Consider the following 288,358-nt stretch of genomic DNA (forward strand, 5'->3'; position numbering starts at 1 on the left):
GGGATAAAACCACACAAATGCAACATCTGTTTAAAATCATTCACTTCAAAATATAACCTCCGTACACACATGAATATTCATAGTGGGGTAAAATCACACAAATGCGACATTTGTTTAAAACCATTCACTTCACAGTCTAGCCTCCGTGTACACATGCTTATTCATGATGGGGTAAAATCACATAAATGCGATATTTGTTTAAAATCATTCACTTTAAAATCTCACGTCAGTAGTCACATGAATACTCATACTGGGATAAAACCACACAAATGTAACATCTGTTTAAAATCATTCATTTCAAAATATAACCTCCGTACACACATGAATATTCATAGTGGGGTAAAATCACTAAAATGCGACATTTGTTTAAAACCATTCATTTCAAAATGTTACCTCAGTAGACACATGAGTATTCATACGGGGATAAAACCATACAAATGTAATGTTTGTTCAAAATCCTTTGCTCACAAACATAATCTCGTTGACCACATAAATCGTCATACTGGAGTTAAGCCATACAAATGTGAGATTTGTTTAAAATCATTCCTTCTAAAAATTTCACTTTCCACGCATTTGAAAACCCACACTCGAGGAATTCCAATCAAATTAATTTGAGGCTATTAGTCTTTTCTTTTAATTTTTACTGTTTTTTATTTCTTCCCTCTTTATTTTGATTTAAATATTGTCATTTTGGGTAGTATGTTAGACTCTGTTGTTTATGTTTGTTAAAATTAAATGAAATGTGTTTTTTTTTTTAATATATTATTGTATGTATAATATATTCTTGTCTGGCCATAGTGTCATATAGGACCAACATATGAATACACTGTGTTAAATGATTGTCAAAATAAAATAAAATAAATGATACGTATGTATGTTTTTAAAACCATTCCCTTCGAAATCTCATCTCGGCGAAAACTATTCATAGTGAGGTCAATGTAACATTTGTATAAAAGAGATCTGGAGTGGAGTATGGAGCAGGAGCGCGGAGCCGGAGCGTTTAGCGTTTTGGGGCATTAAATTTTAGCATCTATTTTTCTGAAGAGTTTAATTTTAAATAATAAAACATTTCGATGAATTTTAATAAAATTTATATACATATATACAATTTAAAGATAACACAACAATTAAAATATTATAGAAAAATTGAAAAATGTTTTGGAATTGAAATTACAATGAAAAAAACATGAATATAAAAATACAAAGACAAAAAATATTAATATAAAAATATAATACCAATTAAAATTTATTAAAACTCAACATGGAGCATATTTCTACAGATTATTTTTTGAGATTTGCGCAACGATCGGTAACAATTATATTGTATTTACTAAAATACCTTTCAGCATCCACACTATTAACGGAACACCAAATAGATTTTAGAGCGGCACAACCAAACTTTTCATATTTAATTTTTGTTGTCATCAATAATAGCAATATATCCGGCGTGGATTGACTTTTTATACTCTCTTTTAATTTTCTAAAAAAGTGCTGATATCCTTCCAAACATTAAGCCTCTGTTAATACATTAAACAATGGCCGGTTTCTAACAAAACAAAACAAAACTGTTTTTTAAAACTTATTAGATTCTGTACCTGCCACAGATGGATTGAATAGTTTACTCACTGTTTGGAGGAATAGATATGTCTCATTTAGTCTTGAGTGCGAGTCTAGTTTTAAGACGCTTTTTTGAGCAGCCTTTTGGATACACAGCTCCAACTGTCTCTGTTCTTTTGTTTATAGTAGTAGACAAAAGCAGTTGTTTGGTTTCCACAGGAAAAACACCGTCTATGGTAAACTGCAAGCTCTAGTTTATCCCTTCAATTTATTCACATAATAAATGAGCAAAGGGATAGGAAGACCCTTCTAAATCTATTCCGAATATTAGCATTTATGGCAAAATGCTCAAAACACGTGTCTCTACCGATGAAATGTCATCGCAAGCATTTTTAAAATTATTTTATGTCTTTCTGCATACAATGTCATATTTAGTAATATCAAGGTTGTCATTGATCGAATATCTTTTTCTTCAGGCAGAGTGGCATTTTTGATTTGAAAACAGCGTTGATTCGTCCAAATGCACTCCATTCTAATTTCATACGTCTCTTTATCTCTTCATCTTTACTACCGGACATGTTAATTATTTGACCTAAATATAAATAATTATTTCCTACTTCTACTGGTTTATCATCCATTGAGATGCTATTAGGCATGCAATAGCTATTGAACAGTAGATTGGTCTTATCTACGTTTATTTTTTAATCCTACTTTTCTACTTTTTCTGTCCAGCTGTGTTAGTCTGTAAATTAGGTCAGCTGGATCACGAGCAATTAAAACTATATCGTCTGCGAACCGAAGGTGACTCAAGAAGCGACCGTTGATGCTTACTCCGGCTGTGTCCCATTCCAAGATCCTGAAAACGCCCTCAAGCACCGCATTGAATAGTTTAGGAGATATGTTTTCTCCCGGTCTCCGTGACGGGCCGGAATGTGAAATGCCGGAAAACGCAAATATCGGAAGGCAAAGATCGAAAATCAAAAGATCTTAAGTCGAAAGATCAAAAAAAAGGATGCATGGTAAACGGTACATACTCACTTAATTTGCGCGAGCAGGATACAACAGGAACAAGAGGAACAGGCTTTTCCTCCCGTATTCTGCGCGCGCACATTAATACCGTTTACCATGCACCCTTTTTTTTTGATCTTTTGATTTTCGATCTTTGCCTTCCGATATTTGCGTTTTCGGGCGTTTCACTTTCGGGCCCGTGAGGTAGACCCATATGTATACCCTCACACATTTTTCCTAACCAAAAAAAGAAAATACATTTTGTATATTTTGTAAGCGTATATTTATCTTAGCCACCACACGGTGAGCAGAGCCAATTCGTAATTTTGTTTGGGATGGTCGCTTATTTCCCGTGGTCCCGTGGTTGCCAGCCTCAGTTAATATGCTGCTCAGTGCCGGCCTTACACCCTATGGCACCCTCGGACAATTCTTTTCTAAGCGTCCCTAGAAAAAATATTAAAACATGGGTTACCATCCTCCTTTTTCCGGGCTTAGGACCGGCAGAAAAGTGGTTAACAAGGTTTCCCAACCCCACCGGTGGAGCTTATAATATCAGATTTTATAATGATATCACATTTTGAATTCGTGGTGGGCTTAAATTGAAGATCGGCACAATATTTACGAAGTTCGTTTCTTTCCGGCAGATTGTCTACAAAATACAAAAAACCCCACGTCTTTGAATATTCGTTCAACTGCTCGAATTTTTCTTTCATTGACACCAATGTTAAGGATTAAGAGAGGATTAAAAAACTCGACCTCTAACTATGTATTTCTCAGGACAAATGATTAAATCGTTTTCTGTATTTTCGTCAAATTGCCGTTTCACTTTTTAATTATTTAAATACCGACTCTATTTGTAATTCCACTGCTAAATCTTTAGCTGAAACTTTATTCAAATATTTTTTTTAAGGAATATAATTGCACGTAATCATTTGTCATAATCTTCCAGCGATATATTGAAGCTGAAAATAGGGTAAACAATCTTTGGAGAATACCGAAAAAAAATTGTGATGTTACAGAAGATTTCTCAGCGGCATAGATACATACATATGTATAGCACAATATTTAAATTGTGGATGCCACAGTGAAATGTGAAACTAATATTTTTGATAGGCATAATAGGGAATATAAAAGGGAATGCGCCTTCACCCAATGAATGGACTTTGCCGAGTACATATGTTTAGCGCTCTGATCTAAAATTTTGTAGCGCTTTTGGCGCTCTAATTTTAAATTTTGAAGCGTCTTCGGCGCATCAAGTGGCGCCCTAACTTGCTCGGCGCTCTCGGGCACCGTCTAATCCAGCCCCCCTAAAACCAGTACTTATGTTACTCTAGTCCATCGAGGCAAATGTAAAAGATCCGTATATCCATATTCAGAAGGTCGCTTTAAATATTCTTGAACAAATACATTACCCTTTTCCTAAAATTATGGTGTCAAATAAGTTTAACCCAAAAATGTTACTCCTGCCTAGTTGCAACACTGGTTGTACGTATGTACATAGTATGTGCTAAATATATAGTAAGGTTTGTAAGGTATTAAATAAAAAGGATATTACGTTAATACCATTTATTTATCATAGACTTTTTTTTTTTGGTCAATATGCATAAACCACAATAAATTTCTAACATTTTATTTCTAACAATCATATAATAATTAAATGTGTCTATTACAATATATGTATGTGTCTGGATAATTTCTCTCATATTTGATGAACAGTACATAAATAAATATACTTTAAAAATGGTAACTTCTATAAATCTCTTCACAATAGGATTAACATGATATAAAAAAATATGCATTGTGATAAACTGCCCATAAATTTTGACTTACGGAACATAATAAAAATATAATTTCTTGACGACTACCTTCATAGTTGTTTCATATATTTTGTATGTTTTTAATTTTGATAAATATAAATATATATTTGATGATTTTGGTTTAGTAAACATACATTTATATAATTTATTCTAACAATTATCTTTCATATTATATAAATATTTATGGGAATATAATAATAATGTTCAATAATCAATTAATTAAGAATCAGGTAAAATTATTAAAATAACATTATTAAAACAACTCATTAAGAAAATTATTAAAATATAATAATTTCAACCATTTTTTTGTTTTATAAAAATACAACATATTTAATCAAAATAAATGTGAAAAAATCAAATATATGTATGCAGTTGCTTGCTAAAAAAAAATATTAAAAAAAATAATATTAGAGAAAAGCTGAATTAATTTTAATTTTTTTTTTGTCATTTTATGACACACATATAACATCTATATTTCATATTTTGTTAAATTTAGTGAATATATAGTTGTTCTTAAGTAGCATGCAAATATAATAATTTAACCCTAATAAAACATTGTAAATGTTTTTCCAATACAATTAATGATATTCGCTCAGTTTCACAAATTTGTTGAAATTTTCAAGCAACTAATTGACCCAACCATGATAATTTAAACATTTCTATCTAATGAACTTTACACATCCCGATGATAATGATAATACCACCCAATTCTAAAAAATGCCTCTCTATAAACTTGGACTCATAATATCATTTTAATTTAAGACAATTTCACAAAAATTTCAATTATATATTATAGTTATCAGACATCAATAAATTTTTAATTTGATTAATATATTATGCATTGATTTTAAGATTAACATTTATATTAGACACAATAAATACATGTGGGTATACATAATATTATCAATCGAGAGTACACATTGTACATAATATAAAATAAATAGGTGATGATTTATCAGCGATTGATAAGATGGTAACAGAAGAAAAAGAGAAACAAAAATGTATACATGTATATATATATATATATATATATATATACATATATAATAATAAAAAGAATGCGTTAAACAATACAAAGCTTCGGTGAAAGTAAAATGTTTGAAATATTGTGACACTTGAAATTGAAGGTTGAGCCTTAAAAAATCACAAACAGGTCTCAATCATTTCAATTCGCGAGTCACAAAAATCAAAATAAAAATCTTTGGACCAAAATATTATCTTAAGACTATTTTTTTTTATTTTAAATTTGACTCCATTTTGATAATTGGCATCACAAAAATTGTCTAATTTTGTTTTCTCGTAATTATAACTGTTACAACATCAATAATGGGAATATTCTGGTTATACTTATATACTGATCTAGATAGAGTTGACTCTACTTTGATGAATAGTATTATTGTAATAATAATTGTTACAACATCAATAATGGGAATATTCTGGTTATACATATACTGATCTAGATAGAGTTGACTCTACTTTGATAAATAGTATTATTGTAATAATAATTGTTACAACATCAATAATGGGAATATTCTGGTTATACATATACTGATCTAGATAGAGTTGACTCTACTTTGATAAATAGTATTATTGTAATAATAATTGTTACAACATCAATAATGGGAATATTCTGGTTCTACATACTGATCTACATACATATATATATTTTAAAATTGATTCTATTTTGATGTTTTGGCATCAGAAAAATTCTCTTATTCTGTATTCTGGTAATTATAATTGTCACAACATCAATAAGTGGAATGTTCTGATCTAGATAGATATATTTTTATATTTGATGAATTGTCATCACAAAAATTCTCTCATTCCGTATTCTTGTAATTATAATTGTCACAACATTGATAATTGGAATGTTCAGGTTTTACATACTGATCTAATAGATATTATACTTTTAGATTTGACTCTATTTTGATGAATGCCAATTGTTGGCGTCACAAAAATTCTCTCATTCTGTATCCTTGTAATATGTAAATTGTAATTACAACATCGTTAACTGGAATGTTTTGGCTCTATGTACTGATAAACATATACATACATTCGTAATGCATACTCAAAGAAAATATTTTATTTTTTATTTTTTTAGATTGGATAGATATTCCATTTTGAAAAAAAAACCACTCAAAATATTTTCAAGTGACGATCCCGTGTCGATGTTAATTTTTTTCCACTTGCAACCGGTTAGCTATCTGTATATTCTTAGAGTGGCCTACATTTTGATTGAAATACACACCGTGCTAAGAACCACATATCGTTAATATAAAGGTTTTGTGAAGAAGTCTGAGGGAAATTACACAATGACTAGTAATGACTTATAGTAATTCAAAATCACTAAAAGTGTCTCTTGAAAAACTTCAAATTTTGAGTTGTAACATTGTTATCACAAACGAGTGACTTGACGTTCTTTTGAGGTTGTAGAGTAAGCACAAAATCTTTAAATATGCATCGAAATAAAATCGGATAAAACTACATGCTTCCATGAAATTTTTAATGAAAATTGCATCTTTTGTTGTCAGTATATTTTGATGCATACCATATGTACACCTTTAAAGGAGAAAACTAGACTTTAATTTAAAGATTTTACAAAACAATTGTTTATAAGTGTCTTTATCATCATTACATAATTAATCTAAAAACATAATTTAACTTTCTTCAGTTGGTTGTGACACACATTACATTTCTTTGTCTTCTTGTAATAGACATAATATAAATATTGACGACATTAAGACACACCTTTACTAATTTACATAATTATATATGTATATTATAAAAATATTGACTGTAAGCATTTTTAAAAATTGGATTTTCTATTATTTCGAGGGTTTTGTATATAAATAAGTTTTTGTTCTAAGAAAATACTATATATGTATATACATATACATATGCATCTATACATACATACATATGTTAAAGTGTTACAGAATAGGACATTATAAAATAAACTTTTATTACACAAGCTCGGTTAAACTATTCCAAAAGCAACGCTACATAAATGTATTGTAAATTTGAAATATGTATACATAATATGTAATTTTTTGCTATCAGCGTTTATGTGGTCTGCTGAATATACCGATACTACCTTGAGAATTAGGCCGCTCTCTCCAGTGAATGGTTCCTCCACTTCTTAAAAAAGAAGTCGAGTTGCATTCATACATTATAATTTCAAAATGGATATCTACTCCTAAATCTTATCGTCAATTTAAAGCTTTTTTTATTCAAAGATGCCTTTTACAACATCTGGACTATGGAGCTGAGATCGTTGTCCACCTTCTGAGTCATGTTGAGATCTGCATTCGTAAATAAATAACACATTTTAGATAACAAAAGGGGTTAGGTGATCATTGGTCACAATGCGCTCGCCCAAAAGTCACTAAAATCTCTATAACGGAAAATCTGGCAGCTGAAAAGTCCATCATACTAACGACAACTATCACATTAACGCGAACTCGAGCGCTAAATATTCCATATTCGTGATTTTCATGGCAAAAATTGTTTTTTTTTAGGCGATCGTAATGTGACTAATAATTCAATTACACTGTTCGACAAATGACGACTTTTTTTATGGTCCAGAGACAAGATATGACTTTTCTCATAGATCTATGTCCAGTGAACACGAATCTGGTAATAAAAAATGTTTATTGGCTCGAGATTCAGAGATATATAATATGTGTTTTTTAAATCGCGCGATTTTTCTATATCTTGGTGTTGTTCGGTCGATGTCTCAAAATATGTCGATTTCCTGTTCAAAATGAATATTGTAATCTATAGTCGGGTATTTTATCTTTCATTTGTAGTACTTTTTAGCTTTCAAATCTCTCTAAGTAGTCGTCTAGTTCAAATCAAAAGTCAAAAGTACGTATTTTCACTTGGGATTTTTTCCCACTGTTAATACTATTTTATATTGAGTATTTTCTATTGAAACATGTTTATTGGGATAGTGTTCTAGCCACACTATTTTTTGTTTTCGTTTAAAAGGGTTAATTGGAAATGAGCTGAATTTTAAATCGGTAAAATTGCGAGCTAAAAATTCGCTACTATTATTTACTAGTATTTACACGAATATTACCAGATTCGTGTTTACTGAGCATAGATCTATAAGAAAAGTCATATCTCATCTCTGAACCATTTTTTGTGTCGAACAATGTTACCAACAAAAAGGTGTGCAAAAAATATAAGTAATATAAATAAATATAAATAAAAATATACTTACGTAGATGGGAGCATCAAATATTTCCTCTTAGTCTGTAGATTGACAGCTTCAGCTATAGCCGGTTCGATAACACAGGGTGTTAGAGATGAAACTTTTGCCGGTGACTGAAATAAAAAAATTTAAATTACTAAATAGTTTCAATGGATTATTAAATAGATTTAAAAAATTTTATACTTTGTCATATTTCGAAGTAGTTGCTGGGCTGCTGTCTCTTGAAATGTGTTTGCTTTTTATCAGAGGATTCTTCGATATGGCTAATCCCCTGCGAAGCGCTGCCCTATAATTTGACACATTTTTTCATTAATTTATTTTTGCTTAATAACAATTGTAGACAAGTGGACAAACAATACCTTGGTGGACAGGGAGGTGGATAACTTGTTCCTCTGGTGTCAGGTCCCAGGGCTCCAGCCGGAGGCCCAGCCCTCAAGTACATTTGCCTATTTGGGTCCCTCGGTATAGTCTCAACCACTTTAGGTATCCTGTTGGCGACAAGTGCATATTGATTAAACCTTAAACTGTATTTAAGACAAGATAATATGATAGTATGTATTTATATCGTACTTCAATACGGTATTCGGTTCAATGGAAGCCAAGTCTGGCATGCTTTGACCGAGTGTTAATGCGTGTAGTGGTTGAACACTCAGTGTATTGGGCGTTGCTTGTATAACTTGTTGACGAATTTGATGTTTCTGACCAGGACTCTTTGATCGTAGAATATGCTATGAAAAAAAATAATGTATATAATATACGTATGTACACAGTTATCGGTGCTTCTTTGCTCATTGCCCTTTATTAAGTGGTGTTGTATCCGATGAAATATCTTCGCATGGGTTATCGCTAACGTGATCATACGTCCCGTTTTTAGGTAGCCTATCCCGTTGTCCCCAAGTACAGCTTCGGGACGTTGAAATGTCCCGTTTTCAAACTGAGAGCAGCCCACGGTAACAAATTTTTATGCCGGTCCGGCACTAATCCACCCATAGACAGGGTCTTTTCCCTTATAAATAAGTTGTGAACAAGCGAAACACAGTTGCGAGTCGCAGTTCTTAAAGCAATGCTAATTACCAAAGTAAATTTTAAGAAATCCTGCCAAGAATTTCATTATTGTTTAAAATCTAACACCAAAAATACTTAAGGAAATTTGTTCCTAAGAAAAATATAAGACCACACAAATTATTTATTTTCACGTGTTCATTCCTGTTGTTTTCATTAAAAAATAAAAAATATACGTTTTCTTGAATACACATATGTATATGTATACATATATAACCAAAAATTGGTAGATGTCTCGTTTTGAGGAAAAAAATAAATGGTCACGTTAGTTATGGCATATTAAGTTATTAAATAAATACTAATAAAAAAATACCTTTTGGTTTGATTCTGGATAGAAATAATCCGGATTCCATTCATCGCTACTCATCGATATTGTGTGGCGATCGATAGAAGTATCCCCGCTGCCAATTCTACGAGTACTTGTAGCTCCATACTCATTAGTGTCGTAAGAGCCACTGCAATGACGATTCTTTTTAATAACTAGGTGAAAACTCGTTATCAACATCCAGGCTATACGTGAAATTATTATTTACCTGCAAGATTGTTGGTAGCTCGACATGCGCGAAGTTCTGGAACTGTCTCTGGACCTTCCTCTCGAGCCACCCCTCGAGTTGCTCCTGTTTGCCCTTGGATCTGCTGATCCTTTGAGAAGCAAATTTAAAACAGTCAATATTTGAGTTGTGAATGATAAACTGATTGAATTTTATAAATTATACCGTTGTTATTTTCTCGCTCTAGAGACACTCCATGCACCATGGTCGATACTCGACCTTGGGCGGCTTTTATTAATGCGTTTCTAGACTTTTCCGGATGGGCGACTTCCTAAAAACCAACATTATTCATTCTTATATGAGTTAAAAACAAATATATATATATATAATTGTAATCGAAGGGGAATAATGTTAACTTTTTTTTCAATATCAGTGTCTGAGAGGGAATCGGTGTCAAATTCCATGTTATACTTAGCCGGCTGCTGATGATACATTCGAGCCAGTTTGACTGTCATTTTTGCTTCATTGATGGCGTTTTCCCAAGTCTATATCATAAATATCAATCATGTACAAAGTATAATAATTATATATACAGGTTTTTCATTCCAAATTGACCGTTTTTCTTTTCAAATTGACACACCCCTTTTCAATGTCAATTTCCAATGAAAAAGGGTCAATTTGAAAGGAAAAAGGTTTAATTTGAAATGAATAAAGGTCAATTTAAAATGAAAATGGGTACATTTGGAATGAAAAACCAATATCATTTGAAGTAAGTACATATTTGAACTCTGAAAAATTAATTAATTAATTAATTAATCACACGTTCATTGTAAAAACTTCTACACAAATAGTAGTGCGTCTAAGAAAAAATCTCAGAATAAGAGTCATGTAGGTAAAAGACCACTGGATCAATTCAGAAGAAGTTGAGATATGAATGTGAGGTCAATTTGTGAAAGGTTAGGTTTATACTAGGTTTACACAGTTCTTTTGGAAAGATGCTGGAGACTTAATCAAACAATTTTTAGATAAGGTATAATTTTAATAGATAAGAGAATAATAATAGTAACCTTCAGAGAAGGATAGAAAGCAGTCTCCTTGTGGCTACCATTTATATCACTGAATGAAAAGAAATTCACCGCAGTGCCAGTATCGTCCACATAAACAAATTGTAATGTTACCAATTCTTCTTTACCATCTTTCATCTGTGTTATAGGATATAATTTCAGTTTATCAACCATGTACTTTTGGCTAAATAACAAAAAAAGTCAAATAAATAATCATTAAATTAAATTATTTGTCAGTTTAAAAAAATCTTTGCTCGCTAACCGTATCACTTTATAAGTAACTTCATCCTCCGGTCTTTTCCTTTTTGACTGAGCACACACCAGTAACATGTCCGTTAGAAGAAATGCTTTGATCTCAATCTAAAATTCATAAATAAAAAAAAAAAAATAACACAATTCAATTAAATCATAAAAACTGCATATTTGACATTCCTGGTGCAGATTCAAGTTGAAAAAGCATACATTTATGTACTTATGTTTATAATACTTATGCGTATATAAATTTGAAAGATTAGTAAGTTGATAAATAATTAAGGTAATGGAAAAAAAAAAAGCAACAATACATTTGATTTAGAAAAACGAGGATCAAGATTATCCTTCATGCGCAGATCTCCTTGCAATATTAGAATACGGCGATGTTTTGGATCACAACCAGGTATAGGACCTTTCAGATTCAAGTTTAAATACTCTCTGAGGATCGGTTCTAATTCTTCATCTTTGTCCTGTATAAACATAAACAAATTAAATTAAATCATTCTTTCGTCCATCAAAAAAACTTGTTTTCATTAAAATTTGGATAAAATAGAGTTTATAATCCTCAATTGACCATAGCTCTTACTAATACATCATAGCCATCAATGCAGTTTATGACTTTATCCGTGATTGCAGAATCTTCCCAGTAACTAATACTGAGATTGACGATTTCCATGTAATTTTTGACGGTGTACAACATTTTCTCAATTGTTGTCCTCTCCGGTTCGTAGTCGGTCAAAGTATACATTGAGTCGAAGAGAAGGACGTACTTGGTCAAGCGTTGCATTGGTTTCACCAAAATATCTGCCAACTTCAATCTGAATTCACACAGCCAAATAAATACAATACCCAATATTATACACATAATAATTCAGCATGGAGAGTGTAGAAGAAAGACGACAAACCTATTACACTCCTTCTGCGATTCACACCAAGTTATATAAGCGGTGAAGATGGCGTTATTATCCATTATATGGCGTCTGTACTTTTGGACGTTCTTTTGCGCGTAGACAAATATCTCATATGGCTTGAATTTTTCGTGGAAATTCAATATTCCGTCGTACAAAAGCTGCGTGTTGAACCTGTCAGTGAATGGGGTTTGGCTTATTTTATATTATCATGTTTAATTGCATTTAAACGTTTTTAAATATCTAATATATTCCAGATAGCTTGGTACAATAGGCAAAAATATCGTGATTGGTACATATGTATGTACATACATATATATGTATTTATAATTTTATGAATACATATGTATTTATTTGATTTTGATTTTTAAATGCTTTTTATTATTACTAAATTATGTTCGCAATACATCTTGTATCTATTTTAATAGCTACTGATCTACTGATCATTTTCTATTTTACAATTTTAATTTAATTATGTTAGTAATCATAGTATCATATTATTCTAATGTTAATGTGCGGCATAATAGGAAAAATAGCCCAAAAACCTATTTACAATTCTATATGCATTTATAATTTTATCAATACATATGTATAATGTTTATAATAATGACCAGACTGTTTTACTCAATCAATTATCTACTTTGGATAATAATTAATGTTAATTGAAAAATGGTGCAAATTTACACATTTGACCATAGATGTATTTGTGGATATTACTTGATATGTATCCATGTACTTTGTATAATACTTATAATATTTGTATCAAGTGTACAATGTTTCTGGTCAGGAAGGCGCATTGGGGTTACAGTTAGTTACATTAAAGATGAAATAAAAAATAAAATTAGGAACTCAAATGCATTGCATCTTCCTAGGAATTCCTCTATTGCTTAAACCTTCTTTTTTCAACATTGATAATTTTACGTCGTAGCATTCAAACAATCAGATACCGTTTTGACTTTTCTACTGGGCTATTCCCAATAAGCGAGGCGTTTTGTTACAGTCGGTTTCACGAGCGAACGCATTATATCGACGAGTTTTGAACGCCCCTTTCGCCCGTAAAACCAACTATGTACTACACCTGAAAATGTCGAACAACATCTGGCGTACATGTTTGCATATACATATAAATTTCATATAACAAACCTTTCTTTGCGAGCGACCGCGTCAGCAAACATGGGATACAAATAAGTTCCCCAATACGCCAGGTTCACGTTCAGCACGTCTGTGATGTTTGCGAAGATTTTCTTGCTATCCACATCCGTCATGATGCCATCGGCTTGCAGGGCATAAGCTGCTGAATAGAAGATCTGAAAGATTTATCGAAATGTCAGTGCATTCAATGATTCATTCATGTACATATGTATATACATACAAGGCACTGTTACGTGAAAATTTAAATTTAAATTTAAATAAATATAAATTTCAATAATAATATATGTAAAAGACGACTGTCGCTAAATATGTATGTTTGTGACGGACGATCAACCAGTATGGGGAACCAATCACAGCCGAGTAATCGAGACGCCGGGAAGCGTGGTAGTGGGGGAGGGGGGGGGGGGGGGCTTCGAGCGTCGTCGCATTCGCCGAGTGCGACGACCCTGGAGCGCGCGAGGTGTCGGGGGCGCGGGCGCTGGGGGCGTCGGGGGTCGCGGGGGCGAAGCCCCTAGGGCACATGCACACATTCATTCTCATTTCCAACGGGATGGATCGCTAAGTGTATAATGTGCCACTTTTATTACGATTAATATTCCTTTGATTCCTTTTCGAAACCACCCGTTGAAATCAACAGGCGCAACACTAGTTTTTTTTACATAATAATGGCGAAATCACACAGCGTGGGATGTGCGACGTGGTTTTTTTTTAGATAGTTTTAAACATATAGAAAAAATGTGGTGTACATGGTACCATACATGGTATCGTCTTTTCAAAACGAAACATTCGAGCTGTTTCGTTGGAATTCTATAGCAGTGTTAATCTTCGCTTGACATAGTAATACCTTACGGGTTTACGGAAACCCATGGAAACCATTAGGGCGACACCACTGACTGTGTTGGCATCCAGAGGTTTTTTCAAAGAATTGGGAGAATTTTTCGTTGAAAAGGGTTTTTGCGCAAATACATAGGATGTCACCATTGTAATTATTATTCGATTGATGGCAGTGGTACGAACCTCAACAGCTGTTCTGATGTGCTTTATGTAGGATGCTTCGGTGGCTATCATTTCCAAAATCACTCTCTGCCTGTTCGCTTCCCTCTCGCTCAGTTCTGCAACACATAATTGGAGTTTCAATTGAAGGTTCTGTATACATAATGAGATTTTGCCCTTCAAAGACACATGCATTTCAATATTGTCCTTTGTATAAACCTAAAGTACTGTTAAATTGCATTAAAGGCTGAAAAGCACTTTGATAGACGATACACTTGCAACAGCGGTACACCATACATATGTATATTCATATTATTTTCTTACAGCCAAACAAATTTCCAAAATAATAATTCAAGTATTTTTTAAGTAGAAAAATCTTTTTTTCTGGACATTTTAACAAAATGTTTTGTTAAATACTTTTCAGCTCTTATTGTTATAATTTTTAATAAGTTTCAACTGCGAGAACAAGATGAGGAGGCACGAGGAACAAAATGATTGAAATGACGAATTTATAGCATACTAAAAATTACAAATGAAGAGCTTCGCCAAATTATGAACACTGTCGATCTTCTTTATTTTTGCAAGGTTTATTTTCTTGCACGAACGAAAACCAAGCACTTGATTAGACAATGTTTTTGTCAAAATATGACATATTGGCCGGTTAGAGATTTGGCTTCACGATATACATACATACATACATATGTATGTATGTAAATCGTCATTGATAACACTGTTCGACAAATGACGACTTTTTTTTTTGGTTCAGAGACAAGATATGACTTTTTGAAACATGTTTATTGGGATAGTGTTATGACTAGAGACCGGAATCTGAACCGGCTGTTTATTGTTCAAAGATTGTAAATGCATTGTTAAAGGTTTGCCGAACCTTTTTTACAAAGGATTTACAACAATGGAACAATACGCGACGCGTTTCCGGCCCCTTCAGATTCCGACCTCTAGTTATGACTAAAGCCCGGACTCCTAGCGCACCGTTCATTGTTCAAATGTTGTAAATGCATTGTTAAAGGTTTGCCGAACCTTTGCCAACGATTGAACAATGACCGGCGCGCCTTGGGTCCGTTCTCTAGTTATGACCATGCTATTTTGTGTGGTCATAACTAGAGAACGATATATAATATGTGTTTTTTAAATCGCGCGATTTTTCTATATTTTGGTGTTGTCCGGTCGATGTCTCAAAATACGTCAATTTCCTGTTCAAAATGAATATTGGAACCTAAAGTCGGGTATTTTATCTTTCGTTTATAGTACTTTTCAGCTTTCAAATCTCTCTAAGTAGTCGTCCAGTTTAAATCAAAAGTCAAAAGTACGTATTTTCACTTGGCATTTTTTCCCACTGTTAATTCTATTTTATATTGAGTATTTTCTATTGAAACATGTTTATTGGGATATTGTTTTGGCCACATTATTTTTTGTTTTCGTTTAAAAGGGTTAATGGAAGTGTGCCGAACTTTAAATCGGTAAAATTTCGAGCAAAAAACTCGTACTAGTATTTACTCGTATTTACACGAATCTGAATTGAATTAATAGGGATGATATATTAAATTGTCTTTATATGAGAATTAAATAAAATTCCACTTAGAAAAATCATATTTCGACTATTCTTGTGGATTAATAACAAAAATTCTATTGATAACTGGCCTACCTCGATAAAATAAACGAAAATAATAATTTTGAATTTTAAATTACTATGAAAGATTAAAAAAAATTGTATTGGATCCAAACTTTCTTTGAACAACAAAAACAAGGTATAGCACTATTAGCGGTGGCTTTGAGATATAGTAATGGACGAAGACCAAGTCATAAACCAATACAATATTGTTGAAAGTATTTGGCTTTTTCTTTCGGTCGGTTTTTTGGAACGCCTAGTATCACAGGAAATTTTTAGATGTCACTGTGAAGATGCCAAAATTAATTTCAAGTCAAAGCCTTAAATACTAAAGAGCGCGCACCGGTGTACTTATAGCGATGGAGTGGTTAAATAAATAAATAAATATAGTTTTTGTTTGCTTATGTTGATGTTGAAAATGCCACTTTAGAACAAATGGGATAAGTATGTTTGAAAATGGCCGTTTGTTGAAAAAGTCAACCACTGCTATTGAAAGTTCACTTTTCAACCTACAACGGTCAACTTCACAGTAGGCATATGCACACCGACAAGATATTATCGATCGATCGAAGTCAAAGGGAATTTTAATTAAAGCGAGAAAGACTTACGTGTGATGTCGAGCACCATTTCAATAGTTGTATCCTTAACATATAGGAGAGTTTTGTATGAACTGTGCGACAAAGTTATCGGCTCGAAATATGGAACCATCGGTATGCCGTTCTTCTCGAACTCCTTCAATTTCGCCTCCAAGCGTTCCATTTTCAAAGGATCGGTCTATTAATGATTGGAATGTAATCATACTATAGTTAGCTTTTATGCAGAGTACAAAGTAAACGTCAACACGCTCTACGAGCGAATATATGCAGTGGCGGCTCGTCCACATGGGCTGCGGGCTGCAGACCTCCCATTACAGTAAAAATGCATGCTATTTTTGTTTTCATTCCATCATCGGTTTGGTTAACGAGCTACTACAGCCTGATTAATCTCTGCAGCCCCCACCCCCCCCCCCCCAATATGAATTGTCACGAGCCGCTACTGCTATAGGTATTCTATATATTGGAAGTTTGGATAAGTTCGTGCCCGATCTTCACACACGGCGGTAAAGGATTTTTAACGGTAAACAGGCACGAACTTATGCAATCGTCTTATATGTATAATACTACATAATGTTGTATCCGATGACTAGAGACACGTATTTTGGGCATCTATTTTTGTCAATTATAGCATTTTCATTTTGCATTCTAGCGTTTTGGGGCATTAAAAATGTTCAATTGTAGCGTCTATTTAGCATCTACTTTTATGAATAAAATTTATAAAAATAGATGCGTAATATAATAAATTAATAATAAAATTAAAATTTATATACATGTATACAATTTAAAGACAACACAACAGTTAAAAAATAATATAATAAAATTACAGTACAAATTAAAATTTATTAAAACTCAACATGGAACATATTTCTACAGATTTTTTTTTGAGATTCGTGTGATTTTTTGAGATTCGTGGATTCACTTTTTATATTATCTAATAATTGTCTAAAAAAAGTGATGATATCCTTCCAAACATTGAGCCTCTGTTAATATATTAAACAATGGCAGGTTTCTATAAAACAAAACTGTTTCTTTAACATTAATATTAGATTTTGTACGGGCCACAGATGGATTGAATAGTTTACTCAATGTTTGTAGGAATAGATTTGTCTCATTTAGTCTTGAATTCGATTCCAGTTTTAATACCCTTTTTTGAGCAGCCTTTTGGACACACAGCTCCATCTGTCTTCTTTTGTTTACAGTAGTAGACAAAAGCAGTTGCTTGATTTCGACAGGAAAAACACCGTCTATGGTAAACTGCAAGCTCTGTTTTATCCACTCAATTTCTTCACATAATAAATGGGCAAAGGATAGGAAGACCCTTCTAAATCTATTCCGAATATTAGCATTTATGGCAAAATGCTTAAAACACGTGTCTCTACCGATGAAATATCATCGCATGGGTGTTGGCATATTAAGTTATTAAATAAAAAAAAATTAAAAGAAATCTGTCGATTTGATCGGCACGCGATAATTTGTTTTTCAAATACCTTTTAAATATATTTAATTTAATTTTTATATTTAATTGTTTAATATGAAAAAAAAAATGATAAAAACTATCTACCTACATATAAACAATAGAAAAATGAATTAATTTAGTACCTTGTGGCCAAACAGCAGTTTGTTGATTTTTCGCGACAGGCCATGTGGTTTATGATCGCTACAGGTTGGAGTAGATTTATGGCGACCACTGCCCTCTTCTGTCGATTTGCTGAAGAATTTGGTTTTGCCTGAAGTTTTCAATGTCTGAAATATTCAAAACGTGGATTAAAATCGAATCGAGCCGGAAATCGTACGTGAAATGAGCGAGAACTCACTTGGAATGAGTTCTTGTTGAACAGCCCTCCCTTCTTGTGGCCTTTCTTTTCTGAAAGTCGCATATTTTATATGTCAATATTAGCATAATCGCATTTTGGACACGTACACTTAGCACTCGCTTATCGGACGACAATTTCCCTTACGGAGAAATTAGGGGTGTGCAAATTGCAGCCTCATATACAATGTATACATATGTATTTATATTACTCATATAAAATGTATATGTATTTATATTACTCGTATACAATGTATAATTTATATGTACATATATTGTCAAATTGACAGACAATAATCTAGCATTTTGTCCAATAGCCGTTGGGTTTTGCTAGTTGTTGGGGCTTCCAAGCCGGTTTAAACCGAAACCGAAAAGCCGGGTTTTTGACCATTTTTCAAAACACAAAAAGCCGGCTTTTTAAAGTTTGCTTTAATTCATGTTTTTTTCCTCAAAATTAACAATTATGAATTTCAAATTTGTATGTTAGATCAAAACAAAAGTGTATATCCAAACTCTCTTAGGTAATAGTCGTATATTTCTTTGAACAACAGAAAAAAGCTACAGCACTTAGCGGTTGCTTTGAGATTTATAAACCAATAAAATATTATTGAAAGTAGTTTCAATAACCTACCCAAGTTCAGGTAGTAAAAGTATAGAAAACATTATTATCGCAAAATCTTACTCATTTTCTTGCGAATTTCGAGTTTTCAGCAATCTCGATTTCCGCCGAATTGTATAAAATGCTGTAAATTTAGTCATAAACTTCTCTGTGGATGATTGATATGTGTTTTTACTTTGTACAATACCGATAATAATTGTTTCAAATGTACAATGTTTCTGGCCAGAAAGGGTTTACCTGTTAGGCTTTCCTGCTATTCAATTTTAAACTATTGAAGCTTTTTCTAGATATCTTAAAGAAAAAAAAAAACGTAAGAGACTTTTTACGTGGTATTGAAAAACTGAACTAAACCAAATTGAGGATCACTCAAATAATCGTGAATATTTTCATACATAATAATAATTTAAACAGCAAATAGATTTTCTTTTTGAATAACTACTAGATTTATTACCGGGCTTCGCTCAGTATTTGTCATATAAACAGCTTAAACATGACTAATCTAATAGTAAACATTTTATTAAATTTATTTCAATAGTTTTATTTTATATAAATATATTTGAATACACATTTGTTCTTTTTTATTAAATTGACTGTCTCGAACAAACATATTATATAGTAAGTCTTTTATAATATATATATATATATATATATATATATATATATATATATATATATATATATATATATATATATATATATATATACTAGAATCCGGCGCCTGCGCCCCATGGCTACGCCCCGCGGCTGCGCCCCCTAGGGTTCCGTCCCAGGTATTTGCGCCCCATAGGGTTTCGCCCCCGGAGGCTCCACCCCCTAGGGCTTTGCTCCCAGCGTCTGTGCCCCCTAGGGCTTCGCCTCTGGCGTCTGCGCCTCTTAGGGCTCCACCCCCTAGGATTTTGCCCTCGGCGCCTTTGCCCCCGGGGACTTCGAATCCTTTGAATCGAAAAAACGGATTTCTACGACCCAACGAACGAAGGTTACATACATACAAAGTATCTTTCCAAATTATATATTAGATACATATGACGATATTCTTAATATCAAATTTAAAAAACATTGTACGAGCATCAAATTTTTGGTTCATTGAATTGAAACAAACGTGCGGTCAAACAGCGGTAGACCGCGGACTTAACGCGCAATTCCCTTGTCCGAAAAACGAGTGCTAAGTATTATTATTTATTCGTTTCCGAGTCGGCTAAAGTTACCCATCAAATATGCAGTGCGACCCGCAAGATGTCGCACGTCGGTCCTGTCCAAGGATAATGGGGCACACATACCCTCCAATCTTACGAAATAGTTCTCCATGTTTATTTGGCACCTGAGCGCTTGTTGAACGGCGCATCTGAAAACATATCATATTATAAACACATATTATATGTACATATTTCGAAGAGTACAACAATTTCCGCGTTGTCCTTCCTGCACTTGAGTGTGTTTCCTACGAAGAAGTGACAGGTTTAGGTTAGGTTTAGTGATTGTTTAACCCTTTGAGTGCTGACGTCTTATCTATTGAAAGCCGGCCACGCTGAAAATTTTGCCAACATTTTCCAACATTTTGCCAACAAGCAGGTATAAAAATTGTAGCTAATCCAAACAAATCCTAGATAACTACCGTCGAGGATTTCGAGTTTTGTAAAGGTGTGTTTAGACTCTCTAATATATCTTGCAACAATATAAAATAAACAAAAGAAGTCTATTGATGAATGTATTTTTCCGAAACAAGTTCCATCTTCTTCCTTGTTGTTAAAATGTAATGCTCACAAATCTAAATGCCAAGCCGCAATCTAAAATACTCAGCAGTTGGGTATTTCCAATTTCAAATTCTGCTACGGTCTGCTATGATACAATAAATAAATTCCGGTGTAAATCAGTCTTTATAAACATTGACACGAATTACACGACCCATGTTTAATGCATTTTTTTTCAATGCTACCTTGGAAAGGCTTACCGGGTAGTGTTCATGTTTACTTTGTACACGCTCAAAATACGACGCCTAACGGCGTTATTCAAGCTCATGGACTTTTTGTCAAAACGCTAATCAGCGTTGGTCAGCATTCAAAGGGGCAACATGTAGAATGCGCCGCAGGCGAATTTTTTTGCTCACGCTTGTCGTATTTTCGCTACTGTTGCTCTATGTATGTGCATTGTACATTGTAGAAGTTGTATTATTTATTTAGAATGTCATGCTTTTGTTGTGTTTATTTATGTAGGTATATATGTATGTGTGTATACCCATGTATGTGTACAGTAATGTATGTGGGTTTTTCAATAAAACACATGTGAAAGTATCCCAGGAAATATGGTCACTATTCATCATCCAAACGTACAATTTGAAAGAATAAAATCGAGTACACTTTATACGGCGACACGACACATTAATCAAATGTACATATATTTAAAATATGTACGGTTTCAATGAGAAATGCTTTTAGAGGGGATAATAGGTGTCATTCCGAACAAGAAATGCTTACTATTAAATTCGAAAAAGATACTGTAAAATAGATTCGCTACTGTAAAAATACATATTATATATCGTTGAGTAAACAATTAAGTGAAATCTAGATATAGAAATGTACGTATGTACATAATATATGTATATACACGCTAAGCTGACGTGAAAAAATATTATTTAATAACACTGTTCGGCAAATGACGACTTTTTTTCGATTCAGAGACGATATATGACTTTTCTTATAGATCTATAATATTATCAGAAACACGAATCTAGTAATAAAAATTGTTGATTGGCTCGAGATTCGGAGATATATGTGTTTTTTAAATCGCGCGATTTTTCTATATCTTGGTGTTGTTCGGTCGATGTCTCAAAATCTGTCAAATTCCTGTTCAAAATGAATATTGGAATCTATAGTCGGGTATTTTATATTTCATTTGTAGTACTTTTCAGCTTTCAAATGTCTCTAAGTAGTCGTCCAGTTCGAATCAAAAGTCAAAAGTACATATTTTCACTTGGGATTTTTTCCCACTGCTAATACTATTTTATATTGAGTATTTTCTATTGAAACATGTTTATTGGGATAGTGTTCTAGCCACACTATTTTTTGTTTTCGTTTAAAAGGGTTAGTTGTAAGTGTGCTGAATTTTAAATCGGTAAAATTGCGAGCTAAAAACTCGTACTAGTATTTACTCGTATTTACACGAATCTGAATTGGATTAATAGGGATAATATATTAAATTGTCTTTATATGAGAATTAAATATAATTCCACTAAGAAAAATCATATTTCGACTATTCTTGTGGATTAATAAAAAAAATTCTATTGATAACTGGCTTACCTCGATAAAATAAACAAAGTAATAAAAAATAAAAGGCAAATTCTACGCACGGACAATGTTGCATTTCTTGATCTAAAATGCAATGCGAAACTGAAACGAAATGTAATTGGCCATCGCGGGTCGAGTAAGTCTCATACATATTCTCATCCTATTTGGATCCATATACACACATGTTTGTTTTATGAAAATTAAATCAATTTTAAACAGTGGAATCTTACCTTAGAGTCGTATTTCCCACAGCTGGAATATATATGAATGTGATGTTGTTAGCCCCGCGCTTGGGTTTGAAAAGTTTCTTACTCAGAAGCTTCGATAAATCGTAGTTCGGAGGTAGTCGCAAACGGAGATACTCATCATATGCTCCCTGAACATAAAACATAAATTATAGCTATCGTTTTATTACTCGTACATCTGTAGCGTTTCTCCGAAGATGCATTTTTGATTAAAAAAAAAAGAAAAAAAAACCAGCATCGTAAGCGGAAAATATACGTTTCGTTAGCAATTGAAGCGTACATACTTGAGCCTCCAAATATTCGTTATTTCAATATTGAAAAGTAAATAATAAAATATTCGAATATATTCGTAAGATTAAAAAAATCAAATATTATATATTTTGGACGATGAATAGAATTAAAAAAATAGAAGAAATTGTTGTAAAACTTAATTTTAATTTAAAAAATACGCTATGATCAAGCTATTATCCATATGCTAGACATTACATAAAATTCCATAGCTGTTAGAATTTAAGTAATGTCTAGAATTTTGACAGATACAAAATCTTTTTTCATTCTTTTGTAAAGAACTTTTTATATTCCGGCTTAGTGTTTCAGAATGCCGTTTACTGTCGTAAATAATAACACAAATATAAGAAGACAAATTTGTAATCAATTGCTTTCTTGCAATTTTTTTTTTTTTTTTTGATTCCTGGGTATCCAATCAAAACCGCTTGGTCAATAAGCGCCCCGAAATAATCGCGCCGACATTACCGCGCGGCGAAAAAACTGCGAGAGACATAACCGCGCGGTGAAATAGCCCCCGTCAACAAAACCACTCCAGCAAAAAGCGCTCGGCGACAAAACCGCGCCAGAATATATAAAAAAAATAAAATATCAATTTTAAAACAAAATATCTAGTCGAGATCGAAGTTAAGACTAAAGTCGAGACTGAAGTCGACATTGAAGTCAAGATCGAAGTCGAAATTGATATTTTATTTTTTTTCGTATATTCTGGGGTGGTTTTGTCGACGCACAGTTATATAAGTCACCGCGCGGTATTGTCGGGGCGCTTATTGATCGCGCGGAAAAGTCGGGGTACCACCTAAGCGCATGGTAGTAAATAAAATCTATTATCATTATTTTGTATAGAGCTGAAATTATAAAAGCCGACTTCGAGCGTGTCATAAATAATAATAAAAACAAGAAAATAAATTCACAAAAAAAAGTCTTTGGATTATGCCGCAGTACAAATCTAAACACACCGTTTTTCGATTTAAAATTTCAAAAATGTTAAATTATAAACATGAAATAATATTTTACGAATACTTGATAAAATATTCGAATAAGGATTACTGAAAATACTGACGAATATATTCGGTATTCGAATATTCGAATTGGAGGCTCCAGTACATACATACATACAAACGTTAGCAATTTTTTCAAATCCAAATTTTGGCAGTAATAATAATTCAATTGGCAAACATTATTATGTCGTTCTAAATATAGATAAGCACATTTTACTTTGGAACTCATTTAATTATTCCAGCGCAATTATTTTAGGAAGTACGAGCCATTAAAAGTGAAGTATCGGTTTTTTTGCCTACTTATGCATGTACGGACGTGTAAAACCATTAGAACTTTTTACATTAGTGAATGTAATGTTAAGAAATTAGTGTTGAACTTTTAAATGAATGGTATTTATTCAGAAAACAGAACCCCGTAAGGCTTAAAAGGATGCATTTTTGCATAATATGTAGAACGAAAAATTTTATAAAAAACTTGAAGCCATTTTATTTAGAAATAAAATTGCAAAATGTCACTTTTGAATGAAAATTGTTGAAAAAAAATTGTTATGTTTTCTTTTTTTTTCCTTCCCCCACCCTCACCATTTTTCCCTTTTTTATAAATAAGCTGTGCGCGATTGATCTCGTCTCGGTCCCCGACGGAATGGTCTTTCATATAATATTTCTCAGAGGGGGTGGTGGCCTTATGTTGAGATTTTTATGAGTTTGACCCAGTTTGACCCATAACAGTACTCGAACAGTATTCCGAATCGGAAAATCTATGAACGAGTTGTCAGGTAACCGATACAATACAATCAATATACATTTTATACAATCCGAATTCATACAAACAACCACAGTGACATCTGCGGAGAAATTTTTGCAGCATTTTATAATAAAATTGGCGAACTTCAAGACGCTGAATAACTTAAGATTAGCAAGAGAGATAGGAAAGAAGACAGTAACCGTTTCAATGAGAGTGATAAATATTGTCAAACTGTGGTAAGAAACCATCGAGCTAGAGTCACAAACCGAGATCTGGCCAGCAGCGGGACTCTAGTGGGACTGAAACCCGTGACCACTCGAAAGCATGATAAACTGATCACGAGTTCACGCCACTGGTTCGAGTCCCACTGGTTGCTGCTGGCTAGACTTTGGTCTGTGACTCCAGGTCGATCGTTTCCTATCAGAGTTTGCCAATTCAACTGATTTTTATTGAAACGGTTCTAACAAAATTTCTTGAAGTTTTCGAGTTGTTAGCATCTCAGATTTCGCTGATTCGTATAAAATGCTGCAAACTTTTCCATAAATTTCGAGTTTTTCAGCTCTCGAAATATGGCGATTTATATATAAAAAAATGCTGCGAGAATGTAAATTTATCAAATTTATCCATAGATGTATCTGTGATGCTTTTTTTTTTTAATTATTCTAAAAATTGTATATCGATGTTTGTAATTGGCTATGAGGGCCATATAGACTTTTTTTTTTCTTTGTATCGTGGCAACGACATGTTTATTAAATTTTTTTTCCTGCCGCCCCAAAATATTGTCAAAGCATTTCTATCAAAATATCGTCAGCAGCGAAGAAAATATCGACCCTAACAACCTAATCTTAAATTAATAGGGCCAACCCTAACTTAACCTAATGTCACTATTAAATAAGTAGGTGTTGGCTGCTAAGATACATTTTTTTAAAGTTTTATTTCATCAATATTTTCACAAAAAAAAAACATCCATCACCTATTTATTTAAGGGCCAGGTTAGGTTAGGTTAAGTTAGGGTTGGCCCTATTAATTTAATATTAGGTTGTTAGGTCTCACTGTCACACGCGATAACTTAGACAGAGTGAGACCGCATATTAAAGTAAAAATGTGAAGGTAGATCGCATACTAAAGCAGATATGTGAAGGTAGGTTACATCTTCCTCGCACTCGGGAACCGTTTCACATGAACTTCACATGAAAATTGACATGTATTACCTGGCTGAAGGTGTGTCGCAACTTGTTGTTTCTCCTTACGAAAGCCGATTTTCCTTTGGTGGGTCCTGGTACGTACTGGAGATTTTCTGTTGGGATCGCAACCAAATAATGTGATTAAGCATATGTACCTCGTTTGCGTATTCAAAAATAAAATAAAAATACACGCAGTATATGCACATATATTACAAAAATCATGTATAGTATATAATGTAATCGCATAAGAGAATCGCGCAAATATCCATTTGACAATTTTACATGCCATATTTTACATCCATATATGGCGGGACGCACGCATATCGCATCAAATCGCTTATGTATGTAAATGTTACATGTGTTTTCGAACATGAAAAACGTATGCTATGCACTTTAATCGTGACATTTGTGAACTTTATATGTGTGTACTTCGTTAATAATTCTGTAAAAGTTGGGCGTATTAATAATAATAGTAAAAAAAATAATAATGTTCCCGTATATTTAAATATACATAATATATGCTTCAAATATACCGTAAATATGTATGTACATAAATTTGTATGATTATATGTATGTAAACTTTTAGAAGGAAAATCATTTTTTGTCACGAAAGGTAGAATTTTTTAAAGGTATAATCTTCATATAATATTGATGATAAAAATTATGAGGATGGGCTATAATGATGGTTGAATGTAAAAGTTTGGAGGATGTTTATTTTGACATTCACTTTCAGGCATTATTTATTATGTATACGGTTTGGTTTAATACAAAAAAAATAATAATATCTTAATCTACGTATCTATATTGTATATCGAAAATGAATATTGATAAATACAGTCGCAAAGCCGCAAATGTACATATATATATATATATATATATATTTAAAAAAATATGGTTAGCGTTTTTATGATTATTGATAGTTTAACATAATGATGCATTTTATCAAAATCTTAAATATGTATATAGCAATTGAATGTCATTTTGTATTGTGTGATTTTGAAAAGCGATGAATGTATCTGAATGGGTGTCCAGTCAAAATCGCTCGATCAATAAATAGCCCGACATAACCGCGCAGACATTACCGCGCGGTGACAAAACTGCGAAATACATAGCCGCGCACCGACAAAACCGCCCCAGCAAAAAGCGTTCGGCGACAAAACCGCGCCAGAATTTACGAATAAAATAAAATATCAATTTTGACTTCGATTTCGTTGAGAGCGGGAAATCACTAATGGTCGAGATCGAAGTCGAAATTGATATTTATTTTTTTTCATATATTCTGGCGCAGTTTTGTCGGCGCGCGGCTATGTCGCTGCACAGTTATGCCTTCTCGCGGTTTTGACTCTCGGGGTTTTGTCGCCGCGCAAATATGTCGGCGCGGTTATGTCAGGGAGCTCATTGACCGAGTGGAAAAGTCCATTAGAATGTGCTGAACAAATCCGTAGTTGTTTTGTATGGAATCAGAAGATTTATATAATGTATCAATGTCATTTGGTCAATATAATTTTATTCTTTTTGGTTAAAGTGAAAATACCATACCAAAACCTTGACCATTAAATTCAAATAATAAACGTACAAATGGTGACCGGTTCGGTGATTATTCCGCAAAAAGTGATTTCGCGCAAGTCACCAAAAATCTCGATCACGGAACATCTCCAATAACTCACCCAATAACTCCATCAATCGGAAACTTGTCAGATGTTCCGTGATCGATATTTTAGTGACTTGCGCGAGATCGCTTTTTGCGGAATAGTCCGTTTACCATGGTGACCATCTGATATTAAAAAGAAATATGGACTTGTAAGATGACATTCCATTGATATTAATACTGACCGAATTAATTGTAATATTGATTCGATCCCCGTTTAATCTGATTAAATGTGTGCACATATGATGATTGGGAAGAGGCGTCCGCACGCGTGTTAACACGTGTGGACGATGCATATCTCACCTTTAAATTTGATGGATGAGACATCAGGCATGGATGTTGATCGAACGAGGTTCGACGGCTGTCCCAGAAACATCATGGAATTTTCCATGGTGGTTTCGCCATACCGGCTGCTCTTCGTTATCAGGCCATCCAGGTTGTTGAGACTTCGAGAGCGGAGCTGAAAATTTCAAAAGGATCTTAGTCAATGATATCTCTATACTACGCGCAACCTTTACACGAAGTTAAAAATGCCACCCCCTCTAAATATATGACAAGAAATAAAATTAAAATTATAATATAATATTATCTTTTTTATACCACTATACATCAACTGACGACTGTCGATTATACCCACGGAAAGTTCCCAAGCTTAGTAAAGGGCGTGTGAAATCGTTTTGCAATTGCGCGATTTTTTTCTAAATTAAAAAAAAACAATTGTACGCAAGACAAGCTGATTAATTTATCCGCTATGCAAATCGACAGTTTTTAATTTGTTATATCATCTCATTGTACTCCAATTTAGACCAAGCACCACAAAATGTTCTTATGATAGATAAAGCAACAATAGAAGACGGCGAACACATTTTTAAATGATTCAATTGTATGTTTGTTTTACCCTAACAACGTAGGTTGCGAACTGATTTGAAATTATTTGCCATGCAATACCACTCATTCCCGTTTTTGTTCAATTTTTTTTTGAATTGGTGAAAATATATTTTCACTGTAACATACATACATATATAGATTTTTTAATGCCTAGCAATCCGGTTGGTTTTTTTATTTCACGTGTATTTTATGTACAAATATATAAAAAATATGTTTGATTAGTTTTCCGCTAAAAAATGAGAAGTTTTTAATAATTCGATTCTGGATATATTTATTTAAAAAAAATATTTTATCTAATATTTTTTATTTTATTTATTTAAAAAAAATATTTTATCTAATATTTTTTATTTTATTTATTTAAAAAAAATATTTTTACCACGGTGGCATTTGGGATTGAGCCAAAGCGACACACATGGTCAACTTTGTAAATATGTACTATATATAAATTTATAATATTATAAATTTTAAATTAAATTCAAATAATGGCCAATTTGTTAGTACCATCATTTTAACAATGAAATCAGATAAATTGGCAAATTCTGATACAATTTCGTATTTTTATATTTGTTTTATATTTTATATTTGTTTTTTAATTAATATATAATAATAATACAATATAATAATAATTCATTTTCTTTTTACGTAGCCATAGTGGCGATTTGGAGTTGATCTGTAATGTCACTATGGCAAATTTGTAAATAAATAAATAAATAAAAATATCCAAGGTCTGGCCAGCAACACTGGATCAGGGCTCGAACCCGTGTTCCCTCAGTTGTACGCATTATACTCTAGCCACTAAGCTATACTGTCGGTTGATGAAATAGGAAATGAAAAAAAAAATAGTCTGTAGTTTGTACATAGATACAAAGCAATACTTAATTATGTATTAAACGTATCTATAAACGTATAATACATACTTATGTTCCCTTTCGTGTGCGATATTAATTATTTAAAGAGACACACATCATTCTTGAATAGGAACTCACATGAGAAAATAAATTATTAAATAAAAGATCCATTTTCAATGAGTTAGGCTAGGCGTATTTCTATAATTTCTATCGACGTCTATTCAATAATACATTTTCGGAATTAGGCTAAATTGATATAACAATACAGATTTTCCCGTTTTCATATTCTATCGAAGCATATTACCAATTTATTAAAATAACGATCATTTTTTATTTTGGCAATACAATATATAAAAAAATATAAATGTAATTTTAATTTCAAATCGTCCATTGAAATATTAAAGGGCAAAAGACCAGCAAAATATAAAAGCTATTACAATTTAATTACAATTTAAGTCAATTGTCAAAGGTTAAAATTTTGAATTAAAAAACTTATTTACGGACGGTCAGTTTAATATATATTTATAGCTTGGATGTTATGTCACAAAATTTAATAGGTTTTTGAGCTCTTTTTCCAATTATGCTGTACATTAACATTAGAATCATGTAATACTATGATTACTAACCAAATTAAATTAAAATTGTTTAATAGAAAGCGATCAGTAGATCAGTAGCTATTAAAATATATATAAGATGTATTGTGAACATAATGTCGTAATAATAAAAAGCATTTAATAATCAAAATGTATCGTCACCAATGTGAGAATTGAAATACGAAATTTAATACAAATAGATTTTTACACATAAAATACTACGAAAAATTATATTCTGAATTTGATGTCACCCCCCAGAGAATGGAGACTGCTCCCGCACGCCCCACGCGACGCCACTGGTACATATTATACCCAAATTAATATGTAATTACATTACACGCTAATTAGCAAATATTGCTAAAGCTTAAATTATAATACGTACGAATATGTAAATTATAATATGTATGTAAAAATCTGTCACATTGAATGGATGCAACAATGTCGGCGCTAATTAAAGTTGCCAGTGGCGTATAAAAAAGGATTAATTGTGTTCCTAATTGAGATGAAATTATCGTTTTAATTAATATGATTTATTTACATTTTGGTGAAATAAATGGGTGAGTGGGTAGCTGTTATTTGTGGAACGGAATGAACGAATGCTACAGCAATAGATTCTGGCACGCGAGAATAAACTTTTATTGGCATTCCCCACCCTTTCAATATATAAATCAATATTTTTTTGGAATTAGTGCCGTTATTAGTTTATAAAGGTAGACGCACACCGCACCGTGTCCACTCGGATATTTTATTTCATGTGGATAAATTGCTTATAGAATATCAATTTTGATTGATATGCCAGAAACAAACTAATACACATTTCCTTACTTATATAACTATTCGCAAAAATAATAATAAATAAGAAGAAATAAAGTGAGGTAAGAAATAAAGATGCATTTGGACGAATGAATGCCGTTTTTAAATCAATGTTTGAAGAAATAATTATGAATATTATTCTAAAAAAAGTATTTTAAAAACATATGTACCTCTTCTATAATTTATATAAAAAATTATTATTTTGAATAAAAATACCAATAATTTTATTTTACTACCGCCATCTATGTTTATAACTAAATACTGGATGGACGTATTCAAATTTCAAACGCGTCTTACACGATATTTTTGCACCATCGTAATGGCGGAGGATCCATTTACTTATATTGATGACCAAAATGAGCAATATGGCAAAGTATGAAAACGATCGGATAAGAGGCAGATTTTTTCTGAATTGTAATCGTAAGTGAAACGTAAAGGAGGTATGTAAAAAAACCTTCGCTCAATTTGTTTTGCCAGTGATGACGTATGGATGTTAAACTTGGACATTGAACGCCGATATTCTACACAGAAACCAATGCACTCAAAGAGGTATGGAACGCTGTATGTTTGGCATAACGAGGAAAGATGGGCAGCGGTAAACGTGTTGTGAGAAGTATGACAAAGGCAGTGGATATTGTGAATAGAGTGAATAAATTGAAATAGCAATGGACAGGCTACGTGGTTAGAAGAATGGACGAAAGGTGGATAAAATAAGTGCTAGAATGGTACCAGAGAGAATGCAAAAGGGTTAAAAGAAGATTGCAGGGAAGATGAGCAGACGAAATTAGAATAATGTGTGACAGAGACAGAAACAGACACGAGTGGAAGTGTGTTGGAAAGACCTACATCCATCAGTGGATGGTGAATGGCTGTAGATGATGATGATGATTGGTCAATGAAAATCATATCATTCATATAATTGATGAATGTGTTCTACAGTTTCCGATAAATAAATATACACATGTACATTATATATATTGCAATTCTTTCATAGAACGAAAGCATTGCTGTAAACGTATTCAAAAAAACATAACAAAGTGTTAAAAAGCAAGATGTCAAGATAGGAAAATATATCGCTTTGTATTTGCTTTTTTCCCCCTTTTTTTTTTTGCTTTCAGTTATTCTCGAGAACAAAAAAAAAGCAGAGATGGCTTTTCTTGTTGCGAAATTTTTTCACAGAAACTTTTCGGTCCTTTTCGAGTTTTACACCCTTTTAAGTCGATGTCGGCACATTTTAACCTTTCTTTCCGCTGTGACACTTCAACTTCACTACGAATAATCTGATTTAATTTTTTTACACACCAAATGTTAATCAAAAGTAGACGAAGATACCGTGAATATAATAGTATAATATCAACATTGAAAGCTCAATCAGCCACTTTCTTTATACACCGCATTCGCAGGGCTCGAACCCAGTAATCTCTTGGTGCTAAACATAAACGCAACCACCGAGCCATACTGCTGGCATATATAACCAGCAGCGTGGACTAGTGGCTAGTATATTATGCGGAGTGGTCACGATTCGATTCCCACTGGTGGCTGTTGGCCAGACCTTGGTTTGTGACTCCAGGTCGATCGTTTCCTTTCAGAGTTTGCCAATTTTTCTGATTTTCATTGAAACGGTTCCTGTAAATTGGCATCTCTTCTCCAATCTTGCAAATCTCAAGCTATTCAACGTCTCGAGGTTCACCAATTTATATGATAAAAATGCTGCGAAAATTTCTCCCTAGATGTCACTGTGAATGATGTTTCTATGAATTCGCATTGTATAAAATGCCTGTATTAATTGTATTGTATCTGTATCAGTAAAGGCGAGTGGGTGCTATTTTAGTATGCGGTCTACCTTAGCATGCGATCTACCTTATTTTTTTATTTGTACCTGTCTATTATAATTTTTTTGTTTGTTCCTGTCGCCGAATAATGTGTTGAGCATTACTATTAAAATATCGTCAGCAGCGAAGAAAATACCTACCTAACAAGCTAATTTTAAATGAATAGGGCCCTAATTTAACCTAACCTAACCTAACCTTGAATAAATAGGTGTTGGCCACTAAGATATGTTTTATTTTAAGTTTTACTTCATCAATATTTTCACAAAAAAAACATAACTTTACAGCCAACACCTATTTATTTAAGGGTCAGGTTAAGTTAGGTTAAGTTAGGCTTGGCCCTATTCATTTAAGATTAGATTTTTAGGGTCGGTATTATTCAGTCTCACTGTCACTCGCGAGAACTGAGACAGTGAGACCGCTTATTAAAGTAGAAACGTGAAGGTAGATCGCATACTAAAGTTACACCGGCGATTGAAATAAAAATATGTATTTTTGTTTGGTTATACGACTTAAAAAAAACATATCTAAATGAATGTCATTAAATGTCGAAATTTGTAGATCCTGCCATTGAAATAGTTTTAAGGACACCACATTCAGCCATTATATTCCCAAAGTTTGTGACATTGCAGATAAACGACTTCGGTTGTGCGAATGTACATACATAATTATGTATACAGCGAATTGTGTAAATGTACATACATACATATGTATATACACTTCATGCACATCAAATTACACAAACCAACAATGTGGTTCAGAATTTTTGTTAGAAAAAATTCAAAACAACGTATTTTTCACTTCCAGAACACCTCTCTGGCATGTTCGAATACATATATGTATATATGTACATACGTATGTATTGTTTAATATTATATAATATGTAGGCAAGTTTCCCGCATAAATTCCACATTTCAATACCGAAAAGTTTGTATCTGATATCTACATAATAAATGAACATAGCAAAGGTGAGCTGTATTCGACCTACCGGCGAAATTCGCCATGACTAAAACACATTGGAACTTTCAACCTGCTGTTACATCTGTTTTTAACCCTTTGCAATCTCAATCAAATTATTAAAGAACATATTAATGCCAAATTAATCGGGCTAAATACAAGACGCCCATACACGTCAAACATATGAGAAAAACTTTCATATCGAAAAAGTCACCTATTAATCGTTTGTATTATCATTTCCTCATTTAGTTGTTTCTTTGTGTGTTTCAATTGGGCAAAATCACTTATTTCAGTGAGTCGTTCACTTTTTCCAACATTATGGCCTGTCCACATAAGAAACACAACGCGCTCGTAAAAACGCAAGGCGCTCACAGTCACGCAAAGCTTTCGCAGACACGCAAGACGTGCATGGACATATAAAGCGCTCACTGACAAACATGGAGTTTCAAGATGCTCACAGACAAACACGAAACGTGGACGCGATAAAAAAAAAACAAAATAATCTTGCAAGTGCAACGTTCGTTAATACATACATCTCCTTTTAATCATTGCAATAGTAGTGAATTTATTTTTATTGTTGTAACGTATGCCGCCGGTTAAGTGCAATCGGATTATCATCCCAGAGACTGTGCGACCGTTATAATTGGTTGCGAGGATTATCTCCAAACTAAGTGCAAGTCGGCTAAACAATAGATGGACTTAGCGGTCGAAAGCGGTACCCAGCCACTTCCCAATAGAATTCTTAGAACTGACAACGCGAAAGCGTGGGACTGCATATCTGGTACGTGATCATAACAATAGGTAAAAAAACGTGTCGAGGAAGATGCCCTGAGCGACCTGTTCTTTATAAGGAGGTACTTAGACCATATCAAGGCATTCTAGACGGAGAACTAGCTGTGTGTGTATCTCCTTAATCACCAATAAATGCTGTGAAGCGACTTTGGCCTTTTACTTGGATCCTCCACCCACCCCTACGCAACATTATTACAAGGCTCTTCTATATTTCACTTCACTGATTCGTCTGATAACATATTATATTATCTATCCTACATTTTTCTTATCGTTTTTATACTTTGCCATTTTGCGCGGTTTGGTCAGCGATATATATTCAAATCCATTCCGCCTCTACGATGGTAAAAAGGTATCGTAATGGACACGTTTAAAAATGCAAACATTTTGGAAATCTTGATGTTTAGTGGTCAGTAACCTTATATGTTTGACTTTTCGCTACCCTCTCGTTTTGTCACATTTTAATTGTTTAAACGCCAATAACTTTTTCTTTTTTACCAAATGCTTCAGGCTCAACTGTCATTCTGAACTGTCAACTGTCACCCTGTACGAATCGGTTGATCTTTTTGTTTTGTTTTCAACTCGTTGACTGGTGGTTTTGGTTAAGTTTTTGATTATTAGTTTTACACTAGTGTTGTGTCCGTTGAAATTTCAACGGGTGGTTTCGGAAACAAAGTGATACATGATTTGAAATAAAATTATAATACTAATATTAATAATTAATCGGAATTGGAACTGAACTTTGTGAGGTGATCTTTAACCACTTCATCACCATAAGTGCACCAGTGCGCGCTCTTTTGTATTTAAGACTATGACTCAAAATTAATTTTGGTTTTTTCACAGTGATATCTAAAAATATCCTGCGATACTAATGAAATTGAAACAAGTCAATATATTTGTGATATATTCAAGAGGTAGTTAGTATCAAGGGTTGGCACTAAACACATATAATAAAATAATCGAATCGGTTTCTACAAACGCGTGGTGATTATAGATAAAGTACATATATAAACGTCTATACTTTATCTATATTTGATCACGTTTTCATGGATAAAATAACAGAGTGAAACTAGTAAAAGGCTTGTCAAAAGTGTTCGCGTGTCTATGTATTTTGAAGGTAATTCGAATCCTGTTAATCTTTATTACATTTCGTGTATTTCGGGTCGATTAAATAATTATTTTTAATGTCGTTGGATATCGAGGGGCGTTAATGGGATATCGAAGCGTTTTTATAAGCGTGCTGATAATAATGGATACCGGCGAGACATTAGTGATGTCTGCAAGTACAGGTGCACTCTGACTGACTCGGATTGTGGCCTTCTCTATGCGAATAAATGCACACCCGGTCGATCCCCCGCAATGTGTGAGTTTTACTTCAAATTCGTATGTAGTTAATCCTTTGAGTGCTGACAATTTCACCAACATTTCCAAATAGAACTATTTAGAAAGCAGGTTTAAAATTGCAGCTAATCCAAACAAACCCTAGATAACTACCGTCGAGGATTTCGAGTTTTGTAGAGGTGTGTTTAGACTCTCTAATATATCTTGCAACAATATAAAATAAACAAAAGAAGTCTATTGATGAATGTATTTTTCCAAAACAAGTTCCCTGTTGTTAAAATTTAATGCTCACAATCTAAATGCCAAGCCACGATCTAAAATAATCAGCAGTTAGGGATTTCCATCGAGAAATTCTGCTATGGTTATAAATTCAGAAATTTCAGTGTAAACCAGTCTTTATAAACATTGACACGGATTACACCACCTAGGTTTAATGCATTTTTTTTTCAATGCTACCTGTGTAAAGGCTTAGCGGGTAGTATTCTTGTTTATTTTTGCACATACTCAAAATTGGCGTATTTCGAGCTCGTGGGCAAAACGCCGATCGGCGTTGGTCAGCATTCAAAGGGTTAATTGATACGAAGAAGGGAGTGAAGACCCGCGGCAACCTCAAGAGTGCAAAGGGTTGATTCGAGACGAACGATTCGGGATTCGAGCGAGCACCTCTGTCACGACACGACAGTGCCCTCATGTGACATACATACATATATATAAATAAATTATGGTGATATTGGAGAAGGTTTTGCCACAGGGCCGGCCCTGCCCTTCCGTTAGGGGCTCGCATGCAAATAGCGCGTTCGCAAAATCGCGGATAACAAAGGGGTCGGTCACTCCCGCACCCGACGGGGGTGGCAGGGGGAGTATGCCAAATTGATCGGAGGGGGGCATCGCTCCTGACATTTAGTTTACAGGCCATAAAACTTGATAATGGAGGCACTACGGCGAACCCTTTTTCTTTGGGTCCCCCCCCCTCGCAACCCCTCTCCCCCTCTTCGTCGCTGATTTTTTCCCCCTATCATCAACTCGTAGAATTTTGACGTTAATTCGGTGGGAGTTGTTTGAGGAAAATGGATCTCGTTACTTTCCGCTTACGCGGGCTGGTTTATGCGAAGAGCGAAAAAATGGAAAGTGACACGCACACTGGCGAAAATCTGCCGTCGTTTAAATTTATTTCCCTCCGCGAGATGAGAACTAGGGATGGAAGGGAGGCTGGCGTATCAATATTAACGGCTGTGTATTGAAGGGCATGATTTTCCATTCAACATCCCCACCACCTACATACATATTCTATCAGATATAACGATATATGTATGTATGTCTGTATGTAAATATATAACGATTGTTCACCAGTTGAATGATCGCGGGTTTGAATCCTGACTGAAATCGGACAATTTACTCAATTTTTTTGATGTTTTCGATTAAATCCTTCACTGCAGGCAAGATCTGGATGATTCATAGATAATAATTCAAAGATATTAAATTCTGAACTCGGCACACGAATTTTTTTTCAAATATATTTATATTTAACTAGCTGAACCCGGCATGCGTTGCAATGATACAATAACGCATGCAACTCCCGTTCCTGTTCTCGATTCCGTTCCCATTTGTCGGAAAAACGCAGGCAGCGAACGCATTTGAAATTATTCAATTATTTGTTTATTTTACCCTAACAACGCATGTTGTGACGCGAAATATTTGAAATCATTGCGTTGCAATGCCACTCATTCCCGTTCCTGTTTAAGCTTCCCGGACATGCATACAATAAATGCTGAAAGTTCCATCGTACAATAACGCATGCAATCCCCTTTCCCGTTCCCGTTTCTCGATGCGTTTCGATAAGTGAATGTTTCAGTTTCAAATTAATAGTTAATAATCAAATTAAATTATAGTAAAGTATAGGAACGCATACGTGACAGACAGACAAACATTGATTTATATACATATATACATATGTAGGATTGTTATGAGTGGTACGTAATGTATTTGTACGTTGGCATGCGTGCGCGCAAGTTGGTAACCAACACATTAGTTATTTTGTTAGTTATTATCATTAATTAGTACTATTAGTATTGAAATTTTATTTTAAATCATGTAAACTAAAAACCGAAACTACCAGTCAACGGGTTGACAGCAAAACAAAAAGATCGACCGATTCGTACAGCGAGATGTCAGTCACAAGCTCAAACGTCAGAATGACAGTTGAGCCTGAAGCATTTGGCCATAACAAGCATATAGAATTGTCACTATTATAATGCAAACATTTTAACATTCATTATATAACCTATGAGAGAATTAAAAAAAAAAAAAATATATATATATATATATATATATATATATATATATATATATATAGTATGAGAGAATTCAAAGTTTCAAAACGATCGGATGAATGTCGGATATAATATAATATGTTATCAGACCAATGAGCGAAGTGAAATATAGAAGAGTCGTACAGCGAGATGTCAGTCACAAGCTCAAATGTCAGAATGACAGCATTTGGCCATAACAAGTAGTCTCTTGAACATATCACAAACTAAGGAAAAATATTGACTTCTTTCAATTTCATTAGTATCACAGCATATTTTTAGATGTCATTGTGAAGAGACTAAAATTAATTTCAAGTTTCAATAGCCTTAAATACGAAGGACCGCGCACCGGTGCGCTTATGGCGATGAAGTTTTTAATTATTATGAATCCGACTTTTCATTCAGGAATCAACTATCCACTGTATTTAAATATACGAGTATATCAACATGTGTATCATATTACGTCATTTAAGCTGCGCGGAAATTGGCAGATAAAAGACGACAAATAAGGGTGAGAGTGTGTTTTCTGGAATCGAAAAAGTTTGGGCAGCAGTGGTTAATGTGATCGGCGCTACTTGAGAGCCCTATGCCGACGAACCCAATTTCATTATACGACAATCGGTGGTTTTAAATGCGTTTACACGGTCACAGTGCATTCGTTCGGGTTTTATCGGTTTTTCGGAACCGTGTCGAGATTTAACGGTCGCGGCTCGAACTACATACATATATGTAACTCAGTTTCGAGAACTTTCCAAACGAAAATTAAGTGGTTCATTGATTTTTTCCCCATAGCTAATTTTAGTTGGTTATCGGGCCCTATCACTGCATTGCAACTGGCCCAGTTGCCAAAGCTACGCTCGTAAGCTACACCAGAACTTTTCATAGTAGGGCCCACGAAAACTTCGGAATTTGCATTGAATTAGTCTGTAATACTAGCTAAAGACTCAGTGGCGTAACTCTCATGTGGCGGGGGTGAGCAATGCTTACGGGTAGGGATCCCAAATATGCGTCGACTTCAACTATTCGAATATCGAATAGTAAATCAAGAGCTATTCGAATATTCGAATATATTTAATAATTAAAAAAAATCAGCTGATAACTAAAAATAATTGTATGTGATGTATGTATGTAAGCTTATTGTAAAAAACTAAATGTATGTAAGCTTATTGTAAATCATATTAACAATTAGATACAACATAACTTATTATTGAATACTTATCTCGCAGATAAAACCCAGTGAAGAGATATACTTTTAGCCGTGAAATGTCAAATCTGACATATTTGGCCAAAAATCAATATATATCGTGTATTACCCTACAAGAAGCTACACGCCAAATTTGAAACTTATATATACATATGAGAGTTAAAGCTATAAATATTTATATATTAGAGATAACGAGAACCAATAGAGCAAATTTCATAAAATATAGAGTGAATTATAGGCATTTAAACAATTAAAATCTTATATCGCCATATCAAGGCGAACAGGTTGGAAGATACGGGACGAACGCTTATTAAACGTCAGGAAGATTTACTTTCCGCGTGCTTAAAACGCGTTATATACGATATTTTATCTCCAACGTAATGGCAGACGATACATTAACGTGTATTGATGACCAAAATGAGCAATATGTCAAAGTATGAAAACGATCGGATAAGAGATAAAAATGACCACTGACACGAAAGCCATGTGAAACGTAAAGGAGGTATGTAAAAAAAGGTAATTACATATGTACCAAGCATAAATTTGAATGAATAGTCTTATCATAGTTGCCATTGAATTTCACCTCGTTTTTACAGCCAATGATAATTTCAATTTTTTATTTTCTTTTTTCATTATGATTTCTTGTAAAAATGTATATTTCGCCGGTTCGACTACTTAAATATTCGTAGAGATTATTATCGATCGAAAAGTGATTTTCTTCAAACATTTCCGTATTTAATGAATAAAAATCCGTTTCTTCACATGTAGACATTTCATCTTCTTCGTTATCTTCATTTTTATCACAATTATCCCCATTATATATTTAATTTTCTTCATAATCGTCGGCTTCTTCATAATGACTCTTTTCATGTTGATTTTGTGTATTTAGTTTATAAAAAAATATATACACGAATAATATTCGAATATTTGATGAAATATTCGAATTACGAATGGCTGAAAAATCAGACGAATGATTCGAATACTCGAATATTCGAATATTCGATTGGCATCCCTATTTACGGAGATAGGGGGTCATAAATCGAAAAAATAACTGTTCAAATTAAGACACGTTTTGCGGGAATGCAGTGAGCGAAAAACTATTTTGGTTTTCTTGAATTTAGAAAAATGATTAAAATGCCGGAAACAGGTATTCCAGACAGGTATTCCGGTAACTGTCTGGCATAGTGAAGACATTCAATAAATTAAATTCAATATGCAAAACTTGTACATTTTTTAAACGCTCATATCTCTGTAAAGAGAATAAGCCAACAAAAATATCGTTATTTCGAATTCAAATCGTAAGTAAACTTAGGTCATTTTTTGTTGTTTATTGTGATTACTGGTCACAAAGTCACTAAAATCTCTATAACGGAACATCTGGTAGCCGAAAAGTCCATCATACTAACGAGAACTTGAGTGCCAAATATTGCGTATTCGCGATTTTAATGGCAAAATTGTCTTTGTGTAGTAATAATCCAATTACCTTAACATTCGACGGGTCTAAAAGCCTTTTAATAATTAAGTCATTGATTATGGTAAATAGTCATAATAAAAGTGACAAATAAAGGGAAGGTAGCCAATTTGTGAGGAACCGTTTTAAACACGGTTAAAAAAATTTAATAATATACGAAATATATATTATACTACACGTACATATATATAAATATATATGTATATATACGGAATATTTTTAACTATGTACATAACGGAAAAATATAGTTAAAAATATTATTTCAATAACGGTCATTCACTTACCCTACATTTATTTAAGTTATAGAAGATATATTCTCAAATTGATTCAGTTTCGGAATGCGATTTGTTATACTATACATGAATAAGGGTAGTCGGAAAGCGTCGCGATATTTTAAGGGCTGTGCGAAAAACGTGGGAAAATGTGCTCAATAAATTGTGAAAACCTCGTGAAAGGTGTTGCGTAAATTCTAGCGGTGGGATAGAAGCAGAGTTGACAACTCCTTGGGCCATAAAAGAAAGAAAACTATCCTGAATTCCAGGGAAAGCAATTTTTATATTCCGGGACACATCGTTCAAATTTGTGTTTTAGGCGGGTAAGACCGAACGTCTTTCGAAAAAATTGACTTTAAATTGAATTTCTAAGGTAAATGTTGTATGAGCTAAAACCGAAAATAGCCCAGCGTGGAGATATCTAACCCTTTTAGCCCGAAGCCGAAATTTTGAGCCTAAATATTTATTCATTTATTTATTTCGCATGCAAATTTTCGCTTTTCTTGTTTTGTTTTATGTTTTTTTAATGCGCGCCAATGACGTCACACAGAAATATCAGAGCAGGGCATTGAAATAAAGGACGTATGGTCAGCCTAGCTATGAGTAGGGATTGTAATTTTCCGTTAAATTTGAAAACCGTTAAACGGTATACCAGTATACCATTTGCTCTTTAATGTTGCAACTCGGAATTATACACTTCTATTGAGCTTGGCTCAAAAGATTTAAAAATTTGGAACATAGATTGCATCAATTTTTATAAACTGATAAACAGTAAATGATTTCTGCTACTACCAGTATACATCGGTATTTACCGATAAATGAAAAAAAAGATCCTTTTCGTGGATTAGATAACTGTATGTGGTTGCTTTTCGTAATAAACGTTAACCTAGATTGAATCGTAAGTAATTAAAATAAATACATAATCTCAGGGAATAATATATAATTATAATTATAATTAGATTAAGCTTAAATTATAATTATAAATAATAATTACAAATTATAATTATAAATTATAATTACAAATTATAATTATAAATTATAATTACAAATTGTAATTATAAATTATAATTACAAATTATAATTATAAACTATAATACAAATTATAATAATTTACTTTGATTCATTTATGTCATTATTCCACTGAGATTAATAATTATAATTAGATTTATAATTAATATTGAAAATATACTAATTCCAAACAAAATTATCCACAATACGCCATTGGAATCGATTTTTCATGTAATATTATGCAATAATATGCCTGTATGTGCACTTAATTTGCGATAAATTTACCGGTATTTACCGATGGCAAAATTTTGTCGATTGACCAGTAAGCCGGTATACCGGTATTGCAATCCCTATAAGTAAATAAAAAACTTTAACGGTATACCGGTATACCGGAATTGCAATGCCTATAAGTAAATAAAAACTTTTTGTGACAATTTTTGCTCTGTAATAATATTATATATAAGAATTGTAGATATGTTTTTGAGATATCTTTCCAATTATGCTGTACATTAACATCAGAATTATATAATACTATGATTGCTAAAGAAATTAAATTAAAATTTGAAAATAGAAAATGATCAGTAGATCAGTAGCTATTAAAATAGATATAAAATGTATTTTGAACATAATTTAGTAATATTAAAAAGCATTTAAAAATAAAAAAAACGTCTTATTAGCATCGATAGACATAGTTTTACCTTTTTAAATCTAGACTGAATGTGAAACGAAACGCTTCAGCTTAGTGAGTCGGTTGTTTTTGAAACTTCGACAGATTCCACTTGGCTTCTAACGTCTCAGTAATTACATATGTACATATATCTTTGGAGAGGAGTATTGCGAAATGGGAAGTTAATGTCATCTTCTGCAATTACACAAGTTTCTGCAATTTTGAGCGGGATTTGAAACAGGAACTTCTCGACTGGCAAAGAGTGAACCACGCCGTGACTAATAAGTACATATGCACTCATTAGTACTTTATTAGTAATTTATATACATATGTACTTACATACATATATAAATTGCGCGAAATGACGCAGTTAGTCTGAGAGTAGTCGTATTCGCGATTACGATCTACTTTTTTGCTACTTTGCTTTCTAATTACAAGCTTTGCTGGCATTTCCGGTTCAGTGATTTCGAGCTCGACGATCGTTCTTAGTAACTAATGTGGAAATAAGTTCGTCGCGAATTTCCTCACCTGTCAAATCTACGTATGCGCACATATGTACATACATATATGCGGATCTTACTCTCTACCTGAACGCCGAGAATTTAATTCTGCAAAATATTAGTCGACACGAGGCGTTAAGTGCTTATAACTGGATGAGGATCAGAGCTTCTAAAACCCATCCCACGCTTGTCCTTTCGCGGAATACGAAATTAGAGATATGTATTTATGTATGTAAATGTATTCACTGTAATTCATTGTAAATGTAAATGGATTAATAATAATGATACCGTCACCATTATTGTCAACTTAGATTGAGCGTAAAGCAAAATAATTGCTTTAAAATGTACATAGCCCCCACTTAACTCGCGATGGCCAATTACATTTCGTTTCAGTTTCGCATTGTATTTAGGTCAAGAAATTCAACACTGTTCGCATTGCGAATAATTTGATTTTTATTTTTTGTTAATTTTCAGTTCGCGTTTCCTATTTTGAAATATTTACATTAATAAAATTTTAATATAAAATACATACATTGTTGACATTATTAATTTATTTATGGAATACGTATATATTTTATATTAATGGAAATTTATATTTTTTCATCTATAAGAATAATTGTCGACGTCGTGTTAAGTAGAGCAAAACTTACGGTAGTATTATTAAAAACCTTGTATTGAATTATATTTAAATAATACTATATAGATAAATAAGAAATAAATTTTTTAATCATTTGCATAAATGAGGCTCTGTAAAAAATTATTCTAAAAATTGTATATCTATATTTGTAATTGGCCAGTAAAGCGCATTCGGGTTTACCTGTTAGGCCTTCTTGGTATATATATATACAATATATATGTATATATGTACATGTAAAAATAAAATATTGAGAGCATACGTATTCCTATTAGTTTGTTATAGTGCGGTAATATTTAAGTGTACCAAAATGAATTCCATCAGTAGAATAATAAGGCACAGTGTTCCAGAGCAAACGAACCAAAATTTTTATTTTTAACTCATTTAATACGTCACAAAATTTAATACGTCTTAAATTAAGCACTTTAAAATTTGTATACAAGCTATGTAGATAAGAATGACATAGTTAGGAATAGAGATATACATAATTATAAAACTAGAAATAGAAATAAATCAATTAAAGGTAGAGTTAAGATTGCAAAAACTGCAGAAAGTGTTTTCCACAGAGGTGTTCAAATATACAATGCCCTTCCTGAGAGCATTAGAGGTGATAGTAGCATTGCTGCTTTCTTTTTTTTTTCGGTTTAAACCGACTTGGAAGCCCTAACAACTAGCAAAGCCCAACGGTTATTGGACAAAATGCTAGATTATTGTCTGTCAATTTGACAATATATGTAGATTTACAGCATTTTATAGAAATTCGAGATTACTGAAAACTCGGAATTCTTGAGAAAATGAGAAAGGCAACCTTACTAAGGTTGCCAATTTGTTGGAACCGTTTCATTTTATTTTGTACAGGTAAAAACCCATTTCAGTGCATCATATAATATAAATAATAATAGTTAGAGAATACAGTATACATAGATAAAATAATATGCCGTTAATCATTTGACAAAAACGCGTGTTTTTTTGATAAAGTGTATATGCTTGTATGTATAGGTGAAAATGAAATAAATAGATAATATAATACTAGTTTATCTTTGTTTATCTTTGACCTGTTTCAAAAGTCACCGCACGCCATTGGTATGCATACGTACGTACGTATGTATATACATAAGTGTAGTTTTATTTCAAAATCGATTTTGAAATTGTGCATACATATGTGTTGGTTTGTAAATTCTTTGAAAGATAGTTAACTTGTTTATAGTGGCTTGGAAATGTGGAGGGATGGAGAGAAAGAAGTAGATTGTCGTCTCAATGGATGAACCAAGCTTCAGGCTTGTTTGATACTCTCGAATGAAGTGGTAGAAGATTGTCGATTGCGCACACCATCTTATTTCAGAGAGGTCACGATACGTGAGAAGAATCAGGTTTATCGATGTTGCTTATTTAACACATTCACGACCGATGGGCAATTTATTGGCTATCAATAGCTGGGCGATAGCCCTGTCGTTTAATCCGTTTCGATCGTCTATATATCAATCATCTGATGAAATTTGTTAAAATAAAGTGTTTTGAAATGTTGATTACACGGTTGATTTTTGAACTCGGACACTTTTTACTGCCTCTTATTTTTCCACTATATTTTTCAAGCAACATGATTCAAATAAAGCGTTGTAAACAACGTGACTTTATTGAGCACATTTTTGCTAATTTCGTTTCTATGAAAAACGACTTTTTTTACTCATATATTTTCACATTTGACGTTTAAAGTTTTTAATTAAAAAAATTCTGCTGAAGTTATTATGAATTGTCTAAAACCAGTGGCACTCAAGCTTTTTCACGTGGCGAACCACATACATATAAGCACGAGGAATTGCAATACCGGTATACCGGTAAATTGGTAAAATTTGGCAATCGGTAATTATTAATTATAAACTTAGACCGTAATAATAAATTAATTAAACTTAAATTAATTTTTAAGCGCACTTTTCATGTTCCTAACTACATATGTATGTTCTGGTTATTATGAAAGTGTTATAATTGGACTTTTGCGTAAATTTGTTTTAAAAACTATTTTGATACTACATAAAAATATATGTATACATTGTGATTCATAGCCTTCTAGATATAATCTTTCCTGTACTGCTGAAATTTTACGATTACCTTGTAAAATAATGGTATTTTTGGTACCTTAAATGACTTATTTCACTTTAATAATAACCGGCACAATTATAAATAAAACTGTAAAAAATAAACATTGTTTTGTTAAATGTTCCCTCTTCTTACTTCGCTTTCGATTTTTTCGTCTGATTTCGTCTGACAAAATTTGGGTTCTTATCAGATCGTTTTCAAACTTTGTCATTTTGCTCGGTTTGGTCATCAATACATACATATATGTGGATATCAAATCCGCCATTACGATGGTGAAAAATAATCGTAATAGACACGTTTGAAAATACTTTATTATCGTTCTCGGTAACGTCTATTTTTCGTATTTATCCACGAGATATTCATGGGGTTGCGCAGATGACATTTCGATGTAGATTGATGACACTGTTCGACAAATGACGACTTTTTTTGGTTCAGAGACGAGAAATGACTTTTCTTAACAAAAATTCGTTTATTTTATCGAGGTAAGTCAGTTATTAATAGAATTTTAGTTATTGATCCACAAGAATAGTCGAAATATAATTTTTCTCAGTGGAGTTTTATTTAATTTTCATATAAAGACAATTTAATATATTATCCCTATTAATTCAATTCAGATTCGTGTAAATACTAGTATGAGCTTTTAGCTCGCAATTTTACCTATTTAAAATTCAGCACACTTCCAACTAACCCTTTTAAATGAAAACAAAAAATAGTGTAGCCAGAAAATTATCCCAATAAACACGTTTCAATAGAAAATACTCAATATAAAATAGTATTAACAGTGGGAAAAAATCCCAAGTGAAAATACGTACTTTTGACTTTTGATTTGAACTGGACGACTACTTAGAGAGATTTGAAAGCTGAAAAGTACTACAAATGAAAGATGAAATACTCGACTATAGATTCCAATATTCATTTTGTACAGAAAATTGACAGATTTTGAGACATCGACCGAACAACACCAAGATATAGAAAAATCGCGTGTTTTAAAAAAAAGCACATATATCTCCGAATCTCGAGCCAATCAACATTTTTTATTACCATATTCGTATTTACTGGGCATAGATCTATAAGAAAAGTCATATCTCGTCTCTGAACCATTTTTCGTGTCGAACAGTGTGATTGGCAATTCTTAAAATTGAGTTTGAGTTTAAAATGGCAAAAGCCAAGACAAAAGTTTGAAATGAGCATGCGGCCACCTGGTTTGCAACCATTTGTAGCGCAGCGTTTTTTTGTCCATGACACTTGGCAACCCTATTTGGGTATTGGTAGAGCATTTTATGTATGGTATTGGTAGAGCATTTCGATCAATAGAAATCGAAGTGAAATGAAATATAGGCTTTAAAATTGGCCGTTTTACCTTGTATTTCAAAAAAGCATGCATACCTTATGATCTTGTACACATGTACGTATGTAGTATATGTACATACGTATACTATATTTGAATCTCCGATGTAGAATCAGATGAGATAATGTACGTGTAAAAAACCAGCATACTTTATCGATCGCCGTAAGTGGGTGTTTTATGGCCGCTTTAATAACATATTAACGAGAATGAGAGCGGTCCGCGTACAAAATTAAATTCTTAAAATTTATGAAGGGATGCGAGAGGGTAGAGGGGGTGTGTAAGAAAATGTGAGGATAAAGACCAGAAACGGGGAAGGAAAATGTGAGATATGCACCCGTCTACTACATAAAGTCTCAACTAAACAATGGAGATTTCAATTTAAAGTTTCATCACTGAATCGTAATCGACGGGAAGTCCTCAAAGTTTCGCGCGGTTTAATGTAATCGCTCGTTTTTAATATAATCTTGGCCATAATCGAACGCACAAATATGGCCGCGGTCCAATTTACCCCGACGGCTTAATCTACCCGACCCTCCCCTATATCAACATTGGTGTCAAACTTAAATTCGCCACACTTTCACGACCAATTTGCCACATGTGGGTGTAGTCGACAAAGTTGCTCTTGCTCATCTGTGTGGTGGATGTACATACATATGTATGTAGCTCGCTTAAAACGGTAGTGCTCAATCTTTTTCGGGCGTAGGTCAATTTGATATTTCGTGTCGTTTTTCTAAACTTACATATATGAAAGTACATATGTCCTTAAAATTGGTAGCATAAAGCCCTAGCAGACTAAGTGCGAAAACACACTGCGATGCACGCGGCACGTGGTTTCTTTTAAAATACTTTTAATCTTCCCTCACCGAAGTGGGAGGTTAAATGCAAGTGCCCCAATTTTCAATGTGGTTTTCAAAGCTATTCACCCTATATTTCTCGTATTCTTAGGATGAACTACAAGACATTTATTTTAATAAATTTTGTATGATTTAGAAAATGGGTACATCGTAAAAATATACATTTATACATTTCCAAAGTATGATTTAAAGGCGGTAGCGATAATTCATGTTTTTGACTGTTCGCTTGCATATTCTTGTTGATCGATGAATCAATGCGAGAGAAAGAGACAGCTATATTTTCGTAAGCTATTGTTTTCGTTGCTTTTGGCGCGTGGTTATTGAGTCACGCAGTCGCCTGTTGGCCTTACCTATGTGCGGTTGCATGTTGATGCTTGTCATTATTTTTTAATACAAAAATAGTCAAAAACACGCTATAGGACTAAATTATTTTTCATGTTGATGTATAAAATGATTAATAAGATATATATTGAACCTATTTGTATTGTGAAAAGCTGTATTTTGATTAAAACATACTGGGGTCTTACTGGACCCCGGTTCGGGACACTAATACCTAAAGTACTACCAACTTCTTTTTACTTTCGCTTATATCACGATCAACATTTACATCAATATGAGTGACCTAAATATATATGAGAGATAATGAGAACATATAGAGCAAATTTTATAAAATATAGAGTGAAAAAGAAATAGTTTTAGGCGTTTAAGCAATTAAAGCTAGATAAAGGCGAAAACGGATATTCACCAAGAAAACGCCATAGCAAGCGCAGTAGGCGAACAATGCGACGCGAATTATGAAGAATTAGCACGCACTTTTTTTTAGCCCAAACTGAATCACGGTTCACACTTTCAAAAAAAAATTAATTATACAAATCTGAACCATCGATCAGCCGACGAGTCCTATGTGTCATATGCGGTTTAAGCTGACAGGTCTCAGAGCAGGCCTGTCGTAATTGTCACTGTCACTCTATCGAGACGTCCTTGAGTTGAGAGTACACATGTACAATACATATTTAGCTGTGTCAATTTGTCGTTCCGCGTAAGGGTTAGTCTCAGGGGTTTCCAACATTGTTGGTATAGTAATAAGTAGTATATGATTTGCGAGACGGTCGAAGGGTTGGGTGAATATAGTTAAAAATAATCGCCGATAGTCAGACACAACGGTCGCAAACGACTTTCGTGCATATTTAATATATAATGTTTGACCTTTACACGATTTCGGGGAATGCCACCGTTTAGAGGTTAATGCTCGATGACAATAGTGCGATTTACGATTAAGGTTGGCCAGATGTTGTCCTATTCCAAAATTCGATTTTTTTTTGTAAATTAATACATTTTGGTACTTTTTCTTTTGATTGTGATTTGATAATAGCCAGCAGCATAGCTCGGTCGTTAAGCTTCTGCTTAGCGTCGAGAGGCACCGGGTTCGATATCATGAGCTGACCTCGATCGAAAAGAATTTTTCTGAGTATATCTGTAGTGCTGCTGGTCAGACCTGGATATTTGTGACTTCAGGTCGATCGTTTCCTATCAGAGTTTGCCAATTTTCTCTGATTTTATTGTTAAAACGGTTCCCGTTTAAAAAATTGGCTAAATATCCTTCCTACCTACTATGTCACCACTATTTGAGATTGATTAATATACAATAAAATTTATGTACAATTCATAGATGTCTCGTTAATTTGCTAGTTTTTCAGTGTCTCGTAATTCAACGACTTGTATAATAAATAAATGGCCAGGAAGGTGCATTGGGGTTACCTGTAAGGCCTTCCTGGTATATATGTAAAAAAAAAAATAAGCGATATTTTGTATACCGGGTGGTTAGTTTGCTATGTGACAGTTTTCGCTTAAAAACCACACATTATCTAAAGGTTAGGGTTTGTTTTAAAAATATGGAATTTTTTCTTAGTTGCAAACTTAATCTTTTCCGAGATCTAAGTGTATTTTTAAATGAAATTTCTTCGACCGGAAGTAATATTTTGTCTCCGAAACTGTTCAGTGAATCGAACTGCAATATTATTTTCATATACGCAAGTAACACAATACATGGGCCAGCCGGAAGTGACAGTTTTATCATGGTCGGATTTTATTCGGCCTTATTTTCCAAATGGCAAAATTAAATATCATATTTCGAAAATGGGGGTGTCCCGACAAAACCGCGTAGACGAAATCGCTTGGAAAAAACCACGCAGTGACAAAGTCGCGCATACCAAAATTGCGCGGCGACAAAATTGCGCAACAAATACAAGCGAGAAAATGAATATAAAAACAAGTAATACAAATATTAAAAAATGTGTAAGAAAATTCCGATATGATATTTTATTTTGAAAGTGTATTTTTGAATTTGTGCTAATCCTACACGATTGTTTTAAATTTAGGACATGTAATTATATTTAAAATATTTATTATTTTTATTCAAGCTTCAATACAGTGTGAATAAATTCAAAAGTATACTTTCACTTGTTTTTTCTTGTTTGTATTTGCTTTGCGCGCTTTTGTCCCACGCGGTTTTGTGCAGTGCGCTCGATCATAGGGATATTGAATAAAGCAAATTTTATAAAATATACATATAGTGAAAAAAGAAAAAGTTTTAGGCGTTTAAACAATTAAAATCTGACATAGTGAGAGAGTGGCGAAAAGGGAAAAACGATCGGAAGAGCGTGGATAAATGCGGCAATATGGATAATAAACATCAGCGAGAACGATAATGGAGTATTTTAAAACGTGTCTATTACGATTATTATTCACCATCGTAATGGCGGATTTGATTTCCACACATATTGATGACCAAACCGAACAAGATGGCAAAATTTGAAAACGATCGGACAAGAACCCAAAATCGAAAGTGAACTAATAAGAGGCTGCGAGCATTAGAATTCTTACACTGTCAACATGACAATACTAAAAAAATAAAGTAAAAAGATGACATGTACATAAAGTCACGGTTGAACGTTGACAAATTGAGATCTCACGATAGTATAACCTCAAAACATATTGAATTCCCGAGCGTTTGTAACGCGTGTTGTAAACGCTCGGCAGTCGCGTTTGCTGACAGTGAGATATATAGCCACTCAGCCACAACTGTAATTAATCACAACTATTACACGGTGAAAGAACCAGCGCACTTGTCAGATATTAATCAACCGCTCTAATTAAATAATACGACTATGAACCATTACCAGCTCGAGCAATCTCGAGACAGTCAATGGTGTATTCATTTTAATACTGAATTGCAAACATTTTTTTCATCACAACGGAATAAAAATAAGGAGAACACGAACAAGTCGAATTCCAATTAATATTCTGATATGCTAAGCGGAAGTTGTAGAACTTTTCAAAATAGTCGCCAGGTGGCGTGATTCGTATCGTGTACGTACATATACATACACATTACACAAGTGTTTTGTAATATGACGCACATCCTGTCCCAGTTCGCTGTCCCTGCCATGGAAATGTTCACACTTCATAACATTTAAAAGTTATGTTTCAACCCTAATTATTATAGCGATTTTGGTTTTTCACCTGGTATACTAACACGGAATTCAGTTTTTAATCAAAGTTAATGTTTATGTTGTTTTTAATTAGTTGTGAACATGTATGATTAGATGTACTAGAAATAAATAAATAAAAAATTAAAAGAAATGTGTCGAATAGCTTTTAAATATATTTATATTTCATTTTATAAATCTATGTATATATACAGCCTTGGCCAAAAGTGTGAAGCACCTTTTTTTTTTTTGTTTATGTGGATGAAAGAGAACATTTCTGTTCTTTGGCTCATACTAGCGAAAGCTGTCGTGTTGTAACGTTTGACGATTTGTGTTTATTCACCAAAATTTTTTTTATATTATTTCATTTATCATCAAATTTAATAAAAGTGTCACGAGGAAGAATGGCAACGAGTAAATTTTGTGTTATTGAACTTTCAATTAAAATTTGCCCAGAAAATGAATTGTTCACGTGGAGCAGTTCAAAGCACGCTAAAATGCTTTAGAGAAACTGAATCTAAAACATCCAAACCCAGATCACGAAGAAAAGGGGCTACAACAGTTCAAGAAGACCGCAATTTGGTTCGTCTATCGTTAAAAAACCCTAAAGTCGTCAGAGCTGGCTGGTGAAGTTGCTGGAGTTGATACACCCAAAATTTCAGCAAGAACGGTGAGAAGAAAGCTCAATGAAGGTGGATTAAATGGCTGCAAAGCCAAAAAAAATCCCTGACTATCTGAGGTCAATAAGAAGAAAATACTGTTATGAGCCAAAAAACATCAACATTAGATATATGATTCTGATCCAAGCATTTGAAAAATGTCCTATTTCAAAAATATCAACAAAATAAAGTAATAAACTTATTGTAAATCATATTAACAATTAGATACAACATAACTTCTTATTGAATATTTATCTCGCAGATAAAATCGACTGAGGAGATATACAGTGAAATGTCAGATTTGACATATTTGGCCAAAAATCAATATATATCGTGTATATATTGATTTTTACATGAAGCTAGACGCCAAATTTGAAATTTATATATACATATGAGAGTTAAAACTATAAATATTTAAATATTAGAGATAACGAGAACCTATAGAGCAAATTTTATAAAATATAGAGTGAATTATAGGCGTTTAAACAATTAAAATCTGAAATAGCATATCAAGGCGAAAAGGTTGAAGATAGATTATAATATAATAAGATAGTACCGTCATAAACGTCACCGTATCCGAGATTCTGGATATTTGTTACGCATTGTATACGATATTTTATCTCCAACGTAATGGCAGACGATACATTTACGTATATTGATGACCAAAATGAGCAATATGGCAAAGTATGAAAACGATCGGATAAGAGATAAAAATGACCACTGACACGAAAGCCATGTGAAACGTAAAGGAGGTATGTAATAATAATAAAAAGGGGGTGCTTCAGACTTGTTGTTGATCAAACCGCGCAAAATGGCAAAGTTTCAAAACAATCGGAAGAATTTAGGATATCGAATCCAAATGTTCATAGAAGAGGCTTGTAAAAATTAAGATTTCCCTATACACGTGTTGAAAACAATTTAACTTGCATGATAGTACATATGTAGAATGTGTGCGTGTGATGTGACCTTCAACATTTTTGATATCTTTTCTATAGGTAGTATATATTTACATCATGGCTATGGTAAACATGTTTCGCACATTGCAAAATAAACCGCATATGCAATTTAATCAATACCTGCAATTTAGAACCCGCTGGTGTGACGGCCAGGAACACTTGCACGGACGACATCAGGAATTCTTGATCTGGATAAGGACGAATTCTCCCGCACTCGAGAGCTTCAGCAGAAGCTGCCTTCATCTTGGTCTCGGCTTTTTCCTTGCTGCTTTTGAACCAGAGACTCTTCAGATTGCCGAACTTGATCGAGTTCTTGCGTCCGGTCGGCGTCGAAGGTTTCTCCTTGCTCTTTTGCTTCGAGAAGAACTTGCTCTTGGGTTTCACTTCGCACAGCTTCCGATAGTCTCCAGCGTCGGATTTGGCTTTCTTCAAGTCGCAATTCTTCTGGTCTGCAGTCCAATCGTACGGATTGGGCACCAGTGTTTTTTCATTCTTCTTTTTCGATTTGACCGGCTCGTTTTTCAGTTTTGCGTGCTTGTTGTAGTCCTTGCTTTTGAAGAAGGACAGAGAAGGTTTGACGGCAGCTCCGAGTGGTTCACACGATAGGGTTTTGGTAAGTTTGAGCCCTTCGTTAATACTGATGTCCGCGTCCACTGGATTTTCCTCGTCGGAGACGAACCAGCGGCAGAGAGTTTTCGGGGCCTTTTCGACGTCCTCGTTGTCTGAAAACGAGGGTTGATTCAGTGTCACTGTGACTGGTTGTTCTAGTTCTTCGTTGCTTTCAGACTTTTCTCTGTAATTTGAAGTTGATGGTAAGCACACATCGCTGTATATGTTTTCGATTTTGGGAGTCTTTATGAGCTCGTGTCCGTCGTCATCACTCTTCTTGGAAAAGGTTGCCCACTTAGGCAGCTTCCTTTGAGCATACTCCAATATGCTAGAGGGTGATTTGGCTCGTTTCTTTTGCTCCGAGCTACTAGATTTGTTGTCGCTTAAAATTTTCGATACTGATTTCGGTATCCAAGCTCTGGACGTTGACGACACTTCTTTATCCGGTGTTTTTTCTTCGTGCATTGGAGATATTGTTTTCTCGCTTATGTTTCTGCTCATTCTCCTGTAATTGAAGTCCATCTTTATGGGGGATGTCGCATCCGATACGCTTTTCGTATCTAAAGTTTCATCGCTCGCCTTCTCGTCTGGAGTTTTTTGGCCTTCTTTTTTAGGCTCATCCGAAAAGACTGACATTACCGTGTTTTTAAGTATTTTCAGTATTTTCTCTCGTTCTATTGGCTCCGTGTCGCTTTCTATTCTAGGAACGCGCGACAGCGACGGCAAGTTTCGTTGGAGCCTTGTCTTGGTGGTGGACTTTTCAGCCTCGTCCGGATTGTCTGGACGTGGATCAACAGCCAGAGACATCTTGGCATCTAATCTAGTCGAGGAAGAAAACTCGTTGGTTTTGGTCGGTCTGGAGCTTTGGGATTGGTCCCCTTGCAAATACTGCAGTCGCAGATTGTTGCTCTTGGACGTGGCCTGCTCTGGCGTGACGTCATCGTCCGGTTCACGTTCGTACGAACTGGGGTGCCTTTGAAGTTTTTTGCGAAAGGAACCCAAAACTTGTTGCCAGTCGTACGAGGTGATCGAAGGTGCTCTTCCATGTTTGGCACGGCTGCTTACCGATGATTCTGCTTGCTCGCTGACCAAGGTGGTGAGGTCAGTGTGTTCGTCGTCTTGGGTCATATTGTCGTCTGTGGTCCCTTCGATGGGTGTGCTCGTGTTCAGTTCCTTACCGTCCCTATTAGCCATTTTGTCGCTAGTTCGCCAATGATTGGACGTTGAAGAATGCAAGTCTCAAAAGTAATGTTATCCTAAATCAATTCCTTAATTGGCTTCTTTATTGTATGCACTGTGCAATACGTTTACGAAGTCTTCGAAAATTCACACTGTTGGAAATTTATCAAATCAATAACTAACTTAAGGACTTAACTTAAGCTATGCATGTTTATTTAGTGCAATGATTTTGTGTGTGTGTATTTGTATATTATATATAGTACAACATTTCAGGAATATTTATGTAATAATGCTGGTAGAAGTGAAACTTTTCATTTAAAAAAAATTTAAAACGATTCACTTGTGGACCGCAAGAAATTTTAATTTGAAATATTCAAATTTTGGAACATCTGCTGTCCACATTTTGTCATAATATCTGACGAAAAAAACCGTTTAATTTCAATATATCGTTGTGGAAAATATTGTGCCACACACGGTAGGTAAAAAAATATAATGTCTTAATACAGAGGTCCCTAAACATAAGGGGATCCATGAAAAACTTTCTAACATCAGTATAACAAAACTACATATGTATGTATATCCGTTTAGATACATATACACACACATATATATATATATATATATATATATATATATATATATATATATATATATATATATATATATTTAATAGTACGGCACAATTTTTTAAACTTTTATAAAAATAGCAACGTAGTTCAACGTTGGAGCGGAGTTGGATCAAGGATCAATTTTTTCCGCTGGATAATAAAATAAACTTTAATATAATATTAGGAACCATTAAGCGGGAGCATTTTTAAAAGCTTTTATTTAGTTTGTTATTAAGTATCTAGCCGATGGACGGGCATCGCTAATGTCAACGAAAGTTGGCAAAACATTTAACGCATTCGCCGGCTCAAGTCAATGTACTGGCACCAAATCTGGGGGTTCTAAATTGAAAACAGTGGAATTGCATTGTGAACAAACTAACTTGATTTCGGACTCCGAACCGTTCCATAATCCGTGTGAGGTCAAAGTTAGAGTACCATAATATACATAGATATACCAAATTCACCGGTTAATTGACAAACAAATATATTTTTTTAATTAAACTGAGCAAGAAAACAAATTTATCGAAGCGAAAAATAGCCAATCTATACTAAATTTAACTCTCTGAATTCGAATATGACATTGATTTGTGTTGGCTTCTTATCAACTATGAGAAATGTATATGTAAATGCGTAATTTTTACAGATTTTTGGCTTTTGCAGTCCTTAACTGAAAACTTTAACGTAAAAGTGAGTATTTGATTCAAATAGACAGATGTTTTTCCTATTGGTTGTGATTTTTTATTGCTTAAAAATTCGTATAATTAATTATATAGCGAATTTTAAAAGTCAAATATATACGTTTTTTCACGTACATACATATGTATTACGTGTATAACGATTGGTTTTTTATTTCGATATTTTTTTTATTATCTAAACTAATTCGAGCGGTAAATTATTTTAAATTGACCTAAAGAATATATAAAGAATGGAGAGCGCTTATTCGCTCACGTTTGCATACCGAAACTTACGAGCGATGAAATATCCCGCCGAGAATATTTCTCATTTTACTTTAAAATCATTTACCGCTCGAATTAGTACATTTAGATAAAATAAAAAAATATTGAGATTGAAAAACAACCCTTGCAAATGTGGTGAAATATAGAACTGGTCCAATAAATTCATGTTAGCTCGAGAAAACATATGTGTTTTGACTTTTAAAAATCGCTAGATAATTAATTATAAGTATTTTAAGGCAATAAAATCACAATCAATAGAAAAAAACATCTGACTATTTATTCTAATACTCACTTTTGGCATAGCTATACCAAGTTTTGAGTTAAAAACTGCAAACGCTAAAAATCTGTAAAAATTGAGCATTTTTTAAACGATTATATCTCATAAACGAGAAGAATCCAATAAGAATCATTGTCATGATTAGTCTCAGTGTTATTATTGGCCGAACTGCCCAGCGTTGCTTGGGCGGGTTAAAGTTTGAATAAAAATTAAAAATGCTAGAGCATCGTTAGATAGTATATCACATTTGGTGGTTCTAATATATGTAGAACAATTTAATTTTAAATTTTAATTACCGCTTCTGGAAAGGTCTTCACTTCAGTAAATTTATTTTTCAATTTTTCAACAATGACAATTCGAATTAATGTCTGAGTGGAATAGCAACGCAGAAGTGAAGCTAAGCTGAAGCAATTTCATAATTGGTCTGCTCGAGGAGCTTTGATAAAAAGGTGTTAAAAGAGTTTTCAGCAAAGAAGCGAGTCATTTAAAACAATTTCCAAGTAAAGCCAACATTATTGTAAACGATGCGAGGAAAAGCAATGTACTACAAGAAAAGCTTGTAGTACAAGGTGAGGCAAAAGTTCATTCATAATTGGAATCGCAATTATTTTTTCATTTGAACTATGTATGTATTTCAGATTGTTTCTACATAATATACAAAGTAACAATAGGTGAAGATTTTTTTATCGCAACGATATACCGTTTTGTAACTTTTACTTGGTTCATTTACACCTCCAAGTGTATTTTCGATACACTTGGAGGATTTAAACGATATAATTTGCATTTAAAGATATCATTTATCATTTTGTTTATTAGATTTGTATATCTGGAATGGGTTTTAAAGGACAGTTTTGGCGCACGTTGTACTTAATAGATTTGGAATGCAATTCTGGAATCGCGGCGAATGCAAGCGAGCACACACATCAACCTGCTGTTCTCTCGGGGAATCCCCCCGACTCGAGCATTTTGTGGAAAATCGATTTTTCCGACCCCCATGGGGTTGGAGGGCCACCTCCCCACCCTATGGTACCTACCCCGGGGACCCCCTTCCCCACAGCCGGCCGTTCCCTTAGCTCATTCTCAACGCTAGCGTGGGATGGGGGGGTCCCAGGTGAGCCGAAATGAGCGCAGGGGTGGCCCACTTCATGATCTAGGTTACATAAGTCAACTCGGAGAATTCGGCTAAATAATTCGTTTCCGCAATTTGTCCCACGGTTGCTCACTGCTGAAACATTTCCCGAAACTCTAAGACTTGAGCTACTTCCGAAGTTCATAGCATTCTCTCAAACGGTTCCAACACTTTCACCGGTGCATCGGTGGTAATTTACCTCAAAAACGCTTATTCCCAATATTAAATATTACATAATCAAATAAATTCAACAAAGTCACCGTCACTAGGAATCGAAGAATCTATGCGCTCTTCTCGATGATTATGATTATGTCAATCACCATTGGCAAGATATGGATGGTTATTAAATCCAGACCAACCGATCAAAAGAATTACATATGTTTATACCTACATATATATTTAAGTTTATTACAAGGCTATTCTTAGTTTCACTTCGCTAATCGGTCGGACAATATTCCTACATTTTTCCGATCGGTTTTGCTATTTTGCTATTTTGGTCACCGATAGAAATTTAAACCGCTAATTCGATGGTGAAAAATTATCGTAATAAACACGTTTAACCCTTTGAATGCTGACCAACGCCGATTGGCGTTTTGCCAACAAGTTCATGAGCCGATATTTGTATTTTGAGTGTGTAAAAAATAAACAAGAATACTACCCGCTAAGCTTTTCCGGGTAGCATTGAAAAAAAATGCATTGAACATACATATGTCGTGTAATCCGTGTCAATGTTTATAAAGACTGGTTTACACTGGATTTTCTGAATTTATAACCATAGCAGAATTTCTCGATGGAAATTCCTAACTGCTGAGTATTTTAGATTGTGGCTTGGCATTTAGATTGTGAGCGTTACATTTTAACAACAATTAAGGAGATGGAACTAGTTTTGGCAAAATACATTCATTAATAGACTTCTTTTGTTTATTTTATATTGTTGCAAGATATATTAGAGAGTCTTAACACACCTTTACAAAACTCGAAATCCTCGGAGGTAGTTATCTAGGGTTTGTTTGGATTAGTTACAATTTTTATACCTGCTTTCTATTGGATTTCTAAATAGTTCTAGTTGGAAATGTTGACGAAATTTTCAGCGTGGCGGGCCTTCAACAGAAAATATGTCAGCACTCAAAAGGTTAAGAATCCAGAAAAGAGACGACGACATTTCATGGCCAAGTAGCCTTATTTGTTTGACTTGCCGCACCCACTCATTTTTTGAGATTTTATTTGTGGAAACTTCATAAATTTTAAATTGTTAACGCTGGCAATTAAATTAAAAAAAACAAATAAACAAGCTTGTAAACTTTTAACGTCTGGAAAGTAGGGCAACCTTAAAAATAACCAATTCTAAAAATATATATATGGACCCAAGACCAAAATTATACAAAAATAATATCATATGTAATTATATCAATTGGCATACAATTTACCGCGTTTAAAATTGAGCCGTTATATTTGCAAGTGGCGTAAATTCAATTTTTAGTTTCAAAAACGCTATTTCTGTTTGACTTAATTCACAAATTGGCAGAATAAACGTATTACAAGCCACCAGTGTTTTTAAATATTGTGAAACGCAAAACATTATATTTAATGTTTTTCGAGAGATTTCTCGAAATGAGGAAAAGTGGACTTACTATGTCATACATATTTAATACATGTGTACAAAGCTGGGTATTCCCATCCTTCGCTCGGCGCTACTCGGGCGAAGAAGGCTTTAAAAATGTTCGATTCACTCGAAAACCTGCTTACGATCTAAATGAGGGCACCGTGAGATGGTACACCAAATTTTGTATAATAATATATATAAAAACGGACGCGATGTATGTGTGTGGATATGTGGCGGACGCGTGGACAAGGATGGAGATATAAAAAAAAAACAAATTTTAAAATACCAGGAGTATATGTTGTATCTAGAGATAATTAATAAAATAAGTACACGGGAACAAGGCGAACAACCAATCAGCGTGAAGTAGTCCACTTGGACTAAATTAAATGCGTATAAATTGTATCGGCAAGCGCGCATTAAGCATAATACGTATGAGCGAGTGCGATATCGATTGCAATTTCGATTTTGGTTCCGGTTCCAATTTCGATTCCCGATTTCTGTTTCAATTCCGATTCCCGATCCCTGTTTCAACTCCGATTCCCGATTTATGCTTCAATTCCGATTCCCGATTCCTGTTTTAGTTCTGATTCTTGATCCCTGTTTCCGTGCCGATTTCCGATCCCTATTTCAGTTCCAATTTCCAATTCTTGTTTTAGTTCCGATTCCCGATTCCTGTTTCAGTTCCAATTCCCAATTTCTGCTTTAATTCCGATTCCGATTCGATTGCCAATTTCTGCTTCAATTCTGATTCCCGATTTCTATTTCAGTTCCAATTCCAATTAATTATTACTATTAGTATTGGAATTTTATTTTAAATCATGTATCAATTTGTTTCCGAAACCATCCGTTGAAATTTTAACGGGAACAACACTAGTATAACGGTATAAATCGAACGTACACTTACCCAGCGTTGCTCGGGCGTTTTATGATTGAACATCTGAAACGCTTACAAATGTTCAAACATTAATTTTTAAATTAACAAGTTATAGATAAATTATTCGATTTAAGACTACACTTGCTGTTGATTGGCATTTAATAAAAAGCGTAAGATTTTGATCGATATCATAATATTGTATTTTTCCCTATTTATTCCCGGTGTATGGATTAAGTAAAAACACGTTCGGACAATGAACCATTGTAGAAACATTAATGCCTTTTAAATGAATAATGACTTGCGATTCCTTTCGCTTCAATATAAAATATAGCATTTTCCTTTTGTTTCCGAATTACAATATCGCCTTTATTGTTTTTGTAATACGCGAATATAAAATAAATTTCGCCATTATACCGATATTACCTACGCACATAATACATAATAAGAATTTATTTGATTTCACGACTATAGACTTCAAGACCAATGAATTATTAATCAAATTTAACACGAACAATGCACCCGCTGTAGCGTGAAAGGCGAACCGAGCCAACAAGTGCAACTTCGAATTGGCTCGGCACAATCCGATTATTATTATATTGAATTAAAACCCACAGTTTGAAAACCGACGAGGAGCGTTCATACAATGGCCATGGTTCAAACTTCGTTTACGTGTAAATTTCAGAATACAAAAGTCACTCTTCGATCTGTCCATTTGCTCTCGAACCGAGCCAACGAGTGCAACTTCGAATTGGCTCGGCACAATCCGATTATTACTATATTGAATTAAAGCCCACAGTTTGAAAACCGACGAGGAGCGTTCATACAACTATGGCCATGGTCCAAACTTCGTTTACGTGTAAATTTCAGAATACAAAAGTCACTCTTCGATCTGTCCATTTGCTCTCGAACCGAGCCAACGAGTGCAACTTCGAATTGGCTCGGCACAATCCGATTATTACTATATTGAATTAAAGCCCACAGTTTGAAAACCGACGAGGAGCGTTCATACAACTATGGCCATGGTCCAAACTTCGTTTACGTGTAAATTTCAGAATACAAAAGTCACTCTTCGATCTGTCCATTTGCTCTCGAACCGAGCCAACGAGTGCAACTTCGAATTGGCTCGGCACAATCCGATTATTACTATATTGAATTAAAGCCCACAGTTTGAAAACCGACGAGGAGCGTTCATACAACTATGGCCATGGTCCAAACTTCGTTTACGTGTAAATTTCAGAATACAAAAGTCACTCTTCGATCTGTCCATTTGCTCTCGAACCGAGCCAACGAGTGCAACTTCGAATTGGCTCGGCACAATCCGATTATTACTATATTGAATTAAAGCCCACAGTTTGAAAACCGACGAGGAGCGTTCATACAACTATGGCCATGGTCCAAACTTCGTTTACGTGTAAATTTCAGAATACAAAAGTCACTCTTCGATCTGCCCATTTGCTCTCAATTGGGAAATTGCGAGAGCGGTACTCTCAAATAGACACCAACCAGCCGATAGAAAATCTTTCAAATCTATGGAAATATATGTCAATGTAATTGATTTTTTTTTCATACATATATTACATAGTGATATGAATGGTCATCCTGAATCGACATATGGTGAAATCACACAGCGCGGTATGTGTGACGTTTTTTTTTTTAGATATTTTTAAACATACAGAAAAAATATGGTGTACCACATGATACCACGTATGGTCACATACGTTGCATCATGATACGTGGTATACATGATACCGTCTTTTCAAAACGAAACATTGGAGCTGTTTCGTTGAAATTATATATTAGTGTTTATCCAGTGGCGGCTCGTCCATATGGGCTGCGGGGCTGCAGGCCATATGGACGAGCGATATATTTTCGTCTAAATGAGCTGTGGGTTTGCAACCTCCCAGTATAGTACTTTATAGATTTTTTTGTTTTCATTCGATCATCGGTTTGGTTAACGAGTTACTACATCCTGATTAATCTCTGCAGCCCCCCCCCCCCAATATGAATTTTCACGAAGAATTTTATAGACTAACATTTCTTCATTCGAATATGATTGGCTAAGATATTTAATATCTATCCCTGATGTACATATATATATATATATAAACGTATGTTTCAGCGGTATTTTATATTAAATACTATTCCAATTTACAATTTGCACCGACGACAGTTTATTGTTTTACAAGCTTTATTCGTAAGTCGTTGATATTTGACAGTCAACTTTCTGCGTTCCTCGTAAATTATAATATTTTACAATCAGTATTGTTTCTTCGAGTAGAAAAATTTAGTTGAATATAAAATGTTCAAAGAAAGCCAAATTATTATTTTTTTATTTTTTCAATTTAATAATCAAAAAAGAAAAATAGGGGCGCCTCGCAGCGCCCCTTGTCTATGGCGCCCCTAGGCACTTTCCTAGTCTGCTGCACCTTTGAGCCGGCCCTATTTCTAACCTAGAAATATTTATCCCTTCCACGTAGGTTACTCCTGTCCTATTTTTTATGTTCGGCTATCAAGACAGGCATTAACGACCCACTTTGCGACATCCTTATAGTTTTTCCTCTCTAATGATTTGCAATAGGTGAAACTTGGACTCCTCGTGAAAAGCCAGAAGAAGCAGAGCTTTCTGCGTTTAATCGGTTTCAATATTGCATCTGTCATAAGATAGTGTCATTCTTCCATAACACCAAAGCTCAAAAGTACCGGAACTGCTGGACTTGCTCAACTTGCTCCAACATAATCTCCAACTTAATCTCCGAGATGAACATATGTAGTTGTATAGAAAGTCACTACATGTTGTTTTGTGCACTGCGACATTTGCATAAAAGGTTTCTTTTTAATTTTCTTAAATCTGCTATGCGAAGCCGTTCAAACGAAGCATCATAACTCTATCCGATATGGGGAGAGTTAAGTCCTAACCTGTATCTACATATATTAGTATGACTCCACCATCCGATTAGAGTTTACTTGATATGGACCATCTTATTTTGCTCAGACCCAACAGCTGCAGGTTAAATTGTTTCGTTTAATGAATAAAAATTGGCAGTTTTAGACATTAATTTATAGTTCTGACATCCTAAGTTGCATCTTTTTATAAAGGCTACCAGTGTTGCGCCTTATTATAAATGCTATAAATGATGATGATACATAACCGGTCTGTACTTTAAATAAATGGTTAGTTTATTTTAAGTTAGTTGTAATTTGACGTGTTTATTTTATTTTATTTAAAACTAGTGTTTTGCCCGTTGATTTCAACGGGTGATTTCAGAAGAATTGATACACGAATTTAAATAAGGTTATATATAAATATAATGTAATGTAATTTATAGACGGGCGCGCGCACGTATTAATCGTAAAAAGTGCGCGCATTACACGCTCACCTGGATCGGTTTCGAAATTATGAATGAATGTGTGTATTTCTTCGTGGATGTGTGTATGTCACTAAGCCTGATGTCACACATGTTTACACCCCCCCCCCACTTTCCTGCTACCCCGTTTCCCCGCATTTCTTCGAGCACTTGACTCTGATTGGCTGTGCGCCTCCGTGACTCTGATTGGCTATGTCTCCACGGTCCGGCACAAACATACTAACATACATCGCATCCGTTTTTATATCTTATATATAATTTTGAAAGAGACTTTGTATGTATGTATGTAAGTACATAGGTAAGTATTTTTGGTTGGGAACTGTTGGGAAAGTTTCGATTCGATTTTTTTTTTCAATTAAAATAAATTTAATAAAAGAACAAATGAATATTTACATACTATTAGATTCGCCATGTTTAAGCTGTTTATATTACAAATACTGAGTGAAGCCGGGTAAAACAATTAGTATACTATATTCATAGTTTCACTTCGCCTATTGGTCTGACACTATTCCGATCGGTTTGAAACTTTTTTGCAAATTACGTTGATATTTAAGACCAATTTTACTTTTAGAAATGCCTCGCACTCTTGTCCCATTTAAAGGACACCGGAAACTTGCGGCCTTGGTTTTATTCTTGTCCATACTTTTGTGGAAGTGTTTTTGGTATGTCAAAACTCCAGTGGTATCCCTACACTCCTGTAGGGATATTTAAATTATTGAACAAATAATCATACGCACTTTTGAACTACATATGTAATACAGAATTGATGTATCCATGTGTTTTTTCAATACATTTCAAATTTGCCTAATAAAATATGTATAATTCGTCTTCGTGAGATAAAAATGTAATTTCTGATAGCAACTTATATATGTACATAATATAAATAAGATATACATAATATAAAATAGACCCATCTTTCCTCCGCTTGGACATTTTCTCAAATTTGAATATTTCGTGCGAACGTTTTTAAATAATTAATGGATCTTCTCGGAAAGTTTGAAGGCAGTCGTCAACAGAGCGTTCTCACGCCCTCGCTGAATTTTCTTCGAGAAAATCTGCGAGGAAAAGCCCGCTCGGAAAACGATAAGAGTGGGCTCAGCACTGTGAGCATTGTATACAATAGGGGTGGCTCGCTTGCAAAGTGCCACACCAAACTATTGTATAAACCCCTTAAGGCCCCTCTCCACCCCTCCCCCACCAACTAGGGCCCCTTGACAACTTCGTAGTCCCTTTAGGCCTATTATAGGGCCACGTTGGCGGTTATTCATACTGCCAAATACTACATCCGACAATATTTATGCACACTTCAATGGAAAACTTGTGTGTGATGCTGATATCATAGCTCCAACAATGCACATAATACTTGATATACTCAAAATCAGGTGTGTGAGGTCACGCATGGCATAAGTGAAACTGATCATATTATGATCTCCTAGTAAAACGATTGCGAATAATTCACAATTGCATACATTTTATCTTATTGATAAAAAAAAATAGATGTCGCCTGTCGAATCAAATTATGGAATGTCTTTTGACACAACACAACATTAGTATTAAATATATAAGGTAATAGTCAATAAAGGAAATAGTAGAAGAACTAAAGAATTTTTTCTATAATAAAGTTATTGAAATTTTAAGAGGCTAGTGGTTGATTATCAGGAACATCAGTTAAGAAAATTGGGTACCCAAAACGTGGGTACTGTTATTAAAATAATTTTCCCTCTAAACCATTTTGCCACAGCTGATCCAGAATATGCACAGCATTGTGTGAACAGTTCAATTATTTCACATTCGAAATGAACATTGAACCGTTAAACTATGGAACAACCATGTTCATCATCATCATCATTTGTAGCCTATTGACGGTGTACACCGTTGAATGGAGGTTTCTCAACACACATATTTGGCATGTTTATTGTGTCAGTAGTTACAGAGGGACTTTGGAAACCATAACGTCTAATGCCACATTAGTTAATATGTATGTAAAGGTTTATAAGAAATCACGATAAAAGCATTGATTTCGTATATTTTCGACAAACAATAAGAATCGAGATGAAATGACGTGCCTGGCAATTTCAAGAAATTTTATGTAATTAAATTTTAAGCATTAAATTTTTTACACTTGAGTAGTGAAGGTTGAAGGTTTCCATTCTTTATAATGGAAAAAAAACGACATTATTTGAATGAATATTTTATTGAGATTAAGTAAGGGAAGTAATGAAAATTGATCGAAGATTTCTTTGCATTAAAATGTATTTATAATTTATAGACTTTCAGCAGGGACATTTCTGAAAATCGGCACGCAAACATAATCCGGGGATTACTGGGGAATCTTTGAACAGAATCTATATTAAAGTATCGACATATTTTATACAGAAAGCATTATTGAGAATTCATAATTGTATGTATGTAATATATTTTCAATTCAAAATTTTCTCGCGAAAAATTTATGATTCAACTACGCATTTTTAAAATAAAACCCACGTCCCACATCCCACGCTGTGTGATTTTGCCCTTAGTGTCAATATGATAGTTCTATGATCCTTTTAGCCTAAAAGACCCATAGATGAAGCGATTTATTTTATAATGACCATAATTGGACAATTTATGGTGTTTATTTATTTATGGTGATCTTTAGTAAAATGCATATGCTATCGTATTCTCTCCCCCCCTCGACCCGCGATGGCCAATTACATTTCGTTTCAGTTTCACATTGCATTTTGGTCAAGAAATACAACATTGTTCATGCGTATCGCAGCGACCGGTAGAGTTTGAATTTTATTTTTTGTTAGTTTTGAATTTGTGGTTCGTATTTTGAAATACATATATACATTAATAAAATTTTAATACAAAATACGTGAGTTGTTGATATTTATATTTTTTTGACGATAAAAGTAACTGTCAACATCATGTTATGGACAGCAAAACTTAGTATCATAAAAGACCTTGCATTGAATTATATTGTAATAATATTACATATATAGTTAAATAAGAAATAATTTAAATAAATAAACGCTAATAATGGATCGACTACAATTTATCGAGTTCGCCGTTATGGAAGGATTTTTTTTTTTTACAAACCTTTTTTATGTTTCACTTATGATTATTAGGAATTGTTAAGATAAGTAACACTTTTGAGTGATCGATCAGTGTATATTTGAAGATAATAATATATAAAATTGAGTTAAGTATATATTGAAACCGTTATTCAAATATTTGAAGCAATGATTTTTCTGAAAGTCTTACTCTACATCGGATCGCCTAATGTAGTTTATATCTTCAAAATAAAAATGGTATTCGCACATTTTATGCATTGTTTTTTTAACTCACAATCGAAGGTTAGAAAAAACTTTTTGAAGACTGTGAAAATTATACTAAGAAAATATACCGCACGGCCTTGTTCGAGTTCGCCGTTATGAAAGGATGTTTCTTTTTTAGGAATTGTTAAGACAAGAACATCATTATGTGATCGATCAGTGTATATTTGAAGATAATAATATATAAAATTGAGTTTAGTCTGTTGTTTTCGGGTCCCGAAGAGGAGATCTTTAACAAATGTAAGACATGTTGTTGAATGCGCCTTCACTATTCCGAATAGCAAATAGATATTACTATTGAAAGGAATTGAAGTAAATCCGAGCCGATGTCACAATTAGGTATATAATATGTCCACTCAATATAATTAGGCATATTTTTTTAAGTCACAATCGAAGGTTATATTTAATTATATTGTAATATTATATAATAAAATAAGAAATACTTAAAAAACAAATAAAGAAATCATTTTACGTCTTTACAATGTTACATCACATTGCACGAATGCGTCATCAGCTATATAATAAAAAATTCAAGAACAAAGAAATTATTTTACGTCACGCTACATTGGATCAACTGTAGCTGACGTTGCCCGGGAAAACTGGCATTTCCCGGCTTAGCCAGGCGTAGGGAAGCTCTTTAACTCAAATTTGACTGTTTCATATAGAATTTTTGAATGGGAAACCTCCGATCCCAGATTCCAAGTAAGGTCTCAGTTAGGATGCTGTGAAAGCAGTTTTTTATTGAATCCCAGAATTGCCGGGGCATATTTACATATAACCCGGGTATATCATCATCGTAATTACCATAAGCAATAGAGCATTAAAAATTGACTGAAAAATCACAAAAAAAAATAAAGGGTGCAAATGTAATTCTGTAAAAGGGCCGAATATCATTTACCTACACACACTTATATAATACATTATGTATACCGGGCGAATTTGAGCCGAATGCAAAAAGCGATAAAACCGTATTTTTACTGGTCGATAAAATCAAAAAAAATGTAAATCTTCGCATCTCTCTTTGCATCTGTCAATATTTTACTTTATTTTATAGAGCCTCCACACGTATCGGAACGAATCGCGTATTTATTCGATACATTTTATATAAATTGTCGGCAATTGAAATATTTCACCAAGCTTGTAATTCGTGTTGTATAATATGTACATACATATATAATTAAAGCGTGTCGTAATATTATACAAGCAGCTTATATGTATGTTCTGACCAATAGGAATAGCGTTTTCTAAACGTTCATAACGATGTCCTGTGCCTTCAAACAATCGATTTATCTTGACAAAACTTTTGAAAACGTACGTTTTTACCGAAGTTTATTTGGGTCAATTATGATAAGTTTTGACGAAAGTTCAAAGTTTTCGTTTCACTATGTGAAAGTCTGTGAAACTGTTAATATGGGGGAAGCGCTATTTTCATAAAATAGTCATTGTTTTCATGTTCCGGTGATTATTTTTAAAAAAAAAGTCGTTTTGAGCTCTCTTGAGTATACATATATAACTTCAATCTGAACACAAAAATTTTTGAATTTTATGAAATGTAAGAGGAAAAATAGCCTGTTTTGATGTAAGCAACTTCATGTTATGGACAGCAAAACTTACATTAATAATATCATTAAAGACCTTGCATTGAATCATATTGTAATAATATTACATATGTAGTTAATAAACCTTTAAATGCTAACAAACGCCGATCAGCGTTTTGCTAACAAGTCCATGAGCCTGAAATACGCCGACAGGCTTTGTATTTTGAGTACGTAAAAAATAAACAAGAATACTACCCGCTAAGCTTTTCCAGGTAGCATTGAAAATAATGCATTGAACAAGGGTCGCGCAATCCGTGTCAATGTTTATAAAGACTGATTAACACCGGACTTTCTGAATTTATAACCATAGCAGAATTTCTCGATGGAAATCTCTAACTGTTGAGTATTTTAGATTGTGGTTTTGCATTTAGATTGTGAGCACTACAATTTAACAACAACCAAGAAGACTAGTTTTGGAAAATTACATTCATCAATAGACTTCTTTTGCTTATTTTATACTAGCTGTATTACCCGGCTGCGCCCCATTAGCTATTGTTATTGCCGTTTAGGGCTTTGCCCCTCTGCGCCCCTATGAGCAATTGCCGTTTAGGGCTTCGCCCCTCTGCGCCCCCCTTAGCTATTGCCGTTTAGGGCTTCGCCCCTCTGCCCCCCCATGAGCAACTGCCGTTTAGGCAGTTTCGCCCGAAAAATCGAATCGGCGTCTATGAATCGAAAAAAAATAAATCGAATCATTTGTTTGATGACGTCACCGATCTACGGACGAACGAACGAACCAAGGATACATACATATGTACAAAGTCTCTTTCCAAATTATATATTAGATTGTTGCAAGATATATTAGAGAGTCTAAACACACCTTTACAAAACTCTAAATCCTCGGCGGTAGTTATCTAAGGTTTGTTTTTGGATTAGGTACAATTTTTATACCTGCTTTCTATTGGATTTCAAAATAATTCTATTTGGAAATGTTGGCGAAATTTTCAGCGTGGCGGGCTTTCAACAGAAAAGACGTCAGCACTCAAAGGGTTGAATAAGAACTAATTTAAAAATAATAAAGAAATTAATTTACACATTGCATGAATGCGACATCATGTTCGGTTCATCGACTATACATAGTAGCAAATTTTTCGATCCAAGCCTACGACTTCACTACTATTTAGCAATTGCTTGGCCCATGAGCTAGGCTGTGCTTTAATCCCTAAAATTCCAACCCTTTGCAGTCAATGTGCGAACTCTGCGGTGTGGTAAGTGTTCATACGTCTTTTGCAAAATAGGAAAAATGTAATCTTGGCGTTTTTGAAAGAAGAGCGTGCAAAAGCAGCGGCTGCGTAATGTTTTCGCCGATATATAGGTTTAACGACGTACGACACGGCACTTCATCGTTACTCTTATTCTCACGGCCTCCTAAAAGTGAGCCGTATATTTTTTCGCGTGTCAAGATTTACGAGTATGATTAAAATTTAACATCCAATTCCTCTCTCGCTCTCGCGCTATGTATGCGCGCGTGCTACAGATGAAATTTCGATTTTTTTTTTAATATTTTTTTTGCGTCCGCCGCTTTTAAAGGGTTAAATTTAATCACCGATCTCCCCAAATTGGCCGCGTGATTTACTAAGGGCCGGCGTTTTCTCCTGCACCCACATTTTCCAGGGCTGTGTGGACTTCTGTGGAGTTCTGACCCTTTTTTTAAGTGGTCTGGCACACGCGTTCGTACACTCGATACCGAGGCTCATGACCTCTATGAGCTCTGACACCTGGAATTTGGTTTACAATCTTCTCTAGAGACGGCATTTCGAAGTGCATCAACCACAAAACAGTCAAGAGTCGACTTTCTTATGTTTCTTCTCGCCACATGTCTCAAGTAAGGATTGCAATTTACCGCGAAATTTCATAAACCGGTAAACGGTAGACGATTTTTTCTACTACCGGTATGCCGGTACTTACTGGTAAACGAAAGAAGTTAATATTGTACGGTGTATTTTATGTGGAAGCTGTGGTAACAGAACAGTTTAATTCGAAGTTGGGTAATTGGACCGGTGGATGACCAACCCCTCATGGTTGACCGAATATATTCAGAGCACCACTTGTTCTAACGAGACACTTCCAGCCCGAGCAAAATGAAATAAATATCATATATCAGACAGGAATAAGTTGAAACGTTAGTATTTTTTTTAATTGAGACAATTTGGAGCGGAATCTCTAACGACGTTTTTCCCATGTAATTGGATTAATTTTAATGTGAATTCTTTTTGAATATTTTTTTTGTTCCTTTATATATATATATATATATATATATATATATATATATATGTACCTTTATTTTTTTGTTAACATCTACAATTTTTATTTATATAAAATCACTTTTTCTTTTTATAATTTTCATATCATAAAAACATCTCAAGATTTATCTCGAAAATTGAACGATTTTGACGAGTTTTCTCATTCCTCTTTTTTCATTAAAATTTTTTTATTACAATCATTATTACTACTGTTATCAATGTTATTACTGTCTCTTCTTTATTTTATTGTTATTATTATTAATATCTATTTTTTTAGCTGTGCAATTTTTTAAAAATAGTGTATCTTTTATAGTCGGTCCGATGTAGCGTAAGAACCGAGCATGCTGTCGCATTCGTGCAATGTATTTCATAATATTATCACAATATAATTCAATGCAGGGTCTTTAATAATATTACTGTAAGTTTTACTGTCCATAACATGACGTTGGCAATTACTTTTATCGTCTAAAAAATATAAATTTCCACTAATATAAAATATATACGTATTCCACAAATAGATTAATAATATCAACAATTTAAATTTTATTAATATAAATATTTCAAAATACAAAACAGGAACTCAAAACTAACAAAAAATAAAAGTAAAATTCTACCGATCGCTAAACGCACGAACAATGTTGTCAATTTCTTGACCAAAATACAAAGCGAAACTGAGACGAAATGTAATTGGCCATCGCGAATTGGTTGAGAGTTATAAGTATTTTAAACTGAAGAGTCAAAATCAGCCCTCTCAAATAAACAACCATTCATATTTTTGCAATATATATTATGAACCGTATTTTTGATGAATGGTCCTTGGTGGACTATAATACTGTAGCATATGCTAAAAGGAGCCGCCGTTATAATTGGTTTTCGAGGATTATCTCCATGCTAAGTGCTAGTAGGCTAAACAATGACCACCGAATTAGCTTAGTAACGGCACCCGGTCCCTTCTCAGAACTGACAGCGATAGCGTGGGACTGTGTGTCGTGGGAATGCATATCTGGGTACATGCCTAAACAATAGGGAAGTAACCGGACGTCGAAGATGCAGGGAGCGACCTGTCCTTTATAAACGGGTACTCAGGCGATATCAAGGCATTCTTGATGGAGCACTGCCAGTGCATGAGTGCTGTCGGTTAGCAATGGAGACCCCCCGAATGGGCTTAGTGGTCGGTAACGGCACCTAGCCACATCCCGCTAAGGCGTGGGACTGCATGCCGAGACCGTGGAACTGTATATCTAGTACGTGACTATAACAATAGGTAAACAAACGCGTCGAGGAAGATGCAGTGAGCTACCTGCCTTTTATAAGCAGTTACTTAGGCCATATCAAGGCATTCTGGACGGAGCACTGGCAGTGCGTGGATCTCCTCAATCACCAATAAATACTGTGAAACGACTTTGGCCTTTTACTTGGATCCTCCACCCACCCCTACGCAACAATACTATGCATCGTTCTTTACTTGACAATCCGCATATTACATTTGTATGTAAATATTGGTACATTTACAATACAAATGTTAATTTTGATCTAAAGAGTCGAAGTCAGCCCTATTTTTTTTTCTCATCTTGCCCTTTGAACACTTCCCCTCTCTTCTTCTCCCTTCCTCTCTTCCGATACCACCTCCTTCTTCAGGCGGATAGATAAATTGAAATTGTTCACTCCCCCATCAGAGTATTCGGTGGTGAATTATTAATGCGCGGCGTTCAAACCGGTTACCAATTTATCCTGGCGCCGGCCCTGCCCGCTATTTTAAGCGCTACCCTCTCATATTTTTCCAACGAGGGGAGGGGAGGGGGAAAGTAAACGGGAAAAATCCCGACCGGTGCAACTCGGAATTCAAATATGACGGGTCGAGATTGATTAAGCGGGCCCACGAGCAGCTGGCCCTGATTTGCATTGATCGAGGGACGGACTGGGATTTTCCGGTCGTCCCAAACACGATAAAAACTACCGAATTCGATGAATATAAACACGTCCGTATATTATACGCTACGAAAAAAAATAGGCGATAGCGATTTCTAACCCTTTGCATTTACATACATCCCATACACACATATGGGATTCGTTTGAACGTCGTATGAAGCACGTACATATGCAAATGTGGATTGCACTGAACATTTTTTTATTATATTTTTTTTCATCATTGATTTAATAGCAGCATAGCTCGGTCGTTAAGCTTCTGCTTAGCGTCAAGAGCTGACTTCGATTGAAAAGAATTTTTCTGAGTACATATGAAGTGCTGCTGGTCAGACTTGGATATTTGTGGCTCCAGGTCGATCGTTTCCTATCAGAGTTTGCCAATTTTCTCTGATTTCATTGTTGAAACGGTTCCCGGTAATATTGGCTAAATATCCTTCCTACCTACTATGTCACCACTATTTGAGATTGATTTATGTACAATACAATTTATGTACAATTCATAGATGTCTCGTTAATTTGCGAGTTTTTCAGTGTCTCGTAATTCAGCGAGTTGTATAATAAAAAAAAAATACTGGAGCGGAAACTAATCATCTTTGCTAAGTTTGACCCACTGAATTCGAATATGACCATAATTTTTGTTGGCTTTATCTCGTTTGAGGGATATGAGCGTTTAATGATTATTACTAAAAAAAACCGTACTGTCCAAAAATACCATCGTATTTGATGATATGTAATTTAGTATAGCTAATTATATGTACACCTGTATGAAGTAGCCTGATTAGGATCTGTCGTCCTAATAAGACGCGCAGATATAAATGACAGATATAAACGTCATTCGAGTTTTGGCCGAAAAACCACGCTATTTAACATTCATTTTAATCATTATATAACTTATGAGCGAAGTAAAAATATATAAGAGAGATAGAGAGAGCCTATAATGCAATTTTTTTAAAATATAGAGTGAAAACAGAATTTAGTTATAGGCGCTTAAAAAATTAAAATCTGACATAGCGAGAGGGTGGCGAAAAGGGAAAAAACAATCGGGAGATTGTAGATAAATATGGTATTTTGCTGATAGACGTCACCGAGAACGATAATGGAGTATTTTCAAACGTGTCTATTACGATTATTTTTCACCATCGTAATGGCAGATTTGTTTTCCACATATATTGATGACCAAACCGAGCAAAATGGCAAAGTTTGAAAACGATCGGACAAGAACCCAAATTTTGTCAGACGAAAAATTTGAAAGCGAGCTAATAAGGGGCTAGTATAAAAAAAATAGATTAGAGGAAGAACGATAGCAAAATTCTGACAAAACAAGTGGGGGGGGGGGAGTCAAATAAATAAGGCTACAGGCTAATGACAAAATAATACCTGTCACCGACTCCAAAATTAGTCAGGTAATTTTGGATAATTTGGATAATTAGTCTATTATCCGAATAAATCAGTAGATAATTTGTCTATAGTAACTGTTAGAAAGTAGTCGATTAGATTAGACCTGTAATAGTGGTTACCGTTTAAAGACTTCAAAATATTATTACACATTGTAATCACGATATATTTTTTACATAGTAACAATACATGAAGCTTTATCATGCGAAAATTCAAACTCGTTTTTAAATGAGCTTGATGGTTCTTTTAAGTATTTGTAAACGTGATTTTAAAATCACTCTTGACAAAATATTCTCAAAAACGAAATGAAAATTTGGTCTCCATCTAGGAAAAATAAAGCCAAAGACTCTAAGAAGTGTGTAGTAATCTTTTGAAAAAGCTCACTTTTCACACGCCCATACATAGTTGTTTGAAATTGAGATATTTTGGGTTCAAATTTAAAATATAACCAGCAGAATAGACTTTGTTTAGTAATTGTCAGAATACTTTGAACAAATTGGTCATAAACATGAAACAAAGTGGTCATAAAATCCCACTGGTTTCTGCTCGCCACGCCTTGGATTTATGACTCTAAGTCAAGATTATTTCCTATCAGAGTTTGCCAATTTATCTGATTTTCATTGAAACGGTTCCAACAAAATGAAAATATTGAGTTTTCAGCAATCTTGAATTTCGCTGAATTTTATAAAACGCTGCAAATTTACAAATTTGACCATAAAGTGTCTCTGCAGATGTAAATTGATATGTATTTACTGAATTGTTTAAAAATGCTACAAATTTACAAATTTGACCATAGATGTCTCTGTGGGTGTTAATTGATATGTTTTTTCTTTGTATAATACTAATCAAATGTACAATATTCGGTGCACTAAAGCCCATTGGAGTTAAAATATTGAAAACTGATGAATTTGAATTCATACGTTCCAAAAATTAATGTAGTTATAAGATTACACAAAATTTTATGTTCCTAAATTGAACCATGTGGACTTATAGTATAGTGAAAATACATATAAGCATACAAACGAACATTAATTTATATATTTATTTGTTTAAAGATATTATTATTTGGCAGGAAGCCGAACCCTACAGGGCTGATCATCTGCTATAATGGTGGATGTTTTACTGCTTACCTCTAGCTGTGTTTCATTAAAGATAAAATAAAATAAAAAAACAGCTTTGCGAGATATACGATTTTCCTGTACGATTTGCACGTTTCGCTTTTCCACTTCCATTTGGGTCGTTTTCCCATGGAAAATAAATCGGGTAATTTTCGTGGAAAACAGCAGCCATTGCCGCCGGTCGTTTTTTGACGAAATATCCCATCGTTTGTCTCAGTCCAAATAATACAGAAAATTTGTAGTTGTAAATAAAACTGAGGAAATTAAACAATTTACGACAAACGAACGAAACCTCATCGATCAACGTTCAATGTAAATAATACTCAAATTATTGTCAAACACGTACATATTATACCTACATATATAAACAGAGTATTCGTTATACTTTTTACCGCATTACCTCGCAACAATTGGATAATTAGTTTTCGAGATGAAATAAGAGAGTTAGGGGTGAGATTTAGCTTGAAAAAAAAAATTCACAAGATTTTATTTCGCGTAACGACACAAATTAAAAGCGGCCCTCACTCGAAATTACTTCAAGATTATATTAAATGTGAATTGAAATTTTGTCCGAAGCCTATTTTTTGACAAAAATATACGTATAAATATGTACATACCATATACATAAAATGTGCATATGTATATATACCGAAAATATGTATAAAAGCTGATCCAACGGTTATGTTGCAAGTTTTGTTAATCACCTGTTCCGTTCCGTTTGCAATATCCAGCTCCTAGTTTGTAATTAAATACATAAGATACATATGTGATGCTTCGACGATAGTTGGAAGCAACTTCTGATGATACAATCTTGGGAAATTCGAACATTTTTCGTGGCAAGTTTAAAGTCAACATCAACATTGAAGGGATAGAGGAAAAGAAACATTTAAAGGATGCACCCATTGACATTCAAGCATTCAACATCACATGCAAATGCTAAAAAGATACAAGATGATTTGTATGATAAGTGTGTGTAAAAACCATGTTTTGATTCTAGCTGAATAACTGAATCAGACGTTACTGAAAAAAATTGTTTGTCGTTTAGCAAGAAATGAAATTAATCTCCTGTGACGAATCATTGAAAGATACATATGTAAATTTTCCAAATTACATATGCAAAAATCAAAACATGTACAGATATCCCTCACATCGCAAAAACTGATATATTAAGTTTTGGCAATGGAGCTCTATTTTTGGTTATTTATAACAGATTGTATGTATACGACATTTTGCTATAAAATGGCTTTTGAACTTTTGGATACTATGTGATAATACTATTATGTGAGTTCAAATTGTGTAGATATATGATTGTAATATCGATTTACTGGTAAATCACCAAAATTTTGCGACCCGTAAATTTTAAAATTCACCGCTAATTACCAAAAAACTATTTTATCGTGAATTAAGTACACATATACAGGTATATAATTGCATAATAATACATTAAAAATCGATTCAAATGGCGTGTTGTGGATTACGTTGTTTGAAATTTGCTTATTTTCAAATATGTATATTTATTATTTAGCACGGATAATCCGCACCCGGATAATCGAGAGTAAACGAGAGTATCGTTGTTATTTTAGATTTCAAGATGAAAGTTAGTTCTAGGGATTACAATAACATGCACACATTAACGAATTCACTTACACATTCATTCGTAAACGGGTTGGATCGGTGAGCGTGTAATGCGCGCAATCAACTTTTTCTATTAATAAGTGTGCGTGATAATATAAATTAACTTACAATATATTTATATATAGCTTTATTTTAGAGATAATATGAACCTATAAAGCAAATTTTATAAAATACTATCTGAACCCGGCATGCGTTACAATTCCACAATATCGCATGAAATTCCCGTTTCCGTTCCCATTTGTCGGAAAAACGCAGGCAGCGAACACGTTGGTCGCGACGCGAATACATTTGAAATTATAGCGTTGCAATGACACTCATTCCCGTTTCCTTTCCCGTTTTTTTTTTCATAGAAATTTTTTTGGACATGCGTACAAAAAAGTTTCATCGTAATCGGTTTAGTGGTTTCGGAGCCTATTTAAGACACACAGGCAGACAGACATTCGTTCATTTTTATATACATGTATAGATAGAGTGAAAAAAGTTATTGGCGTTTAAACAATTAAAATCTGACATAGCGAGAGGGTGATGAAAAGGGAAAAAACTATCGGAATAGTGTGGATAGATCCGGCAATGTGGACAATAGACGTCATCGATAAAGATAATGGAGTATTATCAAACGTGTTTATTACGATTATTTTTCACCATCGTAATGGCGGACTTGATTTCCACATATATTGATGACCAAACCGAGCAAAATGGCAAAGTTTGAAAACGATCGGATAAGAACCGTAGTTTCGTCAGACGAAATCAGACGTAAAAATTGAAAGCAAATAAAAAGATGCTATGTAGTAATGAAAACGCAAGCGTATGATTTTTTTTTACATTCTTCCCAAGAAGAAAAGTCGATAGGTTATGTAGCAAAAAGAAAAAAAAAATCTGGTAAAAATATTTGAGTTCGGAATATTTATAGAGAAGTTGCAACGTCACACGGCAAGTCGGTTGCATTAATTATGAGTAGATTTCTTCCGAGTTTGACCCAAAGTTTAAAGCATCTGTTACCAAAAAGTATTTCAGCACGAGCTCGCACCCTCTAACTATTTTATTCAGACAACTTTATTTTGCGGAAATTTTTGAAATTGAACTTCAAAACTTCTACACACATACATACATACACACGAACAACATTTGTCTACACGATATCATTTGACTCGACACGGAAAAGTTCAAAGTTCACATCGCAATACAAACAGGGGTGTCATTCAATTTCAGTAACGACGGACTTTCGTTAGAGAAATCTTCCAATACTACAACCATTTTTTTGATACATATTATATATATACATATATACAGCCAATGCATTATATTATATTAAATTAGCTGTATTACCCGGCTTCGCTCGGTATTTGTAATATAATCCACTTAAACTTGACTAATCTAATAGTAAACATTTTATTCAATTTATTTGAATAGTTTTGTTTTATATAAATTTATTTGAATACTCATTTGTTTTTTTTTATTAAATTTACTGTCACGAACAAACAAACATATATAGTATGTCTCTTATAAAAAATATATATGTACGCCCCCGGCGTCTGCGCCCCCTAGGGCTCCACCCTTGGAGTCTGCGCCCCATAGGGCTCCGCCCTTGGCGTCTGCGCCCCCTAGGGGGTGGAGCTCTTAGGCTTCACCCCCCTAAGGATTTGCCCCCCTAAGGATTCGCCCCCTAAGGGTTCGCCCCCTGAGGCTCTGCCCCCTAAGGCTTCGCCCTAGGCGCATACGCTCCCGGGAACTTCGAATTCTTTAAATCGGAAAAAAGCGAATTATTTGTTCGATGACGTCACGGATTTCTACATATATACAAAGTCTCTTTCCAAATTATATATTAGATTTAAGCAGTACGCAATATAATGCGTTCTGTTATATTATGTATATCAATTTATGCAGTACGTATGCAAGGTCTCTTAAAACTTAAAATAATAATATAATAAATACATTGAACAATCTTCATATTGATATGGCCACTCCCCACTTTAATGTATTATATTATATGTAGAAATAAAGGGCTACGGTCAGTTAGCTTTTATCAGCTCATTACTAGTTCAGTGATGTGACCAGTTGCACTGTGCCACGCGACCGGTAGTCACTCTTCCACTTTAAGCCGTAATAAAGGAAAGTAAACCGAAAGGACAGGAATATTATTAATCTTTGCAATCAATCATTATACGTTTCTCCTTACATCATTCCGCATATCATTATATGTATCAATAACGAAATTATTTTCATTGTAAAAGAAAAGTGAGCCCAAATCTTTAGTATGTTACTTACATACAAATGTTCTTAAACTGCCTCTCGGAAGGTATTTATTAACCCTTTTGATCCCACGGGGCCGATTTAATGGCCCCACTGGTATATGTGAAGAATCCTAGCACATTTTGACGATGTATATTTTTTATTTACCATTTAAAGCTTTTACTGCATACTGAACATCGGTTTTCAGGTATTTTATTGAATGTTGGAAAAAGCATGGCGGATTTGATTTCCACATATGTATATTGATGACCAAACCGAGAAAAATGGCAAACTTTAAAAACAATCGGAAGAGTATGGAAAAGAATCCAAATTTCGTCAGAAGAAAAAGTCGAAAGCGAAGTAAGAAGTGGCTAGTAATAAAATATGGAGTGAAAAAGAAATAGTTATAGGCGTTTAAGCAATTAAAATCTGACAAAGCTAGTTGACGGCAAAAATCGATATAGCCAAGAAAACGCCGAAGCGATTGCAGTAGGCGAACAATGCAACCGAACATTTTGGGCGATTAATATCAGGCACATCTTCGTGGGAGAATTTTCAAACGCGTCATGGTGGCAGATACCTTTTCTTATATTGCTGACCAAAATGATCAATATGGCAAAGTATTAATAAAATCTGATATGACCATATCAAGGCGAACAGGTTGGAAGACACGGGACGAACGCTTGTTAAACGTCAGGAAGGTCTACGGGGCCCGTTTTTAAAACACGTTGTATACGATATTTTATCTCCAACGTAATGGCAGACGATACATTAACGTACATTGATGACCAAAATGAGCAATATGGCAAAGTATGAAAACGATCATATAAGAGATAAGAGATATAAAAAAATGACCACTAACACGAAAGCCATGTTTTCGATTTTTAAATGCTTTTTATTATTACGAAATTATGTTCACGATACATCTTATATCTATTTTAATAGCTACTGATCTACTGATCATTTTCTATTTTAAAATTTAATTTAATTTGCTTAGTAATCATAGTATTATATTATTATAATGTTAATCTACAGCATAATAGGAAAAATGGCTCAAAAACCTATTTACAATCCTTATAAATGTTCATAATACATCTAATACATAATATTAATTAAAGACTCTCTAAAGTCGATGACCTATGTAAAGCAGATTATGTTTAGGTAATCGGTGTTTATACCTGAAGGGTATAGACATTTATTTATTACGAAAGCAAAGTATGCAAAAAGATCGGATAAGAGGCAAATTTTTTTCTTAATAGTAATCGTAAGTGAAACATAAAAGAAGTATGTAAAATAGATAATAAAATAAATTAAAAAATAAATAAAAAATAGATAGTAAAATAAATTTTAAAAAAAATAAAGAATTAATTTCAATAATAATCCGCACCCGGATAATTGAGAGAAATCTTTATACCAACATCATCCAAAAATATGATTTGAATTTTCAACAGCGAATTTTTCATTATTATTTTTGAAATCATTCCAGAATCACACCAACAGCTTTTAATTGCCCCCCATTCATTAAATTTCGAACGCGGGGAAGAGTTTCGAATTTAACTTTCGAATTTGACTAGCGAGAGTCGTTTTGCGAACGTGTGCAAATAAACATAGAGCGAGCGCGCACACACACACACACACACACACACGCACACATAAATCTACACGGGAAAAACAATTTTCCGCACCGTTGGCAAAGTTTCGAAGATTGCGCATTCGTATCGCGTAGAAACGGGTCAAAACGCGACTGAATAATAAATAAAGGTGGAAAAGTGCGGAAACTTGTCGAATCCAACCCTGCATACTTCACTATTCAAAGCGCCACTGCACCGATTGAGCGTTCTTATACTATGTAGAGCGATTCCCAAATGGTGAGCACGTACTTTGTACACATCCCTTCTCTTAGTTTAGTCGATACGTGGTCAAAGACTACATACCGATCGCTTGAGCCGGTTGGGTAAGTTTTATATTATACCAGCCGAACCCGGCATGCGTTGCAATGCCAGAATAAGGCATGCAATTCCCGTTCCCGCTCCCGTTTCAAGTGATGGTTGGAGCTCAACTAACGTCTCTTCAAAGCCGTGTCGTCATAAACCAACTGATAACGTGGTTACCAACGAACACATTTCCTTAACTACACAATGGCGCTTCAAACTTTCACGTCGGTGAAATCATAATTACGACTATTATTATTAAGAGGGTTTTTTGACAGTAAGCTTACCGGACATGCATACAACAAATCCTGAAAGTTCCATCTTAATCGGTTGAGTGGTTTAGGAGCCTGTACGATACAGACAGACAGACAAACAGACATTCAATTTGATGGGTCTACCTCACGGAACCGAAAGTGAAACGGTCGAATAAACAAATATCGGAAGTCGAAAGATCAAAAAAAAAAGGGTGCATGGTAAACGGTACTATGTATATATAATATATATTAGTGGCATGCGGTGAAATTATCACTCTTTTTGTCATACAGCTTTGTTTACTATCCGCGCGCAGGATACGGGAAGAAAAGCCTGTTCCTCTTTTTCCTGTTGTATCCTGCTCGCGCAAATTAAGTGAGGATGTACGACGGGGGGAGAGAGAGTTTTAACGCACGCCACTGATATATATACTAACCGTTTTTTTATATGTATGCACGGTAAACGAACATTTCCAACTTTTTTACGGTCACCCCAATTTTATATACATATATGTATATATAGATATAGTATGACAATCATGGTCAACGCGGATTTGTCAAGGTGCCGTATGATGGCAGTTGATGTGTCCCAGTGTATGAAAATTCGTGGTTTTAGTTTGTGGCTGTACGCAAAACACGTCCTAACGCGCGCACGCTTCGCGTCCCTAATCAACGGCCGTATACCAATGAGTACATACATACCTCACGAACGGAAAGTATAGTATGTGAGAAGTTACTCGGTATGTGCATTTAAAGTGAATATTTTTTCTGGTCTATGTCGATTACATTTCGTTTCAGTTTCGCATTGCATTTCGGTCAAGAAATTGCAATGCGGTCGGTAGAATTTGACTTTTATATTTTTGTTAGTTTTGAGTTGGTGTTTCGTATTTTGAAATATTGACATTATTAAAATTTTAATATGAAATACGTAAGTTGTTTATACTATTAATTTATTTATGGAATACGTATATATTTATAAAAGAAATTGTCAACGTCAAGTTATGGACAGCAAGCTTACAGTGATATTATTAAAGACCTTGCATTGAATTATATTGTTATAATATGATATAGTTATTTACGTCCTTACAATGTTGCAAAAAAATACGACAAAATGCTCGGTTCTCGTACCTATGTATATCGAATCGACTATAAAAGTCCCTATCACTAATTAATTTCAAAACAAGTTAAGTGATATTTGTTACAGGCTTACTTACAGGAGAAATTTATCGACAGACAAGTTTGCCGATAAATCTCTGGTTGCGAAATTTGTCACACCGAGCGATGCTACGACAAACAACCGCTAGAAACGAGTCTTTTGTAGGGCGGGGATAAATTTAAATATTGGATAAAAGCACCAAAGAAACTATAACTGGTAAATATTCTTAAATTTATTATTCTCGATTTCATGAAAATAAATAAATTTATGATTTTGGCCAATGTATGTACATACATATGCATGTATGTAAGTTAGATGAGAAATAAATGTGAACAATTCGTTATTTAAGGTTTCAGGCGTATTACTGACCGAGAGCGGAGACATCGCATTATTGTTCTCATGGGAAAGCGGCGAGGAAATTCTCGGGGTTGTGAATTATAAATGGAGTTCACATCTCGTCGGGGATGTCGTTTTTTATTGGAAAACTTTTGTTTTGCCACATCAAAGTATGGTTTAAGAATGGAGCTGAATGTTGTAGCGAGCTACAAACAGATGTCGATTGAAAATAACGTCGATAATTTACACGTTATATAATCTTAAAGTACATACATATGTAGTACATAGTTGACATATTGAAAAAAAACCCAGATCGAAATCTTTCAGAGAATAACAACGTTATGAATTTTTCAACCAATTTTCTATCTACATATATATGTATATATAAAATTGAATGTCTGTCTGTCTCGTACAGGCTCCTAAACCTCTCAACCGATTACGATGAAACTTTCAGGATTTGTTGTATGCATGTCCGGGAAGATTACTGTGGAAAAAAAACGGGAAAAAACCTCTTAATCATAATATTCGTAATTACGATTTTACCGACGCGAAAGTTTGAAGCGACATTGTGTAGTCAAGGAAATGTGTTAGTTGGTAACCACGTTACCAGTTGGTTTATGACGACACGGCGTTGAAACCATCACTTGAAACTGGAACGGGAATTGCACGCCTTATTCTGGCATTACAACGCATTCCGGCTTCAGCTAGTAATATATATATAAATACTGATGTATGTGGGTATATGCCAGACTGTGGACACACAGCCAATCAGAATCAAGGGATTTAGAAGACGCGGGGAAGCGTGCTAGTAGGAGGGGGGGGGGGGTGTGTGGAGCGTCATGTGACGTCAGGTCGAGCAACGACAGGCATGTGCAACGTCAGACCGAGCGATGGGTGACACATACGCACACACACACACACACACACGTTTGAATGGGTTGGATTTGTGAGCGTGTAATGCGTGCACTTTTAATTACGATTATGTGTGTGTGTATGTGTGTACGCTCCCACGCATCTGACTCTGAACCCACCCATTCCAACTCGATCAATATCAGGAGCACATGTCAAACGCTCCACACCCCCCACTTCCTCGACACGATCAAGCGTCACGCCACACCTCTTATGGCATTATTAGTTAGATCATTTTATGAATAATTTTTTAATTGAATTTCTCTGTTTTTTCATATGTTAATTTGAATTTTTATGTATGATTACGTGTATTTTTTAGTTAATTACTACCAGCGGAAAACTATAATTGGTTTTTTATTATTTGTTCTGTTTTGAAATTAAGACTGTTGGTGTTGCTTAAATAAAATAAAATAATTATTTTTTAATATCTCCATACTAGTCGACGGGTCCGCCACATACCCACATACCTACATACATACATATGTACATCACATTCGTTTTTATATATACGTACTTAATTTTCGATAAAATATTTTACCGATTTACCGGTAAACCGGTATTGCAATCCCTAAGTGCATCAATCTTGCACAAAAAAAAATGTTATTATATATATTTTTAATAAGATAGCATATTTTGGGAAGCTGTTGGGCACAAATATACCGAGCTGAAAATGAATGTATTTCTAGTTTCCGAATATGATTCTCAGTGTAAATGTAACGACCGAAAGTGAGAGCGTTTTCCGGTAGCGAGTTATTATCATTTGTTTTCGGTTTAAAACGATTAGATGTACATAAATGAATTCACGACCGCAAATCCTCCATTCATTTCAGTCGAGGTCGATAGAGTTTAAATTTAAATCTACATAAATACGTAGTCAATTTATCTCGTGGGATTTCAATCAGTCTTGTGTATATAAATTAGCCAAATCAATGAACGTGTACGGAAATGTCTTGTAAGCTTGCTCGAAAGTCGAAAAATATAATATTGAAAACTGTCGAGTTGCATTAAAGATACAATTGCCCGGCGTCACCGGGGTGTTTGTGCATATGAGTCCTTCGGTTCCGGGCTCCGAGCATTTCCACAACTACATATACCAGAGATAATATACCGAGCCTTAACCTTTCCACCGCGTACGACTACTATACATGTCCTAGCGAACATGCCCTCAGCGCGCGAGACTCGCATAGATGTCTTGGAAGTTCCAACCTGTATAAGAGCCGTCTATTGTGTTAACATTTTATAACTTGGTTGAAAATATTACTAAATGTATACTTTTACCAAATTCAATAGATGGCAGTAGTCAAAAAAAATAAATATAGGTTGTAAAATTCAAAAAAATATTACAACCTATATTTATAGTCGAAAACGCGATAGCAAAATCCGCAAAAAAGCAGCCGCGTACAGGGCATGTTCGCTAAATTTGGTGACGTGGTCAAAGGGTTAAGACGAAATCAGACAGCGGTGAATGTGGCACGTGGTTTTTTTTTTAGATAGTTTTAAACATATAGAAAATATGTGGCGTTCATGGGACGCGTGCATGGGATAATCCTTTCAAAACTACACATTCGACCTACATATGTCGTTGAAATTGTATGGTAGTATGTATCCTTGCTTGACAGTGATCGATACCAAAACGAGCCTTTGGACCATATTTGGTAAAATTGTATCCTTACTTGACAGTGATCGATAACGGTGTATCGCATATTCGCTATCGATCACTGTCAAGCAAGAATACAATTTTAATTAATGTATTATGTGTCGATTATTGTGTAGTTTGGAAGGACTATCCCATGCACGCGTCACATGAAAGCCCCATTTTTTCAATATGTTTAAAACTATCTAATAATTTTATTTTACTACCGCCATCTATGTATAAAATTAAAGACTACATATACCAAATTTAAAATTTTCGAACTTAAAACGCGTCTTAAACGATATTTTATCTCTATCGTAATGGCGGAAGATCCATTTACTTATATTGATGACCAAAATGAGCAATATGGCTAAGTATGAAAACGATCGGATAAGAGGTAAATTGTGCTCTGAATTGTAATCGTAAGTGAAACATAAAGGAGGTTCGTAAAAACACCACGTGCCACATTCACCGCTGACGTCTGATTTTGCCCTAAAGGTCAAACAAACTGACAAACATACATGTATGTATACATACATATGTATAGACGGATTCACATTAAAATTTGCTCAATTTCATTTATTCATTTCTACGGACTGTTTCGTGAATTTCCCGTCGGATGATGAAACATTTCGGATCATTGACTCGATTCAACTCTGCGATATACGGAAGACTAGTTTTGGGAAAAGAATAAAAATAAAAATGAATTTGCTCGAGTTGTAGCAATTTTCAATCTGTCCTTGAAAACACGACTGTCAGTTTTTGATAGGCACTTACTTACATATATTTTTGTATATGACCACATAAAACGTATACAGCTGTTAACAAACGTAAAAGCATATACTGTACATGTAATTGAGAATATCATTTAAAGTCATCTTCCATTCTTCTTATTTTTGATCAATATCATCATCAATCTTTCACCCTCTGCAGCTGGGTGCAACCTTTTTTTTTTTTAGTTTCTTAGTTATGCAACCTTTCCTAAAACTCTTTCGATCGTTTTGAAACTTTGCCATTTTGCAAGGTTTGGCCGCCGATAGAGATTTCGATTGTATCCGCTTAGTCGATGGTGAGATATAATCGCAATAAACACGTTTAAGAATCCAAAAGTTTTGGAGACGATGACAGCTCACCCACTGCCAAAAGCCAGCAGCCTTGTTTGACTTTCAGCCCTCCACTCGTTTTGTTAGAATTTAATTGTTTGAACGCCTGTAACCATCTATATATATATAAATCAATATTTGTCTGTCTGTCTGTCTTGAATAGGCTCCTAAACCACTGAACCGATTACGAAGGAACTTTCAGGATTTGTTGTATGCATGTCCGGGAAGCTTACCGTGGAAAAAAAACGGGATAAAACCTCTTGATAATAATATTCGTAATTACGATTTTACCGACGCGAAAGTTTGAAGCGACATTGTGTAGTCAAGGAAACGTTTTCGTTGGTAACCACGTTACCAGGTTACCTGGTTGAAGAGACGTTGCTGAGTTCCAATCATCACTTGAAACTGTAACGGGAATTGCATGCCGAGTTCAGCTAGTATCTTATAAAATTGAACTAGTCCCTATACTGGAGAACTATGGACGGAATACAAGCAGGAGACAATGAAGAGGATAAAAGTACAATACAACAACTGCTACAGTGCTCTCTTTGGGCTATCAAGGATTTGCACGTGTCTCACTTTAAGACCATTCTTAGGATGAGAGCGGCCTCCCTACGTTATCGTGTCTCTGTGTCGTTAAATTATATTTTTGCTGCCAAGACGACTCATTTCCATTCATTACTTTACACTCGATGGATGGAACTGCTGCACTTATCACCATAAATTATTCGTCAACTAATTAATTAATTTGAATTATCTACATATCGTTTATATGGACGATATACATTGCACTATTCTCCCTATTGTCTGGAATGAAAATTATCATTATTATTATTAAAAGAAAGAACATCTTTAGCTTTTATTTTCCTCTCTTTTCATAGTTGATGTGCGTAGACGTTTTATTTTTGATATTTGAAGTTTATCGCAGAAACCTGACAACTTGGTTGGGTACAAAAATAGCATAGGTACTTATTATATAATAATACATACATACATATGTACATAATAGGTTGTTGAGTGAATTTGTGCCGTTGGTCGATATTTAGTGCGATAAACTTTAAGTAGACGAAAAGTTTTTGGAACGTTTCTCTTATTTCAAATTGTCTCGGTTCTCGAGAATTCCACCTACGAAATTCTAATTGCAACCATTAAGGAGCCCATCTATATATATCCAATTAGTGAAGTAAAAGTTTATACATATGAGAGATAATGAGAGCCTATACTGAAAATTTTATAAGATATAGTGTGAAAAAGAAGAAGTGATATGCGTTTAAACAATTAAAATCTGAAAAAACGAGATTTAAACGTCAACATGATACTAGAATCGATTTGAATTTCCATCGTTGACCAAACCGCGCAATATGGCAAAGTTTCAAAACGATCGAAAGACTGTAGGAATAGAAGCTGAATTGTTAGCGAAGTAAAAAAAAGGTTCACGCCCGAAAATAGCCAATGATGTATTTATGTATGTACATATATATGTACATACATATTTTTTTTATTTTATTTTACATATAAATATTATTACCAGGAAGGTTTGACAGGAATACCCCAATGCACCTTCCTGGACAATTAATTACAAACAATCCAGCATTTTTATTACAAGTCGTTGGATTACGAGACACTGAAAAACTTGCAAATTAACGAGACATCTATGAATTGTACATAAATTTTACTGTACATCAATCAATCTCAAATAGTGGTGACATAGTAGGTAGGAAAAATTTTTAGCCAATTTTAAACGGAAACCGTTTCAACAATGAAATCAGAGAAAATTGGCAAACTCTGATAGGAAACGATCGACCTGGAGCACAAATATCCAAGTCTGACCAGCAGCACTTCAGATGTACTCAGAAAAATTCTTTTCAATCGAGGTCAGCTCATGGGATCGAACCCGGCGTCTCTCGGTGCTTAGCAGAAGTTTAACGACCGAGCTATGCTGCTGGATTATTAGTCACATCACGATCACCCAAAAGACGAAATTCGCGAATACGGAATATTTGGCATTCGAGTTCTCGTTATTATGATGGACTTTTCGGTTGCCAGATGTTCCGCTATATAGTTGACTTTTGGGCGAGCGCTTTGTGACCAATAATCTCCGAACCGTAGATGTCAGAATGCGCATGCGTAGTTGACAGTAAGTACCTTGAAACAGAAACTGTCAACGGACAGCTTTATAAACGGTGCTTACTTTTTATCAAGGGCATGAAATGTCCGTTATGTAAATCCACAGTTTTTGAATATATGTAAAACTATGTAAAGCTATCTGACAGTACCCCGTACAACTACCAAACGTCGTAAAACTTTCCAAAACAACAAATAGATGTCGCCACTGCTACTCACTAGGATTTAGCGTTTCGTTTCACATCCGTTTTATGTAGTCTTAATCTCTTCGTTGAAAAAAGTTAAAGCTTCACAAAATGTGAACGTTGTTTTGAAAAGATACCCGTGTGCTTTGTTTCAATACGACAACGGGATTAAAAACAACAGTTTCTCTACAATGTGTATGCAAGGTATTATGTATACACCGATTGGCTGTTTATTTATATCGTGTCTCGGAAGGAATTAAATCAGTGTAAAATGAGATTTTTGCTCGTTCATTGTTTTGCAACATCGAACATCGACGTAGAATTTCCCTCGCTAAAAGATTAATGTGTTCAATCAATGTATCTGGTTACGGTCGCAGAAGCTGGAAACGCATATTAACACATACATATGTATGTAGATAGTTCAACCAGGCAGTCGATAGGGGTGTGAATAGGCGGTCAAATAATTAATAATATCCGATTTGAAAACACACTGACGTGGTACGTGTTTTTTTTTTTTGATATTTTAAACATGCTGTATCCAAAATTTTTGGATTCTTTAATGTGTTTATTGCAATTTAGATCACTATCGGTGGGCAAACCTTGCAAAACGATCAAGTTTCAAAGCGAACGGAAGAATGTAGGAAGTTGGTCAGACCGATTGGCAACGTGAAACTATATGTAAAACATTGTAAAATAAAATATAGAGTGAAAAAAGAAAACGTTATAGGTGTTCAAACAATTAAAATATGACGTAGCGAGAGGGTGGCGAAAATCTGATGGTGTGGATAAATCCGGCATCGTGGATAAATACGGCAAATAGACGATAATTGAGTATTTTCAAACGTGTCCATTACGATTAATTTTCACCAAAACGATCAGAAGAGTGTGGATAAGAAGCCAAATTTCGTCAGACGAAAAAATTGAAAGCGAGCTAAGAAGAGGCTAGTAAAAATGATGTAATGCTTGTAATGAATTGTCTAGGAAGGCGCATTGGAGTCTACCTGTAGGGCTTTCCTTGTAAAAAAAAATGTATATATTTTTTTTGGACTTAAAAATTTGGTCTGATTTGACCACTAATTTGGACTGAAAAATTGTTTCGGCTTGTCCAAGATAGGGCAGAGTTCACACGGGCCTACATACGTCCGGATATGGATCTGGCATTACATATAAGGGGTTTGCTACAAAATGGCTGCAAACGACGCGGCTGCATGGTAATTTCGATTTCGGTATTTTTGGTCTCGACGAATTTTAGCATGTACGAAAGACGAGATAATCGTTGGCTCTTTTTTATTAAAATTCAGTTGGATCTTTCCGGGGTTTGGTGCATCTGCTCTAAAATCGCCAGAAAAACGAACGACAGATTAACAGGACGGCAGCTTTAAACGCAATTCTCGTCTTCGCGAATGATAGATTGCACATCAGATGACAAGTGCACAGATGCAATTATTAAAATTGAGTTGGATCTTTCTGGCGAGTTCGGAACTTACGTATCGGGATCACAGAACGTATACGAGGTAGATATTTCGCTTAGTGTAAGTGCGAGCAGTGCGACACGTGTACATTTTGTGCGAAAGAGACGTCGATACATTCAACGTTTAAAGCAGCCGTCCGTTAAATTGTCTGGCGATTTTAGAGCGAATCCCATCTTTCCGACAAGGTTAAAAAGGCAAAAGTCGAGACAAAAGTATCAGGATCACAAGACGAGTGGAGAGGTATATTGGGAATCTGACATAGAGTTCACATACGTGCGAGCAGTACTCGCGGAAAAATATATGCGTGCGAAAGAGACATCCATGCGTTCGACTTCGATACAAGTTCGAGTGAACATGCGGTCAAACAGTCTCGACGAAAAATACCGAAATCGAAATGAGCATGCGGCCGCTTGTTTTGCAGCGATTTGTAGCGGAACGCATAGAAGAGGAAGATATGTTAATACTCGAAGAAGACACCCTTATTCGAGTGGCAGGAATCTCACTCAACGATAATATATTTATAATCTGATACGGATCATTAATCTGCGGAGCATTCCCGAGGCCGGAGAGTCAACGCGGATAATGTCGGGTGGTTCGGATTGCGGTGCGAGTGAAATTGCGTTAATTGATTACGAATTGATGTGGAAGTGGGTGTAGAGGGAGAGAGAGAGGGGTGGGTGGATGGGTGGGACGGATTTGGAAAGTGGAAGTGGGAGTGTGAAGGGTCGGTTTTGGTTCCGTTGTGCGCAACTATAAATAACCGTGACAGGCTGATACCGGTCCCCGGAGTGTGTGCCCGGATCGGTACATAACGCCTGCCGGTTTGATTTACGACCCCGACTTCATACACAAAAACAAAACACGAAAAATAACGCGTTTCTGGTTGCGGTGTGCTGTGAAGCGGTGCGCTTTTTGCGCGACCACCCTGTATGCACAAAAGTATCGCAGCCCTTGCTTAACTTTGCTCTCCGCAACTTTGCTCCGAGCAACTCTACATACATTCACCTCAACCACTCCGAGAGCGTAATTCAATATATTACGTCGTCCCGGAATTAATATCGTTTTTCAAAGTAAAATTCAAACTTAATTTTTTTTATCTTCATACATATGTATATAATAAAAACGATAAACCACGAATAGTTGATGTTGTTAACATTCTTGGCCGCGCGAAGCTGTCAAAAACATATGTTGGTCGTAACACCTTTTTTTTATATCATTTTATATTTTCGCTTATATCACGATCAACCTTTACAACATGAGTGCCACTGTGCTTAATTTGTTTAGTGGCCAAGATTTAGAAAAAATGCAAAAAATACAGAATAAAGCTATTTTGAATGTGAGTAGATTTATGTAAGAGTATTGGAAGTATGTTAGATGAATTAGGATGGATGAGTATTAGAATTAGTCTAAATATTAGTACATTGTCTTTTGTTTATAAGTTAGATCATAAGTTATTACCTAAGTATTTTGATGATTATATAATAAGGAATAGAGATAAACATAGTTTTTATACTAGAAATAAGGACAAACTAGTTGTAAGTAGAGTAAGAAAGAATAAGACGGCTGGGGGTGTTTTTCACAGGGGTGTGCTCATGTATAATGCCCTCCCTGAGTGCGTCAGGTCTGCTAAAAACATGGATGCATTCCTGCGAGGTGCGAAGAGACACCTCTTTGAGGGACAGTACATATAAGTTAATTATAAATTTTAGAGTTAAGTATAATAATTAAGATGTATTTTTAAATTAGCTTGATAGCTAAAATATATATAAATAAATAAATAAAAAAATGAGTGACCTAAATATATAAGAGAGATAATGAGAACCTATAGAGCAAATTTTATAAAATATAGAGTGAATTATAGGCGTTTCAACAATTAAAATCTGATATGGCCAGATCACGGCGAACAGGTTAGAAGACATGTGACAAAATAATGGACCCGCTCTAAAATCGCCAGATTTCAAACGTGTTCGCTGCCTGCCTATTTCCGACAAATGGGAACGGAAACGTGAACAGGAATGGGAACGGGAATTGCATGCGTTATTGTGGCATTGAAACGCATGCCGGGTTCAGCTAGCTATGTATTTATAATTCATCAATATACTCGTATATATTATCAAGAGCCAACATTGGATTTGCGATAATTCATCAAGAGTCTTTAGAATTGGATTTGCTTCGATATCCGACTTTAGAGAGACTTAAATCCTCTTACATATTATACTATATCCTCGTTTATATTAGCCAGCAGTATAGTAGCGTGTATGTTTAGCACCAAGCGATTTACTTTAAATTACTTTAAAAAACTGTTTACAATTAGTCGTTCGAAAGGTTCCAAAGGCTACGAAGGGCTCTACATACATATGTATGTATGCATGTGAGTATACATATGTATATACAACAAAGTAGCGATCAGATGTCCCAGACAACAGGGCTGTGCATCAAAATATGCGCAATCACGTTGAAAATCGAAACCGAGTCCAGGGTAACTGGATCGCCGACGTTTGATTAATCGACAGGTCGGCCTGTCGGAGACGTGTTTACGTGGGAGACTTTTCAGTTTTGCGGAAATGTTCTTGTCCGTCCGTCGGTCAGGTCGTCGCTAATTAATCGGAAATCGTAATAGGGACCGCTTCGTGCAATCGTCGTAATTGCAAAATCGATAATTGGCCAATGAGTCGCGACGCCGCTAACTGCCCCCATCGCAACTCTTCCATTATTCAAAATAAACAAAGCGACCGATTAACCGTTTAAAAATGATCCGCGAAAGATATCGCCTTATTCCTAAGGTAAGGTGTAAATAACTTTTTCGATAATGTTGGGTGTGTGCAAAATTTCAATAAAATCGGGGGGGGTCAAGGATTGATTTCAAGAATCGTACAGCACCAACTTAATTATTTATTTATTTAAATTGGCACTCAAACAGATAAAAAGCAGTATAGTGAGAAAAAAAAATAATAAATACAAATAAAAATATAATATTCCATGTACATATGTACAGTGAGCACCACATGTAATATAAGAAAAAAAAAAGAAAAATATATCAAAATTAAAAATAAACTGCCACTTCCGGTTGAGGGATGCTTACCAAATTTTATACATAGCTTTTATTATGCTTAAACTTCTACATATATATGAAAGGTTTCTGAGAAAAATATAAAAAACCTCGATTCTCTAGAGTAAAAGTACTACTTCCGGTTCAGATAAAAATATTTAAAAAATATAAAGTTATAAAAATTATTATTTCTATTACACGTAAAAAAATTTCAGTCCGATTTAGGTAGCGGTTTGGGAGATAATTTAATTCAAAAACTTAAAAAAAAAGAAGACACCTATAAGGGGAGGTACTATTTCCAGTCAATTTAAAAATTTGAAAAAAATTTACGTCGTGTAGATAAGAATTTCAGTAACTGGTACTAAGTTTCAATTCGAAAAGACTAACGGTGTTCAAAAAATCCCCAAAATACACAGACGCACACACACACACACACACACACACTTTTTCTAGATCATGAAAACGTGGTCAGTAATCGATTCTGAGTTCGAATCAGTCAAAATCTCGAGTTGAAATTTTCGCATGATCACAAAACTTCATCTATTGTCACTACGTATGTACGTATGTAAGATAAAGTAAAAAACAATGAATGACAATGAAGGTGAAGAAGCAAATCAACGACAGATTAGCTTCTTCACCTTAGCCCTAAAAATACTGAAAAAGTCAACAAAAAGGTCGGCACCATCGTCTAAACCAGGGTTTCTTAAATTATGTTCCGCGGAATACTGGTGTGTCTGGCACAGTTTTCCGTTATAAAGTGTTTCCGTTATAAATATTGTAAATGAAGTTGATTACATTATGATTTCTGTCAATGAGAAGCATTTTGAAATATTGAAGTTAAACTACAAATTATAAAATATAGAGTGAAAAAAGAAAACGCTATAGGCGGTTAAACAATTAAAATCTGACATAGAGAGACGGTGGCGAAAAGGGAATAAAACGATCGGAATAGTGTTGATAAATCCGGCGGTAATTGGATTATTAGTCACATTACGATCGTCCAAAAAACAATTTTTGCCATGATGATCGCGAATATGGAATATTTGGCACTCGAGTTCTCATTAGTATGATATGTAGTTATCGTTAGTATACTTTTCGGCTGACAGATGTTCCGTTATAGAGACTCGAAAGCATAATATGCTAACCACTAGTGGTTTATATGCGTATATACGTACATACATGGATATATGTATGTATGTCAAAATAAATACATATGTATATCGAATGTTTAGCATTGATTCAAATTCGTCTGCTTTCTACATATTTCATATTTGACGGTGAATATCAACGTCTTGACGACGACCCCGTCATATATCTATTTTTACACGGCTCCTTGTTATTATAATATTCGTGACAGTTTATAAACTGTCTATAGTGTTTTGACGTTGATATTCCAAAGGAAAAGAATTGATGCTCACATGAAATGAAAATTAAGTTACATACTTGTTTGTCACACAAACGAAAACATTAACTTTGAAGTTGTCAATGTAGAGAAATACAAGCTGTATCCAACATTGTTTTATACTTAATTGCTGTTTTGCCAATTAAAACTCAACGAGTTGTTTTGAGAGAGAATTCTATGTGTATATACATACATACATATATATGTATTATATGCGTTTAGTTTCAAGTCTGTTTGCAGTGTTAAATTACAATTTTCTTGTCAATGGAAATACATATACATAATAGCATATGATGTGGCATATGTTTATTACAGGTTTATGACAAAGTTTTTGAGCTATCCAAAACAACCTATTTCGTTCACTATTTTGACTCGCAGAGCTAAAGCGCTTTGTTTCACACCTGGCTTAAACTTAATTTAAAGTTGAAGCTTGAAGCAAAATGTGGAAATAATTCTGTAGCGATGTGCTCTGTTAAAATATGAGAACAAGATTACAAACCAAATGTTGTCACATTTACTCTCTAAATAACAGTTTCTCTATATAATATCTGCTATACATTGGTTGCTCGTTTATCTCACCTCGATACAAATTAGACCCGTATAAAATGAGATTTTCGCACGTTCGTTGTTTTGCGACCTCGAAGATAGACGGGGAATAAATTGTCAAGTGTGATTGACAGGAAGTGGTCTGACAAGACGACGTGGTCTGGATATGAAACGCAAAAAGAAAATAGACAGCCTTTTGTACGAATGTAATATTTACAAAATGTTTCATGGTATCATACATATGTATTTCGAATGTCGATAACTCAAGATGAAATTTAACATATGTATATGAAGTTGACAGATGTTTCTTATTACCTATTCATTTATTCATGTAGAATATATGTATTTAAAATAATTCACACTGGAATACCGAGCTCGTATTCTAATCAAATATTATGGACCACGTATAATATATTATGGACCATGAGCCATGTATAATAAAAAACTTCCCAGAAAATGTATAAATATATATTTTGCGTTACGTAATTTTTAGCAATAATATAGGGAGTGTATGTATTAGATTTTCACAACATATAATATAATATAATAGCTATTAGTTTGGGCGTTTTACTAATTTTGAGAGACTAAAACGAACGTTCAAGTCTGTGGTGGTGAACCTTTTTGAGCTCGACCATTTTCCGGCCACAGATGTGTTCCAAATTTGGTGGTTCTACATAAATTGAAAGCTGTACTATTTTGCAAATAAACATTTATTGACTCTGCCAAGACATCGTTTTGTTTTACAAACGCTTTATCTCAAAAACTGTATCACATAATATGTCGAAATTTGTTTATCGGTGTAGCAATTCACATAATAAAGATACAAGTTTAACGTAAAAAAAGAATACTTTGTGGCAATTTTTTGCAATTTCTAGAACTAAAATAGTTCAATTATAATAATGAATTAAATTCATAACGGAATCGAGCAGGTGTTTAATTTAAAAATGTATGTGAAATTTTTAATTTTAACAAAACATTTCAAACTCGGGGGTGGATATTCTAATCAAAATTTTTACAAAATTCATTATATTTTTCGTAAAATTTTCAATAAATATATTAGAGCATACCTTCTTAAGTGATATTCAATCAAAAATGTATCAATAAAGCCTTCGATTAGAACACAATTGACCTTCAATCTGGAAGTCGCAGACGCATCCAGTACAATTCTAACACGAGTCACAAGTTTGATCAAGTGTGACGAATGTTTGACACGACTAAATAAAATTTTAGTAACACCATATCGAAAAATATATATTCAAAAATATAAAACGATGATATTTTAAATGTTTTTCAGGGAAATATTAAAATCGTGAATGTGAAAGGCAGATCTGTAAACTCCCACACTGTGACCTTATGTAAAGTGTAGTTTAACATTTTATACTGAATTTATGAAATTATCAAATTTTATACCGACACAGATTTCTTTATGACTATGCATTATACATATGTATAAATACAATGAATAATTCAATAAAAATTTGAGGAGCGCTATCGTGGAGATGATAGGATAATGCATTGCGTTTTAAATTTCCATTACGCTAACGCACTTTGAATATCGATATCAAATCCCTCAGCTAACGGCTATACATAAGTAGAATAGAAGCTGTTTTATATAAAAGTGAAGTCAATTTTATGTAGAAAAAAAAACGAATTTAGCCATAGAACTGGCACGTCGTGAAGCAATGCAATACTTTCATTTCAAAAATCACAATTTGGAAGATACATTAATTTACATAAGTGCATCGCACATTCAAGTTTAAACGAAACCGTATGTATGTACATTGTATAACTAGTTAATTTCATTATGTTAATTAAAAGAAACATAACCTAGTGTTAAACAGAACATGTATGTTGTTTTAATTAGCAAAATGTGTTTGTTTAACGAACTAAGAGAATTTCAATTACATAAGACCAACAATAGAGCAAATATGTATATATATAATATTTGACAGCAAAATTTTATCTTAATTGTACATTTTATTTTACAATTTATGTAAAGTTCTCACATGTGTTCTCTATTTAAAAACATTAAATTTATGGAGAAAATTTATACTAAGAGTTGTATACTAATTGTAATTAATGGCACAAAGGGAATTGCAAGCAAGATGTATGTACATACATATGTAGATTGTTTCGCAAAAAGCACCTTGTTTCAATTTCGGCTATAATAAAACAAGTAAGCCTTACTTTCTGTTACAATCAGTTGGGCAATATATCGCGACGGTTTATCGTTGTGACAAACTAGTAGGTAGAAAGTAAGAAATCTTGAAGATGATGTTACGTATGCAGCATGATTAAAGTTCTATGATTCTTTTAGCTAAAAGACCCATAGATGAAGCTATTTATTATTTTATAATGATCATAATTAGCCAGCAGTATGGCTCGGTGGTTGGGCTTTTGCTAAGCGCTGAGAGGAAAACCGGGTTCGATATCGATTGAAAAGAATTTATTCCGAGTATTTTCTGTAATGCTGCTGGTCAGACTTGGATGCTTGTGACTTCAGGTCAATCATTTGCCATTTTTTTCTGATTTCATTGTTGAAATAGTTGCTGATTAAATTGGTTAAAAACCTTCCTACGTACGATGTCACCACTATATGATAATATACACTATGATTAATGTACAATAAAAATGTATTTACTAATTCATAGATGTCTCGTTAATTTCAAATTGTCAGTGTCTAGTAATTCAGTGTAATAAAAATGTTTGTAATTGACCAGGAAAGTGCATTGGGGTTTACCTGTTAGGCCTTCCTGGTATATTTGTAAGTCTCACTCTACAGACATATGTACATCGGCAGGTTTTGAAAAAGTGGAATCACCAACTACTATACAACTATTGTAGACAGCGAACTCTACGACAGAGAAATCTACTCATCCAGAGCAATATTCATGAGAATAGATTTTTCTCTCAATAGTTTCTCAATAATTTCTCTCAATAGTGATGACTCATTGGTAGTAATACTACTTTAATGTGGTACACGATTTAAAGGTTGTCGTGGCATTATAAAATCATAACGATCTTTACAAAATTACACCGCATTAACATTTAATATATTTAAATAAAAATACAATATGTTCATATTATAAAGTCGATGATCGTTGTGCTTGTAAGCTGCGAGTCAAGTGGGTATGCAAGTGCCCCAATTTTTACGTTTTTCGTAATAACTATGTGGTTTCCAAAGCTATACACCCTATACATATTTCTTGTATTCCTAGAATGAACTACAAGAAATTTATTTTAATAGATTTTGTATGATTTAGAAAAGGGGTACATCGTCAAAAAATACCTTTATACATTTCTACGTTCCAAAGTATGATTTAAAGGCGGTAGCGATGTCATGCTTTTGATTATTCGCTTGCATATTCTTGTTGATCGATGAATCAATGCGAGAGAAAGAGACAGCTGTATTTTCGTAAGCTATTGTTTTCATCACTTTTGGTGCGTGGCTATTGAGTCACGCAGTCGCCTGTTGGCTTTACCTATGTGCGTTTGCATGTCGATACCTGTCGTCATTTTTTAATACAAAAATAGTCAAAAACATGCTATCGGACTAAAACTTTTTTATGTTGATGTGTAAAATGATTAATACGATATATATTGACCCCATTTGTATTGAGAAAAGGTGTATTTTGATTAAAAAATACTGGGGTCTTACTCGACCCCGGTTAGGGATACTCGTTTGATCTCGACGCTCCGTCCTTCAAAGGTTAAATAACAATCAGAGTGTTAGTCAAACTGATGGATTCACGCGCGATCTACTCTTCAAAGCCGCGCTCCTCACTATTGACGTGCCGTAAATTTCGCTAAGACAGGGTTGAATTTATGTCGTTTTATAATTATAACCCGGCGTTAACATAATGTATCGGTTTTGCCGGTCGACGGTCAATGATGTAAATTTGTGCTAAATCTATATATTTATGTAATATACAGAGGGGGCGGAACATATTTAAAAATTGCGCTTTTCCGGTATGTATATGTTATAATAAAGATTACATTACGATAGGAAACTTTAGTATAGTCGTTTGGTAGAAAATAAGGTGTTTGAAAATATAATATGTACATACAAAGATATGTATGTATGTGTCTATATGTACATACTTGCGTAGCGTAAACAGCGAAACTGTTATCGGTACATTTTCCGCACACTTTATTACTAATATGTATAATACACCGAAAAGCGTGAATTTTGGATTTTCATCGAAAGACCTAGTTGAAAACTTTCGTTGTATCAATTTAAAAAAAATTGGCAACGGGAATGGGAATCGCATGAGCTATTGTGTCATTTCAGCTAGTTGCTAATGAAATTCAAATAAAAAATCATAAAAATGTCGAACATTTACTGTCATATGACGGACTAATCATTATACACGTAAAATAAAATATTATGTACATATATATATATATATAGACCTCTCTGTGTTACCACATGTAATATTACGTCTAATATATTAGATTATGTGTGCCTTTTGAGATTACAAAACGGCTGACACATCCAAAAGGGTATTTTTAATTTTGAGAGGTTCTCCCTTCAGACATATTAATTTCAGAAATGTGCCCTTTGGATTTCCGCGCCATGGGCGGCTCGTTGCGGCTTTCAATAAGTAAATTAAATTGACTGCATGATTTTATTAGTCTACCTTCCGTTATCTCTCCTCTTTCCGGTCAATATTTGCCCGGGCAAGAAGTCGACGAGTTAACCGCTAGTTAAATTCGACCGAAATAAAATAAAGTTCAGTGTTTTCCCTATAATATTTCAACGGAGAAAAATGCAAACTTTGTTAATTCTTATTCTAAACCAAACCGCATAAGTTATTCATTATTTTTAATAAAACAAAAATAAACTCTTCAACCAAACTTTTATCCTCGATGTTCTCGATAATTCCGAGGACGACAAAATATGAATGGCTATTTAATCCAGATCGACCGTTTCCTTTTAGAGCTTACCAATTCATCTAACTTAATTGTGACGGCTCTAACAAAATCAGCATCCCCTCTCTCGCAAATTCGGCTAGTCTGAATCAGTTGACTGTGTCAGGCATATTATGTTTATACATAGTTAATATCTCTATACCTATATACACCGTATAATGAATTTGTATATGTATATGCTACAGTCAAAGTGTATTTTCAGTTGCAATTAAAGTTCAATGCACTCAAGGAAGTATGGAACGCTGTATGCTCGGCATAACGAGGAAAGACAAGAAGTGGAACACGTGGGTGAGAAGTATGAACAAGGATAGTGGACATAGTAGATAGAGTAAAGAGATTGAACTGGCAATGCGTGGGCTACCTTGCTAGAAGAATGGATGAAATATGGACAAAAGAAGTGCTTGAATGGTACCCGAGAGAATGCAAAAGGGTAAAAGGAAGACCGCAGGGAAGATGGGTAGACGAAGTTAGGAAAATGTGTGGGGTGAGATGGATGAGTGTGGCGCAAAACAGAGACGATTGGAAGCGTGTCGGAGAGGCCTTCATCCAGCAGTGGATGGCGAATGGCTGTAAATAATGATGATGATGATATTCCAACTGGCGTTTTAGGCCTTTCATATTCGATACAATTCAACTATAAATAAATAAATTACAACTGGAAGATACACTTCAACTGTAATATACATACATATGTAAGTTTACAGTTAGCCAAAGTGTTGATTCAGAGTGACCTTTCATAGCGCTATAATATTGTATATAAAAAAAAAATGTATAACGGTAATTGGTGACAGGTTGGGTCGAATATACACATTTCAACTAGTCAAAATATATTACATAAGACTGTATACAATATATAACATAAATTTATTATATAAGACTGGTGTGACGCATTGGGGCAACATATTAGGTCACATTGATCATTATATTATTATTTATCCATTTATATAACGTATTTACTATAATAATAAATCAAATATAAATAAATAAATAACAACTGGAAGATACACTTCAACTGTAACATACATATGTATGTTTACAGTTAGCCAAAGTGTTGATTCAGATTGACCTGTCATAGCGCTATAATATTGTATATGAAAAAAATGTATACGTCATTTATTGAAATGTCAAAATGAAAATCGATTCATGAAAAAAACCGAACGCTCAATTTTTTCATGAGTTGAGCCTTTTTTTGACAATTTTATGAAATGAGTAATTTGATGAATTGTGTATACGGGTATATAAATTTTAATTTAGGCCTGATAATGAACAGGTCAACGCCGAGTATTTTAGCTTATTTACATACATATATAGAAAATAAACGTGTTAAAATAAAAAAGTTGAAATTTAATTTAGTCGAAAGCCCTTTGGCAAAATGTTCGCGCTTAATTGAGTCAACATTTTTATCATCGTCATACACTTTTGAAGCAATGGAGATTTTTCGCACTGGCTAAACATACATATTATCTTTACATACATATTGTATGTATGTACAATATACACAAGGATTCGTGCGAACGTGACCATAATATAATATAATAACTTCGGGCGACATTTTAGCTTTTATTAATGTTTGTGCAACTTTAGTTAAGACCGCGGCTTACCGACTCGGGGTACGTTCTTTAATTTATATCGTAAATATGGAGGATTTCTCGGGGACTTATTTGTCAACAGGCTTACATTACGAGTCCTTCTCTTAAATTAACACCACTTTCTACATTTTTAATTCAATTTACACTCACCACTTTACCATTCAACACCGTAAAAACATATACCGTATAATATTTAGCAACCATTTATTTATTGATTTAAGTTTAACTTTGGACCATTGTGGCATTACGGGAGTTCATAATACGCCACAATTGTCGAGAAATATAGGGAGATGAGAAAAAAAAAAAAAAAAAACCCTATACATATACATATATACACACAGACAAAAATACATTCATACATAATCATAAAAAACAAACCTCAAGACGATGAATAACTTGAGATTTGTAAGAGAGATTGGAAAGAAGATGCGAATTTACAGGAACCGTTTCAATGAAAATCATAAAAATTGGAAAATTCTGAATGGAAACGATCGACTTGGAGTCACAAACCAAGGTCTGACCAACAGCTACTAGTGGGAATCGAACCGTGACCATTCCGCTCGAAAGAATTATATGCTAAACACTAGTCCACGCTGCTGGTTATATTTATTTATTTATTTAAGTTGGAGTTTGGCCCATTGTTGCCTTACAAATGTCCCTAATGCGCCATAATGGTCGATAAATATAGAGAGATGAGAAAAATAAAAATATATACATACATACATATACACACAGACAAAAATACATTCATACATAATCAAAAATAAACTAAAGCATTAAAAAAATTAGCAGATAAAGTAAAAATATCAAATAATAAAAAACAAAGTAGGGAATGTCTTGCACCTATAGCCTGCAAATATATAAAAACCAGCCGCAAATACAAAACATCCCTGCGAGGCCCAAATGGAAGAGAGAAGATCAAAATTCCACTCATACATCACATTCAATCATGAAAATAATGATGAGCGCAGACTACCAGACAAATAAGTTGAAATAATCTCCGATAGCATACGCTCACTGAGGTGGAAAATCTATAAAATTCAGCCTCAGCAGCAACGATTTCATTGAGAGGTCGAATAGCTCTTGGAATAGGAGCCATTCGATAAAGAACTGTGCGGGCAGGAGGTACAACCATCAAATGATGATGTCTACCACGTACATAATGATTAGGGAAATGTTGCAGCAACAATGGGCATGACGTATTAATACCTAGTAGCTGGATACCAAAACGAATTAATGAGAAGCTAATTTATGTACGTTTTCCGCATTTTCTTTCGGAATGTAATATATGTAGATGTATGTACGTATGTTACAACCAATTTGTGAAATTGATCAATGCGTGAATAAGGCGGAAGATAAGTGTTTACGATAAAGAAAGACTAGGCCTCTTTAAATGATGATTTCCTGTTTTTAATACGATAAACATTCGAAATAAGTTCGAATGTCGTGTTCAAATATGTCCATCGTTTGAAATGAAATAAATTGGATATCGGTAGTTTTGGAGAATGGTCACCGGAAACTTATACCCCGAACGTTTGTTTGCAAGGGCTTATTTCCGACAGGGCATTAGTCCAAATGGATTTATTTATCCGATTGAAGTTAATTTCTGTACACATTAATTCTGACCGGCATTATTTCAGCCAATCACAATTTATATAACTCTTCAAGTCTTATAGTAATATACATATAGGCATACATACATACATATGTACTCCTTCACTACTAACTATGGATTGCAATAAACCAAGTCAAATTTCATAAACCGGTTAACTATAATATAATAGCTAACTAAGTATATAAATAGCTTCCTTTTATTTATTTTCAAATTTAACGGTAAATTTTAAATTTTATCGATGGCGAAATTCTGGTGATTTCCTACACATTACATTATCAAGACTTACATTCGCAATATTGTTTAATTTTCTTATCAATACTAAACAATTAATTCGAGTTGATCGTGTGACAGATCTTGGCGTTTTACTTGATAATATTATATGTATAATTAACAACTAATAAGTAAATGATCTTTCCGTTTTCATAATATGCAAGGCATATAGGAATCTGCGTTCATTTCATGGAGTATCCCAGCTCTTTATATTAAAATAATCTATAAATTTAATAAACCGGAATTTTTTCCTTTTAGAGAAGTCAAAAATGTTTTTCCTACACCCCTGAACGTATCAAGCTTAAAATTTATATTTGTATTTTTTAAGTACTAACTAATTCGTAAGCTATAAGTAGTAATTTTATTTTAATCATTTTACAATATTTTATTTTGACCTTTTAAATTATTTTGATGTCCTTGATATTTAAAGTGGATAATATTTATAGTAATTTTAAGTAATAAAAAATTTTTGAATAAAATCCGACAACAGGAAGTAGAACTTTTGTGTTGTGTAAGTTTTCCTACATTTGCCCTGAATTTTTATCGAAAATGCTCTAATGTGTGAATTTATATATACATATGTACATATATGTATGTTTAATTATTGAATTTTGTTTTGTAACCTTTTTATATTCCTCAAATACATAGATAAAGTCGTGGGTTTGTCACATCCGAATTTTTTCCATTGTTGTTGTTAATATTTACAAACTTTTTTGGTGTCAATGTTATATAAGTTGTAATGCTGTTTGTTTACGTTGTTTATATCGGTGGATATTTTCACTGAAAGAGCGGAAAATGTGAATGCAAAATTTTCATTTCAAATTCGTTAAGAAATACTAGGAAACAGTGGGATTAAATCATTGTTATTAATTCGGAACCGATGAGCACGAACGAGATATTAAAATTTGAACGTTTTGTAAGGTTTTACAGACAAAAGCAAATATTCATATACGTTTTTTTTAATTCATCTACTTCCATACATGCCACTTTCAAATATAGCAGCTTCATTATATGATATTTCGTAATCATGCGAATTTAACCTAGTTTAATAATTCTCTATCGAATGTGAATCAGTTTTTACAACGTTTTTCCTTCACTTGTGTAACGGTAAGTGTTCCCTTCCTAAAACTGTTCCGATCGCTCTGAAACTTTGTCATTTTGCGAGGTTCGGCCTCCGATATAGATTTCAATTGAGTCCGCTAAGTTGATGGAGAAATGTAATCGCAATAAACACGTATAAGAATTAAAAAACGCTGCAATGTTTGTAATTGTAAGGCCTTCCTGGTATGTATGTAAAAAATAAATAAATAAATATATGTATGTATATAATAATAATAATGAATTTTAACATGTTTATATTATAATATTGATAATTCGATATGCGTGCTATGGCCAACACGCTACCGGGCTACTTTTTGACGACTCTCTGCTCAAACTAGTCGATATTTGTTTTCAACTCTCTGATTTAGAATTTTTCGATTGATTTTGGACTGAGTTCGTCTATTCGGAACTGCGATATTATAAAAACTTTATATTATACTATTTCTTATAAGGCATTTTTTCTTTAGAAAATTTGACAACTTGGCCTGTGACGATTCAATGCGCATTCATTAGGGCGAAATCAGACAGCATTGAATGTGCGACGCGGTTTTTTTTTTAGATAGTTTTAAACATATAGAAAAAATTTTGTGCCGTTCATGGGACGCGTACATGGGATAGTCCTTTCAAAACGATACATTCGACCTATGTCGTTGAGATTTTATGGTAGTATTTATCTATCGTTTTGAAAGGACTATAATATAAACATGTTAACATTCATTATTATTTTTATATACATATATACCAGGAAGGCTTAACAAACCGGTCAATTACAAACAATGCATTTCACTTGGAAGATTTAGAGCTTTCCAAAACGAGCGATAGGTATTACCACTGTGACCAACTAAGCAAAAGCATTACATTTCAAGACCGGTCTAGACCTACTCCTCTATCTAAGACAGTCAAAACTAAAAAATAAAACAAAACAAAACGAGAGTGGCGAAATGAAATTACGTCAACGCGGCTCATCCAGCGGCGGCCCCGCAAGACATCAATATAATTTAAAGTGACAAAATAATATTAATTTACACGGCGTATCGTCTCGAAAGACACGAAATTAAATTTGAGGTTGAAACACAATACAGACGAATGAAATTCCGCGAAAACTGTTCGATATGTTCGGTCACACTAAGACTACATCCATATATAGCATACATACAATGTGTAGAGAACGTCTCTCAAAGCACGCACCGCACCGCAACTAGGAAACCGCACGTTGCGTTTCTATCCATAATACTTATCCCTCTGTAATGTAATATAATATAATATATATTATATTAGTTGGCTGCGATATTACATGCTCGTATGCACGTATGTGTGTACCTAATCATACGTATATGTCGTGCAAAACCCGAAATATTCATAACGGCAAACTAGCGTTAAATAAAGTAACACGAAAGCATTCCTACTTTTCGGTTTATTGTCGGCACGTGAACTTGTTCTCAAAGCGACAAATGACGACTACATATGTACATATGTATGTACATATTGTACGTATTGTGAGCTTCGAGGGCAAAGGTGATAACTCTACAAGACTTGTTGTTTTAAAAATTGAGTTTCAGAAGTTCCTTTGGCTCTTATTTGCTGCTACTGACCAGGATATTACCGGATAATACCGATATTATCGCCATTTGACCGAAAATAAGCCTTTAATACTACCGGTAATGAAAGAAAAAAAAATACTAAAATATTGAAACACGCAAGCGGTGCTCGGAATATCGGGAGCACTGCTTTTATTTTTATTCGATAGGTTTCGAGATTGAATTGATACGTGATTTGAAATTATAGTTGGAGCTTATAGCTTGTGTACTTTGACAAATAGGAACAAAAATCAATTAAGAAAAAATCTTTAGTTATATCACAAGGACGTAATGCTTAATCGCGGAGCAATCGTGACAATGGCAATGAAAGAGAGATTTATCATTATTAGATTTATCATAGCTCGAGTTGTTATAATAAATCTTATATTATATTATATTAAGGTAAACATTCGTACTGACTTTACCAATACAGTACTGGTTTTTTGGATATCTGCCCTGGTAAGTCTTGAGATAAACCGAATAGTAGAAATGTTTATTTTGTATGCTTAGAAATTTTCCAACGAAGGATTACAAAAATGCCTTTCGAAATCACTTTCATATGATATAAGATTGAAAAAAACGACTCTTTACACCTTGGATACGAGAAGAATGATCTAATTGAAGTATATAAAATTATAAATAACCATTACAATTGTTCTATGATAAACCTCCATACTTTTAACAATAACACTATAGAATATGACGTAAGGAAAAACTGCAATTTCAACTCGATTTAATGAAATTGCAGAGTTTTCCCATTTGCGCTCTAAGGATATTTATTTATTTATTTATTTAATACACAGAGAGAAACTAACAGCTACAACAAATATAATAAAATAAATAGTTCAACATATGCCAATTAAAAGTTTCTTCAAATAGCATAAAAATGAAAAATGGAACTTGCTAGAAGGCCAATAAAAAAAGAAAATAAATTGTTATAAAATCTGCTTATGACCCATGGGTCGATTGCAAATATCTTAAAAAAAAAAACACTATAGAATATGACGTAAGGAAAAACTGCAATTTCAACTCGATTTAATGAAATTGCAGAGTTTTCCCCTTTGCGTTCTAAGGGTGATATGTACAAGGGTGATCAAATATTTCGCTTGGTTCAATTAAAAATACATACATAGGCCTCTTGTATGTATTTGGTCTAATGCACTGTGGTATTCCGTAAAAATTTCAACCCAAAAATAAATACGAAATTTAAATGGCGCCCACTTGTCAAAAAGATGCAGTCAATTTTCAGTAGTTTACTTTTTATTAAAATTTGAATAAAATATATGTATCTACATTAGGGATTGCAATATTGGTATACCCGTTTCCTGGTAAATCTTCAAACTTTTGCCATCGGTAAATTTTAAAGTTTACCATATTTACACTGGAGACGAGAAGAATAAGAGGCGACTTAATCCAAGTCTTTAAAATATTAAATAATCATTATAAATGTCATATCTTTTTACATTCAACGAAAACACTCACCTCACTCGCTTAGACTCAAAAAAGAAAAATCTAATAAATTTATCAGAGATTCCTTCTTTTCAAACGGAGTGGTTTCAGTTTGAAATAGTCTTTCCAGTGAAATTGTTATTTCTGATAACCTTAATATTGTTAACAATAAGCTTGATGCATTTCTTAAACTTTCTGTAATTCTTCTTTTCCAATATCTTATTTCCCAATTTATTGTTTACTTTTTTTCTCATTTAATTTACATATATTTATAAAATCAAATGGCTTTGCCAACGCCCCCAAGTATAATTAATAAATAAATATTTACACGCATTAATTATACGCATTAAAAATCACGATATAAATGACGTATTGTAGATTAGTTTGTCCGGAATTTGTTTATTTTCAGTACTTAATTTTAAATTGATAAATTCACTGAAAACACATTACAACCATATCGTAATAAATGCGATCAAACGGTTTCAAATTATGATTGAAACTTTCAAATGGTCCAAACTTTAAATAAATAAATATGATTGGTTAAAGACAAGAATTAATTTATTTATTGTTACTAATTCACTTTAATACATTTATGACATTTATTTTTAATTACTTATCATACAATCAACGTTTTTAGGAAAAGGAACCACATTCAGATATCTAATCTACGATGTTTTCTTTTATTTACCGGTATATACGGTATATAATAAAAAAATTTCGTTGATTTTAAACAATGTATTGTGCTTTCTTTCATATGTATGTACATCATTTTTTGAGAATAGTTTCAATTTAAAAAAAATACGGAGTAAAAAGTAATCTATTTCAGTTTAAATTAGTTTAATTTATTCAGTTTAATTTATGATTAGTTTTTCCCGATTAACGATAATTCAAAGTCACCCAATGATTATATCTATTCACATTTTTGATATTTTGAAATATTATCGTAATCACACAGATTGTCAAAAAGCCACTGCAAATAAGTAAATTCACAAAAATGATAGTCCCATTTGCGATTCAAAGCCCAATTACATATCCACGACATGTAAAAAGTCACCTAGATCACACCACTAAAATTAAAGTGCAGAATATTATATATAAAGCTATGTTTTGATTGATCTACATCAGATAATGTAATAATAACGATCCAACGATTCGCGGTGAATTTACGCGTAATAAAAATATATGGGTATTTTAAAATGTCGGTGTCGCCCTTCTTGATTGATAAGGTTTTGATAAATTTTCGACGACCGGAAGTGGCGCTTTTTTCACTGATCAAATGCGTACCGAGCTGAAAAACTAATTTGCGTACAATATTGAAGAAAGCTTTCATAATTTCGTAATTAAATTCATAATCTTCTTACATGTGCGCGGCAACGAGTCCCTTTTGCGGAAACAACAAGGCGCACTCAGCCGAAAATTATGTATTCGATATTAAAAAATTCGGATGTGACCAACCCACGACTTTATCTATGTATTTGAGGAATATAAAAAGGTTACAAAACAAAATTCGATATTGAACAGTATAGACACATTCACACATACCAGCAGCATTATGAAATACGAATAGCTTTGACAGCATTTACGATACAAATTGAGCGCAAATGTATGGAAATTTGCACAAGACAAAAGATCTACTTTCGGTCGTCAGATTGTGTTCAGATTTTTTTTATTACTTAAAATCACTATCAGTATTATACACAAAAAATATCAAGAAGATTAAAATAATTTAAAAGGTCAAAATAAAATAATGAAATATCGTTTTAAAAAAAATAGCTTAGTATTACGCTTAAGCTTCTAGATATGAAATTTAATTTAATTTAACTAAAAGGTTTCTGAGAAAAACAAAAAACCTCAATACTCTAGAGTAAAAGTACTACTTTCGGTACAGGTAAAAATATTCAAAAAATATTAGGTTATAAAGATTATAAATTCTATTACATGTAAAAAAAATTCAGTCTGATTCAGCTAGCGGTTTGGGAGATAATTTAATTTAATTTAAACGAATACATATGTATGTAGTTTCAGTTTGATAGGACTAACGGTGTTCAAAATATCTCCGAAATACACAGACACACATTTTTTCTAGGTCATGAAAACGTGATCAGTGACCGATTTTGAGTTCGAATAAGTCAAAATCTCGAGTTGGAATTTTCGCATGATCACACAACTTCATCTATTGTTACTACGTACATACATATATAAAACAAAAATGTTGGCGATACTAGTAAATCTGTCCGTGTACTCATTGATTCACTGGATCAGTCTGTGTACGTTAGCAAATTCAGACTAGCTGAATTTTCTATTTTATTTCTACATATAAATGAGACTAAGTCAAGTAAAATATGTGAAAAATCTGTATAAATTGATGAGAGGTTAGAACGTGATTCAAATAATGTGTACTTTCAATAGTATATTTTTATGTATGTACATATGTATATAGTATTTTAATGATCCATATCGCTTTTATTACCAGTCTAAAAGAAAAGTAAGAAAATAAGAATATAAGAATAGCTTATTAACCACGACATGGCTCTGAGTTTTTTTGGACTTTTTTAAAGTACATCGATCAATAGGGATTTGAATATAACGATATAATGGCTCTTCGGAAAATACATATTGATACTGTTTCAAACCATTAGCCTAGTTTACTTACTGTATATTACGTATATAACAGCTAGTAAGTTTATAAATTAAAAAATGGCGATTTCACGGCTATTTATATAATGTGAACAAAGATACATTTGTTCATACATATGTATGTATATGTATTGTAAATATTGGGAAATTTATTAGATTTTGCAAGAATATACAAATCACCTGAAAACAATGTGGTGCTAATAAAAAAAATTCAACTTTAATTTTGATCATAATCAATTTCATAAAAATAATGTGCATTCATATATTTATACTCATATGTATGTTCACTAATATATGGCACGAAAAACAAATTATTACTGAAATTTATTTATTTTTTAACTGCCAACTTTATATTTCTAATAAAGTACGTTTGTGTCCATAACCCCCTATTTTGACTGTCAAACTGAACGTTACTTTGTTTATTTGTATATTATATATGTATATGTTATACATACATTGATTAATTGATTAATTCATATTGTTTCATAGATCGAAGACAGAAGATGAACAATCTTCTTGAATTAACCAACAATTATGATTGGGAAAGTGAAGAAGAAGTAAGTGGAATGTTTCACAACAGACGCAAGGCAAAGATCAGTTTTAAACAAAATTATATAATCTTTAATTGTCAACTATTCAATTAAAATCTCATGATATTATGTACTTGTGTCAAAATGTTCTAAATTTAAGGAGCATGATATTTAAAGCATCATTATTGGAAATAAAGTTAAGGTGTACCAATTGAATAGTGTTTATTTTAAAGCTAAAAGTATTCGAAATCAAGTATAAAGTGTACCAAGTGAATGGCATCTAATATTAAATGTAAAGTAGCTGAATTAATGTTCCGTGTATTTAGTGAATACTATCAAAAATAAAGTTCAATTATATATTCCGCAAAAAACAATTAGTTGTAAGAAGAAAACATGTAAAGTTTTTATTTGATTTTATTTATTTGAAGCAATACAATTCATGTTTATGTTTACATATAGCATTGTTTAAGCATTATACATATTTTCATACATATTTATATTTTTTATTCCTACTCACTAATAAATTGATTATTGTTAATTTTAATATTTAAGTATTGTTAATTTTTATACTGCCCAGTATTTGACTTTTTGTATATTATACATTGATACATTAATTTATACATTGACTTGTATATTATATACATATATGTAATAGCGATATAATCAAATAAAAGAAAGTTTATGAAAATGTTTAATGAAAGTCTTGAAAATAAAAGAAAGTCAAGACAGGTAAAAATATTATTAAAATTGAAAATCCATTTGATTTCATAACAAAACAATATCTCTTTGCATACGAATAAAGCAAAACTTATTATAATACATATGTATAGTATATAAATGTATGTGTAGATACATACATAGCAATATTTCACATTTAATTTGACATATAATATTTATAGCACTACCAAATATTACATATAGAATGCATTAAAATGTATTTATTTAAAATACATGGGGAAGACGGCAAAGCCGATAGACGCACAAGATTTTACTTAATATGAATAATAAATAAAAACAGTAATATTCATAATAAGAGAAACAGATAAAAGAGAAAAAGTGAACGTGAAAAAAGTACGAAATAAGAGAAAATATCTAGAACGGTAGCATAATAACTAAAAGAAAACAAAAATATAAAAAAGATATTGGAAAAGAAGAATTATAAAAGTGCTTTTAGCTTAAGAAAAACATCTAGCTTTTTTTTAGAAAAATTAAGGTTTTCAGAATTTACTACATTGTATTGAAGACTATTTCAAATTTTAACCACTCTGTTTGAAAATAACGAATATCTAAACAATTTATTCGATTTTTTTTCTTTTTGGAGTCTGAGAGTGTGACCTCTAAGATGAGTGTTTTCATTGAACGTAATGAGTTTGGACATAGGACAATTATAATGATTATTTATTATTTTAAAGACTTTGATTGAGTCGCCTCTTATTCTTCTCGTATCCATTGTAGGGAGACTCATTGATTCATTTCGACCTCTCATTATATGAAAGTGATTTGACTTCAGAAGGTATCTTTAACGTTTGATTTACACTTAATTAAAAATAAATAGTGTGTAGAAGGAATCGAAAACAGATCGAGCATTAATATTAAATTATAAATGAATGAATTGATGTCTCATTTTTCCAGCATCAATCTACATATTGTGTATTGAAATTCTTGGCTTGCTTCGATTGAAATTCGCAACATAATCAGTGATAGCAGCTTCATCTGTCATTAGCTTTCGAAGAATACTAGTAGATTTCTGTGGTTGTCCTGGCTGAAGAGCACATTGAGACGATTGACCAGAATCAGTAGAAGTTGACGCAACATTCTGCTCATCCAGAAAAACTTGCTGTAGTTTTGCTCGTACAATTATTTTACGATATACAGAGACGTTTTTCAAAAATGGCAAAAGACTCATCAAAAAATGGTTATCAGAACCAATCAAATTTCCTTGAATGTTTTTAAATTTTTTCTTCTCAATCTTCAACGGTTTAGGGGGATTTTTTTTTGTATTTTGTTTCTTTGCCTTCTTTTTCAATGAAGATCTGTGGAGTAGCACATCAGCTACTGTTGTATCACAACCAAGCTCTCTTTGAGAATCCATGACTTGGTATGTTTCTTGGGCACAGTTTCGCTGAAACATTACACCTCTGAGAAACAGCAAATACTTAAAATAAATCCACTTGGATTTAAGTTCTGTATCAGCTGCTTGACCTGAATTTCTCTTGATAGATGCTTTGAGTTGTCTTCCAAACGTGTCTCTAAGCCCTCTCCACTTTTTGATCAGAGTTTCTTCTGAAAAATATTTAAAAAATATATATTATTAGAAGTACATCTTTCAAAATACTTTTCTGAAGTTTATATGAAGTTTCCATCAAATGAAGATATGGAAAATGATTTTTGGACAAATTGAAGAATTTATATTTGTTCTGATAGTGTCGATGGCAAGCATATACGGATAATTGCACCGATTCAACGATATTCGAGATTCGATATTCGATTCAACCAGTGCTACAAAATAAACTACAAGTTGTTTTATGTTAGTCGAATTGTTTAGAATTCAGAATAAAACGTCGTATCGGCAAGTTTGTACGGATTAGTCGAGCATCCTTTTTGACTTGCTTGTAAGTGATTATAAGTTTATCGTAAATTTAAAATCGACGATTAAAAATGTTGAAAAGATCGAAAATATTCCTGGGACTATTTTCGAATACATACATATTAACATGTGTACATATATATGTATATATTGATTAATAACTGTCTGTTAACAATGACAAGTCTCGCCGCCATCTTGCATTGAATTATATTATAATAATATTATACAGTTAAATAAGAAATAATTTAAATAAATAAACGATAACAATTGATCGTCTAATATCTTTAAGTTTTGTATTGACTGTACTTTTTGAAATATATATTGAAACCGTTATTCAAATATTTGGAGCAATGATTTTTCTGAAAGTCTCACTCTACATCGGATCGCCTAATGTAGTTTATATCTTCAAAATAAAAATAGTATTCGCACATTTTATGCATTTGTTTTTTTTAACTCACAATCGAAGGTTAGAAAAAACTTTTTGAAGACTATGAAAATCATACTAAGAAAATATACCGCACGGCCTCGTTCGAGTTCGCCGTTATGAAAGGATGTTTCATTTTTAGGAATTGTTAAGATACGAACATCATTGAGTGATCGATCAGTGTATATTTGAAGATAATAATATATAAAATTGAGTTTAGTCTGTTGTTTTCGGGTCCCGAAGAGGATATCTTTAACAAATGTAAGACATGTTGTTGAATGCGCCTTCACTATTCCGAATAACAAGTGGAGATTTATATTGAAAGGAATTGAAGTAAATCCGAGCCGATGTCACAATTAGGTGTGTAATATGTCCACTTGATAGAATAACAATCGATAAAGAGGGCATTGATTAGGTAAAATATAAAAAAATTGACTTACCTGGTATGTTCATTTCTTCGGAGATTGCCAGCCATGCATAGCGACGATTGTCACGTATGCGATAGTTAAAATCACTTATGTCCCACAGTACGGTGTATCTTCGTACAGAATCGATCAATGTTTGCACGTCCATCGTTTTGTTTGAATGCATTGTTGCAGCTGCGGAGAAACACGCATGCAGTCGAAGCGATGTCCAACAATGCACTTCGCGGCTATGCACTGGAGCGCTCCCGCGCACGGACTCCTCATTTGCGTAAACAGACGAATAAAATGCACATTTTGTCTAATCCTCGATACACATTGAAGGTCGGACCAATCCACGTGCAAACTGCACGTGCACGAAACGGTTTATTGCAAAACCCTTCGGCCCCATCCGCAGCACGAGTGGATGATTTTTTTTTTATCCCATAAGAACTACAGGTAAACATCAAAAAACGCTTTACATTTCCCACGAACTGATCGCATGCTAAATATAAAAAATATATCTCGCGCGTGCTTAATCCCACCTGCCATTGCCGGTCCGGTATTCCCATTTGCGCCACAATCTAATTGCTATCGCTAGTTTGTAATAACTGGGACACGGGCAATCACGAGTTTGAATAAACTTCGATTAAATCGCAAATACGATGCACCTTTCAGTTCAAATATTAACTGGATATCATCGACAAATTGAATGGTGGGAGTTGCAAGGATACACGGGTAATCTAAGCAAACTTTAATATATGTACACGTGTGCTTCGAACTTTCAGTCAGAACGTTTAGACGTTTACACGTTTTCTTATGCAAATCGGTTGGAAAATTTACATACATCTACAGGAAATACGAGTCGAACGATTTTTCAACATTGGCTTTGCATTTTTTTCCATAATACATTGCATCCTGTGTGTGTGTGTGTGTAGTGTGATCAACAAATGCAACATTGTTTCAATATGTTATAAATTGATCAAAACAACCATTTCAAGATTGATCTAGTCGATTCTGTTCACACATTATATGTGACGTATGTATTCCGCGTATTTACTGCACACATATGTAATGGTATTAAATACATACACTTATTTATTTAAGAATAATAAGGTTAAAGGTGGCAAAGCCGATTGACCCAAGAGGTTTGATAATCATACAGTAAGATAATCAAAAAATAAAAATCAACAAAGGGAATATTAACCAATCAAAATAGATGAAAATAAAACTAATAAGAGAAAAAAGGAAGAACTACAAAAACCGATTTATTTGAAGGAATTCATCAAGTTTATTTTTAAAAAGGTTACTAATTCATTGAATAGAATATTCCAAACTTTAGCCACTCTATTTGAAAATAAGAATTCTCCAATTATTTTGTAAGAAATATTGTTTTGGAATCTGAGAGTATGACCTCTTAGATAAGTAAGTGTTATTGTTAAACGTAAGGAGGTTTTTCATAGGACAATTCTAATGGTTATTTATAATTTTATAGACTTAGATTAGATCGCCTCTCATTCTTTACGTCTTCAAAATGTTAATTCTTTTTTTCAATCTCATGTAATATGAAAGTGGTCATTTTTGTAGTACTTCGTTCGGCCTTTTCTAAACATATAACGATTTTTTTTTTAAATACGGATTCCAAATGGAATAAACAAATTCAAGTTTTGATCTAATATACATATGTATGTAATAAAGGACAATCGTAATGGCTATTTATAATTTTATATACTTCAATAAGATCACCTCTCAGTCTCGCGTCCTCAAACTGTGAAGATTCATCCTTTTCAATCTCATATCATATGAAATTGCAGAAGGCATTTTTTTAATTCTTCATTGAACCCTTTCTAAGCATAAAACATTTTTTTTAAATACATATGGATCGTCTAAAGTTTGCCAATTTTTTTTTTGCATATTCCAATTTCGAACGTAATTTTGCTTCACTGTCAGATGTGTTTTTACTTTAAATATAAATTTCCTTGGGGAAAAGTTTCCCTCGAGCGATTGTATCTTTCGTAAAGGAAAGACAGAATTAAAAACGCAAAAGACTGCGATTCGGGTTAGATTTATACTGTCATAGGATTAAACTAACTACATACATATGTAATATGTAAGGAGATAAACACGTTTTAGATTAAAAAAAAAATGTTTTCGACTCTCGACATCAATCAAATACATCCATAATGTACCCCTACGTTTTTCACTATCTTTATTTGAAATTTTACGACTGCGATGACAGTGATGGACATTAAAAAGACATTAATATCATATTTGCATGTACACGTGCACTCAATTTCGCCATTTTATTTCTAAAATTCATCGTTTAACATCACACCCCATAAATATACTACGAAAGTACAACACTATATTTTTTTCGGTAGATTTGCGCTAAACAAATTCTAAATCTCAAATCTTATTGAACGAAAAGCATTGTCATAAACCGGGAACATTATGTATATACGTTATTAATCATCATCATCACGTATAGGCATTTACCCTTCACTGCTGGATGAAGACCTCTCCAACATACCTTCATTATCAACTCTCATCCATCTCTATTTATGTACGTAGTAATATTAGATGAAGTTTTGTGAACATGTGAAATTTCGAACTTTTGAAACCCTTCAGCGTATTAAATTGAAATTTCATATCTAGAAGTTTTAGTTTAATACCTAGTAAAATATCAAATTTATTCAACATCCGTCTAGTGGACTCTTTAAATATGTGTACCCTTCACGAGAAAATTTCAGTAAATTCCTTATATCAATATCATGTAAATGAAAATCGACATATTTGATAAACCGAAAGTAAGATTTTCCTCTTAGAAAATTCGAACTCGAGATTTTGACTGATTAAGTTTAATTTCGTTAATATCAAAATATTAAAAATACAGAATAAAGCTATGAGAGGTATTTTGAATGTGAGTAGATTTAAGAGTATTAGATGAATTGGGATGGATGAGTATTAGAATTAGTCTAAATATTAGTACATTGTCTTTTTTTTATAAGTTAGATCATAAGTTATAAGTTAGTTAGATTTATTTATAAGTTTGTTATTGCCTAAGTACTTTGATGATTATATGATAAGGAATAGAGATAAACATAGTTTTTATACTAGAAATAAGGACTAAGTAGTTTTAAGTAGAGTAAGAAAAAATAAGACAGCTAGGGGTGTTTTTCACAGGGGCGTGCTCAAGTATAATGCCCTCCCTGAGTGCATCAGGTCTGCTAAGATGCATTCTTGCGAAGTGCGAAGAGACACCTCTGTGAGGGACAGTACGTTCATGATAAATTTTATAGTTAAGTAATTAATATGTATTTTTAAATTAGCTTGATAGCTAAGATAATATAGAAATAAATAAATAATTGTGCACAAAATCTAAAATCCATAGATGTCTCAATGGATTAATTATGTACTTAATTAATTGTTAAAATTAATTCAATGGTCCTTGCGGCCGTATATTCATATGTATGTTAAATAAAAATGTCTGGCCGTATATTTCATGTATGGTTTCGAATTATGTAATGATTATGTATTAAAAAAAAAAAATATATATATATATATATATATATATATATATATATATATATATATATATATATATATATATATATATATATATATATACGTCCATACGTCCCGTATTTAACTACTCGGTCCCGTATTACAATTTGTCCCGTATTTGTCCCGTTTTCTCCCTAAACTTTTCTCCAAAAACAGACTGTCGATTTCTTTAACACTGCTGTGGAATACATTGATAAGTGGTCCCAATCATTCAAAAAATTTAATGCTTTCGATTGGATTTCCTGAATGGGGGGAAATAGAACGAACCGTTGAATATTTGCAAGTAAGGAACATCGATGTTGGAAACAATGAGCTTCTTTTCAACCAGTTCGTATATTTAAAAGAATTTAAATAAAAAATAATACCAAAGAAAACTGGGAGACAACGCTGAAATTGAATATGGAAGAGAAATGGCTGAAGTTTTTTAGAGATACCAAGCATATTGAACAGAAGTATATATTTGCCATTCCAGCCCACAATGCCAATGTGGAGAGAATATTTTCCCTGATGTCAACACAATGGTCGGATGAAAGAAATAAGCTGGCAGTTGAGACAATTTTGGTTTGCCAGTATAATTTTAAAATAACTTGCGTCCAATTTTATCATCATGTAAAAGAGGAATACGATTGGGCTCAAAAAGACAATTTTTTTTAAATAAACTATTACCTACCTACTTTTCCATGTTTTATTTATGTGGCACTTATTTAAATGTCCCGTATATATATATATATATATATATATATATATATATATATATATATATATATATATATATATATATATATATATATATATATATATATATATATATATATATATATATGTATAAATGTAATACACTCATCGCATTGGAGCGATCTGTAATGACGAGTGTACTTTGATTGATTGAATAAAATAAAATATGTGTTTAAAAAAATAAATAAAATATGTCTATCGCGGTTTTGTCGCGGCGCGGTAATGTCGGCGCGGTTATGTCGGGGCGCTTATTGACCGCGCGGAAAGTCGGGGTACCACCTTAAAAAAAAAAAAATATTCCTCAAATACACAGATTTAGTCATTGATTGATCACATTTTTTTCGACACGGTCCAACATGTTTTGAGAAACGCTGGCTTTGAAAATATGAGGTAAGATTGAGAGTTATTGTAGGGAGTGGAGTAGAGTAGAGCAGAGTAGAGAGTAGAGTAGAGTATGTAGAGAAGTGAGTGTGTCTAATGTGAGTAATGAAGGTGTTTTGCCACGAGGGTAATGGTTGCTAACCGCTCGATAAGAGGCCACGCCACGCTTATCGAGAGGGATGCGCGTTCCAACTCCGAATCGCCCTGTCGGGTCATTAACGAAACTTTTCACCCTTCATATTATACATATATTATACAATATTATAGACACACGATTATACAGACAAACGACTTTATACCCGATTTCCTATACATACTGTACATCCAGCGATAAAAACGGTCTAATTACACCTATACATGTCCTTTTCGGATAATAAACAACGTTCAAAAGTTGATTTATGCTAATGGCTTGTTTTTTGAAAATCCTGTACTGTATTGAGTCGGTGCTTACCAAACTTTAAGAGGGCTGGATACCCGAAACCTTAATTTTGTTGCCGTTCCTTTCTTCGATATATACAAATGTATATATATATATATATATATATATATATATATATATATATATATATATATATATATATATATATATATATATATATATATATATATATATATATATTGATTGAATGCGACAGTTACGGCTCGAAAAAATAATACCTATTTTAAATTGACAAAATCGAGGTTTCGTATTCTCCAGTTTTCTCCTCCGAAACTGCACTAATTAAAAAATATATATATATATATTGCAATAATATTATATATTATAAGAATTAATTTAATAAAAATAAATAAATAATTTTACGTCCTTACAATGACTATTTAATACTAAAGGCTGGCCTGTTTATTATATATAAAGTTGCTCAAGTCATGGTTCGATTGTTGATAACGCCACACGTAAAGTGGGACAAAATATCCATATTGTTCCCGTATTTTGTATTAATAATAGTCATGGAGGAAAAGCTAGTTCCGCAGAGGTAAGTTGAAGGAAATGGAAACAGAGTAATTTCAAGGCAATTTCAGCGAGTTTGGAATATTCTACATTAACGTGGATTCAAATATAAGCTAGCGATGTTATGGTTTTGAAAACCATTTTTAATCCTTTGTCAGCAGTTAGATCCAATAGTGTATTTTTTGGCAACATGACATTTAAATCAGCCTGAATGCAAAAAATAGATTCACCCAAGCTCTACTAATGAATATAATAAGCATACAGAATATATGTACATCATGTGCTAAAGATGTACTATATCATGTGAAAAACACGAATTTCAGATTCCCATAAGAGGATGTTAGATACAAAATTTCATTGATTTTAAACTAATATCCTGTATTTCTGACCAATCGATTCATCTCGACAAAAATTTCGAAAAAGTCTGCATTTTTTCATATATCTCTTTTTTGAGAATAGTTTTGATTTTTCAAGTATTTTTAACATCTATTGCAAATTGGATGAGTCTTTTATGATTAGTTATGGCAAGTCACCGATTCACCCGCAGGATGAAGTTCTCAATAATTTTGGTAATAAAAATCATTGAGAACTTCTTTGGGTATAAACCTTTAATCTGAACACAAAAAATTACGAATTATAATTTTTAACACGCCAAAATGACTATTTATGTATTTGTTACATTTTGGCCTGCTTATATTTCAAACAAATATACGTACAACTCTGGGAGTGTGTTTTATTTGATTATAAAAATAGAAAAGAAATAAAGGTAATTAATTTAAAATATCAGTATGAGGACAAAAATCCAAGCAACCTTTAACTTTTTTTTAGTTTAATCCACACGAAAAAATCCGGATGGATTAACACGCGAGAAAAGTTCCTGGAAAATATATTCCATTCAAGCTGAAATTTATTCTGATACGATATTCTCATCTTTCTAAAGCCGTTCTTTGAAAAGTGGGAAACAATCATAGAACCTTCTTTGATTGAAGCCACTGCACTGTAAAAAGTTTGTTAAGATCTATCTTTAAAAATGCTGATTCTTAAGTCTTTCGCTTGCACATTTTGATCCGGATTTTGTTTTAAGTTGTCGGTCTATTTTCTTTGTTCTCTCGAAACTTATTAAAACGATTAATCCATCCACAAAGAGTGGATTTCATTAGCACATAGTCTATAGAAGCATCTGTGATAATCTTTATAGCACAAGTACCACGTCATTTCAACCCGATTTAACTAAAGAAATAATAGTTAAAAATACTTGTTTACCAATTTGAGAACTATTTGAACGCCCCACGTATAACAATATGGCTATTTTATATAAAAACATATTATATGGACTATTTTATGCTCGTTCTATGTTTATACAATTATGATTATTAAAAATATAAAAGGAAAGACAAAAATTTCGTCGCGTACATGTTTTAAATTGATTCCATATGTGAACTTGCGATATGTATGACAATTCGATATCAAAATTTAACTTAATATTTTTAATACGTATTAAGAGACGTAAAAGAATATATTATACATATATGAACACCAACCGCGAATATGCTCGAATGTAAATTGAAGATCAGCAGATAATTTAACAGATTGCAGCTTCAAATTATCGACCTCTCCGCTACGTTCGAGGAAATTTTGAATTAACCACTCCAGAGAGCCCATTTAAAGGCTTTTAAGTGCAAAATTGCGATATTAACGGAAAATTATATCAGATCGTTTTTCAGGATGGAGGATTATACGTACACATTATGTGTAGTAGATAGTTTAAATTTAGTCACGCCTTTAAACCATGGAAGTTACACACTCCTAAATGGGCTTTGGTTGGTTTTGAGCTAAAATTGGGGAAAATTGCGCTTTCGTTTGGAAACAAGAAAATCAAACGAAAACACAAACAGTTGAGTTTTTAAGTGCGAAACGATATTTGCTTGATTTATGCGGATATTCCACGGGATAGTATATCGCGCGAATTTAAGCGATTTTTTTTTATTAACATTCCATGTCTCTGAAGTTAGTGGGGAAATAAGTTTTTCCAAATTAAAATCAATAAAACACAACTTAATACGATCAATAAGCAAAAAATCTGTCATAAATTTATATTGATACTATATTAACCGCTAGATACACATCCCTAATTAACGAATTTGCTAAAGTTTAAGATACAAGGGTTAGAAATGGATTTTATTACTTGCTATATGCGAATAGTTAAGGTTACGAATATTATGAGGCTCTACATGTAGGTATGTTTTAACAATGTAAAATATAGCTTATTAAAATAGTACTACATATATCTAATATATAATTTCGAAAGAGACTTTGCATGTATGTAAGTTTTGGTTCGTAGAATCAAGAACAAACCTGTATATACTATATATTGTTTGCTATCAATATTTCCTCTTGAGAAATAGTGCCACGAGCATTTAGGGCCATCTATTGAATATTATTTTTTATATTGTTTATATGTATGTGTGTAGTTTTTACTTCTAATACATCCGATGAAATTTTCATCGGGTCTATCACTAGTAATTCATATTTATACTAGTTGAACCCGGCATGCTTTGCAATGTCACAATAACGCATGTAATTCCCGTTCCCGTTTCAAGTGATGGTTGGAGCTTAACTAAAGTCTCTTCAAAGCCATGTCGTCATAAACCAACTGGTGACGTGGTTACCAACAAACACATTTCTTTGACTACACAATGGCGCTTCAAACTTTCGCGTCGGTAAAATCGTAATTACGAATATTATTATTAAGTGGTTTTTTCCCGTTTTTTTTTCACAGTAACCTTCCCGGACATGCATACAACAAATCCTGAAAGTTCCATCGAAATCAGTTGAGTCGATTACGAGACAGACAAAGAGACATTCAATTTTATATACATATAAAGATTATACATTTCGGTATTTTTAAGCTACACTTTTGCAGTTCATATGTCTAAGAAAACATTTGAAAAAATAAAATTTGACTGGAAAGTGCAAATGGAAAAAAAAATGCACTGATATGCAACGCGAAACAAACGCAATAAGAGAATAAGGATTCCGTTTAACGGACGTTGATTGAATTTTGCGTTATAACGGAAAATTGTATCAGTGAGTTACGCGTTACGCTGATTGAATTTCAAAAGTTTTCCTCGGCGTGCCACAACACGTGGCACGCGATCCTAAACACAAACAAATTTATCGGAAAAAATACATTACCCCCCACACACACACACACACAATCCAAAATGAGAGCCTATTAAAGTCGAGTCGACCAACTCCAATAAATAAATATTCGAGATAATTGAATTTACCGATAATATATGTACATAACCAGCAGCGTAGATTAGTGGTTAGCATATTATGCTTTCGAGCAGAATGGTCACGGTTCGATTCCCACTAGTAGCTGTTAGCCAGACCTTATATTGTGACTCCAGGTCGATCGTATCCTATCATAGTTTGCCAATTATACTGATTTTAATCAAAATGGTTCTGGTAAATTGGCATCAACTATCCAATCTCTCTTGTTTTGAGGTTTGCCAATTTCTGTAATAAAATGATGCAAAAAATGTCGCCATACATGTCAATGTGGATGATTTTTATATGAATTCAGATTGTATAAAAGAAGAATTACAGAAATCCTTTATGTTTAAGAAATTAATCAAGCTTATTCTTGAAATATTAAGGTTATCAGAAATTACAATTTCACTGGGAAGACTATTCCAAACTGAAACCACTCCGATTGAAAAGAAGGAATCTCTGATCAATCTATTAGATTTTTGCTTTTTGGAGTCTAAGCGAGTGAGTTGAGTGTTTTCGTTGAATGTAAAAAGATTGGACATATGACATTTATAATGATTATTTAGTATTTTAAAAGACTTCGATTAAGTCGCCTCTTATTCTTCTCGTCTCCGGTGTAAATATGGTAAACTTTTAAATTTACCGATGGCAAAAGTTTGAAGATTTACCAGCAAACGGGTATATCTGTTTTGCAATCCCTAATGTAGATACATATATTTTATTCAAATTTTAATAAAAAGTAAACGACCGAAAATTGACTGCATTTCATAACAAGTGGGCACGATTTAATTTTCGTATTTATTTTTGGGTTGAAAATCTCACGGAATACCACAGTGCATTAGACCTATGTCTGTATGTATTTTTAATCGAACCAAGCGAAATATTTGATCACCTTGTACATATTTGTCACTATTTTCTTTTTGTATTGTTATTTTTTTTTCTTTTTTATTGGCATACATTCATAGCAAGTTCCATTTTTCATTTTTATGCTATCTGAAGAAACTTTTAATTGGCTTATGTTGAACTATTTATTTTATTATTTTTGTTTTAGCTGTAAGTTTCTCTCTGTGTATTAAATAAATAAATAAATATACTTAGAGCGCAAATGGGAAAACTCTGCAATTTCATTAAATCGAGTTGAAATTGCAGTTTTTCCTTACGTCATATTCTATATTGTTATTGTTAAACTTATGGAGGTGTATCATAGAACAATTGTAATGGTTATTTATAATTTTATATACTTCAGTTAGATCATTCTTCTCGTCTCCAATGTGTAAAGAGTCATTCTATTCAATATCATATCATATGAAAGTGATTTCGGAAGGTATTTTTGTAATCCTTCGTTGGACCCTTTCTAAGCATACATCATAAACATTTCTACTATTCGGTTTATCTCACGACTTACCAGGGCAGAAATCCAAAAAACCAGTACTGTCTTGGTAAAGTCAATATGAATGGTTAGATTAATATAATATAATATAAGTCGAAAGATTTATTGTAACAACTCGAGCTATGATAAATGTCATAAACAGAGACCCTATGAGAGACGTCTAATATAATAAATCTCTCTGCGATTGCCATTGTCACGATTGCTAGTTACATATATCACAAGCATTACGTCCTTGTGATATAACTAAACATTTTTGTTTAATTGATTTTTGTTCCTGTGTGTCAAAGTATACAAGCTATAAGCCCCAACAATAATTTCAAATCACGTATCAATTCAATCTCGAAACCTATCGAATAAATATAAAAGCAGTGCTGCCGATATCCCGAGCACCGCTTGCGTGTTTCAACATGTTTATTGAAAAATACTTTCGTTATAAGAAAGTGACTAAATTATGATGGACTTTTCGGCTGCCAGATGTTCCGTTATAGAGATATTTTAGTGACTTTTGGGCGAGCACTTTGTGACCAATAATCACCTCACCGATAGATCGTATCCAACCTGGGATTTCAATTTTCCTTTCGTACAAATTGACACGGATTCACCGGATCCATCGGCCAAGAAACATTCGAGCGTGAAACGTCAATAAAAAGGGTATATAACGAACGGACGTGCAAGATGCAAATACACGTGCTATAGAATGATAGATAAAATTTAAAAAAAAAGAGTGAAACACATCATACGACAGTGAGTCACCCACACATCGTGATCGGGATCGGATTCCAATCGTGACGATACAAACGCCAAAGGTTCAGCGGCGATGGTCGATTGCGTCGACTTGCAAAGAAATTAAAATCGTTCGTCGAAATCGGACCGAATGGTGCGATCGCACGAAAATAGATAAAAACATGTTTAAGGAAATGCTTTGAGCCCCGTGGCGGTGTGGCAACACCACTAGCAACTTCCGGTCACACGCTTTTCCAAGTACAACTACACGCATGCACTCGTAGGACATATTAACGCCATAAATCCGACACTAGATATCGTCGAATACAATACAAAGGTACATACATACATACATAGGTACGTATGTTAAAATATCACACTCCATATAATTCTAAGATAGGGTTGCCATACGTCCCAGTTTACGGGGACATGTCCCCGTTTTGAGGCTTGCGTCCCAGTGTCCCCTTCAGAAGGATATTTGTCCCAGATATTATTTAAAAATAATACTTTCCGATAATATACAATTAAGTGGGTTTGCACTAGAAGCAGATGGTTATCACTCCTTCCATCAATTACAAGAATACTAAGTATGTGGGCGGCGTTGAAGTCTCAAATGAAGAAAATGCTCCAAAAGCGATAATTGATTTCTTTAAAAATCCTTTGTCAGAACTTAACACCATGTTTGTACACAGTCAAATGTTTTTATTTGAAAAGCAAATTAAAAAGCCTGAAAAGGCTATTATAACTACAATAGAAGTAAAAAAAAAACCAATTAGTGGAAAGATTAACTAGTAAATACAAGCAAAACAAACCTACAACAAACTGAAGAAATGCAAAGAAGTTACGATAACACAATTAAAAGTGTTTGATGAAAAAGTGGATAATTTCTTCAAAGTTGGAATTAAATATTTGGAACAGTGGTCTGTTCCAATCGCGAAATATGATGTGTTTTCATGGATGCTTCTCAATGATGTACTCAAATGGGAACGAGTCGAAGAAACTATTGCATATTTAAGTAACATCAATATATTTTCCACGGATTCAATTCACGAGGAAGTAATTAGTGTACATGAAGAATGGGATACCAAAGATGTACATGATAAATGGTTATGCTTTTTTAAAAATACTAAAGAAACAGAAATAAAAACTAACCTACTGAAATTGTGCCAATACCTGTACACGTTGAGCGTGTATTTTCATTAATTAATACTAAGTGGACAGATGAACGAAACAAGCTTTCAATTGACACAGTAGAAAGCATAATTCAGTGCGTTTTCAATTATAAAATGTCATCGAATTTTTTAATTATGTAAAAGAGAAAAAGGAACTCCTTCAAAAAGTAAAAAAGTCAGAAAAATATGATTGGGCAACGAAGAGCATTGAAGATCGAGTTCAAGAAGTTGGGGAAGAGTGAAGACAAGAGAGAATGAGTAAAATAAAATCAAATTAAACATGATTCAATTTCTTATAATTAAACTATCAAAAAATATTATAAATTATTTTTATTGGGGGGGTGGGGGGTGTCCCCGTCTATGGTCCGACAATTATGGCAACCATATTCTAAGAGTATTAATTACATATAGTATAGCCAGCAGCATATGTACATACATAGCTCGATCATTAAGCATCTGCTTAACATCGAGAGGCTCTGATTGAAAAGAATTAAGAAAGAGTATATATATATATATATATATATATATATATATATATATATATATATATATATATATATTGTTTTTCATTACATTTTATAGCAGGAAGGCCTTACAGGTACCTTACCCCATTGCCCCTTCCTGGCCAATTACAAACAATACAGCATTTTTATTATACAAGTCGCTGAATTACTGAAAACTCGCAAATTAACGAGACATCTACGAACTTTCCACTAGTCGATTGACGTTTTCACGAAAACCTAACCTCTCCATCTTACTCACAGTTGAATTGTATTTTCAGTCGTAATATATTTTGACCAGTTGGAATGTAATTCGTCATATGAATCAACTTACGTGGGTTAGACGGAATATATTCCAACTAGTCGAAATTTATTAAAACTGACAATACAATACATATAACGATAGTTGGTACCAGGTTAGTTGGAATATATTCTAACTAATCAAAATATATTACCACTGGAAGAACTGTAACACACATAATTCATACCTCACACATACATGTGACGGTTATAGAAGTTACAAATGGCTTTTTTCAAAATTTCAATTTTGTACGCCATTGCCGTGCAAGTGTGTCTGTACACTTGCACAGTTTTCGATACATCATAGCACGTCAAATTTGATAATCAATTGTGACGGGAAACACGTTCTGCACTCCGTATATTATTTTGTCGCATTCGTTTGCCGATTAATCATTTAATGGACGACGTAAATGACATTCATATTCGTACGTATAGTTAAATATTTCATACGATTTTCGCATTTACATACCTTTAATGGGAAAAATACACACACACACACACACACACACACGTTTCTGTATTATTTCGATTGTTGATGACAATGTGAGCGATTTAAATAATTATATTTTACCGGTAGTGTAATTCTATTGGTTTATCCGTGGGTTTCCGGAAACCTGTTGATCAAAATCAAAAGTATTCGGTAGCCCGTTGTTTTATACAAATGTTCAAGCAACTTCGAAAATGTTGCTTTATTTGTAGTCGAATACATAGCAGTTAATCGACTACATTCCGTTATGCACTAGCAAAATTAGCTGTTGGACATTCAATGTGAACTGCAAAGCTCCACTCGATATCCTTCTGAGTAAAAAGTCATCAATTTGATTGCTTCGAACTGGAAATAGCCAAAGGAAGCCGAACACGACATTTTTTTTAAATTCGCAAACTATCCTCATCTCTCAATTTGGCATATTATTCTATCCAAAACGGACGTATTTTTACATACCTCCTTTACGTTTCACTTACGATTATAATTCAGGAAAAAATTTGCCTCTTACCCGATCGTTTTCATACTTCACACTATAACATGTAACTTTATTTTAATATGTGTATCAATTGCTTTCCGAAACCACTAGGGTAAAATAAAACTTAAACCAAAACGTTTACAATTTAAATCGTCTGGGTACTCGATATTGGTTCAACACTTCACATGATCGCAAAATTGAATTCCACAGTGAAAAATTTCCTCCGACAAAGACTTTGCATAGCAAAATGATATATATTGTATATATATATATATACATATATGTATGTAGATCTATGCTAATTTTATACAATTTAATCCTATGCGAAGCTGAGTATTTTCGCTACCACAATACAATATCGACTTAAAATTCAACGAAATGAAACACCATCGACGTTTCCGTTCGAGTTGCTCGTCGAAACCGAACTTCAAACCCCGTGTACAAGCCAAATAACACACCCCGACCGCCAAAGTCTAAGAGCCCTCAAAACTCCCGTCTTGGTCTTTAATTTCTATGGCAGCGCTTTCTAAACGATATAAAAATTCAATTTAACCCATCGCAATCGTCTAATAAAGTATTTTCGGCGAATCGCGCCGCATACATTTCGGTGCGAAGGGGGGTGGCAGGTGCAAAGGGGCGGAAACTGAATAAGTCGGGAATGAGAAATGGCGTGGGGGTGGGGGGTCGGGTGTGGGGGTGGATGGGTGAAAAGTGTGGGAGTGAAAACGTTTACACAGGGGCGTCTTTAGAGCGAATGACAATGCGCATTGTGTACGGGCGACACAATATTTTCGAGGCCTATAAAAGTATTTAGGGGTATCGTTTCGGGCCTGCCTTTGTTCGCTTGTCATTTGTTAGCGAAATTGGTGTATACAAGCGAATTTTACCAAAAAATATCGACTCCACCTAATTTCGCGTAATAAAATACACACGAAACAACCCCACTCCTTTCGCCCTGCCCCGTCGATACCCCTAAATATGTGAAAAGCTCAAAAAGTGAACGAATTCGTAAAAAAACGAAAAGATACGACCGTAGAATACATAATTATTGTTATCCTGAGATATCCTGTTCTTTCATTCATATTTTTAGCATGTCTCTCATCTTCTACGCACTATGTCATGTCACATCCCTTCTTCCCTTCATTTCATATCTTCGTCGTTTTGACCCAAAGGGTGATTCAATTTGATATGTAGTGTGGGATTTGATTTTTAAAACGTTTTTCATTTACATACAATTTTAATTTTTTGAAAGCTGTCGTTTATGTGATTGGATTATTCTGGAGGGCATAATTTATATATTTATTTATAGGCGTATATAATCTATAGGCGTGTGTATAAGCAGTGGTGTAGTGCTAAATAAAAAAAAACCAGGTCGGTTTTTAATTTTTATGACCTCCCCCCCTCTTTTTTCATCACTTAAAAATATGTTTTTATTGTTCTTATGATTTTTTTTTTATATTTTCTAAAAACTTCATAATAACTAAATGAAAACAAAAATATAGAAAAGAAGTTATAAAAAATCTTCGAGTTTAAGAGAGATTTCTAGCTTGTTTTTAAAAATATTATGGTTTTCAGAATTTACAAAATTTTTGAGAAGATATTTTTCATACTTTAACCACTCTGTTTGAAAAGAAGGAATCTCTAATCAATTTATTCGATTTTTCTTTTTGGAGTCTGAGAGTGTGACCTCTAAGAAGAGTGTTTTCATTGAACGTAATGAGTTTGGACTAATCGGATCGACTTTATATATAATCATTTCATTTCGTTTACCAATTAAGTCATTAATTAATATAAATACAATTTGAATAATAATGAAATATACATACTTAAATCACACACACACACAGTTGAAGCACTGAAAGCACAATTTTCCATTAAAATGAAATGAAAAATTGTTTGAATTATTTCAATAAATATGATTTACATCATCCATTAAAGGATCAATCGGAAAATGAATTCGAACGAATAAAGTAAAAAGTGGAAATCTGTGCAAATGCAGTGTACAAACAAACTCACCCCGCGTTGTAAATTGGAAAAATATACTTTTAAAAGCAGCCATTTTTGAGAGCAAATCAAATGCATTTCATTTCGGATTTTATTTTAATATCATCAACTATGCAATCACGATAGAAAGCTTTCAAACTATACTGTACAATCAGATTATAGTTTTGCATATTTGCATGAATGCTGTACGTATTTTCGTTTTCGGGAAATCATTTCACTATGTAGAATAATAGAACAATAGAACTACATTTAAAAATCAAAATCAAATCATATTCAAATAGTGGTAAATAGTGAACAGTAATTTCATACAAAAATAGTCTCAATGAACAGACATAGCAGTTGCTAATATACCATAAGTGTACATTGCAGTTTTTTCCTTTCAAAAGATGCAAGAACAATATATATATATATATATATATATATATATATATGTATATTTCTTGACTGGCCCTTTATTAGTCGAAAAAAAGGTTCTCGCCCAAAATATAAACTACGCCCGAAAATAGCCCAAAATGGCCAACACTGATGTACCTACATAGTTGATTTTTTAAAGTTTTGTTTTTGTAGTGTATATGTATATTCTTAATTGAAACATTTTCAATTAATTTAATTACTCGCGTGGGGTGGCTGTGTGTAGGCAAAGCTAAGCATGAATGCATTTGTTTTCAGAAAGACGGAAAACGTTTGAAGTCTAAATATATTGTATGTATATATACATATATACATACATATGTATGTACTTCAATAAACTACATATGCAAGCGCTTCACTATAAATGCACATAAAAGATATCATCATAAAGAGAGTGTGCAACTCAGTCTGTATGTACGTACATATGTATAAAGTTAGGGTTGTGGGGGGGAAAAACCGGGAGCGAATGCTTCATTCATCCCTTATTTTGATACAGAATTTAAGTAAACTTTTAAATTGACAAATAGTATGCAGACAACAACAGGAATAATACACTGTTATATAAATACAAACCAGCAGCATGGCTCGGTGGTTGTGTTGATACTAATCACCGAGAAGTCGCCGGATTCGATTGCGTGATTGAAAAAAAAATCTTAGTATTTTATTAATGCTGCTGGTCAGACTCGGATATTTGTGACTCCAAGTCGATCGTTTCCTATCAGAGTTTGCCAATTTATCTGATTTCATTGTTGAAGCGGTTCCACCATCGAGTGGGCTAAAAACCAGTAGTGGTGACATAGTAGGTTGGAATGTATTTAGCAAATTTAATCGATGAACCGTTTTAACAATGAAATCAAAAAAATTGGCAAACAATCGACCTGGAGTCGCACATATCCAAATCTGACCAGCAGCATTATAGATCTACATATATAGTCAGAATAAATTATTTTCAATCGAGGTCAACTCATGGGATCGAACCCGCGCACCTCTCGGTACTAAACAAAGGTCCAACCACCGAGCCATGCTACATTTAGTATTTTTATTATGCTTATATGTCTGGTCACAGTGTCACATTAGATTATTCTGTAAGGTCACTGTGGCTAATATGTAAATACATAAATATCAAACAGAAATGATGTTTGGAATTGAAAATTGGACTTCCGCCAATTTCAAATATAACGGCTCATATGTACAGTTCGAAAAGTTTTATTTTGAAAATTTCTCACGAAGTCGAATTATTAAAATACATATGGAAACTCAAAAAAATCAAGAACGATTGATCAATCATTAAGTGCATTAAGTGCATTCAAGGGGAACAATGGAGACCCCCGGATTAGGCCGAGCGGATCTCCGCTAGTTCCTAGAACCCTGAAAGCGTGGGACCGTGAGACCTAAACAAAGTAAACGGACGTGGATGATGCAGTGAGTGACCTGCCCTTTATAAGTAAGTACTTATGCCATATCGAGTCCTCCTTAATCACCCAATAAATGCTATGAAACGACTTTGGCCTTTCATTTGGATCCTCCACCCACCCCAACGCAACAATATAAATAGCGGATCTCTGCTAGTTCCTACAACCCTGAAAGCGTGGCACCGTGAGACCGCGAGACCTAAACAATGGAGAAGTAAACGGACGTAGATGATGCAGTGAGTGACCTGCCCTTTATAAGTAAGCACTTATGCCATATCAGGTCATTCTGGAAGGAGCACTGGCCATGCGTGGACCTCCTTAATCACCCAATAAATGCTGTGAAACGACTTTGGCCCTTCATTTGGATCCTCCGCCCACCCCTACGCAACAATATAAATAGATGTAGTAAATAAAATACAAAAAGTGAATGCATAGTCTTTCGAAAAATAAAATACCCACCCCCCCCCCTTCCCCCTCCCCAGTCAAATTTGGAATACGCTAGTCCCTTATATCTTAGCGTCCAGTCTCAGAGTATCGCAGACCAATCCACTACATCTTTACGACAGGAGGTAGGGGGGGGGTGGGGGGGTTGGTTTCACCGGTCATGAAAAGGTTGAATGGAGCCGGAGCCATGCCATAGCCATGGCAGTCACGCGATGCGGCTATCAGGTGCACATTACCGACTACCAGGTGTACCTCGTTGTATAAAACTCGGTGTATGGTCTGCGCCAAACTGATCGATACCGTGTGGATGTCGTAACGCAACAAGACGTTGTCACATGGCAAAAAACAAACGAAGGTCCGTTTATATGCGTCCGAAACGGTTACGGGGTTGCGTGCCCGCTCGACTCTTTTTTTCCCAGACTGTGTGGGGGAGGTGGGGGGGGGGGGGTTGGAGATAGGATGATACTGCCTCCTTATTCACGTTACAAAATGGTCTGGTGTCTCGAGGGTGGAATTAGGGAATGTTTACACGGCAAGTAGAATAATAAAGGGAGGAAATAAAGTGGGGGGTGGGTAAGGCTGAGCGTGCTTCGAGGAATATTTCAGCGTGAGTTCATTAACTGGAATATTTTCGCAAAATTGAGTTGGTATTAGTTGAAAATTTTCCTTTACCGGGGAGGGGGGGGGGGTGGGGGTGGTATAAATAAAAATCTGTTTTGAATTCGGCTTATCTTTTAGAATCTTGCTGATCATATATGCTGGTTATGGCAGAAGTGACAGTGGTGGCTCACGGAAATTTTTTGCAAATATTATATTATTGTATTTTCAGACGAGCCGACAACTACTGTCATTATGTTAGCAAATGTTAAATACAATATGGTAATTTCAAAGTGGCATTTAAGTACATATTCCGCATAAACGGAAATTATGCGAATACTTGATAAAAACAAGTCGAAAATTTTGCGGTCGCAACTATAAATATAACATTCTGCTCATGAATAATAACCACTTTCCGGGAACTCTTTGAACGCCGTTCGGTTTGAAATTAAAGTCAAACTCTGTTATTATGAAGACTTGAGGATACCTAAATTTTCACATAATACTAAATATATGCGAAATGTTGTATATTATCATATTATATGAATATATATATGTATATGTATGTATGTAAGGGCTCCATGGAAAAAACTCTATGAGAGAACGAAAAAATGAGCATATCGAGACATTCTCAAGGAATAGGCGTATATTTCTTTGAACACCAAAAAAAGGGACAGCACTTAGCGGTTGATTTGAGATTTAGTAACGGCCGAGGACCAGGTCATAAACCAATAAAATATTATTGAAAGTAGTTTCAATAACTTGGGCAACGGGACATTTTGCTAAGGATGCAAAGACTCTAAGGCTTAAACTTTCTTACGACGACAGATACAACATATACCATGGTACTCGAACATATGGTCCCCGAACTCGAACTCAGGTTTCTTAGAACCCCTAGTATATACGTATCTAAACAGTATATATGTATATAGTAAACATACTGTTTACTATATATAATGTTTAGATAGTTAAAGCTTGAGTAACGCCTACAATTAAAAACCACCAAATTTATCTTGTAGTACACTAAATCTTATACGGTTTTTAAATCTTTTTTTTTTTAACTTTCATCCGCCATATTACATAATATATAGGAGACAATAATACCATATTACAAATAACATATTTATTTACCTCCGAAAATTTACACGAAATACCGAAAATACGAGCTCGTTGAATTTCATATATAAGTGAGCGATTTTGTCATAAGAAAATTAGCCTCTATAATATAATATAATTTATATTTTAATATTTTCGCCGAGTGTCTTAAATTGCGCGTGAATACATTAAAACTTGCACGGAAGCGGAAGTTTCAAGTAATCACACTTCATCTCGAATCGAAATTTATAATTCGAAGACGCTCGCAAATCATAATCTCGAAACGTGTCGCCAATTTCGCACGCCACTGTTTTCTTCAAGTTTTATACACACCTACATATGTATGTATGTATGTACGTACATACATATAATACATACGCAAAGTGAATTAACCGAATATGTGGAAGGCCGCACACGATACAAGTGCTAACTTGTAAGTTGTAATAGCACCAATACCGCCAACGCATGGAAATTCATCGAACGTTGGACAAATCATTAGCTTAAAGTATTTCATTTCATATCCGGTCCCCCCCGTTAAAAAAGTTAAAACTTCACAAATATTATGTTAAATCCCGAAATAGGATATAACGTTCACACAAACGTACGAATTTTTCTCGTAAAATTTTGAAGTACATATTATTATTATTTTATACGTTCTTTCTAATTATAATTTACTAATTATAATTTGACCGTGGTAATCCCCGCCATGTCAAAAAAACGCCACTGGAAATACGACTATGTTGGTTACGGATTCACTTGTGCAACAGAAAAAGATGCAGAATGCATCTTATGTATGTATGTATGTTCCAAAATGTTTTCAAACTCCAATCTTAAACCATCAAAGTTGTTGGAACATTTCAACAATGTGCATAGTTGCGAAGGTGCAGGTCATAGTCTGAACACCTCGAAGTCAAATAAGGCTCGGTTTAATGCTAGTGGTATATATATATAGTATATAATATATTTATATACATATATATAATGTGTGCATATATAATATTTTGTTAGCGGTTTTAAAAATCCCACATTGTTTAATACTTGGAACGTTAAAAAATTTAATCAATATTCAGTTCGGATTAACTTCGAATATGTACATACATATATACGAATATAATAATACACATATATAAATATATATATATACAGAATATGTATATGGACAATCTTCATAATCATATTGTCAATGCATTATATTATATTACATTTAAGCTGTACGCAATATGCTTTCTGTTATATTATATCAATTTAGGCAGTACGTATACAAGGTCTCTTAAAACCTGAGAGGAAAATAATATAATAAATACATTGGACAATCTTCATATTGATATGGCCACTCCCCACCGTATTATATTATATTATATGTATAAATAGAGGCTACGGTCAGCTAGCTTTAGCTTTGTATAGCTGTTATCAGCTCATTACAAGTTCAGTGATGTGACCAGTTGCACTGCGCAAAAGGAAAGTAAACCAAAAAGGAAAAGAATATTATTAATAATTGCCATTCATACATTTTCCCAGTATATGTCCATACATATATTGACTATTGTTTGGATGTTTTGCGGGCTTAGTCTCAATATAATACGTATAAATTGACGGAATTAAACGGCACAGAACCCTTTGTTCTCAGTACACATGAACCTATGCATGCATACATATATGTATATATATATATATATATATATATATATATATATATATATATATACATACATATTTAATGAAAGTGCACGGTTGCAGTGACAAATTGAATTTCGCATCAGATATATATCAAAATTATCCCCGACTCTACCTTCGTTATGTGAATTATTCAATTTGAATAATTAAACCGACACTTATCCTCAACGCTATCTGCTCTGATTTAATAACGAAAATATGTGATAATATCAATTTCTTGACTGGTGAATCATCCTCTATTAGTCGAAAAAAATGGTTCACACCCAAAATATAAACTACGCCTAAAAACAGATCTTTTGGCGAACACTGGTATACTCGTACATACGAACAGGCTCGTTCAATTGATACCAGCAACGGTAATCACACTTCAATATGGTAAGCGAAACTCAAAGCAATAAATCCAATAAGTGCAAGTGGAAATACAAAAATAGGAATGAACCTCCCCGACAGACAGAAAAAGGAAACGACAGATCATATCTAAAATATTTAACACTAAAATATAATGACATTGTTATTGATTTGTTTTATTACAATACTTGTTTATTTATTTTATTTAAAATACATATGATATTTTAAATTGAAAACTCACGTCAACTGCATATATAGAAAAAAAATAGGCCAATAGGATAATCCTGGAAAAATGAACTACGGCCAAATATGTATAGCTCTCGATCTATGTGCATAAATATGTATGTACATATGTATATGTAAATATGTACATATGTGTATGCATATGCAATAGCCGATTTATCAAATAAATGAAACTGTAGAAATGTTGCGTCACATCAAGGGAACGTAAAATGTAATAAAATAAAAATCGTCGATTTTTAACAATGTCCTGTGCCTCCAACGAATCCACATACATAGGACCAAATAATACACAAATAATCCTTAGATAAATTATTTTATTAAACTCTTAATAAGAAAATGAATGATTAAACTAATTTATTTATTTAACTTTTGCGTTAAAATTTTCCTGTTACATTTCGTTTCAGTTTCCCATTGCTTTTTGGTACAGTGGTCGGTTGAATTTGATTTTTATTTTTTGCTATTTTTGAGTTGGTGTTTCGTAATTTTAAATATGTACATTAGTGAAGTTTTAATACAAAATACGTGGTGGTATTATTAATTTATTCATGGAATACGTATGTATATATTAATAAAAATTTATATTTTTTAGACGATAAACATAATTGTCAACGTCATATTATAGACAGCAGAGTTTACAGTAATATTATTAATTTTAGTGAGAATAAAGAAACAAATCTATACAAAAATTCACTGCAAAAGTTAAATAAATCAGAGCAAATGAATAATTAAATAAATTAGCTTTTTAATTAATTTCCTTATGAAAAGTTCAATAAAATAATTTATTCCAAGGAATCGGGTATAACTTGCCCCCTGTGTGGATCCGTTGAAGGACATTGTTAAATATCGATATTTTTTTTCATTTAACTTTAAATTACAATTAAAGACGGCTTACCATAGAAGCGATAATATTAAAAATCTGCAGATTTTTTTTTCTTTCGACAAGATAAATCAAAAAGCAAATGACTTTTCTTATATACAGGGAATATCACAGACATGATATTCCCTGCTATAAAGTAGAACATTGCAAATTAAAATCATAAACTAAAAATATAACCAGTCTACTTTTAATAATTCAATAAAATTTATTGAACGGAATAAAATTGTTTTAATATTAAAAAAATGATTAACTAACGTATAGACGATAAAGCCACTTAGATATAATTCTAGTTACTGCGACCAAAAATCGCACAAGTTGCGATTGGTGGTGTGAATTAAAATGCACTTTATTTGTGACAATAAGTATCCTACAGTATGGTAAGAGTATTCAACTATCGATTTCAATAAATATAGATGCCAAATGCGAATTTGTTTTTGAGGTTTCTGTCAAGAAATCGGTTATTAGGCCCCGGTTATTAAATTTTCATTTTCCGGCTGACCGAAACAAGCAATGTGAATCACATCACATTTATTGTCAAACTTTGCGATAAGAAATAATTGCTTTGTATAGTTATTACAGATTCAATGTGCATTTTGCGATATGTACAACAGTGTAATTACGCATATATGTAGAGTGGTAAATTTTCTTTAGAACGTTGTACACAAATAGTGCAAAAGTACACAAAATCTCCATAACAGTATTCGCTCATTCGTTAAATTCTCAAGTGAAATATGCACGTTCCGTTTTTGAAATTCTAAAAGATTTATAAGTCAAAGTTCACCCTGAAGTTATGTTTTTATTAGTAGTGGGGTAAACTGTTTTAATTATAATAATTGTGTATGCAAGCTATTTTGTCGGATTCTGCTTCGTTGGGGTTATTTTGCCAAGGCTACTTTATCTTGTGCTATTTTGGCTACCAACTTAAAGTACCCGAAGATTTCTCAGAAACCGTCGGATGCAAACCCAATGGAACTTGCTTCGGAATTTAAATACAGGGGATCTTAATCAGTGGCTACCCTTAGGAGTTTGGGTCAAAATTACATAAGACAGAGCTATTAGTATAAAAATTCTACAAAAAAAATAATTTAAGCTCACCGATTTTAGCAATCTGTCTCTCTCTCGATTTAAGGCTTGCAAAAGTCTTTTGTATATTTTTCCAATAAGACTTTTTTTTAATAATGACGTAACGCAATCATTTATCCCACTTGAACCCAAATATCGTTTTATGATCTGCAACGATATAAGTCCAAATAGTTGCTAACGGGAGACAGCAAAATAATATTTGAAATATACAAGTCATTTTTATTACTTTCGATATTTTTATTTTGGACAATGCCAAATTATATTCACTGTATATATACATATATGTATATATATATATATATATATATATATATATATATATATATATATATATATATATATATATATATATATATATATATATATAATTGAATTTCTGTCTTTCTGTCTCGTATAGTCTCCTAAACTACTCAACCGATTACAATGGAACTTTCAGAATTTGTTGTACACATGTCCGGGAAGCTTACTGTAAAAAAAACCTCTCAATAATAATATTCTTAATTACGATTTTACCGACGCGAAGTAATTGAAGCAACTATGATAACATATTTTTCAACATACATATGTATGTACATACATATATAAGCGTTATGACTAAAGCCCGGACCCAGAGGGTGCCGCGTATTGTTCAAATGTTGTAAATGCATTGTTAAAGGTTTGCCAAACCTTTTTTACAAAGGATTTACAACAATGGAACAATGAGCGGCACCTTGGCTATCCTTCCTCTAGTTACGACAACTTATTTTTCATTTTTCATTTATCATTTAATGTCTTTTAATTGCCAAATGAACGAAACGTTGTTATTATATCAACGGGACGGGATATAATAACAACGTTTTATATCCCGGAACGGGAATTGCATGCCTTATTCTGACATTGCAACGCATTCAGCTAGTACATATGTATTTATAATATATACATTTGGATCCACTGTCAAGCTGGGCCCGGTCATACTTTGCATGACTTTGCTATGAGATAGCTACGCCACTGACAAAAATCATTGTCATATTCGAATTAAGTTTTCATCGGAGTTCGAATTGACATCAATAATATTCACGTGACTGAAATAATATATTATTCAAATTCAAATCAAAGCAAACAGACGTTCACTTTGGGCCTAATCGGAGAGCGCGCGGGGGTCTAAAAAGGCGAAACGTTTTTGTCTACGTGGATGAAAGTTTTTAGCGGTTCAGTTATGGCCAGTAATTTGTCACTATTATCACCTAATTCCCGGTCTACGACAGGGTAGGGGTGGGGGTGGGAAAATGGGTGGGGGAGGGGGTGGGAGGCGTTGCTCGGTACAAATTGAGCTATTCTTTCGCATTAACCGCTATTAGTTAGCCCCGGCTGCATTTCTCTTCTGAAAAATTATCGCTTCATTAAAAAGACTCAAAAAAAAATAAATTAAAAAAGAAACGAGGTAGCGAAATTGCACACGCAAATCCCCAGGGCGCCGCGAATGTATATATATATATATTATATATATATATATATATATATATATATATATATATATATATATATATATATATATATATATATATATATATATATATATATATATACAATATTCCATAACACCCACATATGTACATGTCTATTTACATACAAAGCGCGTGTGCAACGACAATGCAATAATCCTAGTGTGGCGAATGAAAATCAAATTATAGTTAACATATTTGTAACGCACGTCATAAATCATCGCGACCGTCAATTATATACTAAATGTAATTGGCAATATCGGTTTCCGAATTACGGTGCGCTCTCGGTTATCCGTTGCGGGATATTCACTCATGAATAAAACATTTGTTTTGCGTGTTGAAATTGGACGAATGTCATATGTGTGATTAAAATTTTCATCGCCTTTAAATTTAAAATAAATATATCCACTGATTAGGGATTTATTAATTAACCGCCATATTTCAACTCAACCGGTAAACGATCAATTATTTTTCCTACCAATTATACCACCGCTAAACCGGCAGAATAGTTTGTACTCTTTCGACGAATGTGAATTTTGATTGATGGACCAATCCTCGACAGTCTTGTCACAAAAATACGAATATGTAGGTACCTATGTACATATCATACATATGTATATTAACCAGCAGAATTGACTAGTGGTTAGCATATAATGATTTGAACAGAATGGAAAGTAAATGAAAAAAATCGTGGATTAAATAACTGTATGTGGTTACTTTTCCTAAAAACGTTAACCTAGATTGAATCGTAAATAATTAACATTAAATATCAGGCGAATAATGAAAATAACACATAAAAATGCATAAAGTACATTCGTAATAAAAATAAATTTTATTTTTTTAGTTTTAACCAATCATATTTATTTATTTAAATTTTGGACCTTTTGAAATATAGTATATATTGCCAGTGAATTTATCAATTTGAAATTGCCATATTTAATACTGAAAATAAACAAAGTCCAGGCAACCTAATCCACAATACGCCATTTTCATCGCTTTTTGATGTATGTAATAATATGCGTGTATATGTATTTCATTCTGTGAAATTTTGTCGATTTAACGGTAAATCGTTTACCGGTATTTCAATCCCTAGCACTGATCTTCTTTCTAGAGGAAATGACAATACCGGGTGCTATAAATGGATTAACTCAATGTTAGTCCACGTCAAAGTCAGCATTAATACCCTTTCTATTTTTACAAAAGTAGAAAGGGATTTAATCGAACGAAATTAAAAAGCTTTGCCGATTAAGAAGACTTGATTGATATAATTGATGTGGAATTATGTCACACAATTGAAGATGAAATGATCAAATAGATTAGTGACAGCATGATGCTGACATTTAATTGGAATTAATCGAAAAATGGTTATCCAAAAATAGTTCGTGTAGATACAAGATAATCGCTAAAAAAAAATGGCATATTTCGTAAATACTCGATCTTTTTTTCGACAAATTCATTAAAAGAAATGAAAATGAACGATTTAGAGACTGAAGAAAACCACTTTTATAATTGGATTTATCATTTTAACGGGCGTCAAGGGAATATCAAAGATGACAGTCATAACTAATTCAACATAAATAGTCATAGCTATATTCTTAATAAAACATATACATACATATGTTCGTAAGAATATTGGAAAAAATTTCCAGACACTCTTTTACTGCGTCTTCATATTTCAGTATCTGAAAATTCAGCAGACATAAACATATCTCAAAATTTTCAATTTCAATCGTATACACCTTAAATTAAAATCATCGTATCGATGATCGAAATCGCATGCACACGAGACTATTTACGAATCGAAATTGAAAATTTTATAAATAAATTTATCTACATTCATTCGGCTTACCCGTCAAAAGACACACGAGTTTTTCGATTAATATTTCAAACTTCACTGACGATTTTTGAAAATATTCGTATTTCAAAGCACAATGATTTGTCGAGTGGTTTTTTATCATACATATATATATGAAAGCATTTTTTTATTGTAAAAAAATTACTTCCACCATAGCGATTTTAAAAGCGACTGAAATTCGAATTTCAATCAACTGACAATGTCAGGTTTTTCAACGATATATGTATATTCATTTGATCGTTCGAATTTAAACTGTCGACGAATTATTTTTACATTTGATATCCAAAAGTCATCGTGTATAAAATAATAATGTATTTACCATTCGCATTTGGACTATGGCGTGCGATTAGTGAGAAAAATCATTGATGTGATTTTTACGATAATTTTCCGAGAGTTGCTCCAATTTTCCCCGATCATCCGATCATCTACATATCTATATGCAAATTTTCTGCAGTTAAATTTATTCATTGCCTGGGAATATAATAAATTCATTGCCTGGGAATATAGAATACTAAAATGTTAATATAATTTCATTGCTAGTAACGACATATGGATGCGAAACTTTAATGCGTTTAATTTCAAAATGCTATTTATATTTTTATTTTTATAAAAGTATTTTGTGACAATGCATTTGTTGCTATACGGAATGCACTACAGATCGATGCAAATCTTTTAGGAAGTAATCAAAGAGATCATTTAGAAGCTAACTATCCACATTTACCATAATCCAAAGTCTTGCGGTTTTTAAGATAATCTGGATTTTTGGCCTTTTTAAAAAATCTCGTAATTATACGCAAGTATTATATCAATTATATCAAGTATTAACGGTGCAATCTTTATTTTTTCGTTATTTTCTTTTACTCTAGTATGTATTTATCTCGTGATATATGTGAATACGAATCTAGAAATAACGGAAGATTTTATAAAATTACCTTAAATTCACGAAAAGTGTTTCTCTCATGTCGACTTGCGGGTTTTCAAGGTACTTTACAGACTTTGGACTAAAGTAAGTGCGGCTAAATATCTTCTAAATGAGCTATTTTATTACCCCCTAAAAAATTTGCATCGATCTTAAGCGCAACCTGTATAAAGTTGTTGTTTATTTTTTAATAACAAATAAATAAATGATTATACATATTATAAACCAATCAATGAAATCTTTTAGTACTTGTTATATTATACAATTATACACATATTAGTATAAAACAGTTTTAATAGTTCTGATTTATTGATTTGTACACATCTGAGAGTATATATATATATGTACATATATACATATGTATAGTATTATAATTACATATAATAATAATTAGATTTTTAAACGTTGCCTCCTATCATGCCTAAAACGGTAAGGTTATAATAAGTGAAACATTACATGACTTTTAACGTTTTTCCGAAACAATCGAGAAAAGTGAACAAATATTTCGACTTCTTGGAAAAATTAAACCTAAGATGTCTCAGTCTTGAGAAGACCGCTTTACTTATTGAGATGAATCCTCCCGAGATGGAGTTTACCTTAATAAATATACGATTTAAGTGCAACAGCCACATATATTGACCGTTAAAGACTATTACGATAACTTTCGTTCGGATATTTATTACGACATAAAATGGGAAAGCTCGACTTTGACATCTATTTCTATGTGATATACGACTGATAGGTATAATGGCGTGTCCGCTATATACGCACATATGTTCATACACATCTATGTATGTGCCTTTTCAGAAGTTAGAAATTTAAAAAAATAAAAATAGCGAAAATCTCCACCAAAGGGAATCTAACAAAAGTCGCTCGTTCGACTTCCGGTCGATGGGAATTTCAACACACAAAGTATCAAAGCGAAGACGCAGAAGTGCCATTTCCGGTTGGCGGAAATTAACCTAAACATTTTCAATTTCTAAAGATTCCCCCGCTTGACTATAATTTTCAACACTGCGTACGTGATCGCAGACCGGCTTAAATCCAGACAGAGTTAAGTGCCACTTGCGGTTACGGGAAATTTATCAAAACCCCTCACAAAGCTTTGCCGAAAATTCAACATTCAAATATGTAATAACAATTTTCTAAATACTTAATAACGTTCGAATTTTCAATACCCCAAGTATAATCACTATACTAACCACATAATCCTATTATACTGTACAACTGCTGAAGCGATTGCTCGCCCATCCATATTCAAGAAAATACAGATCGACCGCCAATACAATTCATTATAATGGGCTTTGAAATACAATTGAAAATAAAGAGAAATAATTTTCATCTACTTACAAAACATGCCAAATAATATTCAAATCAGATTGGCATATTAACGTATGGTTGTTTTTCCAATTTTAAGTAAAATGCATATTAATACGTCCGCCACTGTTCATCTATGTATGTATGTATATATATAAAATGACAGTGCAGATCGCTGAATGAAAGTTTCAATCGATGATTTAACTAAACATAAATAAATCTATCGATTGAATTTTCAAAACATGTCTACAATATGTAGAAGGGTCATCACTGGCAAAACGCATTGATTGAAGATTTATTTACATACACATATATACAAGTACATTTTTCAGTGCCCAACCTCGCATAGAAATCTATTGTGCCAAATCTATATACATATGTATACGTACATACATACATATTACATATATATATGAATATCAATGGCATCAGCCTAAATGCAGATTGATTAGATGCTTTCAAAATTGCAAAACACCGTTTTATATTCAAATTTGAACGCGATGTATTGTAAAAAATATTATAATATCTACATATATACATATATACAATATGTATGTATTTTAAAAAATATTATAATATCTACATATATACATATATACAATATGTACATATTTTAGATTCATTATTTGTTTCTTCAGAATATAGAAAATATTATTTTTTTATTACAAACAAACATTCGACTTTGTGTACATATGTATGTATACACAGTATATAGATAAAATAAAAATAAAGCTTTCTTCGAAGATCATCCGTTTTCGTGGAATTATTAAAGTATCTGTTACACCCAAGTCTTCAAATTGCTTTTTCATAATATGTACAGTGTACATTTATTATTATTATATTTATTAATTTTATCTTTCATTTGTATTGTCTACAGGTATATGTAATAATTTGAAATTCGCGTTTTTCGCTCCGATCAAATCCACATGAGATATGTATGTACATATATTCTGTATAATTATTATATTCATTAGTTGGGTGAATCTATTTTTTGCATTGAGGCTGATTTAAATGTCATATTGCAAAAAATACACTGTTGGATCTAAATGCTGACAAAGGATTGAAAATGGTTTTCAAAACCTTAACATCACTAGCTTATATTTGAATCAACGTTAAAGTAGGATATCCCGAGCTCGCTGAAATTGCCTTGAAATTACTCCGTTTCCATTTCCTTCAACTAACCTCTGCGAAACTAGCTTTTCCTGAATGACTATTATTAATACAAAATACGGGAACAATATGGATATTCGGTCCACCCTTTACGTGTGGCGTTATCAACGACGAAACACGAACTCAAAACTAACAAAAAATTAAAGTCAAATTCTACCCACTGCTATTCGCACAAACAATGCTGTATTTCTTCACCGAAATGCAATTCGGTCGAGTGGTGGGTGAATGCGATATCATATACATTTTACGTATATTATACATAGATTGCTTCGACTATATCATAAGCAGACATTTAAGCGTAAAAAGAACAACATATGGAATAACGTTCCAACATTAAAGAAATGTACGTGCATATGTATGTATGTATCCATATATCTTGTCTCGGAACTTTATGAACGCTCCCCCTCCCCTCCCTCCCCCACCCTTGGCGAACTTGGATATTGCAAACGAAAAAGAAAACCACTATCCATTGTGTAATATTAGAAATTTTAGGGAGATTGCAACTGCGGGGGTTGCGATCGCTCCAAACGTTTATGCGGCCGGGCATTATGGCATCTCGAGGTACCTACACAATAATAATATCATCTACAACGGATACGTACATACTTATATAAATTTGAATGCGTGGGTGGGTGGGTGGGTGGGCGAATTGCGGAAGGAACCTTCCATCCCTAACAACATTTGAATTTCTTGTTCGGGGCTCGAAACGTTACGAGCTTTTAGGCCCGCAGCGAAGCGTGCCCGTATAAAAAGCCACCGAAAATTTTAAAAGCTGCGGATTATCCCCAGCCTCAGCCGACAACAAACCAATATTCTAGATGGACATCATCCATCCCCCCCCCCCCCCACCTTAACTCCATCCCACCCCATCTGGAGGTATAGGCATTCGTTGTTTTTCGTTATATCCAAAGCGGGGAACGGGCCGAGCAGATGGATGACGCAAGCCAAAGGAAATTTTCGTCACGTGAAAAAAGGTATTTTTCTCCGCGATCATATGAGGATTGAATGAAAACTCAAATCATTTGATTTGATTGAATCGAATCGATTACTAAATGGGCAACAATTCTACTTTTTATGAGTGAATTTGCGTTCTGAGTGAATATATAGGCATATGTACCTTTTTTGATTTTTTTTCCACTATTTTTTTCAACCCCTTAAACATGTGTGCTCTTCACGAGAAAATTCAAATATAATTCTTGTCAATGTGAAGAAAATAAAAAAAAATCACTAAATTTAATCAACTGGAAGTGGGATATTTTCCTCTTAGGAAAGTCAAAAATGAAAGTCAAACCACACGATTTTTTCCAAACCCCTGTTCAGGGGTGTGGAATAAAGCGATCCCTGAAAAATGAAAGAACGTATTCCCGTTCACGGATACGTTCGTTTCAAGCAGAAAATTTATATTTGTATTCTTGATGTACTAACTGAGCCGTAATATGGTTTTGGTCAAAATTCGTAAACCGATTTTTATTTAAACCTTTTAAATTATTTTTATTTTCTTGATATTTTATGTGTATAATATTTATGGCGATTTTAAATAATAAAATAAAATTGAACAAAATCCAACAACCGAAAGTAGAACTTTTGTCTTGTGTAAGTTTCCCTACATTTGCGCTCAATTTGTATCGAAAATGTTCTCACAAACGAGATGCGTGAACGTGTACGTATGTGTAATTATCAAATTTTTGTTTCGTAACCTTCTTATATTTCTCAAATACATAAATAAAGATGTGGGTTGGTCACATCCAAATTTTTTTTATGTGTTATTGTATATAAATAAAATATATGTTATTTATCCATCTGATATTATAAAACGCTATCCGCTCTGTCCCTATGGAACTCTATAATTGTTTGTAATTAGCCATGAAACTCATTGGCATTTACTTGTTAGGCTTTTCTGGCATTTATATCGATGTATGTATATGTATATGAATAAAATACATTTAGACAAAATTTAGTTGAGCAATCAATCGTCAATCAAATCAGCCATACTCTCGATTTCATTTCAGGGAATCGTAAATATTATATTATTAACAGGGACAGATTATATTACAAACAAAAGTCTCGTCTGCCAGCAAATGCTTTTTTAGTTTCTAGGAAACCGCTACGACAAACAAACTGCTAACAAATCTGTTGAAAACTCCTACCCTTACTAGACAGCACTGTCGCGAAAAATAATGGGAAAATCAATAAAATATCTACACGACTAAGAGTTTTGCACCACTCCACGCGAGATTTGCAATTAATTTTAGTATCAATTGCATTCACACCAAATACTACAAATATATTCAACTTGTCAAATCTGAATGTAAAAAGTACCGGAATGGTATGTCTCGACATAGAAAAGGGTTTCGACACGGTTTGGCACGATGAACTCATTCATAAGCTCCTTATTAACAAAATACCAAACCACCTAATTCTCATCATCAAATCATACCCAACTCGTAGAAAACTAGCGGTTAGCGAAAATAATCGCAGCTGGCGAGGGAGCTTGCTTCGCCCACTCTTATTCTCCATATACATATGTATGTATATAAATGAAATACCTATTCCACAAATCTGTCACATAGCCCTATATGCAGATGATACCGCTTGCTTCACAAGTAAAAAGAGACCAGACAATATTCGTAAAAATCTTTAATTTGCAATTAAAACAATGACGGAACACTTCACTAAGCGGAAAATTCAAATTAATCAAACCAAAAACAGACGCGATATGCTTTAGTGTTAGAAAGCATAAGCCAAGTTCGTATCTGAAAATCCCCTCTGGAGAAAGTCAGAAATGGCAGTCAGTAATAAAATATTTAGGAGTAACGTTCGATAAAAGAATGAGATGGGCACTTCACATTGAGGCAGCGAAATGCAAGGCGATGCGGGGTATATCCTCAATATGCCCAATATTTAATCGCCATAGTTCTTTATCAACTCGAAATAAAATAAAATTATATTACCATTATTAGTCTATATGCTTCACCTGTATGTGAAGTGAATCTCGGTGATTACAACAAAATGTCTATACCCTTCAGGTATAAACACAGATTACCTAAACACAACAATCTGCTTTAGTTCGTTGACTTTAGAGAGTCTTTAATTCATATTATGTATTAGATGTATTATTAGCATTTATAAGAATTGTAAATAGGTTTTTGAGCTCTTTTTCCTATTATGCTGAACATTAACATTAGACTAATATAATACTATGATTACTAACACAATTAAATTTAAATTGTAAAATATAAAATGATCAGTAGATCAGTAGCTATTAAAAAATATATATATATATATATATATATATATATATATATATATATATATATATATATATATATATATATATATATATATAAGACGTATTGTGAACATAATTTAGCAATAATAAAAAGCATTTAAATGAATTGAATGTTCACTTGTGTACTAATTTGCTTCTGCGGACTCTGATTAGAATACCACTGCTTCAGCAGTGGTAAATATGATACGCATACATCTCTCAATACACCCAATAATGTCCCGATTCAGTTAAATGTCAAGGTCACTTTCATACATCTCTAGAATTTTGCATCACAGTCAATATTTGGGAAATACTTTGGGGAGTTTGCGACCCGCACGTTGGGAACCCGTGCGACAAACCGACACATAATTGAATTGAATCTATTCAAAGTCTCATCGCGTAAGGCGAGATATTCGACGCGAATCAAAATATTGACGATATGCTTAATTTGCGCAGAAATTTCAATAGAACTCGTGATGAAGCCTACACATACACATATACATAAATAATATTATGTATATATGCACATATGGCTAATTTTAATCAGTCGTACACATTTGAATCCACAAGTTACGCTTCTGCTACGAAACGTTTCATAAATATACCTGAAATGTGTTGCAGGTAGATCGGCCGAAAGCAATGCATATGATATACAAGGAAAGAAAATTTAGTTTTATAATGATAAATAAAACTGTACAATCAATTTAATATGTTCCTCCATTGTAAGTGCAATTTTCGATTTCAATCAGTCTTGTTTTATTTACTTCCGACTGTCATTATGAAGATTGGAAATGTAATACAAAACATATACAACATAGGATGGTGATTTAGTCCTTATTATATGACTACCGTTTTGTTTTTATTTATTGTTTATAACACAATTAAACAGTCGATTTAATTGATTTTCGAAAGCCAAAAGATAATACAGAAATTCGCCCAATATTATATTATAATAATATCTTAAAGAATTAAATATCATAAATTGCCATCCTGTGTGATAATTTCATACATAAAACACATAACATCAATAAATGAAAACACATGATATATGTATGTATATGTAGGGATGTGTGTGTAACTTGAAAATTAAATTCAAAAAACATCAAAATGCAGTTGAATAGTAATAGGCATAGTTAAATGAAGACATAAGCAGAAATGATAAGTTGATCAATCAGACTTATGGAAGGCTTATCGATATACATACGTAGATGTATTAAAAGGTACTTTCAGGTTTGAAACATTTCGTCTATAATTTTCAAAACGTATAGACTATTTCTTTTCAGATACACATCCTTACAAAATGATGGCAAATAATAGTAAAACCTATTGTTCTTTCAATTCTATAAAAATATTTCGAAATATTCAATATGCTTTTCACGTTACATAATTTATCTATACGTCTCCTTCAAAGATCCTCTACCATTTTTAAAAGCTCTTTGCTCGGCATTGTAATCTTTCGCCATATTAATAAAATACACGTGTACCCACACACACACATACATATGTACGAGCTTTGAAGAAATCACTTTGTATTTATGAACACGTCAAAATAAAAATAAAATCAAAATCAAAAAGTGTGTTTGAGAGCTTAGGCTTAATCGAGATTGCCGAAATTCGAGGAAAATTCACAGCTATTAGAAAAAGTGACATTTTTTGTCGTTTAGTAAAAAACATGTATTATTAACAAAGAGCATACGTAAAAAAATCCAGTTGCCAACGCAAAAGATCTATCATTTTTATTATTACCCATCATTTCATATAGAGTTTTATATTATTTGCAAAAAAAAAAAAAAAACACGCCACCACAAACCGATACCCATTAAAATGATTTGACAATACTTTTTCGATGCTAAAAAAATATTTTACATACATAATCGGCTTACTTCGACATGTCGTGACGCAAAAGAAATTGCGTTTGATGAAAAATTGCGCGTCTCTCTCATGTTGATATTTCGTCATGTTAAACAAAAGAATAAAGGATATGTATCTATCGAGACATCGAGACGAAAATACATAGCACACAATCATTAGCGTTTCAAATGAAAAAGTACCTCAAGGCCCGATTTCAACCTGAAATTTGCACTTTGGAGGAACTGCCTTCGCCCAATCGTCCCCAAATCCCTAAAGTGTGTGTTGTGAATGGATGGTGATTTAACATACATAGATATATATTAATAATATATGAGACAGGAGATAAACAAAAAGCACTTACCCATATGCGAGGTGAGATGTACGTGCCGCACGATTTCATGTATGAAGGTTTGGAGAGAACTGACGACATTTCGGCTGATTACGAACTCACTGCAGGGGAAATTAAATTAATGTGTACACTTGTGACATTTTGGTTTTGTGGCCATCCTCGACCGAGGAGGGTGTGGTTTTGCGGTTTTGTTTGATTAAGCCCTCCGTCGACACAGACCACTCGATTAAGACACCGATTTGTTATTTGCAAATTGCTCACAGCAGCCGCGACCAATATTTTCAATATGGCGTACAAAAGAAAATACATATAACAAAAAAAAAACATGCCAAATAATATTCAAATCAGATTGCCATATTAACGTATGGTTGATTTTCCAATTTTAGGTAAAATACATATTAATACATCCCCCACTGTTCATCTATGTATGTCTAATATGACAGTGCAGATCGCTGAATGTGAGTTTCAATCGTTTTTTACATACAATCGTTTTTTAATACATACAGATTTCGTTTTTTACATACATTTTCAAAACATGTCTACAATACGTAGTAGAATTTTCCAAATTTAAAGGCGCGCAATATATAATACAATTCATTACAATAGATTTCGAAATACAATTAAAAATAAAGGGAAATAATTTTCATCCAATTACAAAACTAGAATATTTTCAATATGGCGTACAAAAGAAAATATAACAAAAGAAAACATGCCAAATAATATTCAAATCAGATTGGCATATTAACGTATGGTTGTTTTTCCAATTTTAGGTAAAATACATATTAATACGTCCGCCACTGTTCATCTATGTATAATATATGACAGTACAGATCGCTGAATGTGAGTTTCAATCGTTTTTTTTTTTAACTTAACATAAATAAATCAATCAATTACATACAGATTGCATTTTCAAATAAGACATGTCTGCAATATGTAGTAGGGTTTCCCAAATTTAAAGGCGTGTCACAATCTTCGATTGGTAAATTTAGAGATGAAAATTCGGTTCGATATTCACATTTGCAAAAACCCGCGAAAGAAAATGATTTAAATGTACATATGTTACAGCGAAAGTATATTTCAAGTGAAAATATATTTTCACCAATTCAAAGCAATGAAAATGTATCAAACAATGAATTTACAACGTGTAACTCTATAAATTCAACCTAATCTTAAATGAATAGGGCCAACCCTTACTTAACCTTACCTATCTTAACCCTTAAATAAAACCAGCCCTAACAATCTAATCTTAAATGAACAAAACCAACCCTGAAAATTTTTAACAATTTTCAAAATTTCACTGAAACGTCAGTGAAAATATATTGTCACTGTGACATATGCATACAAGCATTTAGTAAAAGTAATATATTTTAAATTTAGGTTTGAATTGTAAATAGGTTTTTGAGCTCTTTTTCGTATTATGCTGTACATTAACATTAGAATAATATAATACTATGATTACTAACAAAATTAAATTAAAATCGTTAAATAGAAAATGATCAGCAGATCAGTAGCTATTAAAATAGATATAAGATGTATTGTGAACATACATAATTTAGTAAAAATAAAAAGCATTTAAAAATTGAATTCAGCTTTGAATAGTGCTTTATATAATCGACATATAAAAGCTTTCTTTTCATAGGCGACATAAAAATGAATATTTAAACGATAAAATACACTTTTCCCCCTTCACAACTCCGACTATAAAGTTTGTCGCTTTTTTTTTTGTTAAATTTGTCCCATATTCGATCCGATGTAGCGTTAGATTTACGAGAACCGAGCAAGCTGTCACAATAGATGATTTCTTATGTCACTATATAATTTTATTACAATATAATTCAATGCAAGTTCTTTAATAATATTACTGTAAGTTTTGCTGTCCATAACATGACGTTGACAATTACTTTTATCGTCTAAAAATGATAAATTTCCGTTAATATAAAATATATACGTATTCCATTAATAAATTAATAATATCAACAACTTACGTATTTTACATTAAAATTGTATTAATGTAAATATTTCAAAACACGAAACACAAACTCAAAACCAACAAAAAGTACGTCAAACTCCACCGACGGCTATAAGCACGAACAATGTTGTATTTATTGACCAAAATGCAATGCGAAACTGAAACCGGGGCTAGATCGGTAAGACTATAGGAACAAAACAAAATTCTACGTCGATAAGTTATTTAATATTAAATTTGAATGGCAGATACATTTCGAGTACTTTTGAAAAAGTTATGGGTCATCCGAAAGCGTTCAAATCAAAGTCCACAATCGTTTACCTGAACGAAAAATTTCAAAATAATAAGCATCCGAACAAATAATAACGACAAAGAAAAATTTTCTGCGGGCAATAAAAATTAGAAAATCAAGCCGTGAACCTAAAATACTGAAGAATATATTTATTCAACTGAAACTAAACTCGTTTGAATATTGAAATTTAATTCGCACACAATCATATGTGTACATATATATACTGTAATATATAAATATGAACATATATTCATATAAAAATAAAAATATGAATATATGTACATATTGAATGAACTTTGAGATGATTTTTTACGGCTCATCAAATATTCAAATGGAGAAAATGGAGGATTTAAAATAAAGTGCCCTCTTTATTTTAATATAATACATACATACATATTTGTATATATGTAGTACATATGCATACTTTATGGCAATTTGATCGGATCGGCATCACTAAAACGTGTCACACGAAAAGTTTACAAAAGCCATTAATTATGACACACGTGGACATACAATACGATGTGACAAATCCAAACGGTTAAATTTTCCATTTACCGATTTGTAAATTAATATGCATTTAAACACAGCAGAATAGATAGAGGAGGCTTTAAAAATGTTTCATCCTGCACTATCGCAATTCTTTAACTTTAAATTCTTCCGTAGCTAACAAAACTTTTCCCAATTTATCTTATGCCGATTTTTTCCTTTCCGTAACAAAGTTTCTTTCTTTTGAATTCGAACCTTTCTTATATAACTTTTAATTTTTTTTTTCATTTAAATATAATATCTATTGTTCCCCTACTAGGCTCATATATTCCGAACACCGATAATCTAAAACCTCATGTGCTTTGAATTTAGTTTAATTAATGAGCTTAATAAGATTTGATTTTTAGATATGCATCCATTGGATAGCTATATCCAAATGGATGGCGGCAAAAAAAGTTTAAAATAAGGTTATCTGTCGACGGGATTTTTGCAACGGGGTTTTCTTTAAAATATTCCGATTTTGTCTTAAAACATTCAACGTTATTTTAATTGAGATTAAACCTGTAATTTAATCTCCATATATTTTTTTTAAATAGAGACTATTGTCATTTGAACGTAATTAATATCAAATTTGAAGTAGAAAAATCTTAACATAGGGAAAAATGTGAATTTCAATCGAGGGACCTAGTGGAAAACTTCAGATGTAAAATCAATGTCTTGTGCCTTTAACCAATCGATTTATCTCGACAAAAAATTCAATAAAGCGGTTTTTTGCATATATCTTTTATTTTTTTGTTAAAAGTATCGATTTTTTTTATTATTTTTGAAAAATAAAATACTCACCTATTAAATTTAATTTGGTCAATTATGATAAGTTTTGACTGATTTCAAAGTCGCCGTTTCGATCGAAAGTCTTCATACAAAGCGCGCCACGATCGCAACGGGTATTTGTATGGGGGGAAGCGTTATTTTCAGAAAATTAAATTTTTTTTCATGTTCCCGTGATTATTCCGAAAACAAAAATCGATTAGAGCTTCCTTGGGTGTATATCTTTAATTTGAACCGAAAAAATTAAGAATTTCATAGAATTTAAGGATGCCAAAATGACCTGTTTTGACGTAATCATGACATTTTTTGTGTTCATCCAAGGAACCTCTCAACGACTTTTATTTTAAAATAATGACTCAGGCATGAAAAAATCACTATTTTCTAAAAATAGCGCTTTCCCCATACAAACACGCATTACGAGCGCGGCCCACTTTGTATGGGGACTTTCGGGCGAGATGACAACTTCGAATTTTTGACTTAAAATCAGCCAAAATTAATACTAATTGACTCATGTTAACTAAAATGTATGACTGTCGATTGTTTATTTACTTTTAAATACTTTAAAAATCGAAACCTTGTTTTGAAAAAGTAGATATCCGATTTTTGATAGTTTCGTTAAGATAAATCGATTGATTGGAGTCACAGAACTTTGTTCAAAATCGAAGAAATAATTTATTTAACGTTCCTTTGATACGAAGCAAGTTTTCCGCCAGCTCTATCGATGGAAATTAAAATTTCCCTTTTTTCGCTCCGGCTAATGTATGCATGTATAGTATAAATATAAAGTAAGGTTTTTAAACTTTGCAAATTAAAATTCTAGCTTATTCAATTAATTTTTGGTATAACCTTTAAAGCATTGTTTGTCATCTGAAGTAGGATTTTGTCAAAAGCATAAAAGCGAATATGTTTTTAATTTAAAACGATGTGATAATACAAGTAAGATTGTTTTACAAGCAAAAATATATAATAAAGATAATAGTACACATGTGTTCATAATAATAGTACAATAGTACACATATATATATATATATATATATATATATATATATATATATATATATATATATATATATATATATATATATATATATATATATATATATATATATATATATATATATATAAAGGTTATTTATAATATATGTAATTTACGACTCACATTCAGAGATCAAGCGAAGACAAATAACGGTGGAGAAAAAACCTTCAAATATTCACATTCTACTTGTTTTCCGAATGAAAACTGTTCAGATCGAATGTCTACAAAAATATGTACCTATCGTTTTTCAATTCAAACGACTTAACTACAAACAACCCGACATAATTGAAAACAAACACAAAGAAACGTTACGTGCTGCGGATTTCAAAATCCAATACAACTCTTCAATTTTTTTCAGGAAAAGAACAAGAATTGAAAATTTTCAAAACTAACAAAACTGACTGTGTCGAAGTGGGGCCAAACAAAAACGCTAAATTAAATCATCAATTATAATGAGTGAATACAATCCGCACCTTCATACATATGTATTTATATCGTAAAAGAACATTGTTGCGTCTAATAAAATAACGATTAAATAATATTTACATCTCGTAACGATTTTTTTATGATATTTACCCAATAAACTAGCATTTTTTTTCTATTAAATAGACAACGCTTTGCGCTATCCTTCTAACCCGCATAAGTATTTTTTCTAATATCTTTAGCTTTATGATTTTTGTACGATATAATGCAAACTGTACGAATAAAAAACAAATTAGCAGATGTTGGAAAAAAGCTCATTTATTACCGTTATGTAAAGATGATCGCAAACGCATTCAAATGTTTCAATTAAATAGCGGATTAATGTATGTATGTATATGGCATATACGTATGGAATATACCTACATATGTATGTATAGGTGCATATATATATATATATAGAGTGAAAATCAATTATTTTCAATTTTATCGAATAAAACCATGTTACATTAGTAATTGCTTGTCATTCGAAACTTCATCGGTGCTGTGACGTGTATTGTATTGTATACGAGATGGCACAATATGATTTTAATAAATCAAAGCTTTTCGTTTTTCAAACAATTTTCCATTTGTATATATATATATATATATATATATATATATATATATATATATATATATATATATATATATATATATATATATATATATATATATATATATATATATATATATACAGTACCCTGCCATATTGCTTGAATCTCTTGCCATATTCGTAAGCTTTCACAATTTTTTCTATTTGAGAACACCCTCGTCAACTGAATGCTTTTTTTATGCACCAATTAGTCCTTAATTACTGTGTCACCTCCTGGTGACCATACAAAAAAAATCAGACCCTTTTTTTTCATTATGCAAAAAATGCATCAACTGTGTCGTCGAAACAGTGTCCCAGCGTCCGCTGAATAAAACACATTTACGTTGTTATTTCGCGAAATCAATTGCCGATTTTAGTTATTTTATATCACTCAGTGTTGTCTTTGAATATTTCTGGTGAGTTAAATTTATTTTATCTAATATTATTTCTCATTCTGTGTTTATTAGGTAAAAAATCAATTTTCAAGAAAAAATGGGCGGTCCAGATATCTCAGATGATAAAAAAGCGGCCATTAAGGGTCTTTTGGATTCTGGGAAGCTATCCAAACGAGAAATTTCCCAAATAATTGGAGTATCCGTCAATTCTGTGAGGCGAATAGCGAAGAAAGTTGCATTTATGGCACCTCTTGAATCAAGAAGGGACAAAAAATGTGGCCGAAAAAAAAAACAACCCCCTGAATTTATCGTCAAATTGTAGCTGAGGTTCGGGAGGATAGGACAACAATCAATAAAAAAATTAAAAAAAAAATTGTGACCGTGGAGTCGACATATGTATCTGGACATATCGACAATGCATGTTTGCGCGAATTTTAAAATTCGATTAAAAATTGAATAAAATAATAATCGAATTTTGCTGGCGCAAACGTGTATTGTCGATATATCCGGATTTGTCGACTCTACGGTCACATTTTTTTTTTTTTTTTTTTTATTGGTTTTTGGCCTATCCTCCCGAACCTCAGCTACAATTTGACGATAAATTCTGGGGGCTGTTTTTCTTTTGCGGCCACATTTTTTTACCCTTCTTGATTCAAGAGGTGCCATAAATGCAACTTTCTTCGCTATTCGCCTCGCAGAATTGACGGATACTCCAATTATTTGGGAAATTTCTCGTTTGGATAGCTTTCCAAAAAACCAAAAGTCCCTTAATGGCCGCTTTTTTATCATCTGAGATATCTGGACCACCCATTTTTTCTTGAAAATTGATTTTGTACTTAATAAACACAGAATGAGAAATAATATTTGATAAAATAAATTTAACTCGCCAGAAATATTCAAAGACAACACTGAGTGATATAAAATCACTAAAATCGGCAATTTATGTCGCGTAAAAACAACGTGGATGTGTTTTCTTGAGCGGACGCTCGAACACTGTTTCGACGACACTGTTGATGCATTTTTTGCATAATGAAAAAAAGGGTCCGATTTTTTTTGTATGGTCACCAGAAGTCACACAATAATTAAGGACTAATTGGTGCATACAAAAAAAAGCATTCAGTTGACGAGCGGGTTCTCAAATAGAAAAAAATTGTGAAAGCTTACGAATACGGCAAGAGTTTCAAGTAATATGGCAGGGTACTGTATATATATATATATATATATACATGTGTGTGCAACGTTCCGAAATTGGTCAAATCAAATAAACGGAACATTAGTTTTCCCAAAGATGCCGATAATACGGAGTAATTGAAGAAAATTTTATGGTAGCCATTGAATATCTGACGAAAGATGTGGTTCAAATAGAACGCTGCCAATCAAATTAATGGGACTTTTGAGAGACGTTCTTGGTGATGGAAAAATATCGCAATTTTCCGATTTTAACGGGTCATCGCATCCACTTGATTTCTGACAGCCTCGGTCTTTCTTTTTTGTAGTACTTCTTAAATGACGGGCTGTATGTGAAAATTTCACACCACTCACAGTAGCTAAAGACTACTACATATGTATGTATTTGGAGCATGAAATCTTTGGAAAAGTGATGATATACGTACATGCATATGTACATACATTAGGCCAGAGCAAAAAATGCGAATTTTGGATTTCCTTCGATGGACCTATTGGAAAACTTGCTTCGAATCAATTAAATGTTAAATATAAGATTTCATCAATTTATCTTGTCAAAAATTACAAAAAGAGCGCTTTTTTTCACATTTCTAATTTTTCAAGAAAATTTTCGATTTTTAAATTGCATATTTAACGAAAAATAAACGGATAAAAGTCATCGATTTCATTAAATTCGTCAATTTTTTGTCTTTCGATTAAAGACAAATATAACAAAGGAATCTCACAATGATTATATGTTTTAAATAATTACGGGGACATGAGAAAATCACGATTTTCCTTTGTCTCTTGGAGAAAAGTACTTTTCCCCATTCAAACACCCATTGCGAGACGGCGACTTTGCATTATCAGCCAAAACTAATCACAATTGACTTATTTAAACTGAAATAGATGGAAACTATCTATTTATTTTTTTAAATCATTTAAAAATCGAAATTCCTGCATCTCAAGTCCTGCATCTCTAATCGATCGATTTATCTTGTCAAAAATTACAAAAAGAGCGCTTTTTTTCACATTTCTAATTTTTCAAGAAAATTTTCGATATTTCAATTGCATATTTAACGAAAAATAAACGGATAAAAGTCATCGATTTCATTAAATTCGTCAATTTTTTGTCTTTAGATTAAAGACAAATATAACAAAGGAATCTCGCAATGATTATATTTTTTTTAAATAATTACGGGGTCATGAGAAAATCACGATTTTCCTTTGTCTCTTGGAGAAAAGTACTTTTCCCCATTCAAACACCCATTGCGAGACGGCGACTTTGCATTTTTTATCAGCCAAAACTAATCACAATTGACTTATTTAAACTGAAATAGATGGAAACTATCTATTTATTTTTTTAAATCATTTAAAAATCGAAATTCCTGCATCTCTTATCGATCGATTTATCTTGTCAAAAATTACAAAAAGAGCGCTTTTTTTCACATTTCTAATTTTTCAAGAAAATTTTCGATTTTTAAATTGCATATTTAACGAAAAATAAACGGTTAAAAGTCATCGACTTCATTAAATTCGTCAATTTTTTGTCTTTAGATTTTAGACAAATATAACAAAGGAATCTCGCAATGATTATATTTTTTAAATAATGACGGGGACATGAGAAAATCACGATTTTACTTTGTCTCTTGGAGAAAATTACTTTTCCCCATTCAAACACCCATTGCGAGACGGCGACTTTGCATTTTTGTATCAGCCAAAACTAATCACAATTGACTTATTTAAACTGAAATAGATGGAAACTATCTATTTATTTTCTTAAATCATTTAAAAATCGAAATTCTCTTCTAAAAAAGAGATATTTGAAAAAATCCCATTTTTCCAGAATTTTCGTCAAGATAAATAGATCGGTTATAGGCATAGGGCACTATTCGAAATCAATTTTTTTTTTTAAGATATTTGCAATCGACCCGTCGGTCATAAGCAAATTTCATCACAATTTCGAAAAAAAAAAAATTCGAAATCAATGAAATTTTTCATATAATATTCCCTTGATACGACGCTAGTTTTTCAGTCCGTCGATGAAAATTCGTATTTTTCGCTCCGGCCTAATATACATACATACATATATACTTACATAAATACATCTAAAATTGGGGGCGCCAAAATAGCAAAAAGTATTCGTACAATTAAAAATCAGCATTTCAGTAGAAATTTGAACATGGAATCCTTGGGAAAGTGAATAAACATACATATGTGTAGACAATAAAATTTTCCAAATAAATACCGAGTTTGTATAATATATATGTGTGTGTGTGTGTGTTTGAATGTACATACATACATAAATATATAAAATAACATTTAAGAAGTTTCAAATGTCAAAAAATTACTAACGTAAATAGTTCTCGTCGGATAAAGCGTCGAATAATACAACTATGTAACTGGCATTTCTAGAATTTTTGAAAATATAAAAAAAAAAGTGTAGAAAAATCGCCATTAACAATTTTAATATAACAGATTTCCTACAGTAAGTGTTCCATACATACATGTCTCGATAGAAAAATTTCATATGAACTTTCCTATGACGAATATGAAACAACAAAGATGTTAATTGTGTATTTATTTATTTATAACAATTATATGACCAATGTGGCCTTATAGTATTATATTATATTAATTAGTATTATATTTAGAACAACAGTGCAAAAAGTTGTGCACAACCAATCGAAATGCTGTAAAATTTGCCACGAAAAACTTCATTTAATACGCCAGCTACAACGTTGTTCCAACAAGAAAACTTTGACCGTACGATACGAAAGTGTATGAGGATAGTAAAACGTATTGTGAAATTTTACTTACATTTAACGGCCCAGATTGGATTGGACGAAAATTACGAAGTGATCGTCGAACACGAAAAAAGCGAAAGTGAACTGGAAGCGAAAGAATCTGAAGTAGAACATCATCTTGAAGCCGGGGGGAAGTTGCCGAAGACCGAGCTGTGGAGGAAATCGTCGTTAAAAGTTGCAAAGTTCAAAGTATGAACGTACGAATGTGCGAAGGGTATACGTACGTGGTACGAACGCAAGTCGGAGGACTGGACAAGTTGCGGCGAGTTCTGCTCTGCAGTAGAGGGTGTGTTCCCGATGAGAGGTGAGCGCCGAGTGACGGTGCACGGCTCCGCTCCTCGGGGTATCTGTTCGAAGGGGTTGCGATCCCGTGGTGGGGGAAAGGGGTTGTTATAGTGATGGGGCGGTGGGTGGGAGCTCGCGAGCGTTCTCACCGCCGGACCAACGTCAACTGCCAACTTATACCCCCGCCAATTTCGACTCAGCCCCGGAAAAAACACACCCCTGGCCAAAATATCCCACCCCCTGCCCCGCCGGAGCCCCCACGCTAAACTTTTCCAGTCACCCTCTCCAGGCACAATGATATGATACGTCCCGTTCGAGAGCTTTCGAAGGTTGCTTCGGCGGACGCAATCTTCGACACATTCGTACAAACAACCCTTTGCTCACTGCGTTTCCTTATTACTGCGTTTCAAGACGCCCGTATGAAAAACCAATATATGTAATATGAAAAGCCAATATACGCTCATGTGAGCTGTTGCACCCCGCGTATAACTCATTTCCCGGATACGGTGTTGCATATATTCAAGGCCTTTTTGATATTTTTCATCTCGAGGCAGAATGTAATCATAGAAAAATCTTTATATAAAATGCAACGGTGAGCCGACACGTAATATGAGCCGACGATGTAATATAAGCCAATATATTTTATAGAAGGCACTATTTTTCATTCCGAGAAGTATTTCGCAAAACCTATATAATAAACATAGCATCATATGATTATTATATATGGTATTAATACGTCCGCCACTGTTCATCTATGTATAATACATACATATGACAGTGCAGATCGCTGAATGTGAGTTACAATCGGTTTTTTTTTAACTAAACATAAATAAATCAATCATTGCATACAGATTGCATTTTAAAATAAAACATGTCTACAATATGTAGTAGAGTTTCCCAAATTTAAAGGCGTGTCCACAATCATCGATTAGTGAATTTAGAGGCGTAAATTCGGTTCGATATTCATATTTGCAAAAAATTGCGAAAGAAAATTAGTAACATATATGTATGTATATACATACATATGTTACAGTGAAAGCATATGTATTTCAAGTGAAAATATATTTTCACCAATTCAAGTAATGAAAATGTATCAAGCAATGAATTTACAACGTTTATACGGCCGTTGTAATATGACAGTGCAGATCGCCGAATATGAGTTTCAATCGTTTTTTTTTAACTAAACATAAATAAATCAATCAATTACATACATATTGCATTTTCAAAACAATATGTAGTAGGGTAGCAATTTTCTTAATACTTAATAACATTCGAATTTTCAATTCCTCAAATATAATCATTATACTAACCGCTATTGTATTATACATACAGCTGCTGAAGCGATTGCTTACCATCCATATTCATAAAATACAGATTGACCGCCACGTATGCAATACATATATAATACAATTCATTAAAATGGATTTCGAAATACGATTGACAGTAAAGGGAAATAATTTTCATCCAATTAAAATTTTTACATTGATGCTCAGATATTTTACGCTTTATTCAATTTTTTCTCAATCTATACACGAAAATCTGAAATAGCTTTAATACAGCCGTAACGAATATTTTAACAATGTGGCGTACAAAAGAAAATATAACAAAAGAAAACATGCCAAATAATATTCAAATCAGATTGGCATATTAACGTATGGTTGTTTTTCCAAATTTATGTAAAATACATATCAATTACATACAGATTTCATTTTCAAATAAAACATGTCTACAATATGTAGTCATGTAATTTCCCAAATTTAAAGGCGTGTCCACAATCATCGATTAGTGAATTTAGAGGCGTAAATTCGATTCGATATTCACATTTGCAAAAAATTAGTAACATATATGTATGTAAATACATACATATGTTACAGTGAAAGCATATGTATTTCAAGTGAAAATATATTTTCACCAATTCAAGTAATGAAAATGTATCAAGCAATGAATTTACAACGTTTATACGGCCATTGTTTGTACATACCATGAACTATTTTTTGTAAATAAAGGAAGACTTCTTTTCACACATTCTTTAATGTAAAATCGGTGGTCAGACCAAACGTAGCTGTTGCAAATGTCAGAAAAAATATTTTACAGACATAGATACATACATATATGTATATTCTACTTGTTTAGATTTTAAGTTTGTAGAACACGAACACTAAGTGTAAAGCTTATTATATGCACATAATTACTTAGAGCGCATGAATAATTTAATTAGAATCGAAATTTGCACATACATATATGTATGTATGTGCTCTCTATAAATTTATCGAACTTCCACACTGTGAAAAGTATAGACATACATCTCGAGTTCGAATTTTCGCATGATCACAAAACTTCATTTATTGTTACTACGTAGATAGATAAAATGGTCACAAAACAAAATTCAATTATTAAACATTCATACGGGTTCACACATGCCGGTTATAAGAGGATTTTCTATACAAATTGAACGCAAATGTAGGGAAACTTACACAACACAAAAGCTCTACATCCGGTAATCGGATTTTGCTCGAAATTTTTTCACCATACTTATTATACATAAAATCACCATAATTATTATATACATTAAATATCAAGACAATAAAAATAATTTCAAAGGTCAAAATAAAATAATGAAATATTGTTTAAAAAAAAAATACTTCCTCCGGTTTACGAATTCTGACCAAAACCTAAAGGACACCTACATATGTATATGGGGAGGTACCATTTCCGGTCAACTTAAAAATTTGAAAAAAATTCACGTCGTATCGATAAGATATTTCAGTACCGATATTATGTAAGTTTCAGTTCGATAGGACAAATAGTGTTTAAAAAATCCCCAAAAATAACACACACACACATTTTTTCTAGATCATGAAAACGTGATCAGTGATCGATTATGAGTTCAAATCAGTCGGAATCTCGAGTTCGAATTTTCGCATGATCACTACGTACATACATACATACATAGACAAAGTAAAAATAAATGGCTTCCGATAAAAGAAAAATTATGTATTTTACGAATAAGGTTCGTAAAAATATACATGAAAACAAAATTTTGCAAAGAAATTTTAATTAGGGTGCAAGTTACGAGGCTTCAAAAATCTTTAATGTAATAATTTAATTTCGTACATTCTACATAGAAGCATGTAAATTATTTTGAAGATAATTGAATTACATCTTACTCGAATACACAATTAATCTTAGTTGAAAATTGAAAAAATAATAAATCTACTCGTGTATGAATGTATGTGTAAAAAAATCTTTATTTTTATTAGTACTTAAATATCTGCGTTCAGCCGTTGATAAATTTAAAATTTAATTTAATGAGTAAAAATATAAAATCATCCATTCTCGTACACTTAATTGGCACCCTATTAGGTTGAACATGCAAATTATACACAATATAATCCATATAGTGTTTAAAAAGAGCTCTTAGCTGCAACGAGTCATTAAATTAATTGGCAACGTCACATTCAATACCCTTCACGTAGCGCGGTATACGCCGTAGCCCGTAACCTTTATAAGAAAAATCTATTTTTACATTGAAAAAATACAATCATGTGGTGTTTATATTGTAATTATTTTAAGACTCCATTATAATAAAGCTGTTACACTGTTACACTTTTGAGAAATAATACTAAAGCGAATTCGAGAAAAACAATGGGATGTGATCAACCCACGCCACAAAACAAAATTCGATAATTAAACATACATATGTATGTACATACACGTTCACGCATCTCTTTTGTGAGAACATTTTCGATACAAATTGAGCGCAAATATAGGGAAACTTACACAATACAAAAGTCCTACTTTCGGTTGTTGGATTTTGTTAAATTTTTTTTTATTATTTAAAATCGCCATAAATATTATACACATGAAATATCAAGAAAATAAAAATAATTCAAAAGGTGTAAATAAAAATCGGTTTACGAATTTTGACCAAAACCATACTAAGGCTCGGTTAGTACATCAAGAATACAAATATAAATTTTCTGCTTGAAACGAACGTGTCCTTGAACGGGAGTACGTTCTTTCATTTTTCAGGTATCGCTTTATTCCACACCCCTGAACAGGGGTTTGGAAAAAATCGTCTGGCTTGATTTTCATTTTTGACTTTCTTAAGAGGAAAATATCCCACTTCCAGTTGATTAAATTTAGCGATTTTTTTTATTTTCATCACATTGACAAGAATTATATTTGAATTTTCTCGTGAAGAGCACACATGTTTAAGTGGTGGAAAAAAATAGTGGAAAAAAATCAAAAAAGGTACATATGAAATTCACTCATAAAAAGTAGAATTGTTGTCCATTTAGTAATCGATTCGATTCAATGAAATCAAATGATTTGAGTTTTCATTCAATCCTCATATGATCGCGCTGTTTTCACATGACGAAAATTTCCTTTGGCTTGCGTCATCCATCTGCTTTGTTTAAGGGGTTGAAAAAAATAGTGGAAGAAAAATCGAAAAATGTACATATGTATACCTACATATATATTCATATATTCTATTAATTTATTAAAAACACAAACGTTGTCATATATCCATATATGTATGTTATATGTATATTAATGGTCAAACTAAATAATGCCGCTGCTGCTTAAAAAACCAATGACAATGTTTAATCGTTTTTCCTATTGAATTTTCGTCATAATTAAATATATAGGTACATACATATATATCAGAATTCAAATTCACTCATACAAAGTACAATTGTTGTTCATTTAGGAATCGATTCGATCCAATCAAAACGAATGGTTTGAGTTTTCAATCAATCCTCATACGATCGCGGAGAAAAATAGCCGTTTTCATGTGACATTTTTGACTTTCCTAAAAGGAAAATATCCCTAGAAAATAATTAACTTATCATGCTTGAATAAATTGCATACCGATCTTTAAATTGTGAATAAGCTACTTTTGTGTTTTTTTTCATCTAAAGTTTTTTGACATTTCAACGGGGCTTTGGAGTCGTAAAAAAAACACGACTCCGACTCGAAAATATGGTTTCCCACAAACAGAAATGTAATATTTTAATTTTCAAAACGCGAAATTTAATTTTTTGCAATTAATTTAATGTTAGAATATATCTGACGGACAAGTTAATACAACCTGCCGCATATATGTACATACGTACGTACATATATGTACATATGAGCCGTCATATTTGAAAGTGGCATAAGTTCACTTTTCTTCATTTCGAGAAATACATATATTGCAAAACATTAATTATAATGTTTTGCCTTTAACAATATTTAAAAATACTGGTAGCCTATATTATACGTTTATTCTGCTTTTGCCAGATTCTGGACGTATCGAATTAGAATGAGTGATAAAAATGTGTGAATTACGTCAAACAGGAATATTATTATTGGACTTCCCCCACTTTCAAATATAACGGCTCATAAGTATGTACATATGTATGTACATTGTATAACGAGCTGATGAGCATAAATCAATAAGTTTGTTTTATTTTTTATTGATAAGTGGAAACGATAGGTGATTTGTAATCGAATTGAATGCTTTTGTACATTGTATTGAAAAAAATGTGGAACACTGGAAAATGTGAACAAAGCTGCAATAACATACAACTCCAGTACCATTTTAAGCGTTAAAGGATGCAATATGCAGTAGATGTCGAGAGTGAAAAGGGTTAACAGAAGATGCCTACATATATGTATGTATATTTATATGTAATACATGTACATATGTATGTGAGATACATGCGAAGGCTTCGCTAACATTGTCAACAAGCACCAAGTGTGATTAATTCGAGTTTGCCATACTTCGACTGTGATAGTGAAATTTTACAGTTCGTATTTTAAAAACTAATACACCATCATTGGCATACACGTATAAAATAATTTAATTGGACCTCGAATGTGAAAGATGCACGCTTTCAAATAAGAGAAATCATTTATTTTTCAAAGAAATAAATTTTCAATCGAATACAGATCGCATTCAATAACACACACCGTTTTTGATCAATTCTTCTTTCCCTCTTTCGAACGGAAGTAATCCCCTGAACACGCTTTTGCCATTTGCTGAATAGCACTGTGGATGTACATATATATATATATATATATATATATATATATATATATATATATATATATATGTGTACATATGTGCATGTACATAATTTTTTTGATTTTATTTTATTTCATATACACTCGCCTTTACAGATCGTTCCAAAGCGACGAGTGCACTTATACAGATACAAAACAATCAATCAATATACATAAGCATTTTTTATTATATACATAAGCATTTTATATTATATACATAAGCATTTTATATTATATACATAAGCATTATTTTTGCAACATTTTTTAATCAAATTGGCGAAACTCAAGACGCTGAATAACTTGAAGTTAGCAAGAGAGATAGGAAGGGAGATGCCAATTTTACAGGAACCATTTCAATGAAAATCAGAAAAATTGGCAAACTCTAATAAGAAAAGATCGACCCGGAGTCAAAAACCAATGCTGGCCAGAGCAGAAGGACTCTAGTGGGCCTCGAACCCGTGATCACTCTGCTCGAAAGCATAATATGCTAACCATTATATACCCAATATATATATATATATATATATATATATATATATATATATATATATATATATATATATATATATATATATATATATATATATATATATATATATAATTTTGAAAGAGACTTTGTGGCGCACCGATATCTCAGCGCAAACCAACTTAGCGCCGACCTTTCGGCGCAGACAACTCAGCGCAACGACAATTTAGCGCATGGACTATTCAGCGCAACGAGAATTCAGCGCAAAATCAATTTTTTCAATAAGTTTTAAATTGGTTGAAATGCAAGATATGGTCACCCATTGAAATGCACGATAATTTAAATCAATGGTCGATAAATACGTCAAAACAATATTTTTATACTTTAATTTAGTTATGTAATGTGCTATTTAATCATATTATAGCTTTCATTCTTTTCCTTTTTATTTGTTTATTTTGTATTTACCTTTTTCATTTGTTTTATATTTGTAAATTTCAATTTCTTCTTATATTCTATTTTATAACCTTTTCCAAATATTTTAATACTATAGTTTAATTATGCAATGTTCTACATATTTTGTCATGCCTTTATTCTTTACTTTTTAATTTGTTTTCCTTATATTTACCTTTTTCATTTTTGTAAAAATCTATTATTGGACTCGGATGTTACATATATTATTTATTTACTATTTGTTTTTATATACATATCTATGTACATCCTGTCTGTTGATTTTTCAATAAATAAAATAAATACATACATAAATACGTATACGCGTACATTTTAGATATGAATAGCAGAACCCATGAAGACGGGCTTGTGAACCTTGCTCTAAAATCCGTTCATACGTAAGATTTTTTGCCGTTTATGCTGGTGTGGAAACTCTTTTTAAGAAATATTTTTTGCGGAACTCAGTTGAATACGTAGGATTTGAAAACGTAATTTTTGGAAACCAAAGATTCTCCCATTTTTTATCGAAAACAAAGTTCATAATGATGATTTGCGAACTCTACATAGTTTTGAGACCCTGCATACACAAAAGTTTGGATAGCTAAAAACAATTTGAAAAAAAAAATTGCTGCGCGGCTTAGAAACCCTGTTTAAAAATAAATTTTTGCGGCCTTAGTTGAGAAACCCTGCTTGCGTAATATTTCAAGGCAAAAAGGGTATCAAATAAATTTATTCGCTTTTATGAAATCATCATGTAGATATGGCCGACAATTTTAATACAATAATTATTTTCGAAAATGCATTTAAAACTTATTGAAAAAATTGATTTTGCGCCGAGTTGTCTGCGCCGAAAGGTCGGCTCTTAGTCAAATATCAATATCGATTTTGATTTCGATTCGTTTTTCAATTCCTGCAAAGGACATGTCAAGGACTGTCTTGATGTGGTTGTGAAAGGTAGATTCTACACGCTTCAACAAGACGGATCCAATGGCATATCCGCGACAATAGAGCGCATGTGCACGTGCATAGGTCATAGTTGCAAATTTATTTATATTACGTTCAAGGCATAAACTAGAACTCAGCTCAGGTTAATATCAGCTTGAAAGGAGAGAGGCTTACTTTGCTCTTACCTTTCATCCTTGACGGCAAAGTAAATACATATAATATATACCAGGGCCGGTACGAGGTTAAGACGAGTGACGCAATTGCCCCAGGTGAAGGATAGAGAACCTGCCGAATCGATAATGTCAGTGCGACTGAAAATTTTCAAAACTAAATACTTTAATGGAAAAATGATGTATACATTTGTAATTTTTAAGTTTATCGATTTCATTCTTTACAAAAAGGCATGTTTGAGTAGCAGGTAACAAAGAACGTCGAGTATTTTTTTTTGTCGAGTATCTTCAATTCAAACGAGACTTAAAAGTCTATCAAAACAAATAAATTTAAAAATTTTGCGTACACTTATTTACATGGAATTTAATATTGCACAAAGTTTACACGGTAAACAAAGGTCTGTAGTCAAAAACGATTATTAAAAATTAAAGCTTCCCGTTTAATACAACGGTTATCTAATTCTTTGCAGCGAACGAGAGACACAATATGGGAAAATATTTTTTTCAGAAATGCTATAAAAATAAAACAAACGGTGTAAATTCTCTTAAATGAGATTATCAATCTCAAAAATCCTTTCCTTGTGATGATATTTTTTTTATTTACAATTGAAATGAAAAGACCGATGAAAAGTCTCACGCTACATTGACTATATATAGTATAGGCACATACTATTAACGTGTTCTATGACTTTTTTTATATAATTATCAATAAATCTATTATGTTTCTATGTCTATTATGTCTACTATGTAACTTTGTAATATCTAATTTATGCTTAATATTATAATACAAACATAGAGATGCAAAGTTCTCCTTTCGCCTCAAGTAACAAAATATCTAGTACCGACCCCGTTATATATGTACATAGTATTTACAATAAGTACATGCATACATATGTATATGTACATATGTATATAAAGGTACGAAAATTCACATGTACGACGTAAAATCCGCCGATTCAAAATTTTATTTTATTTCAATCGATCATATACAACTCGCCTATACAGATTGCTCCAAAAATCAATGAGTGTACTAATACAGATACAATACAGTAATACAATTAATACCAGCATTTTTACACAATGCGAATTCGTACAAAAATCATCCACAGTGATATCTATGGGAAATTTTTGCGGCATTTTATTATAGAAATTGGCGAGCCTCAAGACGCTGAATAATTTGAGTTTTGCAAGAGAGACTGGAAAGGAAATGCCAATTTGCAGGAACCGTTTCAATGAAAATCAGAAAAATTGGCAAACTTGATCGACCTGGAGTCACCAACCAAAGTCTGCCAACAGCTACTAGTGGGAATCAAACTGTGACCGCTCCGCTCGAAAGCATAATATGTTAACCACTAATCCACGCTGCTGGTTAAATAAAAGTAATAAAAAATAATGAACTTCCAAGCGTCGGTTTACTCAAATACTGAATGATGAATCACATATAAAACAAAAAACATTCATAAATGCTTCATTTATTTTAGAAAAGATCAAAATATTTCATATTCCAGGTGAATGTATTTTTTTTTTTTAAGAAGAAGATGTATATAAACGTTTTTAGCAAACACTTTATCGATAAATATTTGATTTGTTTTTTACATTCTGAAAATTAAATATTTTATTACTACGTACATATTATATATGTACATATTTAATATATTTAAGTGCTATCTCTATACATATATAAGAATTGTAAATAGGTTTTTGAGCCTTATTTTTAACATTAACATTTCGCCTTTTTTTTTTAAACATTAATTGAAATATTCCTTCTCGCCATATAAAAATACGTAATTTTAATAATTTCATTTAGCGAGGTTTTGAACCATTTTTTTTCTTTTCATATAAAACAATTAAATATATATTTTTAATTGAAATTATTGAAATTAATTTATATTTTAGCGATATTTGAAAAATAAAATTAATTCCAAATCACGGAATCGAACTAAGGCCCCCTCGCCCAGAACAGGTCGCTAGCCATTAGACTACAGCCTCGACAGAAAAAACGCTCTAAAATTACTTAATATTCGATTATCCTATAGAAGTATGGGGAACCAATCATTCGCGTATCTTCGGCTTTCGTCGACAATCTTTTTCGATTTCCGATTTCTTGTGATCAACCATCAACCAGTATGGGGAACAAATTTATTTTTTTCATATTTTTATTATTTTCATTTTTTTCAAATTTTCCATCTTTTTCATTATTTCCATTTTTTTCATTTTTTTTCATTATTTTCAGTTTTTTCATTTTTTTTCATTTTTTTCATTTTTTTCATTTTTTTCATATTTTTAATTTTTTTCATATTTTTCATTTTTTTGTGCCTTTGTCTTTCCGAAACCAGTCGATTCCATATCTTTAACTTTATTTTTATTCGAGTTTCAATTTGTTTTCGAAACCACCCGTTGAAATATAAACACTTAAAATATTAATTTTATCTTATTCTTATCTTATCTTATTCTTATCAATACATGTGTGTATCTATATACATATATTCAAGTATAGGTACATATATGTATGTACATACATACACACCTACACATGGATATGTATAAAAATAAATGTTAATTTGTACGTAAACAAATCCACAGCTAAATCCCTCCCATACAAATCCAGTGTTCAACCATATTGTGTATTTACATATGTACATACATAGGTCTGAGTTTTTCCCCGCTTTCCCGCGCCCGAGTAACGCCGGCTAGTATGAATGAACATACACACATGTGTATATCAATTAATAGATTTTCATTGTATGTATGTATGCCGGTAATTTTCTATAGATATTTTTAAGCGAGACATTAATTAGAATATACAAACATATTTAAGAATTGAAATCGTACCCAGAAGACATTTCCCAAGCACACTATTATACAATATATTGTACCCCGAGCTGAATATTCATATTTATGAGACCAGCCAGCGAAAAGCCTTTTAGAAATTAATAATTTTTTCGCAAACCGGATGTGGCAGTCTATTTCGCGTCCGCAAATATTTTCGTAGGAAAGGATGATAATAAATAAACAATTTTTTTACTACCGTACGTTCACACAATACATTAAGAATACACCTACATACATACATACATATTGTATGCACGTATGTACATACCTATACATACATATACGTGTACAATACAGAAGTGTATTGAGGTTTGAAAGGATGCCTTTCGCGAGAACAATAAATCAAGATGAAAGTACGAAATTCTAAGAAATGATCGGCGCAAAAGGGGCGTGGGAGCTGTTATCTTTTGAAATTAAAATCATATTGAATCGCTCTCACTTTCAAAAGTTCGAAATTTGAAGCCCGAACAATTTGAGTGTATAGCGTGTAATAAACTGGATAGATAAATTGTAGTTCGATATAATATCTAATATAAAATTTGGAAAGAGACTTTGTACATACATATAAACATATGCATGTAACCTTGGTTCGTTGGGTCGTAAATCCGTGACGTCATTGAACAAATAATTCGATTTCGTTTAAATTCAAATCAAATTTAGAATCCTTTGAATCGAAATTTGATTTCGAAGTCCCCGGGGGCAAAGGCTCTGAGAGCAAAGCCCTGGAATATGTACCTACATATAAATATGAATGTTAACCAGCAGAATAGACTAGTGGTTAGCATATATTGTTTTGAACAAAATGACCACGGGTTCAAATCCTACTGGTTTCTGCTGGCCGGACCTTGGATATGTGACTTAAAGGTCGATCGTTTCCTATCAGAGTTTGACAATTTATCTGATTTTTATTGAAACCGTTCCAGCAAATTGGCAACCTTATCCATTTTCTCCCAAATCTCGAGTTTTCAGCAATCTTGAATTTCGCTGAATTGAAAAAATTGCTAATAATTTACAAATTTGGCCATAGATTTTTTGTCTCTGTGGATGTTAATTGATATGTATTTACTTTGTATAATATTAAAAATACTGGCATCAAGTGTACAATGTTTCTGGCCTGTAAGGTGCATTGGGGTTACCTGTTGAGCCTTCCGGGTATAAATCAAAAATAAATAAAATGTAAATAATATAGACATATACATACATACATCCAAATATTAGATTTGTTTAAAAAAAATAAAGTTCTGAAATTACGAGTGTAATTCCGAAAACCATGACCAACCACGTATAAATATAAATTTTCATACCTACATACATACATCTGTACATATATACCTATACATAATGTTAGCAAAGAACAACATGTCTTAAATTGTTTGCTGAAACCTTCGTCTCGTTTACCATACGCATACAAGCTAGTGGTATTAAGGGTCTTGTCTCCAAACCACGATAACCACGAGCGGTCAATTGAACCACAGGAGAACGACATGATATACATAAATGAGATTTTTGTACGAGGAAAGTGAATTCTCCACTGAAATATGCATTTACAAAAAACTAAAAACAACGCGAGGTGTTAAAACATCCACTATTTACCCTTTTACAAATATACATATGTACATGTGTAATCAAATCAAATTGTTTAAAAACGGATTTTAAATCAGATCCAAAGGCATCGCTAAACCACCAAATCAGTTAAATATAGCTATTTTTATAACTTAATAGCTGAAACCGGCCCACAGACAGAACCGTACCAAGGCATTGGCATGTCTGAAGGGCAAAAATCTGAAGGGTGCTTTCAGCTTGAAGCACAACTTTCTTACGACGAAAAATACAACATGAACCACACATTTATTAAAGGTTTCGTTTAAAAGCTTGAACTTAAAGGGATCGTTAGTTAGTGGGTACCCATTTATACAGGTCATTTTTTTAACTGTAGATTTTATTAACTCAAAGATAGCCGAAACCTGACGATATTGATTTCAGAAAATTATACCTTCTTAATATGAGAGCTACATAAATAAAAATAAATATTGGAAAATATGTATATAAATCCGAGCACTATTATTATAATAATATGGATATGTTGAATGTACTGAGCGAGTGGAATTTACCAGAATCTTTTTCAAGTATTTGTACAAGCAATGCGCACATTTCTGACAATAGTCACGGCCGAGAGAAGTTTCAGTTAATTTAGAATAATCAAAAATGATTTGAGATCTGTTATAAGTCAATATCGCACTTTTTATTTACATAAGCCTTGCGTCAATAGAATATAAATTAGTGAGCGATTTAAAATTTGACGACATCATTTATGAATTTGCCAATTTAAAAGCGAGAAAAATAAGACTATAGACATGTTTTTTTAATTTAAATTTTAAATAGATATGAATAGTTAAATTAAAGTCGAATCGATCTACATACATACCATGAGACATAACTTGACCCACGATGGCCAATTACTTTTCGTTTCAGTTTCGCATTGCATTTTGGTGAAGAAATACAACATTGTTTGTGGGTATGTGCGAGTGCATCGACAAGTATGGAGATTCCCAAAAAGCCAATTTTAGAATACCAGGATTATACGTTATGCATAGGGATGTGGCGTGACGACCGATCGCTTCGAAGAGACGCGGGGTAGCGGAGAAGTGGGGACCCGAGCGTCTGACATATGCTCCTGATATTGAGCGGCTGAGTTAGAACGGGTGGCGTCAGCGTTGGATGCGTGGGAGTATACACACATTAATTCATCATGTCGAACGGGTGAACGGGTTGGATCGGCGGGCGTGTAATGTGTGCACTCAACTTTTTACTATTAATACGTGCGCGCGTCTATAGTAAATTGCCTTACATTGTATTTACAAATAGCATATAACCTTATTTTAATTCGTGTATCAATTCCTTTCCGAAGCCACCCGTTTTGAAATCAACGGGCACGACATCGATTTTTTTATTAATTGAAATTTATATTTTTTAGACGATAAAATTAATTGTCAACGTCATGTTATGGACAGCAAAACTTACAGTAATATCAATAATAACCTTGCATTGAATCATATTGTAATATTATTATACATTTAAATAAGAAATAATTAAGAAAAAAATAAAGAAATTATTTGACGTCCTTTCAACTTTACAACACATTGCACGAATGCGACAGCAAGCTCAGTTTTCGTAAGATCGGCTATAGTACCACGAATAAATATTATATAATGTTTTATTATAAAATTATGTTTTATATTTTCATTGTTTCAAAAAAAGCTCAGTTTCGTATAACGCAATTTTAATACAATGAATGATTTTCATAGTAAAATTATTTCTAAAATAATGTTTTTTCCATTTAGATTTTAAAACAAAGACATAGAGGGGCGCTTATTTGATATTTGCCAAGGGAGCCAAAATCATCGGTACGGCTCTGCTCACAGACATCGTCGTTCTGAATTTCAAACACCTTAATTCAATACGGTCCTTTTACACCGTGAAGATATTTACACAGTTATGTGGAAACTAAAATTAGGCAAATTTTCACTACATTAGATCAAGCACTACATTACTCACCCGATATTGCATAGGGGCTTAACCTTTGAAGGACGGAGCGTCGAGATCGAACGAGTGTCCTTAACCGGGGTCGAGTAAAACCCCAGTATTTTTTAATCAAAATACAGTTTTTCTCAATACAAATGGGTTCAATATACATACATATATCTTATTAAACATTTTTTACATCAACGTAAAAAAGTTTTAGTCTTATAGCATGTTTTTGACTATTTTTGTATTAAAAAATAACGACAAGTATCGACATGCAAACGCACATATGTAGGTTAGGCCAACAGGCGACTGCATGACTCAATAGACACGCGCCAAAAGCGACAAAAACAATACCTTATGAAAATATAGCTGTCTCTTTCTCTCGCATTGATTCATCAATAAACAAGAATATGCAAGCGAATAATCAACCGCCTTTAAATCATACTTTGTATAATTTGTATTATTTGAATAGTCTTTTTTTGACTTGCATCGGCTTTCAAATAAAACGTACACTGAGGTGAATTCGATATGATCGGGCCTATTTATAAAATATTCAAATGATTGAGATATGATGGGTGTGTCGTTCTGGATGACTGTATTGATTTTTGAGTCGTGCCTGTTTCATATGTACCTATACATAAGTACAATAATGTGCAGCTTTGTTGGATTGCAACATCACGTGACGTTGTTTGATATTATATGCATGTAAGTACATATGCATTATTAATAATATAAATACATTTGTACAAGCTATTGTTTTTAATTATTTTTAGTGCGTAACCGAAATCGTATATTGTATGACGGAAAACATGCGCAAGCTCGTTTTGTTAATAGTAAAACTTCGATAGTAAAGACACGCGAAAATCAATATTTCATTTATGCAAAATTATCCGTACGTACATGTATGTACATACATGCATGTATACGTACATTGAATAAATTAATACACATAGCATGTTCTCATATTATGAAATACTTGACAATTTTGCCAACAGATGCAAAGCCACATCTGAGAGTGTTTATCTATGTATGTACATATTAACCAATTATGTCGCTTTAGAATACACAACTATTTGCGTATGTTCCAAATATCACGTGGCATTTTCCAATGGAATGTTAGAAGTATGTATGTTAGATGAATTTAAATGGTTGGATATTAGAAATAGTTTTACATTAAGCACTTTAAAATTTGTATATAAGCTAGATAAGAATTTATTACCCAAATATGTTAAAAGTCTCTATATATATATATATATATATATATATATATATATATATATATATATATATATATATATATATATATATATATATATATATATATATATATATATATATATATATATATATATATATATATATATATATATATATATACATATATATATATATATATATATATATATATATATATATATATATATATATATATATATATATATATATAGTTAGGTTAGGTTATATAGAGGGGTGTTAATGGATACATCAGTGGAAGATGACGTAATTATATATGTAAGTTTAATAAAATGCTATGTTTGGAATTATGTATATTATATTATATTAGGATTACTAGTTATAATTTTGTTAATTTTTCTAACATGTTATATTATAGTTGCTAGTTTTAGTTTAAACTAGTTTAGTTTAGTTTAGTTGTTAATTGTGAAATAATTCATTAGTTATTTAATAATAAATAAATTCGAAGGAAATTCCGATTCGTAACAACTTCCAGGACTCGTACGGAAACATTTCCTCGTTTCAGTTTTACTTAAATCAAATATTATACACGGATAAATTTAATCCAATCTTAGTATTGTTGCTTCCTGATAGAGTGGAAATTAAACAATGAAAATAATTTTGAAGCCTGGTATCAATTAACTTGGCCTCATTGTTTCTAGACATTATGCCTGAATGTAATATATACAGATAATTTAGAATTAATTTGTAAATATAAGTAAAATTACATATGTATATAGAACTGTGTTTTAATAGAACATGTCAATTATATATGTATATGTATATGTATATATATATATATATATATATATATATATATATATATATATATATATATATATATATATATATATATATATATATATATATAATTAAATACATTAAAATAGTATTTTTTAATAGAACACACGTACATATGAGCCGTTATAATTGAGAGTGACAAAGTCCACTTTTATTCATTTCGAGACATATCTATCTCGCAAAACATTAAATATAATGTTTTGCGTTTTACAAAATTTAATACGCTTACTCTGTAATACGTTTACTCTGCTTTTCCGAGATTCTGAACATATCGAATTGAAATAAGTGATAACAATTTATATACACATGCAGGTTACTATCCTTGCAATTCGACGAATCAACGGATCTCATTGATATATTGTATGTATTTATTCGAATAGGATTCCAAGATACATCTGTTACAGAAGAATTGTTACAATTTTACCGATGAAGATATATGTATGTACATATATGTATGTATAGTTCATTAAATTATTTTATTAATAAAACATAATTTCCAATACATAAACTGGTATCGATTACGACTGATGTCCATATTTTCACAAATATAAAAGATATAAATAATATAAACTCGGGAGTTATAAAAACTTCAATTACCGACCATTTCATGATTATGCTACATTATTTTTCAATGACACCTCAGACGATAAATCAACATTACAAACAAACTGCTAATACTAATAATGAAATATCTGTTATTAATAATGTATCTTTGATAAATAAATTGTCATCTGAACTTTGGTTAGATATTCTCCGAAATGATAACGTTAACGAGTGCTGTGAAATATTTGAAAATAGATTAACAAAGTATATTAATGACTCGAAAAAAATTATTCAAATAAGAAACTCAGCAAAATTTCGTAAAATAAAACCGTGGATAACACATGGACTAGTGGTATCTATAAGACATAAAGAAAGGCTTTACAAAGAAACAAAAAAAAAACCACTAGATATAAAATTAATTAATCATTTTAGAAAATACAAAAATAAATTAGTTTCTCTCATAAAAAATACTAAAGAAAAATATTATAAAAACAAACTTGATGATTCTGAAAACGACAGTAAGAAAGTTTGGATAATAATCAATGAAATTCTGGAAAATAAACAGAAAACTAAAAGTAATACCATAAAAAATATAATACAAAACAAAAATATAATAAACTGTACTGAGGAACCCAAAAAAGGAGCAAACGCTTTTAACGATTTCTTTGCAAATGTTGGAAAGAATCTAGCTGATAAAATTACTGTAAAAAAAAAAAAAAAAATTATATTGAAAAAACTGCGAACATAGAAACTAAACTAGATCTCTTCGAACCAACCAATCCGTCTGAAATAGTATAAATTATATCAAATATGCGAGGTGGCTCTGCTTCGGGTTTTGATGGTCTCTCCGTAAAAACACTAAAAATAATTAAAAATTACGTTTCTACACCAATCTCTCATATTATAAACAATAGCTTTAAAACGGGAATTTTCCCGAACACATAAAAAAACCATAATTATTCCAATATTTAAATCTGGTAACCCAGAGGATATTTCTAATTATAGACCTATTTCACTCTTATCAAATATATCGAAAATTTTTGAAAAAATTGCTAAAAAAAAGACTAACTCTGTTTATAAAAAATAGCTCGATCATAAATGAAAATCAATTCGAATTCACAGAGGGAAAAAGTACCCAAGATGCCATTGCAAAAATTTCATGTATTATCCAGAGTACCTTAGACAAATCAAATAAATGTAAAGGGATTTTCATTTTTCAGCATTTTCATAAAAAACTTGTATTAAAATTAAAAGAAAATGGCATTGACCTCATAGCCCTTAAATGGATAGAAAGCTATTTAACAGACAGACCTCAAATTGTAAAATTAAATCAAACATATAGTACACCACTTACAAGTATATTTGGCATTCCTCAAGGCACGGTCCTCGGACCATTACTTTTTCTAATATATGTAAATGACATTTTCCAACAGAAAATAAAGGGTGATTTAATCTCTTATGCAGATGATACTGTATTATTAGTAAAAGGCCAAACTTGGGAAATAGTTAACAAACTTGCAAATGAATATATTAATACTTTAAAATCATGGTTTGATAATAACCTACTCACACTTAATGCAAAAAAAAACAACATATATATTATTCTCATTACAAAAAATACCTATAGAAAAAGTTAATATTATAATCCATGATGAAAAATGTGACTATGTAAACTGTAAACTACATGATCCTGTTTGTACTGTAATCAACTCTTCTTCTGAAATTAAATATCTCGGTGTTATCATTGATCAAAACATGAAATAGACAAGCCATATTACAGAGCTAGTAAAGAGAATAAGGAAATGTATATATATATATATATTTGTTAGGTTAAGAAATATTTTAAATGTGAAAATAATAAAAAATGTGTATTATGCCCTTGTCCACTCTCTGCTTATCTATGGAATTATAGGTTGGGGAGGATCCTACAAAAGCAATCTAAATTCAGTAAAAGTTTCGCAAAAAATTATTATAAAAGTAATACTTAAAAAAAACTCTACTTTCTCGACAAAATCGCTTTTTAAACTATTTCCAGTACCAAATATCGATGACATATTTAAGCAAGCTTCCATTATAAAAATGTGTAAAGAAAAAAATAACAAAGAATATCAAGAATTTTATAAACTAATGAGAAATGGAAACCAATTTATCACACCAAATTTTAAAACAACACAAATGCAAAACCATTATATTTTCCAAGCCATAAATAACTATAATAATCTCCCTTCTGAATTGCGCTGTATTGTTAACCAAACAGAACAAGTAAAAAAAATTAAACACTTTTTCAAAAAAAACTTTAATGTAATTTTTGTATAAAAAATATTATAATAGATTTTAAGAATTTATAATAGAATCGTAGCTCTCTTATCAGGCACAAGAGCTACTCTTATCTGATAAGGAATACATGTCCAACTTTGAAATAAACATTATACTAACACATTTGTGAAGAGTCTCGGTGATTACAACAAAATATCTATACCCTTCAGATATAAACACCACTATCTGCTTTATATCGTCGACTTTAGGTTGTCTTTAATTAATATTATGTATTAGACGTATTATGAGCATTTATAAGAATTTTGAATAGGTTTTTGAGCTCTTTTTCCTATTATGCTATACATTAACATTAGAATAATATAATACTATGATTACTAATAAAATTAAGTTAAAATTGTAAAATAGAAAGTGATCAGTAGATCAGTAACTATTAAAATAGATATAAGATGTATTGCGAACATAATAATAAAAAAAAATTAAAAATCAAAAATCAAATTACGACTGATGGAGCTCCTGCTGGACAATCTTCATACTATTATGGCCGCTCCCCACTTTAATATAGTATATAAATTTGTATAAATAGAGGGCTACCGACAGTGTACTTATGGCTAGTTAATAGTGTCGATCTAACACTAATAGGTAATGTGCCAATCACCATACACCAGCCGGCAATCCCTCTTCCACATTACTACAAATGTAGGAAAGTAAAACAACAGAAAGATATTATCATTAATAATTATCAACTACACATTTCTCCACCTGCTATGTTTGAGAAGCGTGATGGGGTATTAACTCTTTGTAAAAATGGTGATTTATGCCAAGTTTTACCAACTACCATTTCATTATCCAATTAGCAGGCTTTGTGCTCAAGGATACTAAATTCAGACGATGTGATGAATAGAGGCAGGATAGCCAAGGTGCCGCTCGTTGTTCCATTGTTGTAAATCCTTTGTAAAAAAGGTTCGGCAAACCTTTAACAATGCATTTACAACATTTGAACAATACGCGGCACCTTCTGGGTCCGGGCTTTAGTGATGAATGTCGCCTTCAAAATAGTTAATTCTATTCGAGGAAGCAGTTTGCAAACACGAAAATTCAGAACATTACTAGAGCAATGTGAATCTGATCTTGGGTAATTACTATTTGCACATCAATGTAAGGTGACTGAGCCGTTATTATTAAAACTACAATAAAATAAAAGAACATTTTGCTATATTTACATACTATTTTTATGTTTGTGCGAAGTCGACATTAAATTGCTGGTATTAAACTAACTTGATATCGGTATTATCTATTTTTATTTTCAATTTAAACTTATTTTTGGCTTTAAATTACCACTTTTAGTGTCAGTAGACCGCCGCCAATAATTTAAAAAGCAAGTCGCCCTTAGTCACTACGGCGTATAGGTAAAAAATAATGTGTAAAATAGACAATTGATCACTGAATCCGTAGCTATTATGTAATAAAATGAACCTTAGATGTGTTGTGAAGATAAATTATGAATAGTAAAAATTGAAATCAAAGTACATACATGAATGTAATATATCGAGTGTTGTAGTATGTACTCGATATAACGCATTGGCATTGGAGCAAATGCCAAGGGCGCTTCGAGCGCCCCTCGCCTTCGATTACGATGCAAATATCATTAATATTTATTATATTTTTAATATTACCAATATATATGTATTATTAAAATTTTCTATGAAACATGATATTTTAATTTTTCATGCAGATTTATTACCAGGAACTGAAATGCACCTGAGAAATACATACATAAATTTTCTATGAAACATGATATTTTAATTTTTCATGTAGATTTATTACCAGGAACTGAAATGCACCTGAGAAATACATACATATTACATATACGATGTAAACGGATGAATATACATATATGTATATGTATATATATTTATATATATATATACATATATATATATATATATATATATATATATATATATATATATATATATATATATATATACATCTTTATTTCTGCACCCTATGTAATTATCGAAAGGTGAAGGTGAATCGATCCACTGATGCAATTTTCTATTCACGAGCAAATCGAAAAAGTCTTCATATCTAAAATGAATCGGATGGGATATTACATATGTACATAGAATAGATGAGAAATCAAAGATCAGCGAATGTCAAACGGTTTTGCATTTTACGAGACAGATTCGATGTCAATTAATACACCAAACAGTCTAAAAATTTATCTATGACTCCTCGCCACTCATCACTCGATACGAATACCAATACGTCAGGTATTTCAAGCGGAAATTTCAACTCGCAGACCTAAAAAACCTTTTCCTAGTGGATTTAATTTTTTCAAAACTGTCTGGACGCATCGGATCTTTCGAGGTGTAAACGAGCCATATATTCAGAACCGCGCCTACCATATGTACAAATGTGTGCAACGCACACAGGCGGCTGAAATACATATAAAGGCGAAAAAATAATATAGAGTCGTTCCCTAAAAATACGAAACAAGACATCGTAATTTTAATAATGCATTTATGTTTTCTCGTTGTAAAATATCTGTGGATTGCTGTTGCAAGCTAAAAATTGTAACACACCCAAATTACAAATTATATAATTCGGGGAAACAACTTCAGCTTCAGTACGCATAGTCTTTAATGTTCTATTATGCCAGAAGTATTTCTTCGTGGCTGTTGAGTATTGGTTGGTCATCGAAAGACCAACGTCCTAGATCTGGGATTGGGGATAAAAACACTATATTTTTATGAATGAAGTTGAAAACATTCAGTCTCCATTGTCGTCTGGTCATATTCAGAACAAAACTAGTGTCGGTTTCGTGTCTGTTTTTCTGGTTAATTTTTAGTGTGATTTAAATTTTCAGGCATATTCTTAATACAAATAATAATATGTATAATGAACAAAGCGGACAAAGGACCACAATACATACATATATATGAAAAAATAGCACAAGGGAAGTGGAAGCGAGCACTCACCACACTGTCTGCATAGTCCTCCTCAGCTATGGTGTAGTCACAGAACAAGCTCTGAGGCCTGGTCTTACCCCTTTTGTATTCCTGTTCGTCGGCTACTTCGGACAGCTCCATTTTCGAATATTTGAAGCTCCGTCTGGCTCATGAAAGCACACAACAACCGAAAAGCTTTTATTAGTCTTAATAAACTCGACCCTAAATACATATGTATATACATATATATATGTACATACTTCCTCGGACGAGGCCCGAAAAATACCACCCGCTCCCTCCCTCCCTCCCCCTCACACCCTATTCTTCACTTACCACGCGTCTAGGGTGTCCCGACGTCCCATAATTTATGGGACATCCATATTCTGCTTTTCAACACCCCTTACGTTTAAATGTCCCATTTACCTTAATACGTACATATCTGGAAGATAAACGGGGCCAAGGCATACTACACTTTTGAATATATGTTCGTACCAAATTCATTTAAGTACCGCCTTCATTAGATACATTAATGTTTCATATATCGAATTTATTCTGATTGTGTGTACTTCATTGGCCGAGCGCGTCATACTTGATTGGGCATTTTATTTGAAACAGGTGTTTGCTGTCGCTTTCTCTTTCTTTCTCTCTCTCTCTCTCTCTCTCTCTCTCTCTCTCTCTCTCTCTCTCTCTCTCTCTTTCATTTTTGATTGCTAATGCGAGCGTGCGAGTGAGCATGTGATCTATTTTCAACGTGTATTTTAAACATTTGGTATGTAATTTATGTATTTATTATTTAGCATTTAATTGCACGACGGCTCCTGACCTCTATTATAGTAAACGGTTTTCTATTGCTTTTGTTATTATTCTATATTCTATACTAGTTTTTTTACCCGGCTTCGCTCAGTATTTGTAATATAAACATGGCGAATCTAATAGTAAATATTCAGTTGTTTTTTTATTAAATTTATTTTGAATCGAGTTCTCGTTAGTATAGTAGTTATCGTCAGTATGATGGATTTTTCGGCTGCCAGATGTTCCGTTATAGAGATTTTAGTGACTTTTAGGCGAGCTCATTGTGACCAATAATAATCACCGAAACTACATACGTACATATGTATGTATGAACAATAAAAAGTATTTTAAAATCAAAAAATACATTAGTTAAATATTTGAGAGCAATTTTTACCGTCCTTGCTAATGCACCGAAGCGGTAAATGTGAAGTATTACATTTTTAATTAACTAGAATTTCTTCACAAACCGCAATTCCTTTATCTTAACCGTGAAAAAAAAACGTACTTGATTCCCATCGATCAGCAAAAAAAGCTCCGACCAATAAGAATCGCACATTTAAAAGATTACTTATGCTAAGCCAAATAGGAATGGGGCTCTAAGTTCGCTTGCTGCCAAGCTAAATATTTTGATCTGAAGCAGCATATCCAGAGTGTCACAAGCGACATGTATTTTTGCCGAAATCTGGCCACCCTACTGTCGCCCCTCCCCCCCCCCCCTCCTGCCCCGCGCCAGACCCTCCCCGTCCCTCTACCGCTCCCACCTTCCTTTGTCGGGATTCACAAACGAGAACGCGGCGGCTTTGCAACGTTCGCCGTTAGAGTGTTCAAGTCTTATCGCTCCACTATCGGAAAATCTGGTGCTTACCTTATTTGAATTCGTATAAATGGGAGAAAAAACCTTATCATCCGCGTACAATAAAGCGTACGTTCCCGCTTGGGGGAAAATATCGAGTTGAATTCGATAAAGCCTTACGGGGGTCAGTCTCGACACAATAATATCGACGACGGTGACGTCGGCTAGTCACTCAAACGTCCAGATGCTAGACGTTGTTCCAAACTCTAAGGGCCAAATCACACAGTGGTGAATGTGGCACGTGGTTTTAATTTTTCGATACTTTTAAACATATAGAAAAAAATTTGACGTATAAATAGCACGCATGCATGGCACACGGTGGAACACGTCCTTTCAAAACGACACTTTCGATAACGAATATGGGATACACCGCTATCGATCACTGTCAAGCAAGGATAAAATTTTAATTTTCAAATAAAAAAATCTTACGTGGAACGTTTTTTCGCATTGCTCGGATATCTGAAACTGAAATTTTGATGCCTTGAAACTATTACCAATGTTCCTTAAACATCGTTTCTCACTTTTATTATTTACTAAATACAATGCTATTTTCAAATAACTTTGTATTTTGTTCGATTTAAAAAAAACGTATTTTTTTTTTTTGGAAAAGACATCTAATATATAATTTTGAAAGAGACTTATATGTATATATCAGGCCTGGGCAAACTGCGGCCCACCGCGCAATTCCACGCAATTCCATTATTTCCAAATTACTTATTTTCCTTCAATTTTTTTAAAATAGTGTTTATTCATTTTTTTTTACTATATCCGTGAAGTGATTATAATACAATCCCATGTATTATAGATAATCCTAGATTAAAGACCTAGACACTTATAGATAATATTATTGTTTTCGGAGAAATTGTTAGATAATTATTTAGAAAACCATAATATTTCTGACAATTCTTGTGCCTCTATTAAATATTACTCCAATACAATCAATTAAATAGTCTTCCTAATGATCAATTAGAATCAACTTAACACAACATCACAAAATACTGTAGTCATTTTTACTCTGTAATAATTTTAGTACTTTCTATTAGCTTTTAGAATGAATAAAAAACGAAGAATTGAAGAAGAACGTCGCACGTTTAATAAAGAATGGAATACAAAATATTTTTTCGTTCAAGTGAAAAATAAGGCTATTTGTCTTATTTGCCAGGAAAGCGTTTCTGTTTACAGAAACGTAAAATACAACATAAAAAGACATTTTTCTACTAAACATTGTGAATTTGTTGCAAATCTAGCCGAGGATTCAAGAAAAAAAACAGGAGACGAGTTGATTAAAAAATTATATTCACAACAAAATTTGTTCACCCGACACACCTGGTAACAAGAAGCAAGCTTTGTTGTGTCTAATATTATATAATCGCGAAAAGTAGCGTATGATTCAGTAAGTGCAATTATATGCCCGTTAAGCACAACTTGAGAGAACTTGAGTTTATCTCGGCGAACTGTAGTTAGAAGGAGTGAATTTATCGCTACCAATTTAAAAGAGCAATTATTATCAGTATCAAAATCATTCAACTGGTACTCGATAGCAACGATCAAAAGGATACTGCACAGTTATTAATTTTTATACGTGGATGTACTTCTGAATTTGAAATTATTGAAGAGCTGCTTTCAATGGAATCGTTAAAATATAAAAAAAAACGGGAGATATGTATATTTAAAAAAATTGAAGACTGCATAGCTGCATATAATTTGCAATGGAACAAATTGGTCAGCGTTACGACTGATGGTGCACGAAATTTGACCGGAAAAAATGTTGGTGCAGTAAAAAAAACAAATATTCAAATAAATTTAATAAAATGTTTACTATTATATTAGTCACGTTTAAGCGGTTTATATTACAAATACCAAGCGAAGCCGGGTAATACAGCTACATAGTTGTATAATATTGATGATTTCGTGTGTGGGATAACAGTGTATCCCATATTCGTTATCGATCACTGTCAAGCAAGGATCAATAGTACCATACAATTTCAACGACATACATACATACATACATATGTAGGTCGAAAGTGTCGTTTTGAAAGGACGCGTTCCACCGTGTGCCATGCATGCGTGCCGTGAACGTCACATTTTTTCTATATGTTTAAAACTATTTAAAAATAACCACGCGTCACATTCACCGCTGTGTGATTTCGCCCTTAACCACTTCATCGCCATAAGCGCACCGGTGCGCCCTCCTTCGTATTTAAGGCTATGAATCGAAATTAATTTTGGTTTCTTCACAGTTACATCTAAACATATACATATGTATATCCTGTGATACTAATGCAATTGAAAAAGTCAATATTTTTGGTTAGATTGTGATATATTCAAGAGGCAGGGTCAACGGTTAGCACTAAACACATATAATAAAATAATCGAATCAGTTTCTACAAACGCGTGGCGATTAAGTGGTTAAGCCATAAGAATGTAACTAGCTCTAAGCCATATCTTCAACCGAAATCGTGAAGGCAAACCCTGCTCTAGATGGCCTAAAATGGTCTACTTTTTTCACCTCGCGTATCCCCCGGCCTCATCAGCAGCGTTTACTGCCATCCTGGTGGATGAAGACCTCTCGAACACGTTTCCATTCGTCCCCGTCGTTCTGAGCAACTCTCATCCATCTAAGGCCACATTTCATCCACCCTTTTACGCCCCTTTGGGCACCATTCGTGCACTCCTATCGTCTGCTCGTCGTCCGTTCTTCTATTATAGCTACACGACCTGCTTATTGCCATTTCAACCCCTCCTCTCGTTCCATTATGTAAGCCACTCTGTGTAGTCATAGCTCACACCCATGTATCATATTCACCCGACTCCATCTTCCCTCCTCGTTACACTGATAATACAACGCTTCAAACTATGTATGTACTTTGATTGCATGAGGTAACATTTTGAAAAAATATTTGTATATGCTATTTCAAAACGACATCAAAACCGACGACACACACCGTTTGAGTATACCTATACATATGTACATACATATGTTTGAGATAAATTTAATAGCACAGAAAAAATGTTTGTACGTAAAAAAAAAACGTAAAAACCATAATACGAATTCAATATTGAAAGCCGTCCGAGTTAAACGTTTGACAAAATGGACAGAAAATTCATATTATACATATGTACATATGTATATGTGATATATTTGATGTGATAGAGGAACATTTGGACCTGTTCAATTGTCATGTTGATGAGCTGGTCAGTTTCATGAGATTCAACACAAGTCTATTTGAATGAGATGAATGATTGGTAATTTTGATTGTTATTTTCTTTTTTTTGTAAAACCGGTGTGACACTTTGGGGCAACATGTCAGGTCACATTTGTCATATTATTGTTATTATTATTATAAAAATAATAAATATATCAATTTCCGAAAATGTACATATTATTATATAAATAAATACGAAATGTCTATACCCTTAAGGTATAAATACAGACCAGCTAAACACAATCTGCTTTAGATCGTCGACTTTAGATAGTCTTTAATTAATATTATGTATTAAATGTATTATGAGCATTTATAAGAATTGTATGTAAATAGGTTTTTGAGCTCTTTTTCCTATTTTGCATTATAATAATATAATTAAATTTAAATTGTAAAATAAAAAAAATTATCAGAGGATCAGTAGATATTAAAAAAAAAAAAATATATATATATATATATATATATATATATATATATATATATATATATATATATATATATATATACATACATATATAAGATATATTGTGAACATAATTTAGTAATAATAAAAAGCATTTAAAAATCAAAAAAATATATAAATAAATAGTTTAATCACTTTTGATTCAATGATGTTTTCGACGTTTTATACTTGGGATGCTCCAAATAATATTCTGTAAACAACAAAATAAATTAATTATGTGAAAGCACGAATCAAATTTAATTTAAGCGAATTTGCGATATCATTTTTATGTTGTTATTTTACCTGAATCCGGATCGGATTTGAAATGTTCTTTTCTGGAGAGTTTCGAGGTTGAATCGTAAGCCTTAAAAATCAAAAAAAATAAATAAATCAATACACATACTACATATTTTACATACATAATGTACATATATACATACATATATACCAAGAAGGCCTAACAGATAAACCCCAATACCCTTTCCTGGCCAATTACAAACAAGGCAGCATAAATCGCTGGATTACGAGACACCGAAAAACTCGAAATTAACGAGACATCTATGAATTTTTAACATAAATTTTACTGTACATAAATCATACTCATAGTGAGTAGGGTGAGTTTTTAGCCAATTTAATGGAAGAACCGTTTCAACAATGAAATTAGATAAATTGGCAGACTCTGATAGGAAACAATCGGTACCCGGAGTCACAAATATCCAAGCCGGCCAGCAGCATTACACATAAATTATCTGAAAGATCGATTGAAAGAAATTTATTCTGAATATATGTATGTATTATCTGAGATAATATACTCGGAATAAATTCCTTTCAATCGAAGTCAACTCACGGGATCGAACCAAGCGACCTCTCAATGCTTGGCAAAAGCCCAACCACCGAGCCATGCTGCTGGCTTCGTACACTAATGTACATATATATGTATATGTATGTATGTACGTATTTATTTGCATTCAATTTCCAATTTGAAAAAAATTCCAAACCATGTACCCACTATTCTAAACCCTTCCGGTAGAAATCCGTGTTCTTTGATTATATCCAACCAAACTTTTGGAATACTCTCTGTTGATCCTAAAAATAAGCCTAAAATATTAACTATTCGGTGATATGCAATAGTTTTCATTTTCTTTAATGCTCATCAAGACGATTGGTACGTTTGCTCACTATAAACGCCTGTGATAGTTTTTATAATATCCGTATTGATCCAATTCAATCAAACTACGGATTTCATCTTGGAGCATACTTTAGATTTAGCTTACTTAAATTTATGGAATTCTAAAGCATTCACAAAAACATCAGAGCTGTCAAAACTCAACTGTTATATTACAACAGTAGATATATAATTTAATCGTTGAATTGTATTCGAAATTGAGTGACGTAAAACGCCAGTTGGAATATATTATGTACAACTGAAAATACATTTCGGCTGTAACATATGTATATATGTATGTACATATATTTCTGTAAGTATCGGACAACCAAAATGCGATCAAATTTGTATGATATCACTTATCTTTTGTGTTAAACCTAATTATATTATTATCTATTGTTATGTTTTTTATTATGTTGTATCGCATATACTGTATGGTTCGGTGATCATTGCTCACAAAGCCACTAAAATATATATATAATGGAACATGTCTGGCAGACGAAAAGTCCTTCATACTAATGATATATATCATACTAACGAGATAGCTATCATACCATACGCTGTACATATTAATATTAGAATAATATAATACTATGATTACTAACAAAATTAAATTAAAATTTTAAAATAGAAAATGATCAGTAGATCAGTAGCCATTAAAATATAGATATAAGATGTATTGTGAACATAATTTAGTAATAATAAAAAGCATTTAAAAATCAAAATCAATACTAACGAGAACTCTTTTGCCAAATATTCCGTATTCGAGATTTTCATGGAAAAAATGCGATCGCCCAAAAGACGATTTTTTCCATGCGACTAATAATCCAACTACCACAATATTCCGAGTCGTGTTCCTAGAATTTAATTTAATATTGGGCGTAAATATATATTTTTTTCTTTTGACACAAATTTCAGTGAAAATACACGTACATTTTCATGGTATTGAGTTTTTTTTTCTATATTTTTATCAAAGAGTATACCTACACCATTTTAATGGCTTCTGACGTCTCAAAATACATATATTGATTAACTAATTTAATTATGATAAAATATGTATGTACATACATACATTGTAATATTTGCTAAATTGTCTAAGCGATTGTTTACCTCGTTGATTGTAAATTCAGATTAACAGCCTTCCGCCAGAGTTCATCTATTCGGAAAGTATTTTAAATCTATTTGCAGAGTTTGGAAAATATGTACTATACTACAGTGTACTTTTACAGTACTACTACCTTTGGCGGAAATCTCGTAATACAGGTCTCATCTGATATAGTGCACGGTTTATTTTTCAATTGTACTTTGAATTGGGTCAAATGATATTTTAATACAAACATTAACTATGTATGTATGTAGTAGGGTGTGGTGGCACGTTTTATAAAACGTGAGGAGCGGGAGAATGTCTTCAACAAGCTTTTAAAAACATGATCATGGAAAAATAATGAATATGACAAAAAAATTGTTTACGAGAAATAAATTTGATTTATATAATGTGACATGGCGACGACTTATGTACATAGTTACTAAGAAATATTGATCTTTAGGAAAAACGTCGCCCTTTGAAAATTCTCTCGTTGTACCACTGAATTGGTGAGGGGGCGGGGGGTACGTAATGCTTTTCAAATTAACAAAAATGTCGCTTTGAAATAACACCAGACGGGTGACTTGTTAACTTACAGAGCTTTGTGAAAAATGAAATATGAAATTTCGTCTAAAAAGTCCCGTAATAAACGAAACAACATATCATCAAACGAATGTACTACATATGTACGATTATTATACGCCTCAAATAATAACGTTTTCATGCTCCAAATAATACAGAATAATTCCCTAAAAATAAATTATAGCACACCTATAAATATTAACTTGAAAAAAATGCATGACATAAATAAGAATCCGTTAGTCACAGACATTACTAATTAACAAACTTACCCGTAGATTCTATGATAGAATTACTAATAACCGTATACTTACACACTTGTGAAGAGTCTCGGTGATTACAACAAAATGTCTATACCCGTCAGATATAAACACCACAATCTGCTTTATATCGTCGACTTTAGAGAGTCTTTAATTAATATTATGTATTAGATCTAGTATTATGAGCATTTATAAGAATTTTGAATAGGTTTTTGAGCCTTTTTTTCCTATTATGCTGTACATAAACATTATAATAATATAATACTATGATTAATAATGAAATTAAGTTAAAATTGTAAAATAGAAAGTTATCAGTAGATCAGTAGCTATTAAAATAGATATAAAATGTATTGCGAACATAATTAAGTAATAAGAAAAAGCATTTAAAAATGAAAAACATGACATAAGTAAATGAATATTTTGAAGAAAACTCTATGGTTTCGTTTTCATTTCATAAAGTGTGCAAATCGTACATAAATACATATGTATATACATAGTTCCATTGTACATCTACATAAACACAGCGAGCAAATCCGTACGATAAAATTGTACTGCAATTTATCAAGACTTGAAGTTTGTTGTATTTGCAACATCAACTTTGTACCGTCAAACTAATTATATTTGAATTATACATATTTTTGCATACATCCAGATACACATATAAACCGGGAAGGCCTAACGGGTAAACCCCAATGCAAATTACAAACAATGCCGCATTTTTTTACAAGTCGCTGAATAACGAGACATCTATGAAATTTTTGTACATAAATCATACTCATATTGGCTAGAATGGGTTTTTAACCAATTTAATGGAGGGACCGTTTCAACAATGAAATCAGAAAAATAAACGTCACCGAGAACAATAATGGAGTATTTTCAAACGTGTCTATTACGATTATTTCAAATTTCGTCGGACGAAATCAGACGAAAATATCGAAAGCGAAGTAAGAAGAAGCTATTAAAAATTGGCAAACTCGGATAGGAAACGATCGACATGGAGTCACAAATATCCAAGTCCGGCCAGCAGCATTACATATGTATAATCCAGAATTAATTCTTTTCAATCGAGTTCAACTCACCGGATCAAACCGGCGACCACTCGGTGCAAGTCCTAATTTTCAAAGGTGCTCAAAAAGAACTTACCAATAGAATTCCACAAAAAAAGGTTAGTAGCAACCTCGGATAACATACAAATACCCCTTGACGCTTTTTTTCATTTGTGCATTTTTCCGGTCATCATATGTATAAACAGTGGCGGATCCAGGAAATTTGCAGAGTGAGGGCCATTTCTAATTTTAATACGAATATTGTTTTTTTTTTTCAAAAATAAGACGTATATTCAGTTATATTAGTAATTGAATGCCTTGTAAGCTTATTAATTTATGAATCAATATTTCAACTAAATTACAAAATACAAATACTTTAAAAAAAACATATAATATTTTCAACTTTAAATACCTCATAAAATAAAAATAAAAATTAGAAGTATATTGATACATACATGTGTATTATAAATATACCTTTATTGAAAAGATTGCACATACCTACATACGTACATATGTGTAATTTTGTAGTGTATACAGTGTAGTCGAAGGATTGTGGATCAACTTCAGCTGTATTGATTATGCACATGATAACATTTTATACCTGTAGGGCAGAGTGGTTTGCTCACACCCCCGATTCAATAATGCTACTTTTTGGACCAAAAAGGTGCGTTTGAATTACGTTTTTAACCCTTTGAGTGCTGACGTCTTTTCTGTTGAAAGCCAGCCACGGTGAAAATTTCCAACTAGAATTATTTAACAATCCAATAGAAAACAGGTATACAAATTGTAGCTAATCCAAACAAACCCTAGATCACTAACCTATCTAACTACTACAGCCGAGGATTTTTATTTTTGTAATTTGTGTGTTTAGACTCTCTAAATATACATATACATATGTATATATATTTAATTTAAACAATTATAAAATAATTACAATTTAAACAATATATAATTTAAACAAATGTGCAATTATGAGCTATGGACGTGCACATTCGCTCTATTGTCACGGATATTCCATTAGATCCGTCTTGTTGAAGCGTGTGGAATACATATATGGTCGATTTAGGTATCACTTTTGATCCTCAACTCACCTTTCACAACCATATCAAGAAAGTCGCTGACGTTTCCTTTCGTCGACTTGGATTTGTTTTGAGATATGCAAGATTATTCTCCAATCCTTTGTCTTCTCACTTGCTTTTCAATTCGCTTGTGAGAAGTAAGCTGGAGTATAATGCGATTGTGTGGAATCCGCATGAAGCAAATTACTCTCTGATGATTGAGAAAGTGCAAAAAGCATTTCTTCGTTTCCTATATAGGAAAGAATATGGGTATTACCCATATCTCTACCCCACTCCTTTCCTTTTGGGCATGCTTGGGTATAATTCCCTTGAACTTCGGAGAAACTTCTCATTAATTCGATTCGTTCTCCTGCTCTTACGTGGTAATACGTCATGCCCGTTGTTGCTGGAGCAGTTGGGACTTTATGTCCCTAATCACTATGTGCGTGGTAGACATCATCATTTGCTGGCTGTACCTCCTGCCCGCACAGTCCTTTATCGATTGGCTCCTATTCCAAGAGCTATTCGACTTCTTAATGAAATCGTTGCTGCCGAGACTGAATGTGATATTTTCCACCTTAGTGAGCGTAAATTGTCGGAAATTACTCTAACCCATTTATCTGGTAGTCTGCGCTCATCATTGTTTTCATGATTGATTGTGATTTATGAGTGAAATTTTGATTAACTCTCTTCCATTTGGGCCTTACAGGGATGTTTTGTATTTGTAGTTGTTTCTTACATATTTATTGAAACTGGCTGTAGGTGCAAGGCATTCCTTATGCTATATTTTATATTTGATATTTTTACTTTATCTGTTATTATTAAATGCTATTTTTTATGTATTTATGTTTATGTTCAAATGTATTTTTTTTTATGTATAATTGATGAGTATATTATTTTCGTTATGTATTAATTTATGTTTAATTGTTATTTTGTTTTTTTTGTGTTATATTTTTTGACCATTGTGGCGCTTTAGGAATTCCTGTTATGCCACAATGGTCTGTTTAGAATAAAATAAATAAATAAATAAATATATATATATATATATATATATATATATATATATATATATATATATATATATATATATATATATATATATATATATATTGTGGCGTAGGAGCCTATACGAGACAGACAGACAAAGAGGCCAACAAACATTCATTTTATATATTGTATATAGATTATATCTACTTTGTAATTTTGTGTTTTTATAAAGACCATTTATCAGTTATATAATTATGATGAATTAGTAGATAAATATATTAACCTTTGAGCATATAATAATTGTTACTATGCAAATAACTTTTTTTCCACAAAACTTCTTAACAAAACAAATCCATTGCGTGTACCCTGTCTTTAAATTACTTACCATGCAAATACTATATATAATGCATATATGCCGGATTTTTGATCATTGTTACATTAAGTTAATGTTTATTAATTATATAAAAAATATTTCTATTTTTTTATTGTAAATTATTCATTCCTGAATGTCCGCCATTATTGATTTTATATTTTTCGCGTACCACCAACCATTAGAGCGAAATCAGACAGCGGTGAATGTGGGACGTGGTTTTTTACATACATACATACCTCCTTTGTTTAGATAACGGTGTATCCCATATTCGTCAGGTCGATCATTGTCCAGCAAGAATACAATTTTACCGTAAATGGTCCAAAGGGTCTTTTTGGTATAGATCACTGTCAAGCAAGGATAAATACTACCATACAATTTCAACGACATAGGTCGAATGTGTCGTTTTAAAAGGACTATCCCATGCACACGTCCCATGAACGCCACATTTTTTCTATATGTTTAAAACTATCTAAAAAAAACCACGTCCCACATTCACCGCTGTCTGATTTCACCTTCAATCGCGTACCACCAAGTGGTACACGTACCACAGGTTGGCAACCGCTGGTATAACATACATATAACTCTATTTAAATTTGCGTATCGATACCGTTGAAATCGTCGGGCACAACACTAGTGAACTAATAAAAACCTTGTAAAAAAAAAGAATAACCTTGGATGGCAACAGTAGACTGGTGGTTCTGGTGAGCGGGGCAGAGTTGCCGAAATACTCGTCCGCCCTCAAGTTTTGCAGAGATCCCGAAATGGACCTGGACATGGTCTCGGAACTTTTGCGCAGTCTGTTGGACGCGCCCCTTAGGAGATTGGTCACCCGCTTCGCGAAGGACATGTTCCTCCTGGAACCCTCCTGACCGTCTTCGTTGATGGATGGCATCTCCATTTGCGACAAGTACATGGGAGACTTCCTCAGTCTGGACCCGAAACCGGATGGACTCAACGGTTCGTCCTGCTGGCTGACATCCTGCACCGAACGGAACCGAAGATGGAGCCTCTCGCGGTCCACACCACTGACACTATTCGACTTTATGAGGCTGGGTCTTTGGCGAACCGAGCTCAGGACTATGGTCGGCAGCTCTTTCTCTTGAGGTTTTTCGATTTTGGCCGTCAAGAATGACCTATTTCGCTGCTTGGGCTTGGATGCGTCATCGTTTAGTTCTTTTTTTTTTAGTTCCTCTTTCATTTCCTTTGCTTCCTTTCTCATCTCCTTCTTGGTCTCCCTCCTCTCCTTGTTGGGTATATTCTTCTTCATTTTCACTTCACTTTACTGCACTTCACTTCACTTCACTGTGAACGATATCAGCGACCATCGTGAAAATTGATATCGTTCGATATATTTTTTGACGATATCGATAAATTGCTTTATCGCTCCAATATCTTTGGCATTAATATCTTTAGTTATAGCCATAATCATGTCAACGCTTTTATCATAAAGATTATTCGAAAAAAACATTGTCGATAATTATCTTAGAATTGAATGTCAGTGAGTGCAAATCTTCTAATATATAATTTGGAAAGAGACTTTGTATGTAAGTATCCTTCGTCGTCGTCCGTAGATCAGTGACGTCATCGAACACGTGATTCGATTTTTTTTTTTCGATCCATGGGCGCCGATTTGTTTTTTTCGATTCAATGGATTCACCCCCGCGGGGGCGCAAGGCGAGTAGTTTCATGGGGCCCCGCTAGGGGCGCCACAAGGGGTGCAGCCCCGTGGGGCCCAGAAGGGGCCGCAGCCTTATGGGGCCCCGAAGGGGGCACAGGAGGCACAGCCTCATGAGGTGCAGCCCCGTGGGGCCCCGAAGGGGGCGCAGCCTCATGGGGCGCAGCCCCATGGGGCCCCAAAGGGGGCGCAGCCTCATGGGACGCCGCCTTATGGGGCGCCGCCTTATGGAGCTCAGCCGCATGGGGCCCCGAAGAGGGCGCAAGGGGGCGCAACCTCATGGGGCCCCAAAGGGGGCGCAGCTTTATGGGGCGCAGCCTTATCGAGCGCAGTCTTATGGGGCGCCGTCTTATGGAGCTCAGCCACATGGGGCCCCGAAGAGGGCGCAAGGGGGCGCAACTTCATGGGGCCCCAAAGGGCGCGCAGCTTTATGGGGCGCAGCCTTATCGGGCGCAGTCTTATGGGGCGCCACCTTATGGAGCTCAGCCGCATGGGGCCCCGAAGGGGGCGCAAGCGGGTGCAGCCTCATGGGGCGCAGCCCCATGGGGACCCAAAGGGGGCGCAGCTTTATGGGGCGCAGCCTTATCGGGCGCAGCCTTATGGGGCGCAGTCTTATGGGGCGCGGCCTTATGGGGCGCTGCCTTATGGGGTGGAGCCTTATGGGGCGCAGCCCCATGGGGACCCAAAGGGGGCGCAGCTTTATGGGGCGCAGCCTTATCGGGCGCAGCCTTATGGGGCGAAGTCTCATGGGGCGCGGCCTTATGGGGCGCTGCCTTATGGGGTGGAGCCTTATGGGGCGCAGCCTTATGGGGCGCCGCCTTATGGAGCTCAGCCGCATGGGGCCCCGAAGGGGGCGCAGGGGGGCGCAGCCCCATGGGGCCCCAAAGGGGGCGCAGGGGGGCGCAGCCCTAATGAGGCGAATTATGAGGCGAAGCCCTAAACGGCAACTGATCATGGGGGCGAAGCCCTAAACGGCAATTGCTCATGGGGGCGTGGAGGGGCGCAGCCCTAGAAGGCAAAGGCTCAGGGGGGCGCCGAGGGCGAAGCCCTAGAAGGCAAAAAAAAATTAGATTTTTTTTTTATTTTTTTTTTAAATTTAAATTTTTTTTTTTTTTTAATTAAATGCTTACTATTAGCTTAGTCATGTTTAAGCGGTTTATATTATAAATACTGAGCGAAGCCGGGTAATACAGCTAGTGATTACATAAAGTGTAAACTTATTATTTAAAAATGTGACAAAACACCTACCTGATCACATGAAATGAGGCATTAATATTTTTTTGCCTATTTTATAAACTCAATTGAATCTAATGGCATTTGACAACGTTGTTCCTCGTCCCCAAATTTTTGAAGACGCCTGCCTTCGTCAAAATCCCGAAAAGATATATATATATATATATATATATATATATATATATATATATATATATATATATATATATATATATATACAAAATTATATATACATATATATATATATATATATATATATATATATATATATATATATATATATATATATATATATATATATATATATATATATATATATATATATATATGTATATATAATTTTGTCTATCTGGGGTCACTCATATCTAACAACGGCGGCAGCGAATTAGAAATACGGCGCCGGATTACATTAGCAAAATCGGCAATGTGACAACTAACGAAGATTTGGAAGAATAAAGAGAGCCATTGCAACTGCTGTCAAAATCCGTCTCGTGAAGAGTCTCGTTTTTTCTGTCTGCCTTTATGGTGTCGAGACGTGGACCATGAAGGCGGATATAATTTTTTTAATTTTTTTATTTTTTTTTTTATTTTACATATATACCAGGAAGGCCTTACAGGAAAATCCCAATGCGCCTTCCTGGCCAATTACAAATACAAATGCAGCATTTTTTTTTATTATAAGTCGTTGAATTGCGAGACACTGAAAAACCTCGCAAATTAACGAGACATCTATGAATTGTACATAAATTTTTATTGTACATTCATCAAATTTCAAATAGTGGTGACATAGTAGGTAGGAAGGATTTTTAGCCAATTTTTTTTCCGGGAACCGTTTCAACAATGAAATCAGAGAAAATTGGCAAACTCTGATAGGAAACGATCAACCTGGAGTCACAAATCCAGGTCTGACCAACAGCATACTCTGAAAAATTGATTTTCATTCGGGGATAGAACCCGGCACCTTCTTGACGGTAAGCAGAAGCTTAACGTCCGAGCTATGCTGGTGGCTAGACGGAGAATCAAAAATCAAGGATAGACTGTCAACAATATGCCTGAAACGTATATTGCAGTTGTTCGACCACATTGCACGAAGAGGTGAGGAGAGCTTGGAGCGGTTGGTTGTGGTTAGTAGCGTCGAAGGCAGAAGAGCCAGAGGCAAATCCCCCGCACCCCCCTGGACTGACCAAGTATCTGCGGTGACGGGCGCTTCCACGGCAGCAAGTTTTCGCCTGGCTGAATTTAGAACTGAATGGAGGCAGCTACATAGCTGGTTGACCGGACATGAATATATTTAATAATACCGACAGCAATATAGTTAATAATATTACTGTAAGTTTTGCTGTCCATAACACGACGTTGCCAATTAATTTTATCGTCTAAATATATAAATTTCTATTAATATAAAATATATACGTATGCCGCAAATAAATTAATAATATCAACAACTTTCCTATTTTATGTTAAAATTGTATTAATGTAAATATTTCAAAACACAAAATATGTACTCAAAACTAACGTTGACAATTAATTTTATCGTCTAAAAAATGTAAATTTCCATGAATATAAACTACTAGTGTAGGGCCCGTTGATTTCAACGGGTGGTTTCGAAAATAAATTGAAACTCGAATAAAAATAAAGTTAAAGATATGGAATCGACTGGTTTCGGAAAGATAAAGGCACAAAAAAATGAAAATTATGAAAAAAATGAAAAATATGAAAATAATGAAAAATATAAAAAAAAGAAAAAAATTAAAAATATGAAAAATATGAAAAAAATGAAAAAAATGAAAAAAAATGAAAAAACTGAAAAAAAATGAAATATATGCATATAGATACACACATGTATTGATAAGAATAAGATAAGATAAGAATAAGATAATAATAAGATAAAATTAATATTTTAAGTGTTTATATTTCAACGGGTGGTTTCGAAAAGAAATTGAAATTCGAATAAAAATAAAGTTAGAGATATGGAATCGACTGGTTTCGGAAAGACAAAGGCACAAAAAAATGAAAAATATGAAAAAAATGAAAAATATGAAAAAAATGAAAAAAATGAAAAAAATGAAAAAAATGAAAAAAATGAAAAAAAATGAAAAAACTGAAAATAATGAAAAAAAAAATGAAAAAAATTGAAATAATGAAAAAGATGAAAAATTTGAAAAAAATGAAAAAAAATGAAAAATATGAAAAAAAAAAAATTGTTCCCCATACTGGTTGATGGTTGATCATAAGAAATCGGAAATCGAAAAAGATTGTCGACGAAAGCCGAAGATACGAGAATAATTGGTTCCCCATACTTCTATAGGATAATCGAATAGTAATTTTAGAGCGTTTTTTCTGTTGAGGCTGTAGTCTAATGGCTAGCGACCTGTTCTGGGCGAGGGGGAATTAGTTCGATTCCGTGATTTGGAATTAATTTTATTTTTCAAATATCGCTAAAATATAAATTAATTTAAATAATTGCAATTAAAAATATATATTTAATTGTTTTATATGAAAAGAAAAAAAAATGGTTCAAAACCTCGCTAAATCGAATTATTAAAATTACGTATTTTTATATGGCGAGAAGGAATATTTCAATTAATGTTTAAAAAAAAAAGGCGAAATGAAAAATTGGATTTCTCGTGATGTCCGAGACCATTAGCTCAATTTAGACCCATATTCAGGCTATTTGGGGTGATCGGTTCGAGTCGCGACAAAGTCATCTCGTCGAAAAATGAATTAATCGATTTTTATCGATTCGTTCATTATGTTCGGCGAGAGTTAGGACACACACACACAGATTACCGTCTTTATATATATATGATATACGTATTTCATAAATAAATTAATAATATCAACATCTGACGTGTTTTATATTAAGATTTTAATATTTCAAAATACGAAGCATGAACTGGAAACTAACAAAAGTCAAATTGTCTTATGCTTGGTCGGTCAACTGGTGGCGTGTAATTCGTTTATTCTGCTTTCCCGAGATTCTGGTAAGCGGAATAAACGGTCTTCAAATATAACGGTCATATATGCATGCGTGTGCATATGTACATTTGTAAAATATTATTAGTGTGATTTTTAGTCTAAAGCGAGATTTCATGTTAATTTTTCGTAGTCAAAATGAGTTTATGAGAAAAATATACCCTGACCAATTCAAGAACAACGCAACAGGTTTGCGCCGTTCATGAATGATACTCTCGTTGGCTTTTAGTTTGAAGCTACATATGTGTATAAAATGAAGTTAATAAGCTTATATTTTCAATTGCTAAATCAATAAGTGTATTTGGATGTCGACATATGTACAGTAAATATGTTCAAAGGCAAATTATTATAAATAGTAAAAAAAAAAGTGGTATACATAGGTGTGTGTAAAATACGCGCAAAAGTACAAAATTAATACTTGGAAATTCAGAATAAGGTTTTTTTAATCAAAAATATGGATAAGGGGCAAAAAAGAACCACTTTGTGATATATGTATAGTACGTACATACATATATGTATATTCTTTAGAGCGGTGTTTTTTTATTATGCCCCACTATTCCTATTTTTACTTATTGTATTGTGCCCCACTTCAATGCCTCAAAAATCTCGGGGTATCATAATTATGTAGCTTAACATATTCTAAAATTAATTGAAGGTCACTTTCAATAAAAAATGCATATCATGGTGCACCGTTGTGCAAAAAAAACCAATCACTTAGAAATCAAATTTCAAAAGTCTTACTCAAATACAGTCTCGCAGTCTATTATAATATAATTTTCTTGTCTTCAAATTTTCAATAATTGTTTTTCTACGTCCTTGGTAGGGATTGCAATTCCGGTATACCGGTTAATCGTCAAATTACGACACCGGCAAACTATTTTATCACAAATTAACAAAATATACATATATCGAAGACGACCTTTTTCATAGATCGAAGGGCGCACGGCACCCCCGCGGTGTGCCGTGCGCCCTTCGATTAATAAATCTTATCATAAATTTAACTTGAATATATTTTTGTTTTTTAAATGTTCACAATACATCTTAATTTAATTTTAATTTAATTTTGTGAGTAATCATAGTATTATACATAATTATTATAATGTTAATATACAGCATAATAGGAAAGAGAGCTCAAAAACCTATTTACAATTCTTATAATACATCTAATACATAATATTTATTAAAGACTCTCTAAAGTCGACGATCTAAAGTCGATTGTGTTTAGGTAACCTGTGTTTATACCTGAAGGGTAGAGACATTTTGTTGTAACTTGGTAATCTTCACAAGTGTGTTAGTATGGATATTAGTGATTCTGTCATAGAATCTACTGATTAGTTTGTTATTAATGACTTAAGTATATAAGAAAGTTTTTAATTATTAAGTCTTTGATAATTAAAAAAAACACAAAGAAAGTGAAGGGTTTTTAGTGAACCTATTTAATGACAGCTTCAGCTAAGCACATACATACATATTATGACAATTGACGCCAGTGACTTGATTTACAAATACGTAAATACAACTGAAAATACATAATTCAACATATCAACATGTAATATAACGCACAATCAAACGCAATCGTAGATTAATAATACATTCGTGTTGAATAATAACGATGCTATATAACAATAGAAAACAGTGTCGAATTACTTAATTAAGTACACGATGTTTGAGCAAAGTCTACTTCATCAAAAGGCGTGAGTACAAAATGGCCTGCTACGTTGGAAGCCACAGTGCAACGGCCCGCAGGTAGGACAGGTAAAAACATATCAGTTTCAAGCATGTACGTCGGTTATTAGCAGCTCCTTTATTTATGCGATTTTCCAACTTTCCCAAGCAAGCTATGAAAGCTCGTCAAAACAGTACTGAATAGAGTTGTCTCTCACGATTTGTTATATTAAAATAATCACAATATATAAAACTAATACATAGATGCTTATAAATTCACCGAGTCTGAAGTGGGATTCAGTTCTTTGATTGTTTGCCATACGAGTATATAATTCATGAAATAAATAGTAAATAAAAATGAAAATCTCAGGCGGTACTCTTGTGGACGATCCTCTTCTAGGGAAACATCCGTTCACTTTGTGAATTATTATATATGTACATATTGCATTGCAGTTCCACGTATGAAAGGGTATTATTTTTATCTTACATACACACATATGTAGTACATAGATGCAGTTTAAAATGCACTTACATAAATCCTGCAAACGGACCATTTGTGGCGTTTGATAAAAAAAGCTTTTTCTCTCGGACAAACCATATGACTTTGAACGTCTGTGGCTGTGGCAGAATATTGATAAAATAGTACAAAAGTGAAATGTTATAAAGTTTATTTCAGATTTATTTCCTTTTCCTATCAAAAGATAAATACTATTTATATAAAATGTATATAGTATGTTTATATAAAATGTGTGTTATTGATTTATTATTTGGCCTCAGTGTCATATTGGGGTAACCTGTAAAGACACTGGTATATCTGTATTAAAATAAAATAAAATAATTCGTGCACATATACTCATAGTATAGAAATAATTATCAAGATAAATTTAAAACGCCGATTACGTCACGGTTGGATTCTAACAAATAACATATGTTGTATTTTTCCATTTAATTTCTTGATTAATAGGCATTTAATAAGCTGCATATTTTGAATTTGAAATGCTTTTATTATTACAAAACTATGTTCACAATACATCTGATATATATTTTAATAGCTACTGATCTACTGATCATTTTATATTTTACAATTTAGATTTAATTTTGTTAGTAATCATAGTATTATATTATTCTAATTTTAATGTACAGCATAATAGGAAAAAGAGCTCAAAAACCTATTTGCAATTATTATAAATGCTCATAATACATCTAATACATACTATTAATTAAATACTCTCTAAAGTCGATGACCTAAAGCAGATAAGCTGTATATTAGACGAATGGTCTATGTATGAACTGAATATTTTGATTTTAAAATGCTTTTTATTGTTCACATGTTCGCAATACTTTTTAGTTATATTCAAATAGAAAATAATCTATTTTACACATTATTTTTCTTGTTAGTATTTATCCTTTTTTAATGTTAATGTATACTGCGTAGTTTTCCGAAAAGCTTGCGATTCTTACTTTGTATGTAAATGTTACAGTCAAAGTGTATTTGCAGTTGTAATTTATTCCGACCGTCGTTTTAGGTCATTCATATTCGAATAAAATTCAACTAGTGAATTATAAATCTACAAGTGCAAATATTTGTAATATAATAGTTGAGTTTTGACACGCTGATGTTTTTACGAATGCTTTAATAATTTAATACGCTAATATTTGATAGATATTACGAATAAAGGTAATGAGTACCATATTACTACGATAGCTCTAAGATTGTGTTCAAAGCAAAAATGTGACTTTCCAACTCAATTTACTAGTCGAGTGACGTTTTCACGCAAACTTAACTTCTCCCTCTAACCTACATACATTTGTAGCACCAACTTATAATTGGACTTTATTTTCAGTTGAAATATATTTTGTATATATATATATATATATATATATATAATATTGAATAATTTAGAATGGTAATGAAACAAGTATATGATTACCGGTACCGGATATTTATGTATTGGTTAAGATTCGAATGAAATGCAGAACTCTGTAATTATTTTCAATGAGGATTGTGTTTCAAAGCTATTAGTTTAATAAAATCATAATTTGGGTATTGCGCAGTTTCTAAATTTGTGAATTCATTTGGATTTGTCGAATTGGAATATATGAGGCTTACTATTATTATGAAAAATCCGACGATGTATGATATACGGTATGAATAAGTCGAAATTTTTTCAGATACTCGAAATTTCAATACACAAAGAATATGCGAAAAGGTTGTTTTGTAAAAATGATTCTATTTATAGAAGTGAGTTGATGGTTACAAAATGACAAATAGCCCGGGAAATTCTTAGTATTACACATAAACACATTAATCATACGATTTCGAACGTGTCGCATATCACACTAGTGAATAATTATCGGGAAAATGAAATTCTGGAATGGTCAAAATTAAGATCCACCTGTCAAAATTCAATGTCGAAAATGCAATTCGAAATTCAAAATAGGCCCCGTAATTCGGCGACGTCAAAATTGAACACATTTGATTGATCTGTACCGTGGCGTGTAATTAATTACATTTATGTACATACGTATGCACGTTTGTATTCAGTAGAAATGTAGAGTGTGCAGTTGAAAGGATGCACTTTCAGTGAAAACAAAGTTTCAGGAAAAAGCTTAAATTTCATACTGTTGAAAACTTCCCGCTGTTCGTCAAAGCCTTCCAGATCTTTGAAATTGTAAATACGGGGCTTCTTCACGTCCTACTTATACGCATCCTCAGATAGATATGTACATATTCTCGTATATTGCAGCTTTTCGGAAAATTCAGAAACATTAATTGTATAGATTATTTTTAAATTAAAAGATCGTGCAATTTATCATCTTTGAATTACTTTTGTTAATGATGCTTTTCATATTGATATCTATCACTCAGATATTTGCCTCTACGACTGCATATATGTATTTTTATTTTTATTTTTAAATGCTTTTTATTATTACTAAATTATGTTCACAATACATCTTATACATATTTATTTAATAGCTACTGATCTACTGATCATTTTATGTAAAATTTTATGTAAAAATTTTATTAATGTAAATATTTCAAAACACAAAATATGTACTCAAAACTAACGTTGACAATTAATTTTATCGTCTAAAAAATATAAATTTCATATTTCGTATTTCAAATTCATATTTCAACTCCGTATTTCAAAATACGAAGCATGTACTGGAAACTAACAAAAAACAAAAGTCAAATTGTCTTATGCTTGGTCAGTCGACTGGTGGCCTGGAATTCGTTTATTATGCTTTCCCGAGATTCTGGACATATCGAATCAAAATAAGTTATTAAAATAACAATTTGTCAATTAAGTCAAACTCAAATAGTATTTTTGGAACTGAAATCAAATATAACGGTCATATATGCATGCATGTGCATATGTACATTTGTAAAATATTATTAGTGTGATTTTTAGTCTAAAGAGAGATTTCATGTTAATTTTTCGTAGTCAAAAAGATTTTATGAGAAAAATATACCCTGACCAATTCAAGAACAACGCAACAGGTTTGCGCCGTTCGTGAATGATACTCTCGTTAGCTTTTAGTTTGAAGCTATGTACATATAGGTATGTTTATAAAATGAAGTTAATAAGCTTATATTTTCAATTGCTAATCAATAAGTGTATTTGGGTGTCGACATATGTACAGTAAATATGTTTAAAGGCAAATTATCATAAATAGTAAAAAAAAGTGTTCAACATAGGTGTGTGTAAAATACGCGCAAAAGTACAAAATTAATACTTGGAAATTCAAAAAAAGGTTTTTTTAATCAAAAATATGGCTAAGGGGCAAGAAAGAACCACTTTGTGCTATATATGTATAGTACGTACATACATATATATTCTTTAGAGCGGTGTTTTTTTATTGTGCCCCACTTCAATGCCTCAAAAATCTCGGGGTATCATAATTACATATGTAGCTTAACATATTCTAAAAATAAATGAAGGTCACTTTCAATAAAAAATGTATATATATATATATATATATATATATATATATATATATATATATATATATATATATATATATATATATATATATATGTAGGATATTAATATAAAATGATTATAATTATGTATAATGATGTGGCTCATGCCGAACAGTTGGTATTATGCACTGTATGTATTAATGTTAAGGTTGGTACTACCGAATCTTGTCCGGGCGACAGTAGTTGTCGCGCCTTGACGCGCCGGTTGCGTACGCGCATCGATTACCTATTGTTCTAAATAAACTTATAAGATTGAATTGAGATCGCTTTTACTTGTCTCTCTCTCCTGCAATCCTCCCTACTACCCAGCGGACTTCCTATAAAAATATATATATATATATATATATACAATAAATACAAAAACAAGTAATCTATATATTTAATAAAGGAGGTATGTAAAAATCAATGTTTGTCTGTTTGTCTGTTTGTCTGTCACATATGCGTTCATATACCATTCAACCGATTGCCATGAAACTTACAGGAGTTATTGCGTGTATGTCCACGATAGTTTCTGTAAAAAAAATCACCCAAAAACGGGAAAAACGGGAATGAGTGGCATTGCAACGCAATAATTTCAAATGTTTTCGTGTCGCTACCTGCGTTGTTAGGGTAAAATAAACAAACAATTGCATAGTTTCAAATGTGTTCGCCGCCTGCGTTTTTCCTACAAATGGGAACGGGAACGGGAATTGCATGCGTTTTTGTGGCGTTGTAACCCATGCCGGGTTCAGCTAGTATATATTATATTATAATATACTAGCTGCATTATCCGGCTTCGCTCGGTATTTGTAATATAATCCGCTTAAACATGACACATCTAATAGTAAACATTTTATTAAATTTATTTGAATACTCATTTGTTTTTTTTATTAAATTGACTATCACGAACAAACAAACATAAAAAATTATATGTACACCCCCAAGGTCTGCGCCCCCTAGGGCTTCGCCCTCATACAAAGTCTCTTTCCAAATTATATATTAGATATATGTAGATATATTTATTTTGAAAGTGTATTATGTTTGAATTTGTGTTGATCCTTAGATATTATTTTAAGTTTAGGACATCATATACATAAATATTTAATATCGCTATTCTGTATCTATACATATACATACATACATATATGTATATCTGTCTGTCTGAGATAACGCTCGCCGTACTATAATAATCGTTTCGATTCGACATACATACATATGAACGTCACAGCTAAAACACTGCCAACAATATGTACAAATATAATACGAATATAATAACAAAAGAAAAAACTTGTATATATACTGTTTTCTACCGATGTTTGCTCTATAGAAATAAGTATCTGAGCATTTAGCGTCATCTAGTGAAAATTTATTTAATTAATTAATTGATTAATTTTTCTATCGGTGTTTTATAGGTAGTAGTTAGTTTTTACCATTTCTTTTTCATATTAAAAAATTAAATATAAATATTAAATTAAATATATTTAAAACGTATTTCAAAAAAATTCGACCGCGTGCGGATCAAACACGGGGCCGACACATTTCTTTTAATTTTTTTTTATTTAATAACTTAATATGTCGACACCCATGCGATGATATTTCATCGGAGACAACACTAGTATTCAATATACATATTCTTAATTAAATATTGAATTCAAAAGTACACTTTCAAAATTAATAACCGATTCTTATTTTATCATTACTGTGTTCTATGAAAAAATTTTTATACATTAGACCTGTTTTTTAATATTCATATTTGTTTTTTTTTTTATCTTTAGTGGTTATAATCTATGGCCTCAATAAGAAGTATTCGATCAATGTTTAATTTGAACTTAAACAACTAATAATTTCGATATGAAAAAAACATGATCATACGTAAGAGACAATACTCGATAAAAAGTATCACGGTCGAATATTTAACGCAATCTAAACATCTAAATACTTATGTATACGTATGTATGTACATTAGGCCGGAGTGAAAAACGCGAATTTTGAATTTTCATCAATGGACCTAGTGGAAAACTTGCGTCATATCAAATAAGCGTTAAATATAATAACAAAAATGAACAATTGTAAACAATGTCCTGTGCCTCCAAACAATCGATTTGTATCGACGAAAATTTCTAAAAAGTGGACGAATCGATTGGTTGGAGGCGCAGGACATTGTTTAAAATCCATGATTTTTTTTATTTAACGATTACTCGGTACTACGAAAGTTTTCAACTAGGGCCATTGATGTAAATCCAAAATTTAGCGTTTTTCGCTCCGGCCTAATAATATACATGTTTATGCGTAATACGAATACCATACTCATATGAATACTAAGTACAGGGTTTTCCAACATATTTGGGCCACTATCTAGTTAATAAATTGTAAGTACATACAGATAATATTTCCTATTGAGCATGCTTGAGTATAAAAATCGCTTGAACTTCGGAGATACTTATCATTAGTTCGTTTCGTTCTCCAGCTTCTACGTGGTAATACGTCATGCCCGCTGTTGCTGGAACAGTTGGGACTTTATGTCCCTAGTAATTATGTGCGTGATGGACATCATCATTTGATGGTTGTACCTCCTGCCCGCACAGGTCTTCATCGAATGGCTCCTATTCCAAGAGCTATCCGACTTCTCAATGAAATCGTTGGTGCTGATCCTGAATGTAACATTTTCCTCCTCAGTGAGCGTATGCTATCGGAGATTATTTCAACTTATTTGTCTAGTAGCCTGCGCTCATCATTATTTTCATAATTTAATGTATACGTAGAATTTTGATCTTTTTCAAGGCCCAATCAATTTTGATTGGGCCTTGCAAAGATTTTTTGTATTTACAGCTGATTCTTATATCTACATATATTGGTGCTAGCTGTAGATGCGAGACATTCCGTACTTTGTATTGAATTATTTGATATTTTTACTTTATCTGCTATTATTATAATGCTATCGTTTTTTTATGATAATGTATAAATCTATTTTTGTCTGTACATATGTATGTATATATTTTTATTTTTCTCATTTCTGTATTTTTTCGACCATTGCAGCGCATTAGGGTATCCTGTAATGACACAATGGTCCAAACTTAAACTTAAATAAATATAAACAGCAGCGTGGACTAATGGTTAGCATATTATGCTTTCGAGCGGAGTGGTCACGGTTCGACTCCAACTAGTAGCTGTGGGTCAGACCTTGGTGTGTGACTCCAAGTCGATCGTTTCCTTTCAGAGTTTGCCAAATTTCCGATTTTCATTATATATAAAGGTTCTTGTAAATTGAAATCTCGTTTCCAATCTCTTTTGCAAATGTCAAGTTATTCAGTGCTCGCCAATTTCTATAATAAAATGCTGCAAAAATTTCTCCATAGATGTCACTGTGGGTGATGTTTGTCTGAATTAGCATTGTATAAAAATGCTTTTATTAATTGTATTATTGTATGGTATCTGTATTAGTACACTCGTCGCTTTGGAGCAATTTGCAAAGGCTGTGTACACGTTCGATTGAAATAAAATAAAATAAAAAATGTATGAAAAACACGAATTTTGGCGTCGGATCAAACAAAAGTTAAATAAAAAATTCATTGATTTTCGACATTGTCCTGTGCCTCCAACCAATCGATTTATCTCGACAAACATTTCAAAAAAGCAAGTTCTTTCCGTATATGTATTTTTTGAAAATAGTTTCAAGTTTTTCACAATTTAAAAAAAAATAAAAAACGCTCAATTTTACCTATTGAAATTTATTTGGGTCGATTGTACTAAGTTTGAACTGATAATTCTAAATTCAAAGTCGCTGAGAACCCTTGATTTAATAGGTATGTATGCATACGAGTACATATGTATGTACGTACAAAGTGGAAATTATTTTTGTTTATTTCATCTTACACGTATTCATGATCGTAAGACGTCGCTAATTTTCACCAGAAAATAATATCCGTTTAGAATAAATAGTAAAATCACCATATGTATAATACATACGTATAATACATTTGTATGATACAAACGAATGGCCTTACATATAACGAGTGCGTCACAACGAAATGATACTGAAACGTGCTAATATGTCGCGAATGGAAAAGTCCCGTATCGATTGTTTACTGAATAGAGTGTGGCTCAAAAGTCATATCGTCACTTTTATTACGATTAAATTGACAAATTTTATTAATTTTGCAAGCTGTGTCCGGAGAAATGTTATAATAATAGAAACGCCTTTACGAATAAATAAATCATTTCAATATTACGAGGTACGTGTCCATAACTACGCTAGAACGCGCGGAATATAATCAGGATCGTCACATATTCACTACATAAATTAAAGTTTTATTTTGATATAGATTTATTTACAATTTGAGTATGGTGGTGTTGGGCGTTGGTGGCCAATCCATTTATTTTCTCAATTGGCGGATTATTTATATCCACTTTTTTATTTGTCTGTCCTTGGGAACTCTTAAATTAACGTGTAATGCAGCGGTTTCCAAACTTTACCGTTTACCATGCACCATTTTTTTTTTTGATCTTTCAACTTAAGATCTTTCGATTTTCGACCTTTGTCTTCCGATATTTGCGTTTTCTGTAATTTAACATTCTGTCTCGTCACGGAGACCGGTATTTGTGATCAATTTTCCAAAAATTTCAACCAAATAGGCAAGTTTAACAATAAAATTATCGTTCGTCATACAAAAGTGAGGTATAATTAGCTTCCATATCAGCACACAGCTTTGCAAACAGCCTTGCTCTCAAAGGACTATTCTTTATGTTGTATATAATTTTTATAACTTTTGTAAAAATGCTGTTCAGTTCTTACTCATATTTTTTGACAATAGAGCTGCTCTGAGAATCATACAGTGTGTCCAGATAGCATGTGGTGCTTTCTTTTTGATCAATGCTTTAAGACCTGCTTTGTTTCCGGACATTGAGTGAGCTCCGTCGGTACACAGTCCAATTATTATTTTATGTCGTTCACAACGCAATTATTTCACTTTATGTCGTTTTCTTCAACAAAACTGTCTATTATATTAAAAATTTCAATGGATGTGGTCTTCCCAAGAATGTGTTTGCAAAACAATACATCTTCTAATATATTATTATCCGCGACATATCGAACATACGCAATTAAATGGGCATCTTTAGCTAAAACAGAGCGTATGCAAAGGCGCAATTTTTAAAATATTCTTCTCCGAATAATTTTTTATAGGAATTAAATGTATATATAAAAATGAAAGAAAAATAAAAATAAACATTCATGCATTGAATTTTTACTGTTAAGCTACGGTATGAAGTTTTATTTATTTGTAGATATTATGGTGTTGGCGCCTCCCCTGGCAATAGTCCGCGCCTTCCAGTTTGGAAACCGCTGGTATAATGTATAGTTTCAACCGAAATATGTATGTATAATATAAAATGAACGATGTTTATATTAATTAAACTTAAATAATTTAGTATCCGGCGTCACCAAGAGAATTTTTTTTCCATTTATTTGAAAATAATGTTTACATTTCTCTGGTGTCACCCCTGAAATGCTATGTAGAATGCGCGCGACCGGCATGACACTTTTAACAACTGTCAAACTACGATTTTAATTGAATAATATGTTACTTAAATGATCAAATTAGTTGTAAAAAAGTATCCCATGTTAATAATTGTGTGTTTTTGAATACATTGTGCAATTTTTAACGATGCACTTGCCCATTGCCCTTGCCTAGAGAAGTTTTTATTGGACATACGTCGACTACCAAGCATCAAATACGACTGATGCTAAAATTATTTAGGAATGTCTGTGGACAATTGACAACAATATAACGCCTAAAGCCACTTCTATTATTATAACATTTCTCTGGCTGAGCCTATACGAATTGAACTCATGACCCATTAGATGATAGTAGTATACACTAGCCACTGAACTACATATACTCCTGGTTACATACGTATATGGAATATGGAAGAGCTTAAACCTTTGAATGCTGACCAACGCCGATCGGCGTTTTGACAACAAGTCCACGGAACTGAAAAACACCGATGGGCGTTGTTTTTTGAGTATGTAAAAAATAAACAAGAATACTACCCGCTAAGCCTTTCCAGGTAGAATTGAAAAAAAAATGCATTGAACATGTGTCGTGTAATCCATGTCAATGTTTATAAAGACTGGTTTACACCGGAATTTCTGAATTTATAACCATAGCAGAATTTCTTGATGGAAATTCCTAACTGCTGAGTATTTTAGATTGTGGCTTTGCATTTAGATTGTGAGCATTATATTCTAACAACAATGAAGAAGATGGAACTACATAGTTTTGGAAAAATAAATTCATTAATAGACTTATTTTGTTTATTTTATATTCTTGCAAGATATAGTAGAGAGTCTAAACACACCTTTACAAAACTCGAAATCCTCGGCGGTAGTTATCTAGGGTTTGTTTGGATGAGCTACAATTTGTATACCTGCTTTCTATTGGATTTCTAAATAATTCTAGTTGAAAATGTTGGCGAAATTTTCAGCGTGGCGGGCATTCGACAGAAAAGACCTCAGCACTCAAAGGGTTAAAAAAGCCCTTGAGGGAAAATGTCAAGACCATGTACACAATATCGTATGTACGTAAGATTTCTATGAACCAGACTTTCAAGTGCAATAAAAATTTCGAATTTTCAATCGTGAAATGTGTTTGTATGTATGTATTTCATTTATGAAAAAATTCTGCGCTTACTATTGGACAATCCTTACATATAAAAAAAATAAATACTCGTTCTAATAAACATGAGTGAAAAGTACGAAACATTCCTTGCGAAATGATATCAATCAGACGGGAAAAAGTTGAAACATCATTACGTACACACTATCCGTTCAATTAATACAATTTGGACTTACGGTGTGGACTGCAATTGGACTTCTCTTGGTTGGACTGATTGGACTTGATTGGACTCTCACATGGTTTTTCTCGTAGAATTAGTTCTATTCGATCGAGTATATTCGATGTGGATTTTTTTTTCTTATTGACTATTTTATCGTCGTTGTATACCTTTCTTTTGTTTTTTTTTATTTAAATGTACTTTTATTTACTCGTACAATGAATTATTTGTTCAAAATCCAAGCGATCGATGATTTTTGTGGCGTACGTAATATTATTGTAATCTACATAGAGATATATTTTAAGATAAGTAATTAAAATTATTCGAAAATTTTAATATTTGAACCTCAATTAAATGATTGAATAAATATTATTTCGAAAGTATCTTTTTGATTTTTAAATGCTTTTTATTATTACTGAATTATGTTCTCAATACATCTTGTATCTATTTTAACCGCTTAGCTGCCCAAAGCGCCTTAAGGCGCAAACAGCCGTATCTATTATACGCTCAGCGCGTCGGCTGGGCGTCTAAGCGGTTAATAGCTACTGATCTACTGATCATTTTCTATTTTACAATTTTAATTTAATTGTGTTAGTAATCACAGTATTATATTATTCTAATGTTAATGTACAGCATAATAGGAAAAATAGCTCAAAAACGTATTTACAATAAATCTTTTTGGAAAATGGAAAACATTTACGTAGAGATTTGGCTGTAGACAAATCGGAAAACTAATGTCCGCCGTTTCGTCTGTCGTAGCTATTTCTCGACCATTTGCAAACTGTCTGCCACACAATCGGGTGATTCTATGTTATGGTTGACTCAAATTATTATTAAATAATGAACAGGACTATATCGATAGCTTGGTGCACAGATATTGTATGTCGTGAGATGTGACCGACTCACGACTTTATCTGTGTATTTGAGGAATATAAGAAGGATGCAAAACCAAATTCGATCATTTTTCGATACAAATTGAGCGTAAATGTAGAGAAACTTACACAGGACAAAAGTTCTACTTCCGGTAGTCGGATTCCATTCAATTTTTATTGTTACTTAAAATTACTATAAATATTATACACATTTAATATGAAGAAGATAAAAATAATTTAAAAGTTCAAAATAAAATAATGGAATATTGTTTTAAAAAAAAATTACTACTTCCAGTTTACGAATTCTGATCAAAACCTAATCAACTCTAAGTTAGTACATAAAAAATATAAATATGAATTTACAGGTTGATACGTTCTGTAATGTGGAAAAAATCGTGTGATTTCAATATTTTCGACTTTTCTACGAGGAAAAAATCCCACTTCCAGTTTATAAAATTTAATGATTCATTTTTTATTTTCGTCACATTGATACAAGGACTATACTTGAATTTTCTCGTGAAGGACACACATGTCAAAGGGGTCGAAAAAAATTGTGAAAGAAAAAAAAATCGAACAAGAGTAAACTGCCACTTGCTGGCCCAATTTTATATACAACTTGGTATTAAGCTTAAATTTCTGGATATGAAATTTTAGTTCAATAAATTAAAAGATTTCTGATAAAAACATAAAAAAAACCTTGAATCTCTAAAGTAAAAGTAGTACTTCAAGTAGAGGTAAAAATATTAAGCTATAAAATTTATATTTTCTATTAAATATAAAATAATTTCAGTCCAATTCAGTTAGCGGTTTGGGAGATAATTGAATTCAAAAACTTAAAAAAAAGAGAACACCTATAAGGGGAGGTACCATTTCCGGTCAACTTAAAAATTTGAAAAAAATTTACGTCATGTCGATAAGAATTTCAGTAACCAAAACCAAGTTTCAGTTCGATAAGACTAACGGTGTTCAAAATATCCTCAAAATACACATACACACACACACACACACACACACACACACATTTTTTTCTAGATCATGAAAACGTGATCAGTCAAAATCTCGAGTTCGAATTTTCGCATGATCACAAAACTTCATCTATTGTTACTACGTACATAGATAAAGTAATAAAATATATGTTCCTGAAAAAAGGCTTCGAATACTATGTATGTATATACTGAGGTGCAAAAATTAAGATATGATCAAAAGGCTGCGACGAACTGATTCACGGATTCTGAAAGGCTAATTTCTCAATGCAATTTTCCATTCACGCTCCTTCGACAGGAAAATTGAAAAAGTTCTCGAATCAAAAGGGATCCGAATGAGATATTACGTATGTATGAATAGGTATAATAATAGATGGGAAAATAAAGAGCAGCGAACGGTTTTTTGAGTGTGGAAGACAGATTAGTGACCTGGCTGATTTCAATCGAAGCAAATCTTACGAAGCACGAAAATAAAGATGTTTTCGTCAAATTTTCGCCGTAGGTATTTTCCGTGCTGGTGAGCTGTCTCAACAAACAAATTGATTATACCGATTAAATATGGCACGTTTCTCTCGACCACTTTTTCCAATGACGGATTTCTCAGTTCGTCAACTATTTACCCAGAAGAACGTTCCTGACAACGACTATAATAATTGATCTGTAAATACATAAATGAACGATTTACAAAATCCTCCGAATATGGTCGCCATTACATAAATACGCATATGCAATATTGATTTTTAATTTTACCAAATTATACTGCATCAATAGCATACGTATATAACTGCTCGAATGCTAAACTATTTGTGGATTATCAGAATATAATTAATCATTAGAAATAATAACAAAGAAGTGAGAGTTGAATTATATAATCTACTAGCTGAACCCGGCATACGTTTCAATGCCAGAATAAGGCATACAATTCCCGTTCCCGTTTCAAGTGATAGTTGCAGCTCAAATAATGTCTCTTCAATGCCGTGTCGTCATAAACCAACTGGTAAAGTGGTTAACAACGAACACATTTCCTTGACTACACAATGGCACTTCAAACTTTCGCGTCGTAAATTCGTAATTACAAATTTTATTATTAAGAGGTTTTTTCCCGTTTTTTTTTTCTCACATCCCGGACATGCATACAACAAATCCTGAAAGTTCCATCGTAATCGGTTGAGTGGTTTAGGAGCCTATACGATACAGACAGACAAACAATTTTATATATAGGTACTAGCTGAACCCGGCATGCGTTTCAATGCCACAATAACGCATGCAATTCCCGTTCCCGTTCCTGTTCCTGTTCCCATTCCCGTTTCAAGTGATGGTTCAAGTGAAATAACGTCTCTTCAATGCCGTGTCGTCATAAACCAACTGGTAAAGTGGTTAACAACGAACACATTTCCTTGACTACACAATGGCACTTCAAACTTTCGCGTCGGTAAATTCGTAATTACAAATTTTATTATTAAGAGGTTTTTTCCCGTTTTTTTTTTCTCACATCCCGGACATGCATACAACAAATCCTGAAAGTTCCATCGTAATCGGTCAAGTGGTTTAGGAGCCTATAGGAGACAGACAGACAAACAGACATTCAATTTTATACTCGTATATGTATATTTATTTATTGATTTATTTATTTACTTATTTATTTATTTATTTATTTATTTATTTATTTATATACAAATATACCAGGAAGGCTTAACAGGTAAGCCCCAAATGCGCCTTCCTGTTCCACATAATTATTACATAGATACATGTAAATCTAAACAATATCTGACATCTATGGTCAGATATTACAAACATCGTATTGATACGATAAATAACGATGAATAACTTTCATGTAACAATACGAATTTATATTCGATAAACAACCACAGAGACATCTATGGTGAGCAATATGGCGAAACCTAAGATATAACAATAACTAAAGGTTCGCAACAGAAAATTTTACAGGAGTCGTTTCAATGAAAATCAGAAAAATTGGCAAATTCTGATAAGAAACGATCGACCTTGACAAACCAAGGTCTGGCCAACAGCGAGACTTAGCGGGAATTGAACTCGTGGCATCAAGTACGAAATAATTCAACATTCACTACTAGACCACGCTGCTGGTTTACGTATATAAAAGAGGTCAATTTACTTTGCCGTCTATTGAAATGATATAAAACGATCTTTTCATAGTTCTTATGGTGTATGGTTTATATGAAATGATATAAAACGATCTTTTCATAGTGAATTTTAAGCTTTTCAAAAGTGTGTATCGACATATTTCTTTGAAAGTCTTCTGACGTTGGCTACTCCTGCTTGTATTACACAACATCCAGTAACTGAATTCCAGTTATTACTGCTAAAAAATAAATTTTTATTAAGGTATATATACATTGGAACATAGAATGTATCATTTTGTATGATTGAAGGTGAAATGATCCATTAATATTTACGTACATACATACATGTAGCCAGCAGCATGGCTTGGTGGTTGCGTTTATGTTTAGCACCGAGAGATTACCGGGTTCGATCCCATGCTTATATTTAATACTGCTGGTTACACTTGGATATTTGGGACTCCAAGTCGATCGCTTCTTATCAGTGTTTGCCAATTTATCTGATTTCATTGTTGAAAAGATTCCTCCATCAAATTGACAGAAAAAAAACCTACCTGCTGTCACAAATATCTGAATTTGATTTATGTACAATATGTAAAAATTTATATACAAGTCTCAATCCATAGATGTCTCTATGGATTAATTAAGTAGTAAATTAATTTCTAATTTCGTGTTCTTCAACCTCTCGAAATACAGCGATTTATTTCATTAAAATGCTACAATGTTTGTAATTAAATATCTAGGAAGGCGCATTGGGGTCTACCTGTTAGGCCTTCCTGGTATATATCTCTAGGGATGTGGCGTGACGATCTATCAGGCTGAGGAGACGCGAGAAGCGGGGTAGAGGGGAAGCGTGGGGGGAGTGGAGCGTCTGAAATGTGCTCCTGATATTGAGCACCTGAATTGGAACGGGTGGCGTCAGCGTCAGATGCGCTACGCCAAAAGCGTAAATACAATTACGAAGACACACACACATTCATTTATCATTAATACGCGCGCGCGCCTATAAATTACGTTACATTATTTTATATATAACATATAACTTTATTTTAATTCGTGAATCTTTTATTTTAAGCCTCCCGTTGAAATCAACGGGCACAAAACTAGTTTGATATAAAATTAACAAACTCATTCTTATAAATATATGTATGTACGAGTATATATTGTATATATGTATATATATAATAAACATATATTCAATACAGCTATTTTAATCATGGAAATAATTAAACACAATTATGTTGAAAACAAAGGCAGATTATTTTCATAAATAACGTCTATACGTTATTTTATTTTGAATACAATAACATGTTTTTCAACAGTGAGCAGACAGGCCGCTGCTATTGTTATTTTCACAACATCCTTATAATCATATTTTCAAAATCGTGAATATTCCGAGTAAATTTTATATTATACATCTCAACAATGGTCCAATTTAGACTAAAAATGAAAACATAATATTTATTTATAATTTTCAATGTATGTATATTAAATATTTCTGCTTCAAGGCTAGCTAGGATTCTGTTACAATTGCGACTTCAAAAATATCGAAATTTCTCACTACCGATACTACCGCCAAATAATTAAAATACCGGTAGTACAAATATCTACCAGTTTTAATTTATAAGACGATGTTGAGTGTTCGACTAATCTATACAAACTAGAAAAAATCCGTAAAAAAAATATAATTTTGACTTTTAAAATTCGCTAGACAATTAATTGTAAGTATTTTAAAGCAATAAAATATCACAATCAATAGGAAAAACATCCGACTATTGATTCCAATACTCACTTTGAGCACAGCAATATTAGATTTTGAGTTAAAGACCGCAAAAGCCAAAAAACTGTAAAAATTGTACATTTTTTTAAACGCTCATGTCTCATAAGCAATCGCGAACCAACAAAAATTATTATCATATTCGAATTCAGATTGACTTAAATGCTCATTTCATTGTTGAAGCGATTTCACAATCAAATTTCAAAAATTTACTATCTATAACAACGTTTCTCAACCATTTTTGGACCCTAGCCCCCTTTTGCGTTTAATATTTTTCTGTGCCTCCCCCCCCATTTTTTCTGGAAAATAAAAGTACATACATAATATTTATTTTTAAAAATAATAAATTGGATTGTTAATAAATTGAAAGATAATTTTATTTAGTGCGATCCTTGAGCCTGATGTAAACTAACGAGTTAATTTATATCTGACTCAAATATTTTTAGTGACATTCGGAGATCGCCTCTTTTTACATATGTACCTCTTCTTACTTTCATTACTATCCGATCGTTTTCTTACTTTGCCACATTGCTCATTTGGATGATCAATATACATAAGTGGAAGTGTCACCCGCCATTACGATGTTGAAAAAAAATCGTATTAGACACGTTTAAAAATACTCCCACGAAGATCCGCCTGCCGTTAATCGCCCAAAATGTTCGGTCGCATTGTTCGCCTACTGCGATTAATATTATTATTATTAAGAGGTTTTTTCCCGTTTTTTTTTCACAATAGCTCTGATAAGAAACGATCGACTTGGAGTGACTAATATCCAAGTCTGACCAACAACATTACAGATACTCACGGGATCGAACTCGGGGACTTAACAAAACAAAAGCCCAACCACATAATTGTACCACATTCTATCAATAATTGACCCTTTTATGGAAATATTTGCATTACAGAAAGTCATAGAAAGAGACAATTTCACACCATTTTGTGTTGCGGGGTTCGCCATCTTGCAATTGATTGAGGTTAGGAACTTTTCGCACGCTATTAGTGACATATTTCGATCAATTAATTCGATTTGATTAATAACTGCACTGATTCAATGTTGTCCAGTGTTATTTCTGGTCACATCTGACCAATATTCAATAGCGAGACGCGAACAATTAACGTGTCGATATTTACGTCACAATGTCAACACTCTCTGAATAAAACGATTGCCAGTTTAGTGGAGACGTTCAGTTTTGCTGCGAACTTCACAAACTTCACAAACTTCACAAACTTCACAAACAATGGCGACTTCACTTTTTAATATTGTAAGTATACAATGTATAATATAATGCGCAGATGTGCTATGTATTATATTACAATATTATGCTCATCTTCGCTTGGCGTCGATCCGTTTCAGTTGTGGTGCAATTTTTGTACATTTGCTAATATTTAATCTTGTATTCTTACAATTAAAACATTGCTTGCATTGCGTTGTATTCTTCAAAAGTTATGCCTAAACAAATCATACACATACATATACAATTTCTTCTATTGAACATGAATCATTGTTGCATTTCCATGCATACAATGTACATATGAATTGCAAAATATTGTGGCAAAAATTACGTATATTAAAAGCTGGTTCAAATTAGCGTAAGGTGACCATTTGTACTGGTTTTACCAGTGCATTACGGGATGTATCCTGGTATAAAAGTCGTGAGATAAAACCAGTACACGTTTATTTATCTAATAAATGGATTGAAACATTCAAAACCTTCAGTAAAAAGATTGTTTCCTGCAAAAATAATGGCATATTTTTTACCTGTAACAAATATATGGACCAGCGATAAGACAAACAATACATATGTGGTCCAGTGATAAAACGCAATTATATGTTGATACTTTAAAATGTTTGCTAATTACAAAGTATAATTCTTGTGTAGAATTTGAATTTGAATTGATTTTATCCCAAAGTTAAATATAAAATAAAAAATGTAAGGGGGGTCAGACAATCAACGATTTCCTTGGGGTGGGCCTGTTTATGAATGTTGGAATTGATATTTTATTTTCATAAATGTGCATCCACTATTCTCAAATGTTCATTAATGTTTTTGATTTTGATTTTTAAATGCTTTTTATTATTACGAAATTATGTTCACAATACATCTTACATCTATTTTAATAGCTACTGATCTACTGATCATTTTCTATATTACAATTTTAATTAAATTTTGCTAGTAATCATAGTATTATATTATTCTAATGCTAATGTACAATATAATAGGAAAAAATAACTCAAATACTCAAAAGCTTCAATTAATATATAATATTAATTAAAGACTGTCTAAAGTCGACAATCTAAAGCAGATTGTGTTTAGGTTATCTGAATATGGTTTCATAAATTAATTATCTATATTTCATAAATTTATCATCTATATTTCATAAATTTATTATCTCGTTTTATTATGATAAAAATAAACAGTCAGCACGTTGCATTCGGTAGACATTGTCAGTAATTTACATACATACATATGCACATTCACGTTCACATTGAATTCACATTGAACGTTCGGGAGTTTAATTAAATGTTGAGTTTGAATTGAAAGCCGCTTAGAATGTAAGTAGAAATGTATGTAGTCCTAGTGAAATGGTTTCCTGTAGACGAAAATACGTACAGCATTCATGGAAATATGCAAAACTATAATCTGAGTGTACAGTATAGTTTGAAAGCTTTCTATCGTGGTTGCATCATTTATAATATTCAAATAAAATACGAAATGAAATGCATTTGATTTTCTTTCAAATGTTGCTGCTTTTAAAAATATATTTTTCCAATTTTCAATGCGGGGTGAGTTTGTTTGTACACTGCATTTGCACAGATTTCCATTTAGTACTTTATGCGCTCGAATTCATTTTCCGATTGATCCTTTAATGGATGATGTAAATAGCAATCATATTTATTGAAATAATTCAAACAACTGTTTCATTTCATTTTAATGGAAAATTGTGCTTTAGTGCTTCAACTGTGTGTGTGTGTGATTTAAGTGTGTATATTTTATTATTATTCAAATTGTATTTATATTAATTAATGACTTAATTGGTAAACGAAATGAACTGATTATATTTAGCTACATATAAAGTCGATCCGATATATGTATGTAGTGTGAGACTGTGTCGTGCAATGTGTTTTAACATTTTAAGAACGTAAAATAATTATGTAATATTATTATATAATTCAATGCAAGGTCTTAAATAATATTACTGTAAGTTTTGCTGTCCATAACATGACGTTGACAATTACTTTTATCGTCTAAAAAATATAAATTTCCATTAATATAAAATATATACGTATTCCACAAATAAATTAATAATATCAACAACTTACGCATTTTATATTAGAATTTTATTAATGTAAATATTTCAAAATACGAAACACGAACTCGAAATGAACAATTCTTAGATTAGTGTTTTTAATAATTGAAGTATCTATAGGTAGAAACATTCTTTTGAAAAAATAGTCCTGATTTTAAATTTGAAAAAAGTGGTCACCTTAAATTAGCGACATCTAAATTTGATAACTTAACTAAAATTTATTGTGAAATGAAGTCTGTGTAGAAAGTAGGAAATATTATATTGCATACATACATATAACTAAAAGTGAATCATTTTATTTTATAGATATACATACATACATACATACATACATACATACATACATACATATATACATACATACATACATACATACTTAGCAAAAACCAACTTTTTTATACATGCAATTTGTACAAAAAATATAAATCTTTTTTTTTTGCCAACATTGAAGGTATATATGTGGTACATACATGGTATGAATATATAATTTTTAATATTCAATTTTTGATTTTTATTTAAATATTTTGGGTAGCGTCTGAATGTTTGTTAAATAAATTAAAATGTGTTTTTATGTACATATATATTTTATGTGTATGTATGATTACATAAAATCTATATTATTTGTGTATTATCTGGCCACGGTATCATATTTGGATAACCTGTGCAGACACTGTGGTATATGTTTATTAAAATAAAAATAAAATATAATGGTTCGGTGACTATTTCGCACATGGTGATCTCGCACACGTCACTAAAATCTCGATCACGGAATATCTGGCACTCGAAAATTCCACCCACCGAGAGTCACACACACGAACTTTACACTAACGAGAATTCAAATGCCAGATATTACGTATTAACGATTTTCATGGCAACGATTGTTGTGTGCGAGATCACCATGTGCGAAATAGTCCTTTTACCTTTTTTCATCAACTACTGACTGGCGTTGCTCGGTAAAGCCAGATGTTTCTAAACTTCTGCCGGCATATGAAGAGAATTGCGAAATAGTATATAGAATTTGGTAATCCTAAGTCAAAAACTGCGATTTATATATAGCGCATAATAAATAATAATGTGTGCATATAAAGATGAATGTTTGTTTTTATAGTTATGTTTTTATTTTATGATTTTTGTTTCTAGAGATTTACTTTATATCAGGGAAAAAAATGTCGGCGATTTTTGGAAAATTTATTGATTTTCCTTATTGAAATAAAAAGAAAATTTGCGAATTTTTGCGGCTATGACCTGATATTTAGTAATGAATATATTTATGTACATATATACAAGCCGTTATATTTGAAAGTGGCATTAGTCCAATTTTCTTCATTTAGAGAAATATTTCGAAAAACATTAAATATAACGTTTTGCGTTAAACAATATTGAAAAATACTAGTGGCCATAATACGTTTATTCTGCTTTTCCAAAATTCTGAATACATCGAAGTAATAACAATTTTTAAATTAAGTCAAACAAGGATTTTTGGAGCTGAAAACTGTACTTTCAAATATAACGACTCATATGTAGTCAGTAGTATGGCTCGGTGGTTGCGTTTATGTTTAGCAGCGACAGGTTACCGGGTTCGATCCCGTGCCAATCTTTAATGCTGCTGGTCAGACTTAGATATTTGTGACTCCAAGTCGATAGTTTCTTATCAGAGTTTGCCAATTTATCTGATTTCATTGTTGAAATGGTTCCTACATCAAATTGGCAAAAATCATCCTACCCGCTGTCACAAATATCTGAATTTGATTTATGTACAATATGTAAAAAAATATTTAGAAGTCTAAATCCATAGATATCTCTATGGATTAATTCATTATTAATTTCGTGTTCTTCAGCCTCTCGATATATGTACAGCGATTTATGTAATAAAAATGCTGCAATGTTTGTAATTAATTGTCTAGATAGCATTGGGATCTGCCTGTTAGGCCTTCCTGGTATACATATATCTATGTAAAATAATAATAAAAATAATATGTATATGTAAGTAGTGAGAATAATTAAACAAGATTAATCTAAATGCATTCAATTTGACAAAGACTCAAAAATTATAATTTTATTAAATTTTAAATTAAAATTTCTATTCCATTTAAAAATTACAAAATGTAATGCAATTTTTTTACAAACCTCTTCTTACTTTGCCTTATTACAAAATTTTAAAGCAAAAAGTAGAAAAAACGTATTAAATTACTATTATTATATTAAAGATATTTAATTCATTTCTATATTGAAAGCTCAATAAAATAATTTATTACGAGACATAAAAAGTAATAATTTGTCATCCAATCCGTTCAAAGCTCGGCCAATGTTTGAAAATATTTAAAAATTGGACAATTTTTAATGTTATTTAAATATGATCAACTTCAATGCAATTTTATACTTTATTTTTATTAATTTATACCAGGAAGGTCTAACATTTATTGTCAAATTTGTAAATTTGCAAATTTGCAGCATTTTATACAATTCGAGATTGCTGAAAACTCGAGATTTTGCGGGAAAATGGATAAGGTTGCCAATTTGCTGGAAATCAGATAAATTAGCAAACTCTGATAGGAAACGATCGACCTGGAGTCACAAATCCAGGGTCTGGCCAGCAGAAACCAGTGCAATTTGAACCCGTGACCACTCTGTTCAACGCAATATATGCTAACCATTAGTCTATTCTGCTGGTTAACATTCATATTTATTCGTATTTCGGTGGCAAAACTGTCGACGATTGGTCCGTTACTCAAAATTCACATTCGTCGAAAGAGTACAAACTGTATAATATACTAGTGCTGTGTGTAGAAAATGGAGTCCGTATCTGGAACTGAAAAAGGAATCCAGAACCGGAACCGAAAAAAGAATCGGAATACGGAACTGAAAAAGGAATCTGGAACTGGAACTGAAAAAGGAATCGAAATCGCATTTGAAATCAATAATACATACCGTGTCATTCTGTTCATCGACCTGGAGTCACAAATCCAAGGTCTGGCCAGCAGAAACCAGCGGGATTTGAACCCGTGACCACTCTGTTCAACGTAATATATGCTAACCATTAGTCTATTCTGCTGGTTAACATTCATATTTATTCGTATTTCGTTGGCAAAACTGTCGACGGAATCGGAATACGGAACCGAAAAAAGAATCGGAATACGGAACTGAAAAAGGAATCTGGAACTGGAACTGAAAAAGGAATCGAAATCGCATTTGAAATCAATAATACATACCGTTACCATTCTGTTCATCGACCTGGAGTCACAAATCCAAGGTCTGGCCAGCAGAAACCAGTGGGATTTGAACCCGTGACCAGTGCTGTTCAACGCATTATATGCTAACCACTAGTCTATTCTGCTGATTACGTCTTATAAAAGTTGCTTCATTTTCAGTTTAAAAAGCAAGTACTGAAAATTCCCATACCCAATTTCACCCAATGGTACATAATGTTGTGATACAAACCCAGTTTTTAACCAAAAATATCAACGGATAATCGAGCTTCGTCGATGACCGTTATGACCTTTGCAGTAATTTCTCACCGTGGATATAATCACATGATGCATCTGTGTATGTGTCAACCATACCGTGGAATGGTCTTGGGCAAATTTTGCGACGATTCGCTAATACGAGCTATCTCTAGTGCTAAAGCACTTAGCACTCACATATGAACGTTGACACTGCGTCACGAACACATGTCACATTTTACTATTGCGACGACTCAATCTTCGTTTCATTATATTTAAATACGGATAATTCAATATATAAGTACATGAACGAAGCATCGACCCACATGATCAAGCCGCTAAAATAATTGGGGATTAATACCCCCTGGATATTAACCGCCCGTGCAAATAACCTCCCCCCCCCCCCCTCCCGTCAAGGATAAAAATTGACAGTATCTATATACATATATATAAAATTGAATGTTTGTCTGTCTTTCTGTCTCGAATAGGCTCCTAAATCACTGAACTGATTACGATGGAGCTTTCAAGATTTGTTGTATGCCTTTCCAGGGAAGATTACTGTGAAAAAAAATCGGGATAAAGTCTCTTAATAATAATATTCGTAATTACGATTTCACCGACGCGAAAGTATGAAGCGCCATTGTGTAGTCAAGGTAATGTGTTCGTTGGTAACCACGTTACCAGTTGGTTTATGATGACACGGTGTTGAAGAGACATTAGTTGATCTTACAACCATCACATGGAACGGGAATGGGATCGGGAACGGGAACGGGAATTGCATGCGTTATTGTACGATGGAACGATGTATTTAAAAAATGGTATTAACCGTTTGAACGCCCAAAGCGCCTTAAGGCGCAAACAGCCGTATCAATTGTATGCCCAGCGCGTCGGCTGGGCGTCTAAGCGGTTAAATAAAAATTGGTCTGTTTGAATAACGATTTTAAACAAATTGAATACGTAAAATGTACATGCATTCACCCCGCACTCGACCCGCGACGGCCAATTACATTTCGTTTCAGTTTCGCGTTGCATTTTGGTCAAGAAATACAACATTGCTCGTGCGTATAGCGGTCGGTAGAATTTGATTTTTATTTTTTGTTAGTTTTGAGTTCGTGTTTCGTATTTTTAAATATTTTCACCAATTCAAGCAGTGAAAATGTATCAAACAATGAATTTACAACGTTTCAGTCTATGTATAAATTCACCACAAACAACCCAATGTTAAATGAATAGGGCCAACCCTTACTTAACCTAACCTATCCTAACCCTTACATAATACCAACCCTAACAATCTAATCTTAAAACACACCTTAAGTGGGTCACGTAGTGCTACGTTTCATATGAGCTTGACGAGAAATGCGGGATACGTAGTTCTACGTTTATTCCAATAGTATATGGAGATTTTTTTTTTATATGAGTTTGAATTTTGAGCGATTTTTATAGTCTATTGTATTTAAAATTCATAATAAAGTTTAATTATTGTGTCATACTCAGCGTCGTCTAATCCAAAATCACTACTTGTTGAAGTCAAATAAATAATTAATTTGAAGCATGTCCTCTCCTTTCGTACTGTTATACTGATTTTTTGATTGCATAGATTACTGTGATTTGTGGAAGTCTCTTGGCTGCAACAATCCTGGCAAGTCCACTTGATTTAGCCAACTTTTCAAAATCTGACTCCGATCTGACGGCAGTCCCTTCTGAAAGTGTATCGGTGAACGATACTAATTCAACAGCTCAAAATTTGTAAGTACTCATCAATTTCAAATGTGCTTTCCCATATTAAATATTTTTACTGACCAGTATTAAGTAAAACGACCTTGGGAAAAGTTATCTTCGATTGGTTTCTAATTGCCTTCAACGCAAACTAATCTATCGCTTAATCTTTTCAGATACGTTATAAAAGCTATCGTATACGAGATAGGAATTTTGACAGACATCGGTGAAAATGATACAAGTTCCAATGAAACACTCAGGTAAGATATTGTTGCATGATTGTGGGCTCAGGGATAGGCCAAAGTCAGGTCACAGCATTTATTCTATGACTCAGGAGGTCCACTTGGAACCCCCGCTCACTCGAGAGTGTCCAGTCCACGGTGTGTCCCTCTTTTTACTTTTACTTTATTTTGGACTCACAAATATCCAAGTCTGACCAGCAGCATTTAAGATTATACTCGGAATAAATTATTTTCAATCGCGGTCAGCTCACGGGATCAAACCCGGTGACCTCTTGGTGTTAAGTAACAACGCAACCACCGAGCCCTGCTGTTTGTGACGGATTTAATAAAATCAGCATTCTCGAAAAATTCTTCACATATAGTTTTTTTGGTATTTAAATTTGTCCATAGATGACGCTTTATATATATAGCCAGCAGCATAGCTCGGACGTTAAGCTTCTGCTTACCGTCAAGAAGGTGCCGGGTTCTATCCCTGAATGAAAATGAATTTTTCAGAGTATGCTGTTGGTCAGACCTGGATTTGTGACTCCAGGTTGATCGTTTCCTATAAGAGTTTGCCAATTTTCTCTGATTTCATTGGTGAAACGGTTCCCGGAAAAAAAAATTGGCTAAAAATCCTTCCTACCTACTATGTCACCACTATTTGAAATTTGATGGATGTACAATAAAAATTTATGTACAATTCATAGATGTCTCGTTAATTTGCGAGTTTTTTCAGTGTCTCGCAATTCAACGACTTATAATAAAAAAATGCTGCATTTGTATTTTTAATTGGCCAGGAAGGCGCATTGGAATTTACCTGTAAGGCCTTCTTGGTATATATGTAAAATAAAAATAAAATAAAATAAAATAAAAAATATGTATATATACAAGAAAGGCCTAACAGGTAAGCCTAATGCGCCTCCCTGGCTAATTACAAAAAAAGTAATGTAACGTAGAGATTAGGTGAGTGGCGTTCGTAGACCGATGGTTTACTAGCGCTGATCACCTATAAAGAAGCCGTGTATAACGACCAATAGGATCGCGCGACTCATCGACCAATAGGATTTCACGAGAGCGCCCGATGAGTATAAATTCTTTCGAACTGTATAATAAACAATCTATGACACACTTTATTTTAATTCGTGTGTCAATTCTCTTCCGAAGCCACCTGTTGAAATCAACGGGCACAACACTAGTTAAAAATACTAACTGACAGTATTATAAAAAAACCCGAACTTCATTGTTTCAGCAATGAACAAATCGACTTGACGTTCTTCCATCCAGACAAGAACGGCTCCATCATCGACTTGGGAAATATTCCGATACCGGTCCAAACTAACATAACTGGACAGGTCATCACCGGGATTGCTCCAGTCGACTTGGGATCGATTTCAGCACCTCAATTCAACTCAATCAATATTTCCGAGTCTCTTCTACCTGGTAAAGATACTGACATATATATTTTAGCTTATATTAAACATGTAAGATCTCTAAGTGTGTTTTGATTTATAGGTGGGGTAATTGCTAATGCTCTGCAGACTTTGGTTCCATCAGTGTCAATCAACAGTTCCACAGACAATCTGTTGAATCACTTCGACTCACAGATATCTCTGGATTCGTTGCAGAATGTGACATCGAACAACGAAACGATATCGTCTTTGAGCCAATTGGGATCGCTATTTGAACCACAACCTATATCACTGTCTAATCAGACGATTTTCCTTTCAAGTGTGTCTTAATAATTCAGTCGGTTTCGCCACTTGGGAAGATATCGTTTATATATGTGACAAAAACATTTATTTATAGTATCTTATGCATGACTGTAATCCAGTGATATAAATATATTTTTGCAAATAAAAAATTGTAGTATGTGTTTTTCAAAACCAAACGCGGATTCTATTTTGCTCATTCATAATACGTCAAAGATCTATTCATGCACGTAACCAGCAGTGCGAAAAGTATGTATATTGTATATGGACGCATTCACATTTACGTAGTGTGGACGCAACAGCAAGTAACAGCAGGAGCCGACAAAATCTGTTCATACTATACATCAGTACATGTCACCGTAACGTATTGTTGCGTAGGGGTGGGTGGAGGATCCAAATAAAAGGCCAAAGTCGCTTCACGGCATTTATTGGGTGATTAAGGAGATCCACGCACTGCCAGTGCTCCGTCCAGAACGCCTTGGTGTGGCCTAAGTACCTGCTTATAAAGGGCAGGCCGCTCAGTGCATCTTTCTCGACACGTTTGTTTACCTATTGTTATAGTTATCACGGTCTCGGCACGCTTTCGCGCTGACAGTTCTGAAAACTCTAGCGGGAAGTGGCTGGGTGCCGTTACGGACTACTAAGTCTATTCGGGGGTCTCCATTGTTAGCCGACAGCACTTAAGTCTGGAGATAATCCTCAAAAACCAATCATAACGACGGCTCCTTTTAGCATATGCTACAGTATCAAGCAAAATCGGTTCATTGTTGTTAAAATGTAATGCTCACAATCTAAATGCCAAGCCACAATCTAAAATACTCGGCAGTTGGGAATTTCCATCGAGAAATTATGCTATGGTTATAAATTCAGAAATTCTGGTGTAAACCGGTCTTTATAAACATCGACACGGATTACACGACCCATGTTCAATGCATTTTTTTCAATGTTAACTGGGAAGGCTTAGCGGGTAGTATTTTTTTTTTAATTTTTACATTCTCAAAATACAATGCCTATCGATGTATTTCAAGGTCGTGAATTTATTGGCAAAACGCCGATCGACGTCGGTCAGCATTCAAAGGGTTAAAGCAGGATTAGTCATGTTTTATGAGAGTTCCATTGTTTTAAATTTTAGCAAACATTCCATGGTATTTAACAGCTTTCATCGGAGTGATTTCCGTACGTGATTATTAACGAAATATCGAAGGTCTGCATATGACTCGATGGTATTCATTATTTGCTCTCGGATGGATTTGATGACAAAGCTGGGATTTGACAACGTACATATACATATATGTACATACATACATACACCAGTGATGAATTGGTCTAAAAATGTACCTACATATGTACATTGATAGCTTAATTTTGCAAAACAAATTACACAACGTGGCACGATATGTTATGTTTCACCTGAAAGCATTTGTTTGATGTCTATAAATGGTACAAGTTTGTATTAATTGATGTATGAAATTATAATGTTGCATGCTTTCCCAAATATTTTTAAATAAATAAATATTTAAGTTGAAGGTTAATTAGTCGAGCGCAATTTATGTAATTAGAAGAGCCTTGTAAAAATGATATTTATTTTCAGTTCGCTTTTTCGCAAAATTGTATTTTATATGAAAACATATTGCAAGGACATTCGCAATATGCAGCCTTCTTTTTTTCAATTTAACTTTGCGACAGTTACTTAAATTTAATTTTAAAAAGCTGTTCTCGTTGCATAACCTACGTCGTATGTCAATATATTATACCTATATAAAAAAAAAATACTTTGACGCGATAAAAATCACGTTCATGAAGTAAGCAAAAAAAAGAAGCATCTTCATTATGTTAATGTTAAGATTAACAGTTTGGAAATATCTATTATTAAATAACTGACAATTTTAGTTAAACATTTCGTTCAATATGTCTCACTGCGTAATTTGAAAACTGAAATGCTTCGACGCAATAAGATTCAGATGAATTTCATGAAATTTGAATTAAAAATGATAAAGAGACATCTATAGGGGAAATTTAGTGGCTATTTTAGTCTAACATTTTATCAATAGATGTCACCACTAAATATGAAAACTCAAATCCAGGAAACCGAACCGATATTTATTTGTTGTTTATTTTTTCGATTCACAAAACAATCGGGGAAAATAAATTAAGTATGGATGGATAAATGTGTTTTTATCGAATCGACAACCGGAACTGAACCAGTATCATATTTTCGGCGAGCCGGAATGAAAACCGGAACGAAAAAATTAACGGTTCGAGCCCTACTAAAATCCTTTGAAATGATGAAGTTCAAATTAATTTAAAGCAAAATAAAATATAATTAAAAGTAAAATATTTGGTTACTAAATTTTAGTGAAAAAATATTAAACTTCAATTTTTTATTATTTTATTAAATTTAAATTCCGTTCTTTTCGTTTTAAAAGATATACATATCTATTAAACTTGGAAAAATGCCAACACAATGTAATAAATAGAACACATGAAAATTTCAAAAATCATTTATTATTAAATATTAATAATAAATAATAGTTAATTTGAATAAAAATTCATTTGCAACAGAAAATTAAAATAAAAACAAACGGAAATCAATGAGAAAAATGACATGAAAATTAAAAATTATAAAATTTAGAATTTGTGCTACGGCTATATATCATGGAGCAATAACATTATCCAAATAAATATAATATAATATAGGAGATATAACTTTTCGAAAGCTTAAAAATATAAAATTGCAAGCACAAATACACTGCATCTATTGTGCACTTATTAAAATAATAATGATTGTCTACATAATTGCATAATAATATGTACAGACATATAACTAAATAAACTATTGATACTATGCACAAAAATATAACATTAATATGTCTTCACTATAAAGAAAAACCTATCACAGTCTTTGTTTCATTCTTTAATATAATTTTAATAATTACTAATTTAAAAAATACACATACTTTATGATTTTTTTCAGTGAAATTCGCAGCATAATAATTCTAGTCCCAAGTTGGAAAAATATTGCAACCGCAAGTTTACACGTAAAATTAGATATCACAGATTTCTTTTGTTCATCTTTGTGATAACATTCAGTACATATAATAATTATCCACACACACTTCAAACATACATACACACACACACACACACTTGCTCGTGCGAAATTTTTTGAGCAAATTATGATTATAGCCGACGAGCAAAAATTTATTGCAATATATTATTCACACATAGAGTATATTAAAATTCGCTTTTAAAATTGCTTTTATAGTAAATTGACTTTTTATTTTATTGACTCAGCCAAAAGAACTTAAAGGAATGCATAAAATTTTCATCTAGCTATTAAATACATATAAAAGTATTATCATACATATGTATATACATATAATAAGCAGGCATAATAATAAATGCTCCTTAATTTAAAAAAAAAAACGCTTAATTTGATTAATAATATTTAGCTGATTTTCATATATGTACATGTATAAATTACATTGTGCGTAAACATTACGGGTACATATGTAAATATTCACACACAATTGACACTATCAGTCTTATCGCGGTTTCATTGCCTGCATTAATATCATAATCAACATGCAAATACAACATATAAATCTTTTATAAATTACAAATAATATTGTTTAACAAAAAAAATCATCTTATTCAAGATTGACCAGTTTGGCTTATGATTTGTCTAACTCTATACATATATATATATTTATATATATATGTACATATGTATATATATTTTTTTTCTTTCAATGCATGTCCTATATATTAATACAAAGCTAAAATAAATCTAATCGAAAGTCGTCCAATCACTTCTGGATAAGCGGAAACGATTCAAGTCTAAGCCGTACTCCTTCAGAAGATCAGTATCCGTTTGAGGTTCGTTTAATTTGATTAAATCTTCAACCATTGTCTCCTGTAACATACAAAGTCGACATTTAAACAAAAATCGGAATACATACATACTTCATTTCATTCGTGGAGATATGCTTTTGATACAAGTTTGCTACCCCATATGTATATTATATAATGGCCTACATGCACGGCGTAACTTTCACATGCACTAAAATAAATAATAAAGTCGTAAATTAATATTAAATCAATTGTAAATTAAATCAAGTACATGTAGGGCATTCAAAAAGTAAAGTTTTTTTGGTCCAATCAAAAAATACTGACTTTTACGGGAAAAACTTAGAAGACATCATACGTACATATGTAAAAATATTATATATTTTACTTGAACATTGAAAATTTATTTAGATTTTCGAGCTCTTTTTCCTATTATGCTGAACATTAACATTAGAATAATATAATACTATGATTACTAACAAAATTAAATTAAAATTGTAAAACTGAAAATGATCAGTAGATCCGTAGCTATTAAAATATATATATAAGATGTATTGTAATAATAAAAAGCGTGTAAAAATCAAAAATTTAGATTTTCCGGCAACTTTTTGAATGTCTTCCGCGTTTGCAAAACAGCTCTGGTTTTATATACATATATATATACCTTCTTCAATATGGGAGACGGATATAGAGGAGATAGCGGAGTCAACGGCGGTCCCATTGAAGTTCTAGGCACCAGCGGCGTTTTTAAATCAACTTCAAACTAAAACAGTTATCGACATATAATATGTATATTAATATTGACAATCAAATCGAGTATACGAGAAAGCAACAGCTACGTACCTTCGCCAAAATGGGAGGCGGAAAGAGAGGAGACAACGAAGACGGTCGAGATCCCAATGAAGCTCTAGACACCGGCGCATTTCTCAAATCATCAGGCCCAAACTAGAATGATAACTATCATTGAACACACACAAATACAACTGACAAACAGTCAAATTTAGTAAGACGATATGCCCTGACATTGATAGGTGGCGATATTGTCAGCTTCTCTCGAAAACGTGGCGATGAGTGCGAAGACGAAGCCACAGCGTACGTCTTGTCCAACGAACCCGATTCTAACACTGCTGTTGTCGTCACCGACTCCGAACTGGGAGTGTCCAGTTCTTCAATCGTCTCGAAATTGCCAACTCGCTTATTAGAATTTCTAAAATGTCAACTTTATATTATACACACAGTCTCTGCTCATCGAAGTTCGAACACTCGTTTTGGGTTCATTTTCTGAGTATCCTATTGTATTTATCCACATAGTATTTGGTGCAGTATTGCTCATGCAAATGCTTTAAAACCCAATTGAGTGTAGAAGCACACTTGGATTTTAAAATATTTGTATGAACAATACTGCACCAAATACTTTGTAGATAAATACAATAGGATACTCTGCATTGTTTACAAAAAAAATGAACCCAAAATGTCATTCATAACGGGAGCAAGTACACAAAATCGCCCCAAAAATTCGTCTCTGTTTTGCACTACTCTCATCCGTCGCACTCAATACATTTTCCTAATTTCATCTACCCATCTTCCTTTTAGCCTTTTGCATCCTCTCGGGTACCATTCTAGCCACGTGGCCCGTTGCCATTTCAATCCCTTCACTCTATCCACTATAACCACAACCCCTGTCATACTTCTCACCCACGTATGCCGTATCCTGTCTTTCCCCGTTATGCCAAGCACACAACGGTCTTTACTTCTTTGAGTGTATTGGACTTTGTGTAGCAACTTGGCGTTCAATGTCCAAGTTTCACATCCATACGTCATCACTGGCAAAACACATTGATCGAAGATCTTTTTCTGCAGGCAAAGTGGCATTTTTGATTTAAAAACTGCATTCATTCAAGTCCAAATGCGCTCCATTCAAATTTCATACGTCTCTTTATTTCTTCTTATTTACTAATATATAAATATATACATATATGTATGTACGTACAATAAATATCAGACACAAAAAGCACAGAACGGGTTAACTCGACCAATTATGACTTAAATCTAAAATTCAAAATGAAAGATAATATTTAATGACTCGATAATTATTAATTTTTTCACTTTGCTCTTTCTATCTAAAAAATGTTTATTTTTTATTTTTGACCATAGATAAAATTGAATAAAAAAAAAATAATAACAGTAAATTGTACTCAAATCGTCAGTTGATGAACACTTGCCCTACTGTGCTAAAAAAATCCACAAGCCACTGTGCTGGACGCCAAGCGTCCAGTTAAAAATGCTACAAAATCGGCGAGGTTAATTTTGTAATGAGCTATAAAAATCATTTTATCACATATTTAACGTCTAATAATATAAAATAAGAATCATTCCAAGCCGGATTTCGCATCTGTAGCTGGGGCTGACCGTAAAAATAATTATTTCTGTTGATATTGATGAATGTTTTTATTTCGTAATGACATGATTCGAATCGCAGAGGTTTTGATGAGGAATACATAAAATATGAAGACATTACATTCAGTATATTCGGAGATATGAGTCCCGGTCACTCGCTATCCATCACAGTGTGGCATGTGTTAGTACTGACATTGAAAATACAGCATATTTTACCTGGCGGTTGAGCGTGATCTAGAACTTCTGGGCGAATTGTCCACAGACAGATTCTCTAATTTGTTACGCAGATCTTTGTAAGCCGAACGCACACCTCGCCGTCCGGATTTAACCTGAAACCAAAGACACTCACTAAATACATCTGACTATCGTCGTGGAAATTGTGTTTAATAATATTGCTCATACGTACTGATTCCACAGCTGACTCAACAGCCGGATGAGCCTAAAATTTGTTTGAAACGGCGTGTTAATAAAACATGTTAATATCATTAAAATGTGAAATATTATAATATTAATTTTCGGTAATGAACACACACACACACACCTAGCATTGTGTTTTAATTACATTCATAAAAAAAAATTAGTTCGATAGTACTTTTTGATACTCGGCTAGTCTCATCGCCATTGTGTATTGTAATTTTAACATAATTTATTAGTATTTCGGAAAAGTTTTAGTGTTTATTTAGGTTTGAAAATGTCTTACCTTGTTTGTGTCTTTTTCAGAATGCTTCCGTTTTAATGTTTTGACAGCACTGATATTCTTACCGAGCATCTTTTATGTATATAAAAAGGAAAATAAAACTTCGCTATATTAAGATTATTAAAATGATTAATTTCCACAACCCTTACATACCGGCGAAGCTGACAAAACGACAACAAGAAGACAAACAAGAGATAGACGTACATATATATATATATATATTACTAAAGGTGCAATACCAATTCAAATACAGTGAAAAATGATAAGTGTGAGAATTAGCCGACGTTGTGGAAATTTTATTTATTTTAACCAACGTGCAATAAGAAGTCTACGTGTTTACGTCAGTGTGATTAATTGGTTATTGTTAATAATTACCGGTAAATTTGATTAAAAACATTGGCAAGGAAGTAGGCAGGGCCGGCTCAAAGGTGCAGCAGACTAAGCACATGTTTTCGATTATTAAATTAAAAAAATAAAATTTGGCTTCCTTTGAACTTACAAAACATTTCATATTCAACTTAATTTTTTTGCTCGAAGTAACAATACGGATTTTAAAATATTATATTTTACGAGGAACGCAGGACGTTGACTGTCCAACATCAACGACTCGCGAATAAAACTTGTAAAACAACAAACTGTCGTCGGTACAAATGGTACAAACACGCCCAACCCGAGGGTATATGACACCCCTAGGCAGATTGGTGTCAGCCCCCCCCCCCTTAAATTTTTAAACAAAAAATTAAATTTAAAATTTTTATACAAAAAATTAAATTTAAAATTTTTATACAAAATAGGCACGTTTTACGTATAAAAATGAATAAAATACAGATAACTATGAATAAATTCGGTAATGAAGACATTATTATATATTTAACAATGAATTGAATAATTTTATAGAGAGAGTCATTGATGTTTGACAGTCAATTTCCTGCCATCCTCGTATATTATAATATTTTACAATCGGTATTGTTTCTTCGAGTATAAAAATTAAGTTGAATATAAAATGTTTTACAAATTCAAAGAAAGCCAAATTATTATTTTTTCAATTTAATAATAAAAAAAAGGAAAATGGGGGGGCGCCTCGCAGCGCCTATAAAATTAATCAATTCTAATTAAGTCAAAAAAAAATTCATCAATTCATTGTTGAATATAAATTAATGTCTTCATTAACGAATTTATTCATAACTATCAGTGTTTTATTTTATTTTATTCATTTTTATACATAAAACGTGCCTATTGTAAATAAAAATTTTAATTTAATTTTATGTTTTTGTCTTAATATATTTTTCTTCAACATAAAATTTATTGTTTAACCCTTTGGCTGCTACGAGGTTTTTCAATGTCCAAGCGAAAAATGCTAACATTTGTAATTATTTTGAAAAAAAATAAATATAATATTTTTTTTTACATACTTACTTCGCCGAACACTCGTAATTTTTATAATACTTTATATACATTTTTAAGAAGCAGTCGTGGACTCGTGCTCTCTCTTTCTGTCTTGCTTTTACATGCGTGCGTGCGAAAGAGATACCTACATATATACACTAAATAAGTTTTGACGATTGTTTTCCGAGGCTTTATTCTTTTCAATAATCTATTTTTAGATATCGATGTATCCTTACAACATGCGATATATTCGAAACAGGTAGCGGTCTCTCTCTCTTTCTTTCTTGGTTTTAATTGTGTACGTGTGAGCAAGACACACAAGGATGCGAAGTTTCTAATAATCAAATAATTTTTCAACATGTATCATAAACATTTTGTATGCATTTCAGTTGCATTTGATTGATTGCATGAATTCGTGACGTCTCGTGACCTATATAATTGAAAGCGGATTTCTATTGTTTTTTGCCATTTATTTTAACTCTGCAAAATGATATCGGACAGTGAAAGTGATGAAAGCGAAATAATAGCTCCTCGCCGAGGAACTCGACAAATCAGCAGCTCTACTGATTCTGAAAATGAATTTATCGATAATAATCAATTCCCAAGTAATAACTCCTTATATGACATTGACAACGAACCCGAAATTTACTTTGATGATGAACCCGAAATTGAAGAGCTTTTATTTAAAAAATTGATAAATATTTATAAAGCTTGATTGAAAAATAAATATAAATACGTATATAAAAAAAATGTTTCGTGCCACTGATGCGCTGGTGGCTCAAAGAAAGTATTGAAATACGACAATTAATGACGTCAACAACGATCGTCGTAGCAATCTTCGCCGATTTCAAAACAACGATTTATCGTTGTTGTAGCAGTCAAAGGGTTAAAAATAAGGGGGGGAGCAGGGGTGTCTGGGGTGGGCAACTGCCCCCCCCCCCCCCAGATTTGAATGGGACTATCTACGTTGTTTAATGTATTATTATGAATTAAAATACTAAAATACTAAACCAACAAACCAAACCTCTTAATAGATTTTTTTTTAATTATTTTACTATTAATTTTATCGATAAAAAAATGATTAAAAGCAAATTCATATACTCATTTTTTTAATATAATAAACCCACCCCCACCTTTAGAAAGTCATCCCTTACTGGTCAAAATTTGTGCCCCCCCCCACTGGGAAAAGCTGAAATGACACCCCTGAGGGGGGGGGGGGCGCTGAAATCAATAAACGTATACTCTTTTGAATAATTCCATCTCCTATGTGAAAAATGTTAGTTTAGACAAAATTTGATTGAAAATGAAAAATAATGGTAATTTTTAATCATATTTAACGATAATTATTAATAATTTGATTTATTACACTGTCCACAACATATTAACATGTAAGTACATGTACCTACACAGTAATCTCCCAAACTGCATTTAGCTCCAAATCTTTCTACAACAACAAGGGATGATCGCAGCCTTTAAAGGACTTTTAAATGTTCAAACTCCATACTCAAAAGCTTACAATGCACTCAATTCGAGTAGAAAGTTATTTGTATTAGAACAGAGTTATGCATCGTACAAGTCAAATCAAACCAAACATTACCTTGTCTCGCACTTGTCGGAAAATCTTCGACGGATGGTGCAACGATTCGTACAACTTGGAGAGATTCGGAAACCCTCGCGATCCCGCTTCGAGTTTCTTCTGATCGTAGGCGCAACACTCTCTTTCGAATTCATCGGTGCGAGTGGTTCCATGTTGCAACAGTTTCATCCTGTCGTCGATAAACTACAAAACAAACAAACCGTATGAACAGTGGCGTGCGATTCTCCGTTTGCGAATGGCACTAGCTCGGAGGTTACCTGCACGAAAGTTTGCGACGTCGAGAGGGTTTGCAAGAACGGCTTCATCGCTGATCCACGATTCGACACGAATACATCGGTATCAAAGACTACCTGTCCGTCTTCCACTCTGTTCCAATCATTCAAACGGTTAGAACTACATACACATATGTTTTCACTAGGGGGTACTCAAAAGTGAACGGAATTTCGGTTCACATTATTTAATCATCTTCAAAGAACTCCTCGTTGGACGGTTTCAAAACCTTTCAAATTTCAAGCAAAGTAGTACTACATATAGTCTTGAGAAATATGAAAAATGTTAAAGATATTACGTCGAACCGATCTAGCATCGAATTTAGAACTGATACGAAACATTCAAATTCTGGATTTAATTGGTGTTTTCATTACCGTCTCTAGTATATTCTATTTTTTTTATTATTCTTTAACTCATATGTAAATGGTGTGTGATTTAACTGTACATTGAGTAAAATACTTTGTATCTTAAAAAAAATGTTTGTGCATTAAACAATCTTGTATTTTGCATCGAATAAAATATTTTCGCATTAAAAAATATGAAACGATCATTCGAAAAAATAGATTTTATCATTAGAATAGATACAATAAGATATATAAATTATTATTTTGAATAAAATTTTATTTTACTACCGCCATCTATGTATGTATAAAACTAAAGACTACATAGACGTCATTCAGATTTTAAATTTGCAAAATTCAAACGCGTCTTAAATGATATTTTATCTCTATCGTAATGGCGGAGGATCCATTTACTTATATTGATGACCAAAATGAGCAATATGGCAAAGTATGAAAACGATCGGATAAGAGGCAAATTTTTTCAAAAAAGTGAAACGTAAAGGAGGTTTGTAATAATAATAAAAAGTGACAAGGTTGCAGTCTTCAGCTATTTGCGACCTGTCAACTGTCAAAAGTGTTTACTTTTGTTGACGTATTACGTATGAATATGAATGATGATGTCAGGTCGTAGAGTCGAAGCCAAGGTCGTAGGTGTCGAAGGTCGCAAGCAGAAGAGTAAAAAATAAGGAATCCAGTAGAGAGAAGCGTTGGTCGTTGTCGGTTCGTTTTTTTTGGTATTCGCAACGTTGCCGATACAGTTCGTCTTTCATTTTAATACACATTCTATCGGCTTTTAAGTAGCAAATATTTTTTTCAATGATCAAAGCAAAGTTTCTAATGAAATTTGTATCCGTCATTAAGAAATGCACACAATTTTTTTATAACGTACAGAAACTATTTTGAATGTAAAATATTTTTTTTTAAATGCATATTTATTTTATATAAAGGACGGTTAAATTGTTCCCCTTAAAATGTTAGAATTCAACCCCCGCTCGACCCACGATGACTAATTAGATTTCGTTTCTCTTTCGCACTGCATTTTGGTCAAGAAATACAGCATTGTTCGTGCATATAGGGGTCGGTAGAATTTGACTTTTATTTTTTGTTAGTTTTGAGTTTGTGTTTCGTGTTTTGAAATATTGACATTAATAAAATTTCAATATAAAATACATAAGTTGTTGATATTATTAATTCATTTATGGAATACGTATATATTTTATATTAATCGAAATTTATATTTTTTATAGCAGACTTGCAAAGATCTCTAGACCGTGTACATCAAGAAAGCAATCGAAGAGGTCTGCCAATAAATATAAAGAAGACGAAATCTATGCTAGTTGACAGAATGCAGACACCGGTGATCTGACGTTGTATGGAGAAGTGTTAAAAGAGTTAAAAGATTTAAATAACTGGCTACTTGGTTAAATGAAGAGATGGACCCAGATGAAGATTTAGGAATACGCATGGAGATTATTCACGTACATCATCATGTGAAAAGTAAATTTGATATTGTGGGAGCTAGAGTGATAAGCGAGGTACATAACACTACAAAAAAAGTGAAGGAACTAATGAGTATACGAAAACATAATGGTCCCAGCAGCTTAAATGACAGAGATAGCAACCTAATAACTGATATCAACCAGTTAAATAGATGGAAACAATATGTTGAAGAACTTTTTCAAGACCGAAGACCTACAGATCATGATGTGAAGACTGCTTCGAAAGGACCACCTATGTATCATGACATCAGAAGTAGAAAGAGCCATCTAAAAGGCAAAAAGCAGGAAAGCAACTGGTTCGGATGAAATACCAGTTGAAATATAATAATAGAACTACTCGAGGAAAATGGTATCCAAGTCTTGGTTCAATTATATAATAACAATCTTGGTTCAATTATCGAAATTAAGGCGACGCTTACGAACAAGCATCTCAATCTTCGTACGCGTTTGAGATTCGCGAAGAGCCACGTCTGGTCAGTGTTGGTGATCAGCCGCATCGAAGCTTTTGAGATGTGAGTCTACAAGCGTATGCTGATGATCCCATGGACCAAAAAAGTCTCAAATGGAGCTGTCCTCAAGCTGGAGCATGATAAGGAGAGGTATGGAACTTGTTTCTGTCATAAAGCGGAGAAAGATTAAGAGAGTACCTCGGACACATGATACAGCGTCCAAACTACGAATTTCTCTATTTAATAACCATGGGGAAAATAGAAGTGAGGAAATGGATTGGCAGGAAGAAGTTGTCTTGGCTTCGAAACATGCAAATGTGGACTGATATGAGCGCCGAAGAACTGTTCCGACCGATGCGGATATCTACAAATAATCGACGAAATGGTCCCGGATGCAGACAAAGCATTAGATGAATATTTTTTACAGGATAAAAGTAATTGTCAACGTCATATTATGTACAGCAAAACTTATAGTAGTATTATTTAAGACCTTGCATTCAATTATATTGTAATAATATTATATAGTTAAACAAGAAATAATATAGAAATTATTTTACGCCCTTAAAATATTACAACACAGATCGAATACAGTCAGTTGTCCTTTTGATTGTGATTAAATAATGAAAATGTTTCAACAAGCACACAATTTATAACCTCAAAACTCTGGTTGCTTCATCGTACCCCTCGTATGTATGTGAAAAAAGAGACATATGAAAATATAACAAACCGAAAAGCATCTCGATAGCCTGCGATTAAATAAGTAATCGTTTGGAGGAATCCCCTAGCGATTACATCCTCTAATAAATATGGAGATTTCAATGAATTCATCAAAATTTTTGTCTACAATCAAAACATACATTATTTAAACTGTTTGGATTGTAATAAGTGACTGGGCGGAAATGATTAGATAATTAGTAATGTGAGTTATTGATAACATGGCCAGACATACAAATGTAAAATCTGTTACATTGATATGTAAAAGCTATGTACTACTATTATAAAAGTGACTCGAATACGTTGTCTTTAACCCTTTGAGTGCTGCCGTCTTTTCTGTTGAAAGTCCGCCACGCTAAAAATTTCCAACTAGAATTATTTACAAATCCAATAGAAAGCAGCTATAAAAATTGTAGCTAATCCAAACAAACCCTAGATAACTACTGCCGAGGATTTCGAGTTTTGTAAAGGTGTGTTTAGACTCTCTAATATACCTTGCAACAATATAAAATAAACAAAAGACGTCTATTAATGAATGTATTTCTCCAAAACTAGTTCGATCTTCTTCATTGTTTTTAAAATGTAATGCTCACAATCTACATAAATTCTAAGCCACAATCTAAAATACTCAACAGTTATGGATTTCCATCGAGAAATTCTGCTATGGTTATAAATTCGGAAATTCCAGTGTAAAACAGTCTTTTTAAAAATAGTCACGGATTACACTACCCATGTTCAATGCATTTCCTTTTCAATTCTACCTGGAAAGGCTAAGCGGGTAGTTTTCTTGTTTATTTTTTACATACTCAAAAATACGGCGTATTTCAGGCTCATGGACTTGTTGGCAAAACGCCGATCGGCGTTGGTCAGCATTCAAAGGGTTAAATGAATTCTGCTCGCTATTCCACGTTGCTGTTTATTCCATCATTTAGTTGATCGGCACATTTGATGCTTCGAATACGATTGACCTACAATACTACGATCTAGGATCGTCTCGGGCAGAAGACGAGGCGAAGGATTCATCTTGAGAATCGATGAGAGCTTGTTCACTAATCGATTGGTAATGTTTTATGGTCAAAATGAATGAATGTCGGTAACAGCAATTTTAGAGACCAGTCTCTAAATTTACTCCAAGACGGAAGAATCGGAAAAGTTTGATTCGTTTCAAGTCTTATTTAGCCAAATTCATTCGAAACAATAAGTCTAAGTATTCGAGTCACTTTTGGACGCAATGATAATTTTCTCAAGAATATAAATTAATACATGAATAAATGAAAGTTTTTTTCCAATACGTCTCTAGATAACGAGTTATCACTTACATAAATTGCTATTATTTAGCTAAGATAGTAATCGTCTAATTATTTCCACCCAATCATCTACATATATTAAAAAATACATATGAGCCGTTATATTTCAAAGTGGCACAAGTCCACTTTTTCCTCATTTCGAGAAATATTTCGCAAAACATTAAATATAATGTTTTGTGTTTAACAATATTTAAAAATACCGGTGGCCTGTAATGCGTGTATTCTGCTTTTCCAAGACTCTGGACATATCGAGTTAAAACCAACAGCATGGACTAGTGTTTAGCATATCTTGCTATAGTCAGTGTGGTCACGAGTTTGAGTCACACTGATTGCTGCTAGCCAGACCTCGGTTTGTGACCAGGTCAACAATTTCCTATCAGAGTTTGCCAATTTTTCTGATTTTCATTGAAACGACTCCTGCAAAATTGGCTTTCCTTACCCATTTCTCTCGCAAAATCTTGAGTTATGTTATATCTCAAGGTTCGGCCGGTTTCTCTCCATAGATGTCTCCGTGGATGATTATTGTATAAAAATTCGTATTGTTGTATGAAATATTTCTTGATCGTATTGTATACGATGTTTGCAATGTTTGACCATAGATGACATATGTAATTTCGAATTATGTATTAATATATAATTTATAATAATTATAGTACGCTCGTCGTATTGGAGCGATCTGTAATGACGATTGATTGAATTAAATAAAAAAAAGAAGTGACAGCAATTTGTGGATTGAGCTTAACAGAAATAGCGCTTTTGGAACTGAAAATTGGACCTCTTTCAAATATAACGGCTCAAATATAACATATAATATGTAGCACTAACAGCATCGGAAGGCAGTCCTTCCAAATCTTTAAATGGACTTGTAATTCGGTCTTCATCGGCATACACAACTACAACCTCACCGAGGTCTTCTGTGATTCTCTGAAATTTAAAAAAAAAAAAAGCAAACGAGATCAAATATATACTTTTGGTACATTTTAATGCATCTATGGTGGAATATGTTGTAATTTACCTCGAAAACCGATTCGTGCACGCCGATCAAATAAGGCATGGGTGCATGAAGGTATGGAGTCATCTGCTCCGGTAGGATTGGTATGAAAATGTGTTGCCAAACTAGCGGATACAATAAATCGTTTGCCGCCTGGACGCATGCCGCGACCCGTGATAGTCGCCGAGAGCAGATTATGATTCGTCTTTCGTGTAACATGGAGCTTAGAATTTTCATCATGCTGGGTGCACGAACGGCGTTGTAGTATTCAGTCAAATTGATCTGAAGGGGCAAAAATTACACAATCAACACACACCAAAAGACGCAAGCTCCACATTTTGCTGAAGAAACACTTCTTTTACATTTCAATAAGTGCGAATAAAAAAATGGAAACCTAACCTCAACCATAAGATACGAATTTTTTCAGCAAATTGAGGGCCACTCATCGATTGTGCATGACATGGAAATATTATAAGCGCATTTGGCAATTACTGCACAAGTAAAATAATAGCAGGAGATACATATATGCATTTTTTGGTCCGGTGATTATTCCGTAAAAAACGATCTCACCCAAAAATTCCATGGATCGAAAGCTAACCACGCGAAATATTGCACTAACGAGAACCCGAGTGCCAGATGGTTCGTGATCGAGATTTTAGTGACTAGCACGAGATCGTTTTTTGCCGAATAATATGTTTACCGCATATCCTGTTGCATTTTATTGATTCTTTCAATCGCAGCATTTATTATCGCTAAAAGTCATAAAAGCCTTATCTCTAATACATAATGGTGATGGGATCAATAGCTTATATTTGTACTGGGATTATTTATATGTACATATTGAAGTTTGTTTTATCAATCAAATCTCATTTTACGCTCGATTAATTTACTCATCATAACTCCAGAAAGGTATAATGTTCATACACAAAACATTCATACAATCAAAAACCATTTTTTTTAAAGAAAAATAACACCTCCACTAAAGTTTCACATTAAAAAAAAGTGAACAAAATCATTAATTCTCTTATTAGTTCGAAAACTTCGAAAATTCTTATTATAGTTTGTGATTTATGATTAAATTTCGATGATACTGGCTTATCTAATATTTTTTTATTGATTGTTAAAGGATGTGAATAGATCTTCATCGCTACACGTTATATTGAATTCTTGTAAGTTCTTTTCGTTAAAAAATATGTTATGAGTATGAAAATTATGTTGCGTGATCATTTTGTCCGTGAACTTTATGTCATATTACATGAAAATTATATCATGTAATCCATTTGTTCGTGAGCATTATGTCGCGTCGTCATTTTTTTCGTGAGTACAAGTCGAGTGATCATTTAGTTTGTATTATGTCGCGCAATCATTTTGTCGTGAGCATTATGTCTCGTAGTCACTTTGTTTGTGACCATTACGTCCTGTAATGCCTTTGTTCGTGAACATTATGTCTCGTAGTAATTTTTTTCGTGAATACAAGTAGCGTGATCATGTTGTTCGTATAATGTCGCGCAATCATTTTGCCGTGAGCATTATGTATCGAAGTCACTTTGTTTGCGACCATTACGTCATGTAATCACTTTGTTCGTGAACATTATGTCTCGTAGTAATTTTTTTCGTGAGTACAAGTAGCGTGATCACGTATAATGTCGCGCAATCATTTTGTCGTGAACATCATGTCGCGCAATCATTTTGTCGTGAACATTGTGTCGCGCAATCATTTTGCCGTGAGCATTATGTATCGTAGTCACTTTGCTTGCGAGCATTACGTCATGTAATTACTTTGTTCGTGAACATTATGTCTCGTAGTAATTTTTTTCGTGAGTACAAGTAGCGTGATCATGTTGTTCGTATAATGTCACGCAATCATTTTGTCGTGAAAATTATGTCGCGCAATCATTTTGCCGTGAGCATTATGTATCGTAGTCACTATGTTTGCGACCATTACGTCATGTAATCACTTTATTCGTGAATATTATGTTACGTAATAATTTTGCGCGTTACCATTTATTCGTGTTTTCGTTTTGTCTGTAAACGTTTCGTTGTGACACAATATAAAATATTTGTCAATTCAATATCTTCTAATATAAAATGAGCAATTCTTGTATCAGAGACAGAACGATTAAGTCGAAACAAATAAATTATTATTTGATTTAATCAACTAGCAAATATATAATAAAACATAAATATATGCCAACGCTGAAATATGCATGTAAAATAAAATCAAAATACAAAAAACACTGTACGCACATTGAAATTAATTCGCAGGCTGAAAATCAAAAATATATCGCAACAATAAAACGTAATACGTCTAAATGGCCTTACATTTCCCGGAATTCTGGGTAATTTGTATTCTTGATTTAGGCCAGGCGGACATCCAAAATATAAATGTAAATAGTTGTGAACGTCGGGGTGCAGTCTAGACGGGTCGTTCTCTTCGATGTCATCACTCAAGTTGATTAAGCTTTCGTTGTGTGACTTCTCGAGGTCTCGCATCAAAGACGCTATATGATCCAACATTCTGCAAAATAAACACACACACGTTTAAATTCAATCACGATTGATACGTCGATGTGAGCAAACTATCATAAGCAATGGAGCATTACCCGTAGAATTTGTCATGGTGTGGTAAATATGATAGAAACACTAAGGCACGATTGGTGTGAACGTCATGCCGACAAAAACCATACATCCACTTTGAGTCAAAGTTCGTCAAAACGAACGAAAAATGCTCGACTACGAATTGTCTGAAATCAATTAATAAAACATTTATTATGTGGTATTATAACAGAGCATTAAAAAACAACCGTTTAATAAAATTTGGGTTTTACACCATATATGTATGTACATTATATTAAACTACCTTAGATTAGATAGCGATTAGATTTAGTTTCAGAGTTAAATTTAAAGTCGCATACTACTTATGTATGACACTACATGTGTACGTATGTCAAATAGTATATCCATAGTGTTAGATTAAATTACATCGGAGTCCAGAGATAAATTTTGAGTATTGCACTATTCTATCCGTATAAGGTATAACACTGTCACTTTACTAAAACTGTTTGCGACACCTAAAGGCCACTCATGCGCCCTTATAACCAATAAGTGCTAATAAAATAAAGCTCCATAATTAGTGTTTCACCTTCAAATTCTGCGGCAATCAAACCGAACCTTTAATAAATTACTACATATTGTATTTTACATAGATATATACCAGGAAGGCCTAACATGTAGACCCCAATGCCCCTTCTTAGACAATTAAATACAAACTGATAAGAAACGATCGACTTGGAGTCACAAATATCCAAGTCTGACATTTAAGATTAGCACGGGATCGAACCCGCTAACCTCTCGGTGCTAAACATAAATGCAACCAGCGAGCCATACTGCTTGCTAGATATGAACATATGATATATACGTACCCATACATGAACTAGATTACAGTATATATGTATTTGTCTACTATACAAATGCAACTTTCACTAACTTAAGTAGCACCGGGCAATTTGGCTAGTATGTTATGGCGAAAACTATACAAATACAAACAAAATTTGATTAGACCGAGCTGGATTCGGGAACGATGACAGTGTTTTTGTAGTGTGTTAAAAGGTACACACTACATGCATTGCGATTCGATTAGATAAGGAGTGGCTTTCTAAAAATTAAATTTCAAGTGGTGGTACAACTTATCTTCTTCTTCTAATGCCGAACCCGTATTCAGACATCGTTTATGGCCTGTGCAAACTATGCCCTATCATGGGCATGAGTCCGAGTCCCATCCACGACCTGATGTTCCGGAGCCAAGACAGCTTCTTTCTCCCAAGCTACCGTTTGCTTTCTATTTTCCTCTACGACTGTTTGTAGAAGGCGATATTTGGCGCCGCGTAAAACACGGCCAAAATATTCCATCTTACAGAGCTCTACCGTGTCGAGAAGCTCTCTCCTTTTATACGATCGTTTCGTTCCTCGCATACTCTTTCCATGACATCTTCATTTACATGTAACACCACAATTCAAAGGACTCTATCTTGTTCAGGCTTGCCACTTATAATAATGTATAATACAAAAATTGTGAAAATGCAACATGATAGTAATCACAATTCAAATCAAACTTACATACTGAATGTTTGACAGTTTCCATTTGGCAATGAGAAATCAACTGTAGAGCAAAGTGAAGCTTCATCCCGACAAAGTGAGACTTCATTTGCAATAGAAAAGGCAGCGAGAATTGCGATAGCGAAATTTCAACACGTCGTTTTGACAGTTGACAGCAGAAAAGAAGATAGGGTTAGGTACTCACACATGGAAGTCGCAAGGATATACAAAGTCGGGTACGATTTGAAGGTTGGGCGAGTCGTAGTCCTGGGGGAACGTTTTAATCACTGACCTACGCCCATCTGGATGTTTGACGACCTCACAAAAACACTCGAAGTAATGCTGCACGTGCTCCCTGAAAAACGAAAGGCGGATGGTCAGGAGCGTCGGGATGAAGGCTGACTATATGGGACTGTGACACATACCGAGTCCTCGATGCCATGGTTGAGAGCCAACTCAGAAGACCGACCCGCCTGATAGCCCGCGCTGAACTGTCACCGGACCGGGAGCTCGCTGACTATTACACCACTACCAACCCACTCGCTAGTTTATCAAAGATAGTTTTGGACAGGTCGAGTTCGTTCAACGAAAGACCAACCCATACAAAAGCAATGGTAACTACCGGTTGGCTGCAAAGTATGCGTTACGCATACAAACATTTATTTTTATTTATTTAAATAGGCACACATACAGAATAAAATATAAAAAGAAAGTTGTATAGTGAGACAAAAAATAATAATAAACATAAATAAAAATATAATATTCCATTTACAGTGAGCACCACATGGTGATATAAAAAAGTAAAATTACAAAAACATCAAGATTTAAAAAAAAGAAAAGAAACAGATAAAGTAAAAAAGAAAAAGAAAGACAATGAAGGTGAAGAGGTTATGGAGGATGAACGAATGAGACGACTGGCATGTTAATGCACGTGTTTATTATATGACAGCTAAAGGCAGAGTGAGTAGTGGCTCTCCGAACCCAGCCGAGTTGGTTCCCACTCGCAGGAAGGCAACCAAACTCGACCATGTCGTATAAGCGAGCCGCCACAAAGCAAATCAACCACATATTATTTTCTTCACCTTTGTCCTCAAAATACTAAAAGAGTCACTAAAGAGGTCAGGACAATCATCTAAGTTATCGTAAATAAGGCATATACGAACATTAAAGTAGAATGGGTAGAAGCGCTCTCAGCTTCCAAAAATGTTGCTACTAAAACTCCGTGCAGACGGAGATTTCGGCTGTTTTTCTCAGTTGCAGTAGGATCTCTGTAGCAGTAGGATCTCTTTGAAATAGGCTCTACTAGTGAAATTGTGTGGTAGTATTAGTTCGACAAAGTCCGAACATATGTATGTGCAGGTGCTAGATGTTCGGACCAGCCTCACTCATTGAAAAACAGTTATTATTACTTTATCTACATTGAAGTAGTATGCATAGAATTGCTCTCAGCCCCTAAAAATTTTGCCACAAAAAATCCGTGTGCCCGGAGATGTCAGCTGTTTTGTCCAGTTGTTGTAAGGGACGATCACTTCCACGAATTTTTTTTCCTCACTCTTTTGTCTCTCTTCTGACTTTCCGTCTCTCTCTTCGATGGCTCGCTTTTAAGCGATACTTTTGTTAGGAATAACTATTCTATACATTATACTTCAATGTATACGAACGATTGCACTATTGAAAGAAATGTTGCTTTGACAAATTGGTGTATGGGGGATGAACGAATAAGACGACCGGCATGTTAATGCACGTGTTTTATTTATGACAGCTGAAGGCAGAGTGAGGTAGCTAACTCCGAACACAATCGAGTTGGTCCCCACTCGCAGGAAGGTGACCAAACTCTACCATGTCGTATAGCGAGCCGCCACAGGTGGATAAAAAAAAATCGTGCATCTGGTGAATCGGGCATTAACGTTAAAGTTAATCTCACTTAAAACAAATGTGTCAAGAATACCATTAGCAATCTTATATAAAATTAACAAATCAGAAACCCTTCTGCGCTGAGACAAACTTGCAATATGGAAAAAAGAAAGTCTGTCATTATAAGATGGTAACAGTTTTTAAGACCAGTCTTAAAACGATTCTGGATTGTCTCTAAATGCTCAATGTGAGTTTGGTAATAGGGAGACCATATGATTGAGGCAAACTCCATATTACTACGAACCAAACTGTAATAGAGTAGAATCAGAGTATGGGGATTCTTAAAGGGCTTCGCAACTCGGCAAATAACTAAATAAATAAATAAATAGCTTCAACGGGACACGGTCGAGTGAACCACCTCCCTGTCCCAAGCAGTTCCATCGAGATCGGCACGCGAGACAGTAGAGATCACATCTCCTGCCCCCGTCTCTTCTACGCAATCTTCAACCGACGTGCAGTTTAAGCTTCAGTGGTAGCGACCACTCCTAAAAGCTAAATAAAAAAAAAGAAGCATCTACGCTAGAAGAAAGATCTCGTGACTTGTTCTTCAGCTAGTCTAGCTGCACTGCATTTAGACGACGAGCATCCAACCAGCAGAACTCAATGATACTACGAAATATCCCAGGTCAGTCCACGGTTTCCCTGGAAGGACAACTGCTATCTGGAACTTTTATTTTAGTTTTATGTGAAAAAAATTATTTTTTTCTCATATTATGTTTTGAAGGGGAGGCGCCAGAGAGGCCGTTTGAAAATCCTAGTTACAGCAATGTGTAACACATTATGATAACATAAGCCTTATAGATATAATCTTTCCTGTACTGGTGGAAATTTATGATTACCTTATAAAATAATTGTATTTTTCGTACCTTAAATAACTTATTCCACTTTAATAATAACCGGCACAATTATAAAGAAAATTGTTAAAAATAAACAATGTTTTGTTAAATGTTCTCTTTTTTTGACCATTGCAGTTGACAACCCTACTGAGAGGGCTGTAGCCACGCAGCCCATATAGACGTGCCGCCACTGGTAGGTGTGCAATGTTTCACACATTGCATACCTACCCATACAACATAGCGACTAATACCCGGCTCAGGCGTGGCTGTTGGTCTAATCCATCCTGCACGTGTAAAGGCACACTTACGCATGGAAATGGGTCCCGCGGAGAGACGGATCCAAGAAGGGGGTCGTAATCGCCCCCCCCCCCCCGCCCCCCATAGCAGGATTTCCAAATTCACCCAATTTACTGGATTTTTTGGATTCTATTCTGACTTCGGCAGTGGAGAATATTGGAGCGCACATGACGCACCACCACACCACAAGATTGACGTTTATTATGAACTAATGTTGTTATGTTATATGTTATATGGATCTACGTGACGAGCCAGAATGTTAAATTACAAAAATCGGAAGGCAAAGATCGAAAATTGAAAGATCTTAAGTCGAAAGATCAAAAAAAAGGGTGCATGGTAAACGGTACATACTCACTTAATTTGCGCGAGCAGGATACAACAGGAACAAGAGAAACAGGCTTTTTTCCCCGTATTCTGCGTGCGCACATTAAACAAGGCTGTATGACAAAAAGAGACATAATTTCACCGCATGCCACTGATATACATTATATATACATAGTACCGTTTACCATGCACCTTTTTTTTTTGATCTTTCGACTTAAGATCTTTCGATTTTCGATCTTTGCCTTCCGATATTTGCGTTTTCGGGCGTTTCACTTTCGTTCCCGTCAGGGAGACCGATTATAACTTATAACGTAACACATGTATAAATATAGCACAAGTTTGACTGGATGTTAATCACCCAGTAAATGCTGTGAGGCGACTTTGGCCTTTTATTTGGACCCACCCCTTCGCAACAGTATGACGGACTTTTCGGCTGCCAGATGTTCCGTTATAGAGATTTAAGTGACACAAAGCGGCCGATAATCACCGAATCCCGAAATTTACACATCAAAAGAAAATTGAACAGAATCAATGGTCGTATTTGATCCCCTTTTGGGAACGGAGAGAGGTGTAGATCGGGAGTGGGAGTAGGGTAGAGTAGGGTGGGAGGTGTAGTTCGTGCGACCCAGTGGCCAGTAGGCAGTTGCAACGCGACTGAATTGGGGCACGGTCATGCAGCCGAGACGTCACCGTGGCAATCACGGGTAAGCAACAGATCCACCCACCCACCCCCCCATTCCCAAGCCTCTCCGGTCGATGCGTCGCCCCCAGAGCCTCCCGGTGCCTGGGGCGAAGCCCCCAGCTGCCAGTTCCGGCCGTCATATTGCGAGCCGGCTCGCCCTCTGACCGCGCATAACCCCCTCGCGCGCCCAAATCAGCGCTCGCCGGCCCGCGATAATCACCCTTAATCCTATGACCCGAAGCGCGCATATCGCCTACATCGTTCCGTGCTAAACCGACTTGTAAATACTGACCGAGATGCTCGACTGTTATTCGTGTCAGATCTACGATATACCTTGATTTTGAACTACGAGTACGCCTTTTTTTGTTCATTTGCAAATGCGAAATTGCACGTTGTGCAATTTCGTGTTTTTAATGTATTTTTGCATTCAACTGGTGTGCTACCTCGCATGAATGTCTCTTTAGAAATCGATGAGAAAATTGTTCAATATTCCAAAAACGCAATCCAACGAAAAAATTGTACCTAATACATTCTGTTCATTCAATAAAAAAAAATCATCCTGGTTATAAGAGGGCGCATACAAAGACATTGAATCCGCGACATCCTAATTTCATTGCAGATGATTAGATCCAATTTATCTGTGATCATTGTGGTTATAAAATGGATATACATATGTAGCACAGGTCGTTTAAACTGTAATATATGAATTAACAAACATTCAAGACCCAGAATCCTTATTAAAACCTTGATATTTACACACTACTTGCAAGCAGGGCCAGCTCAAATATGCAGCAGAATGCGCCCCCCCCATTTATTTATTTATATATAATTGAAAAGCATTTGGCGTTCTTTGGACTTGAAGCATTTTATATTCAACTTCGTTTTTCTTTCTACTCTAAGTAACAATACTGGCTATAAAATATTATAATTTACGCGGAACGCAGGAAGTCAACTGTCGAATATCAACGATTCGAGAATAAAACTTGTCGAATGACAAGCTGTCGCCGGTACAAATGGTTACACGGAATTGTGTTTCAATAAAATATGCTAAAACGTGACTGATTTTAATAAAATATGCTGAAATATGCCGAGCCAAGAATTGGAGGTATTGAATATTAAATGAATTCAAATTTTTGCGTCATCAAAAGCCAAAAGTCATTTTATTGTTATGTATATCATGTGTACTGTATTATATTACATTGTAAACATTTTAGATTCAAAATAGAATAGATGGACAGATAGTTTCAAAATAGATTCTTTTGTATTTTTTTAAATATGTTCCACAATAACATGTTCCTTTTAGAAATTTTAGTTTATTAGTACTATTATAACATAAAACATTGCCTATTTTGAATGAAATTTTTTATTTAATTTTTTTTCTGAATACATTTTTCTTCAATTTGTAATTTTCTTTAAGTTTAACCAAGAATTAAAATCTCCCCCACCCCCTATCAGGACTACAATGCGATCTTCACCTCCCACCATCATTATAAACTAAAAAATATGTGTAATATTTATCTATTTAATTGTGGGTCATAATTTTTGATTATATTTTAATATTTTCAAACATACAATTCTACACAAAGGATCCTACCAATATCATTATCACCGGAAAAGTCGCTCAATAGTTCTGCAAAGAAGATCCAATCCACTTGTATAATGCTTCTTTAACAAAACTCGTTTGGTTTATAAAAGAAATAATCTAGAAACAAACTAATGATGCTACTGTATTATCAAAAGACCGCTTATGTACATATTGTGCATAAAAGGTTCATGGGGTTTAGACTATTTATGTTCATTGTTTGGAAAAGTATTAACTTGCATGGTTTGAATTTGTATACAGGTCTGGTTTTCATTGAAAAAGTTTAATTTTATATTTATTTTCTATACATATATACCAAGAAACCCCAATGAGCCTTCCTGGCTAATTACAAACATCGATTTTGCTAGAATAATTTTAACAGAGCAACATAGAGACATCTAACATTTTATTTTTTTTGTATATAAAGCGTCAAATTTCGAGTTGCTGAAAAACTCAAAACTTCGCCGAGACATTTATGGACAAATTTGCAGCATCTTTATACGAATCGGCGATAGTCAATATGCTGAGAACTTGAAAATTGCGAGAAATGGGTGAAGGTTGCCAATTTGTTGGAACCGTTTCATTGAAAATCGGATAAATTAGCAAACTCTGATCAACCTGACAAAGTCTGGCCAGCAGCAATCAGTGGCACTCGAACCTGTGACCATTATATTCGAAAGCATATATGCTAACCAGTCGATGCTGCTGTATATATGTACATATATCCAGCAGTATGGCTTAATGGTAGCGTGTATGTTTAGCACCAATTGATCAGTGGGTTTGATCCGCCATACTGCTGGTTAGATTTGGGGGTATTTGTGACTGCAAATCGATCGTTTCTTATCAGAGTTTGCCAATTTCATCTGATCATTGTTGAAACGGTTCCTCAAAATTGGCAAAAAATCATCTTTCCTGTTGTCACAAATCTTCTGTATTTGTTGTGTGTATAATTTGTAAAGATTATGTACAAAATCGAAATCCATAGATGTCTCAGTGGATTAATTGTTATTTTGTGCTCTTCAGCTTCTGGAAATACAGTGATTTATGTAATAATAAAATGCTGCATTGTTTGTAATTAATTAGGGTCTTCCTGTCAAGCCTTCCTGGTATATATCTATGTAACAATAAAATATTGCAACTGATTTTTCTTGGACTTTGTTGGGTTTCTTTATAATTAACTGTGTTTTTTCTATTTTCAGGCGATACAATGAACGACAGCAGTCGTATTCTTATACGGTAAGAGTTTTTATACATTTACTTGAAGGAAAAGTTTTATTTTAATGTTCACTTTTGGATTTCTCCTATACAGTTTTGAAAATCGTTTGACATTGGAGAAAGAGACTCGTTAGGTAAGGGCAGCTGGCAAAATACATATACGTACATAGGATTTATAATATTAAATTAATATATGTAAATAGGATTTTTGTTGTTTTCTTTTTGATTAAAATCCACCTAGTTTGATTGCTTTTTTTTATTATTATTCATAACACTTAAATTGTTTAAATTTGTTACTGATTTTCTACCACTAAAAATTTAAACCAGCTTGTAAGATTATATCCCTTTTTTTTTATTTTTCATTACACTTCCATCAATATTAAACTAATTCAATTCACAACATTCCATTTTGAAATGGCTTACGTTATGACCAAATGATCAGTATTTTAATACACATATAGCAATGATCGGAATAAACAGTGAAAGATCACTATTGAGTCAGTCGGATATTTGAATGAAAGAATCCGAATCATAAACTTTTTAAATACGCATCGAATGTGTAGGGTTTCCTAATTCTCAGTCGTCAATACCGAATGTTACAGATTTCGAATGTCGAAAAGTAGCCTATTCCTCGTGCTGGTCGGTATAATCGAGACTGCACGTGCTCGGAAATGGATTTACGCGTATATTATTATACAAATGAAACGACTTATATATAAAGTACTGATCATTTAAAGTCGTTTGAATTTATTATTTAAGACACATTTACATGTGTATTAGTTTTCCCGATAAATAATTAGTCTCCGCTACGGTCATATATCGAATTGATTTTCTGCTTTGAAGATATTTCACACCAGATTGGTGACTCTATTCCGATACAAAGATTGGTTATTTTTCCAGAATTTTCCATTGAATCGAGCGTAACGCTTATTTCCAAAGCAACTTAATCGAAAATGTGATTCCTCGTTTCTCGAAAACTAAAACATTTTTCCCGTGCTATATGCCTCCATATTTCTGCATCTATTTTGAATAATCGAAACATGAATTATTGAAATCAGTAACAGACTTAATATCCGGTTGAATCGTTTTTGCTTTTTAAATAAACCTAGATTTGAATTTGCTAATATGAAAATCCAGCCTGCATGAGTTTTCCATATCTTGTTTTTCAACTGTATAATCTTATATAAGGAACATTGAAAAACGACATTGATTTGCTAGTTGTAGTCATCATAATAAACGAGTTTGACATTGCACATTTATTTCACACAGCAAAACATACATATAATAAATAACATTACGTTTTATCACTAATTATTTACAAACAACAAGTATGACTGACTTGAATGACTTATGGTTTAACCCTTTTTATCCCAAGCTATTTTGCTACGTACTAGCGAAGAACGCCAAGGCATTTTTTTCGAAAATAAGGGTAGTCTTTATTTTATTATTTATCTCGGCTAATATTCAACTCTCGGTATAAAATTTTTTATGATGTCATCTCCATGATGTATAGTGTAATAAGTAATATATACATATTAGTGTTGTGCCCGATGAAATATCATCGCATTTGTAATGGCATATCAAGTTATTAAATAAAAAAAATTAAAAGAAATGTGTCAGCCCTGTGTTCGATCCGCACACGGTATTTAATTAATTAAATAAATTCTTTTCAATGCCCTGTCCACATCCAGACGTTGGCGACCTATTCGTCGATTATGGTTAAACGACAATTGGTGCAAGTCCAAAAGGTTCAACGACAAAATGTACCCGAAAATTAGTGCACTGACAAAATGTACCCGCGACAAAATGTTCACGAGACAAAATGTCCACGGAAATAATGTTCAATCGACAAAATGTTCAAAAATCCTAAATTTTTAATGGAAAAAGTAACTTTTTATTGAATTATATTTATCGATGTATATGGTACTTTTTATCGTATACATCGCGGATGTTATTAAATTAGTATAAATTACAGGTGTTCTCAACCGTACCAACATATTCTTATTTAAATTGAACAATTACATTTTAAGCGAATGTCATTGTGACTCATTGAATATCATTTTAAGATGTCATTGAATTAATTTAAATGTTAGGGGTTCTTAGCCGTATCCAATATTTACTTATTTAAATTGAAAAAAAAAACTTTCTAAGCGTATGAACTGCAGATTACATTGAATTAGTTTATATGGTAGGCAGTAAATTATTCATTTGAAATAAAGAAAATTTTGGAGACGGCTGAGAAGCCCTGCCATAAAAACTATTTCAATGTAATCTGCAGTTCATACGCTTAGAAAGTTTTTTTTTTTCAATTTAAATAAGTAAATATTGGATATGGTTGAGAACACCTGTCATTTATACAAATTTAATAACGCCCGAGATGTATACGATAAAAAGTACCAGTACAAGATACCATATACATCGATAAATATAATACAATAAAAAGTTACTTTTTCGACTAAAATAGGAAAATTTAGGATTTTTGAACATTTTGTCGCTTGAACATTATTTCCGTGGAAATTTTGTCGCGTGAACATTTTGTCGCGGGTACATTTTGTCGCGTGAACATTTTGTCGCGGGTACATTTTGTCAGTGCACTAATTTTCGGGTACATTTTGTTGTTGAACCTTTTGGACTTGTACCAATTGTCGCGTCCCCGTCGATTATATGTAGATATCTGCATCAGTCTTCAGTGGCTCGGAACAGTTCTTCGGCGCTCATATCGGTCCAGATTTACATGTTTCGAAGCCAAGACAACTTCTTCCTGCCAATCCATCTCCTAACTTCTATTTTCCCCATGGTTATTAAACAGAGAAATTCGTAGTTTGGACCCCGTATCATGTGTCCGAGGTACTCCATCTTTCTCCGCTCGATGACAGAAACACGTTCCTTGCCGCTTCCTATCAAGCCGACGACAATTTCATTTGATATTTTTTTGGTCCACGGAATCTTCAGCATACGCCTGTAGACTCACATCTCAAAAGCTTCGATGCGGCTGATCACCAACACTGACCAGACGTGGCTCTTCGCGAATCTCAAACGCGTACGAAGATTGAGATGCTTGTTCGTAAGCGTCGCCTTAATTTCGATAATTGAACCAAGATTGTTATTATATAATTGAACCAAGACTTGGATACCATTTTCTTTGAGTAGTTCTATTATTATATTTCAACTGGTACTTCATCCGAATCAGTTGCTTCCCTACTTTTCGCCTTTTAGATGGCTCTTTCAACTTCTGATGTCATGATACATAAGTGGTCTTCACATCATGATCTGTAGGTCTTCCGTCTTCTTCAACACATTGTTTCCATCTATATCTAACTCGTTGTTATCAGTTATTAGGTTGCTATCTCTGTCATTTAGACCCACATCTCAAAAGCTTTGATGCGGCTGATCATCCTGGTCTTCATAGTCCATGTAGTAACACTGTCTAGACGTAGCTATTTCGAATCTCAAACGGGAAAACAGGAACGGGAACGAGAATTGCATGCGTTATTGTGGCATTACAACGCATGCCAGGTTCAGCTAGTATATTATATATTTTATCACAGATTCAAAGTGTAAGGCTAGAATCTAATATATAATTTCGAAAGAGACTATTGTTGGTTCGTAAATCAGTGACGTCATCGAACAAATATTCAAGTAAATTTAATAAAATGTTTACCATTAGATTGGCCATGCTTAAGCGCTTCATATGACAAATACCGAGCGAAGCCGAGTGGGTAAATCACTAGTATAATATTCCACTGTATATAATGATGTGTATAATGAATTGATTGAAATAAAATGAGTATTTTATAGCTTTTAACTGATATTGTTTCAGTCGTCGTCGTCGTACCAAGGAAGCGGTGATCATCCGCAGCAGTCGGAGCGAGAGAAGCCGCACATACAGCCGCTGATACCGCCGCTGGTGATCGTGAATGATTACGATTCCAATACCCACCACTCGCCGCCGAGATCGCCAAACGGAGCGATGTCGTCGTCGCACGGACACGGCCACTCGTACAGCCACGGCCACTCGTACAATTACGGGCAGTCGCAGGGCTACAACCAGCCGTACGGACACGACCGTCCGTACAATCGCGTTTCTCACAGCCACCATCGCCGCCGCTACAACTGCAGCCCCGAAGGCAACCCGACCTATTCCACAGCCGACACTGCGTATCAGCACAATATACGAGAATCGGAGAGAGATAGAGACTTTAAATGTAGAGATAAGTATACAGGTAATACTGGGCTTGATTTGAAATTGACAAATTTCGCATATGCATTTTGATTACGTATAAATAATGCGCATTAATTTAATTGCATCTATGCGTTTTCTGTTTTGTTTTGTTTTTATTATATCTATTATTATCAAAAGTTCTATTTAGATTTATTTGGTTTCAACCTATTGCAAAATGAATACATTTTTAATAGTGGAGTATTTTTTTTATATACATTTTATTTAGGTTGTAGTGCGTAATGGACTTAACCATCATTAGTATATATATTTTTTTACAATATGTATTAAAAAGTGTATTATATGTATACTATGTTGTACATGAAAAGATTCATAATGTTGCGAATATGGCTTTTCTTTTCATATAGAATTAATTAGCGCTCGCATATAATAATATATTGACTTAATTATGCAAAACGGGTGAGTTATATTTTGAATAGTGTGAATTTTTATTTTTGTTTTACTTTAATCTAAAAGCGTGTGGGAGAAAGTGGAATTTCAAAGAGTCTCTCGAAGATATGTTTGCGACGAATTCTCCAATTTTCTGGACATGTGGCAAGATTTAGTAAAAGACTATAGTTTTGAACAGCTTGTTGTGGTTGGTGCTGTAGAGGGGAAGAGAGGAAAAGGAAGATCTCCTATACCTTTATAATTGACTGATCAGATCAGGTCAACTCTTAGCTGTTCTGTCGTCAATGCCTTAGTTTCTAGAGAAGATTGGAGAAGAGTCGTTAACCACAATCCAGCTTTTGAAGGTGACAATCCTCTGTATCGAGGGACGGACTATAAAGAGAGAAATAAAATCTCTTTATTTCATATTAGGTATACCAGAAAAGTCTTTAGTATTTTCAAAAATAAGATTAATTTTAATGTAAACATCTAGTTTTTTTGTAATATATGTATATACATAAGCGATGTTGCGATTAATGCATCTTGCAGATGTGTAATAAATATGCGAACGAAAGGGTTGAAATTCGAGATATATGTACTCGAGAATATGCGATAGAAAGCGAATGTGTGCGATTTGTATTTGAAATCGTTGATTTTGAAATACAAAGATCTTTGGACGTGTCTAATGACGGCTATGTACATACATATTAATATGTAATTACAGATAGAGCACCTATAGAAACAAAAGAGGAAGTCGAGAAAGATCGCAGCACTCACGATAGGTGTGAACGCGGCACCGATGGCAGGAAACGGAGTAGTAAAATGGCCAAAAGGACCTGGAATCCGAGCGGGATAAACGGCGACTGGTCCGAACACATTAGCTCTTCGGGAAAGAAATATTATTACAATTGCGTCAGCGAGGTGTCACAGTGGGAGAAACCGAAAGAGTGGCACGACCGAAGGAGCAGTCGATACAGTTATTCATCGTCGAGAAGCGGTCGGTATTGATATACTTGTCGAGAGTAAATCTCGCTCTGACGTCTTGACAACAATAATGATTATAATAATAACGTGTTTTTGAAACGACGGCTGTTGAATTTCAGGTCATGAGAGGCACGAGCCTCGTCCTGAACGAGAATCAGACAGGAGCGAGAGGACCGAGAGGACGAGTCACAAACGCACTAGTAACACGACCCATTCGAGTTCCCAGTGGAGAAACAATAGGCCTGAATATGAAGAACCGAGACCTAGAGCGTCTTCGACCGTTGTGCACGAAACCAACGGTAGTGGTATCGTTTAATCACACTTAAATAAAGTCAACCGTCTTTGAATTTGAACCCGTTTGAAATGTTTTCTTAAGTTATTATTTTTTATTTTTTTTACAGAAGAACAGTGTGCGCACAACGTCAATGAATCTCATAGTAGAAATACGCCATTACCACCAGAAAGTAAATATTCTAGAAGTGAGTACGATCCGAGAAATTACCCACATGCAACCGCTTTACCGAGGGTCATCTCTCATTCAGCGTCAAATGGATCGTCCACCGCCTCCATGGTAACTCCACCGCCTCCGCCGACGGAAATACACCATTTTAAAAGTCCCCCTACTCCGACACACTCTGAAAATCATGTAGAACATACCGTAGTAATCGAAACGCCCATTCGAAGGAAATGTAAGGGTTTCGGTTCAAATTCACTGTAATATATTGTGCTTATACATGAAGTTGTAATGCTTATTGGCAATTTTTAGACGAATACGGAACATATGGATCCGTTTGCTCAATACCGGGGCCGTCACTTACATCTTCGTTATCCCATTACGTGCGTAATGATTTAGTTGATCACGTCACCGATTGGCCCGCTGAAGTCTTAGAGAAACAGGTGATTTTATGATTATATTATATTGTTGGTCGCAGTTTGGTTGATGAATATTAAGAAATTTATTTACACCCATGGTATAATGATTGGTTCAATGATTTGAATATTATTTTTAATTAATATATTTATTAACACTATGGTGGCCGCTGACTCATATTTGTATCGCGTATAACGCTTACTGGCCGCTGATACATAAATGATTCACGACTGCGCGAACTGTTTCAGTCCGCTGATATATTTTCGTATCACGTTTTCGTCGATCGTTTGTGTCAAAAATATATTCGCGCAGTCGTGAATCATGAACGTATCAGTCAGTGGCCAGTAAGCGTTGTGCAAATCAACATGATACAAATATGAGTCAGCGGCCACTATAGTGTTAATAATCTTGAATGTGTGTCAAATTTATATGAAAATTTTAATCCTGACTATTTCTGTCCTAGTATTTGATTTAATTCGATTGTACGAAATTGTCGGAGAATCATTTAATATTGCCTCTTAGTCTCATTGACTGATAGATTAGTGTATTTGTTTTTGTAAATTTTCTAGGCTCAGCGTTTCTGCGACGACGGAACCAATTTGGGGAAACAAATCACGCGGGTTTCAGCGGAATTGAAATGTGCACGCTCGATAGTCAGGGAAAGGGAAATACAAGCCACTTTACAAGAACAAAAGTATTCATTTTTTTACCTTGCCGTACTCTCACTCAATGTGCCTTATACTACGTACCTAATGGTCGTCGTTTTTGTTTCAGAATAATGTATTTGCGTCAGCAAATCATTGAATTAGAAGAATCTATGTCGCAGAATTCAATCATGTGCGACGATTTATGTCATTAAGATTTCGAATCACTTCTGTTCACAACTGTGCAAAGACTTTTTTCAATTGTGAGCGGTTGATATTGTTGACTAGTTTATTGAACATTTATATTTTTTATAGAAGAGGATATGTATTTTCAATCTTTCCTTTCAAGGGAAGTGAAAGGAATTTATTTAATTATTATTTTAATCCATTGATCAAACTCGTTGTGTTTGACCACTCGGCTGTAATATTGTGCATAATTTTTTTGGATGTGGCTATTTGCAGCTACTGTAACTACGAATAATCGACTATTTGCAACTGCTGTAACTATGAATAGTTGATTATTTTGCAGCTACCTGTAACTGGATAATCAGATATTTCTAAATAAACATTTGCAACTGCTGTAACTATGAATAATTGACTATTGTGCAGTTACCTGTAACTGCGAATAATCGTCTATCTGCAACTACTGTAATTATGAATAATTGCCTATTTGCAGCTACTGTAACTTCGAATAATCATCTATTTGCAATTACTGTAACTATGAATAATTGACTATTTTGCAGCTACCTGTAACTGCGAATAATCGGCTATTTGCACCTAATGTAATTACGAATTGCCTATTTGCAGCTACCGTATATCCTTATTTCAATACCTGACAATCCTTTTCAAAAACTGTAAACACATACTAATGATCTTTTTACGGCGATTTCGAAAGAGAGAAACTTTCTCTCCAGTGACCACAAAAGGGTTAAACAACGTAATAAAAGTTGGCTATTGACATAAAGGATATATGAAAGGCTACAAATAGCCAATTATTCGTAGTTACAGTAGCTGCAAATCGCCACATCCTAATTTTTTCCGCCGACTAGAAGTTGTGTCTATTTTTTTTTAATTTATTAATAATTTATTTAACCACTTGCCATAATAATAACCACTTAAATAGTGTGCACATTATATATACACCGTCCCTCGCTTAACACGGCACTCGTTTTACACGATTTCGTTATAAAACGGTCTCTGTTTTATCGGAAAATTATATATTTTTATTTTGCATAAAGTGCTGGTCTTACAGTTATCTGCGGCAGTGCGAATTTCATAAAAAATTATGTTTAGATACGTATCTACACCTCCCGTTGATCAAGAAAAGGGTACACACTCAGTTACACATCTTTTTTTGATGAACAAGAAGAAGAACTGTCGGCTTATTGTTGCATTGTCAATATTTCTTCTGTTGAACTGAAACTTACACTAGAGAAAACAATATTGATTTGATTATGCATCAGCACGTTTCTGTAGTTTGGAACATTAGAATGTTTACGTTCTTGCCGACTGATACGACATCATCATTAATTCAGTCACCGGATCATCAAGGAATCATCAATGCATTCAAGGCAAAGTATATCAAACATGAGGTGATGGCTTGGATGACTTGGCCGTCAATGAATTGCTGGAAGAACGAGAGCTAAATGATGAAGAGTTGGTCGATATGACTCAATCGGTTCCGAGTGGCAATGAATGCTCTGATTACATTTCGACGATATATCCAAAAACTACTAAAGATGGAATGCAAACAGCAAAAACCACCGGATTTGAATCGTAGCTTGCAGTTTCAACGAGAAATTCGACAGTGCGTAGACAAGCCGAGTTGACCGATTTCTTAGTATGGCCGATTGAAAACAACGAAAGTGAAATTGAAATCAGTACTGATGAACATAGCATGCAGCCAAAACATAAAATAAAATTAATACTTTTCAGCGAGAGTTTGTTTTTTATAAGTTTCAATAAATATATGAATATAAATCATTGATTATGTGTATTTTCTTTGATTTGTAAAAACCCTATTCCTGTCTTTTCTATACATTTGTAAGACTCGCTTTACACAATTTCTATCAACACGACGATCTTAGTGGAATCTATCTTCCGTGTCAAACGAGGGACGAGTGTATATGTACATATTTACATATGTGTGTGTGTGTGTGTGTGTGTGTGTGTATGTTATATTACGGTAGGCAACATTTTCCGTATTGAATATGGGGATGAATTTATGTATATAAAGGAATGAATATAATACGAGACTGATGTCTTACGTATGGACTGTTACTTTTGGCACGATTCAAAAATAATAGATCTCATATATTGCAATAATCTGGATGGTTTCAGAGACTACATAATACATATACTGTGATAAGAACTGATTTTCATTTTTTTTTTTTTATTTAATTTATGTATTGATATATTAATATATTAACTCATTATGGACCGCACAAATTTTCCGAAAACTGTATGTTGTTCGCAAAGTAACAGTAAAAAAATAATAAGTTTTGTAAATTAATCATAGCTCCTAAACCTCTAATAATTAAATTGAAAATTGGAATAGAGCTTCTTTATATTATAATAGTTGTCTTCGTCCGTATGAATGATCAGATTGGTATTTCTCAAACTGTGGCGATTGTTGTATTCAATTTTGTATTTCGATATATATATATACAGTGGCGGTTCGTGGATAAGATATCTGGGGGTGCTGCAGTTGATTAAAAATTAAAATAAATGTTTATTTGGATTATATTTTACTATTAACATCAAAATTAAACATTATATATATTTTATTTCATTAAAAAATTGATTCTTCTGTCTTTTTTCCTTTTCCTTGATAAAAGGTCTATCGCCTATTCGTTAAATTTTTCACTGTTCATAATCATTTTTTTTTCAATTGACAGCATAGACAAAGCCGTCAATCTTTCCTGAAACATTGTGTTTCCTATATATATATATATCTTTATTCTATTTATTGATGAAAAACACCGTTCTGGCTCTGAGGTAGTTGAAGTTGTAAGCAGAATTTGAATAAGTTTTGTTATTTCCACACGAAATTTACATAAATTGATTGCAAAAATAAGTTTTAAAAATATTAATAAATCATTAATACTATGCATTTCTTTCCTTGAGTAAAACAATTCTAATTCAGTTTGAAGTTTTTCTTTATCTAGCATTGGATATGATTCAATGGTTAGTAGTAGATCTTCCATTGATATTTTATTTCAGTACTTTTCAAAATTTTCTTTATTAAATAATTTCACAGTTATTAATCGATTAGAAAAAGTATATTTCTCTTTTATATCCTTAATAATAACATCGCACATATTTTTGGCTTCTTGAGACTGAGATGAAGACAATTCGCTGAAATAATCTCGTATTTGTATAATGGCATTAGTAAAGCATTTTGAATAAAAGTTTTCTTTAATTCAAAATGCATCGATATTACTAGATTGCATTTGGTTGTAAATAATTTCTACATGCGGTATTAATTTGTGAAAAAGTTCTAACCAAAATAAAAAATTGTCATCATTTAATGTATTCAGTAAATTGGTAGAATCTGTTATTGTTTTATCGGCATTTTCTGAAAAAGATTTAAGGTCTTGAAAATATTGCCTCAACTTCTCTTGATTTTGATACACTTAAATAACAGTTGGAGCCATGATTCTGTTTCGAAAATAGGTGCAAATATCGCTTTTAAAAAAATTAGTTTGCCAAATAAATTAGAAGAAATAAAACTGTTACAGTGAGGTTTAGAAGGAAGAGTAGAAATGTAGAAAGTGTAAGAGGTGTAGAAGGAATGAGGAAAAGTGAGAGGTGTCGGGCGCGCACATACGACGCAAAATAGTCTCGTAGAGCCGGGAGTGGCAGTACGAGACCAAGCTTCTAGCGCGAGCTCCCTCCCCGCGCCCCTCCTTCGCCCACTCGGCATATTCCAACGAAAACCGTACTGCACAAAATCATAAACGATGCCTCACTTTCTGATATTAGTACCGCGATGTATGATCATTTTTGGATGTATCGGTGTGCGGGCGAACTTAATACACGCTTAAATAATATTGATATTTTCATATAATATACATACATTTATATATATAATAATATAAATTTTTTCTCAATTTCCTTGGGGGTGCTGCAGTACCGCAATGCGTATGGACGAGCCGCCACTGTATATATATGTATTTTTGACCCTTTGAGTGCTGACGTCTTTTCTGTTGAAAGCTGGCCACGCTGAAAAGTTCTAGAATCATTTAGAAATCCAATAGAAAGCAGGCTTGAAAATTGTAGCTAATCCAAACAAACCCTAGATAACTACTGCCGAAGATTTCTAGTTTTGTAAACGTATGTTTTGACACTCTTATATATCTTGCAAAAATATAAAATAAACAAAAGACGTCTATTAATGAATGTATTTTTCCAAAACTAGTTCCATCTCCTTCATTGTTGTTAAAATGTAATGCTCACAATCTACATAAATGCTAAGCCACAATCTAAAATACTCAGCAGTTAGGGATTTCCATCGAGAAATTCTGCTATGGTTATAAATTCGGAAATTCCGGTGTAAACCAGTCTTTATAAACATTGACACGGATTACACGACCCATGTTCAATGCATTTTCTTTTCAATTCTACCTGGAAAGGCTTAGCGGGTAGTATTCTTGTTTAGTTTTTTACCTGTTAGCAAAACGCCGTTCGGCGTTCAGCATTCAAAGGGTTAAGTAATAAACGCTATCTATCATATATGTTATTTGTTTTAATAGAAGATTCAATTTGAGTATGTATGTATGCTATGCGAGAAGAAAACCAGTCAAGCTGAGGACTTGAAATCTTTTCTGAATATTATCGATAAATTCCTTGAAAAAAAAGTCAAGCTTTAAACCATAGAAATATATATATTTTTTTAAATTTATTTATCGATATTTTGTATTAAGATATGCTGGTATGATGGATGTTTGTATAACTATAATAAATCTTTTGAATAATACTTTTTTTTGTATGAAGTTTGAAGGATTTGAAAACACACATTGTGTTGACGGCCTTTGAACGAAGTTTAATTAAAAACACAGGTATGTTTTTATGGCCCATGTTGAGTTAATATGTATATTGCACAAACGAATGTTGTAAATCGTGAATTTCACGATGGCAAGTGGGTAAACGGCTATTTATAATATGTTATACTTTTCAAATTTTTATGTGTTGTTTTTATGTGTTGTTTTGAACACATAAACTCTAATTATGTGTTCAAAACAAAAATGTGACGTTTTCACAAAAACCTAACTTCTTCATCTAAGCTGGTACCAACTTGTAGTTGAACCGTATTTTCAGTTGTAATGTAATTCGCCATATGAGTCAACTTACGTCGGTTAGACGGAATGTATTATAGACATATGTATATAATACACTTCAACTATAACGTTATAAGAATGCGCCAGTTGCAGTGCTGCTTTTAGGGGGGGGGGCTGGGTTGGGTGGCGCCCAAGGGTGCCAAATTATTTGAGGCGCCGCTCGATGTGCCAAAGGCGCTTTAAAATTTAAAATAAGAGCGCCAAAGGCCCTACAAAATTTCACCTCTACTTTCTAAACCCAACATTTGTACTCGGCAAATTCTATTCATTGGGTGAAGGTGCATTCCTTTTTGTATTATAATTAACGTTTTCCAGTGGTAGCCACAATTTGAACTTGTGCTATACGACGCTGTGAAATCTTCTGTAACTTTTTTCGATATTCTCCAAAGATTTTTTACACTATTTTCTGCTTTAATATATTGATGGAAGATTCTAACTGATTAAATTCCTAAAAAATATATCTTAGATTTGAACAGTTAAACAAATATTCATAGATGTGGGGGGGTTTTTGTATTTTGAAAACAATCTACTGGAAAGAGCCGATCTTCAAAACATACTCACCGTGAATTAAAAATCTGATATTATTAGCAATGAAAAGCTATCAATTGAAAAGCACTTCTTTCAAATAAAGTTCAAGGTAAAATGAATCCACTCATTGTAATAAATTTTATAAAACAGCATAATTTACAAGAATTATATCCAAACATTTGTGTTGCTATGCTTTTGCATTGTCACTGCCTGAAACTGTAGCAAGGTCCTAAGCCCGGAAAAAGGAGGATGGTAATCCAATTTTTATAATTTTTTTCTAAGGGTGTAAGAAACAATTGCCCAAGGGCGCCATTGGGTGTAAGGCCGGCACTGGCCAGTTGTAATATAACAGTTGAGTTTTGACAGCCCTGATGTTTTTACCAATGCTTTGAAATTCAATAATGCTAAATTTGCTAGATATTAATAATAAAGGTAATGAGTTATATATTACAACAACTCTAAGAATGTGTTCAAAACAAAAATGTGACTTTCCAACTCAATTTACTAGTGGAATGACGTTTTCACGAAAACCTAACCTTTCCATCTTACTTACAGTTGAATTGTATTTTCAGTTGTAATATACATATTTTGACCAGTTGGAATGTAATTCACCATATGAGTCAACTTACGTCGGTTAGACGGAATATATTCCAACTATTCAAAATATATTACAGCTGAAAATACACTTCAACTACAACGTTAGTTGGATGATTAGGTTAGATGGAATATATTACAACTGGAAGACACACTTCAACTGTAACATGTTTGGCAGCTATGCCAGTAATGGTAGATTTTTTTAAGATGTTGCCAATACTGATAATAAGAGTTTTTAGATTTCGAATAACTTGATTGACTGCAGCTACCCCCGTTTTTCTGCAACGGTTTCATATTTCTGATGATTTTCTATCCATTGTCGATACTACGTTTACGAGTACGCTCGTATAGTTGACTCAGTACGAGTGCACTCGTATCGTATCAGTCCGATATAATAAAGAATTAGGTTGAATGAAAAGTTTCCACTCCATTCGTTGCGTGGAAGGTGGAGGGTTTTTTTATTGATAAATTGATTTATAAATTACGTCTTCAATTGGCCTATTCTTATTTAAACAAAACGTTGCTGAATTTATATACTACATACATGTGTATATGCATGATCTTATTGGCCTTCGTCCTTTTGGTTTTTGAAGTGTTTGAAACATTGGGGAGGTTGAAACGTTTGAATTTTATAATGTAGCGAGAGCCGGAAGCATCCGTGTCAAATTCAAATTTTTACCATGACTCGGAATACAGTTTTTACTTAATATCCGTAAATTATGTAGGCTTTCTCGATGCGTCTCTTTGATCAGGTCAGTGCTGCGAACCTGTAAATACCCAAGGACCAGCTTCATTTTTTTCGAATCGGATGAAAATCTCCCTCCCCTTAACATTTTTGCCAGTGCTGTGGAGTTGAGCAGAGTCAACTCTGACTCCTTTTTATTATTATTATTTTTTAATTAATACTATTACGGTATGCCTCAACTAGTCTCGGTACGTCAACTAAGTAAAACTATTACGGTATGCGTCAACTAAGGAAAACCACTAATAAATACAATGAGATTTAATAATGTCTTTATAAAAATTCGAATTAAATCTATATATATATAATTGAATGTCTGTTTGTCTGTCTGTCTCGTATCGGCTCCTAAACCACTCAACCGATTACGATGGAACTTTCAGGATTTGTTGTATGCATGTCCGGAAAGCTTACTGTGAAATTCAAACGGGAAAACACCTCTTAATAATAATATTCGTAATTACGATTTTACCGACGCGAAAGTTTGAAGCGCCATTGTGTAGTCAAGGAAATGTGTTCGTTGGTAACCGCGTTACCAGTTGGTTTATGACGACACGGCGTTGAAGAGGAGTTAGTAGAGCTCTAACCATCACTTGAAACGGGAACGGGAATTGCGTGCCTTATTCTTCTGGCATGCCAGGTTCAGCTAGTTTCTTTATAAAAATTCGAATTAAATTATAAATAAAATCGTTAACTTGCCCATATTTTGGTGTGTTCTGGTCAAAACCGATTGTTTTCTCTGTCTCATACTTTTTTATTCTAATTTTTACATTTATATACTATGTACGTAGTAACAATAGATGAAGTTTTGTGATCATGTGAAAATTCAACGGATCAGATTGAATTTTTTTTACATGTAATATAAATTATAAATGTTATGATTTTTTAAATAATTTTACCTTAGCCCAGCGGTTTCCAAACTTTATGCTACTACGCCTCCCTAAAAAAAAAATTTTTTTTCCGCGCCTCCCTACCTTTTATTTTTTAATATATATAATAATATAGACACGTTTTAAATAATAAACCTTTATTTAAAAAAAAAATACTGAACACTACAATAGACAGAATAATAAAAAGGTTTTGCTATAACATAAATTTATACGAACACGTATATTTATTATTATATTAAATTACTAATTAAACTACATCTAACACATGAAAATTTAATGCGAATGATGTTGTTGTTTATTGGCACAAAGTTTATCAAATCTTGGGGGCAATATGAAGAGTGCCACTCGTAACTCCTTTTCGACTATTGACCTGGCTCGATATTTGGTTTTCATTGCAGCTAGTGCCGAAAAGCCCGTTTCGCATAAATAAGACGTTACAAACGGTAGAAACACTTGCATTGCTTTGCAATACAAAGATTCATACTCTCCACTAAGATTCATCCAAAATTGAATTATGGTTTCATTTTGAAACTGTTTTTTTAATGAGCTATCGCATGATAATTCTATCAATTTTTCTTTTTCGATGGTTGTCAGTTCGAATTCGTCTTCTTCATTGTAGTTTAATGGATTCTGTATACACAAAAACTTTGAGAAATCAAGGTCTTTGAAATAATTGGAAAAATGCAGCACTAAACCATCCAAGAGGTCAATAAAAAGATTTTTACTTGCTTCAATATTGGCTGTGGCTCAGAAAACTTTGGAAAGTGAAAACATATCCAATTCATTCTTTTGTAAATTTAATTTCCATAACTTCAACTTTTTAATGAAAGCTTTTACTTTGTCTTTTTGAACAAGTGGATGTATTTTTGATCCCTGCATTGATTTATTTAAACCCCTCAATTTTCCAAAAATTTCAACCAAATAGGCAAGTTTAACAATAAAATTATCGAGAGGTTTTCTTCGAGAAAGGTTGCTAATTAAATGTGTATATAAAAATGAAAGAAAAATAAAAATAAACATTCATGCATTGAATTTTTACTGTTAAGCTACGATATGAAGTTTTATTTATTTGTAGATATTATGGTATGAAAATTATTTTTTTATTAAAAAGTTTTGGCGCCTCCCCTGGCAGTAGTCCGCGCCTCCCAGTTTGGAAACCGCTGCCTTAGCCGAAAGTACATAGTGCTTTTATTCTAGATAATCGAGATGTTTCATGTTTTTCTCAAAAACCTTTGGATGTATTGAACTAAAATTGACGGGCTGAAAACCAGACTGGTAGAAGTGACATTTAAAAAAAAAAGCCGGTTTAAGTGCTAAAATCATAGCATTTCATATATGCTATTATTTTAGCACTTAACACATTCAGCCCGGCGCATGATTTCATACATTTGCCCGTATGGCGGCACTGTCACGTCGGATCGGATCGACTGTAGATACACATATCTGGATTTGTCTAGCTACAAAGCAAAGTACTTTGCCAACTTTATTTCTTTTATGAGATGTTTTTCCATATCGTTAGCAAGATCACGAATTCTTCGAGCTGTAGTGTCATTAGATACATGGAATACATTCGAATTTCTTGGCTGTCAACTCGGCCACCACTTCAAAACAGACATTGGCATCTTCCATCTTCAAATTTACGAGTGGAAACAGGACGAATGACTTTGGATCGGATTCGAGTTGGTTCACTTGGATGCTCTGTAGCAGAATGTTTCCTATTTAAACAATGTATACGCTCACTCATCTCACTCGGCGACAAACACTGAAAACATTACAGACTGCAAAGAGTGGGGGGGAAAAGGATTCCTACCGTTGTTTAAAATATGTACATGCATTTCCATTGAGGTTTGGGTAGCACTGGATCAGTTGAGACGCAACTGGACATTGTATTGAAGTGTTCAAGTAATTTGCAAAAGTTCTGTACGGTTTCGACTTGCCCAAATTACAAATACAACGTGTCTTTTACGAAATGCACGCACACTTTTCAAATAGAATATTCAGCAAGAGCTTTCAATTCAACCCGATGCAAGCGGCCTTAAGCACTTATTCAATCATTTTCTCCCAAAATATGCAAGTTTTATTGCATGTACTGTAATTTATAAGAGTACCTTTATGAAAAAGAGTTTTCATGGATCGGTATTCGCTGCTATATACTTATAGGCATATTTTATACTTTATTTAATTTTTTGTGATTTTCTTTTTTAGTTTTTGCAATATGTATTTATAAGTATCTAAAAATATATTTCTAACAAATTTCAAATTTTTTGTCTTTCAATCGTCCTGTCAAAAACCAATTTCCATTCCTAGTGAGTATTTTTACCACACAACGACTCGAATGCAATTGATTATTATTATTTATTTATTTAACATATTAGCCACAGTGACATTACAGAGATCTCCAACGCGTCGCTGTGGGCGGTCATTCAGTAATAATAACATGATAACAGTAATAATAACTTATAATAATAACAATATTAACACAACATCATTAAAATCATTGTATGAAAAGCATTCAGTCGAACACAAGAGGAAAACATAATTTCTAAAACCTATGCACAAATTTTGCCAACAAAACTACAATGAAAACAATTAAAATCTGAAAACAATTAAAATCATCATTATATGAAAAGCATTCAGTCGAACACAAGAGGAAAACATAATTTCTAAAATCTATGCACAAATTTTGCCAACAAAACTACAATAAAAACAATTAAAATCTGACAAAACGAGTGGGTGGGGGAAAAGAAAATATATATAAAAATATATGCCAGCAGCATAGCTCGGTTGTTAAGCTTCTGCTTAGCGTCATGAGGTGCCGGGTTCGATCCCAGGGCCGGGCCTCGACTGAAAATTAATTTTTCAGAGTATGCTGCTGGTTAGACCTGGATTTGTGACTCCGGGTTGATCGTTTCCTATCAGAGTTTGCCAATTTTCTCTGATTTCATTGTTGAAACGGTTCCCGGTAAAAATTGGCCAAAATCCTTCCCATATATACAATATGTCACCAATCATTTGTGTTGGATTAATGTGCAATATATAAGTTTGTGTACGATTTGATAGATGTCTCATTGATTTGCGAGTTTTTCAGTGTATATAATGAATAAAAAATGCTGCAATATTTGTAATTGGCCAGAAAGGCGCATTGGGGTTGCCTGTAATGCCTTCCTGGTATGTGTCGTCATAAATAAATAGGACTACATACATACCATAAGACGTCAAAATTGTAGCATTTTCAAACGTGTCTATTACGATTATTTTTCACCATCGTATTGGCGGAGTAATTGGATTATTACGCACATTGCGATCGCCCAAAAGACAATTTTTGCCATGAAAATCACGAATACGGAATATTTGGCACTCGAGTTCTCATTAGTATGATGGACTTTTCAGCTGCCAGATGTTCCGTTATAGAGATTTTAGTGGCTTTGTGACCAATAATCACCAAACCGATAGTTATCGTTAGTATTACCAATAACAGCCAATTTCTAAAATCTATGCACAAATTCTGCTAAAAAAAAAACTACAATACAAAAGACTTTTTCGTATAGAGCGTTTTATTCATTTTTGAAAACAAAACAAAACATAACGTATGTTTTAAGAATAAATTAACATGATAAATAAATAAACATCTCCATATGCTCTCTTCTGATAAATATATTATCTATAAATAAGTAGTTTGAATATACAGTAACGAGTAAACATAATATATAACAAAACGTATATAAACGTAAATATATTTAATAACAATTCTCATTAACAAAAAATATATATGTATATAAAAGGTATATAAACTGCAGTCTTACTCTCTACTAACTAATTTTGTATTTAACATATTAAACAACGTTTGATACTTTTTAATGTACGTATAATTAATACGTACGTCTAATATTTTGTACTTTTATATATTTAACGACCCTCTTAAATCACAGCCATATATTTGATTTGATTTATTTTAATATTATAATGGCACGTAAGCCCTTATTCAATCAGTTCACAGAAAAAAAAATCAGCAATCACATATGCAAACTGATCGTATTAATTATCACATTTTAAATATTACAATCTAGTATTTATGTAACTATCTCTACCAGTCTTCAGTGTATTGAGTACATGTATACAAAAATATCTATTCTGTACAGAATATTAACATATGTACATAATAATAAGTGTTTTAAATGCAGCGTGTCAATAGTCATTCAGCCGTTATGGTGAATTTTCAACTTGTCTGCCTGGTGTCTTAAGGTCTACATTGATCATTGTGACCTCTCCCCGTTCAACATCGGATATTCTCGAGTCGATTATCTGTAATGTTTAGTCAAGCTTAAAATTCAAATAAAAAAATCTAGACACGCTTTAAAGTAAATATTATATCAACTGACATGATTCCAGTCTACTTTTGTTCCGGCAGGATATTTCTTAAACACGTTAACTAGCATTAAGCATGCTGAGCATATATCAGGCTTAGGTTCGTAGACAAGACGGTTAAAGAGCCTCATATCGTCATCAAATATTGTCATTATTATTATAGAATAGTCGTGGGCATTCTCGAATTTGCTACTGTAAGTAAAAATTCTTTAATAATAATTCAGAAGACTTCCAAGAACGCGGTTTTTATTATTTTTGTATATTTTAACCACGTTCTGGGGGGTCTATTGTACGTATACACACATATATGTACATACAGTGCTATAACTATTATTTAATTAAATAGTTATAAAACAAAAAAATAATTTTGGTAAGCAAAAGATTTTGTACGCATATACAATGGTGCTATTTTGTGTGTACATGCAATGTATATATAAAATGAAAATATGAATTATAAATCAATATATATATAGCATAGGTATACATAGAAGCTTTATATAATATAATAGATTACATACATATAATTTTATTACAATCAATGTTGTCAAGTTGAGTCGTGAAAAATCTCACTCTGAATGTTAAACGTCGTAATATGAAGAATCATCCAACAATGAATTGTAATCGAAATGAAATACGGAAACGTTTCGTTCGACTTCACAACATTGATTATAATAATATTATAGTTAAAATACATAAAAATCAAGCATTCCATGTCTAGACGTTTCGTCAATATGGGTGTTGTTCAATTTCAAGTCAGTGAGAAGTCTGTCGGAACAAATGAATGAATGAAAGCAATGAATTCAGCATTCCTTGAAAGAATATGTTGCACGTCAACATGTCGCTTGATGTAAGCACAAAATAATAAATAATCAACGTCAAGAGTATACAAGTTATTTGTTAGAAAAGCAATTAGCAGTTAACACGATCATCTGAAGTCGCACAAGCAAGTCCGCAAAAGCTTTTTCTCAACATATATGTACTTAGGTGCATGTAAATTATGAAGAATTTTCAGAAAGCATGTGCAAAATACAAAATGTATGTATATATATACCTAAGATGCCATGGAAGCCTCACGGAACAACACAAGTAATTATTATACGATCATTTCGACTGTACATATAATTACTTGTGATTTCTCGATTGTATAAACACAACAAAGTATTTTATACAATCAATCATATTTGAAGTTCATGTCGATATCTTGAATAAAATAAAGTCAAATTTTGAAAAAATTTATATAATATTAAAAATATTTTCGAAAAATATAAAAAAAAGCGTAGCTCTGTGGAGGGTGCTGGTATTAAAAATTGACACAGTCTGAAAAGTCATTCTCCAGCTCCGAGAGTACAATATAATAATTCATACATTAGACATGATGAGATGAAACACGTTTCAAACACATTCACACATTTGAAGAATATTAAATAGTATATATACCTGCTCACTGCTCTTCTACAGACGACACAACCGTCTAAAGACGTGTGAATAAAGTTTTGATTAAACATGTCGCAATCATCATCACTCGACATCTCGTGGTCTGTCGGCACAGATTCCGTTGGCATACCGGAATCTGTGGGTATTTCGGAATCCGTGGTCATTTCGATATCCGATGAAGGTTCAGAGTAGTATTCACCAGACATGATACGAAATACGATGTAACGAAATCTGAAAAAAAAGTAACAACGACAGGTATATTTAATCACGAGGGGCATTTACGTAAAAATCGTTTGGATATGAATGTATGTGATATGCCATACATTAATTAATATGCAATCCCAACAAATGATTGACTCAAAGAAAACCTCACTGAATTTCCCATCGCATTTTCTTTGACGCAATCGGCGACAAAAATGTCTCTAATTTGAGAAAGAGATTCTACGTTTGCACAAAAACTTTCTAAATCAACAATCGATTCGATTCTAATTTAAAAATGACATTCGTACCGATAGCAAGTGCAGCTATGCCATATATGAATGTATGTGATATGCCATACGTTAATATGTACGTATGTGATGCTGTCAGTTAATTCCGAGCACTCCAGTACCCATGTAAATTTTCAATGGAGCTCAAGTCAATTGAATTTTTAATCGGTACACACAACTAGACTGCTCTTCGTTACTGTCACAAGAACACCTCTCTCGGAAGTAAGATCGAGGGTAGAAGCCGCGGGAGTTAGAAGGGTGAAGGGTGAGAGAAGGTTAGATTGCACAAAATACACCATTTCTCTAATCGAGACGTCAACCTCATAGCCTCAATGGGATGAAAATTGAGATTGAAAGATGCTAAAACGATCGAAAGGAATTATGTGCGAATAACAGGATTGCACATTGTGACATTCGGAAGTATACGAATACGGATATGCAGACCGTCTTTCCATCTTGCGAGTCTAGAGAAAAAGTCGAACTGTGATCAACTGTGACATGCAATCCAAATTAATGGATCCGGATTCGCTTTCCCTCGTGTGATAACGGAAGACCGAAGAAAATAAGATTGAATGACAGCGGAAAGCCTTGATCTCGAGCTTCGAATTGATTTACAACCTATGTAAGTACTACTTGAAGTACAACCTGAAACGGAACGGGACGCAACGGGAAACGTCAAAATGTCAGACGCACATGAAATTTAAATACGCAATGTATTATCGTTTAACAATACATTTCAATTAAAGAGTACATACTTGAAGTGAATATACGGCGAGGAGAACAGCACACGCACCGGCTGTCAGAAAGCAACTGTCAAAACACTTGTTTCGGTGCTGCCAGCACTAAATAGCCGACCGATCAAGCTAGCTAGTGCTGCCAGGACACTTCTCAATAGGGTAATTGGATTATTAGTCACATTGCGGTGGTCACAATGACAATTTTTGCCATTAATTCGTCAGTCATTATATATTTTGAATTTATATTCCACAAAAATCTTTCAAAAGAGTGAATTTAAAGTTGTTTGATCTTTAGTAATGATAACCATTGGCGGACTGGGATTCAAATTAGTGCATGCCAAGAGTCAATGGGGGCCCACCCAGGGTAAAAAATAAATAAAATTTTCAAAAATGAGAATAAACAAATTTAGGTACAAGAAAAATGGCAAAAGCAAAATAGATCCATAAATTACATTGTATATTTCGTTTAAACCCTTGTCCTAGGTAAATAGAATGCATCATAAAAGAATGCGGCATAAAAGCGGCTTTTACTTTCGGTAGAAAACAATCAGGGACGTCATTTCAGCTTTTTCTTGGGGAGGGGGCAGGCAAAGATTGGTCAAATTGAATTTTTTTTTTCAAAAAATCTTTTTTATATCGGAATAAAAATGGAAAATATTCTTTGTATACACCTCATTGAGTTTTAAAATATGAAAAAAATCAACTTATTTTTGAAAAAATATTATATAAAAAGTGAAAAAAAAGCGAAATTTTTTTTCCAAAAATCTTCACATGGTCAACAAAAATCGACCATCAAGCTGAGTCACTAAAATACTATGAATTAACTTAATTTATACCGACAGTCTTTTCACTTAAAAACCAAAATGTACTTGCTTCGAAATAATAAAATCTTTTTCTTTCAAATCACATAGCAGCGATTATTTTATTAGTTACCCAAAAGTAACATACATAAGAAATAAACGCAGCATTCATAGATCCATAATATCTCATTAATCATTAAATTCATAATATTTTCTAAATTCACACTATTCTTTAATTTAGGGGGGTGAGTGCCCCCCACAAGTTACGTTCCTGAAAAAATGTATAATATTTTCAATTAATGTTAATCGAAAATCGGGATTTTGGGGAGGGGGCCCCCTATCCTATATTTCTATATATGTACATGGATGTGTCTAGATTAGGAATAGATTTATATTCTGAAACTGTTTAAATCTTACTATACCGTCGAAGTATTATCAAATGTTATTTTGAAAGTATGAAGTAAATTTAAATCGCTGGTTGATGATGAATCGTCCCATCAAAATTGTTCTAAGCAATTCAGTTTATATTATTCACGGAAATTTGTTTATTCCCATTTTTATTTCAGTAGGAAGTTGTTACATATGTAGGCATATAGTACAACTGAAATGATCTCATCAGGTCACTGCGACACATATCCAGGAAAGTCATTAACGCATGGCACACGCTCGCTTCGTCAAAAGGTCGACACGTGTTTCTATACACGTATCTGGGAAACAAAGGAAGAACACACTGAACCCATAAAAACCACAAACTACGTCCAGGCGTATGAACCCATAAAACCACGCTCGCAGCATAACTAGGGCAGCGCGAGTACCAAGAACAAAAGATGTGCACACGACACACTTCAACCCAAAACGTTTATAAAGCAACGCAGCAACCTCCACCGGCAGAGTGAGCCTCTAGAGTTCAACTAGATCACATCTCCGAAGAAACCTCTTCGTACATACAATAACCATTGTACCAAATTGAACAAAAATAAACGATCCTCTTTCAAACTACACAACACGTGTTTCGTTAGACCGGGATACGGTCAACATACCTTCCCTGTCTTACACATAGGTATTGGTATATACATAATATTGAGGTTGGAAATGGGCCCGGCAAAAGGGCCCACGCAAATGTTGAAACTTACATTTCGAGTAACCATTTTTTTCAAATTCAAAACCAGAACATTTTCTCCAAAAAAATATTTCTAAACACTTCGATTATTAAAAACAAACTTCATATTCTTGAATGCTCTTATGAACTTTTGCACAAGACTAGATACGATTATACTAAGGGTAAAATGTAAGCATTTTATTCAACATTCAATTACGGCAATGGTCGCGTTACGCGCGCTGTTTAGTTTTTACGCGCACTGCTCGAAGCGAAAGCCGAGGACGCAAAATCCTGTCGCCCTCAACCTTTCAGATAAATCGCTCGTCAAACCTGCACGTGTTGACAGATTCTGTCACAAGAAGTATCGTCCGATCTATGCGCACTTTTCGACAGTAAATCTATTGCTTTATTCTAAATTATTTTGTCCCATGCACTTTTGGTATTATATCGATCGGCGATTTGTCTGATAGCAAATTTTGTTTAACACGTTTGTTTTGATTTTCTAACCTTATGTCCATGCATTGTTCTAACCTATACAATTTACTACAGATCAATCTGCACTCTCCATTGATGTATAATATATTAGATCCGCCCTCACGTGTTTTACTTGTCTCCATTTTGGGGCATGAAAATTACATGGCGCATGTACAGTTTCTCTTAGTAGGTACGTAGGTACTGCTGCGTCGTAGGGGAAAAAACCCCCACACCCCTCATTTAGTGAATACTAGATATCCGACCAAAATAACACGTCTGGGCCCACCTAGTGTATTATACATCAATGCCACTCTCATTATATGTACTCTCATTACATTTTCATTCTTTTGCGCGTTCACTGATATATTGCACATTTCTCATGCGACATTATGTGAAATTATTTCAAACGAAATAAAAATGCTTTTTCGAGCGAAAATTGTTTATAAAATCCTCTTTATTATTACTAAATTATGTTCACAATACATCTACTGATCTACTGATCATTTTTTATTTTACAATTTTCATTTAATTTCGTTAGTAATCGTAGTATTATATTATTGTAATGTACAGCGCAATAGAAACATGCCTTTCTTCTCAATGCCCTGTCCTCATCCGGATGTTGGCGACCACCTCGTCGATTATTTGAAGATATCCACATCGGTCTTCAGCGCTCATATCGCTCCACATGCGCATGTTTCGAAGCCAAGACATTTTTTTCCTGCCAATTCATTTTTTACGTTCTATTTTCCCCATGGTTATCAAACAGAGAAATTCGTATTTTGGACTCCGTATCATGTGTCCGAGGTACTCCATCTTTCTCCGCTTGATGACAGAAACTACTCCCTATCATGCCGAGGACAGCTTCATTTGATATTTTTTTGGTCCACGTGATCTTCAGCATACGCCTGTAGACCCACATCTCAAAAGCTTCGATGCGGCTGATCATTCTGGTCTTCAGAGTCCACGTCTCACATCCATGTAGTGACACTGTCCAGACGTAGCTCTTCGCGAATCTCAAACGCTTACGAAGATTGAGATGCTTGTTTGTAAGCGCCGCCTTAATTTTAGCCATCTCGGTGTGGATTCTTGGATCTTCATCTGGGTCCATCTCTTCATTCAGCCAGGGACCCAGGTATTTGAATCTTTTCACTCTTTCTATCACCTCTCCATCCAAAGTTATAACCGGTGTCTGTTTGCATTCTATCTACTATCATAAATTTTGTCTTCTTAATATTTATGCGCAGACCTCTTCGATTGCTTTCTTGATGTACACGGTCTAGAGATCTTTGCAGGTCTGCTAAATTTTCAGCGACTAGTACTGTGTCATCAGCATATCTTATATTGGTGATTGTCTCGCCGCCCACCTTGATGCCCTCCGCCTCTTGGAGAGCATCGTGGAAGATGGATTCGGTGTAGGTGTTAAAAAGAGTAGGTGATAGGATGCATCCTTGCCTGACGCCCAGCTCTATAGGAATCAAATCAGTGAATTGATCATCGACGCGCACTACTGCAGTCTGATTCCAATAAATGTTTCGTAGCAATCTGATATCTCTATCATCCAGGCCAATATTTTTTAAAGTTTCCATCAGGCGAGCGTGTTGGACACGGTCAAAGGCCTTTTCAAAGTCTATAAAGCAGATGTACACAGGTTTACGGACTTCTCTGCATCTTTGGAGTGGTGTTTTCATGCAGAAAAGGGTCTCTCGGGTATCCAAGCCTCGTCTGAACCCAAACTGCTCTCTGCCAATCGCCTCTTCACACCGTGAGTAAATCCTGCCCTGTATTATCCTTAGTAGGATCTTCAAAGTGTGACTCTTTAGGCTAATAATTCTGAAGTCAATACACATACTCGCGTTACTCTTTTTTGGCAACGGGATAAATATGGATTGTAACCAATCGTTAGGTAGTTTGCCTGATAAATATATTGTATTGAAGAGTTTTGTGAGATCTTCTATGTTGTTGTCGTCCAATAACTTGAGAAATTCGGCAGGAATCAAATCCGGTCCAGTAGCTTTCCGACTCTGCTTGTTTTATAGCATGTTCCACTTGGTCCAATGGTCCTGTTTCTGGATCTTCAATATGCCCTTCAGTCTCTCTATTGTCTTTAAAGTGCCATTTTGTGTACTAAGTCCATTCTGATTTCTTCTCATCCATATTTAAAATGATCTTTCCATTTTTATTCCTAAGGAGTATGAAATCTTTTTTTCTGAATTCTGATTCTGTTGCTTCTTTTAGTTTTTTATGTTCGTTAAATTCATCGTGTTTTTCTTTTCAATTTCTCCACATTTCTTATAAATGCTCAGAATACATCTAATACATAATATTAATTAAAGACTTTCTAAAGTCGACGATATAAAACAATCTGTGTGTTATACCTGAAGGGTATATACATTTTGTTGTAATCACCGAGACTCTTAACAAGTGTGTTATTAGTTATTCTGTCATAGAATCCACTAGTTAGTTTGTTAGTAATGTCTGTAACTAACGGAATATTATTTATGATATGCAGGTTTTTCAAGTTCGTAATATGGGTGTGTTATAAATTATTTTTAGGGATTTATTTTGTATTATTTGGAACTTGGAAAGGTTAGTATTCGAGGCGTTATTCCAATAAGGCGAGGTATAGGTTAATAATGTTAATATGAGCGTGAGATATAATTTTATTTTATTTTGAGTTGATAAAGAACTATGGCGATTATACATATATTGGGTATATTGAGAATATACCCTGCATCGCCTTGCGTTTCGCTGCCTCAATGTGAGGTGCCCATCTCATTCTTTTGTCAAATGTTACTCCTAAATATTTTATTACTGATAGCCATTTCAGACTTCCTCCATATAAATAATATAATATATTCCAATTACATGTATTTTAGATATTTTGATGCGAAACACAGATGCGGCGATGACCCAAAATACATAAAAAAAATAAATGATTGTCATTTTTGTATATTGAAACATTTCTTTTCTCTAGCTTTGATCTCTGGAGTCGTGAGTTCGTGAGAGTTTCTGGTTGCCGCTCAAACTGATATTTATTAAGGTATACATTATAATGAAAACCAAATTCTAATGTTCGCACCGTCTATCGGCACATTGTTTTTATGTTGAACAAGTTTTCAAATATTTCAATATTTTCACTACCAAACAGTGATTAGCCCGATGTCATATTTTCTCATACTGTCGGATCAGCATATGATGAAAAATTAATTCCAGCATATGATGATAAACCGTCATCTGATATTGAACCACCTTATGTGTGTATTCTTTAGGAAAGTTGGACATGATAGGCGAGGAGCAGGTAGATGTATGATGGTGTTCAGCTATACTAACGGCTTGGGCCGATACTAGTGGAAACTAGTTTTAAATATATAATTGTATTCCTATTTATGTACGAACTTAGAATTGATAAGGTTTTGGTTATAATTCGTAAACCGGAAGTAGTAATTTTTTTAAAACAATATTTCAGAATATATTCATACGTCAATTCTAAACAAAAATGTCAAAATTGATTGGAGATTTTACCGAAAAACGTGCAAAAAAAATTCTAAAGCGAATGTTTGACATTTACGAACAAAATTTGCTGTGTAATGTAGATTTGATAGTCGGAAATAACAGGTTGGTGCTTTTCGTTAGTATTTGATATTTGCCTATAAAGTTATGCTTATTTATATCGAACGACTTGCATTTTCCAGATTTCCGGTGCCCAAGTTGATCCTTGTTACGAATAGCGATTTCTTCCAAAATTTAATAAACGATGCGACCAACGAAATCGTTTTGGAAGACAGTGACGAGATACTCGCGGAGTCTGTCCAGAAGGCGATTAAGTTCTTGTACCTCGGTGAAATTGGTAAGAACACCGGTGAATGGAAATCGTGTGTTTTTAAAACATTTATAAACATATCCATGTCCAAATTTTCATTTCAGACTTGCAGCCACATGAAGCTGAGAACATTATCAAATTTTCTAGAATGATTCAGGTGCGTGAACTCGAAGAGTACTGTTTATTGTACCTCGAAAAAATAACAGACAGTAAAAATTACATTCTCATCGAAGATTTTGCCAAACATCATGGATATTTGCAATTACTTGAGCAAACAAAAGCTTTTATTGCGAAGAATTATTTAGAGGTACGCCTTTATGTTATTGCTTTATATCTCTATGTTATATATTTAGCATGTTGTATTTTGTATCGTGGATTTTAATATACGTAACTACAAATGAAATTTTCGACTATGATAATGCAACCCGAACTAGTCCCAATTTCACCCATTTTCTAATTTGAATACATTTTTACCCCTCTTGTCAGGCATCTAATTTTTTTTCCCTCACAAAACACGCAATTTAGCTCGACAAAAAAAACAATTTTTTTTTCAAAACAAATTTACATAATAAATAAATCCCATTGGTATGCAGATAATCCAACAAGAAGAATTTCTGAATATGACTTGTGAACGTCTGGGTGAACTTTTACAGTCGGATGATTTAAATGTAGAGAGAGAAGAGCAAGCGTTTAAAGGATTGAAGATTTGGCTGCTAAATAACTTCGAGTCTCGGAAAGAGCATGTCGACACCCTGTTGAAATATATCAGATTACCTTTGTTGCCCGTCAAGGTATTTCCTGCTCCGTGACAAATTTCATAGATATGTATATTTATTATAATTATTCCAATGTTAATTTCTAAACTTTCAGTTTATATTAGACGAAGTAAGACCACTCTGTTCCGATTCATTCACTTGCTGTGAAATGTTTTTGAACACCTTCGATTATCATCATAATCTTGAAAAAAGACCTCGATTTCTTTCCTTAAATAGTAAACCTCGAAAGTGCAGCAAACAAACCATATTAATTATTGGAGGACAAAATGATGCAGTATTTGTCATATTTATTTATTTGTTCATTTCTTACAATCACTAGTATAAGTTTCATTAATAACGTCTGTTTTGAATTTAAGATTGCAGGTAAAATTGAAGTTTACGATGTTAACAATGATAAATGGTCAAATTATTATAATTTGTACAATGAAACTGCTCATTTTGGGGCTGTGGTCTTGAATAACAAGCTGATTACTATTGGTGGTGTTATTGACGGAAAAGTCACAAACAAGGTACCATTATTTCCATTAATAGATTTTGACTATCATTATTCCCGCTTCCCATAAATAGGTTGTAGAAAACGGAAGTAAAACAATAATGGCTTGTTTTGAAAAATTGTGGTACTCTTGTGACAAGCTCACCCAGATACCATTTAAAGGCTGATATTTGTATTTTTGTTTCAAATCAGTCACTAATTAAATCAATCAGATTTTTAAGCCTACTGGTTTAGCTGTCACGAAAAATGGATTCCGAATCCAGGAGTCGTGCTTACTAGTTTTCGGAAAATATTGCAAGAGTTGTTTTCAACTTATATACATATGTAGGTGTTCTATATATAGTTTGGAAAGTTCTTCGTCTACTTTAAAATTTAATTGTTTCGAACATTCAAATTATTAGATTCAACTAGATGAAATCCAAAATTTTATTTTGCCATCGAAAGATGCAATTTTATCTCTTGTATTAAAATTGTAATACTTTTTCCTTGTAACGATAAATTAACTTTGGACTCGGCGAAAAAATCTGCCAGAAATGCAAGTTTAATCAACCATGAAGGATTTGTTAAATTTCAACAAAAATTTGTCCTGAATCATTTTGTTTTGTTAAAATTGGTTTTAAAAGTTGGCCTGTGGGCCGTTCGTTGGCTTGGTGCGTAAGCACCATAAGACTAAGACTAAGAACCAAATTCGAAAGTCGATTGCAAAATGATCTAGACGTTTCATTTCAATTTTTCATACAATTGAGGGCTTCCGTCAATTGCCCAGATCCAATAAAATGTTAATTTTACTTTTTGCTAATTTCACAGGTGTTTTGCTTTGATTTCGTCACAAAGGAAACAACAGAATTGCAAGGGATGCAATCAGAAAGGTGTTCATTTTCAGCCACCGTCATCGATGACCAAATTTTCGTAATCGGAGGACGGAATGATATGCAAGTTCTAAATTCCGTGGAAAGGTTATTTTCTTGAGTTATTCAAAATTAATTTTTTATTATTTTATATATTATTATATTTATTATTATTTTAATTTTTCTTTCCTTCAGTATTTAACGAGATAATTTTTAATTTTTTTATCGTTTTAATTTGCTTCAAATTAAACATTTTTTGAATGACATTATAGCTAAAATTCGACATTAAGCCAAAATATGTAAGTAAATCGAGAAATATGACTACATATAGAATGTACCAGAAGTAATGATTGTGAAGCCGATTATTTTTCTGAAATTCTACAAAATATTACTCACATATATAAATATATATATATATATATATATATATATATATATATATTCTGGTACATTCTATATGTAGTCTTCTATATGTATCCTATTCCTCATTCTATATGTATTTGAACCTAGCTACTAAATTTGCTTTATAATGTAAAAATGTATTACCTAAATGTGAAGGATGATGTGATCGTTTTTTTTTCCTTCTAATGAGGATAAAATATCCCTTCTGATAAGGATAAAATTTAATTAGACATCCACTTAACTATGTACATACACAATGAAATTAAAGTAATCCTCAACTAAAACTTGGATTTATTTTTGTCGAAAGACCTTTCTCATTTCGATTTCAAGTTAAGTGATGATCATTTTTCAAGTATATGTAAATATATATATATATATATATTACATATACGTATAATACCAGGGCTTTAAAGGCAGTCATACAAAAGATTATTATTTTTAGTATTAGAATGTGGCTATTTGTAGATACAGTATCGACGAATTACTTACTCCTAAGCATATAAATAGATTTTATGAAACAAATAAACTTGATTTGTAATATTTGATTTCTAAATTTACTCCTAAGCATATTTTAATTGTGATTTTCTTAACCTCGTCTTATATTACAACCCATTTAAGATTTATTTTAATGTCTTAAAATTTATTTTAAATTCAATACGTCATCTTAAAATTTATTTTAAATTCAAATGAGAAAACCACGTGAAAATTCTAATTTTATCACTAACTGATAATATACAAAACATTTGCATAAATATACATAATATGTATATTTAATGAGGATATAAATAAGTAATAAAATTAAAATGAATACTACATAAATATTAATTTTACAGCATTTGTTTCACATAATATGCAAATAATGATACAGTCATTTCATTTCAGGTATGATTTAGTTACGAATATGTGGACTAATGTGGCTGATATGTTGACAACACGTTATGAATTCACAATAGCAACTTTCGAAAAAAACATTTATGTCATTGGAGGTGTGAACAATATTGATGACAGAATCAAAACCATGGAGATTTATGATACGATAAAAAACACTTGGACAAGAGCACCACCAATGAGAGAAAAAAGACATAATTTTTCAGTAGGAATTCATTGTTATATTCACAAAGCCTACAACTGATCGATTTATATTTTAATCAGCTTTAAAGACAAACACATCACAATTATGTTGTTTTCGCTGAATACCATTTGTTGCAACTTTCAGGCTGTCGCAATGGGGGACTACATTTACGCTATTGGAGGTAGTGCTGGATCATCGGCTCTTAAATCGGTGGAGCGATTTGAGATCAAGTCTCAAACATGGACATCGGTGGCCTGTCTTCCTGTAGCAAAGATGATGCACAAGGCGATTGCTTTCGACGAGAAAATCATTTGCGTCGGTGAGTTTAAATCCAGTACAAATTT

General features: G+C 33.3%; 6 protein-coding genes and 1 long non-coding RNA gene across 12 annotated transcripts in view; 3 read left to right on the plus strand and 4 right to left on the minus strand.

Moving 5' to 3' along the window:
- Positions 1 to 6,481: 6,481 nt before the first annotated feature.
- On the minus strand, positions 6,482 to 196,421 carry LOC143922815 (uncharacterized). The gene is made up of 27 exons (XM_077446146.1): positions 195,764 to 196,421; positions 188,845 to 188,905; positions 188,698 to 188,752; positions 183,282 to 183,414; positions 27,865 to 28,021; positions 25,941 to 26,026; positions 22,684 to 22,829; positions 20,378 to 20,514; positions 18,558 to 18,607; positions 18,343 to 18,486; positions 16,756 to 16,921; positions 14,545 to 14,639; positions 13,519 to 13,682; positions 12,373 to 12,549; positions 12,054 to 12,285; positions 11,779 to 11,937; positions 11,478 to 11,575; positions 11,219 to 11,399; positions 10,568 to 10,696; positions 10,377 to 10,482; positions 10,194 to 10,302; positions 9,974 to 10,115; positions 9,169 to 9,326; positions 8,923 to 9,086; positions 8,782 to 8,879; positions 8,608 to 8,711; positions 6,482 to 7,684 (listed from the first exon to the last, which is right to left on the minus strand). Exons 1-27 carry the CDS (start codon positions 196,358 to 196,360, stop codon positions 7,609 to 7,611), a joined length of 3,924 nt encoding a protein of 1,307 aa, XP_077302272.1. The 5' UTR covers positions 196,361 to 196,421; the 3' UTR covers positions 6,482 to 7,608.
- On the minus strand, positions 51,727 to 162,221 carry LOC143922930 (uncharacterized). The gene is made up of 4 exons (XM_077446348.1): positions 160,950 to 162,221; positions 160,739 to 160,875; positions 150,710 to 150,798; positions 51,727 to 55,020 (listed from the first exon to the last, which is right to left on the minus strand). The coding sequence occupies exon 4, from the start codon at positions 54,881 to 54,883 to the stop codon at positions 53,114 to 53,116; it is 1,770 nt and encodes a 589-aa protein (XP_077302474.1). The 5' UTR covers positions 54,884 to 55,020; positions 150,710 to 150,798; positions 160,739 to 160,875; positions 160,950 to 162,221; the 3' UTR covers positions 51,727 to 53,113.
- Positions 196,422 to 220,356: 23,935 nt separating the features above from the next.
- LOC143922931 (uncharacterized) lies at positions 220,357 to 229,760 on the plus strand. Its single transcript, XM_077446349.1, has 5 exons — positions 220,357 to 220,430; positions 227,515 to 227,663; positions 227,810 to 227,893; positions 229,107 to 229,297; positions 229,370 to 229,760. Exons 1-5 carry the CDS (start codon positions 220,407 to 220,409, stop codon positions 229,594 to 229,596), a joined length of 675 nt encoding a protein of 224 aa, XP_077302475.1. The 5' UTR covers positions 220,357 to 220,406; the 3' UTR covers positions 229,597 to 229,760.
- A 3,556-nt stretch (positions 229,761 to 233,316) lies between these two features.
- LOC143922932 (DENN domain-containing protein 1B) lies at positions 233,317 to 249,688 on the minus strand. 3 transcript variants are annotated; one of them, XM_077446350.1, is made up of 16 exons: positions 249,584 to 249,688; positions 249,364 to 249,513; positions 247,667 to 247,807; positions 247,386 to 247,581; positions 245,088 to 245,345; positions 244,898 to 244,996; positions 242,779 to 242,891; positions 239,750 to 239,858; positions 239,493 to 239,675; positions 236,513 to 236,581; positions 236,219 to 236,251; positions 236,029 to 236,141; positions 234,439 to 234,622; positions 234,259 to 234,360; positions 234,080 to 234,178; positions 233,317 to 233,482 (listed from the first exon to the last, which is right to left on the minus strand). In XM_077446350.1, the coding sequence occupies exons 1-16, from the start codon at positions 249,598 to 249,600 to the stop codon at positions 233,357 to 233,359; spliced, it is 1,992 nt and encodes a 663-aa protein (XP_077302476.1). In that variant the 5' UTR covers positions 249,601 to 249,688; the 3' UTR covers positions 233,317 to 233,356. The 3 variants fall into 3 exon arrangements, with proteins under 3 accessions (XP_077302476.1, XP_077302477.1, XP_077302478.1); XM_077446351.1 differs by lacking the exon at positions 236,513 to 236,581; XM_077446352.1 differs by lacking the exons at positions 236,219 to 236,251; positions 236,513 to 236,581.
- A 3,420-nt stretch (positions 249,689 to 253,108) lies between these two features.
- LOC143922936 (uncharacterized) lies at positions 253,109 to 265,489 on the plus strand. 3 transcript variants are annotated; one of them, XM_077446357.1, is made up of 10 exons: positions 253,109 to 253,233; positions 255,993 to 256,029; positions 259,829 to 260,231; positions 261,342 to 261,614; positions 261,721 to 261,900; positions 262,003 to 262,290; positions 262,368 to 262,498; positions 263,042 to 263,166; positions 263,247 to 263,379; positions 264,410 to 265,102. In XM_077446357.1, the coding sequence occupies exons 1-9, from the start codon at positions 253,202 to 253,204 to the stop codon at positions 263,329 to 263,331; spliced, it is 1,554 nt and encodes a 517-aa protein (XP_077302483.1). In that variant the 5' UTR covers positions 253,109 to 253,201; the 3' UTR covers positions 263,332 to 263,379; positions 264,410 to 265,102. The 3 variants fall into 3 exon arrangements, with proteins under 3 accessions (XP_077302483.1, XP_077302482.1, XP_077302484.1); XM_077446358.1 differs by adding an exon at positions 256,103 to 256,142 and having other exon boundaries at positions 253,136 to 253,233; positions 263,247 to 265,102; XM_077446356.1 differs by having other exon boundaries at positions 263,247 to 265,489.
- A 9,250-nt stretch (positions 265,490 to 274,739) lies between these two features.
- LOC143922676 (uncharacterized) lies at positions 274,740 to 278,308 on the minus strand. 2 transcript variants are annotated; one of them, XR_013261617.1, is made up of 5 exons: positions 278,249 to 278,308; positions 277,009 to 277,236; positions 276,623 to 276,771; positions 275,586 to 275,763; positions 274,740 to 275,508 (listed from the first exon to the last, which is right to left on the minus strand). It is a non-coding gene; the product is annotated as an uncharacterized LOC143922676 (long non-coding RNA). The 2 variants fall into 2 exon arrangements; XR_013261618.1 differs by lacking the exons at positions 277,009 to 277,236; positions 278,249 to 278,308 and having other exon boundaries at positions 276,623 to 276,754.
- A 2,048-nt stretch (positions 278,309 to 280,356) lies between these two features.
- LOC143922935 (kelch-like protein 1) overlaps positions 280,357 to 288,358 on the plus strand; it is a 9,111-nt gene continuing 1,109 nt past the window's right edge. Inside the window, exons 1-11 of the mRNA XM_077446355.1 lie at positions 280,357 to 280,521; positions 283,578 to 283,643; positions 284,070 to 284,218; positions 284,296 to 284,450; positions 284,528 to 284,730; positions 285,017 to 285,214; positions 285,294 to 285,473; positions 285,556 to 285,708; positions 286,500 to 286,648; positions 287,825 to 288,035; positions 288,159 to 288,333. Of these exons, the coding sequence (XP_077302481.1) occupies positions 284,100 to 284,218; positions 284,296 to 284,450; positions 284,528 to 284,730; positions 285,017 to 285,214; positions 285,294 to 285,473; positions 285,556 to 285,708; positions 286,500 to 286,648; positions 287,825 to 288,035; positions 288,159 to 288,333 (1,543 nt within the window). The 5' untranslated portion in view covers positions 280,357 to 280,521; positions 283,578 to 283,643; positions 284,070 to 284,099. The remainder of the gene's footprint in view (positions 280,522 to 283,577; positions 283,644 to 284,069; positions 284,219 to 284,295; positions 284,451 to 284,527; positions 284,731 to 285,016; positions 285,215 to 285,293; positions 285,474 to 285,555; positions 285,709 to 286,499; positions 286,649 to 287,824; positions 288,036 to 288,158; positions 288,334 to 288,358) is intronic.

Source organism: Arctopsyche grandis, chromosome 2, assembly GCF_051622035.1.
Source record: "Arctopsyche grandis isolate Sample6627 chromosome 2, ASM5162203v2, whole genome shotgun sequence".
In the NCBI taxonomy this organism is placed as follows: Eukaryota; Metazoa; Arthropoda; class Insecta; order Trichoptera; family Hydropsychidae; genus Arctopsyche; species Arctopsyche grandis.

Bases quoted from the DNA above. Each gene is read 5' to 3' on its own strand.
- LOC143922931 (XM_077446349.1), top strand. From the start codon at position 220,407: ATGGCGACTTCACTTTTTAATATT. The intron at 220,431-227,514 runs GTAAGTATACAA...TTGATTGCATAG, and splicing joins CGACTTCACTTTTTAATATT to ATTACTGTGATTTGTGGAAG. The intron at 227,894-229,106 runs GTAAGATATTGT...TCATTGTTTCAG, and splicing joins AGTTCCAATGAAACACTCAG to CAATGAACAAATCGACTTGA.
- LOC143922930 (XM_077446348.1), bottom strand. From the start codon at position 54,883: ATGGCTAATAGGGACGGTAAGGAACTGAACACGAGCACACCCATCGAA.
- LOC143922936 (XM_077446356.1), top strand. From the start codon at position 253,202: ATGCAGCCGAGACGTCACCGTGGCAATCACGG. The intron at 262,499-263,041 runs GTGATTTTATGA...TAAATTTTCTAG, and splicing joins CTGAAGTCTTAGAGAAACAG to GCTCAGCGTTTCTGCGACGA. The intron at 263,167-263,246 runs GTATTCATTTTT...TTTTTGTTTCAG, and splicing joins GCCACTTTACAAGAACAAAA to AATAATGTATTTGCGTCAGC.
- LOC143922932 (XM_077446350.1), bottom strand. The intron at 245,346-247,385 runs GTAAGGCCATTT...TTGCCCCTTCAG, and splicing joins TACCCAGAATTCCGGGAAAT to ATCAATTTGACTGAATACTA. The intron at 234,623-236,028 runs GTAAAATATGCT...TTGACATTTTAG, and splicing joins AGATCACGCTCAACCGCCAG to AAATTCTAATAAGCGAGTTG.
- LOC143922815 (XM_077446146.1), bottom strand. From the start codon at position 196,360: ATGAAGAAGAATATACCCAACAAGGAGAGGAGGGAGACCAAGAAGGAG. The intron at 28,022-183,281 runs GTGAGTGCTCGC...TGAAATTTTCAG, and splicing joins AGGACTATGCAGACAGTGTG to CTCCGCTCTCGAAGTCTCAA. The intron at 9,087-9,168 runs GTACGATATAAA...TGTCGCCAACAG, and splicing joins GAACCGAATACCGTATTGAA to GATACCTAAAGTGGTTGAGA.